We start from the raw sequence: 227,812 nt of genomic DNA on the forward strand, positions 1-227,812 counted from the left end.
GAGGTTTCCAAATGATAATGCTGAATTATGTCAGTCAAGATGAAATTTGGGAGAGTAAAAAAAAAGTGCTATTATATGCTTTGAAAATACTAAAATGTCCAAATATGGTAAAGCAGTAATTTAATGTGTATCTTTTATGCTTAATTCTGAGATAACATAAAACACAAGTGGGAAACCAGTATCAAATACTCTGTCTTAGTTACTCACCTAGTAGATTATAATTATCCACTAAGAGCCTCCTCAGTATAGAATTTCAACAATTTTGTGTTAAAACTACTAAATAAAAATGACAATGTGTGAGGTTGTATTAAGATCACCTAAATCTAAAACAAAAAAGAAAAGAAAAAAAAATATTGTGTACACTAAAAGTAGTAACTTTATGTCAATGGATACCAGTTACTTGAACCAGTACAAATGGCATTTGTATAATAAATTAATAGTTTATTTTCAAAACATTAAATATTATTAATACTTTGTATATTCATTGTCAACTCTCCCACGGTAACAAAATTAGTTTGGACTATGAGCATTTGGACCATAAGAAAAGTCTTTTTTTTTTTTCGGATTGTTTTCGTTTTTTGTATAGAGAGTCCGCTACTGAAAGTGTTGACGATGTAATAAAACCTTCATGCCAAGTTTTTCTGGTTTAAGGGAAGATAGCTGTATTGTTTTTATTAAAACCCATCACAAATTAATACATTAGTACATTCCACAGCATTCATTTTATGTGTTTACCATTCCCTTTCAACTGGGCCTTATATTATCACGCTCTTGATAGCTTGTATATGCCAGTTTTGCATGCTAAAATTTATCTTTTTTATTTAAAATAATAATAATATAATTAAAATATTATTACAAAATGAATGACTTGCATAATATTTACTAAAAATAATGAAAGATAATTGAGATAATTGTAAATTGTAGAACATGGATTGCCTTAACTAGATTCATATTTTGATGAAAATATTTTTCATTTTACAATTATTTGTCATTAATACTATAACTTTTTTTAAATTTCATAAATTATTTTTCATTTATGACTATTTTACATAAAGTTGATTTTACACAATTTTATTTAAATATGAGATTTAAATTAATACTATAATCACTCTAAATTGGTAACAAGTACAAAAAGAGTAAAAATACTTAAAGTTGATTTTGTGCAAACCATTCATTTTGTTGAACATCATGAATGTGTACCCAGCAGCTGTCCTTTCATAGCAAACTTTTTAGTATTAAATAATTAATATTATTATGTTTTAAAATAATATTATTTCTTAATGTGTGTGCTTAATTTCATCCCTAGGTTACTAAAAAAATATATGTAACTCCCTAGGATAGTTAGTTTTCTTCTGCAATATATTTCCTAAAAAATATTAAACAAGTTTATATTATAAAGATTTTATTTATTCATGATGTTATGTTTATAATTTGTGTGTAGATTTCATTTAATGATATTCATTTAAAGTAAAACTTGTTTCAGTTATTATACAATTGCTATTATTAATTACTTGTTATATTAATATTAGTTACAATGAGTTGAAATATGTATTTTAATAATATTAGTAGCTATTAGATGCTTCACATTATTTTCCTAAAAAAAAAATGAAATGTCGCTTGAATGAATTCTGTCTCGATGAAATATCCAAGAAAGAATTATGTGAGCTTATGATTTATTTAAGTATATGAATTTTATTATTTTTATTGCTTATCAATTGGATCTTCCAAACATCATATTTTTTTTAAACAGAATATATTTTGGTGCTGATAGAAAGAAGATCGTACAATATATATATTTTTGCCCCGTGTGTTATTGCTAAACAGTGGAACTGAAGTTATTTATGTTTTATTCATATTCATATTTTTTTAATTAGGTTTTATCGAAAAAGATAATATAAACACAATATATCTGGACTCGCGTTATTAAACTATGCTGACCAACTGCATGATGGGAAGATTAAGTGGGATGCTATATTGATATTTTTCATCGTTATTCTTTATTTATTTTTTTTTTTCTCTCTTTCGTGGGGTCACCCACATTTATTCATTCCTTTTACAAATATATATATATACAATACATACAATTTTGTAAAAATTAATTAATATTTTTTTTAATATAATAAGGGTACGAACATTTTCAAGTGGAGGAAATTACTGAATTTCTTTTTAACAATCTATTGGATTCAAAATATATTTCTAAATTCATATAGTACTACTGTCGAAACCAGGGTTTGGTATTTGGAAAAAAGGCACAAATTTTAATACTGTCATGTCTCTCATTTTGTATACATTTGTATTGAAGTTATATAGTAAACATATTTTAATCTGTAAAGCACAAATTGTTGTGGTAACTCACAAAAAAACAACAGATGTAATGTAATTGACTGTAATATTTGGGTAAGCTTCCTCTTTATTACGTATGCATTCTTCATGTCTCATTAAATTAAATGTTAAAATATCTGAATTCTTATAAGGGTGACAATTAGGGTCAATTTTTTTATTTGGCAAGAGGGTGCTTCCCTTCCATTGCCTTGGGTTCAAGACTGGTAATTTCCATAAGTTGCAGCAATCTTGAAATGTTTTTATGCTTTTGCTTATTACTTGGCAAAATTAGTATAGTGCTTGCTTTGTTTGTTTTGTTAGCATGATAGTACCTACATTTTTTAAATTATCATTCTGAATTTTGGTGTTAATAGGTTACAGAACATGCCTATTGAAATTCAAGAAAATCGGCTTATTAATAACTTCACAAATAAAAAAAAAGAAAATATCAACATGCGCCCTCTGTGGCAATATTTTGCCAAGTACTTCACTCAGTTTCTGAGTGATTTCATTTTGAATTGTTAGTGCTTGTCTGTTTATTCTTCTTAGGAATAACAAAGTATTATTGTTGTTATCATTTTAATATGATCAATTAAATATCACGATGTACAAAAGGGGACCAGCATATGCCTGCTTGTTTTTTATTCTTTGTTACATGTGGCAGGCCTTGTCTTTTGAAAATTATAGGTGTGCTACAGATTGCACTCCTCAGTACATTCAGGGGTGCTGTAGGTGTGCTGTTTGTATGTTGGTGTGTAGAAGTTTACTAAATTTAAGCGTGTTGTAAATCGCACTCCTCAAGGACAGTTTAGGGGTGTGTTAGGTGAGTGATCGCACTCGCTCGCCTTAAAAGACAAGGCCTGATGTGGGGTTATTTACCAGTTTACATATATCAATACTATCTTTAAAAAGTTCATGTAAATGATGATGATGAAAAGAAAACATTCCATGACATTGTTTCTGTGTTAATTTAAGTTTTAAATTACCAGTGTTTCAAACTTGAAATATCAATTACTTGTTGTTACTGCAAATGAAGTTATATATAACTGTTCTATATCACATTTTAAATTTGTTGCACCTGCGTTTGTATTTAAACAAAGTTTATAATTGGCCCCATTCAGGCTTAATTATTTACCAGGGTATGTTGGCTTCATGGACAAATTATTGCTAACTTTGGTGGGGAGATCACCTATTTAACCGGATAAATAACTAAAGCTCTGTCTACACTATCAAATTTTATGTGACAACAAAATTTGATGTGTCCATATATAGACACGATGACATCATGTCACTACTATATTCAGCATATCACACTATCCTTCATAAAGCTCTGTCTACACTATCAAACTAGTTTGACAAAAAAGTGTGATGTGCCCAAATATGGTAGTGATATGACATCATCATGTCCATGTATGGGCACATCACATTTTTTTGTCACATAAAGTTTGATAGTGTAGACGAGGCTTTATGAAGGATAGGAGATGTTCAATTTAAAATATCTCAATGCTCATAAATGACTGGCATAGTTATTTTTTTACATGTATTGCTTTGTATTTACAAATGCAGTAGAACCTCTATTAAGGGGACACCTTGGGGACCCAAAACTGTCCCCTTAGGAGTGTCTCTTAAATAGGGGCTGGCTGTGGTGTTGTTGAATATATTGCCCTTGTTAGACTGTTTCATAAGGATGGTTTCCCTTGATATGGTGACCCCTGAATAGGGCTGTCCCCTGAATAGGGCTGTCCCCTGAATAGGGAGTGTCCCCTGAATAGGGCTGTCCACTGAATAGGGGGGGGGGGGGGGAGCATGAATAGGGCTGACCCCTGAGTAGGTGTGTCCCAGGGCTCTGCTGTCTATGAATACTGTACTGTAGTTTGATGAAAGAACTTTCTTTATTATTTAATGTAAATAAAACTGTTCTAATTTCACCTTTTTAAAACTTTAATTTCAAAAACAACCAAAGAAGAGAATGTAATTTTTAAACTGTATAAATGATGGGAATATAATACTGCTATGAAATACTTATTAATGACTAATTATGTACAATATAATGCTACTGTAATAATTAATTCGTTGTTAATATTAAATATTTTCACTTATTTTATTAAACTTGTGTATATAATCAAGATGTTTGAAGGCCCTTTAAAAAAAATAAAATATTTTAGTCCCATTGCTACAAATAACATAACATAACATACACCACTTAAGTGAGATATTTCAATTCATATTTAAGAATTGGTAGAAGAATGTGTAGATTTTAAGGGTGTTTCTCTTAGCTTAATTGTAAATGGTTAATAATGCCTACTCTAATGATTATAATATGTTTATGGTATCTGTTTATTCGCTTTTAATTGTTTGTTAATTATTATTATAATTAATATATTGTCAAATTCAATTACTGTTTTAGTATTCCCAAACACACACTTATTAATTGTTGACAAGTGACTTACCTGCCCTAATTTGTTGTTCTATTAACACCACAACATGGAAAATGTGTTCTGACAAAAAACTACGATCTGTGTACATATATTAAGTTTCACCAATGATGCCTGTAGAACATATATGTTTCACTAGTAACGCAATGTTGCGTTTTAAAAATAATCTATTATACATAGCATTACGGTACGGTAACGCAATAATGCGTTTAAATTGGTATTTAAATAACCGATGTTAAGTTGTTTGTTATAGTCACCAAGTAACGCGAATACGTTTTAAAATGTTACTGCAACGCGATAATGCGTTTAAAATGATAATTGTGACAAACGATTTTGTTCTATGTTCATTATTTAAACGCGATATTGCGTTTCTATTTTGATAAATGGTACTTTCACCAGGTATTGGAAACACAGTTGACGCTTGTAACTATCTATAGGTCTAATAGAACTTAGTTTTATGACTAGCTACCAAAGTGTTAAAGTGTTTATATTATTATTATTATTTTCCTTTCTCGTAGAAACAAAAAATAAAATGCTTATTGAAAAAAAAAGTAATACTATTTTTGTCTGTAAACTTTTGTTTGATGCGTTGTTGGGTCACAGATGTGTGTGCTCATGTCATAAGAGTATAGACCTATATATGGACTGAAAAAAGCACTGTCATTCTTATTGTTGTAAAACTCGCATTCAATATCCATTGCGTGGTGTAAAGCATTTTTTTAAACCCGTGCATTTATCATCGCATGGTGGTGATTTATAGACGGCAGCTGCTCCCTAAAGCTCTGTCTACACTATCAAACTAGTTTGACAAAAAAAGAGTGATGAGCCCAAATATGGTAGTGATATTTCCAAATATGGTAGTGATATGACATCATCATGTCATATAATGGGCACATCACATTTGTTGTCACATAAAGTTTGATAGTGTAGACAAGGTTTAAGCCTTCAATCAAAAGAACAACAATGTATAGTTTTTAAATTATGTTTTATTGTACAGTAAACAATACAATGTATAAATTGGCGGTGGGTGTTTTAACTATTTCTCTGTCGTCTGGTTTTCCCTAATAAATTCGTAAAATAAATGATTTATATTTCAACACAGAGGGCCCACTCTTCTATTTTGACAAAGTGGTAATGCATAACAGGAAATCGAGACACAATACTTTTTTTAAAATAAAGCTGTTTAGATTATAGCACAGGACCAAAAATGGTTTAAATAAATCGCCTTGCCAACTTGTTCAAACGGTATATGCCTAATCGCTATCGGAGTTAATATAGTGCTTCAGTCGGTTTAACTTTAAAACGTGTGAAACAACTTATCGGAGTTACGTCGGAGCTGGATAACGATAGAGAGATTGGATCAGTGTGAACACGGCTTTTAAATATTAAGACGATAGGCCTGGGCTAATGTTATACAGTACATTATCGGGTTTTTAAAGTATCGTCACACTGATCGTATACGATTTATAAGTACAATTGTTCGTACGTTAACACATCGCGCCGTGATTGGTCAAACCACATGTGTTGCGCTTATGTCCTTGCGTTTCGTCTTAGTACAAGTTTCTGTGATGATGTTATGGGTGCAAGATTTACCCCAAATTTAATCATCTTCTGAATCTACGCCTCCAAGTTCCTCTGATCTTTTCATAAAATGTTGTCTGAGTGGCATTTTGAAATCGGGAAAGTCGACACCGTCTCCAAATCGCATCCGTTTTTGTTCTTTCTTGACTAGTAGTTCGCGTGTATTAGCTTGGTGAGTCCATATTTTAAGAGGGACGTACGTAATATCTTCAACATGTTCGATACCCGCAGCCATGGCGGATGCCGCACGTAGTACGGACCCCTTCCTCTCGCGAGGACTGTGGTTGGGTGATTGATCCAAAAACTGTAATGAGATAAGATATTTAATTGGAAAATTGTTTTGTAACAGTGTATATTATAACTGCTGGATTGGTATTCACAAAATGGTACGGTTACACAAACCGAGAACCGGTAACAATGTTGTAGGCGTATCAACAATAAAGGAAAACAGTGCCCCTCCCCTGCCCACAATCCCTCGCCAACAACTATCGCATACAGGTCAGAGGAGGTTAAGTGAATTTTCAAAACTTACCGTCTGTTGGGCTGTCAGTCCCCCTTGGGGCAATGGGGGTACTGAGCTTGACCGTGTTTGTCCCTTTTTCACGCCTTTTGCACTTTTCTTCCCCTTTTTCTTTTTCCCGCCGTCTTTCGGCTTTGGCAGACTATCAAACTTCTCCTGCACGATCTGTAAAACCCTAGGATCAGCCCACCATTTTGCAATATCAAGTGCCGTATCGCCTGTTGAATAATAATCAAAATATGTAATGTAATTCGTCCAGATATAATGATGATATTGTTGACCATAAATGAGTATGTCACGTGGACATAGTATGTTTGGTCAGCAACATCTGAATATGTATGGCACGCTCGGAACGACAAACATTGCGTGTAAACTAGAAACGGATCGAAATGACGTATGACATCAATTCGAAGAACAACTACTTGAACATTATTTTCAAGAACATCAAGGTAAGCTGCTAATTAGCTATTTGTACACGCGCGTTTAAATGGTGATGAGAATGGTATGTTGTTTTGTACGCTCGCGTCGACATTGTGTCCAAGTGAGGAGGTCACTGAAGAAATAAGAGTTACGCAGCACTATAAAATGTTTTTACCTTTTCTGTTTTCAATCTGTACATTGCATCCTCGATCAATGAGGTACTTGGTAATTTCAGGGCTTGATATTTGAATGGCCCTCATGAGTGCTGTTCCACCGTTCATCGCCCGTGCGTTGATATCGGCCCCTTTTTCTAACATCATTATCACAAGATCGAGTTGTCCCGATAACGTTGCGTGATGCAATGGCGTCCATTTAAAATTGTCGCACGCATTCACATTGGCTCTGTATTAATACAAAAAAAGAAGAAAAAAGAAAGTGAGTATGCGTTCGTATTAAAATGATTTTCAACGTTCTTGTTCCGCCCAGCCGTGCTATAAAAGGACATTAAACATGGTAACCATAGTAATAACAAATTGACTGTTGCATATTAAATGTCAATGTTCGATGAGAACAGGAAATAAGATATCGACAGGTTATTGTTGCCTAACGTCATTATAATATAAGTATATCGATCTTTCTGCTTTTTCAAAGCTCACTTTAATTCAATCAATCTATGTAATATTTCCTCATATAGAACGTTCAAATATTAATTCAAGTTATCATTAAACAGTGTCTATGAGGTATATCGTTATTGTTGATTGATTTCAATCGATTAAGTAACCCGATTTTATAATTAATAATGTACGGTAGTCAGTCAGTGTTTGTTTTGAACGTATAGACCCAGCTCACTGCTGGCTAGGAGGTATATATTGGAACCATGGAGGAATCCTTGATAGGACCAGGTTTCTAAAGGTTCTCCGCAAAGCAAGCGAGTTGACCAATGACAAGCGACGGTTTGAATAATCCATCGCCTGAGGTTGGTCAAATTACTTCGTTGCGTCCTAGTGGGAACCAAGCTTAAGAGAAAATATCGTCAATTACAAGATTAGGAAAAACTCAAGGACGTAACGCAACGTAAAGCGTGGTTCCCACTAGTGACGCAACGTAACCAACTTACGCAACGTAAGAACATGCCCTTCCGATAATGTGTTTGCCCCGCCTGTGTGAAATATCAAATTTGCGATGTTTGCAGTACTATTGCGTCGTCGGTTCCCACTTGTGATTACGCAATACAGCACTTTGCGTCAAAACGTCTTTGCGTTACGTTGCGTCGCTAGTGGGAACCACGCTTTAGTGATTATGACCAATCACAAGTGATCACTCGTGTTTGCGCCTAACGTCATTGCATCGCGTCTCTAGTGGGAACCAAGCTCCACTACCGCCAATTACTACTTACCCCCTATCAAGTAGAAACTGTGCCACTGTCTTATTGCCCTGAGCACATGCCACCATCAATGGTGTCTTATAATATTTATCCCGAGTGTCAATCGGTCTCCCTTTGTTGTAAGCAATACTCAGGCTTTCACAATCTCCCAATTTAGCAGCTTCATTTAAGTTGATATACGTCTTGTCAGGAGTGTGTAGATACCAAGCCGAATCATCCTGAATAGGATGGTCTGGTGGCACGTCTCTCGTGAACCTCCCCGTGTCCGTAAATGGAACGTGTCGAGATATGAGATGTTCTGGAGGCTCACCAAACTCGGTTCTCTCTCCATTCGGACCGATACATATTGGCATCGGTACTTTAGTTTTGCCTTTCTTTTTCTTTCCCTTCTTTCCTTTTTTGCCTTTCTTTTCTTTTTTCTCAAACGCAGACATTAAGTATGTTTTGTGAACGTATTTCTTTCCTGATAGAAACTCTGTGTAATTTATAAAACCTTCTTTATTTTTATCGTGCGCAAGGTACAAAGTTTTAAAATCTTCTTCGTCAACAGGAGCGTCTAGATCATTTAATACCTCGAGAAACTGTTCCCTTGTAATTCTCTGTTCATCGTCTTTATCAAGGTCCTCAAACCTGTCTTTGAGAGTAGTCTGTCGTTCAATACTCCAATCATAAAGCCTGATGGCCCATGGTTCTGTGGGTGGCTTCCCACCTCCTTGTATTTTCTTTGACAGTTTTTCAGCCTTGCGACATTCTTTCATAGCTTCTTTTGATTCACTGCTTTTTGCCAATACCTTTGGAAGCATACCATCGTCATTTTTGGTATTTGCCCGACAACCTGTTCCACAAAAAATACATCAACTAGATCAACGCATTGGAATAATTTGATTGAAATAATATTTTACAATTATGAAAACGAAGCAAAAGGCAGACAACTAAAGCTATAGGTTCCCACGCAACGCAAGGACGTAAGCACGGTGGAAGTCATTTGACCAATCAAATTGATTAAGCTACAATCACACTTGTTCCGTTTAGTTTATATAGTTATATAGAATAAATAGTAGCTTGAGATGATCAACTAACACGCGCCACGTCATTGCTTTGCGTCCCCGGTGGGAAGAAACCAGTTCTCGACCATTTGGCAGCAGCAGAGCAAAAAACATCTTATGACAAAATAAAAGCATAAGCTTACCACGTTGACTTAAAAACTTGCAACAATTAGCAAAACCACCGGCCGCAGCAAAATGTATCGGCGTATTACCAATGACGTCAACCGTACCCAGATCAGCATTGAAAGACGATAGCACCTTTAAAATGTCAAAGTGACCCTTCTTAGCCGCCAGGTGGGCGGCGGTGCACTTGTCCTTATCCACCGCATTTACCTGGCCTCCCTTTTGGAGTATTTGTTTGACCACTGGAATACTCCCGCTTGATGCTGCGGCCATTAGGGCTGTACGACCTGAATTCTACAAAAGGGAAATATGCGGTATTAGTATTACAAGACATTAATGTGTTGTATGGCTTAAAACTTAAACCGCAAGGACGTGTAAGCGCAACTCAAGCAATTGGACCAATCACAGGCGATGAATTATTCCAACTGTCGCGTGTCATTAGTCAATTCGCTAGCGTTGTATTTACGTCCTTGCGTTGTATCCTAGTGTGAACCACACTTAAGGCATCGTATTCATGTTAAATTTAATTTTATGGTAGACCATTAAGATGGTTAGTTTCAACGTTTTGTTATGTATGTTGTCTTTTGTTGGGCCTACTTTATCGATATTTAACGAGAACTACATTAAAAGGACTTAGAGAATGTATTAACATTCGCTTTTGAGATCATTATAACATCATCATCGTGCGATTACCGACTCAAGTTGTTGTTTCATGGGGATAGGTGTTTGATAGTAGGTTAATCTTTTGAGGCGGAACAGAACATTACGACAAACATATTGTGTTAATGTTAAGAAGACTAGATTCGACTTAATGTATTATTAAAGCATGGTTCCCGCGTACTAGGACGCTTGCGTTGCGTTCACGTCATTACGTTGCATCAACGTTTTAGGCCTACTGTACCGTAGTTAGTACCCGGGTATGTTTTGATGGGTAGAAAACAACTTATCTGGGCCGGCATTTTATTAAGTCTGAACAGGCCTTTAAATCTAAGTCCATTATCGACTACGGTCTTTTTTACATAACGTCATTAACAACAATTGACTTAATTCGAATGTGATAGTTTTTGAATGTAAGAGTCTTTATTTTTATGGGTAAACTTTTTTTATCATCCTGAAAACAAACCTTATGTTGACATTCAGCGTCAGCATTATGATCCAGAAGCAATAGGCATATTTCTTGGTTTTCTAGAGCTTCTTCGCAGGCCAACATAAACACTGGAGTACCATCGTTGGATTTACTGTCGCACTCTGCACCATGCTTGATCGCCATCTCCGTACATCTAACATGTCGACTTGTCGGTAAAATACAATAGAATAGGATACCTATAGGAAGAAGAAATTTGGTCTGGAGTATTAGAAACTAACAGAAAACACAATAAACGACACCTTTCTTGGTTCCTCTGGTGAATAAGGGGTTAACTGTAAGGCCCACTGTTGTTACACATCACTGTACTTTTTTAAAAACCCAGTACTTTCCGTGTATATAGACAGTAGCAATAGGTGGAAAGGAATAGACAGTGAACATAACGTGACCCATGGGAGGAATACTGTATGGTTAAGCTGGGTTCATGACGCAACGTAGTGTCATATAGAGATGCGCAGAGTGGATCCAGCGCATCCTGATTGGTCAAAGTGCGGTGTTCTTACGTACGTGCTTGCGTTGCGTCCAGTGGGAACCAAATTAGACCAATTCATCATCCTATGGTTTGAACGGTCTTTGCGGTATCTCCTACCTTGTTGTACAAGGTGCTATAAATTTTACATTAAACATATTCAATGAAACACGTCTGAATGACCGAGTACAATTTGTTACAAAGTCCACGATTTTAGTTATTCAGTGAATCACCATGACTACACGGTAAAATTAGCTAGCAGATGTATCATTATTATCGTCTTTTTAACTGCTGTTTTTAATACCATTGCACAGTATATAACATAAGATATAATCGTTATTTAATATCCTATTTAAATTGTAATGAATATCTAGAGGTGTTATTGGATTGCATTATTATGTCCGTTATTATTCTACATCACTTATCGGTTTTGTTAGGTTTAATTTTATTGCTATATGTTGCTATGGTTGCATACGCAATTTTTATTTAGACTGTTGGTTATAAAGGCTGCTGTATTTCTAAACATGAATGCTATGTTGAATATCGTATACAGTAATACTTCGATTGTTTGTAACAATTTGTTTTGTTGATTGAATAACTATTCCAGGACACCCCTTATTGAAGGGACTGTGAAAAGAATAGGGTCACTGTCAATGTTATCTACATTCAGTAAGCAACCCTTGGTCAAGGGGAAAAGTTTGTTGGGTCTTAAAGGTGTCTCCTTCCTGTATTAGGAAAGTAGGTCAATTGTATTTAAAATAATATATTTATTACCTTTTCCATCAATGTCTTTAATCTTCATATCTGAAGTGGCGTTGCATAAGATGTCTAGTGTCTGTATGTGGCCATACTCTGCAGCCCTCATTGCCGCCGTCCGTCCCTTAAGATCCGTGACATTAGGGTGAGCCCCAAGTGACAATAAGAACCTCGTCATGTCTTCATCGTTAGCCTTGGCAGCCAAATGAATCGCAGTATCTCCTTCATTGGGTTCACTGTAGTTGATTAGATGCTGTACTCCGTGTGAACAGAGCTTTTCTATCTGATCAGTGTCCTTAGTGCGAACGCACTGCAAGAGTTTATGTATTTGGAGAACCTCCAGTCTTGTCTGAGCAACTGGCATTTTACTTTTTGTAGCTTTGTAGACAGCAAACAAGAAACGTTTATTATAAAACGACCATGTGAGTTCAATAAATATTCGCCCCCGTCACTACCCTTGTACACTCCACAGAATCCAGATGATTTATGGGTTAAAAAATAGTAATTTTGCGTTCGTTATTGAAACATTTTTTCTCAAAACACCTGCTTCGTAAAATATCTAGTTGGAGAGACGATACAACAGGTTGTTTTCTATATACACGATAAAAATAGAATGTTACCGGCTGTAGGCCGACGTGACGACGACGCTACAAATTGCACCTTTCCATTCTTATAACGCCTGCTGTAGCTTCCTGGAGACAAATTAAATACTTCTTTCTCATTCAGCGTCATGAAATTTAAATACGATTGGAAACGAGTACACTATACTGTATATTTTTCCTGTCTAGAATTGATTGTGAACTTCGATCGCATTATTACCACGACCCACCGTTCGTCTAGTACTTAACGTCAATTGTGATCACTGTTGCTATGGTAGCTATACACAAGGTGTGATTTGCGTATCAATAGGGTCCTGTATACAGAACCTTTTCTTTATCTGTAGCGGGTCACTGATTTTTATTTACACACTATTCATTCACTGATACATAATTCAATGTCCGATAAATTAAAATTCATAGGCCCATGATACCAAAAATGTCCGACGAATGCAACGGATCATAAGGGAGAACATTAGTAGGAGGCCATTGCAACCATAATATTCCATCGTGTCCCATTTATGACCCCTATTATACATTCCCCTGTGTATTACCTGACTTGGTAGTTAAGAGCCATAAAACAATATATTACAGTATTCATAAGGAAACAATAATATTGGTAACAAGCACATTAGTGACTGGATTATGATTCTTTTTTGTTGCCATGTTTAGTGAAGCAATTTGATAGGCAAGGCGGACCCAGGGATGTTGCCCAGGCAACACCCTTAATTTCATACTAAATGGTTTTTTCTGGCACTAAATAAAAATGTTGATCCTATTTCATTGTATATACTGTAATCAGGGACGTATAAAAATAAGTGACGTAATATCCATATAACGTTATAGAAGTAGAGGGCTGAAAAGAGAATATTTGTAAAGAATAATCATCAATACCGTGCACAATGTATCGGCTGTCAGCGGATTATTTTTTTTAGCATACGAATACATTTCTGACAGACTAGTTGCTTGTGGATTGTGTGCGGTATTGTTGACTGCTGTTTAATCTTACGCTGCCTGTCAATTTACAATGGTTCTTCTTTCCAACCATGGACTTCTATAATGTTAATGGTTATTATATGATGAAGTGGGATCTCAATTTTAACTTAGTGGCAGAAAAAAACGTTTAGTAGGAAATTACCGGGCAACCGCCCCTGAATATAGTGATAGTTGTGCGAGTGACCAACACCCATGTGTTCCCAAAAGATTACAGTACTGTGTACGTACATCAGTATGTTATAACAGTAGTTAGCGTAGAGCCCCTCCTTTGAGACACCCCTATTAAGGGGACACTTTCACATGAAATGAATGGGGATACAATGTACTAACACTATGGTCAATTTCTATTCAAGGGACACTATCTTGAGTCCACAAAGTATTTCATTAATAGGAGTTCTAACTGTAGTTGAATAAAACACAAAATAATGCAATTTAAATTGTAAAGAAACTCTTTATTTTATTCTTTTTCACATTCAACCAATAAGCAGCTTTGCTTGTTATTGTCTCTATTTAATTATTATTTAGCCCAATTGTAATATTAAATTTGTAATTGCTTAAACTCAGAACTTGCTTCATACAGGTATGTATTGTTGTATAAGATACAGTTTGGTGAAACAGTTTAAAAACAAAGTTATTAGTCCACAATTCTATTAATCTATTAACGATAATTATGCTTTGTTTAATTTGTCCTTTTGGTGAAAAAAATCGCAGATGAATTTTTTTTTTATGCTTGATCATATTCCTGATTTCTGAAGTATGATAGTCAGTTGTTTTCCATTTTTGCTTCTTTCCATTTAGTTTGTGTAAATTGTTCAAGAGCATTTCTGATGTTAGTAATTCAAGTTTTGTACATCGTCGTATTAATCTGTATAATCATTTCACAACTTCCTGTGTTTCTGTTTTCTTCTTTCCGTAGTTCAGATAGAACATAGTTACACCGAGTGATGCAGTTAGAACAACAAGTGTCATGCTATATAAACTTCTTCCCAACGCCTCCAATTTGCTAGGTTGTTCATGCGCCCCATAATTTTTCGAACTCTGAATCAGTAAACAGCAAAACATTTTTTTTTTATAACCAGCTAATAATTGTAGAACAAATCAAATCTATGTGTATCAAGCAGTGTCTATTTCTTCATAATTAGTTGGGATAAACCATAAAAAGCATAACAGGCTGAACCAAATGTAAAAGCCATGGTGAGGTACGTGAAGGTTAGGTCCATGGGACCACCCTTTAGATGTATTGGTTTGCCATTATTTTCCTGTGAAGTCAAATGAATCAAGGTATTAAAATATATTTTTAAAATGGCATTTAAAAACCCTGTCTTTTTTTGTGTCAATAAAAATAAGTTAAATTCATTGAAAAAGTACCATTTTAAAGTATTTTTGGCTTCATTAATAAATTATATTTATTTACCTGGAAACGTATTTGATTTCTCTTAACTTTAGCAATATCAAAACATTTAGAAGATGTCGATAGATTGGCCCTTGCACGAGGAATAAGACTCCTTGCGCTCTGTAAAAAAAACACAAATCATTTTTCTACAATTCAATTTTTATAGGAATTGAAAGACAGGCCAGTAATCTAGGCCTACTAGCCTAGTAATTTATTTAGATTATTGAAATTAATAAAGTAATGACGTTATCTAAGCCTTCTAGGAAAGAAAGGATTTCAGGAATGCTAGGCCTCTGGCCCAGGCCTATACCGGTCTGAGTGTGAGACAACCTGCCACAACCAGACCAACTCCGCCACGCAGACCATGTATGGAGAGCACCAAACGAGTTCTAGTTTATAGGCCTAGACTACTACATCTGTATAGGGCGAGACCCGCAAAACGTGTGATTGCCTAATCAATTTTTAAAATGTTGTATTCATAAACTAGATATTGGTCGAAGTTTATACATCAAAACATACCAAAATCCTATTCATTTTTTAACTAGAGATTGCTCTAACTGGTGAAGAAGAATCTGCGAAAGAATACTCTCTCAACAAAGATGGCGGAAGTACAACTGTAGAGGGCGTAATCAAATTTCTTTACCAAACAAATCCTTACTACATACGTACCGGTATTGTACAATATTACAATGTTTCTTACGTTCTCAAAATATTATTTCAAAATGATTTGTACCAAAAAGTATGTAAAAAATGTTTTTTTTCCTCCTCAGAGTCGTATCAAGCAGTGCCACAAATGGAATAAATCTTTAATTTATTTTGCTGTCACAGTAATTAATTGAATTGAAAAGCCATAAGTTAAACTTTATACTGTGTATCATTTATTGCAATTTGGTAATGTAGTAAACATTGTCACATTTCTTGTCTTCTAATCTGTACACCACATACAGCCAGCAAATCATTGGCCTCCAACATTTCACATTTTTGTATTGTGTTATACTGTAATAAACTGACATCCATTCATAATTCTATAGTTCATGAAATGTTAAATAAATCTGTAAATTATATTGTTTATTTTTTGTTTATAAGTTTGCCAAGTTGAAATAATGCATAAACACAAGAACATAGAGTAAATCCAGCAGTGAACATGAAGGTGACTCGATCTCTGGTTCCTCGCTTTAAATGTACTGGAACTCCGTCTTTTGCCTGAGAGAGAGAAAAAGGTAATTTAAACAACTTTATATAAAACAATGAATTATTTGATAATCATCAACAAAATAAATCTCCTGACAATGTCTTTTACTAGAAAAGAAGAGAGGTCTATTTTTATTTTTTTTCAATTCATTTTATTTTTTAAAAAGCCATAAAATTGAACTTGTCTTTACCTGAAATATTGGCCACTGTTCATAAACTCTATTTCTAACAAGACTTCCAAATATCTGATCTCCTCCAAGAGGGCTGTGTGGAACTGGAGGTGGCATTGGTTTAACAGCCCATTGTATCTTTGGAGGGTCAACCACTTTTAGCCTTTGAATACCCTACAGTACAGTAAAAGAAAATTGTTAAAAGAAATCTAGAATTTAGTTTTTAGATAAAAATAAAACCCAACCAAATAAATAAATGCTTATTTTATATTATAATATGAATTTGAAGTTATTCATTTTATTTTAATAAAATATATTATTATATGATGATATTTCTTCTGTTACTTGCTTTACGACGTTGAGAAGCTGCCTAACAGTAACAGTAACATACATGAAACTGTACTGAAAAGGCTAGGCCCTACAAAAACACCCCCTAGCTAGGGCTCGGGCTAGCCTAGAGACTCCGTGATGTGACGTGTTTGGATGCACATTTAGGCTAGGCCTAGCCTAGGCTGGCCCTAGAAAGTAGTATAACTTTACAATAGAGCTCATCACTGACCTCAGGGTTGTAAGCAAATTGTGGCGTACTAGGAGCTAATTTTCCAGTGGATGTATTGTATCTGAAAGCCATGTTAATTTTGTAAAATCAATGAAAATAATGATAAAAACGAACGTAGCGATAGAAAAATTCTAATCGCTCGAAATCTACCGCCACCTACACAAAGTGTTGAGAGAGATAGCCTTAATAACCAGACAGCAAAATTATATATGGAAAAAGAGACTAGGCCAATCAATCAATTATACAAATTTCACGTGTAAAATGTAGAGGGTGCTCTTTAATGTTTATTTTTTGTTTTGTTGCCCATGCCAACATTGTTTTGACATAACAATAAAATCGTTTCGTAACCCACATTGTTATGTTGGTAATCATTTGATTTCTCCTACTGTGCGTACATGTGCGTTCACAATATTGTATAAGAGTTTTTGACACATTAAACAATTTTGAAATGTCGTATTTAGGGAAGGACAGGCACGATGGTTTGCCAAAATTAAATGGGCACAGAGCTGTGGACCGCAACTTGACTCTTTTGGAAGATGAAATCGAAAGGCTACGTTGCAGTCGCTCAGCCCCGGCTGGAGGACGTACAGGCAGTCGACCCAGTAGTCCAGGGCTTGGGCTTAGCTCTGGTAGTCCATTTGGAAGCCCTCAACCTAGTGGATTTCAATCGAAGAAAATGATGCAAGATGTAAGTACTCAAAAAAACAACAACAATACATTATTCAATTATTATTAAATTATTAATATTAAATTTAATTATTGTTTTGATTTCTTTTTCATAGTATAGATAGAAACAATTAATCATATTTTTTTTTTCTTTTTACATTTATTACAGTTACATGATCAAGTTAAACTTTACAAAACAGAACTTGAGAAGAAAGATAAGCTTATTCAGGATTTATCACGGTAAGTTTGATCAGATTTCAATTTTTAACTAATTAAAAAACTATACTCAATCTTAAAGTCTGCAATTAAACACGGCAAATGGCATCATATAATAAACAATTCAATATTTAATTAGTAATAATGTAGTTAATTGAAAGATACAAATAAATAAACTAAATTTCTTTTTATGTATAATTTTTTTTAGTGTTGATTCAGCTCCATATAGAAAAGTGCATTTTAGTGCAGAAGACAAGGTAGGTGTCATGCTATTATTAGTATTATTACATTATGATGCAAGTAGACATTACATATATTTTTAAGATGTGATACATGTGAAAACACTTACCATAAATTTAAACCAACTTATAATAGATATTATTGAGGATTTGTAAAAATAAAAAAAAAAAAATTATAATTCTTTATTTTAGATAAGTAGTAATTATTAAAGATGTACAGTAATTGTCCCCCAAAAACAAGAAAATGAAGATTAATTAAATCAGGCTTTGAATAGGTTATTTTGTAGTTTTAATAAAGTAAATTACTTCTGTAGAAAAAAAAATGAAAACAAAATATGTTTTCACTTTAAAATGACAAAAAACTGTTACATTCAACCAAAACTAAGTTGATTATTTTTTGCTTAAAATTACAGTTTTTCAGGACAATACATCTTTAATTAATATTTGGTAATTATATAAAAAATGTAATTATAATTGACTAAAAAATATATTATTTCAATCAAACAAAAAAAATAAATGATGAAAAATATTAATTATCATTTTACTGTAAATAGCTTCATACTTAAATAGCAGTATTTTATTGTATGTTTTAAATAATGATGAACAAATATTACTCTACTAATATTATACCATAATTACATTTTGCATAGAAATAGCAGTATTTTACTACTGTATATTTTAAATCCTTTAAACACAATTGCTCATTGTATATGCTAGCGTCAGTAGATACACGATACAAGAACTCATCAATTACTACTGACATTACAACAAGATGTAATTCATCGCAACTTTCTTCATTGATCTACGATTATTTTCCACATCAGTAATTGACAAAGCTTTTACTCGCTGTTGTAAAACTCAACTCTGTTTTATTATGAACACACTGTTAGTGTTACCATTAGCAACGGTCACGCCTAATTAGGTACAGCCCGATAGAGACTATTATCGCTGATAGATAGTAGGTAGTTAATTATCATATTGTGTTGATTTAACAATCAAGGTATTAAAGAAATCATCAATATTAATAATTATTTTAGCTCTATAGTCAGGACAGTGAATAAGAATAATATAAAAAATAATATTTAGAACGATAAAATAAAACACTGCTCATCTATTGAAGAATATTTTTTTTAATTTTTCAATATTATTTATATAATTATTTTTCTTATTGGTTTAATTTCAATTAATTTGAAAAATTGTTTAATAAATGAAACTTATATACATGAAAACTGACAATAAATGAATATGTAAGTTGATCACATTTTAAATTTATAATATAAATAAATAAATATATTTATATATAAATTATAGACAGGTAAAAAATGTAAAAAAAATATATCAATATATTTGGCCTTTAAGTGATAGAAGTAAAAAATAAATGAACAAATTAGACTGATAATATTGATTGATACAGCCCCTTTAAATGACTAATATCTTTCTGTTCTCAATATTCTTTTCAGATTATATTTCTATACAATGTATTCTTGACATTTATTCATTTTATTAACTTGATCAGTTTTCACTGCACACGTGCACAGCATGCGTCAGCAGTTACCTTAACACACTCTACATAATCATTTTCATATTTTTCATTCGTGATCAACAATAATCCTTCGCCTCTCAAAGGAATTTTGTATTTAAGACTCTGAATAATTTATTACACACTTAGAAACATACATTGGATGTTATTGTTAGGAAAAACAGTGAACAATCTGTCTGATATTTTATATTAATTTTGATCATGTTATTATTTAATAATTAAATATGAAACTATATCATAGTAAGTAGTTTAATAATAAAAACTATTATTTATATACACTATCGGTCCTTAAACTGCAAATCTTTTATTTATCAAATTGTACTGAAATATTATTTAAAACTGAAATGATCTTTTCCAATAAATGGAATGATGAATAAAAAATAATAATTATATATTTAAGCAATAAATTATATTCCTATATTTAATAAATGTGGGCATCCTCTGTTGACTGTTATAGCAAAATAATGTTATTTATATTATATTATATTAATTTATTGAATTTCTATATCAATTTAAAATAGATAAAGAATTTATGCCATTGAATTATTGGTTTACCATACAAATCACCTAGGCAACCAAAATAAATGAAACATTTACATGATCAGTGTGTGGAATGGTTGATGAGATATGCGAGGGTGTACATGAACATATCATGAGGTTTAATGTGCTGTTAACATTGATTTTACATACATTAATATTCTTAAGAGTGTCTGCTAGGAATCTGTGATTATTTTATTGTTATATTGACTGTGCTGTGTGCTGTTTTGTTCACGGTGCTTACAAAAGAGAATATTACGCAAAACAAGATGAACAAATTGAATTGCCTTTTTTAAAATCTGATTTTAGAAATAATTTACTATAGATATTTAAGTCTTTTCTTAATTCAAATAATTGACAAATCTAATCAAAATTGATATTGTATTTGTAGATTAAAAAAAATGTTCATCCCTTTAAAAAATATATAAATAATAATATAAATTACTTAAAAAACTTAACAAATTTAAAATTGAAATGTATTGTAGATTTAAAAATTGTTTTAAATGTCATCCACTTAAAAAAATTATTAACTAGATTTGAACTCGTAATTTTGACGAGTTAGTTACCTGCACAGCAAACGCCACAAGCACGTCATATGTTAGAATGTTGCGCACAGAAAAAGATTATGCCATTATGACCTGAAGTATATTTATGCCATCTACTTTGGGTCATTAAATACAGTATACATAGTACATGGATAACTAATAATTTAACAATAAATGTCACTTTCAACCTAAAATAATTTACAGTTCATATAAAATAACAATTTAAAAACTATAAACTGCAGTAACTGCAGTAGAATAACTTATAGTAATACATTTCTAATGTTTGTGTAAATTTTAAAATCAATTATTATTTTCTGTTTACAGATTTCAACAATTTATCCAACTGATGTTCTTGGTTCTCGTGATTATTTAAGTGACTCTCATCATCGTCATTCGGTTGACGTGTCGCGAGAAATAAGCGTGATGCAGTTACAGGTGGACCAGATGAAAGCTGAGGTAAGACCAATTACTACATAAACACAACTTTTGAGACGAGTAACGGGTGAACTGGTTCACATACTGTAACCTAATAATAATAGCCATAATAGCCAATTAGTCAATTGTATTTTTACCTTATAGACAAGAGATTACCAGAGTCGACTTAACTCACGCGATATTCAAATTGACGATCTAAAAGGTCAGGTGAGTGCGTACAAAGACAGCAGTGATCGTAATGCTGCCCTCGTGATCACTCTACAAACTCGCATCCAAGAGCTAAAGGACAAAACTGACGTGACAGTAAGAGGCGAGTTTGCTATCGGTACGTTGCAGAAGGAGAATAGTAATCTTCAGGAGAAGATTCTAGAGCTTGAGAGAAGAAATCGTAACCTCATCGAGGAACGAGAAGCAGCAGAGAGGAAACTAGAATCGTGGGACAGGCAGTTTCACAGTATATTTCTACAACTAAAAGATGTTGCATCTGTGGAGGATCGAACACCGGAATACATGGCATCAAGGGTACGTACAATTTGAATCATTAGTGCAGGTTTTCTTGATTGTGTGCTTATTTATTTGATTTGATAACCATTCTTCAAACCAACAAAAATTATCTATAAATTCATCAGTTCATGATTAATTCGTAAATTAAACATATTTCAGAAAAAAATTGCTGAATGGCTCAAGGGAAATTAAAAGCTGGAACGTCAGAAGTTTTTGTTTTAGGAGGATAACAAATTTCGGCTTAGTGCTAAATATTAAAATATAATAATTATAATTTCCTTTTTTTTAGATTAACGATGTCGTGCAAGAAAATCTGACATTGCGTGGAAAGGTCAGCTCTCTCTCCGAATCTGTCAACAGTTTGGAATTGGAATCAAAGGCTGGACGAGAGACTATTCATCGTCTTTCAGAAGAACTTACGAAAGGTCAGCGGCAGTCATCAACTTCACTGGTTACAAATGAAAGAATGCGATTGGTAGGTTCTTTCTGTTTTTTCTCTCTATTTTAAAATGCCTCCCAGGCATTTAATAGCCCTTTCACTTCATTTGAAGTTTATGCTAGTAAATGTGTTGACAGCCCTAGAGTTTTGCTAGTCATCCTTCACGACCCACAGGTTTCTATGACCAAAACATTACTAAATTTGATTTATAAATTTAGGAAAAAGAAACGGCAGTCCAAGCTAAAAAGGACCTTGAACGAGAAAATACCCTTCTTCGTGAACGATTTAATGCTGACAAGAAAGCATGGGAACTTACCCGAGAAGAGTTGAATCAACGTGAATCTCGTCTGAGTGAATATAGCCACGCTAAGTCATCGTTGGAGTTTGAATCTCAGGTAGCCAAAGCTGAACTGAAATCTTTTAAGGATTCGTTGGCTGCCTTGCTGTCTTGTGAGCCCACTGAGGAGGTTGTTAAAGGTCAAATTAAGAACATACATTCCACATCAAAGGAAAGACAAAGTGTAAGTTCTTTTAAATCATATTTTTGGCCATTTTTTGCTATTAAACTATAATATAGCAATATATATACAATTCACACAATCTTTTACCAATGGGGTAATAGTATTTTTATATTCCGCATGTCTGAATTCAATCAATCTAGGACTATGCTGTGATGTGTATTTTTTTAGGCCAACTATGTTGTTGTTTTGTGTCTAACTGCAACCTCTATCATAGAGGCGGAAGCCTCTATGATGGCGGAAGCTAATCTCTGAATAAAGTACAGTCTTCAGATCACCTTGGGCTATATTTTGAACTATGCTCCTCATCCCAATCAATATTTGTATACTGTATCATCTGCCATACTATACATAGCATATGACATAATCTACATATACCTGGTTAGACATTATGATAAGTTAATAATTAATGATTTTTTTGTTTTTTATTTTTACAGTTTATAGATGTACTTGAAGCGAAGGTTAAGAGTTTGTCAGAACAACTGCACAACCAAGTTGAACTGCATCACTCTACCATCCAACGAGCAAAGGAGGCAGAGGATAACCTGGGAGACTTCAGGTTCAGAATTAGAACAATGGAAGATGATCTGAACACTGGTGACGTACTGAAAGACACTATCCGTGCTGAGCGCAAGAAGGTGAATATTCATTTAAAGTGAATTTATCTAGCTTTCAAATATTGATTATTGTTCATTGCTCATTGAAGAACACATTTTGTTTGTGAACGAACCTCCATTTCAAAATAAAGATATTTACAAAATTTATTATTGTCTATTTATATGCAACCAAGGTTAATGAACCATATTCATATTTTTATCTACTTTACAGTACATGGCTTTCATCGAAAAGATATGCAGAGTCCTAAAGATGGACGTAATCGCTCTGGACGTCGGGTTTGACCTTTGCACCGACGCAGTTCTGGCACGAGCTGAACAGGTGATGCGCAAAGAAGTGGATACAATTACAGATAAAACAACTCATGTTTACAACTTGCAACGAAAGTTGAAAACGATGAAACAACAATTGGAGAGCAAAGACTTGCACATCGACCTGCTCAGGAAGAAGATTTGTACCCAGGACGAAGGTCTGTTAGGGAGGTCAACGTTGGAAAAAGAAAAGGATGACATTGTTATGGGTCAGAAAAAACTTCAGAAGGAGAATGACCGTCTTCGAGGTCAACTTGGTTCTGCCAGACAGGTCATTCTTGAGCTGAAAGCAAAATTAATGGAGATTGGCGAAATTAAGGTATTTTTAACATATTGTTTTTCTCATATTTGGTTAATTTAATTTTATTAACAAAACAAAATCAAGATGGAGATAGAAATAAATTGATATTTGTATAATTTGCAGAGCTACACTACCTCATACGGTACATACAATATATTGAATAACCCAAGAAAGTTAATGTAAATTTATGTAAAACTGTAAATGTATATTTTTCTAGCAGAACTTAACATTTGCATGTTAACCATTTAATCGTTTGTATTTATGTCAGGAAATTGAAATATACGTCTTTTTATTTGTTTCGTTTAGTCTACAAACCTTGCGCAGGGAGACCATATAGACGCCCTTTGCAAAGAGTTAACCAAACTGGAAAAGACGAAAGAAAGACAAGCACGTAAAATAGCTGGAATGAAAAACGAGATTGAATTCACGGAACAAGAAGCAAGCGATAAAAGATTCCATGCCGACCGATCAGTGACTGCTCTCATGGAGGAGTTACGTGCAACGAAAGCACTCCTTGCTGACATGCAGCAACGAGAGAAGCAGCTGCTTGACTTCCGTCAGGTAATATCGCGTATGCTGGGCCTGGACGTCACCTTACTCTCTGTGCCTGATTATGAGATTATCACACGCTTAGAAAAAATTATCCAGGCGCATCACTCACACTCTCTCACGTCACACACTTTGGATCGAAGCCTTGGTCAAATGGATTCAGGATTTCGAGAAGGTTATACTGGAGCTGTTGATGCGCCCAGGAGGTCAAGAACAAGATCTCTTTCGCCATCAAGACGTCAGCGACTTCACCAAGTTGAAACATATTAAGACATGATGTAATTAAGATTAAAACACGAAAATAGATTTGTGTTGGATCTTTGGTTAGTGAGACGCTGCTTAATGTATTTTAGTAAGTAACATGCAGGTCAAAGGTCAGAGTTTTATGGCTGTTTCAAAACTGAAATAGAGTCAGTTATTTAAATGGTAAAGTAATGTTTAAAAGCAATGTGTGTTGAAATTCTATACAGTATAGACGATGGCTTATAATATAGAGACCTTTTGTTTTCACAGCATGCCACTAGACTATGGTACACGCCAAGTAAAATTTATTCTGCACATGCTCAGATACATACTGTATGAGTTTAACTTAAGCTGAATAGTTGCGTGTCATGAAAACATAGGTCACTATTAACAATTGTGTGTGGAATTTTAGATGCTTTATAAGTAAAAGTGTGCATATAAGTTTTAACATGTAATCTACTATATAACAGGTAACAATAACATAGAAGATATTGTAGATATTCAGTTTTAATATATTGTAGATTTTATTCATTATTTTTAACTGACTGAAAAGGGTAAATTCTATCATTTTTTCGGTAACACTCAACGAAACCTAAAAGAATATGCACTGCATTGCCAACTGGGTGAGGATAATGAATTGAACTTTTACTAGTGATTTAGAAGAAAAACTGTTAGAAAACAACTCTTTATGAAAACATAGACCGTGTAGAAAGTATTTATTATACTTAAAAAAAACCCTGAGGATAATTAATAAGTTGTTATCCGCCAATCGCCTTTTGTGTGTGAATGACTTAAGCTTTAGTGTTAGTTGATTGATATCAGTAAGTTCATTAATGTCATATGTACAATACATGCAAATCCCTATTTTGATATGAATGTTGTTTATTAGTGTACATTATTTACAAACCAGGGTAGCAAAGCAACATTTACATATTTACTGACTGGCCTACAAAATCTAAAAAGAATAATATTATGTGATTGTAGGTGTTAGATTCTACAATTTGTTATTTGAGCAAGACGAGTAAAGTAAAATACCTCTTTTTGGACACCCCCATTCGGTGGAAACACTCCTATTATGCGGACACTTTCCCATGCAATAACGAACATGGGGGAAATATATATGTTTTATCAGCACAGTAATTCAAGAGATGCTATTATGGGAACAATTTCCGGTTAAAAACGAACAAAGGGAAATATTATATTTTAACACTACGCCCAATCCATATTCAGTGACATTGTTTTGTGTCCCCTTAATAGAGGCTGTACTGTATTGTTATTTGTATCATTTTTTCTTGCAGCATTATTTCTCAATTACAGACATAAATGAGAATATATTATCTTATGTGATTTTAAATTCATATAGTTTGTATATCTTATCTATTATTGGTAGAATGTATACATTAAATTGATGTCATTCTTAAGTAAACCTCCTTGGAAAATTCATAGAATATATTGATTTTTAATTTACAGAATTCAATTTTAATGCTTAAGAATTATGAAAACTCAATATTTTGGCAATTCTGCATGCCAAAAAATGATGGTCGAAATTTGGCCGATTTTTTGAAAAATCTCTGTACTATAGTGTACAGTAATTTTGTCGAACAATTACCAAAATATCGTCTTTTCAAAATACGTTTACGAAATTTTCGAAAAATGGCCAATTTCCGACCCTTTTATTTTTTGACATAACTGGTTACTATAGCATAATAAACATGCGCAGAGTCGAATAATGTGTTCTGCGCATGTCAATTATGCTATAGTACAGGGAAATTTTCGAAAAATGGCCAATTTCCGACCCTTTTATTTGTTGACATAACTGGTTACTATAGCATAATAAACATGCGCAGAGTCGAATAATGTGTTCTGCGCATGTCAATTATGCTATAGTAACTAGTTTTATCGAAAAATAAAAAGGTAGAAATTTGGCCATTTCTGGAAAAAATCCCTGTACTATAGTACAGGGAAATTTTCGAAAAATTGCCAATTTTCGACCCTTTTATTTTTTGACATAACTGGTTACTATAGCATTATAAACATGCGCAGAGTCGAATAATGTGTTCTGCGCATGTAAATTATGCTATAGTAACTAGTGTGATCGAAAAATAAAAAGGTCGAAATTTGGCCATTTTTAGAAAGAATCCCTGCGCAATAGTACAGGGAAATTTTCGAAAAATGGCCAATTTTCGACCCTTTTATTTTTTGACATAACTTACTATACATAATAAACATGCGCATAGTCGAATAATGTGTTCTGCGCATGTTAATTATGCTATAGTAACTAGTTTTATCGAAAAATAAAAACGTCGAAATTTCCCCTTTTTTTGAAAAAATTCCTGTACTATAGTACAGGGAAATTTACGAAAAATGGCCAATTTTCGACCCTTTTATTTTTTGACATAACTGGTTAATATAGCATTATAAACATGCGCAGAGTCGAATAATGTGTTCTGCGCATGTCAATTCTGCTATAGTAACTAGTTTTATCGTAAAATAAAAAGGTCGAAATTTCCCCTTTTTTGGAAAAAATCCCTGTACTAATAGTACAGGAAAATTTACGAAAAATGGCCAATTTTCGACCCATTTATTTTTTGACATAACAACTGGTTACTATAACATAATAAACATGCGCATAGTCGAATAATGTGTTCTGCGCATGTTAATTATGCTATAGTAACTAGTTTTATCGTAAAATAAAAAGGTCGAAATTTCCCCTTTTTTGGAAAAAATCCCTGTACTATAGTACAGGAAAATTTTTGAAAAATGGCCAATTTTCAACCCTTTTATTTTTTGACATAACTGGTTACTATAGCATTATAAACATGCGTAGAGTCGAATAATGTGCTCTGCGCATGTCAATTATGCTATAGTAACTAGTTCGATCGAAAAATAAAAAGGTCGAAATTTGGCCATTTTTGGAAAGAATCCCTGCGCAAAGGGTACAGCTCAATCTTCTCATTCGGAAAGGTAAAGAACGCAAAAAGAAATGGACAAGAAATGGACAGAGCCATGTGGGGTCATTAAAACTGAATTGGACTGGGTCATTAGATAATGAGGAAACGGGACAATTGGCCAATGGGGCCCAAGAATCTAGGAGGTTGTTTTGAATACCGGCATACTAAAAACTGTCAATTTTAGGGGTTTATCACATGATCGATGTATTAAATGAATAAAAATATTAAATAATAGAATAATAAGACTTTAATTTTATGTTAAAAGTTGAGAAAGTCGACATTGTTTTATCCAATTTTCGAAACAAAATCCTTGTACTATAGTACATGAATTTTGTTTTTTAAAAAACGGTAAATTCGACTACAATATGTGTGCTGTATTAGTTATTAATTAACTAGTTAAAAAACCCACCCTGACTTCTAATTGGCCAACAATATTCCAAGTAGTTTGATATTAAGTTAGCCTTTTTCAAAAATTGAGACAAAATTACCGTTAACTTTGTCTGGGGCTTTTTTTCTAGGCCACATGGTACCATACGATATGTGTAACTGTCAGAGGAGTAACTAAAGGTTACTGGATGATAACCTCTATAGTATGAGTTATTATCACAATATATTATTAGAATTGGTGGAAGGAATTATTTGATTCACATTAAAATGAATTGTAGTGGAATTGCTCTTGAAATAAATATAAAATATTTGAGAATTTACACTGCTAAGGAAATACTCTTGACAAGAATATAGAATTCACCATTTAATGTACACTCAACTGCAAAAAGTTTCCCCTCTGCTTTTTTTGTAAGGGCTTGGGACCTTCAAATACAAAGTGCAATGAATGATATAATGTAAATTATAATGTAATAATTAAAACTGAATATAATTTATAAAAATTACAAAATAATTTACAACATTAATCATTGCTCTTTGGATTTGGCAGCATTAAAAACTTTTTTTTTTTTTTATTATTATTATTAAAAAAAAATTGAAGATATATGAGTATAAAAAGTCTATCCATGGCTACAAAAATCATTTGGAATCATTCTTGTTGCTGCTTTTTTTTCCGCTCTTGACGAAGGCGACGGATGGCAACCATAGTCGATTTCCATTCTTCAAAAGTCACATCAGATGTTGCAGCACAATACCAATTTCCATAGTACTGAGTGTGGTTCTTATTTAACCTTGGTTGCTTACACTTTGAGCACACAATCGCAGACGTTCTTGGTTTGTATATTTTGATCGGTTTCCCTTCCGATATGTCTTTAGCCACTCGTTTTCTGTACAAGAGGGTAGTTCTAGGAATACGAGTACTGCTAGCCTCAGGGACTGATGGTGGTGGTTTTGCTATCTCGCCTGGAACTGGGATCGACTGTCTGTTTCCTAAATAGGCTAGGCCGGAAGTGTTTTTTGGTAGGACAAATGTGAAAGATGGAGCGCTTGTATGAACGTTTAGCACCGCTGGCTTGGTTAAAGGTTCAAGTAGGGTTTTATCAGAGACAAGTTTGGGTACTGTTGCTGAGATGCCAGATTCCAACACTTGCCGCTCTTGCTTCTTTGATGTTCTGTTGTACCTGTTGTAAATAAATCAAACACAGTATTTAAAAACTTGAATGTATTTACTGTAGTGTAAAATAACAGTAATAACAAGTTAAAACTCACCACTGGATGAGTGTCGTACGATTTATCTCCATCAACTGAAGCTTAGCAAACAACATCAGGTGTCCATTCGATAGCACTTTCCGACGAATGTTCTTGTAGCCTTTGGTAATGAGCGGCCAGCGCTGGAAACGTTTACCTTCGATAGATACGGTAGATGGATACGCTTCACACAGTTTGGTAATAATGCACTCCATATATCGATTGCAGTCCGGCCACTGAGCTGGTCCGGTGTTCTGACCTAAGAAGCATCTTTTTAAAAAAAAACAACAAAGAAACGAGTTAGATTTAAGACTCATCATGCAACAAAGTGAAAAACGCTGGAAACTGCCTTACCGTCGAGTGCTTTCAACACCAGGTATTACGGAAGTAGTTTTACTTTTCTTGAACCTGCCTTTCGTCAAGTAATCTTGATGCCGTGCTTTGCGCTTAATGGTTTTGTCATAAGCATCCAGGTTGTTCCACAACTTTGCGACATGTTCAGCATGACTTTGACTTATCACTCCACTGTCTTCCTTAAACTGCATAAGTTAGTCTGCCAGGGCTTCAACTTTGGCGTAGCCTGGAATGTTGTCCGGTCCAGTGGAATCCTCAAGTTCCTAAATTGTAAAATATGAAAACAAAATAAATTATTAGACTCGTGCATTGTATTTCAAAACAGAAACAAAATTTGTGAGGTAGAAGCTAATAATACAAATTTAACTCACTGTGTCAATAAGGGCTGCTTTTCCTTCACCATCATCATCATTACCGTCACATAAAGGCAAGGGCTCCAGCTGGGGTGGTGAGATTTCTTTAGCATTTCGAGGTTTAAAACAACGCTTAGGTGGTTTGTAGTCAGGTTGAGTCTTGTCATCATAACCTTCATCAACATCAAAAGTGTAAATTTCTTCATCAAAGTCTTCATCATTAATGGTATCTGTTTTGACAGGAAATTGAGTTTCGAGTACTTTGTTCGACTGGCTATACAGGTACTCCACTCCGATGAGTTCTCCAGTGTACTTGTTTGGAATGATAAAACTTTTGTACACTTTTTTGCCAATCACTTGCTCTGCCAGTATGTTGAGAGCATGCTGATGCAGTCCACTATATGTACTGGAGATGGGTGCTCCAGACTGGGTAGCAGCTAGTGCACGGTTTGCATTCCATCGAACAAGTCCTTCCATCAGGTAAGCTTGGAAATGTAAGTCGCTAGCACGCTCACCTGAGAAAAAAATAAAACATCCATAATTATGAAATTATACAAAAATCAGTAGATAGGTTTGAAGATTTGGTAGATACCAAATAAAAAGTAATACTGTACCTGGAATAAACCTGTTAAGGTGAAGGTGAAACGATTCCAAAGAAGTGGAGCCTCTTGCGCAACGATAAACTGGCAAGGTAACTCCACCCTTAAGCATCTCGCTGGTTTTTGTGTAGAGCGGGATGCCTTCTGGATCCTGGATGCAGGCGATGTGTCGCTCTTGTGAGCTCCAGATATCCCAGGTCTGTTCGGAGTCTAAGAGTGGGACGCCCATTGTGTCACGGCCTTCTTCACCATCGAGGGAAGTCAGGAGCTCTCGGATTAGGTCGGCAGTCTCGCGAGTCCCTCGTGTTGTCCTGCGACAATGTAAAGCATACTCCTTCTTGCTGATGTTTTTCAATATGATGTCGTCTGTTGGGTTGGAATGCTTCTTGCTTGCAATGAGCTGTTCACGCTTGGCGAGCTTCAGACGTTCAACATCGTCAGCGCTCCACTCAAAAATGCAAGCGGAAAGACGTTTGAGAAAGATCGGATACAACTGATGTGATTCTGTTGAACAAGCTGCAGCAATTCTCCTCATGAAGTGCCAGATGTCCAGGCGAATTTGCATGTCAGGCCAGGCGCTGAACATCTTCCTTATGCTTGAATGACCGCAGCAGTCACGATCGACGTAGAGAATATCGGGAGGAGGTACGCCTGCCGAAGCATATCGGTTAATGATACCGTTTGTCATGTTGTTTAGGCCACATCCTTCTGCAGCAGTCAGGACTGTAATGAGCACCTGGCCGTGCTCATTTCCGACGTTTGTTGCCCATGCTCCTGTTCCACATGCACGACCGGCTAGCTTCCTTACAATCTGCAAAAAAAATATAATAATTATTAGGAAGAAAGCTTCCCGACAATCTGCAAAAAAAAATTTAAATAATTAAAAGCAAATTGCAGAAATTACTTACCCTTTTGGTCGAGTCAATCTTCAACACTCTTCCGAACGTCGATGTGATAGAAGCCTTGAGTTCGTCGATTCTTCCCATTACTTCGTTGCAGTAGATGGTGAGGAACCATTGGACAGTGGGAACAGGAATCATTTTAGACACCTCATCAAATTTAGAAGCAGCAATGACATAATCATCATGAGAACCACAGAACTTCTTGCAATTTTCTAAGTAGAGAGCCACTCTCTCATTCCACCGCCTTGTGTGTTGTTCTAAGACTTGTTGGCGAAGCTGTGATGGACTGTTCCCGAGACCACGGTACTTTAGAAGCTGCAGGACCCGGTTGTCGCAGGCCAAGTGATACGAAAGTACAACAGGAAACTGAAGGCGATGCGCTAAATCAAGTTGCTTTAAAATGTTTTCACTCCAGCCAATTTGTCTTTGTTGGCAGTTAGAGCACCTCAGTTGTTCTGTTGCAAGAAAGTAGTGGCAGTCTAAATCCAGGACTGGACGAACGATTCCATGGAGGCCGCCTGATGTTAGTGGATAGCTCTTGCATTCTGGCCGAGGGCAGACCAGCTTGACCTGCCAAGTCTTGCGGGGCAACCAAAGAAGAAGACGATGACCGAAGTAACTGTTGGCCATGGGTATGTTTTTGTTGAGCGGATCCGGTTGAGGTGGATAATACCAAAGTTGTTTGAGTTTAGTTGAATCCAACTCTGCGGTCCCTTTCTTCGATTTCTTGAATAAGGTTTTTGAAATCCACTGTTGATCAATCTCGGGCAAGTTCTTCTTCCATTTATCTGGTATGAGACAATCTGCAAGAAAAACCAAGACAAAATTGTATAATTAATTAAACTACATTATGTAATTTTCATTTTCTAGTTTTAAACATCAAACAAAATAATTAAAATTACATGAAATAAACTACCTTCACTATGTTTGATAGTTTCTGTAGTGGATGGCATAGTACTAACAGGTTCATAAGATGTATTTGGTTGAGCTGCAAGACGGAAAATTAAAGAATATATAGCAGTAAACTACTTTCATTCGCTATCTACAGTATGCTAGAAAGCAATATATTTAAACAACACGATTTTATGATTGAGTATAAATGAATGCATAAAAAAAAACCTAAACCCAGCAAACCTACAACATACACAGGCACTAAAAATGCAAAACCTCGAATTATTAATTTAAAAAATGCACAAAAAACACAAAATATGAAATAAGTCTTACCTGGTGCATATGAGGTTGATGGCTGCAAAGAAGCATCAAAGACATCAGTACCAGAAAGTGTTTCATCTGTGACATCCTTAACCTTTTGTAGCTCAATACCAACAGGTATGTACGATGTCTGTCTAGTTGGGCATTTCCTGAGGCGTTTTATTTCTTTCATTGCTATGGCTTCTTTGCCTTCTGGGAAAGACTCCAAGTACCTCTTAAAGTTGAATTTGTTGATATTAAGTGAACTTGTACTTGGAATTTCATTAGCCATTTTAATTACAAAACATACTGCATATTCCAGTACATTTTCGACCATCCACTTGAATGTTTGTCCACTGTATTTACCATGCTGAAACCTGTAGCAGCCCAACACATCACATTCATCTTTGGTGTTTCCACCCAGCCTGCACACCTCCTTCAAGGCATCTTGGCGTACATCATCAGGAGTTAGACACTTGCCAGTTGGTCGTTTTCTCAAGCTGTTAAATACTACAGCAGCAGATGTATCTTCAAGAATTAAGGCACCCTCTTCACTGCGCCGAAAAGTTGGTCTTAACATACTGTACTGTCTATTGAACACCTGCAAAACTAAAAAAACTGATCAAAGGCAAAAATATATGTAAGTAAAGTATGTGATAAAAGAAAATGTTACCCGTATAATGCCACTGTGCACCGTGCAGTTGTAGTAAATGGCTGTAAATAAAGGAAAATCAAATCTAAATAAAATATCTGTGGGTTAAAATTTCTCAAGTAATAATTAATAGTAGACCAAGACTTTAAATGTAAAATATTAATAAAATGAATCACATAGCATTAAAACATATCTACTAAGAACAAACTATTTTATCTAAATTAAATTAAGAAAATATTACATATGAATAATTATGTTTTTTTTTCAATTAACAAAACTATATAAAGAATTACAACATAAATTAGAGTAAATTGAATAATCTTTGTTTATTAAACAGTGTATGTATTAACTCTTTGATCCCTGAGCACTTCCTTTAATGCAATCAAATTATTTGAGAATCTTATCTAAATCCACAAATACAGTTGATTGCCTAATTAAACGAATGCTTTAGATCAAAGAGTAGAAGCCTACACTTAATTAAACAATCATTATAATAAAAGTTAAATTGTTTATCTATCAATTAGAAGGCTTAGTCTGTTTCCCATGGATGCTATTCTGATACAGCACACATTTAGTTTTTTATAGTTTAAAATTATGTTAGGCCTAAAATCTATTACAGGCTACATAGGCTAGTCTAACTAGTAGTAGGATTGTTAATATTAAATAAATTAAACTTTGAAGAATAGCTTACTTTAAACTAAATCGATAAATACTAATCTAAGCCTAGGCCTAGTCTATCTAACTACCCGTAGTAGATAAGTTTTGAAGAAAAAAAATAACAGGGAGCCTTAAGTAAGTATAGCATCTTACTAGGGCCTATAGCCCTTGCAGGCCCATGGTTTGACTTACAATTCATGGCAACCAAAAAAGTCTTTCTATCTAGCCTAGCCTAGGCGGCCTATATAGTAAATACATTAATTAAAGTAAGTGTCGAGTGACACTATATCTAAACCCTAACTAACCTATAAAGGCATGCGTTATTGTTAATACTTTATGAAATATATGTAGGCCTATTGGTAATTAGGGGGGGGGGGGGGAAGTAATAATAGCAAATGCATTTTACCCCACAGAGCAGACCGCCAACAAGAATTAGCGTCGACCGCGGGGCTGGCACCCATACAAACACATTTGCTAGGCCATAGTCACGGCCTAGGCCAAACAAGTTATCAACACTTTAAATGCATGAAATCAATTTCGCTCTTACCTTTAATGCAAGTACACGTTCGAGTTGAATACAGCTACTACCAGAATTCGCCTTGAAATTAATAATAATAATAATAAGTCTAGAGGATTTGTAAAAAGATGTTGTCGCATGTAAATCTGGACAAAATCTCATCATTGTTTGTGTTGTGAAAAACTTGTGGAAGTCAGATATTAATTACGTCACTTTTCAGTGTTCTGATTGGTCAAAATGACGACATTTGGAACACTTTTCTAAGGCTCTGCTTACGTCACTTTTCAGTGCTCTGATTGTTCAACTTTTGGAACGCTTTCCGCTGCTCTGATTGGTCAATCAGTTGTTCAATTCATTGTCCAATTCTACAGCACACATTGGGTTATTTGTAGTACTATAGTACAGGGAAATTTACGAAAAATGGCCAATTTTCGACCCTTTTATTTTTTGACATAACTGGTTTCTATAGAATAATAAACATGCGCATAGTCGAATAATGTGTTCTGCGCATGTCAATTATGCTATAGTACAGGGTAATTTTCGAAAAATGGCCAATTTCCGACCCTTTAATTATGCTATAGTAACTAGTTTTATCGAAAAATAAAAAGGTCGAAATTTCGCTTTTTTTTAAAAAATATTCGAAAAATGCCCAATTTTCGACCCATTTATTTTTTGACATAACAACTGGTTACTATAACATAATAAACATGCGCATAGTCGAATAATGTGTTCTGCGCATGTTAATTATGCTATAGTAACTAGTTTTATTGAAAAATAAAAAGGTCGAAATTTCCCCTTTTTTGGAAAAAATCCCTTTACTATATAATAGTACAAGGATATTTACGAAAAATGGCCAATTTTTGACCCTTTTATTTTTTGACATAACTGGTTAATATAGCATTATAAACATGTCGAATGATGTGTTCTGCGCAAGTCAATTATGCTATAGTAACTAGTTTTATCGTAAAATAAAAAGGTCGAAATTTCCCCTTTTTTAGAAAAAATCCCTGTACTATAGTACAGGGAAATTTTCGAAAAATTGCCAATTTTCGACCCTTTTATTTTTTGACATAAATGGTTTCTATAGCATAATAAACATGCGCATAGTCGAATAATGTATTCTGCGCATGTCAATTATGCTATAGTAACTAGTTCGATCGAAAAATAAAACACTTTTGTTATGAGGCTGTCGATATCATCTATATACAAAAAATGCTACCTTTAAGTAACAAAATTAAATAGCATCAGCTCTTCAGATTAAAATTAACACTGATGGTTTTAGAAAAGGAAAGTAGCAATAATAAAAGCGAAAGAATTTGTAACAATGGGTTAAAAAATATACTATAAAAATGTATTTCTTATTTTATTTTAAAAATCATCAGTCTCCTCTCCTTAATTGCCTCTCCTTAATAGGCAGAAACACAAAAAACAATCTGAGCATGTGCAAATGTATATAAAAGCACTCAGATAATTTACAGAGGGCAGTATAATGATATAAGCAGTGAGTTAGGCAGATCATAAGTCAGCTCTCCTTAATTGCCTAAGTCACACAGCTGACTTAGGCAGAAACACAAAAAATATAGTATATTGATATAAGCAGTGAGTTAGGCAGATCATAAGTCAGCTCTTTTTAATTGCCTAAGTCACACAGCTGACTTGGGCAGAAACACAAAAAATATAGTATATTGTTATAAGCAGTGAGTTAGGCAGAAAAACAAAAAACAAATTATGACTTAAGACACTTTTGTTATGAGGCTGTCGATATCATCTATATACAAAAAATGCTACCTTTAAGTAACAAAATTTAATAGCATTAGCTCTTCAGATTAAAATTAACATTGATGAATTTAGAAAAGGAAAGTAGCAATAAAGGAGAAAGAATTTGTAACAAATGGGTTAAAAAATATACTATAAAAATGTATTTCTTATTTTATTTAAAAAATCATGAGTCTCCTCTCCTTAATTGCCTAAGTCACACAGCTGACTTAGGCAGAAACACAAAAAATATAATTTATTGATATAAGCAGTGAGTTAGGCAGAAAAACAAAACAAAAATTATGGCTTAGACACTTTTGTTATGAGGTTGTCGATATCATCTATATACAAAAAATGCTACCTTTAAGTAACAAAATTTAATAGCATCAGCTCATCAGATTAAAATTAACACTGATTAAAAGAGAAAGAATTTGTAACAAATGGGTTAAAAAATATACTATAAAAATGTTTTTCTTATTTTATTAAAAAAATCATGAGTCTCCTCTCCTTAATTGCCTAAGTCACACAGCTGACTTAGGCAGAAACACAAAACGATCTGAGCATGTGCAAATGTATATAAAAGCACTCAGATAATGTACAGAGGGCAGTATAATGATATAAGCAGTGAGTTTAAGGCAGATCATAATTCAGCTCTCTTTAATTGCCTAAGTCACACAGCTAACTTAGGCAGAAACACAAAAAATGTAGTATATTGATATAAGCAGTGAGTTAGGCAGAAAAACAAAACAAATATTATGACTTAGACACTTTTGTTATGAGGCTGTCGATATTATCTATATACAAAATATGCTACCTTTAAGTAACAAAATTTAATTTCCCCTTTTTTTGAAAAAATCTCTGTACTATATAGTACAGGGATATTTACGAAAAATGGCCATTTTTTTACCCTTTTATTTTTTGACATAACTGGTTAATATAGCATTATAAACATGTCGAATGATGTGTTCTGCGCATGTCAATTATGCTATAGTAACTAGTTTTATCGAAAAATAATATATATGTATATATATAGCCATCAGATAATTTCCTTGAAAGTCCTTCCGCCTTGCTGTACAATGTTTATCCATAAACAATATAATATTGTATTATGTCACCAATGCGTTACTCGTTTCACACTAGCATCATAATACAGTATACACAGATAAGTCAATTTAAATAATAAAGCTGCATTGACAGAAATAGAAATACAACAGAGTCAAACACGGTAGGTGTCTCGAAGTTTTGGCCTGGCAAATGTAGTGAGAATGGACAATGAATTAACATGTCCGTGTTGTTTCGAGTTTTATGATGATCCCGTACTTTTACCGTGCGCACACAGTTTTTGTCGGAAATGCCTCCGTTCCATCTTCAACGCTTTGCAAGAACGCCAGAATAAAGCGAACGGATCCAGGAAGGGAGTGAAAACATCGAAGGTTCTAGGCATACCTTGTCCCTCATGCCGGAAAAAGATAGAACTATGTGACAGTGACATTGATACAATGCAGAGTAATTTTCTTCTTAGTAATATCGTCAAAAGATACAAGGAATCTACATGCAGTATAATAGAAGCATTGTCATTCGACGTAAAGAGGACAAGCTTAACTAATAATGGTTGGTATATCATGCCTACTTAGTTTTTATTTACAGCACATAAATCATATTGTAGCAAATCATAGAATCTATAAAATTACATAAAATTAGATAGGCCTATTTAAATTAAAGAAATTGGAAATTAGGCACAGGGGTGTCCCTTGAATAGAGGCGCCTGTAGTCTTATTACATGTATTATTTCCTGTGTGGTACACAAAAGGAGTCGAGTAGGCCTACTGTTTTTAAACGAGTTTAATAAGTGTCATGTTGTTTGCTAATCTAACTTGTTCTAAAATAATCTAATTTCTAAATTTCAAAGCGAAATTAGGACACAATTCTAAATGATTCATTGAATATTATGATATGTCAAAATAGCAACACGCGATAGTCCAGTCGTGTGATTCAATTAAACACAACGAATTTGATAATATTTATATAAGATTTGTTCATCGGTAATGCGTTTATTTCCCCCTTTGTTATGAAGCTTGGACGTGCATACCGATAATTTGATGGGCTTAGATTAACTAAAAAAGCGTAACAGTTTAAAATACTGCTTTACAGTTGCTATGTTTCTTTTTCATCGTTTTGAACATCTATTCTTAATTGAGATGTCATCATTACCATCATCACTAACTTCCAGCACTATTTTCACCAAGTACGTCTATTGTGGTTTGATTTCTTTTAGGGTATGTCAACGTGCCATCAACCGAGTCTACCAAAACCACCGATAAAATACCAATTAATGATGAAGTTGTATATGAAAGTGAGTGGAACAAAATGTTCAACAGTTCTTCAGTATATTAAAAGCTCTATCTTTCATATTCATAATATTATGACGTAAATAGTATAGTGAATACGATAAAACCAAGGAAATCTAGATAAAACATATACAGCCTCTATTACCACCAGAACGCAACACAAAGATGTAAAGAAATCACCGCAAGTAATCGCTTGTGATTGGTCAACACACTTACACGCGCTACGTTCAAGTATACGTCACAGAATATAGTTGAATCTTAGTATAGTAACATATACCAGGCCATTAACCTCTAGGCTTATTAACTCTCTTTAATTGTTTAGTTTTTGTTTTATATTCTTTTTTTTAAAGATCCTTATATGGTGATGGTTGGACATCAACAACCGGTTCAAAAACCACCCGAAGAGGGTAAACGATTTTTATTTTGTATATATTCTAACTTCTGCCAAATATGAGTATAAAACAAAAAGATATACAATACCAAAATGTATAATCCAATATAAACTTAGTTGTCAAATATTTAAACTTCTTCTAGGCCGCCTAACCTGAAATGAATAATAATTATTATAATATCATGAAATGAAACCAATCGATTTGGTTGAAAAAACACATTGTGGTAGGGCTAAATGTGAACAATACATGTACAAAACGATCCGGTTGAAAAAACACATTCTAATAGGTAAATGTAAATAATTGCAATAGGTGTGGAGCATTTTGCGATTTAGTTTAAACAATACCATTCAGTGAAACAACGAATTAGACGAGCGCGTTCAAGTGTTGATTATACAGCGCGCGTTAACTTTGTGTTCCTTTCGTGACGTCACTAATGATAAGTCTTGATACGGTATTTCTTGATTTTGTTTTCATGTAGAACATTACGCCTGTATGGAAGCTGTGCGTCCACGTGAGAACAGTAGACCTAGACCTGACACTCGTAAATATAATTAAATAACGAATTATTCATGAAGGGTTGAAAATTGGTATGATAATGGTGATGGGAATTATAAAAAATATGGGACGGTGATGTTGACGATATACAATTGATTTAATTAAGAAATTAAAATTTCAAAATGATTTTTTGTTATTATTATTATTACATTTCTTTACCCAGGGTAGCTAGAACAGTTTTAAACTGGGGCCCTGCATGCAACATTATACATTGTTACAAACGCAGCAAATACATCAAACAATTTTTATTTGAAAACCCTCTCAAATCAACGGGAAAATTGTTCCATATATTTGTTCCACTAACACAAAAACACATGAATTGGATAGGTACAATTTTATTTACGATACTGATTGGCCATTTTTTATTTCAGTGCCGAAAAATACCAAATCAAGAATTACTAGTGTTTATGAAATTCCTACTTGTTCGATCAGTCCAGGTTAGTAGAAGGAATTCATTCAATAAACAATGAATGCATTGAAACAATTTGACAGATTGAGTGAACGAACGACCGGATAGCACAAACGAACGATCGGATAGGACAAACGAACGACCGGATCGGACCAACGAACGACCGGATAAGATAAACAAACGAATGGATTGAACAGATGAATTAAATTAACGAAACTGATTAATCAAATAAAATAATAAATACGTTGTATTCTATTGTAATCATCTCTACAAGAAATACCGATTTTTTTTTAGAAACGTGCCCTACCGTCACAACATGGCGCCCTGAAGCTACACCCTCGGTTCCGCGTATGTATAATACCTTGACAGTAGTTTACGTCGGCGTTTGTTGTGTTTGTTTTTACCCTATTAGTATTTGTGTTGTACTAACAACATTAGTTGATCGTTTTTATAATTGTTTTAACAAACTATAAAGCACCGTAATCTCAAAAAACGCATAAAAGTCTAGTACGCACGCACATGATGAATTGAAATGACGCGTATACATCAGTTTACGTGAGCATTTGTTGTGTTTGTTTTTACCCTATTAGTATTTGTGTTGTACTAACAATATTAGTTGATCGTTTTTATAATTGTCTATAAAGCACCGTAATCTAAAAAAACTTTGCGCATGAAAGTCTTACTAGTACGCACGCACATGATGAATTGAAATGACGCGTATACACGTGTTTTCTCTTCTGAATACGAGAACTAATGTCCATCATGCACGAACCAGCATCATATGTTAACATATGCTATGCACTATTGCTACTAAATATTAGTGACAATGGTCTGCGAGGCTGCGGCGTAGTAACTTCGTGCTACAGTAGTTCAATCTTCTTCACAGAAAGATTACTAACCTAACGTTTTAATGTTTGGTGTAGCATTTAGATTTATAATGCAGTATGTGCAGGGAGTTATAATTATTTTACAACTCCCTGGTATGTGTGTGGTCATGGGTTATGTCTTCATTGAAAAGTCAGTATTTTGGTGTAGGGAATTTAACAGTTTAAAGGTTGTTTTTAATAAACACTTTTCATCTCTTTTTAAAGAAGAAACACGACGGAAGTCAGTAGGAATGTTAGCGGCAGAAGTTGCCAACCAAGGTACAGTAGACAAAAAAGCACGCCTAAAGGCAAATTTACACAGACGAGCGGTAACGGTAAGCGGAAAACCGCGTAGCTTGTCCCAAGTAAAATCGTATCTATCCTGAGCGGAAACCGCCCGTCCGCGTTGTGTATAATGGTCATAAGGAATAACATAGATTCTTTTTTTTTTATTACCGTTATCGCTTGTCTGTGTAAATTGGCCTTTTCAAACACGATTGAACGCCGCGCGGGTAAAAATAATATGCCTGAAGCTTGGTTTTCCCACTAGGACGCAACGCAAGAAATTTTACCGATCACGGCGCTATGTGTCAGCATTAATCGCGTCGTGATTGGGCAGCTCACTTGCGTTGAGCTTACATCCTTGTGTTGCGTACTAGTGGGAGCTGAGCCAATAACCCATCTATTGAACGCCGCGCAGCACCTATAGCTTGCGTCAAAATAATTACCCTTTATGATGGATAACAAACTACAATTTTCTATTTGCAGCATCCAATCGATCTACGCAGAATAGGACTGCACGTTCACCTATAAGAGGTAAGTAAATCACAGTCATAAAACGATATATATACGTTATGAGAATACAACATTGTCAATAATGACCTCATGTTGATAATGCTGTACTTTCGTTTTGGTTAACTGTTTCAGGAGGACGTGTGGATGATTGGAGATCGGCTGCAATTAGACGAAAGTCTAGCCTAGGTTTGTTTATTATTATTTATTATCATTTACGTCATTCAAGACACAATTACGTCGTTCAAGATGCAATTACGACGTTCGAGACGCAATTACCGCGTCAAAGACACACCTTCGCCGTTTCAGACGGAATTACGTCGTTCAAGACGCAGTTATGTCGCTCAAGGTACATTACGTCGGTCAAGACGCATTTTAGAACCGCGGACCCATTATCCTCCTCTTGCAGTGCAAATTATTAAAAAATTGTAAACATTATTACTGCTACTACTGAGTTATTTGAAACTGTAATTTTGTATCTAGATCAAGCTGACCTACTACCAGCGCCACCACCACCACCACCACCACCAGCGGTTGACGGGATTCTACCAACATGTTCGATAAGACAAGCAAGTGGTTAGTTTATAATTTCATTGTATTCGTTAGAGTAACATATAAAAAAGACAGCGGACTTTAAAACGATTTGGTTTATGATTATAGAATAAGGCGATGAGACGCAGCAGCTACCGAAGGATAGCATGCTATAACATTTATATTTATATTTTGTTTTCTACTAGCTGACGACATTCGAACTGGAATAGCAGCTCTTCTACCAAATTTGGCAGAGGAAGCTGCAGGTAAGTTACAAAACAATACTCTTTTTTCCTCCCTCGTGCTCTTTTTTTGTTGCTGATTTTAGTTTTACAGTGAAAAGTTATCAATTTTATTTGTGTTTTGGCTATTATTTTCGGATATTAAAACGTGTTGTCTTATTTATTCCAAAGCAAAAATAAACAGACGAAAAATGTCTGCCCCTGCCGTACGACCGAAGCCGAATAAAAACGCACTCGCAAGACGATCCAGGACGTTAGGTAAGTGATATATATATAATACTAGACAGACCCTTTTAGTATAAGGGCAAGTATGGGCAGCCATTAAAGTCAAAATAGACAGATAAATTATCTCGAGCAGATAATCATGTGAGATATCAGGAATCGTAAACCGATCAATCGTTGAATAAATTGGGAGGAAGTTTAAGAACAATTCATACACATTCATAATTTTAAAGATGTTTATTTTTTTAATAGACAACACATCGGACTACACGCTACAAGATGGCACGTATTGATGGTTATAGAAGTCGTATCTGTTTTGATGGTTTGATAACAGAATATCTCACGGTGTTTTGCAATGCGAGATATATCAGGATGTGAACGCGTGCGTCAATACTATATATAATATTGGAGATTCAGTGCATGTGTGCGGTTAAATGTAATTATTCGTCCTCAAACTTTACAGAGGAAATTAGTAATTTGGCCCTCTCCCCAAGGACCCACGGCAGCCAGCAGTGCAGCGCCTACCAGATCAGCACACCGGGAGACGATCCCCCTACTATTTTCGAATAGTGTAATATTGCACTAGATGTACACAGGACAGGCTTAAATCCCATCCGAAGGACGAGGCAATGAGAGTAAAGCATCTTGCCTAAGGATGCAATCAGTATAATGGTACACATGCCTATCACATGCTAGTCCGATATTATTATTAATGACGTGTTAGTTGAAATACAACTTTTAAAACTAAAATAACAAGTGCTGCTGAGCACTAGTTGGGTGTTAACAAAATATTGATAACATTATGAAGACGCTGATGATCACACGATGTGGATGATAATGAATAACACAGCCGTAAAATTAAACACCATAACAGTACAGTATGTTTAAGTAATCAATTTGACCACAGAAAGTACTACACAGAATCAATGCATTATCAACAAATTTGATTTTTTTTTTATACGTATTGTAATGATCATAATAAATAATACGAAAACGTTAAGTTACTGTTATCAATACGTATGCGAATGATGATAATAATCTGTAAAAAGAGTAGGCCTATTGAATTATAATAACACTGAAGAGACAAAACTTTAACGCGCGCGTACAAAATCCGTAACATTTTATCAATGTTTGAACGCGTCGTGCGAGGAATATACAGTACTGATTGGCGGTTGATTAAATAACAAGATACATTACACACTTTTATCAATTCACGCAAATTTTATGTACTAAAGATTAAAACAATAAACAAGGTTATACAATACAACGCTCAAATAAAACCTGTAGAGCATGTTCTACATGGAACACGAGTATTTGGACATTATACACAATTGAGTCACATTCTTTGACATTAAAACACCTTTGTACAACTGGTTAAATCGCTGTAAAAAGCACAACGAAAGCAAACTATAATACAGAATTACGGAGCGCAATTTGTTCATTTAATCTTGGTTCCCACTAGGAAGCAACGCAAGCACGTCATCGCAAGTAATTAGACCAATCATAAGCGATAAATATTTGAACCTCAGCTTGTCATTGGTCAACTCGCTTGCCATGCGCTTACGTCCTTGCGTTGCAACCTATTGGGAATCAATGTTGTGCTGACAATGCCCCAAATGGCACCCCGTAAAGAATACAACGCTGGTTTTATTTTTCAATACATTTTTCTACCATAATTGCCAAAAGTGCAAACATACGGTACACATGTATCTTCAATCCCTTTGTCTAACCATTATCTGATGGAAGGACAGTACCATTATTATTTACAAAACGTAATGTTCTCGGCTACTGTATTCAAAATACGTGCGCATGCGTATTTGAGTTTCCCTACAGAAATGGGGAGGGGTTTGCACGATGCATCTTGGGAAATAAGGTTAAAGTTTCTAAAACACCTAATTTATTACCAACCAACTTATGGTTATAACCTAACATTATGTAATCGACTAAAATAACTTAAAGTAGGATGAAATTTATTAACACGTATTAGAAAATCTCCAAATTAAAATAATTTACTGTGGAGAGAACTTTGATGGAAGAACAGTACACATATATGGTATTGCTTTGTTTGGTTTCAATCGGCTAAAAATATCGGTAATTTAATTTTTAAAAATACAAAGGTATCCTAATACATTGACATAATTATAAAGGTATTTCTGCATAGAGGACAGTTTACAGCTAAATACAGGTATTAAAATGTCTTCACCGTTTCCTTCTTCTTCCTTCAGTGAAAACAAGGCTCAGATAAATACAGTTTTCACCTGATAAGTATAAGTCTAGTCAAACCTTTGCTTGACAAGAAAATATTTCTAAAGTGTAAATAACCAGGTTACAAACTTCGGCAAACTGCAGAAAACAAGTTTGTAAGTAAATTAGTAAACGAGAGCAAACTATAGAGTAAACAAGTTTGCAGAAGTCTACACTCTAGTAAACGAGAGCAAACTAGAGAGTTAACAAGTTTGCAGAAGTCTACACTAGTCAACGAGAGCAAACTAGAGAGTAAACAAGTTTGCAGAAGTCTACACTAGTCAACGAGAGCAAACTAGAGAGTAAATAAGTTTGCAGAAGTCTACACTTAGTAAACGAGAGAGTAAACAAGTTTGCAGAAGTCTACACTAGTAAACGAGAGCAAACTATAGAGTAAATAAGTTTGCAGAAGTCTACACTAACAAACTAGAGAAAACTAGAGAGTAAACAAGTTTGCAGAAGTCTACACTTAGTAAACTAGAGAGTAAACAAGTTTGCAGAAGTCTACACTTAGTAAACTAGAGAGTTAACAAGTTTGCAGAAGTCTACACTAGTCAACGAGAGCAAACTAGAGAGTAAATAAGTTTGCAGAAGTCTACACTAACAAACTAGAAAAAACTAGAGAGTAAACAAGTTTGCAGAAGTCTACACTAGTAAACGAGAGCAAACTATAGAGTTAACAAGTTTGCAGAAGTCTACACTCAGTAAACGAGAGCAAACTAGAGAGTTAACAAGTTTGCAGAAGTCTACACATAGTAAACTAGGGTAAACTAGAGAGTAAACAGGTTTGCAGAAGTGTACACTTAGTAAACTAGAGAAAACTATAGAGTAAACAAGTTTGCAGAAGTCTACACTAACACACTAGAGCAAACTAGAGAGTAAACAAGTTTGCAGAAGTCTACACTTGGTAAACTAGAGAAAACTAGAGAGTAAAACAAGTTTTCGGAAGTCTACACTTAGTAAACGAGAGCAAACTAGAGAGTAAACAAGTTTGCAGAAGTCTACACTTAGTAAACGAGAGAAAATAGAGAGTAAACAAGTTTGCATAAGTCTACACTTAGTAAACTAGAGAGTAAACAAGTTTGCAAAAGTCTACACTAACAAACTAGAGCAAAAGGAGTGTCCAAACACAAATGTTTTACAACATTTACTATGTAATCTGTTCAGGCAACAGAGTGTAGTATACAGTACAGTACTCGTTAAAAAGGGTTTTTTTTTATTGGGAGTACGATTAATCCTCTCAAAATCTTTCTCTTAAAACCAATTCAATGTTAAAATATTGCAATGCTATGTTAAGGTATACAGTTCATAATAATAATACTTAAAAACAAACGTCAATAAACAATGTGAGTTCAAACTTCTCAATAAATTGCCCTATCACACATAATTGTCTACACTATCAAACTTTATGTGATAAAAAAGATGTGCCCATGGACACGATGATGTCATATCCCTACCATATTTGGACACATTACACTTTTTTTGTTAAACTAGTTTGATAGTGTAGACAGAATTTAACACAAAATGATTTTTCTAATGCTCACACCAGGATTAATTTCTGTTCCTTTGCATCTGGCATCTTGCTTTCTGATATTCTGACAAACAAGATTTGCAGTACAATCATTTTCTACAGTACAGTACAGTCATTCATCATCATTCCTGTTTCCTGTCACATAACTTATATTTAGGCGACCAAGATATGGACTGTGATCATTTTTGTTCATATTGGTTGTTCCCTCTTCATTCCTTTGACAGCATTTGTCCACAGATTCCACTTCCACAATATTTAACTGCTGTTTTAAGATCCATCATCTTGTTTATAGTTACTTCATGTGCTACATCCTCTAAAACTTATCCATATTTTAAAAGCCTTCTTCTCTTCATTCTGCTGCACCTACAACATCATTACGACCTCTTCTTAGACATCTTGTATCCTCCCTTATCAGAAATATTCTTCATTCTTATTAGGTCAGTTTTCTCTATTTATAACCATCCAACAAAATAATTTTTCAAAAAGTCTGTGTTCCTTAAAAAAATATAGCACTGTGACACATGTTTACCGATTTACCCAGGGTATTTCAAGAAATTTATCCAGAGTTTGCTGAGGTTTGTGAAATTAGCGAATCAAATGATCATGCAGATGGACAAAATAACAGCTTTCATAATGACGTAACCAGATTATTAAACCCTGATAAATATATCTATTACATCTGTAACATGATTAACCAAGACTCTTGTTAAAGTACAACACATCAGTTTGTGAACAACTCAACATTTTGCATGCAATAAATCAAGGAAGAAAAATATTCTTTAAATAAATGTACGAGTATAAAATATTAAATAATTCAAACTTGAATGAACTGTGGTACAATACCAAGTATTTAAATAAATAAAATCAAATACTTTTAAAAATAAAATATTCCTTTATATATTTTTGAATAAAAATACTAAACACATGTTTTAAAATATCATAAACTAATAATTTGTTAACATAGAGTATGATACTGTACATTATTTTGTTCACAGATACTTACACACAGCATATAAAAATGCTCTAAGAAAATAATGTGTATTTGTTGATCACACTTTCTGGTATTTCAAGATGAGAACAAGGCAATGCCCATAATTTGTACTCTCCTTATACATAGTACTCATATTTTTCAAGTTTTGTTCAATGTCTGGACTTTCACATCTGCTAATAGTACGATATTTTATTCTAAAATTCTGGTGTCTTTTTTTTCCCAGTCTTGACATTGTTTTACATATTTTGTCCCAAATTTCATTTCTTTCAAACCTTTTCCCCTCCAGCCAAGTAAAATTAGTATCAGATTCCAATGTAATTATCATCTGTTGTACCCCCTTCCCCACCACACCAATTAATCAAACCTCCTTAAAGACTTCGAACCATTAAGATGAATAAATCTGTACTCAAATAAGTTACAATCCAAACTCTCCAGCTTAATTTCAAGAATCTCCAAGGCTCAAAAACAGGAAAAACATCTCCAATTTAAAACGATCGGAAAACACCTCATAAATTGTATAGTCTATTTAAGAATGCCGTAACTGCCTGAGTAACGAAACAAGTGATGAGTTATGTCCTATTTGGCATAAGAACGGATGCTTAAGGAGTTCGTAGGCATTAGCACGTTGTGATGGATCACGAATAAGCATCTTTTCTAAGAAACCCTGTAACCGCGGTGATGCCTAAAGAAAAATTAATTACATTCAATTAAATCTTGTTTCTCTAATACAGCATCTACAATCAATAACATTAAGTTGATTAGACAGATGTTTACCCAACTCTGACAAATCAAATTAACTCCCTGATGCAAAATTAGCTACTATTTTAAGGTAGTACCAATTATTAAATGATATAAAGTTTGCAGTACACCATGTATGTATTTTCGAAAAGAACTGTTCAGTTTCTCAAAGTTTCGATCAATTGTCCTCAAAAGTTTGTGTGCACCGCAAATTTTATATCATTTTATTGATTTTCACCATGTAAAGCTTCAAGGAATATATAATAGGATTGACTTACTCTGTATGTGTTCTTGAGTTTAGGAGGTGGCATGTCCCGAATTCTTCTCATAGCCTGCAAAGGTGGTTCATTGAAAAATGGAGGTTCACCATCAACCATTTCCATAACCATAATTCCCAATGACCAGATATCAACCTGAAAAAAAAATAAACATTTGCATTAAAAGGAGGTTCTTAAGATTTAAATCTGTCACAATCCTCATATGCATGTTTCTTATTGCCTAGCACAGCATACAAAACACAGGTATTAACGTCCTGATGTGTGTAAACTCTAGCTGGGTGATGTGAAAGAAAAATGTATAGATTGCACTGGTTAGATATATGTGATTACATCATTTGTGCAAAACATAATTTTAAAATATCTCTATTTTAAGCGCTTACCTCTGGTCCATACGGTAATCTTGATATCACTTCTGGAGCCATCCAATATGGTGTTCCGACCAATGACTTTCTCTTTGGCATGTCATGTGACACTTGTGCGCAAAACCCAAAATCAGAGAGTTTTACCTTTTAAATTGAAGAAAAGTTATTAATCGTTAATAGATCAGATATCAAAAACATTTTACGTACTTGTCATTATGAAAGTTTTCAAACTTAGTAGTCTTATAATATAATATATTAAAATAACTCACTGTAGGGCTGTTGAAGGCAGATTTGTGAAGGTGATTACACAGAGTTTACAGGGCTAATAGTTTATGGTAGTCTTATCAAACACTATCAAACTAGTTTGACAAATAAAGTGTGATGTGCACAAATATGACATCATCGTGTCCATATATGGGCACATCACATTTTTTTGTTACATAAAATTTGATAGTGTAGACAGAGCAAACAGTTATAAAATGAAAGCACCAAATTGAAGGGTCATGTTTTCTTGCGTACTTACTTTGCCATCATGAGTTAGAAGGATAGAATCACTTTTAATATCTCTATGAATGACACCTTGGGAATGTAGAAAAGACAATGCTGTAAGGATTGACTTGCACACAAATGCTATCTGCTCCTCTTCTAACCTGTAATAAAGCAAGATAAATGATACAAAAACTATGGAGAACTTTAGTGTTAACTTGATATTATATAGGTTACACCAAACTTATTAGATGAGACACTGACAGGGATGTGATGCTTCAATGATTTTGACCACTTAATAATCTGACCTTTTAGTAAAAAACAAGATACATTGATATCAACAGAAGGATTGATATGATGGTAAAAATGTGCAAATGTGATATTTCAACAACCAATGGCTGGATGTCCTTCTTTGTAACCCTACTGTGTGGAGTGATAGAGCCACAAGGCACTTGGCAAAGAGGGAGATACCCTAATATTCCCTATTGTTGCTGTTCAATAATAATATCATTGCTTTTGCTACTATACCAGCAATACTTAATACAAGGAACACGGGTGACATGATTATACCAGATTACACTCATGTTATTTTACACCTTCATTTTTTCGTGATTTCATTAAGTTTTTATGATGCCCACCATTTTTAGGCCAAATATAGCCAAGTTCCATTAATTCTACCAGAATTGAATTCAATGGAATTTAAGCTGCATAATCCATAATCTGTACCACCAGACAATAGTTGTCTATATATAGGAGGAAGTGTGTGAATAAATACATTCATCCATGTCTAAGTGACCCAGTAGATTAACCTTCACTTACTTTGCATGAGTCACAATGTCAGTAAGAGCACCGCCCTCTAGGAATTCCATAACGACCCATAGTTCATCGCCCACGAGATAGCTGTCATACATTTCTACTATGTTAGGGTGTTTATAATCCCTCATAATGACAACCTATTGTATAAACAAAAATTGTATTATAAAATAAAGATTATTGTTTGACTATTATGTAGTATTTTCTCAGAAGCAATGTTTCAAAATCAAAACAGATTCTAAAGAAAAAAATGTGATGTGCCCATATGGACATGATGACATCACATCAATACCATATTTGGGCATATCACACTTTTTTTATAGACAGAGCTTTGTTTCTAATATATACACATTTTACTTTGCCTGCTAAAATGCAAAAATAGTTTTTATCCTCATCCATTGTTTCATTTACATGTTTAAAATACTAAATGTTTGCGTGCAATTTACTATAAAATGATGTGATTTTAAATGTCAATTGTTTAGCTTTTATTTTATGAGATTACCATGCTCATAATAATCTTTTTCAAAAACATATCCATCATCACAAATGAATAGCAAACAGTAGCAATGCATGGAGTACACTGTGTTCTAGGTGAATTATTGGCCAGCTTACATTTTCAATATGTAGTTATTTAAATAAGCTTTTAAATAGCTTCTGAGTAAATTGAAGTAATACATTTAAACAGTAAATTATAGCAAAAGATTTTTGGGATTTTTAACTCATTTTTATTACCATTCAATGAATGAGTAATGAATCTATTTATAGAAATTTACTTTATATCAATGTTGTATAAATTCCCAGTGCTGTATCTCAGCATACAACAATATTTGTGTCTATAATACAGCATTTCTTTTCATGTGTGATACCTGTATCATGGCAAGTTAGGTTAAAATGGTTAGGTTAGGGTTTATGATGCTGGCTTTCACATGTGATGGCTGTATCATGGCAAGTTAGGTTAAAATGGTTAGGTTAGGTCACATGTGATGCTGTATCACACAGAATTTGATAGGGTTATTACCTCATTAAATAAAAGTTCTCTTCTCTGTTGTTTCCTCAAATCCATCTTTTTCACGGCAACTTGCCTCCCAGTTTCCCTCTCCGTTGCTATGCAAACAATCCCTGTTGAACCCTCACCAATCTTTACAAAGTTTTCAAACCTAAGCCTTGGATCTGATTGGCTGACCACCATCTGCAATGCGGCACGGAACTGTTCATGCGAGACACGCTCAGCCTGTGGCGTGCTTGAGCCGGACGGTGCCGGGCTTGAGTTCTGCGACATTTGCGGTGGTTTAGGCTGGTTTGAGGAATATGGCGGTGAGGTTGGCATTGAACCGGACACGACAGAAACTGTATCTGGAGTCGAGGGAGGAGACCGTTGATTCTAAAAAAAAAGAGGAAAGATACTGCAATTATTTTTCAATAAAATTCAGGAAATATCTTTATTTTGGGAAATTTAGAAAATTCAGAATAAGGAAATACTTTCTATTCTATTCAGAATTCTATATCAGACTGCTTTTACAGAACTTTCTATTTTACATATTATGGCATTCAGTGAATCTCTAAGCAATATTAATCTTGGTTTGTATAATTTGGTGTTCCAGTATACGTGTTCCTAATGATGACGGCATTTCTCAAATCGTAATACTTCCACATTAAGCAATCTGACAACGATAATTTAAATGTTTGATGTGTCAGTCAGCAGCATTAATGACTTGAAATCATAAGTGGTTACAGTGTCAATTTGAGTTAATGATATAATTAATGTTCAGTTTGCGTTGCATACTTTCAATTAATAAATTCTTGCACAGTTTCAATTCTTGTCATTATAGATAAAATGAAAAGAAATAGAACAAATAGAAATGATGACATATCTTTCTGCCTATATGCTGGCTGTATGTTGGCTGTATGTTGACTGTATGTTGGGTATATCTTAGGTGTATTCTGGCTGTATGTTGGCTGTATGCTGGCTGTATGTTGTGTGTATGTTGGCTGTATGTTGGGTGTATGCTGGCTGTATCTTAGGTGTATTCTGGCTATATGTTGGCTGTATGTTTAGGTGTATGTTGGCTGTATGTTGGGTGTATGCTGGGCGTATTTTGGCTGTATGTTATCTGTATGCTTAGGTGTATTCTGGCTGTATGTTGGGTGTATGCTGGTTGTATGTTGGCTGTATGTTGGGTGTGTGTTTGGTGGATGTATGTATGTTTCGTGGATGTATGCTGGGTGGGTGTATGTTGCCTGTGTATGCTGCCTCTATGTAATCTGTATGTTAGATGTATGTTTGGTGAATGTACAGTATGTTGGGTGTATGCTGGCTGTATGTTTTTTAGTTGTATACTGGCTATATGTTGGCTGTATATTGGTCTATGTTGGCTGTATTTTGGGTGTATTCTGCCTGTATGTTGTCTATATGCTTTTATATTTCGATCCTGCTTTTTGCTGAATTCAAACGAAGCTACTATTGTTTCTTTTAGGAATGTGCCTTTGAATTTTGAAACTAAATTAACATAGTAAATTAATAACCTCTCATCTACTGTTACTGTAGCCAAGTCCCTGGGGAAAATCCCATGTTATTGCATGTAATAAAAATTTACAAACCAACATGTAATCTATGAAGAACCAGAGTAGACAAACATAGCCTGAGGACACAAGCTTAAGTAACAGTCTTAAAAACATTCAACTATTTCCACCCACTCGAGTGCTAACAAGCATGTGATATTGATTCTTGAGCTACGAGTTAAGATGTGTGAAGACGTTTTAAATGGCGCTAATTTAATTTATAAAATGTTTTGCTATGTTACGAACATGATTGGTATGAAGATCACGATGTTAGAGTGCTGTAACTTGACATCTACAGTACTTAAAATTCAGCAATTTAAATTAATGTCCATTTCAATTCACATTAAATTATAATCTTTCACATAAGCAGAGAAGACCTAGACACTTAATATGCTTTTAAAGTGAGCCTTTAACCAGCTGTGTATCTATATGTGCATCCCTGTTGCCTCAACAAGCCTTAAAGACCAATTTACACAGACGAGCGGTAACAGTAATAATAATATAAAATCTATGTTATTCCTTGTGACCACACTGAGGAAAGATACAGATTCTATATGGGACAAGCTAGGCAGTTTTCCGCTTACTGTATAAATTGGCCTTAAGATTTGCTTAGGATGGGCAAACAAATTGCAACCATGTGATATGCGTCCCTGTTGCAACCATTCTACACATAGATAACATTTATCATTATCTGTATTGTACATTGTATGTGCAACCACATTGCAACCATCATGTGATATTAGCATCCCTGTTGAAACCATTCTAAACATAGTAATAACATTTATTCTTATCTGTAATATGCAGCCACATTGCAACCAGTGTATTTCCTCATGTGATTTTAGCATCCCTTGCAACCATTCTAAACTTAGTGAGTCCTATATTTCTAATATGTGCAACAATATATTTTTCGTTTGATACTTTAATATACATCCTTTTTTCAACCATTTTAATGTACACCTATATCTTATTGCAACCATGTTTTTCCCCAAGTGATATGTAATACATCCCTATTGCAACCATTTTAATGTACACCTATCTTATTGCAATCATGTTTTTTCCCATGTGATATGTAGTGCATCCCTATTGCAACCATTCTAATGTACACCTATCTTATTGCAACCATTCTAATGTACACCTATCTTATTGCAACCATGTTTTTCACAAGAGATATGTAATGCATCCCTATTGCAACCATGTTATTTCCCATGTGATATGTAGTGGATCCCTATTGCAACCATTCTAATGTACACCTATCTTATTGCAACCATTCTAATGTACATCTATCTTATTGCAACCATGTTTTTCACAAGTGATATGTAATGCATCCTTAATGCAACCATTCTAATGTACACATATCTTATTGCAACCACGTGATAAGTAATGCATCCCTATTGCAACCATGTTATTTCCCATGTGATGTGTAGGGCATCCCTATTGCAACCATTCTAATGTACACCTATCTTATTGCAACCATGTTTTTTATGTAGTGCATCCCATTTGCAACCATTCTAATGTACACCTATCTTATTGCAACCATTAGTCCCACTCAGTGAAACCTTGTTCTTAATATGTGCAGCAGTCATGTGCAGTCCTATATTTCTAATATGTGCAACAATATATTTTTCGTTTGATACTTTAATATACATCCTTTTTTCAACCATTTTAATGTACACCTATCTTATTGCAACCATGTTTTTTCCCAAGTGATATGTAATACATCCCTATTGCAACCATTTTAATGTACACCTATCTTATTGCAACCATGTTTTTTCCCATGTGATATGTAGTGCATCCCTATTGCAACCATTCTAATGTACACCTATCTTATTGCAACCATTCTAATGTACACCTATCTTATTGCAACCATGTTTTTCACAAGTGATATGTAATACATCCCTATTGCAACCATGTTATTTCCCATGTGATATGTAATACATCCCTATTGCAACCATTCTAATGTACACCTATCTTATTGCAACCATTCTAATGTACACCTATCTTATTGCAACCATGTTTTTCACAAGTGATATGTAATGCATCCTTATTGCAACCATTTTAATGTACACATATCTTATTGCAACCATGTGATAAGTAATGCATCCCTATTGCAACCATGTTATTTCCCATGTGATATGTAGGGCATCCCTATTGCAACCATTCTAATGTACACATATCTTATTGCAACCACGTGATAAGTAATGCATCCCTATTGCAACCATGTTATTTCCCATGTGATATGTAGGGCATCCCTATTGCAACCATTCTAATGTACACCTATCTTATTGCAACCATGTTTTTTATGTAGTGCATCCCTATTGCAACCATTCTAATGTACACCTATCTTATTGCAACCATTATTCCCACTCAGTGAAACCTTGTTCTTAATATGTGCAGCCAGTCATGTGCAATCCTCAACTGCATTATTACTATACTGTTAATTGAATGATCACTATTCCATTACATGGTGTGTATAGTGTTAGTAAGTAATGTGTAGCAGTATTTAGTAGCTTAATAAACAAAGTTCAAGTACTGTAACTACAGTATTGTGTAGCTGTTTGAACTAGTGATATTGTATTAATAAAAAAGCATTTAACTTAATAAAAATAAATTATTAATATCAAAGCATATACAGTATAGTTTTTAAAACAGTATTTAAATACTGTAGAATATACTTGCTAATAATATGTGCTTTATAAATAATTATTCTAACTTACGGAATCAGACTCTGACAAACTTAAAGTGTCCTTTTCTTCAAACTAAAATATTTATAGACAAATCATTTTTTAACTGTTTATAAAGATAGAATTTCGGTTATACTTGGAATAGCATACTGTAGATAATTAAACCCAATGTTGATTTATAGTATAATATAATAATATACACAATTTTTTAAAAAAATAAAATATTTCTTATTAATTATTCATCTAAAGCTCTGTCTACACTATCAAACTAGTTTGATAAAAAACTGTGTGATGTGTCCACATTATGGTAGGCATACATATGCCTATAAACATGGTAGTGATATGCCTAAATATGGTAGCGATATGACATCATCAAGTCTAATAGGCACATCACATTGTTTTGTCACATAACGTTTGATAGTGTAGACAGAGCTATTAGTTTATAATAAGTCAGTACTCAGTACTAATTGAGAAATATGCAAATTTATCCCCCTCTCCACTAAATAATAAAATTTCACTTACTAAGTCCTGTAAGGAATCTGTGTCCTAAAATATTAAATGTAAAAAATTAACTCATAAAAACACATTTTAAACTAATTATTAAAAGGTCTGAGAAACATATTTACTCCTAACTCCATAAAAACTTTAATTTGCAAGATGCTCATATTTAATATTTAACACTACTCAAGAAATTGTCTGTTGCTATATTTAGAATTGTACTACTATTTTAATATATAGGTAATTTACAATTTAGAAGAGTTGAGTTAATTGACAGTCAAATTGGCAATAACATCAAATGGATTGTAAAGTACTGTTGACTTCACACATTATTGTACATCGAACGAAGAAGTATTTGTGATGTCCTGCTAATAATACAAAATATTATTTTAAGTCTGTAAATTAAACAGGTTTTCATAACATGTAGAATGTGTAGACTCAATTCAAGTGAAAATGTTTTAGTCTCAACAATTAAAGACAACGTCTTATATAAGTCAAAGATGCTTTCAAGGTCGAACAACATCCTGAGAAGAGTAGTAATAATTAGTACAGTCTTGTTTATTTTTAATTCATTTATATGTAATTTTACTTTCTATGGACCAGAGATTCCAAAATATGCAGATACAAGACTACCACAAACCATACAGCAGCAATAGGCTTTGTTCCATTTGGTGATTACCCGGATGGAAGCATCGCGAGGTAGTTTTTATAGGTACTTTTTGACGATGATTCTCATAAAATTATATTTCTAGACGCGGAAGGCATTGGCATCCATGGTTGACTGACTTCCACGTCTCACCTTCCCACATCACCACTTTGAAAGTTCCCTAATTATGTAATGCAGCAGCTATACCTTATTCACCACATGGTCATGGTGGATTTACTGAAGATCATACAAAATTATAGTTTCTGAAAACGGCTATTTACAGGTAATTGCTAAACCCTGCAAACCCCCAAAAACACATAGCAAACCCCATCGAACCAACATAAAAGTTACTGAATCATGTAGTGTACTACACACCTAATAATGTCAATAAAAAAATTTTTTGTTGTTAACTACTTATTTTTGGGGTAAAACATCATTTTTTAGTTAAAAAGTAATACAAATCTTACCAGATTTTGTAATAAATCCAAGAAAATTAAATTTACAAACAAGTTCCTACACACCAACAAAGATAATAAGCTTCAATATTGTGCTCAATATGATAGACATAGACAGCACATAGAAAATCCAATGGAGAAGATGAAGATAATCAGAATCAGTCAAAAGCTAATATCCAATACGTTGAAATACGTTGGTATTATGCAGAGATTCCTCACCAATTTGTGACATTAAAGGATAAATCTCAACTAAATGTATTCTTCCTGTTTTTGAATAATTTCCTGGCAATAACGATATGACTTTACTTCCGATGATTGAATATGATGTCAGCCCCTTACTGAAGTAATTAACTCTACCCCAGGAGACTTGCAAAAGCAAATGGTGAAACAAAATATGTTGTTTTTCCAAATTAATAGATTTTAATTGGCATGAAATTTAAAAAAAAATTGCTTTTAAAGATAAATTTAATTTATGTATACTTAATTCAATTGGCTAAAGAAAAAATAATTTAAGAAATATAATGAACTTAGTTAGACATTTGAATGTTGTTTTTGACATTTTAGAAAATAGAATTTTAGTTGTAACTTGTAGGCCCTACTGGTTTACATATCTCCAAAAAAATTTAATTTCATTTGTTTACTCAAGAAAACACATGAGGTGTTTTTAATTTTTGTTTCTAAATTATTTTAATGAAAGTTAATAATTTATTTGAAATGTTCATTATTGAGTTTGACAGCTAGAGTGCAGAGCACCATAACGCCGAACTTTAAAGGCCATTTTAACAGCTTAAGCTTTAAACAATAAAATAATTCTATTACATATGCAAAACACTGTAGATGAATAACAATGCAATTTAAAGACCCAGGGGCCTACTTTTATCTGAAAGTTGAGCACACAAAGTTCAAAGGTCATTAAACACTGACATTGATCTCAACTACTTCCTGTCAATTGTCATTATGGGAAATTAATAGGTCATACAGGAAACAATTGGCAATGAAATAACATGAAGTATATTATATATATTATGGAGCTTGTGTTCCTATGAAAATTAAATGTTGTGGGAAAGAAAGGCGGGTGTATAAAAGGGTTCAAATAGTCTGGTGGATTCTAGACAGTGATATGGCTTAATATTGGTAAATAATCATGCACACACATGAATGTATACTTAAGCTTAGTAATTACGGAAAAAAGGTACCTGCCGTGGGGCTTGTAACGGAATACAAACAGAGCTTAAACGGACAATAACTTGGGGAAAATCTAGTAAAACTTTTAGATTATTCCGCTCTCTACGGTAACCTTCTAAAAGCGCAATTGACCAGATGTTAACACACATACGACTTTGATCTCTCCTAAGGGTCCCTTCCCGCCAGTGCTGCAACCAAAACAGCCCTATTTTTTCTGTCCATAATTAATAACAGGGGTTGAAATGGACCAGTCCACCAGTGTAACCCCTTACTCTTCTGAAAGATACACTTAGACACACATACTCTTATACTGTAACACTGAAATAACCAACTTAGTGCTAAAAAGTCAAAATTATATTTTTTAATATTTAATGGAAATGCTAAATTGAACACATTTTTGATACAGAGACAGACATTCAATCTAAATTGTCCATCTTAATATTATTTCAGATCAATTTCAGCTTGTATCAGGCTTGAGTGCATTCAATTACGATAGAGTATTTTAATTTAGACTCTATTTTCATTTCTGTCAGAAATTTTAGACTAGAAAATTACAAAATGAAACTTTTGGATATCATTTGATAAGATCAAATATAATCTACGTGATTTTATCTTTTAACAGTAATTGTAAAAGTTGTATAGCTAGCTTTGATATAGGATACAATATTAAAATGTCAACATTATAATGCCTTTCTTTCATCATTGAACAAGTTGGGTTTTCATCTTGTATTCGTATTAATTTTGTGATTTTTACTATGTTGTTTATATATATTTTTATAAAGTTTAGAACATTTTAATTAGTGATTTTTCTTATTATTTAGATATAATAAAATATATGTTATTGTATGTTTTTTAAATTTTTTTTTTTATGGATGTTTATATATATTTTTATATTTAGTTTACAGTATTTTAATTAGCGATTTTCTTATTTTTTAGATATAATAAAATATGTTAACTTAAAAAAAGTTTTTTTTAAATTCTTTGTTTTTATGGATGTTCACATTAGTGCCACTGATATGAAAGTGTTTAATTCAAATTAATTATTATATTATGTTTAAATCTTTTATTTTTTCTGCTAATATTACTACTACTACTGTATGATCATTTCTGCATAATGATTAGCTAAGAAAACATGGATAAACCAAGATGATTCTTGTTATTGGCTTGAAGGATCAAAGGGATTACAAACGTTATACTGTGGTTGAATGAGAAGGCTATAAATCAGTACTGACGCCACTGCTCATACAGTAGCTTATCAACAACATCATCGAAAGAAAAATATTAAAATGGAAAAGAAATCAGAAATTATTGCTTGTAATTAATTTGTAACTGTATAATTTGTTTCATTCTGTGCCAGTATTTAAAAGAATTAATAAACTAGTTTAATACTACTTAAAGTAGTGGATGGGGTGGATGGGGGAAGAAGGGGATCCGGGGGTGGGAGATACAGGGGAAAGTGCTGGGGTTACACGTTCCCTTGGACAGATCCATTTTGACAGACTATTAATATTGTTAATGTTAGCGCTCCCTGGTTTAAAAAATCCTGGATCCACCCCTGAAATGCTTTTGGACTAAACTTCGACAATTTAATTTAAAAAAATTCTTACCTGTGATAAATGGCCATGTGACTTGCTTCTGGGTGCTGTAGGGTAACCTCTGGGCTGTGAATTTGACTGTGGGTACTGATTCTGCTGATAAGATTGGCTAGACACACTCCTCGGTAACGTCTTGGGACTGCGATGACCAGGCGGAGGAGGCCCTCTACTATTGTATCCGTTCTTTGAATCTTGCCACCTATCCTGGTTGTGATTCCTGAAATAAACCAATATACAAAGTATTTTTCACTTTTTGGGTTATTTTCTCCCCTTGAAGTGGATAAGGCCTATGTTGGTTTATCCAGGTAAGCTAGACACGTAATGTAAATATTAATAAACCTTCTTCTTTCTAAAGTGTATGTTATTTGCAATGCTATCCACAACTTTGCTTTAGCTTCTTGCTTTTGCTAGTTAATTATCCTGTTTCCCACCTGGACGCCAAGCAATGACGCAAGTAATTTGACCAACCACGGTGCGCCATCTAAACAGTCGCTTTTGATTGGTCAATTCACATGAGAAAATGGGAACCAAGCTTAATGTTTCATGGATGTATTATTTGAATAAAACTTTGACTAGTCTGAACACGAATTGACATATCTCACCTAGAATCTTCATAACGTTCCCTTTCATGACTGCGATCGTGAGCACCTGTTGTATAATATCGTTGATCGTGCGAGTTTCGGTATCTGTCGTCACGTGGGTGTACATCTCTAGACTCGTGCCTCGATTGTATTCTATTCCTGCTATCGTATGAACCAGTCCGTTCTAATGGTGACATCTGGTGATGACCATCACTGCCGCGGTGCCAGTTGTTCTCTTTAACCACATCTGGAACCTGTGGATGAGAAGAGGTTTATCTTTTGATTTGCGACCAACATGTGAGTAAATTGATGCATTGCCGATCGATGTCTGGACGTAGAGACCATCAAAGACACACGTCCCAATATTCGCTCATGCGCACAATGAATAACATAATGGTTTGGAACACGCCTTGTACAGTACTTTGTGTTATAAGATAACATGAGGTACTTACGCTGTCTTCTGCAGGTTTTCGTCTTAGCCTCGGTGGACTTCGACTCCTGAGAGAATTTGACCTTGCGACACTAATTCCATTGGCCAATCCTTTTGGGAGTCTATTTAAACTAGGCCCTCGAACAATAGACTGAAAAAAAGTTTTATATAATTATTTAAAGTAAAATGACTGATCAATAAGAAAGATTCAAGAAATATTTTAATACATTTTGTAGTACTTTACTGTATGTAATAATAATGTATTTATTGCTCTACAGGTTACAAACAATATCAGACAAGATCAAACAATATGTACAAATTATAATATAATATAAGGAAAAAATAGTTTTTATGTATTTGGTATGGTTTAGTAGAGGATAACCTTCCAGAATTGGGCATAAAAACAAGATGATAAAGGTTTTACATTACTAATATATAAAAACATTTTTAGGTAATATTACTTTGTTATGTTCATCCTTATTTATTTTAAAGAACGATAAACATTTTCAAATTTGAGTGTAAAACTGTCAAAATACTGTTTTTTAGCTAAATAAACAGTTTATTTTTTCTCTTAATATTCTATTTATTTAGCAAGAAATCAAAGGTTTGTTTACGTGATGTTAATACAGATATAGAATTGTTCACACACTTCATACCAGTATGTAAACAAACAAAGCGAACATGAGATACCACTGGGTGGTGATGACGATATAACCATCTTGACTTTATTTCTCACAACTGAAAATCCCTAGACTTCTTTAAAATTCCACATTCAGAAAAATCTTTCTTCTTTGAAATGTCATAACAAAGATAAATTTAGAAAATTGCTAATTTACTAGGATTTACTTTGAAAACATTATAATGTCAAATAAAACCTGAACAGAAAATAGGAAAATAATTTTTACAGTACAAACAGACAGCCTGATTTTTTTTTCTGTTCTTTTTATATGAATCTTGTTGTTTCCAAGGTCCTGTAATTTCTTCTGTTTTGGAGATAATAAAGTATGACTTACAGTATGTCTTATGTCTCAAAATTAAAACTAGATTTTAATTACCATCTTTACAAATTACAGTGGTAGATAAGTTAAATGACAAAATATGGTGAATGGAAATTAACATTTTGTTTGCCTCTCTTCCATGCATAACAGACACTGTACAGTACTGTAAATTAATATTTTATTACAAATTATTTTAATCAATAAATAAATAATTATCAATAAGTTTAGTGACCATATCTAGTTTTTTTGCTTTTTGTGCCTGGACATTGCGGGCAACGAGGATAAAAAGTTCAATCCTGCTTTGAACTTAGATTTTAAATACAATTTTCAAGGAGTGAGTACAATTATGGTACAATTCAAATAAATCATAAAATGTGAGAATCATCAGAAAAGTGACACCTTGAACTCTGTTTAACCTTTTACTGTACAGTACTGTAGTTACTTGGTCCAACACAGGGTATACTTGCCTTGGGCTAGAGGCTGTATAGAAACTAAACTATCAAACCATTACAGACCTACTGTATCATTACAATGGTTTAGGAAGTTACAGCAAAAAAAAAATAAAACATTTCGAAAACCAACTATATTTTAGATCTAGCACCATCTACTGTATCCTCATCGCAACCAGTGGTATAGAATAAAGAGAATTTTTAGGCTACAGGCTTCAAATGAAAATATACCTGTATGCTTTGGACTTCAACTTCTGTCAACTGACATTGTTAAATAACAACTACTCCATCGTTGAAAGTTTGCGGTACACCACGTATGTATATTATTAGTTCTGAAAAGAACTGTTGAGTTTCTCGACGTTACGATCAATATGCTTTGATCGTCCTCACACCTGACTTTACAGAACTACAGTAATATAATGTGGTGCACCGCAAACTTTATATCAACATTTAATTTCGCCATGCAAACCTTCAAACAATACTACTCTATCAGTATGTAATGTACAGTATCATCAGTCTTGTAAATCATCAGACAAACTGCGATTTGGAGAATTATGATGACGGACGTCTGAATGGGACTAACTGTAGTTCCTACCACAAACTAACCTTATTATCTGATCCTACAGGTGTAGTATTGGTTGTGTCTATGATAGGTTTTGGTCGACTGTCCTCAGCTCCGATTATATTCGCCCACTGAGGTGGTAGACCAACATACTTTCCTGACTTTTTGTCAAAACCACAGTGAATACGATGTTCAAAATTTGATGGCTCTGAAATTATCACACGCTTTCGTCTTTTCTTGAACATTTTTATTCCTAAGGAAAAAAAAAATTATTATATATCATTTTGTGCAATATTTTTCTTGCTTTTTAAAAAATAGTCAACTAAAAATCTTTACAACATTAGTTAAAATCATGCAGCTAGACTTTCGGTTAAAATTAGCATAAAACATCAAGGCACCTATAATGCTGGATAAAATCTAGCAGTCAACAGTCAGTGCACTCAAAATGACCCAATATAGCAAGTCATTACAGAACTCATAATCACGTCTTGAAAGAAGACGAGCAAAATGGATTGGGATTGGTTATAGATCAAATGATTCGACGCCAGAAAGATACGGTAGCAAAGACTAAAATGCAAAATAAATTGTGAGAAACCGAATAGATAGAGAATGTTTATCAATACTGTTGAGTAAAAATAAGATACTGAATATTTCTCATATAGATTACTTGTATTGTACAACTTGATTATTAATGAATAACAGCTCCATTTAAAAAGTAACTTTTCACTACTGTAGAAGAATTCTATGACACTGACAGTGTTATTATTTTGAACACCAATAATCGACTAAACACTACACTCGAGTGGAAATGTCCCAACATACAGTTACTGTAGCACATTCATCCTATTTTATTTTATGATTGATAATATACTGTAGACAATATAAATTGTTAAAACATGTAAAAGCGGTATTAACTATTATTCTGTCAAATTTCCGTAATATCTTGCTAAATTCCAGACAGGACATTTGAATTCTTTTAAAAATTAGATGTCCTGAAAAACCATCAAAAATTGGACATCATGGTTATTTTTATTTTCACTTTTTCAGTAGTTTACAGAGTGTTAAATAGTGAGAGTTGAGTACAGTAGTTTGTTGATCATTGTTGAGGTTTAAAAGGATTCCATTCATAAATAGACAATGAATGGCAAAGTGACAAACAAACATATAATATATCCTTCCCCTTTATTCTCAATTGTGTATTGAATAACCTGACTGATTGTATAACAGGTTCTTCTTTCACAATGTAAAGATACTGTACTCCTAAATTCAAATTCATTAAATCATTTTAGGCCTAGTCAGGAGGTCTTACCTACAATGCATTTTAAAGTGAGTCTAGTACTAAGCTACAGAGGGTTTTAGGCCCAGTTTACTGATACTGATATTATTTTATTGTCCATAGTACAAAATGTAAATATATTTGAAACTGGCATGACAATTTTAGGCACAGTATCTAAAGCTTTGTCTACACTATCAAACCTTATTTTACAACTCCCTGATCAAACTAGTTTGACAAAAAAAGTGTGATGTGCTCAAATATGGTAGTGATACTATACATGCCCAAATATGGTAGTGATATGACATCATCATCATGTCCGTATATGGGCACATCATGTTTTTTTTGTCACATAAAGTTTGATAGTGTATGTATACAGAGCTTTAGAATATAAATTGCACTTTAGTGACGTATAACTGTTGGTGCTTTGACAAGGACAATTGGACATCAAACAGTGTCAGTTGTTCTTATAGAAGTTGTCCTAAAAATTTACTTTTGTGTTACAATATTTCTGGTTTCTATTATTTAAGTTGATAAACTGTTGCTTGGAAATAATCAATTAAAAAAGAAACCAACGTTTGTATTGTAATTAATAATACTTGATCGCATTTTCCTTAATAATGTATTAATACATTAGCCAGTCGATTGCACATGACTGCCTATTAACACATAATGTGTAGTCAACTAGATACTATGCTGCCATGTACTGTACTAAGGCATCAAAGTGTTTTCTTTATTCTATCTATATACTAAAAGCTGTAAGATTGGCCAGGTGGGATTTGTATTTTTTTTTATTGTTCATTGTATCAGAATGTACTGTTTAAAAGCTATAGGCAATGGGTTCCTCTCCACCTGTCTGCTGACAGTGCATTGAATCGAAAAATGTAATATAAAAATGTAGAAATGGGATAATGTATTATGTATTTTTGTAGAAAAAAAATTGAAATTGAGTAATAACTGTAATTTAAAGTGTTACAATTTACATTTTATGTTATTTTCTAATACAGAAACTACTAGTAATTCTATCAATTAATAAAACACCTTAGTTTATCCATGGAGGGTATAAATTATACCTCCATGGTTTATCCTTGCCATTTGATTAGTTAATTACTGTACGTATTTGTCTTACACTATTCAGTTACTAAGTTCTAATGAATGTTGATATAATGTGCTAATGAATGGTACTAAATGAGATTACAATGTGAAGGTGAATGGTTTGTGTTTGAAAATAAGCATGTACAGCAGTTTGTATTGAACACTAACTGGCCAGACATACATATTGAGGCAGTTTCTGTTTTAACTTATTTGATCTTGATTTTTTTTCTATGTCCTGCCTATGCAGCTCTTTGATTTATATTTACATACAGTATTTTATATGTACAGTATATTTAATTGAATCTACTTGTTGTATTTGTTTAATAAATAGCAAGTTGTGGAACTCTGTAGCGGGCTACAATACATAGACATATAGTATGTGAAGATACTGTACATACAAAGTATCATGTCACATACAATATTGTGTGCACTCAAATGATCTGCATTATTAATATTAAATTATTATTAGGCATTTTATTATTATTTAAAACAAAACAATTAAAACAATTTAAGAAACTCCAATTGTCCACCTGTCCTCCTATTCTATACCTACTGTAGTCTGAGAAAACAAATGTTAGAAAACAATATACAAAAATATAATATTATAATTAATATTAAATTGAAAAATTTAACAATAATCACTTCTTTTAAAGTTTCACTGAATTATTCTGTGAAACTTTTAAAAAGTGATGAATATAGCTTCGTCTAATATTGCCGTAGTCATTTTTTTACCCAACGAGTTGTAAATTCATGGGATTCTCTCCCTGCCAGTACAGTAGAAGAACTAGAAGTCGACATAACTATAAAATTGAAAAGACAATTTCAGAAGATGAGGGAGGCTAATAATAGAAGGCCACGACCGGCCCACCAGCCTCTTTGCACCACTCATTTAGAGTGGTGTACGGTGAGTGAGGCCTAGGGCCTACTAGCTGGCCTAGACAAGGGCCTAGAATTTTTAATTAGACTAAATTAGACTTTATTTATTAGTAAAACTTTAATTTAAAAAAAAACTTAAATAAAAAAAAAAACTTAATTAAATAAATTAAAAGTATAAATATAATCAATAGTTAACATGACTGTATGACATATTATTTAACCTGTATTGACAAATTTGAAACCTTTTACTCAATAATAAGCCTAGCCCAAACATTCCTCATAAGATAAGGCTTAGTTTAGCTCTCTACGCACGGTGAGAATGGTCGGTTTGGCCGACTGAATTTAGCCTTGGATGGGCCTAGCCTAGGTAGGTATAGCAGTTGTTGATACCGGCCTTCACTTTTGAGGAGCTTATTTTTCTTCTTTCATAATTATTTCACTTACAATGCAACCTAGATCACTAACCTTTGTCCTGTGATTAGTTTAATATCAAAATCCAGCGATGATCATATTTTAAACAGACACATAATATCAATAGCTAGGTAAACAAAGTACAAAATTCATTCCCCACACTTTTATTAACAAAAACAGACTACTGTTGTTTACACTACCATACGGGATATTGCGACCACTGAGAAATTGGTGGCGTTTTCCGAATTACTACAGTACACCTTGTACAGATTTTGTTTGGTGACTACTTTTCAGTTGTGAAAATGTTTATTGTATCGACAATGAAATACCATTAAAATGAATCAATGGACTAATAATAAATATTAATAATAACTCAGATACTGTACAAGGATCATTGAATACTGTGTTTAAACCATTGATCATATGGATAAACACAATATTATATTCCTCTTAAATTATCTGTATTGTACTCACAAAATATTGTTTAAGTTTTATCTGAATTTTCATTTATTATTATCGTTAAAAATTAATTGAAGTCTGCCACTGAACGTAACTTAAATTCTTGATCGGGCTAGTCACATAGTGACATTTTGGATAAACACAATGTTATATTCCTCTTCAAAATTCTCTGTAATTAAGTACCCAAAAACATCATTATTGTTTCTTTTAATATTCTAATCTTTCTTTCTTGTTCAAGTTTAATCTGAGTTTTTATTTATTATTATCGTTTTAAATTAATTAAGGTCTGCCACTGAAAGTAACTTTGTTAAAAAAGTGATCGGACTAAGTTACACACATGCGATAGCTCGTCTCACCAATCTAGCGCCCGCAACCCACTTTCGTTTCGATTTTAGAAAGGACCGTCTAAACAATATAAATAGAAGAATTGGTAAAAAGTCTGTGATACTAATGAACCACAAATTTGTTTAAGCTTTTAATCCAAAAGGGAAGTTTGTGGATTTAGTTTTCATATAAAAGTTTATCTCCCAAACGAATTGTAAGAAAGCAGACAGAATATAACCTGTTGAATATTACCCAATATGCCTAGAGATTAAATCCAGAGAGATTTGCCTTTGAAACGATTTTTATAATACAAGTTTAATGGATATTCTACCAGGGAAGAGTGACTCTTCTCTGCATCTATTTGAAGTCATGTCACGAAATGCATCAACTGAAATTTAATCTGAGTTTGAGTACTGTAGGCTTTATTGTATGCCTACATAGAAAGTACTAACTTTATTTTTGTACATGACCGGACGCGACCAAATTTATCTAACTCTTTATCCAAATCTGGCGACAAATGTTCGTTATATTATCTCGAATATAAGAAAATTGCGTAGTCATTTTTGGACAAAAAAGGCCCACGCCTCGAATAGACGGGGAATAGAATATGTTTCATTGTTTACGGGTTTCTCTCAGAGGGATTATGTTAAAACCAAACGTTCAAGTCGCCCTTGCCTATTGACTGATGGCAAAACTCAATGCCATAGGCGCCTTTATTTTACAAGTACACCTTTTCTTTTCCAATCTTTACTTAAACTTACCTGGTCGTTAACCGGCACTTAAGATCGTCTCCCAGGGTGCACTCTAAAAGTGGAAGTTGTATAGTAAACTCCGTATCAGCAGCTGGATGTGCGCTTAACGAGGGACGTTTTGCATGTTTAAAGGTAGTAACATTTTTTATTTATTATGTTTTCGTAATAGTTCTCGTTTTCATTCCCTATTGTACAGATTCGAATGATCTCCACAATTTTTTTTATTAAAACATTGCACCAAACGGAGTACACTTCTAAGATGATCCGAGGCTCAGATGCGTGATGACATCACGGTTGAGGGCTTGTTGAACTTTTTATTCGAGCATCAATTCAGACTATTTTTCCTCAGTTGTTTGATTGAATGATGATATGCCAATATTATATTTTTTATGTATGAAAATACATTTTTTTGCCTTTTCCTCAATTGTTAGTGTGTTTGCACTTCCGTCATATTGAAAAAAAAAACAACAAAGAGATCAGAGTATTGAATTTTATGATGTTTTATATTCTAATAAAAGCTTAAAGAAAAAATTGTAAACAACTCTTTTGGTTATAGTCGTCTTCCTTCTCTCCTCTTTGTAGTTCTTCTCCAATTTATGATATTGCGGTTTTTTTAATTTAAAAAAAAAGCATGCATAAACATGATCGTACCACCGTGAACCGAATCACATAATAGGCTTCTGTTGATTATTTCGAACATGTTAAGAATTTGCCTCGCCCTAACGGAAGCTAACTAAGTATAATATAGGCCTACTTTTAGCCGAATAGCCCATTTACACACCTGATCTAGAAGAAGTATGCATTAGGTGACTATTATTGACAACTTAGTATGCAGTACACATGTTCTGAAAGGGGTAGAATAATATTTACATAGAGTTTACCTGTGTCACTTTGGTGTCAGGTTTCTAAACTCTTTTCACGCTCAACTTGAAACTACATAGCTCGCAGAAATTCCAACCTACCCCTGTATTTTCCATTGTTTGTTTGCGAAGTATGATTCTAGATCAAAAATGTAACCATCAATTGATTCCTTTCATGGTACACACACATTTTCATACAGTGTTTCTGGCCTACTTATGGTCGTTGTAAAATGAGGTATTTAGCCCTACTTTTTTGAGAAACACAAAATACAATTTTGGACTCAACTTTATTATTGCCAACATATTTTATATTGAACCGAATTGAACACATATCAGTAAAAATTATCCGATAGCGATAGCGTTCTGTTTGCTTCAAGTACACTAAAGCTTTGTTTACCTCCGCCAAGGAGGTATGTTTTTTACAAGGAGACGGGCGTAAGCGAAACGCTAGCGAGTTGACCAATGACAAGCAACAGTCCGAATAATCTATCGCTCACGACTGTGACAAAATTACTTGCGTTGCGCTTACGTCATTGCGCTGCGTCCTATAATAGTGGGAACTAAGCATGTAAGATTTGTTAAATAATAAAATCATGTTCTGAAACATACGCCGTTTGTTTTATAATAGTTCCCGTCGTATTCATTCATTATTGTACAGATTAGAGTGGTCTCCGCAATATTTTAGTTAGTGGGGTTACGTTTAAATATAATGGTTGTCGATTTAGACAACAATAAAATAAATTCTTTGATACTTCTAAATCTTCTCTCATTGCCAAATACTAAAACTTTGTCTAGATCAATATTCTGTTTATAATATAACAATGGACTTGCATAATAGGCAGTGCAATGTCCAAAAGGGATTACAATTATGCAGCCATCGTCGACGTGATCTTCATGGAGGACAACGTTGTGTTGGCCACCGGACTTGACGGATTTGCACTTACTACTACCGTACTCTAGAAGGGGAGGGAGGCGGGCAGACCATCTCTCTACGGCAATAAAGTGTACTTAGGAGGGTAGGGGAGGGGAGTGGAGGAGACCTCTCTATGGCATTAAAGAGCAGTATCCTTTGAAACATAATAATTAATCATCTACTGGATAATTTACAACAGGTCTTTAAAATGATTGTTCAAACTGCAGAATATGACGATCACAAGGAAAGGACGATCCTTGATGACGTCACAAGCATATCCCATTTTCAACACATCGTAAAACATTTACACACGCTTTGATCTGTTTAATAAACATTACATTCTTTAAAAGGAAATTGAAATACCTACAAGTATAAATGTCTTTTTTTGGAATTAGTCAAATGGACAGTACATCTTTAATCATTGAACTGATGATTGAATCAGGGTAGAGTAAAATTACAATACTGAAATAGTAATACTCTTTTAATATAAAAAAGGTCAAAGTAATTATGGCATTGTTATTTCATCATTGAAAGAAATTATCGAGAATGATAAGGTTTCCTTATGAAGACTAAAATAAATATGTTGATAAAAATATTCTTCATTTCAGTTCTAGTTGGAAAATATAATGGGGTGTCTTGAAAGTAAATCGACAACAGACAACGTCAAGTTGCAGATTCCATCCAAAACCAAAAAAAACTTCAATGGTTCCGTAAGATCACGACACGACTTTGGAGTACAAATGGGGACTCCGTTTTCTAAAAAACGCACACAACATGGTAAACCTGGAGTTGATGATGAAAATGATAATTATGTGGATAACCCTGTGTTAGAAAATGATGTAGTTAATGGTATTGCAGTTCCGACAGAAATATCAGATAATGATGACAATCAGTCGGAGATGACGTCACTGCCAGTACAAAATGGAAGCGTTGCAGTATTGGATAAGAAGGAAACAACAGAAGAAGCTGTGGCAGAAGAAAGAGGAGTAGTGTCAGAAGAAGGAGGAGAGTCAGGAGGTCACACTTTGGAGGAAGTCACAGTTTCAGAGGTGGTGAATGCATCAGGTCAACCTGAGGAACCACAAGAGTCGCCGATTACATTGCAACAAAAATGGCTGGTTCAAGATTCGTGGGCGTACATTGAAAAAGATCTTCTTGAATATGGAATGGTATTCTTCGCCAGGTAAGCGACAAAAACAACACTTCTTTTGAAAATGAGGCCCTTAAAACATATACCGGATAGTTAGGATATGCCTACTGTAGTTCGTATACTTAGTTTAGATAGAATTAGCCGACATCAATGATAACAAAGTACTATTAAACGATCGTTTAATAGTGCGTACTATTGCACGCCATGTGATCCACAGTCGTCCAATCAAATGACAGGAATTTATTTAGGTGTTATATAATATGCATTGATTCCTTCTCATTACATCTGCGTGTGTTCGTTTTTTGGGTGATTTATGAAAGTTATAAACTAGGCCAGAATCGAACCCTGTGCCCTGGGAATGAAAAGCAAGCACGTTAAGCACCAAGCTATATCTCCACTTTGTTCTTTTCCATAGGCTTCTTGACGAGAATCCAACAATAAGACATTTGTGGTCTTTTGGTAAAATGAACTATGCAACAGAGGCTGAACTTCGAGCAGACACATCTTTTCAGAATCATTCTCGGCAGGTGATGGAAATGATCGGTAGAGCTATCCACGGCCTAGATGACCTCGAGCTTCTTGTACCGATTCTTTCGGACCTCGGTCAACGTCATCGGATGTATGGTGCCAAACCAGAACACTTTACGGTACGTCAATTATTTTGATAGTGGGCGGGGACAAAATAACGACCCATCTTTTGGGACTTACATACTAAAGGGACACCCTTACACTATAGACACTTTCCTGTGACGTAAACAATGGGAAATGTTGAACACTATGGCCCTCAACACCCTCATCAAGGGGACACTTTGTTGGGTCTCGAAGGTGCCCCCTCTACTGTAGTTATTTTTAATGTTTTGTACTACCAAACAAAAATGTTTCAAAACTTATATTATAATCGTCTAGAATATTTTCTAAATAGATGATTTATTTCAAACGATGTTTTGTACTACCGAACAAAAATGTTTCAAAACTGTATTTATTTATTTCTGTCAACTTGCAGGCTGTGCACGCGGCACTCATGTACTCATACAAGAAAGGGTTAGATGAGAAAGTATGGACAGCGGACGTGAACGAGGCTTGGGATGCGGTCATTGGAACGGTTGCGAAGATCATGTCAGCCGAGTTAACAGATGAATGATTTACTGATGGACATTGATGTTATTAAATACTAGCATGTGTATAGGTTTTTCTATATTGACCTTAATGGCCGCCCATACGTGTGTCCAAGTTATTTTTACGATTGGACATAAAGTGAAACACACTTAACGTCAACATTGTTTAACATTCGTTTATTTTAACTGGCTTCACTCAGGTGTTGGAATAGAAGTACTAAGTACAGGTGCCTGTTATCACTTGCTTAAACTGTGTGTGGATAAAAGGGGCACCAACAAAATTAGGAAACGTCGTTTTGTATCATGACTTTTCTCTTTTAAATAATGGCTGTCCACAACCATGATTTAGATACTTGTTGGGAACAAACAACCTTTAAATGTTGTAAACATCCACGATGATTACTTCCTTTTATATATTTATTTAATTTGATTTAATTTATATGGCGCTTTAACAAAGCGTCTTAAACCACAAAAACAATGTCATAAAAACATTTTCAAATATTTTTAAATATTTGAATAGTTAAAACAAGAAATCAGGGAATTAACAAATCCAGGGAAGAGTGAATTTCACAATGCATCTGTATATAAATATAAATGTAATAATTATAATGTATAAATATGTCTAAACTGGGTGTTAGGGTTTCGTATTTTTAATGAATATATCTTAAACGTACTATTTCTGTTAAATATTCATAATAAAATATAATAATATAGGCCTAGGTATACAAGGTGTATCCGTTCTAAAATTAAATTGGCGCGCTACTAATGTCACGTTAAAAAAATATATAGGCCTAGAGCGGATGTAATTGAAAATCAGAAAAAAGTTATATTTGATAATTTGTTATAACAAAAAAAACCGGAGTCGAGTTCAAGCAACAGAATAATATTCGCGCGCGCGTACAAAAACTGTGCCATATTATCAGCTTTTGCACGCCGTAGGGTGCCAATGGTGGCGTATGGTAGGCCTACCAGTAAGAATATTTAGCTCTCAAATATTGAGATATTGATATATAGGCGTCTGTTGAGCTGTTTATGTAATACGTAGAGACTTTAAAAGGAGGGTACATCGGTATTATGAAGAGTGAATTCGAAATGCGTCAATAAGGAGTTAACAAGGCTATTCCGTCATCAATAAAGACATGTTATATAAATGAATTATATAATTAATATCAGAGGTGATAATAATGAGAATTGTATGACATTTCGTTTGCCTACAAGAGGATGCACGCACGTAAGCAAAGGTAAGGTTAGATTATTTAGAGGCTATGATTAAACTATTGTTAATATGTTGTGGCAACAATTGATAATGAATGCTATAACTGCAAAATAAACATTTCTTATTGGTGATAGGCTACAATACAACTGTATCATTGTGTGTTTGCTACGTAGCAGCCGCCAATGTCCTAGTAATGGAATCCAGGGGACAGTACAGTAATGAAATCCAGGGGAAAGTACAGTAATGGAATCCAGGGGAAAGTACAGTAATGGAATCCAGGGGACAGTACAGTAATGGAATCCAGGGGACAGTACAGTAATGGAATCCAGGGGACAGTACAGTAAAGGAATCCAGGGGACAGTACAGTAATGGAATCCAGGGGACAGTACAGTAATGGAATCCAGGGGACAGTACAGTAATGGAATCCTGGGACAGTACAGTAATGGAATCCAGGGACAGTACAGTAATGGAATCCAGGGGACAGTACAGTAATGGAATCCAGGGGAGGGTCCCGATAATCGAAGTGGTATGGGTAGAGAATATCAAATAATGAGACCTAGCACATGAAAGGGCATCTAAAGGGGTTAATTAATGCACTCTACAGGGTTTTTTTTATGAAGAAGGCTTAAACTAATAACACATTAGCATATTGATAGTTGGTCACCAATGAAGTGTGGTTCATTTGCTGTTTTGTATTTATCATATCTTTAGGCAATTAGGCCAAGATTACTAATAGTAAATTAATCACTGTCCTATCAGATCGGGTGGTAATCTGGCGTAGGGACTTGGACCAGTTCACCGGTGTAACCCCCTCTGAATGAAGGTCAAACTGGGTACACTGGACCTCGGTTTATAGTCCTTATTCGAGAATGTTTCCACCACCAGAACTATAGGAACGAGTTGGACTCGAACCCATGCCAATATTATTGGCTCTTTGGTTCGGTAGACGGCGCCCCTGCCTTAACCACTACACGCCATTCGACTCGACTATACCTATTATTGAATGACTCATAAATGGGAATGATGGGAACACAAACAAAACAGGGGCGCCGCACCATATCCATAACATTGGTACAGGTAGTTCAAGGCACCATGGTCTGGTGGTAGAACAATTGTCTTCTCGGATAAGAAGGTCCAGAAGCGATGGGTGACGGCAGCTCTGTGGCTGCCGTCGTAGGTCCGTAGGGCCGATCCCATTTTCCTCAGTGAGAATGAATAAAATGCAGGGCATGATTTTTTTTAAAGGAGGCCTACATTTCCCAAATTGAATAGAACAGTTTAGGAAGATAAGGGCGGTAGAGTATTATTAAGCTTAGTTATAGGGGTTGTAAACATGATGTTCACCCCAACTAAAAAACAGATGTTATTGACTATCACAGGGTAGAAAAAACAGTATCGGAGTTACTAATTATTTTCGGAACAATGTAAAATACTGTAACCGTGCATGCAAAAACCCGACGCCGTTATGCCTATAAGCAACATATTATATACTTTTCGATGCATTGTCATTTTTTAATGCTCAGATTAACTGATTTTGGTAAATAGAGCGCCCCTGTATGGTTACTTCCAATCCAACGGGTACATTATTTCAATGGATATTGTTGTAAAGACACCAATTGGAGAACGATTTTGTATAAAATGTGTTACTTACCCCATTTAACTATAAACGCATCGACGAACCTTCAGGACTTTCTGGGACATAGGCGTTGCAAACGGTTCACCGTTGTTAAAGATTAGTCAATAAGTCGGTTAATGTGGAAAAAAAACAACTCTGTTGAGATGACGCTACCTACACCAGAAGAGAAGGATCTTGTACAAACGTCTTGGAAGTGTCTTGTGGATAGAGATGCCTTGGGTAGTACTGGTGTCTGTATGTTTTCAAGGTAAGCTCCAGCACTCTCAGTGCGCGTACTCTCAGTGCGCGTACTCTCAGTGCGCGTACTCTCAGTGCGCGTACACAATTTGCCTATTAGATTCAGACTTTACCGTTTAGCCATTAAAAGTTTGGTATAGGACGTAAGCGCAACGCCAGAAATTTGACCAATCACAAGCGACGGATTATTCAAACTGTCGCTTGTCATTGGTCAACTCGTTTGCTTGCGCTTACGCCCTTGCGTTGCTTCCTAGTGGGTTACTACTCAACAAACAAGTCATTCGAATAAAAGTACTTTCCAGATTTTCTGTTTAGCACAAAGGTTTCCCAATGCAATACGCCAATAATTAATGTTGCGTTAGGTAGGTCGACGCGTGATCTACGTTTAGGCACGAGTGTTACTTGAATCAAAATGATGAGGACTAAATGCGCTTCATACCCAATCGCATCTTTTTTAGCGGCGTTTAATTATTTACTTTAGAAAGTGCTATACAGGCAATATTTGCGTTAGCTACGGTGATGTGTTCCCACTAGGACGCAACGCAAGGACGCAAGGGCAACACATGTAATTTAACCACAAGCGATGAATTATTCGAACTGTCCCTTGCCATATTGGAAGCATGAACATTTGAGTAGCCTCACTATCTTGCACAGATCGTCTGAGATGTGATGTGACTTACGCTTGGTTCGCACTAGAGGCTTGAGACGCAACGCAAGGACGTGGATGTAACGCAAGTTGACCATCACAAGCGATTGTTTGAATAATCTATCGCCTGTGATTGGTCAAATCCCTTACTTTGCGTTACGTACTTGCGTTACCCCAAGTGGCCCTCCAACGCCTGGAGGCCTCGTACGTTTTTAGCCTTTTTCAACATATTTGAATGCATGTTTTTTCCTCTGGACACTGCTCATGGGCCCCCTCTGGGTTTAGCCAGTGAGCGCTCATAGCCGTTACTCCACTGGCTGCGTCTCTAGTGGGTACCAAGCTTTGCACACACGCAGAACAGTTTGTGGTATCTCTTTTTATGAAGCAATACACTAAAACGAACTATAGGCCCTAATGCGGAAATCACTAACTACCGGTACAACAAAAACCAAAAACTGGTCAATAAACTTTGATATCAAAAGTAATACAACCGAATAAAAAATTCAAAATATGTTTGACTTTTTTGCTGGGAATAATTATTTTACTGTACTATTTAATCTAATGTATTTACCTACTACGGCTTAAATGCACAATAGAGGGTAAAGGAAATCACACAACCATAACAACCTAAACTGAGAAGAAGGCGTAGCGTGGTTCTATTATATATTATGTATATTATTGTATAATAAAATATAATAATAATATATATAATAATTTACAATCTGGGATACTAATAATGCTCATAATCACTGGCCCGGAAATGAAAATAGATGTGGATGTTTTTTTATATCACCATTGTATACGATCGTCTTTCACAGGCCTTTGAAAATTATAGGTGTGCTACAAATTACACTCCTCAATACATTCAGGGTGCTGTAGGCAGTTTAGGAGTGTGTTAGGTGAGTGATCGCACTCGCTCACCTTATATGACAAGGCCTGCTTTCAGGAATATCAAGCACGGGAACAGGCACAACCAGCTTCCCACCCCCTCCCCTCAAACAAAACAAACAACTGGAAATTATAACTAATAATAATAATAATTTATAAATGTATTTAAACCTTTAAATTGTAGATTATTCACGGAACATCCAGAATTTTTAGGACTATTCCCTTTTGGTGATTTAGGCCTACCAATGGAAGAGCTAAAACTACATACAAAGTTTGTGTACCACGCAAACAGCGTCATCAAGATGGTAGGAGCTGCCGTTAACGGGTTGGATGACGTTGCACCAATGGCCAAGAAGTTAGAAAGTCTTGGTAAAAGACACAAGAAGTACAAAGCAAAACCGGAATATTTCGAGGTAAAATTTTGCCGACATCATTTAAAATGTTTATTCCTAGAGATAATAAATTTATTTTGATGACAATAAATGGAATAATTTGTTACTTTAATAATGAGAATCTTAGTCAAAAGTGTTCCGCACAGGCGCACGCACGCACATGCGACGTGCACTGCGCTAATAGACCGACTTCCTGAGCAGCAAAGAACCACAATTTATATTACACTATATCAAGCGCCAAACCAAATGTGTGCTCTATCTCCATCTTCACTCGCGTCTCTCTAGCTGGGGCACTTTTAAATTTTTTTTATATCCGGCTATAATGTTATACTGTAACGGAAATTTTTGGTAAAAATGTAAATCACGGCAATTTGGTGGCAATTATGACGTAACTAATCAGATTGTAAACTGCTATTGGATATATACCATATACATGCCTTCATATTAACCAAGGCAATATAACAACCGGATGCTGAGCTCCGGAGTTCAAAGGGTTTATAAGTGGCTGCGACACGATCTGTTCTACGCCTCTAACAGTACTGTTGGTATTTGTCGCAGCCAGACATAAGATCAATGGACTGTTAAGAGTTCCTTTCTTGGCAAGGCGAGCTGTGTGTCCTTTATTTCAGTTGCGAGGTTGTCCTTGCTTAATACTAGTATATTTAACTAATTTCAACATTTCACAGGCTGTTGGAGAAGCCCTATTATTTGCCCTCTCTGAAGCTGTTGGCGAAACTTTTGACGAGAAACACAAAGCAGCCTGGGGCGTGGTCTTCGCCGTTGTCGTAGCAACAATGAAGAAAGGATTGCAATCTGATTAGTAATATTATGACTACTATCACATTTTATTATTTTTCATCACAGGATACACAATGTAGTTGATTAAATAAAGCAATATTAGTAGGCCTAATAGGTATATTCATTTGCTAAAATGTCAAAAACTATTTACTAAACATATATAACATAGAAACCTGGAACCCCTACGGGCTCTGGTTATATTATTATTATATAGTATTAGCCGGATATACTATGGTATGCAGTATTTTGTATTCTTTATGAAAACTACAAAAATGAATACTGTATGTATGTCAGTGGGATAGTGGGACAGTAAGGACATATATATATTATATATATATATGAGATTCCGGGTTCGAATCTCGGTTGGCGCGACTTTCTCACAGATTTCCTCATCTTTATCGTTTCAAATTAATTAATTTATATAATAATATATTACCGGGCGGTTTAGAATGTATTATGTGCCTGTCATGTTTATATATATATTACTGAAAAAATGACAATGCTGTGTGTATCAGTGGCTGGATCTCAATGGAGATACAAATAAAATAAGCAGAAAGCTAAATCGATAAAGTAAAACAATTAGCAGAGCTTTTGGGCAACACTATATATATATATACATTATATTTGTAGATACTTTGTAAAATGTATTTATAATAAACGTATCGTTATACTAATCATAACTATATTGTCTCTTTACATCATCAAATGTAATGTTGTTTTATCATAATCGCTTCAGAACCACTGCTCAACACCATTGGACATAAGTGACCACTCAAAAGAAATTGACACCAGTGACCTCTCATTCAACACTCTGACCTCTCAAAAGCAATCGACACAAGTGACCTCTTATTCAACACTACTGACCTCTCAAAATCAATCGACACCAGTGACCTCTCATTCAACACTCTGACCTCTCAAAAGCAATCGACACAAGTGACCTCTTATTCAACACTACTGACCTCTCAAAAGCAATCGACACAAGTGACCTCTCATTCAACACTCTGACCTCTCAAAAAGCAATCGACACAAGTGACCTTTCATTCAACACTCTGACCTCTCAGAAAGCAATCGACACAAGTGACCTCTCATTCAACACTACTGACGGTGAGCTCTCAAAAACAATCGACACAAGTGACCTCTCTCATTCAACACTAATGACCTCTCAAAACCAGTCGATACCAGAGACCTCTCAAAACCACCATTAGGCCTTACAATTTAATTTTAAAACTGTGTTTTCCACTGTTCTTTACTAAAAAATATAAAATCATGTTTCAATAGAATGTACTATAATAAATATAATTTAATTAATCAAAATCTAGATTGTTGGACAGACAATTTCATACAAACTAAATCATAAAGTATATTTTAATACTTTTTATACAATACAGAATAAATAATATAAAAGTTAAAACTATTGTATATGGAACAACAAGGAAGGAAGTTTTTCAAGCACAAATATTATGTTGTCATAATACTGAAGGAAGACAACCAACATGCAGATTATAGCGGTCAAAATTAATTTACTGCAGGTACTGCAGTAACTACATTTTATTTACTGCAGTAACGTATGATTTTAGTTTGATTCAATGTAGAAGTTTCCCCCCAAAAAAGCTTACTAAATAATTGCTTTAACAGGTTAAAAAGTAAACAAAATATTACTGCAGTAACTTCAGTAGAATAAATTTGACATGATCACTTAAAATGAGGATTTTAAGAGAGGCATTATTGAACATTAACATTTACAAGAGTGGGAAAATAAATTATAAATATATACACTCAAAGACATTTTCTTTCGCGAATATCAAAATACATTTAAAAAATAGCCATAAGAGGAAAAGAAATACAAAAGAAGGTAATTGGAAAATTCAGTTAAAATGACTAATAGTAAGGTTGCATAAGATCAAGGAGTGTTGTCATCATCAGAAGTCATACAAAAAAGACCTAGTTTTTTGAAAAGTGTAGACATGAATTGGTTTATAGGACATAATTAAAATACACTGAAAAATACAACGAAATAGAATAGTTCTTGCAGTATTCTGTGCATGGTGGGAAATAGTTAAATATTTTTAAAACAAGGTCAGTACAAAACAATGTAACAAAACAGTAGAAGGTTACAGTTATACAATACAAACATATAATAATATCATATTTCCCACGAATCAAGCCATTTTAAATGTGTCAATCTACTATTTGCTTTGCCAGCATAAGGTCCATTCATTCCGTATGACAATGGACTGAATAGATGAAAACTACGGAAACAATAATAAGAAAAGTTCACTTAATTTTGCTCTATATTCAAAAAGTGTGAGTTAGTTAGAGAGTAAACAAATTATAAAATAAATATTGCCAGTCACTGAACCATGTGTAATTAGGCATTCATGGTTTGTCAATGAAGTCACACTATGTCAGATATTTTAACATACCAATCAACTAATGAACTGATTCTATTGATCAACCAATTCAATGATCACTGTACTGTATATACACATATGGCATATACCCTGCAGTATCATAGCCAAATTCTGTAATACAGTATCACATGTATCACATAGGCCTATTTATATTTATTTTAATTCAACATTTATTGTTACATGTTTATGTCTCGGCATTTTGTATTTTTGTGAGGGTCCCTAATAATCAGTTCGGCTGGATGGACCAACTTCGTAAAATATTGTTGAAATAAATAAAATAAATCTGGTGCCTATAACACTTTAAGGTTATAGTCAGCTTATAACCTATCTTACAGGTGTAACATGTGATACATGTGACATTGTATAACAGAATTTTCCTATGATACTGGACAATACACACGGTAAGAAGAATCAACTAGCATTGTGGTATATCTAATGATTCATTAAAGTAATTCTGACTACCCTGCATACTTAAACAGAGTAATCAAATCCTCAAATTCTTTTTTTTTTTTACAGTTACTGATCATGTCAATGAAATGTGGGAAAATATGCCTAGAACAGTATGGGCAGAAAAACATTCATTTTGAAATTATGCCAATCAATAAAGTTAATAAATGTCAATCAATCAATATTTATAATTGTCAATCAATCAATGTCAATCAATCAATATTTATAATTGTCAATAAATCAATATCAATAAATGTCAATCAATATCAATAGTGGTCAATAAATCAATATCAATAATTGTCAATAAATTAATATCAATAAATGTCAATCAATCAATATTAATATATGTCAATCAATCAATATTTATAATTGTTGATCAATCAATATCAATAATTGTCAATAAATCAATATCAATATGTCAATCAATCAATATCAATAAATTTCAATCAATCAATATCATTAATTGTCAATCAATCAATATTTATAATTTTCAATCAATCAATATCAATAAATGTCAATTTATCAATCAATATTGATAAATTCCAATGAGTATCAATGAAATGGCCAACTCACCTATAAACCATAACAGAACATATTGCAGCATGAGTACCTATTTTTCCATTAAAAGGAAAGTTGAGTTCAAGTTTGTTATGTACACTGGTAACTATATGATCAATCAAAACGCCTAAAGGAGCAAATATAAAGAGAGAAAAAAGATTGTCAATAAATTCATCATCAATCTTGTAAGTGTTCAGGTGTCCTTTGACCTATAGTCTGTTTGGAGGAAATTGTATACATCGTAAAACAACGAAAGGCCACAAGCACAGGGTGATAATACTATAGGTTTGATTATCAAAACATAGAATACTCAGATGATTGGTTTGGTAAGATAGCTTAATAACTAATTGAAATAGGCTGTTTATACTGTAGCCAAATAGAATAAAAACAACATAGATGTTTTTGAAGATCGAAACATGACTTCCATTTTATTATTTGATGCAAGTTGTATACTATGTTATTGAAACCAGGGAGATATTTCTCCGTTTAATCATAATCACTGAATCCATTAGAAGATTTTTTTGGGGGTTACTTTAAACTAATTTTGATAAGGTCTGACCTTATACTTACCAGACAACATACTGTTAAAGAGCATGGCAGGGAAATAGTGATGAAAGTAGAGGACACGTCCCATACAGAAGAAAGGTAGGTAGTGTAGACACCAGCCTAGGAATAGCCAAGCACAGCTTATCATGGCATTGTTATTGTGTTCTGTAAGAGAAATGTGCAATAATATTAATACATTGAATGTATTTATGGTACTTAGTATGTCATTAACACCATTCAATGAAAAAATATGATAGTGATATGTCCAAATATGGTAGTGATATGACATCATCATGTCAATATATGGGCAAATCACATTTTTTATGACATAAAGTCTGATAGTTTAGACATAGCTTAAAGTTCTGTCTACACTGTCAAACTTTGTGACAAAAAATTGTATGCCCATATATGGACACGATGACGTCATATCACTACCATATTTGGACACATCACACTTTTTTGTCAAACTATTTTAATAGTGTAGACAGAGCATTTTAGCAACATATTCTGAATCTTTAATCTAAATCCTAATGTTAATTGCTAAACCTAATTTGTTTAACGTTGGTTCGTAAAATCACAGTAATGTATAAAACTGTAAAAGAGTGTATAAATAATGTAACATAAAAATATACCTGTATCCACCCCTGTACAACATCCTCGTTGCAGTCTTATAGACCAGATTGCAAAGCACAAAAGAAAGAGTCCAAGACAACACAAGTTACCCCACCAGAGAACTGGATTACCAAGTAAGTAGACACGTTCCTCTGTCTCATTTACACCTGAAAATCGCTGACCCTAAAATATCAATATATTGCTCAGTCTGGATGTTATGAAAATAACCAATTTTATTTTGGCTGTCAGAGAGGAGGAGCGTGTCACCCTAGACCTTCTCCCACCTCCCCAGATATGCACCTGAGAAAACGTAGTACAAGTAAATACTGCAGCAACTGAATTGAGGTACAGCAGCGACTACAAGAAAATAATTGATGTGGTTCTAAAACTTACCCTATAATTAATAGGCCATTGCCATGGTCGTGAGGTAATTTCTCCTTCTTTAGGTTTTAGACCACTGTTACTCTAAAAATTAAATCAGATAAAGCAGATCTTGATAACTTTTCATATTTTGTTCGTGATTATCTTTCATGTTTTCTAAATCCACAACACTCTCGTGGAAACTACAAAATATCCACAATCAAAACAGAAACCTCTGATCTAACTAATGAAAGGTATTTATACAAATTATAAGTCTTCTTCCGGTCAATGTAAGGTCTGATATGTAACATTTATGATTAGTATTAAAATAGACAATCCTTTATTTAATCTGAAACTGTATTTATAGAAGTGGTTCAAACGCAAGTTATGGATTGCATTTTCTTGATAATCATACCTGTGCCATGACAATATGCGATTCCAGTACACTTTCAAGAAATGAAGGTGCGAATAGTTCAAAGCTAATATTTGGTACTACAAAAATAAAAAACCGAGAACAATTATTATAAAATAATATCATCAATTATTACATCAAATTAGCAATCTAGGTAACACTCTGCCGTCACCCTTCAAGATTTATTTTATTTATTTCCATATTTAACGAGGGTGTCTATTCAGCCGAAGCTGATCATTAGGGATATGCTTCTAATTACTATTGCATAACTACCACACACTAGAATGCAAAAAAAAAGGCTTTAAAAGAAATTGATTCTCTTACATTTGGCATTGTAATGGTCCTCCACATTCCATATGTTCTTTGAATCTCTTTTACGCGGATTACATGTTACTTCCATCTGCTCCCAGCCCCTAAAAACAAATAAAAATAACAAAACAGTTAAAAACAATACATTTAGCGATTGACAAACTTGTGAATGCATCAGAACATATTCTCTTACCATTTTGGCAACTGCTTGGAGTGAGAGTACAAAGCACACCCTGTGGTATGATGGATCAGTCGCAATCGAGTTCGCACCGTTTTAACCCGATCTCCAAGTTTACCACCAAGAATATCAACTCGCCATATATCATTCAAATCTCCAGTCCCATTCTGTGAAAAGAAAATATAGAAATGTCTAGTCTGATTTTGTAAACTGACATTTAAATTTAAATATATTCCACTGTCTTGGAGAGGTGAAGGGGAAAAGGCCTATGTCGGATTATCCAGGTAAATAGGCACAATATAATAATATAATAATAATTCAACATTTATTAATTTTTATCAATGGTAAACAAATAAAAAAAAATGTAATAAATAATGAAACTTGCAATAAGAAATTTCTTGTCACGCAAGACCCATAAACAAAAAGAAAATATAGACTGACATGTAAAAATAAGAAATTTATTTTCAGATCAGACTCACTATTCCATAACATGTGACTTGTTGATGTCGCTTTGTGATTGGACCAGATTCCATATGACTGTGAAGATTCCTACGAGTTCTACACAAAAAAATGTTATGTTTATTGTAAATAGTATTATAACACCTATATAAATTCTTGTCTTTTGATTGGATGATTGTGGGTCACATGGCATGCAATAGTACGCACTATTGAACGTCATTCAATACTTTTTTTGTGACAGAAATCTATTTAGATGTTATATAAAACAAATAATGAATTTTTTATATTCGTGTAATGGTACAAATATTGGCATGATTTCATCATTCACCTCATGCCATTATTTGTACCATTACACTCATAAAAATTCATTATTTGTATATTATTACATGGCAAAAAGCCATGGCAATTATTAAAGACAGTTTAAATGAATTGATAGCTGCATGGTTTTAAACAAATAAATACTGTAGTATCCGACAACTTACGCAAGATGTTCTAGTCGAACTACGTCACCATGATGAACATACGTGATGTCATCATGTTCTGACGGATCACGATCAAACTTCTTAACCAACCACTTGTTGTTGTCATCTTTGTGTGTGTAAGCTGTAACCTTTTGACAAAATATGACAAAAAATGAAAAGCATATAGGTACATACACCATACAATGACGATCCACTTGTTATTTCGGCTTTGCATGGGGGTGGGTAGGCAATGCAAAAAAGTGTCGTATTTGTTCTAGTTTTTTTGTAAAGGTGTACTTTACAGTTTTTTTTAGGCTTTGCCTTTGTTGTACGTCCTCCATCTTAACATTGTATTTGTTTGTGATTATAACAGAAATAAAGATTGATTGATAGGCCTACTGTTTTTCACTGTATTGTAGTAGCAAATTAATTGATCTTCAGCAATTATTTGCTGTATGCCTTGGACACTACTGACCTGTTGCTGCCTAGCCCCAACACCTTCAGGGTAGAGATGCCAGTGTGAGTGCAGCAAGCCCCCTGCTGCTCGATGATTCTTCAAGGTGATTACAGATCCATATGCAAGATCTAGAAATAACAACATATTAGAGAGCTTGTAGGGTGCAATAATAAGGGATAACGGCCTAGTATGTAAGAGGTTCGAGACTTGTCAATGCTATGTTATTTTATCCATTACACTACAGGCAAGATGCTTTACTGTTTAAATTAATTGTTTCCATTTAACATAAATTTGAATCTTTTGATTTTAACTTGGGTGGTACAGCTAGACCCTATTCTTGATTCATTTTACCTTCTGGCATATTTGCTTCATATAAGTTATTGCCCTTGAGACGAGACTGAAATGAGGAGCTAAAAAATCCATCGCCAGTCCCACTGTAAAAAAAAACAAAAACAAACATAAGAAAAATGAGATTTATTAGTTTTTTTAAATTTATTTAGTTTTCAAATGACAAAATTGTTTGATTGCAAGATTGTAAGAAAAATATAAAAAGTAATAGTTTAAGAAGTAGAGTTTGGATTTCCAATAATACTGTATTTCAATCAATCATACCTGTGACTTAATACTTTAAAATGGACGAAAAATAAGGCAAGATAGCAAATGACTGGCAGAACAATCAGGCAGGACACACGTGCACAGAAGTGTTTCGCTATTTGCATCTGTCGAACAAAACAGAACAAAAACAGAATTTACTAGAGATCATGACAAACAATTCCACTATTTCTTATGAAACAGAATTTGATTTTACAGAATACTATATTTTAACCACTATATGATATGATATGACGGCCATCCAGCAAAAACCCCGCCAGCCTGGAGAGGAGATAGGCACCACTGGGAGATATGGCTTATGCCTGTGTATCGTATCATGATGAGTACTACTACTGTATCTCATCTGCTATGCACCTACGATCATCTTGGTCATGGGACAACTAAAACTAGAGGGAAAAATGATAATAAGTTTACCTTTGATAAAGCTAAGTTACCAAGTAAATGCCAAAGGTCAGATATCGTCATAATACCTATAAGTAAAATTATGAAGAGGCCAACCCATTTGACACTAAAATCAATGAAAAAAAAATAATTAAAAAAATGTTAGCGAGAGCACAATTATTATTACAATTATTAAACATTAGAAATCTTCTTTCTTTATAACCTCATATTTCCATTCTATAAGTTTGTTTGTTTATTGTGTTCTACAGTATTTTTTCAGGCTTTGCCTTTGATGTACATCCTCCATCATCTACTGATAGAATGTTTATAGTTGAGATTAATGAATTTGATGATTACAAGTGCATTTTTTTTTTAATTATTGGCATATTACTTTTGTTAAACCAAAGTCTGGAAGTAAAGTATTAATATATACAGTATGCTTTAATACCTGAACGAAAATGCTAAGAAGATTCCGGTGTTTGCCATCCAGAACCACCAACCAAACGAGAAAGGTGATTTAGAATGACCTTTGAACTTTTGTGCGCTGTACATTGACATGACGATGAAAAACAAGAGAATTGGATCCAGTAGAATATACTGTGATAGAGTTAAACAGCCAGTGTCTAAAAAAAGGAGTCAATGATAAAATTATGTAAATATTCTTTCATTTCTGTTAAATAAAGTTCATTTGTGAATGACATTTGATTTTAGAATCATGATGGGATAAGGACAGCTGAAAGGAATAACATTGCAATTAACAAGTGAGTGAGTGGCCAAGTGGTTAAGACAGTGGAACCGTAATACCTACCATAACAAGGGTCGAGCCTCACTCGCTCCATGGTTCTGGTGGTAGAGCGAGGCTTCTCGGATAAGAACTATAAACCGTAGGTCCAGTGTACATATCTGGCTCAGGTGCACTTTAAAGAACCTAGCATCATCTTTTGAACCATGTAGGGGGTCACCCCGGAGTACTGATATATACACAGCCACTGTTTAGGGTCACCCTCTATAAATAAGGTCAAATAAAATAAATAAAATAACTTTTGAAATTAAATAATGTGTTTTTTTTCACTTACCAAATATAATAATAAAAGCTGATAGTACTGATGCTGAAAGTGATTGAGTCATTTCCCAAACAATTCCAAAACACAACAGAATGATGCTAGAACCAAGTACACTACAAAACTGAAGAGAAATAACAAGTCAAATTAGAGCCACTTTTCTATGAAACAATGAGGGGCAATACAGTATATCATATTGAGGGGACACATTAGACGTTCGACTGTTTATGTTTACAGGTGGAAATCCATATTATGAGTCGTGAAAGAGTCTTCTTAATGCACTTGTCAATTATATGACCAACTATACGATCCCCGGGAAAGGTGCATCATTTACAAATAATTATTGATGCAGGGGTGTGTCAAAAAACCTAAATGGTACGTCACATCAATGAATAATGGTGTGTCAATGTCCGTCACTTTACCACCCACTATATCATGAACAACATGGCAATTGTTCTTCAAAATGGGTGTGTCATGGTCACCTAAAGGTACGTCATTTTCTACGCAGGGGTGCGTCATAGTATTCATAAGGATTCAGACAAATGATGCACCTCTCCCAGGGGTCGTATAGTGGATCATACAATTGACAAGTACATAATAGGGGTTCTACTTTGTTTAAATCATATTGATACATTCATTTTATTTATTTCATTTATATGTAATTTACTTTCTATGGACCAGAGTTTCCGAAATAAAAGATTGAATGAATGAATGAATGAATTACATTACAACGTTTTTCTTACCAATCGCATTCCAATATACTCAGTCTCTCCATACTTAATTCCTGGTTTTTCAAACGAAAATTTCCCATCGTATCCTGAGAGAAAACCGGACAAACCTATTAACATCTGAAAAAAAAAGAAGCAGGACATGTTTAATTGGATACCGTGTTGGATACTGAAAGAAAGGTGGAATAAAAGTCCTGATAAAGAGAAAAGTTTACCTTTCCTAATGGAGGATGCACGTCAAAGAAAAATGTTCTGTTAATATAGTAACTTCCCATTTTTCCAAAATGTGTTTCATCCCAGCTGTGAACAAAATGAAAAGAATTATTTGTTATGTTTCAAATCTTATTTTCATGTCGCATCACGAGTACTGTTTGCCCCTTCAAAAAATTCAAAATAAAATTAAAATATTTTTATTATTCTTAACTTACCAAACATGTTTTGGTTCATCTAATTTATACAATCTCGTCCCAAAAGCCAAGACGACTAGAACTATGAAACAACACCAGTAAATAAACCGTTCTTTGTCAAATAAAACACGTTTGGAATTATTTTTATTGCTAGGCCCATGTCCGTTAAAATTAGCACTTGAGAAGGGAATTGTGTCAGGGCATCCATCAGCAGCTGACGGTGATGAAGAAGGTTGTTTGAGTTCAATCTCGGGCCTAGAAGAGTCCTTTTTCCACATGTCAATTTCTGCAGGTTTTTTAACAATATTTTCGTTATTATGATGTCCATTGTTTAATAGAATTGTGCCAGACATGACATGGTATCTGAAAAACAATACTAAGAAGTCATTTATATTATAACTTAAGATTTATTTCGTCGATAAAAAAAGTGTTTACAATTCTTCTTTGTTTACAAACTACATGTCAAAGGTCAACTAGCCGGTTTGTGTTGACCTGGGGGAAAACAACACGTCGTGCTGCTCAGCTTTCTCTGCCTTTGTATTTATTTTTAATTCAATCAACAACAGAATACCTGAAAATGAATTCAAAAGTACGTGGGTTTATGTGATGATGCATTGCATTTTGACACTTAGTTTCAAATAATGGAGAAATTCAGATTGCGTCCATCAATTCTGTTCAAACCTAGAGGCTAGGAGGAGGGCCAGGCAGGCCTACCCTACCACCACCCGGACTGCTGCTAAGCGTCGGTTGCACACAGTCGACCACGTAATATGGTTGCGATGTTGGTGAAAAGTGCAGCCTAGGCTAGTTCCTTCTCATTTTAAATTATAGTTTAAAATGTATTATTTAAGGAATCACAAGTCACAACAAGTCACAAATCAGTTTATTTGATCCAAAAGAAAAAAAAAAATACAAAGCAAAAAATATACAAAAGGACCAGGGAGACTTCCATTAAGGCCAAAAGCCGCATGCATGGAAGCCACCCGAACATTTTAAATAATATATAATTCTCATGTATATAATATAATTAAAAAATTAACAAATCATAACATTAACAAAAATCGTATCAGAACAGTTACAATAAGTAACTGAACTGGATTATCACTTAAATCATTTTCATCAAGACACAAAATGTTTTGTAGAGAGTTACCATCTACACCACCATAGTTTTGCAATATTGAATTATCAAGTGTATTCATCATTAAACTGTAAAAAAAAAAAAATAAATATTTCCTTTTTTAGCCTATTTTATACTCGTACTTTAGAAGCTCGTGTTCATGGAGAGTTCGCCTGGGTAAGTTTATAATGTATCACAATTATATTCAGAATAAAAACTAGGCCTCTCTATATGAAAGTTGAATGCCAAAACATGCAGTAATTCAATTTGATGTTAATTTTGTAGCTCTTGCATTTAAGAAGATTGAGTATGAATACAGGCCAGTTAATTTACTGAAATCTGAACAGGTAAAGTACTTATTGATAGTTATTGATTATAATTGATTACCAGCTAATTTATTTAAATGTAAACAGATACACAAGCAGAATCACTTTCAGATTTCAATTTATTCTTGTTAGCTCTCAGACGAACACAAAGAGCTGAATCCAAGTGGACAGGTTCCAGCTCTGATTATTGATGGCTTAACACTCTCACAATCTGTAAGTTTTATAATTCTGCTGATCATAGATAGAAAAAAAAAGTATTTGAATGAAAATCTTCTAAAATTAGAATGTTTTTTGTTTGTTTAAAGATTGCTATTATAGAATACATTGAAGAGACAAGGCCTGACATTCCTCTACTCCCAAAAGAAGCAGGACAACGAGCTCTGGTGAGTTAAAAAAATATTTTTAAAGAAAAAAAAACCATTTATTGAATTTTAAACACGTATGACAATATATGAATAGGCTGTTGCAAATTAGTAATTGCTGTATACCCTCAAATATATGTGCTGTGTAAATATGCTGTTTCACAATGAAGTAAGTATGCTATTACAAATAATAATACTAATAGTCTACCATCAAAAATATTATGTAAATATTTTTCCTTTTTATGTGTAGGTACGACAGGTAACAGAAACAATTACAACAGGGATTCAGCCTATACAGGTGAGGATAACACTCAGAAAGGGGTTGGTAGAAAAACAGGTTGACAACAGGATGCATAGTGGGAGGTAAAGGGTGGAAGAATGGGTGATAACAGGGTGCATAGTGGGTGAGGGGTAATGATGGAGATGGGATGGAGTAAAAGAATTAAGGAAAAGAAATATTACAACACAGAAAACATTAATACTGTATAGATTCCTTTTGCTTTTTGTCAAAAAAAGATATATATTTTTCTAATGATGAATACACAAACCTTATTTATAGCGTATTCATGATTTACAAAAATAAAATCCGCACATCAATCAAATTGTTTTTAGATTTTGTTTTAAATCAAAATTTATACTTTAAATTTCAGAATCTCTCCATTCTGAAATATGTTGGAAGTGAAAAGAAAATGGAATGGGGACATTATCATATCAATCATGGTTTTGAGGCGCTAGAGAAGCTATTGTCTAGAACGGCTGGAACATACTCCGTTGGTAATACAATCACAATGGCGGACTTCTGTTTAGTTCCACAAGTATACAATGCCAACAGGTTAGTTTTGTTTTGCTGTTTAGGCCTAGTTTGTAAAAAAAGCTAATATTACTGAGGCATATCCATCATTTCCTTTTCATTTCAGGTTTAAAGTTGATATGTCAAAGTTTCCGATAATTTCAAGGATAAATGCTGCCCTCATTGAGTTGCCAGAATTCAAGGCAGCTCATCCGAGCAAACAGCCAGACTGCCCAGAGGACCTACGATAAAGAATTCCCCCAGTTGTCAAACAGCCAGACTTCCCCCAATTGTCAAACAGCCAGACTTCCCCCAGTTGTCAAACAGCCAGACTGCCCAGAGGACCTACGATAGAAGGTTCCCCCCAGTTGTCAATATTCATTTAACACACACAAAAAAAAACAAAAACTGGTGGTACCTGCAAATAGTCAAAAACTACGAAGAAGAAAAATAATTTTTGTATAATGTTAATTGACATAGTTGAAAGGCATATGGAGTTATTAACTAATAAAACGATACTGAAAGTTACGGCAAAAAGACTTGACCGATCTTTTGACATTTTCCAGAGTATAAAGTTAGCTATAAGCTTTTTATAATATTTATTAGCTCTCCATTTTGGTAAGAAAATCATGAAATGGTTTTTACAAAATTTATTTTAGAATTTTTAATTTAAAAAATATTTATTTCCTATTTAGTATTAATAATGGTAAAAACATTACATAGTATAATAGTATTTTTCATGTAGTATTTTAATTTACTTTAAAAAAGTTATAGTATTTGGTTATTAGTATCTGCCATTCTTATGAGAATTGCTGGTTTAGGAAAAAAACATTGGCTGCAAGATTTCTCCAATTTTAGAAGTATTTTTTTTAGTTAAGTTAAACTCTTTTTAATTATTGATACAAGAGGAAACTACGTATTATTTACATATTTCCTTTATTTCAGGACAATTTTTAGAAACACCAATTTTAATTGATTGATTTTATCAAACAACTGGACAATCTTAAAATGTTAAATAAACACACATAAGGTGTAAATAATTGTTTGTATATTTCTTTACCATTAGGTAAAATCGCGATGTTTTTCTAAATTTAAAATAGTTAAAATAAATAAAACAACAGTACTGTACTTACTAATTATTCAATTAGTAGATTTTCATGTCTGAGTTTGCAATAAATAGTCGGCCCTCTCTGATTGCTTTGTTCCTGTAAGTTGATTAAAGACAAATGTATTCTTTGGATTTCTAAGCTGATCGCAAGTTGTTAGGCTTTTCATTGATGCAATTAATGCTTCATCAGACACCATGATTGGTAGCGATTTCTGGGTATTGAACTATGTCCACGGGAATCCAATTTTGATGGGGTGATAGGCCTACCACCATGATTGGTAGCGATTTCTGGGTATTGAACTATGTCCACGGGAATCCAATTTTGATGGGACGATAGGCCTACCACCATGATTGGTAGCGATTTCTTGGTATTGAACTATTTCCACGGGAACCCAATTTTGATGGGGTGATAGCCCTACCACCATGATTGGTAGCGATTTCTGGGTATTGAACTATGTCCACGGGAATCCAATTTTGATGGGACGATAGGCCTACCACCATGATTGGTAGCGATTTCTTGGTATTGAACTATTTCCACGGGAACCCAATTTTGATGGGGTGATAGGCCCACAAGAAGTTACAATGTTTATAAGTCTATCACCATAACTATATTTTCATAGTTGAGTGATAGTTTTTGTACGGATTTCAATATGACAGACAGACAGAAACAAAAGAGGACTAAGTACGTGCGACGAACATAACACTTAATAGTTTCAATATTCGTAAAGTTCATTTTGATTTGTTTAGGGCCTTGTTTGCAATGGTAAGACTAAGAAATGAACATAAAGCTCTACACTATCAAACCTTATATGACAAAAAAATGTGATTAGCCCATATAATGGACAACATGATGACAACATATAACTACCATATTTGGGCACAATGCACTTTTTTTTGTCAAACTAGTTTGATAGTAGACATAACGCAACGGTGTACTAAGAAGGAGATGAACGGCGGAACACGACAGTTATATCCAATCGTATATAAGTCCGTATATTATTTGAATGTCTTTTTAATAAAATAGTGTTTGTTTGCAACAGAGAAGCCAATAGAGGAGAACCAGTACAGGCCATTCGGAACACCACAAAGTAAAGTTCAGTTTTAAGAACTTTTACGGTTTGTGATGCAGACTCAAGTCAAACAGTTACAAATAATACACAGTGCTTACTATTGCACGCCATGTGACCCACAATCGTCCAATCAAATGACTTTGTTCAATATAGACTGTATGAATATAAAGGAGAGCTAAGTACAGACACTTCATGACATGAAAACACCATAGTTTAGTTATAAGAAAATCACGTTGTGTGTAAATGGTCATATAACAGATTCTATATTTTTGTATTACCGTTACTGCTCGTCTGTGTAAATTGGCCTTACCACGGAAGAACTTTCTCCGTGATACTACGACACTCTCGTCTAATCAAACAATTAACAAAAAATACACGAAACTTGTAATTATGTTTTACATAACGGCATTTTATTGTCAGCCATTATCGACATTGTATAACACACACATCACGTACAATATAGTAATTAAGATGTTCTCTATCGTATAACGTTATCAAAGATATAATACTCATGTCTACCATTATTATCTGAACAGAATTTAACTTGCACAGCAAATAATTTGCAACTATATCAACGATTTGGTAACCGGATTATAACATGAAGAGATATTACTATAAAACACATTTAATTTATCAACATAAACATAAAAGATGATACAATACTATTTACAGCATTTACAATATTATTTTTATATTATACTTTTTTTTATTTTGAAGGCGTGGGCAGTGTTAAAATATTAAAATTTTAATTATGGTATTATCGGCTTGATTATAAAGTTTCGTTAACCTAAACGGAACCCCCTAAGTCAGTGGCGGATCCAGGATTTTGAAATATGGGCCTATGGCAAACAGCTGAGCAGAACAAAGCACATATTTTGTATTGTAGTTCACCTCAACCCAACCCCGGATCATATCTACCTGTGCAAGTATACCATATGATTTAGGTAATAAGTATTGCTAATTGGCTATAACCGACATTGACACTCTTGAATGATCATATTGGGAATGCTTTCAACAACTATTTCGGCAGCACCGTCTCTATTCACCATGTACATCATAGGTAACGGTGAAGTCCTCGACGGCTTACAAGAAACAGTTCTAGGCATACGTAACAGATCGAGTAAGTCCCGTCCATTGCGTACGCGATGTGCGGTACACGGTCCGACGCATTCGAACGCGTCGTAACCCTGCGGTTCGATGATCCATCGATCGGACCATTCCGTTCCTCGGAAGTCGATAAACTTCGGCCGTCGGCAGCAAGTATTCGTCTCCGAACCATCTACGCAATCAGAAGGTTGTTGTTCGTTTCTAAAAAAATACAGAGGAAAAAGTAATTATAATGTGTATACACATATAAAAAGGCGCTATTAATAATAATAATATACCGTCATTATTATACAGGATAATTAATAATTTTTGTAAAGTTGCACTAGGCCTACAGTTTTTGCACTAAACAAAACACTCCATATTAAAAATAAATTACTTACTTTGGAGCTCTCTTTATTGTGTAAACGACTAAAATAGGCAATCCCGACGTACTATCAGGCGAGTCTTGTGGACCGAATCGGGTTCTGTCGGCAATTCTTCGGGCATGTTCGGTAGGATTCGTTGGTAAAATCTCGAATTGAAGACCGAAGTTTAGATTCGGGTTATCTATCCAATATTGTACTGTCTTTGTGACGTCAAAGATCTTCCATCCACTTGTATTCAATGGTAAAACACTGTAACATGAAATAATGTTGGTCAGACTCTTCTAATTATTATAAGTAAATGCTTTGAGTTCTACGAATACATACTAAAAACATTCAAGCCCGTATCCAGGATTTTTACAGGGGTTAATTTTCCGTACAAAATGGAAATGTTGATGAGCAACTGAAGAAAAGATAGATTTTTGTCTAGCCTAGCATATTTTGGCTGGCTAGGTAGGCAGGATTGGCTAAAAATTGATGATCTTTAGTGTTTAAAAAGTTCACTCAGCAAAGAGGGGTCTTTCTCGAAGCTAGAATTAATTAATTAATTAACTTACCGAGAGTCAACTGTAACGACATCACTTTCTGTCAAGTTTTCACCGCCGCCACGATTGTCAAGTATCTGTTGGACGTTGATCACCGATTGGTACACGTTATGATGTGCTGACGCGTTTCCTTGCGTTCGATGATGACGCGATTCATTCGGCCGCTCCTTGTAAATTTTAAATTCTGCTAACATCACCTCGCTACCCACGGGAAGACGGTCGGCAAAATCAAAGGTAAATAGCATTCTGTTCGACGATAAATGCTCAACATGACCTACCATTTCTGTGAAATAAAGAGTTGTGATTAATTTCCAATGAAACAGTAATTTTCAGCAATAAAACTAGCTATAAAAAAATAAATTCGGTATTTCTAAGAATCTCTTTTATTTAACAGTAACAATAGTAAAACATAATAATATGTACGTACCCGGATTTTTATGGACAGTTTTTGCAATCATATTTTTCGAGTAGGGAGCAGTTCGTCTTTTTCGGTTCAGTTTCATTCCTTCCGTCTTCTTCAATTGTTCGTATTTCTCTCTCAATTCGACTGGTACCACGATATCCTTAACCGAGAACTTAAACAACTCGTTTTCTGTGACATCCGTTATAGATGGTACTACATACATCGCTTCAATGGTGTACAATGTGATTATCAATAACATTAGTTGTAAATACATCGTGAGCGAGATTAGGTTATTAAAAAACTACTAATTATTCGAATGTAGGTCTTGTATTATTATGAACTCTCTTTTCAGAACCACGAATAAGTCGAACGATAAAACTGCGTATAGGCCTACTTCCAATTGCGATTTACAAATTACAAAACGTGCATGACTAAGTCTTCTATGATGATGACTGAACTGGAATACAACGTCGTAACAACCAGTAAATGCTGCTGATCATAAAACTCACGTTTCAAGTAATCTAAACTTGTTGGGAACGATCGTTCGAATGATGAATTATTTATCCGAATTGTCCTTTTATTACCCCTCCCTGCCAGACTCGTAATAGTGTCTAGCCTCACACGTTGCTCTAATTGATTGTGATAATAAATAGCTTGTTCTTCCCAGTCACTATTGTCCTATTCTACTGCACTAATGCCATTCAATTACCTCGTCTGAGAGGAAACAAAAGATTTTATCTTTTTGTATTAGAGTTGTTCCGGAAAGTGTTTGAAATAAATTATGAACGATGATTTACTTATTAAAATTAAGATTTCGAGGAATATTTATCAAATGAGTGTAGAATGGATAAACAAAGGTCAATTATACAGAAAATATATGACGCAAATATTGATAACAAAGTTATAGCAAGGAAGTCGTTTAAGCTCAATAATTAAGCTAATTAAAAGACTAATCAGTGTGGCTAATTGGCCTTTATCGTTGTATGTTCTACCTTTCCAAAGTGCTCAGTAAAGGTCTGACTACATCATCAAACTAGTTTTACTAAAACAGTTTTAATGTGCCCAAATATGTTGGGGATATGCCCAAATATGGTAGTGATATGGTATTATCATGCCCATATAGTACATGTATTTCCTGATTAATAGGCCTATAATTAGTAAATTCATACGAACCCAAAACAGAATCTTCAGGGCGACAGACAGACCATCGTAGTTCACCATCTGAGTACGGTATTTAATCACAGTTGTGACGTCATTGCAACGTATCCATCAGATGCGGAATGCAGAACAAGCGTTATTTCGTCAAACAACATGTTTATTGACAAAGTATACGTTTGAACATATTTCATTAATATCAAACAAACCAATTAAAACATAATTATGTGCCTGATTAATTACAATGTTGTGTGAAATGTTATCAACGGTTAGGTGGTGTAACAGAACTTGGCATAAAAACTTTAGAAAACAATTCCATTTACAACTTTATAGGCTCGTTCGTGAAGATAGTTACGTTGGGAAAATGTCGTCGTCATCTCCATCGAATAGATTTGACTGCCGAATTCCTGTATCTGCCACAGGCGATGGTTCAATGCTTCGATTTGGTCTTGAGGTTGAGTATGGTTGGACTTTGCTTGACAACCTGGGATCTATGGGTGTACTAGGCACTAGCTGATCTAAAAAACGGTATTAGTAGTTACTATAATAAAAATAATTATATTTTCTGAAAACTTAAAACGCTATACTAAGAAAGTGTACCTGGTGGTGTAGAGGCTATCATTGGTGTTCGTAGTTGACAATCGGTACCTGGCGGGGTAGAGGCTACCATCGGGGTACTTGGCTGGCAATCGGAAGCCCTTGAGACACTTATTGGAGTCTGAGGTACATTTCGATCAAACGGGTTTTCTTAAAAAAAAATTGTTTAAAAAAAATTAATATAAATACAACATAATTTATTGTCTTAATTATTAGTGCCGTATTATAATGGGATAATTTATTTAGTTTTAAATACTATAAATAATTGACTGTGGTATTATTAAAGTAATATCGCATCCATACGGTTCTTGTCTTCTGATGACCAATCTGGTACAGTGGCCGCTGGTGACCACATTCTAGTTGGCATGATTACTGGCGAATATGGAACTGATTGAAAAGGTGAATGACCGGATTGATTCAAGATCGTCTGTCTTCTTAAGTCAGTCATTATTTTCTATAATAAAAAAGGGGACACTACTACTAATGTTATTATCTTTTAAAATAAACAATGTCAGTGCTAAACTTAATAGTAATTACTAAACATATTTAGTAGTCTATTAAGTATTAGTACTAGGCCTACCCTATATAAATATAGTAGTAGATATATACACTACCTAAAGAGGCCTATACTTTGACTAGGCCTATATTTACTAGGTATATTATTAATTAAATTTAAAAGAGTACCCACTGTATTAATGTTTTAACTGTCTAGATAGGCCACTAGGTCCTGAGCCTAGCCAGGCTACAGGCCTAGCACCCCCAACTACTCTCTAGCCTAAGAATAGGCCCCCTAGCCCTTCTATCTAGGCCTAGCTAGGGCCTAATTCTATTTAGCCTAGCTAGGCTACTAATCTAGAGACTATGCCATAATGGGCCTAGGCGGCTAGTAGTAAGTGAGACTAGGCTAGGCCTAGGGCTAGGCCTAGAGAGTAGTAGGCCTTTTAGGCTAATGTTTAGTAGTAGTTTAGATTTTTTTGGTAGACCCATAGCCTAGCCTAGATCTTTGTTTATCTATAATTTAAAATGTTATTCCTTCTGGTAAACTCTTTTTCAGTAAAAGTGATTTTTTACCAACTGAAATGGAATACTCTAGGCCTAGGCCTAGCCCTAATAGTAATATGCCTAGAAAAAAATAAACGTGGGTTTGCATGCGCAGATGATATGCTCAGAAAAGTTTTGGTATGATTTTACCGATGGTGGCGCTATTTAAAAGCAGACGATTGGACTTTTCTTTCAGATTGTTCCAATAAAGTTTTTGAGGTAGTTCCAGAACAAAGTATATTGATTAGTAGAGAGAAATCTAATTGTTATAGAATAATTGTTAATTTATATATCAATTACATTAAAAAAATGTTTTGTAAATCCGATGTTTGCAGATAATATAAAGCTTTTCTCAAAGATGAACACCTCTATAGATGATACGTACCCCCTACATATATAAATAGAATCGTCTAAAAGAAAGCAAATTGAGCCACCATCTCTGAATGCTGTGTGTGTACACACGATCAGCTTTATTTTCCAAAAGTTAATTAAATATGAGATATGCCTAGGTCTAGATATCAGAGATACTGATTGATAACTGCAAAAATAAATGTATTCTCCCGGACCCTAGCATAGTTATAGTAAGTAAGGACAATAAGATCGGAATAATTAGCCATCTGAATAGTCAGAGAGCAGCCAGGCTGGCTGGCCGGGTTGCAGTCCAGACTCACTCAGCAGTCATTAATAGGTAGTTCTATAGGACCAACTAGCTAGTGGCAGCAGTACAGTAGCAGGCCTAGCTAGCCTACTAGTACTGGGCCTAGCTAGGCTACTGAGGCTAGGACTAGTATTTTTGTATTCATTTTATTTCTAAATGTATTTTTGTATAGGATAAGCTAGTTTTAGTAGGCACCTACTATCTATTAAATATTGTTTTATTAAGGTTTAGGCTACAGAAAACAGTTAGCCTTCCCTTGCTTGGCCTGACTCACTTTTTAATACTTTAAATTATATGAAGGTATCTCCATGCTATTAGCCTATATTTTGTTTTAGGCCTATCTGTTGATTGCCTTTTTATTTAACATTCTAAGATTCAAACACTAAATAGATCATGTCATTTTTGTTTTTGTACAGCTTAGAAATTAAGTGACAAAATGACTTCAAAAAGTGAAATAAACTTGTTTGTTAAAACCTATTCTCGAAAAGCAGTTAGAATTTGGAAAGATGAGAAGTTTGTACCAACAGGACTAAAAACAACAAACCCAGTACAACAAGGTGAACTAGTACTAAAAATTCATAGTGTAAACTGTAGGCCTATTGTTTAGAATATGACACGGTAGCCTACTATCTATAGTAACAAAATGTTTCCTTTAAAGAAATATTCTTTCTAAAGAAAATGAATAAAGAACAAAAACACAAAATTATGAATGTAATAATCTACTTGCTTAACCTAACTTCTTCTACTGTAGTTCTCCAAGGGATGCACCATAAATTATATATTTAATATTTTAACAGTTAAACGACCTCGCTTTCTGCGGAGTAGGATGCGCCCTGAAGCTTGGTCTGATGATGACCGGTTTATCTCCCTCTCTCAAAGGTATTACATATCAATGCATTATTTAATCATATTTCATTAACAGTATGTAGAAGGTTGAGCTCTCTATGCGAGAAGAATATTAATGAACATGATGTACTTGAATCAACATACCAATGTTAATTGATTTTTGAAGCCACTAAATATATCTGATTTGTTATTTAGAAAATCAAAGCATGCTCGTCCATTAAAGAATATTAGTAATGATGAACCAACACTTAAAGTAGCAGGCAAGAGAATAGGATCACCTTTCCACAAGAAAAAAGGTATAAATAAATATCAATGTAATTGACAGAATGAACTCTAAAGGCCAATTTACACAGACTAGTGTTAACGGTAATAAAAATATAGAATCTATGTTATTCCTTATTACCATTTACACACTGTGGGTGGTTTCCGCTCAGATTCTACGTGAGACAAGCTACGCTGTTTTTTCCGCTTATTGTTACCGCTTGTCTTGGTCTTTAATCTACATAGGTCCATGTGTTTAAAAATGGTGGCACTGCAGCTTGGAAATTAAAATGCTTGCTTGCCAATGCTAAGTTCTTAGGTTCAAATCCTAAGTGCTACACTGTACCAGGATTTTGTCAAAACAGTGCAATCACAATGAACATTGAAAATTCTTTTTCTAGAAAGGAATAATTGGCTTATTTAGAGTATATTATGATTATTAATATCTAACAAAATTATCATTTACAGGTGCAATGTCAGTCAGTAGAGGTCACTTGGAGCTGATAGAAGAATCAGAACCAGAGTGCCAAGATCTGATATACAATAAAGATCCACATGCTGCCCATTTGAGGTAGGTTTAAGCTGAAGTAGAGAGATTTTAATTAAGAGATTAATTTAGGGAGTAACTAATGAATTAACTTCCTGGTTTTTACCAGTTAATTTTAGCTACTGTACCTCTTAGGTGTGAGGAACTGTAGTGAGTCCAGTGACTTCCACACGTGAATTAATCAAGCCTAAATGTGCATAAGAAAAAGAAAAGTATTTGAATTGAATGTGGTATATAGGATTAAAAACATACAGTATTCACACATATTCACAAGATTAAAAAAAAACTTTTTACCAACACATTTATTCACTGAGCAGAATAGATATAAATAATTTAAAAAAAAACCATGATTTGTGTATAATAAAATGTTTATTTATAACTTAATTTATTTAAATTTAAAGGTAGGAGTCAATATTTTATGCAACACAGATGATAAATGGCATTTTCTATTCAAGCAGGGGTTTAAGTAGTAATGTGTGTGGGTTGGCTTAAAGCTTGTGGCAGAGTGTTACACAGCATAACAGTATTAGTCCTAGTTAATCATGCATATAAATTGCCTATGCTTGTAGGCAGTTTAGGGTTTTAGGCATTGACACGCTTCAAATTTAAATGAAGTGTTTCGATGATACAAGCTTGAGGGTGTTATTTGTTTGTCATTCTCATCGTCAGACATGTTTTATAATGTATGAGTTTACATAGTAATGTTTATTGTAGCTGTTGATGTATTCTGTATTTGTTACAGTAGTATCCAGTGTCCTGAAGCTGTACAGTTCCCTCAGCTCACAAACACTCCAGCTGTAAGTACAAACTAAAACTCTGTCTACACTATTAAACTAGTTTGACAAAAAAGTGTGTATATGTGCTTAAATATGGTAGTGATATGCCCAAATATGGTAGTGATATGGTATTATCATGTCCATATATGGGCACATCACATTTTTTTGCCACATGAAGTTTGATAGTATAGACAGAGCTTAACCTTTACAAATTTAGGATTTTTTGATGATTATTATTTTGAGGTGTATGTAATTCAGAACAATAATAATGGTATCATCTATTCTCATTTTAAGTAATACTCATTGTTTTGTAAATATCATAGGTGAGTGAATGCTCAATCGTTAATTTATTGGACAATAATACTTCTGGCCAGTCTTCCGACGTAAGTAGTCTAACGGACAGTATGGAAACGATTGCAGATGACCTTACGACAACTGACCTAGATACCTCATCAACACAAACCTGCCTTGAGGACAGTGATGACTCAGGTAAAATACTATACATCTGTAATGTTCATATTTTTAATGTATACATTGTTGTATTAATAGATAGAGTATAATATATATATACATATATACTGGACAGGAATTAGTGTTAATATTAAGTTAGTTTATATATTAGTGATAGTTTTCAATTTGATTACCATCAATGTAAGTAATGGATTAACCTAGATATATGAACAATACTATCTACATTATCTGAATACCAATCCGGTTCATCCAAGAATTATAATGCTTAACATGTAATGTATTTAAGTTATGTATACTCAATATTTTTAATCTACATGTAATAAAAATAAACAGGTTTCTGTATGCTTAATAAATCACTAGAATTCACACTGGCTTAAATTCTTAACACATAAATTGTTATATTAATTCTATTTTACATAAATCACAATGACATATTTGAGTCAAATGACTGAATATCAGTAAATATGCATATTCTATTCCTTATATTTAGAGTGGCGTATTTTAATTATTATATGATCGAAAATGACATATTTGAGTCAAATAAACTGAAAAATAGTAACATTAAAGATGTATGAAATGAATGAAAAATTAAGATTAATGAAATCACACTTTGAATAGGTTATGTTGTAGTTTTAAGTTAAGTTTAAAAAAAATGAAAAAATAATGTTTTCTCATAATTATATAAAATGGTCAAATTCAACCAAAACCCATTTTCTGGCAGCCAATTTGACCGTCTATTTTTTTCTTTAAGTTACAGTTTTTTGAGGTAAATAATTTTTTTGTTTTTACTTTTTCAGGGGAACAATACATCTTTAAAACAATTAATATTAGTGCTTGAATGCTAACTAGATAGTTTATTGTGCGTGTTTAGTGTTTAATCTATGCAAACTAGAATAGTTGTATATTTTCATATACACCCTTATTAGAGATGTGTTTATATCATTCCTAGCTAGGATGTAACCATTAGTTGTTTCTGATATGCTAAAAAGCATTCTCAGATTGTGTTACATCAGAGTTATCTGTTAATGGATATATAATTTGAAGAAGATACCATATATCATATCCCAATTAACAAGTCAGATAACTACTATATCTACAGTACAATAGCATCAAAGACAAAAAAGGTAAACAAAATATGTATTATAAAACACAAATACTTTGTTTTTGCTTTGTTTAGAAGAATGTTTGTTTCAAGTTTATTTAAGAAATCCAGAGACTTCTTTAGAAATAAATATCTCATTTAAAAAATGTATTATATTTAAAATATAAACATTATATTTTAGACAAATTAAGATAAAATATGTTTTAAAAAAGTTAAATGCAAACAACTTAATATTAGTACATTCCTAGTACACATTGCATTGATTACTTACTTATAAAATAGAAAATGTACAAGAATTGAATGTTTGTGTTATCGTGTTATTTATTGACAATGACATTTATATATGTCACATTTAAATTTTGCCTTTATAATCACATGATGAATTTGTTTTTACAAAATTTATTGACTGTTTTTTTAACAGTTTTTAAATATTATTGTTTTATAAGAAAACATACAGTAGTTAAGAATCATGATGAATTTATTTTTACAACATTTATTGACTCTTTGACAACACTTTTTAAATATTATTGTTTTATACAAATTAAAAAATATAGAAGAATCACGATGAATGTGTTTTTACAACATTTATTGACCTTATCAGTTTGAATATATTGTTTAATACAAATAGAAAATGGTTATGACATGTATTTAAAAAAGAAATTGGTGTATTTTTTAAATGATTATTTGCAGTAATAACAGTGAGTGATGTCCGGTAAATGTTGATTCTGGTGCAACAATTTTAAATAGTGTAGTTTCATCTTGAAATATTTGATTGTTGAGCCGACATATTTTATAAGTGTGATGGCCGTAAAGATTACGCAACGTTGGTTAGTATTGAATCTATAATACTTAGTTTGTTGACTTCTCTTTAGATGAAGATACGACACTTTGCTGTACCGACTCAACCATGACGTACAAAACAGAGTGTGACGAAAAAGAAGAAACATTTCTCGATATGGAAACTCTCAGACACGATTTACCAGGTAGTGATAATGATTTCTATAAAATTTAGATAAAGATTTTCATATATACAGTGTTATTTCTTTCCATATCAGTTAGTAGGTTTGTGTCAAGTTGAAATACATGTAATGTTTTTATATATTATTTTGTATAATGTATGCGCGTGCATACAATTTAGAGACTAGTGCTGTTCCGCCGTACCACGCCGAGAATGTTAAAGAGTCGCTGTCTAATCGCGTTCGCAGGGGTCTAATGGTTAGGACACCTGCATATCAAGCAGAAGGTTCCGGGTTCGAATCTCGGTTGAAGCGACTTTTTCTCATTCTCACAGATTTCCTCATCTTTATCGTTTCAAATTAATTAATACATTTTCAGTATATCACCGGGCGCTTTAGAATTAATGTTCTTTGCCTGTTGTGTTTATATATATATATATATATTTATATTTTATATTATATATTTTATATTTTATCTTTTTATTTATAGTACATTTCTAAACTTCTATTCAAACACGTTTATCTCTGATAGAAAGTGACTTCTAATATTTATGCAGCAACACGTGTTAAAGGTCTTAGGCAGAACGTTTTTATGAGTTGTTCTGCAGCAAGATATCTTATTTAGGACATTGAATAAATTGTGATATAATTCTACAATTACACACAGTTTGCTATTCAGTGTAAATGTGTACTTTATAAATCTTATATTTCTGTTGCAGTGCATGTGACTTGTCAATGATTTAAACTTAATTGAAAACCATTAAGAAAATACTCAGAATGGAATTAGCTTTAGGCTAATTGCATACAATTTTAGTTGAACTCTTAACACTTGTTTTTAAAAAGAGATAAAATATTCTACTAAAATTCTTTTATAATTGAGTATTAATTAATATGTCTGAACCTTGAAAAGCTAGTTAATTAGTATAATTCAGAGAAATATTCCTAATATGGGGACTATAATTTGTTTACTCAGCAAGTCAGTGAAATAGAAAGCAAATTAGGCTAAAATTATGTCAATTTGATATTAAAAATATGTTGTCCACAAAACATGAAAAATAAAGATTAATGAAATTAACAAAATTATTGATTTCACTTATAAATAATGCTAAATAAACAGTTAAATTTAACCAAAAGTCCATCCAGACAACGTGATTGACAATTTTCTTCTTTAAATTAATTTAAAATATATTTATTCTTTTTCGGTCCAATTTTTGATCAAAGTGAATAACTATTCAGATGGCCTAGTATAGGGTTAATTGGATTAAACATCAATAATTGAATGTTGAAGTTGGATAGCCGAGTGGTTAGGACACTTGACTGTCATACAGAGAGACCCGGGTTCAATTCCCGACAACTCCGAGTCCACTCAGCTGTAAATGAGTACCTGGTTGAAAATACTAGGGAGGATAAGGCGGCGTGGAAAGGAACTGGCCACCCTACCACATAATGCTGAGGCTTAGTACAATGAGCTCCTAACAGCTCATTCCCCTATGTTCAGAATGAACACGGGACTCTAACCTAAATTGAATGTTATAAAATGTTTGCAACTTTAATTAGATTATGCAGCAGACATAGCCAGACCATTGGAACCTGTACAGTTCAGCTTCCTCCACAAGATGTCACCTGTATCATTCACAGCTAAAAAGGCCAAAGGACTTCTACCAGTTATCAAAGGTACTGTATAATACCTTTCACATCATTTGTTTTTTAACAATTTTTTAAACAAATTTATGTATAAAAATTAAGTTTTAAAAGTTGAGCTTGAATAGGAAAATGGCAACCACAATCTAAAAGTCTGTTTACACTATCAGACTAGAGCTCTGTCAAAAGTCTGTCTACACTAAAGCTGTGTACACTATCAAACTTTATGTGACAAACAATGTGATGTGCCCATATATATAGACATGATGATGTCATATCACTACCATATTTAGGCACATCACATTTGTTTGTCAAAGCTTAGGGTTAAAAGCATATCTCAAAATTGTATAGATGTTGACAAAAAAGTAGACTTTTATATTTCACCCCTGCACAAATAACTTGAATTAAGTGCCATGGAAATAAACAACAATATTTAGAACATTGATTTAATATCTTGTTGTCATCGTTAGTGTCCAAAGTGATACCAAAGAAGAGACCATCAGTTGGTAGATTCACAGGAATGAATCAAGCTAACTCAACGCTTCAGAAGAAGACAACGGCACTTGCTATCCATGACTACCAATCTGTTGGTGATCTATCAGATATTCCAGGTACCCAAGCATATACATATATTTTAAATCCTTTATTGTAATAGTCAAATTAATTAATTAAGTTCCTTTTTCTTACAATTACAATTTCTTTGACTATTAAAAAAATATGTATTGTAAAAATAAACTCTGAAATAAATCATGTTTAAAGACATAGTGAATAAAACCTGTAGGCAGGATTTTCTTTATAGAGGGACTTAGACATTTTAACCTGTCAAGAGCTAGGCCTATTTACCATCACTTTTGCTGCTAAACTCTAGTTTTGAAAGAGGGGTTCATTCCCATGTTACGGGCAAGTGAATTAAACTTTATTTTTATTTACTTTAGTTGACAAAAATCTAGAGGGACACTGGAATGCATGTGGCGACAAAAACCTCCACTCAACACCAATTGAGAATTCTGAAATAAGTAAAGTTAGAACTCAACCTGATCTTTCCAGCATAACAGGTATTAAAATAAAAATAAAATGACTTGCTTAATGTTTTGGTAAAATAAGCTCACCTAAAATGTTGGAGTAATAACAATGTTCATTACATTGTTGGTTGGTTCATTGTTTTGTATAATGATGAAATTTTTATCTATTCTAAATTGTGTGTGATTGTTAAAAATTCTATAGTGTATAGTGTTTTGGATGGGGTGCGTGTTAAGTAATTTTTAGAGAAATTCAAAATACGTATCGTTCAACTGGAGGAGTTCTGATATCGTTTAATATAATATAATATGTTGATTTGAGAAAGTAATCACTTTTGGGACATTGCTCCTGCTGATATCACGTAAAGCCGATGTAAATTGAGAATTGAAGACATGAATATCCGATTTCTTAGACAGATAGATCTACAAGCTTTTAGCATCCTGATTAATAGCTTCCAATTTATGTACAGTACGCATGCTTAAGCTAAATTCAGAAAGCAGTATTGATTTTTATTGCTGTAGAATTTACAAAACTAACGGGTGTGTAAAGTTAGTACAACACAGCAGGTCAATTTGGAAAGAAATGAGTTTGTGGATTGAATCGATAATAGTAATAGTTAATAGTATATTATGTTAGTAGTTAATGAGGTTGACATTCTCAATATGAGGACTCTCTGTAACTGGAGATTCTCCCACAAACAGACTTTGCTTGAGATCAAAGGTCTAAAATTCTTTTTTTTAACCAACAAAACACATATAAATGAGTATTAAGATTTATGAAAAAGGCCAGCTGAACAAGAATGTCAGGTATTGGGAGAATTGACTGTAAACGGCAATTAATTAAGGTTTAATTTTTGAAAAATTAACTTTTAGGAGGTATAGAACATTTATATAATCTGCAAGAAGTAGTTTCATCTATGGATACTGCATCAATCAAGGGTGCCGACACACGAGGGGGAGTAGATACTCAAGGTTGTACTGACAATCAAGGAGGAGTAGACACTCGACAAGGGGGTCACACTCAGCATACGAAACGGCCACGATCAGTATTCAGTTTCACAACCAGTGACGAAAGTTCTGATGCCTCATACCATCAACTTTCAGGTAAACTTAATCACTGCACATTATACCACAAGCCAACTATTTATTGTCTACATATGTATACATAAAGACAATTGCATAGCTTATACAATGAAAAAAACCCTATTGAGTAAATCCAAAGTAAAATTTGAACCTAAATAATATAGGATATAGACAAATAAAAGACACGCTCTTGTATCTACATGTAATTATCTTGTTTCTTTTGATCGTTCTTGCTATAGAGAAACCTGTTTTGCAAATTCATGGTAAGAGACTATTATCAGCAGCTAAAAGCCCTGGCATTTATAAACAGGACACTAACGTAAGTATCTAGATATAAGACGCCCAAACGTGTCTTGAAACAACTTCAAGACACATAAGGGCGTGTGGCGCAGTGTGTTGGACTATTGATCGTGAGATCTTGTTGAATCGCTTGTATTCTTAGGCAAGGCAGTTTACTTACGTTTGCCTCTCTCCACCCATGTGTACAAATGGGTACCTGGTATGGTCAAGACACAACTTTGCATTGATTAGTACTAGCTGCATTATGGGAGTATGTTTCAATACGTGTTCGATCCAAAAAATGACTGGGGTGATTCACAATGTTACGCATTTTATAAATCCATGATATTTATTAACTTCTACAACCTGATACAGTGACAACAGCATAATGAAATGATTTTGTTTGAATTGACAGTCAAGGAGCAGTAGTATTAAGAGTTCAAAACATGTGTCATTTTCACTCTGTGATAATAAAAAAAGAGAATATGAACCAGAGTTAAGTATTCAAGCAGCTCAGCTTCATCTGCCATCTATATCACCATCAAGTAGTATTCTGAAGAAGGTAGGTGTAAAAATGAATAATAAAAAAGTAATAATAAAAAAGTAATAATAATGATAAAGAGTGATGGTGCTTGACATGAGTTTATGAAGGACGTGTGACACCCCCCTCCCCTCTAGATAAGTGTCTGTGTTTGTAATACACCGGGGGAACCCCTACACCTCTTGAAAGATGTAATATAGTAGGTTCTTTAAAATGCACATGAGCCAGATGTGTACACCACTGGTTTATGGTCCTTATACAAGAAGACTTGTTCTACCACCAGAACCATGGAGAATCCTTGCCGATGTTATGGCTATCTATTACTATTATCTTAATCGCTTGGCCACTCACTTGCTCGATTATAACTATAATAATGAGTATTTAAGATAATAATATGATATATTCATTTTTCCAACATCAGAGGAGTACCAGTATGGTAGACAAAGCAATAGTGAATGATTGCGCTAACATGAAGACGAGTACACCAATCAGAAGAAAGCGGCACAGAAGTCATCGATCAAGCATGTTGAAATACTCTGTGAGATTTATTTCGATCGATCTTAAATATTAGAAACCTTTCAGAATTGATTACTGTATATCTGTATTTTATTTCAGAGAAAAAAATAAATATCCATATTTAATAATTATGAAACATATTTTACTACACATGTTTAGATTAGGTGTGTTGCCTTGTGGCCCACATGCACCCTGTATGAAATGTACTTGCAGCCTACTGGGCTGAATTTCGCACAGGTGTGGACGACACACACAACAACCGTCTTCTCCCCTTCTCCACAACGATACAGTAGGGGCTACATGGAGCAGTTCTGTTAAAATTTATACTGCCTAACTAGATGTTTAGTTCATACCAAATTACTATTTTGCTACTCCGAGACGACTGCAATTAACAAACTCATAGAATAATAAATAAAGACGCATTCAACATAAGTTCTGGCTTAAATAGTTTAACTATTTCTATATTTCTCTTTTAAGTTTGATGTTTCCGCTGTTGAGTTACCAGCTTGTGATGAAAGGGAGCTAATTTTACAAGACAACTATGAATCAGAAGTCATGGAAAAGGAAATAACTCCAACTAAAACTACAGCCAAAGAGGTAAATAATCAATTATACCCAGAAATCTATAAGTTGATAACTATTTATGCAAACTTAACATATTTATTGCATTTTAATAGAGTTTATATACAGAAAAATAATTTATATTTTAGGTTACACCACAGATACAGAAGTTATCAGGTGGTATTCCATTTGAAAATGATCTACAGACATTAATGATCAAAGGAGAGACAACTCCATTAATGAGAGTGAAGAGAGCATTGAGTAATGCAGTGGTACCAACTCTACCAAAGAACAAAAAAAGCAGAAAAACACTAAATGATTTGAACGAGGTAAGATTGCATCTATCCAAAGTTCAAAGAATGTCAAACATTATGCGACAAACAAATGTGCCTATATATGGACATGATGATGTCATCACTACCATATTTGGGCACATCACACTTTGTTTGATGGTGTAGACAGAGGTTTAGTTCTAATGATAATTTCAAGATGATTGAACTATACTTTGTTTCAAGATAGTAAACAAAGACAAAAGTACATAAATAAAACGTAAAAATAGTCGTGACAATGAACAACACAAATCTTTTGTATAAACAAGGCACTGAGCTCGCGTTGCCAAGATAGGAACTCATAACAATTCTTTGATCTTATGTCTGGCTGTGACAAATACCAACAGTACTGTACTATATACAGATTCTCCCCAGCGCTCGGTGAGTGTAACTGATCATGTCACAGCCACAGATAAATCCTTTGATCTCCAGAGGTCAGCCTTGGTATAAATTACCAGCTCCTCCTGTATAAACAAAATGATCAATTTTTCCCTATGATTTAACACACGGAACTAAACATCTTCATGTTTCATCGAAACATCATGTGATGTCAATTTCTAAGCCTTATCTTGCTTCCCATTTAATTACAGGATCATCCCACGGTGGCAGTGACCAGCAATCGCAAACTCTTCAAGGCTCAAACTGTTGTTCCACAGTGTTGCATAGAGAAATTCAACGAGTACTCATATTTACCAGCGGGTAAATTCGTACAGTACAAGTCATCTATCAAGTTTGATCAGAACATTCCGGAGGGTAAATGACCTCCGTTTAAGTGACACAGTAGGAGCTACATTTTACGTACAGGTACAGAACCAAAAGCTGTACCGAAAACATGGAATAAATCCAGATTGACCTCAAAATTGAACCCAAGCATTTATCGTACAGTCTTTTAAAGAGATTTAGAACAAAAAATGATTATGTCATGATTATTTTATACCGAAAAATCAGAGTACATAGAATGTAGGTCCTGCTGTATTTTTCTTTGGCTGTTAATGTTTACCTTTTTGTATCCCAACTTAAATCCAGCCACTGTTACTAAACAGCTTTCCCATCATTTGCCTTTAGAAATACAGTATACACAAGTTTGTTACTTTTGTTTTTCAGATATCCTAACTATACTTCCAGCAACTGTGAATGGGTGAATGATGACAGCAAGTGACAAATAATTATCTTTGGTGCAATAAATGTTTCACTATTAAAAACACTAAAAAAATTGAATTGTTTTTTTAAATCAATCATATGAAATGTAACTGTTTTTTTTGGGTGGGGGGGTGGGGGGAGTGACATGCTACTCTCTAAATGGCCTAACAACTCAAATACATTGGCTTGAGTTAGACAAACTTATGTACAGTATTTAAATTATTACTTAAAATTTAGTATTTAAAGAAAAACGTATTTATTGAGTTAAATGTACAGAAATAAATTCCGATATTTGTATTTATTTAATTTAACTAAGAAATATTTATTTAAAGAAGTTATATATAAAATATGCAATATTAAAAACAAGCAATTGTTATTCCAAGTTGATACTAAAGTAAAAATATTGTTTTGCCACATTTTGTTGAATAAATGTTGCCAATGCTACATATATAGTACTGCATTTGTGTATTTCTTTGTTACTGGGACAGATTGCTATAAAACAGTCTTAACTGATGGCCTTAACTCCCCAATTAAAGCCGGCTTTATCAGATAGACGGTCTTACTAAAGCCACCCCTGTTAGACCATTGCTATAAAACAGTCTTAGCTAAGACCACGTAAAGTAACACATTACGCGTGGAATACCAAATAAGGTAATGTTCGTCACGCTTGTTCAAATCGCAATCATAACAGTACGTACATTTCTATGCGAGAAAATCTATTCTAAGCCTGTATCAGCATAAAATCACCGTTATTATTTGATGTAACACTTAAAATTCGTTCAATCGTTTGTCTTTCACGATAAATAATACGTAAAAGCAACAAAAAGAGACTGTTTTAAGACTCCTTGAGTAGGCTTTAATTTTAAAGACCGCGGTATAGCAATGGTCTATAATAAAGACTACTTGCTATGTCACGAATTATAGCCGGCTAAGCGCTCAGACCGTTTATAGACCGCTTATAGCAATCCGCCCCTACAGTACAGTTTTGTTCCTCCCACTGATGCCAGTCGCATCCAAGAGGTAGTCTTCTCTAGCATCCAAATATATGCTGGGTCCGACTGTTGAAGGGCTTCCTTGACTGGGTTAGCTTCTTAGCTTGACTAGGATCGCACTGAAGGTGATTGCTTAATTTGATCCATGGGTCACGATAGTATGGTTTTCGGGCTGATGTTGCTTAGTACTGTATTTGTGTATTTCTTTGTTACGGTCTTATGCAAATATGAACATTACACCAAAATGGAAACGACGTACTGTATTAGATAAAAAAATAGTTTATTAAAATCAACAATATACTACAGCATTAATAATAATAATTATGCTAAAATTATTCTACTGCAGTAACTACATAACGTAATATAACAGATGATTTTCCTTTGTTTCAATGTAGAAGTGTGATAATAGACCCACCAAAATATAATTGTATAACAGTTTATTGTAAACCAAGTCTAGTTACTACAGGAACTGCAGTAGAATCATTTGTAATGGCCTCTCTAAAGCCCTGTCTACACTATCAAACTTTATTTGACAAAAAAAAACTAGTTTGATAGTGTAAACAGAGCTTTAGATAAAACGACATTCTGAATTTACCTTTCAGTAAGTATGGATTTATTAGCTACTGAAGGGTATATGAATGAATTTCACCGTAGCTCAGTACAATATGTAACATTACAAGAGAAAAGGAATATCTTAGAGCTCTATATTAAAATATAGTAACAAAACAGTTTTTTTTAAAGCAGCAATTAAGGATATAAAGGTCACTGAGATTAGTGTGACCTGAACCTAACCGTAAAGATGACCTCAGTATGTGCTGTAGCGCCAAGATCTACCCACCAGATAAGCCTTTTGACGAAACTATTACAAAAAACTAATTTCTTAACATTATTAAATCTATCTTATTTTTTTGTTGTTGATTTTTTGCCTTTCTTTCCCTTTGATTGCTTAGCTAACAGACTAGGATCAATGTCATCTTGAGCAAGACCTTTTACAGAAAACAAACGGCTAGCCCTCTCCTGTAGTGTACCACCACATTTCAACCCTCGCGCCATCAATTCCTTCTTAAGTCGTTCTAGTCCAACAGATTCAAGTTCGCTGGCCGAGGAAAATCGTTCAATATCAAGTTCTTCATTTTCCTAAAGACAATAATTAAAATGGATATGGTATTAGTAAACATTTAGGAATCACAAATAAAAAGTACAGATAAATAAGACTAAGAGGGACAACTTTTAAGTTTAATATTAATTTTGATAGATAAAACTATAAAAAGTGAAAGAAATCAATTATGATTTAATTTCAATTTGTTCCTGAATATAAACAAATAATGTTTGAAATATTGAATCATAACAGCTTGCCTTACTTCTTTCAGAGTTTATGCTACTAAATAATTATTACATAATATCATGCATAAGTTAATTAACTATTACATTTATGTCAGAAACTTACTAAGTTATCATCTGTTTTATTTGTAATAATTATGTCCTCCACAGGAACACTCTTAGAGGGCGACATGCTGTTATTTTCTGAGAGTGTTGTGTCTTCATCATGTATTGTTGAATGTTTCAATTCATTCTCAAAGTCTTTAGATTGTGGAATTTCTGTTTTCTCTTCTACAACTTTCTCCTTTTGGGCCTCTATTTCATCATGCTCGTCATCACTATCGCTGTCGTCCATACCTACTCCCATCCTAGAAATAATAGTAAAAGTAAAATCAGTATGATGTGATCATAACTGTAGAATAAATTTGCTACCGTGCTGCACTCCAAAAACTTGTGATATCCCCTGCTATATATCAATTACTACCAATACACTTACAGCGCTTTCAGAATCGCCTGCCTCGCTTCCTGGGGCAATTAAATACAGTAACCATGGTGGGCATTTTGTCTACCTGTGTCCCAAACAGCAACCTAATACAAATTTCTAAACCACAGTTAATATTTATTTTTTCCAAGCTAGAATCTAATAGTGATAAATTAATTGCCCAAATAAAAGGGGGAAACATTTGTGAGGGTGTGTGGCACAGTGTGTTGGATGTTGGATTACTGACCGTGAGATCATGGTTAGAATCCAACTCTCACCACATTGCTTGTATCCTTAGGCAAGATACTTTACTTACGTATGCCTCTCTCCACTTAAGTGTACAAAATGGGTACCTGGTTAGATCAAGACACAACTTTGCACTGATTACTAGCTGCATTATGGGAGTATGTTTCTATATGGCCAGGTAATAATGTGCAGCGGATAGAGAGCTTGCTTATATGCGCTATATAAGAATGAACTATTATTATTTAAGTTTATGCAAGCCCTGACTTACCACAAGCATGACTTCTTATTCTGATCTTCTTCATACTCAGTCATTTTTCTCTTTGTTGTACATGTAGATACTGATGAGGTGGAGGTACTTCCACTTGTTGTTGAAGCTTGTAAGCCTATACAATACATAAAATTACAGCAAAAAATTAGTTTCAGATTCTGAAATATATATAATAATATCAGACTTTACATAGGCCATTTTTTAGTTTTAATAAGGCCATTTTTTAGTTTTAATAAAGTTAATCACTTCCATAATACTGTAAAGAAAAACGAAAAAAAAAAAAAAAAAAAATAATAATAATAATAATAACAATAATAATGTTTTCACTTATAATAAGATTAAACTTTAAAAAACTGTATAGTAAGGAAATCATTTTTTTTTCTGATCCATTTTTGGTTCAAAGAGAGTAACTATTAAATGTTACATTAAAACGGCATATTCAACCAAAAATTTGAGTAAAATATTTTTTCAGGGGGGAAATCTTCCACCAAACACCTACCTTGAGTAATTGCGTCATCTAAATTCTCCAACACATTCTTTTTCTGTTTATCATAATTTGGATCTGTAAACACATGCCTTGGTTTGGCCCGCATTTTCTCAAGTTTTGCTTTTCGTTTTTCATCTCGCTCCCTTTCCAATTCAGCCTTCTTATCTAGCCAATCAACAAGTCTGTTGTAAAAAAAAAACACAGTGCATTGTACATTGTATTTTTTATTTTTTAAATTTTTTAATGTCTTTAGGCAATGTGGCTAAGGATTACCAATAGTGAATTAATCACTATCCTATCAGATAGGTGGTAATCCCTCTGATACAGGGGTTATTAACATCATTTTTTTTGGCCTCAAAAACACCCCAACTTTTAAAAATTATTTCCATCTACCTTCTTTAAAAATGCAGTCATTGTAGTCTTTAATTGTACTTACTTTTTTTCGTTGTTAACGTCACGCATTCTTCTTCCACTCAAATCTCTGCATGCTTCATGGTTGGTTGTTTTCTCAATTTGAGCACCCAGCATACGTAGCATGGAACCAAACCCTGGCAAAATAAAATGAAACATTAATGAATGTAATACACAATAATTATGTATTATATTTACAAGCTCTGCATTAAATAATTCTATAGTGATAGAAGACAATTGGAAATATAGATATTGAAGCGGAATAGCTTGGTGTTTGCTTCATAATCCAATACCTATACCATAATTTTTGATAACCTTTCCTCATGAGACTAGTTTTAGAAATTATGGATCTTATAAATTATAATTTAACACACGGAAATTGAGAAAATGTTTAATTGGTAAACTAAATCAGATCCATACAAACCTCCTTTTCCACCATGAAGTGCTAGTGTTACATAATAGGTTCCATTTAGTTCAAGCAAACTTTCACCACCCGCATGCCTTCCATTGTGCGTTATTCTCAACTCATTTGTGGATAGATTCTAGAAAAATCAAGGAATAAAAGGTCTGATCAAAATGCTTAGAAAGTGTTGATGGTTAAATCATAGAGAAATAAGTTATTTCTCTCCATGGTTAATGCACTAGGCCTAGTCCGTGTTGAAGAATACATATTCACGAATAAAAAGTATTTAAACATACAAATTGTAGTGGATATAATTGACAGTGTTATTGCAAATTATATCCACTTTGTTTAATTACTTTCACAGGCTATGGTTGGAATGATCTATAAATCATGCGTAATGACCATGTTTGATAACTTAATATGGTATGTATGATATAATATAACTAGTTTAGTGATTATTCTTTCTTTCTTTACTTCCATTCGGCATTCATCATACACAATCATAAACATACATAAATAATCCTAGTACAACTACAATTTACAAAGACAAAAAAAAGAATGGAAAGGTGGAATCTTGGAATAGCTTATACAAGTACAAACCCCCCGTTACAAAACAATATATACAAATAAATAGAAATATGAAAAAAAGGCACACAAGGGCATAATAGACAAATAATAAATATTAATAATTATTTAGGAAAATGCAAACAATGTTTTTTTTTTTTAATTTTAGCATAACAAAAAAGATAGTTTTCACAGAGAGTAAAATGTTTTTCTTTGAATTTCCTTCTTCATATCAAAGCACTAAAAAAGTTAGGTAGGCCATCACTAGTACTGTAAGGCTAAGCAGCCACTACTAGGCTAGGCCTAGCTAGTAGAAGTACCTCTAGGGGCCTAGCTAGCCTAGGCCAAACAGAATACCGCCAGGTTATGACCGGTTTAGGAACCCCGGCCTGTTTACTACTTAGACTAGATATTAAATAGGCCTAGCAACAAGGCTAAATACTTTCATGTAATACTCACATATTGGCTACAAAATTTCACTTTTAAATCACCAACTGTCTGCATAGATAATTCATGTCCAAGGCAAACAGATCCTTTAGTAAATGTGTTTACGAAGAAAGTCATTTTATTAGTAAATCCTTGAACAAAAAACGAGAAATGAAAAACGTTTGATCGTCGTACACAACATACAAACAACATACCCAGTGTTGCCAGTATGGAACGCCATCGCTGCCTCCGGCAGCCAACTTTAATTTTATTCGGCTCTTTTACCATTACGTTCGGCTCTTTTAGCATTCGGCGCATTTCTATTCGGCCCATTTACCATTACGTTCGGCTCTTTCAGCATTCGGCGCATTTCTATTTGGCCCATTTACCATTACGTTCGGCTCTTTCAGCATTCGGCTCTTTTTTATTCGGCCCATTTACCATTACGTTCGGCTCTTTTTAATTATTCGGCCCTTTTTTATTCGGCTCTTTCTGCATTACGTTCGGCTCTTTTTGATTTGGCCCTTTTCTATACGGCGCAATTAAATTCTAACCTTTTACATGGGGTCAAATGGAAGAAAATCAACGGCTGGAAATGAGTCCGGTAAGCGGAAAACCGCGTACCTTGTCCCACGTAGAATCTGTATCTATCTATTACTGTTCCGCTCGTCTGTGTAAATTGGGTCGTGATGATCGTACTAGAGTAAAGCAGCTCTGTCTACACTAAAGCTCTATCTACACTAAACATGGACCTGATGATGTCATATCGCTATCATATTTGGGTATACCACTACCATATTTGTCAAACTCACCTGATAGTGTAGACAGAGTCCATTTGTCATTAAGTATAGTTGTTAAATCCGTAGAATGTTGTCTCGAATGGCCTTGTTGCGAAGGATAAGCTACGTCCATGCGCCCCAGGTCTGAAGCCCTTTATTGGGCTGACGATGCACGAAATGTTGGAAGAGAGAGTGAAGAAAAATCCAGACAGAGAAATGCTTGTATTTGTCAGCGATAACGAACGAGTTACGTTTGTTGAATACAAGAAAAGGGTGAGAAATTTACACATTATCATTCCACTTGCATTCTGCTTGAAAACTTGTTGAGATTACAGTATGTTGTAACTGTCTCTGATGCGTGCGCGCTTGTGACGTCATGCGTTTCTCGTGTTAGATTGCAAATTGTCATGGTTGCCTGCACAAGGGCTGAACTATACACTTTCTTTCTATTTTTTTAGGTGATAGACTTAGCAGCTGGGTTCTTATTCAAACTTGGTCTTCGTCGTGGTGATCGTATAGCTGTTATAGGTGCTAACCACACGTAGAATGGCCGCTTATTACAGGTGCAGCGAGAGCAATAGGCGTCGGTGTGGTAGGTACCCCATGATATGTATTTAATTAAACAAATTATACATTTTTATACTGATATCAAGTTTATATCTACCGTTATGTCATAAACTATATTGCTGTATTGTAATTTATACCGTTCAGTAACCTTAGGCTAAATTATAAAGAAACCACGGGTGAAGAAACTATTGGGATTGAATATTCAAATTTATTTTAAGATCAATAAATTGACAATCATCAGTAACATGGCATACATTGTGACAACGCTGAGTCAAGTAGGGCCACTCCTATACGGTACAACTGCAGTGTTTCCTTCACCAACCTAAAGCTTGTTCAGGCTGTCGAAGCTGAGAGGTAAAATACTCTATATTGTAAATAGGTACACTTCTACATTCTGCCACGATTTTTAAATTTGGTAATAGCTGATATGATTGATACATGCATCCTCGATTGCGGTGATATGATAATCTTATTCTGTAGGTACAACTTTTTCGCCTTGAAGATTGATGGTGTGGTTAATCTTGCGTATAAACCTATTTGTGATAAGTACGACCTGTCTTCATTGAAATTAGGTAACATACTAATACAATATAATTATATTATATTTAGATACACCTATTAAGTTGTAATACCATCAATCTATGTCCGAAAATCGATAACAAGTGTATTTCTTTTTCAATAAAAGGTTATACTTATGGTTCGACAATTCCATCAGATGTTATTTTAGAGTTAAACAAAAAGCATGGAATTGTGACGTTGGTACGTACAAAGTAACCTACCATAAACCTATTATGCCGCTAATAATCTATTTGGAGCTACTGCGAATAATAATTTCTTTTTTCTCCAGAATATTTATGGTACTACAGAAACCTCCGGAATCAGCTCTGTGACAGTCGATGACAGTCCAGATGTTTGGAACACATCAGGCCGCCCTTTACCAAATACTGAAGTAAGGCATATCTGCTTTTCTTATCTTTTTCCAATTGATGTTTAATTCCATTCTGTTTATAAGTTACTAATGTACGCCAACAATGCTTTATTTACAGGTTCAAATAGTTGATGAAGAAGGATGTCCAGTAGAAGTCGGAGAAAAGGGAGAGATATGGGTACGAAGTCCGGTTGCGTTCAGAGGTTACTATGGTGATATTGAGAAAACAAAACAGACGATCACTGAAAACGGATGGATTAAAACAGGGTACTATCACAACTTGTATTATTACAAAAGCAAAGTATAACGTCATTTATAAAATCAAGACATTCCTAAAATAATTATTTTAATTTGTTCAGAGATGTTGGTAAACTAAATGAAGATGGCTACCTGACAATCGTCGGTCGAATTAAGGTACTGGAAATATTGTAATATCTGTCTCGATTTAAGGAAATGTTGATCTTATGTTACCAAGTTACACATTTTTTCCAGGACATAATCATCAGAAGAGGCGACAATATTCATCCTTCAGAAGTGGAAAGTTTAGTAATAAATCATCCAGCCATAAACATTACGCAGGTAAGTGGTATAAAAATATTTCTTAGATAGAAAAACATTTTGTAAACAAACGAATTATAACGTGCTTTAGAAAAAAAAACACACATTGTTTACCAAATGTATTAGCAATAGTCAAATTCCGTTTTTTTTTCAACCTTACAGGTTATACCAATTCCAGATTACAGGATCGGTGAAGATGTTTGTACATGTGTTACGTAAGTATTATTTTCATTTCTACAAAAAATGAAATTATTTAATTTAATTTAAGTTATATTTCTATTTTGTATCATTCATCATTCTTTTTCTTTTCAAATTTATAATATTACTTTTTCAGATTAAATGAAGGTTACAAAGTCATCGAAGAAGAACTGAAAACTTTCTTTGCTGGAAAGGTATTTATATCAAATAAACACAGGAAATTAATCATTTTCGGAACTTTTTTTTATCAGTTTTGTCAATATGTGTATTTTTAAGGAGGAAGGTAAATTCATAAAACGTTTATTAATGTTTATGAAAATCATTTTTTAGATGTCAGAAATAATCCAGCCGTCTTATTTTCTAATATTTGACTCCTTCCCATCTGGAGCTTCGGGAAAGGTAGGCCTGCTGTAGTCTTTTATAAATCAATCATTGAGATTTATAAATTTAATTGTAAACATTATGATTTTATCCATTTAATTATATGGTAATAATATACTAGTAATGTTGTTCATACTGGTGACGTCATGATGCATAGGCCCATATTTTAAATAGGCCTATTGATATTTTCATTCTATTTTAGTATCCTACCCGTATTTTTAGTCAAAGAAAGTCATTTTGATGTAGGCCTATAGATCTTCATTTGTATTCACAAATACGTTCCATTCTTCATTTCATATTGTAATATATTGTGCTCGACATTTTTTAACGTTTGTGTAAGTAAACTTTTTATTTTTATTTTTATTTTATGTCTTTAGGCAATGTGGCCAAGGATTACCAATTGTGAATGAATCACTGTCCTATCAGATAGATGGTAATCCCCCTGATACAGGGGCTATTTTGTGAACCAGTTCACCAGGGTAACCCCTTACTCTTTTCGAATAATGAACTGTGTTCTTTAAAGTGCACACAGGTTATAACTGTGTACACTGGACATACGGTTTATAGTCCTTATCCGAGAAGACTTGTTCCACCACCAGAACTAGGAGCGAGTCGGCCTCGAACCCTTGCCGATGTTGTTGGCTCTATAGGTACGGTAAAAGGCGCCCCTGCCTTAACCGCTCGGCCATTTGACTCGCTCTGTCTTAAACTTAAAACATTTTTAGCTGTTTTATTTAGACGGTATTTTTGGCGGCAATTGCCTTCCATAATTTCATTTTTTTTAAAATCAAATCAACAAAACATATCATGTAAACTTTTCTGATATAAAAAATACTGTAAACAAAATGTAAACCACTAATTAATTGCTTTATTTTTTGTAACTTCAAAATTGAATAAGACCTTTATTTATTTATTTATTTATTTATTTATGTACAACACTATTAAACATCCATTTGTTGATGAATAGCCAAGAAAAAAAAAAGTAAAAATATATCTACAGTGTGGCCAGCGATGGAAATAAAATTATGCTATGTTGCAGCACAAAATTATGCCAGATTATGCTAGACACATTTACGGCCAAAATAGCACAAAAAGGGGCGGTGTATGTTTATTTTTGTTGTACCACCAAATTGGGAAGAAAAAAAAAAGGTTTTCGGGTTTTCAGCCAAATGATGCTACTGTAGGCCTAGATTTAGTAAAAATTATGCTATTTTTTTAGAAAATATGCTAAACATTATGCTGAATCGTCTGCCGTATGCTGTATCATTGTTTTTCTAATTATGCCAGATTATGCTAGATTTTAAAAAAAATTATGCCTAACTGCTAGATGCCAGATGGGTCGAAATTATGCCAGACAGCATAATTATGCCATATTTGGCCACTATGAACATACCAAACAAGAGCGCGCGAATAGGGGGCGCAGAACCCGAAACTTTATTTACAATGAAACGCCAAATGCGCATTATTGTCAGTATTCATTTTAGTGATTTTGTTACAGTACGATATTGTGTATGTGTGTACTTATTTTAGGTAATCGTGTTTGTATATTTCACAATTAAATTAAATTCAATACTTTAGTGTACACTATATATTATTAATATACTGTTCTTCGAGCCGAAATAATTTATTGTATGTTCATAGTATACCAATAATTTAATCCGAATTTCTGAAACTTGTCATTTATGCTACTGAAAATCCACCGTCCCATCAGGTTATGAGTCAAGAAACAACACTGTTCTGATTCGACATTAGAGTTGGTGAGCATTGCTGGCTAGTTATGCCACTTAACATAGCAAACAAACATTAACACAAATTATATAATCCGTTTTAGATTTATTTATTAATCACTGTTATACTTTTACAATTTAAAGAATCAAACTTTATTAAAGAGAGTAGCCATTACGTGAATGAGTGGCCGAGCGGTTAAGACAGTGGAACCGTAATTACGTAGCCATAACATCGGCAGGGGTTCGAGGCTCACTCACTCCATGGTTCTGGTGGTAGAACGAGTCTTCTCGGATAAGGACTATAAACCGTAGGTCCAGTGTACACATCTAGCTCGTGTGTACTTTAAAGAACCTAGTACATCTTTCGAGACGAGTAGGGGGTTACCCCGGTGTACTAGTACATCACAGCCACTGATCACCAACTGGGCCCTCTGGGAGACCAGTCTTTGACTGAAGAGGTTACCCAGTATAAATATATATTTCAATCAATCAATATAACGATACTTTCTCGCGCGAGAAATTACTATTGTGAACATTGCAGAGTCTAGTCATTTAAACGTATAATAATGCATGGCAGTTAGCTCTGCTGCCAGCTTGAGAGATTGATCGATGGTTGGTACATTATTTTTTAGGTGGTAGAACTTGTGGACTAATGCGGTAATGATTAGCTTATGATACTGTAAATATTTACGAAAAACTTGACGCTAATAATAATAATATTTATTGCTTCTCTTTTGCATGGAGCAGCACAGGCACAATTCTTTACAGATATGTAAGAAATAAAAACAAACATAATACTAATTAGGCTTAATGCTGTGTGTGATATTAGGCTAATTTTACTACAAGCATGTGTATGCGAGTTTGCTGTAATGGTTATGTAACAAGCCTTTCAACTAAGAATAGTTTCAATGGACTAACAATAGAACAGCAACGCCAAAAACAAACAGGTGAATTTGAAAAAAAAGTTTTTTCAACGTATCAACAAATCCTAGGCCCCTCGGCCCATTGCCACCCAAACTTTTGCCACCCGGTCTGTTGACACCCGGCCTTCCACCCGGCCTTTTGCCACCTTAGGCCTTTTGCCACCCGCGCCATTTTTATTATTTTACTATATAATAGCATTATAATTTACCCTTATATTTGTATACAACTTAGTATTATTAGGTACTTGACTGTTTTTTATTTATTATACCATGAGCTAATAATTACCACGTTATTGGACACAACTCTACCAGCTAAAGTCGTTCAACTTTAATAAGTTCAGGAAATATATATATAATAAATATATATTAGGCCTACACAAAGTTCAGGAAAGTGTTTGCATTAAGTCTATCTTTCATCCTTCGTCAGTAGTAGAATCTGCTAAAATAAGGCAGGTAAGTTATAACAAATTAAAGGTGCCGGTGCCATTAACACTACGAAGTTATATAAGATACAGTTTATCGTACTGGTAATATTGTACTACATTTTATGTTCCATTTGTTATATTGGTTAAAAACATGAATACGGTAATGTTCCTAAGTATAGAATACAACATTATTAGTAACAAATCTCAGCTTTCACCAAGGGTATGTTCTTTTTTTAGTACCATGGCTGATTGGACTAAAGAACATATACTGGCGCATATATTAACTCTAAAAGATAGAAGTACACCAGAAAAAGTAGAACAATTTTTTGACGATTTGGCGCCAAACTACGATAAAGTGAGTTGTTTGATATAAGCTAAAACCATATTAAATATGTTATTTCGAATTGTTTTCATTGACAGTATAAAGTTAGAAAGTACACTGAGTTTCTATACGTTTAGATCTGGCTATAATACACCATTATCACCCACATAGTCTCAATACCAAATGTTTTATTTGTCATGTGGAAGAGTAACCTGTTATGAAAAATATTAACTAAAAATATTGATGCTTACGAAAAACTTAACTTAATTTGAATAGATTGTAGTAACCGCTGGATATTTTGGGCCTTCTGTCACCTCAACATTGCTTCAGAAATATGTTACTTCTAAGGAAGCAAGGTTAATGGATATTGCATCAGGAACTGGTCTTGTGGGAGAGTGTGTAAGTATCATTGTTGTACTGCAATGCGAGGAAGGAGAGACGGATTTTCCTGGTTTTCCATTTTCTCTTATAACCATTTAAATAGAAAAACTAAAACTTACCACATACCGCTATTGGAACAAATTAGTTTAACCAAGTATCTTCTGACTTTGTCTTTATCAGCTAGCTAATTCTGGTTACACTAACATTGATGCAGTTGATGGCAGTGCGTTGAGTATAGAGGAAGCTCGTAAAAAGAACGTCTACACAAATCTATATGTTCAATGGCTTGGAGGTGACAACAAACTAAATATTGAGAATGGTAAATATCAGTTTACTAATAGAATCAGAAATAATCCGAAGAATTCCTTGAGCTTTAAAAGATAGTAAATTAACATTTTGAATTTTGTTTTTTTGAAATAAAATAAATTTCTTTTGCTTACCTTAATATTTCAGACACGTATGATGCTATTGTGTGCACCGGTGCCTTTGCTTTTAATCAACTAAAATCAGACGTATTTCCAGATTTGATTCGAGTTACTAAACCAGGTATACGTGACTGACTTAAGTATAGCTTCTGATTAAATCAGTACAAACTTGTTGTGAAAAGTACATTTTTTGTATTGAAGTTCACTGTGTCATATTTACTTATGAATATTTATGAGTTATATTATTTTCTACTGATTACAATACTAATCTTTATTATGTATTAAATAAATCAGGGGGATACATTTTGATAAACATGCGAACACAGTGGTTGGAGCTTGAGGCAAGCTACGCTGAGGGAAAGTTAGAAGGGGACATGGTAAAACTGGAAAATGACGGGAAATGGAAACTGGTTGAGAAACACGATCATGAGGCAGATGACAGTGCTTTGAACTTGGTAACATTTATTCACAAAGTTTGCTGAATATACTCGTTTTGTTTAATTAACAAATCTATGATTTTTAACTGATACAATATAAGGTATATTTGTCCTGATAGTTATAATATTGTAATTGTGCAACTGTTTAAGTTAGACGTTTTCAATCAATTATTTTTATGTTACAATATTAATTTAGAAATTACAATTAAATTTTAAAACATTTAAAATTATGATTGAGTTAGATGGTATTGATGATTAAAATGAATGTGGTTACGATTTACCCCGAATAGCTTTCTAGTTTTCACACTGTCTTTTGTTGTTGCTTAAATCGTTTTAAACTTTTTATACGTGTTGATATGACTCTTCAGACACACTTTTAAGGTACTTGCATGCACTACCCAATTGTGTCAAGTGAGTAACTTAGCACAGTGTTCACATCTCAGTCTATCGGGATCCACCATTAGGAGTTTTTCAAAATTATATCTGTCATGTTGATTTGTACAAACATAGGTATATAGACACCATTTTTAACTTGCTATGTCAATTAAAAGTCAAGTTATAAGCCAAAATACCTTTAAAATGGCGGCCATCTTGAATTTCAACATGGCGGCTGAAATAGAATATTTTCATCTTTAATAACAGTATATTTGGAATCCTTAGTATCACAAACATAGGTATAGACACCGTTTTTAACTTGCCATGTCAATTAAAAGTCAAGTTATAAGCCTTAAAATACATTTAACATCATCTTATTAGAGTGGAAATATGACTATCTGGACTAGTCTAACACACATTAACATGTTAAAACATGTTAATGATTCATTGTGGTTTTAAACATGTTCATATGCAAACAATCTTGTCTCATATCATATCCCACAACCAATAAGTTCAAGTTTCAAAAGTCACCTCAATAATGACCCAATACAATGCCACGCCTTCTCACATCTCACAAACAAAACAATCCAGTTATGCAACTGAACAAATAAAACACTTCTGATATATTTTGTTTCATTTATTTATTATTGATTGTACTGTCACGATTAAAGAATAAATAGATTTATTTAAAAAAACTATTATGTCTATTTATTTTTAGAGTTCATATCATAACGATATCACGCGTGAAATTACTAATGCAACCAAGTACACTAATAATTATACATGATGGAAATCAAACGTAATTTAAACGTAACTATATTTAATTCATGGCAGTTATCTCTTAAATCACACTGCATCAGCTTGAATATATTCAATAGACGGTAATTCTATAACTGAATAAATCAATAAATTGTATTTATCGTTGGGAGAGTTTAGTACGTCTTTATTTGACAAACATTGTACTGCCATCTTCTGTCCCTAAAAAACAAAAATAAAACAAACAAGTTGTTAATAGAGCAGCTAACGTGAAACCGTAACCAAATGTATATATTTCAACAGTTCAACATATTATTTATCGGCTATGTCGTGCTTCTCAGTAGCTCATAAAGATTGGTTCCCACTAGAACGCAACGTAAGCCCAACGCTAGTGAGTTAACCAATGATAAGCGACATTTCAAATTATTCATCACTTGTGATTGGTAAAATTACGTGCGTTGCGCTTACGTACTTGCGTTGCATCTCAATGGGAACCAAGCTTATTATGCGGTTACGTTTCGTGATTATGATGACTTTTGTTTTGTTTTGCTTTGAATTGGAGACTTTAAAAAAGAAAGAAAAGAATAACTAAATAGAACAACTTATTTTACTGTAAAAAGGGGTATAATGTTAAACCAGGAAAGCGATTATATTGTCGATTCTTGATTAAATTAGGCTTCTATAAAAAAAATTAAATTAAGAATAATTTAAATAACGTCGGAATAAACTCGTGGTAGTTGTTAGTTATTGTAAATAACATCGTCACAAAAAAAAAACCACATCTTACTTGACTTATTGAAGCACCGTGATGACCGAGACACAACTGGTGCTGACCGGGGTTCAATTTGACCGATCCCTGGTTAGCGACGAAGGCGTATCCCCTTACTTCGGTTTGGTTTTTTTTTTTGGCATGGTTGGTATTCCCTTTTTTCGTATTAGTTTATGTACAGCGCTTAGAGGTTTCACAACATTAGGCGCTATATAAATCCAGAATATTATTATTTATTAAAACTACTTCAATTACTTACTCTCTTTTGTTATCATGGTAACCAGCGACACCATGGATGAAGTATCCATTAGGTGCAGTATATTCGTGATAGGCATCCCAATCGTTAATAAGAGGCGTTTCATAGCAGTTGACTGCATAATATGCATTACTTTCACAGCAGTACCATTTCCATCTAACAAAAATAAATGTAGTATTGTTTTGGTTTTTACCACTTGGCACATTGTTTTGTAGTAGACCTATTTATCGTATCATTTTGGGTAAAAAAAAGAGTAATCTCCTATATTGTATCATAATACGTTACCACCATCAGTTGTACGTCATATTTCAGGAGACATAACGTATTATGAACTTGTCAGAACGTCTAACAATCTAGAGTTTTAAATTGGCAATAACTATATTCAGTCCTCAAACAAATATATATTGGGTATGATTTTTCACATGGGCCTTCTGTCATGAAAATGATGAATGTTTACACTAACAACCAACAAGCCTACATTCTTACAATAAACACAAGGTGTGAAAATGTTATTTAAATGTATAACATTAATATCTTTACTTGTGCCTTCTAACAAAATATTATTAGAAAGATTATAAGATTGTTATGGTAAATTAAATGCTAAATGACATTAACCACTTACAGTCTATCTTCTCTACCGTTGTCATGGTAGCTATTTGCTCCGACAATAACACCGTTGTAAGGACAAGTTGCACTGAAAGGTTTATCCCATTCGTTCACATAATTAGTCCAAGTGCATTTACTAAACGATGTCGGGAAATTTCTGTAAAAGATTAAATGAAAAAGTTTGATAACTTCAAATAAGAGAACACATTGTCAAAGGCTATCTACTAAGCTGTAACAACGGCTTGCATTTTGCACGTGGCTTGGTGGTTATGATGCTTGGCTACCACTCCAAGGGTCCTGGGTTCAAGTCCCGTCACATGTCAGGATTTTTTCTAAGGACAAAATTACAACTCCACTCCCAAAGACTTGTAATAAGACTTTGTTTATGTAGAGCATCTTGTGTATATGTTTGTCTTGTGAACCTCTGAGGGTCCCTAATGATCAGCAATTGCTGGATGGATCACCCTCTTTAAATATGGTAAAAAAAAAAATAATAAAAAAAAAAATTATTAGGCCGCAGATAACTGATTTGAATCTATCTAGCCATCAGAGTTAGATACACATAACAAATGCAATTATTATAAAATAAAACTATTTTAAAACAAAGTATCACAGATTCTGAAAGCAAGGATGAGTAAAAGTGTTGCAATTTACTTGCAGAAGAATTCAAACACTCTGTCTTCTCTGCTGTTATCATGATATGACTTAATCTTATATATAGCCTGACCAGATGGACACTGAAAGTTTATGGCTTTATCGTAATCGTTGTGCCAATCTGCAATCACGTGACTGATCATGAAAAGCACCAACACACCTGAACACTTCATTTTCCTAAGAAAAGAAGAAAGACAATAACATAATCAGTGGCGGATACAGGATTTATGAAGAGGGGTACGAAGTGGGCTTAAAATTCAAGTATCCTATCCTTTGGCTCCACCTGCCTCATACTACGGCCCTGGCACCTAATCAAAAAATACACTTCATGTAAGGAACTCTAACTTTCAAGACTATAAAACATTAACTTCTACTTACATATTAGACTCTGGTACTTGGTTCCCGTCAGAACTTGTATTTTGTTGGATAATATCAGCCTCTTATATACCTTTGTTTATCTTTATTCACTGATAATTTATTTATCAATCCATTTATTTTACTGCAATAAGTTTCATTAGTGACGTTTATAGTAGTTGTTGGATGATGATAACGATCCATATCATAGGAATGTTTACCTTTTCATCCATACAGTATTGTAGCATATGGTAGGCCTAATTTAACAAATTAATGATAATAATCAATAATCTATATTAATAATATCGGTACACTATACAGAGATGCCTGACTTTAGATCACATGTACAAGAACTAAATTATGGTTCGTGTAAAAGAATTTTAAATCCTGATAGATCAAAATGGTAGATAATTCTAACATATTATCTGAATAAGGTTAATAATATTATTTCTATATTCAACTGTAATCTGTTTAAGTTTCCTCAACACAACACTGTGTACTTTTATATTGTAGGCCTATGTATATATTATATTTTGTTAGAGTCTTTTAAATTTTTACTTTGTACGTTGTTTACAGAATTTTTCAGCCGTTGGCTGCCTTCTGTTTGTACTATTTATGTGTTTTTTTATGAATAAATACCTATATATAATAGAAAACATACCAGCTTTTTACAGATCTAGAAACATGTGTTGAATTTAATTATCTATCAAAAAATACCTATGTAACTTACAACAAATATTGAATGAACCCTTGTTGGGAAATAAAAGTATACACGTTAGAAATAAGTCTTTATTATATACAAAATTACATACTGGATTGAATTTGGGTTTGTGAAGGTTAAAGATATTTTAAATAAATATAAAATGAAAATGAAATATTTGTAAAACTGAAGAAAAAATGTAATTGGATATCACAGTACACGATTGTAGCTGACACATTCTCAATTGAATGGAAATGTGTAATTTCAAATAACCAAAATGCAGAGGTTGTACCAAATGAGTTAAAGGCTGCATATAACTGTTTAATAGAACATAAATTTGTACCACCAATTTCACAGAATAGGTGGGGAAATATAATAAACAACTATACAACAGACTGGGAAAATGTATGGAAAAGAGACATAGTAAACATCTATATATCAATTTACGTAAAAAAGGCAAAATTCGGTAAATCGCACGTAACTTCTGAAATTTTTACACGGTATATAAAGTTGATACATACTGTCGATACTGATTTTATTAACAATTTTTAAATATATTTTTTATCAACTCATGTTTTATAGGCCTATAAATAATATAGGCCTACCACTAAATACCGTAAAACATTTGCGATTTAATACTTTGTTAAAACTGTCACTGTCATAGTCGAATGAAATATTAAAGAATAACGAGATAAACGTATCAATTGTATGTATGAGAGAATTTTGTAGGATAACACCTGATCTAACAACAAATATAATCTTCATCACTATCATTATTATCGCTACAATACAATATTAATTAAGTCAATGATTTACAATGTTATCGCAATTAAATAAAAACCTTAATTAAAGGCACGTCTAAACACGATAACAAACACGCAGGTCTACTGTTTAAAAGAGGCAACAATTACATACAAGTTTCAATACAATAAAAAAACCATAATTAATACTCTAATTATGAAGTCCTTTGCTTTTTTGAATATTTTGATTTTCGTTGTTGTCGCCGTCCTTGCCACTGCTAATGATTGGCATAATGAATACGACGAAGATGTCAATTTCATGTAGGTATAATATAAAAAATATAAACATATGAAGAGTCCTCAATTGCAGACTAGATGTCAACGATATGCCTAAAATTAGATATTTTCGTTGCGCTGTAAGGCTTTGAGTATAAAATGAACCTTTATATTTAAACTCTTCAAAAGGTTTATATAATTAGTCTTCTTTTCCAGATGCCCCCCCCCCCCCCAGAGAGGTGGATCAGCAAAGTCGTTTCTGATCACAGTGACAAGAAGGAAAACAGAAAGTTTGAGTTCACGTGTGCGTAAGTATGAGAATACGCGTAAGTTGCAATCTGAACTTTGCATTATTTTTTAAAAAATTGCATAAAATATAAGCGTTGGTAACAAATGAACACATGAAGTTGTTATTAGTATTATGCTTTCCATCTTCAGGATATCTAAAGCTTAAAAGTGCAAAATGCCATATTTAAGCGTGGTTCCCACTAGCGACGCAACGCAAGGACGTAACGCAACGCAAGTGAATTGACCAATCACAAGCGATGGCTTATTCGCTTGTGATTGCTAACTGTCTATAACTTCGCTTGTCATTGGTCAACACGCTTGCTATGGTCATGCAGTAAACACCAATCGTCATGCAGTACACACCAAACATCATGCAGTACACACCAATCGTCATGCAGTACACACCACCAAACATCATGCAGAACACACCAATCGTCATGCAGTACACACCAATCGTCATGTAGTAGGCCTACACACCAATCGTCATGCAGTTCACACCAATGGTCATGCAGTACACACCAATGGTCATGCAGTACACACCAATCGTCATGCAGTAGTCAAATATTGCTCTGATATTGCGTAATTTATACCGCCACCTATCGACAAAATCGAATATCACGTGACGTTTATTAGACGGCTGTAAAACTAAGGCTATTCAAACTTCATACTACAGCAACTCAAGCTGTCTACTACTACACCGTACGTGTCTTCTAAAATGGCTAGCAAAACTATTAAAGAAATCGTGGAAATCTATAGGACGTAGTGATGTTGTGTCAGGAGGCCATTGCAATTATTGAATTCCATAAAAGAAGTTTAAATAGTCTTAGTTTTACAGCCGTCTAATAAACGTCACATGATATTCGATTTGTAATTGTATTTTGTTGGTGAGCATCAGCCAGCTAGATATGCCACTATTAAATCACCGCATAATAACAAATAAAAAAAACATTCATGCAAAATTATATAATTCGTCTTTGTTTCATTTATTAATCATTGTACTTTTACCATTTAAAGAATACTTTATTATTTCGATAATTTCTCTGAAATTGTTGATAACTTTCGTTTAGTTTTGTGAGAGTTTAAGCAGCCTGTGCTTGACAGACGTGGTACTTCCATCTTCTATCCCTAAAAAACACAAATACAAACGAAACTTTATTAATAGAGCTAACATAAAACAATTAAACCTAACTAAATGTATAGACATTGTATTGATTACGTTTGATATTAAAATAATATATTATATCCACCAGCTAAAATGTATTTAATAATATTACATAGCTTGGTTCCCACTGGGAAGTAACGTAAGCGAATAATCAATAAAAGATAAATTTTTATTCAAGAATAATTAAATCAATACAGATTTTATTTTGTAAATAATAGCTTCACATTAACTGTGACCAATGCAATCTAACAAAAGGACGCTGAACGCGCTTTGTCAAGATGATAGGATAGGAACATGTGATATTTCTCTGGCCTGCGATAAATATCAACAGTACTCAGTAGGCTATTATTGTAAAAATAATGCATATATATTACTTTGAAATCATTAAACCAGGTCATTACTTGTCTTAAATGTACGTTTTATGATAAATTATGATAAAAAGAGAGAAACAAAGTAGCTCGTGGTGAATGTACTCTCGTGGACGGTCTTTAGGCCTAGGCTAGCCTAGCTAGGCTTAGTTTTGTAGGCCTAGCTGGTAAACATCGGTAACGTACGAACATCGCTAGCCTGACGTTGTATAGTTGCTGCATTAATTGTCTTTCTGAATTACAGAAGAAGAAAAACGAAATACCCATCAATCCGGACGCAATGCATGTTGGGATTTATAGCGGGACGCTTAAGTGATAAGAATCGACTTATTTTTTTACATTTTTAACAGTTACATTTTTTTACATTAGCTGTAGTTTGTGACATTAAACTAGATCTAAAAAAACGTAGGGAATGGGACTTTAAACCATTGTAATCTCTGAACTCAGGCATCCTGTTGTTAGATTACTTTGCTGTGACAGTATATACTTACTCCATGCTGTTGTCATGCATGCCAGCTGCACCATGGATGAAGTATCCAGTGGGTGTAGTATATGTGTGATAGTCATCCCAATCGTTGATAAGAGGCGTGTCGTAGCAGTTGATTGCATTATAGGCAGAACTCTGACAACATTTCAATTTCCATCTAACAGCAGAAAATATGAATGAATATTGTGTCTGTTTGGTTCATGCTACACGTACTGTGATAATGTTTCGTAGGGTCGGTCATATAGGCCTAATTAATATAATTATCTATTGCCGTTTGTCTCAATTGATCAGATTATTCAAAGTCAAAAATAAGTAATAAAATTACAATAATTTGGTTAACAGAGGAAAAAATCCGAAAAAAGAAAAACTTGTGTGATGCAGCCCATAAACTAAAAAAAAAAACCCCCAAAACACACACACAAACAAAACAGGACAACACCGGAACCGGAAACATCACAAAACATACTTTTAGTTGAACCCTTACTATAATATGAATGTTCAGTATTTTGTTTCACAGGAAAAGGGGTGGGGGGGGGGGGCGGGAGGGGGGGGGGGGGGGTTTGATGTAGGTCATTATAATTGACGTTAAATATATAAACATTCACGTTTTATTGTACAGTAAGAATTGAATGATAATTCATCAAAATAATACTTACACTCTATCCTCTTTGCTGTTGGAATGTTTACTATTCACGCCAACAACAACACCGTTATAGGGACAAGTTGCAGTGAAAGGTTGATCATACTCGTTAATATAACCAGTCCATGTGCATGAACTACTGGGAAGGGATGCCGAGAAAGATCTGCACAAATATAGATACATGAAATGTGTAACTCCTATGGTATTTCAGAACATAGGTAGGTCTAGGTCTATAGATATTTCTGATAGCCTAGATAATAATTGCATTGTAAAATTAATTAGGAATCGGGTTGACGTTATAGATTTAAGTGTGATGTTTTGTGCACATTTTTGTTCATACAATAATACGGCCTGTGTTCTCTCCCGCAATAGATCAATAATTGAATAGGAATTTACCTGCAGAAGAATTCAAACTGCCTGTCTTCTTTGCTGTTAGAATGCTGCGACTTAACTTTATATATAACCTGACCAGTTGGACACGTAAAAGTAAATTCTTGGTCATACGAGGTCTGCCAACCGGCAATCACGTGATTGATCATGAGAAGCGCAAACAAACCTGTAATACACTTCATTTTTCTAAGAAAACAAATTGAAAAATAGTTAGTAGAGTATTCGAAACGCACTTATGGACATTCTATAACAATTCCGGCCGCGGGAAACATAAACTAGACAACGAAGTTACATAACAGTTTATAAGGACAGTGTCCTCATTTAAAAAGAAGCGGGAGAACTCTCTATCTAGTATCTTTATTTGTTAAGCTTTTTATTTTCTTGTCTGGCCGCAACACGTCAATGTATATAACCTGATTATTAGGGTGTGGCTAAACTTTATTCAGCGCTAGCACACCACACCCACCAATTAAGTCTAGCGACCGAGTTCTACATTGTCACTGAACCTAATGCTTTTTTCCCACTAGGACGCAACGCAAGGACGTAAGCGCACCGCAAGTGATTTGGCCAATCACAAGCGATGGATTATCCGAGTTGTCGCTTGTGATTGGCCAACTCGCTTACTTTGCGTCTGTATGAGAATCACGTCATATTCTAACTTTAGGCAACTGTCAAGAAACTAACACGTCATTTTATGAATGAATGATTTTTGGTCTTTATTTCTATACAGGGTTATTTTTAATATTCTATATACGAAATATCATGGATAAAATGATTTATATACGAAAATTACGAAAAATGTAGAATTATAATAATTGGAATGGATATGAAGATTGCTGATGTACCACAAAATATTACTGATTAACTTGAAATTCATTGAATGAGATTGAATGAGCGAAGGAATGAAAATGGTTCAAGCCACAGAGACAGAAAAAAGTCCTAGTCCTAAAACTATAGCCTCTACTTACATACTAGTCACTGGAACAACCAAATACTTGTCAGAACTTGTGTTGTGCTGAATATTGTGTTGAATAACATCAGCTTGTTATATACCTTTATTTATCTCAATTCACAGATAATATAAGTATTATCAATTCATTTATTTAACTGCAATACGTTTCATATCATCAAGTGACGTTTAATTAATTAATTTTGTTGTCGATGTCGTGCCTTCGGATGATAAAGATTCCTAAATTTATCATAGCAATATTTACCTAAATTTTGAAGATTGAACCATATGGTAGACTTGATAAAAATGATAACAAAAATAATATTCCTAATATCAATAATATGTTAGAATTGTGTTGAGTATTGTTTTTGATATGCCTTAATTTATATCTATATTCCCTGCAGATAATTATTACCAACTAGATGGTTCTCGAATAGGCCTACACAGTAATTTCAGCGTAAAAAACTGTTTTTGTAAATGTACGTACCGCAGGAACAGAAAAGAATAAATAGACAGGATGATTTATGTAGTCAACTAAAATTAACACCCTGGTAATTACTTCCGAAAAAGAAAAATGAGTCCACATTTTGTATTTGGACTCATTTAAACAAACCCAATTTGTGTTTTGTATATAACATTAGGATTGAGCAATTTAATACTTTGTTAAAACTGTCAATGTCCTAGTCGAGTACAGGATGGTAACGATACACCACTATGACGTTTATATTTGTTTGTGATTATTAATTAATACAAACGTTGAGAAGCAACTGGCAGTAATAAAGTTTATTTGTATATGATGTGTTTATATATCTAACAGTAGGGCCTACCCACACTCACAGTAGTAAAGTTTATTTCTATAGGCCTATGTGTTTATAAGAAATTTGCGATTCAAATTACGACCAAAAATGGTTAATACATATTTACAGTATTGTCAAAGTATTGCAATACTATATCTAAAGGTTTTAAGTTTATCCTCAAGGACCCATAAATTTACCTACTTGTGTTAAATTAAATATTTATATTGTGACTGAGAGATTGGAAGGTTCCATTCATCGCAAATCAATACATTTGTATAAACGTATATTAATAATAATAATAATAACTGGTACTTGATATAGCGCATTATGCTGAAAGCCTCAATGCGCTTTACAAAGACAGAAAATTTTGAAAAATTACAAATTAAAAAGGTGGGTTTTGAGGAGAGATTTGAAGACACTGGTGGAAGTAGCCTGACGGATTTCAATATTAAACCTATCAAGGAGATTGGTAAATGCGAGCATCCTCGTATTATTGTGTGCGGGTATTTTTCAAGGTGGACATCCATTAGACAGTGTATACAATGATCGAAAAAAACCCCTATTTGGGGCACATCGTTGAACCTAAATTCGTTTAATTGTCAATAACTAATTATCTAACTCAATTTAATTAGTAAACAGGGTTACATCAGGTGGTTAAAATCAGTGCCGAAAGTACGAACCAACTTTATATACCATCGAGTAAACATTCTAGAAGTAACGCGCGATTTACCGAATTTTTCCCTTACTTAAATTTATATATAGATTCTTTATTTAAGCGCAATAAGTGTCATATCATCAATTGTTTTTGTCGATGTTGTGTTTTTGAATGTGATAAAGATTCATATTTATCATAGCAATATTTACCTTTCATGTTTGGTAGTTTCAAAAATTGATATGATTGGTACATGACTACAGAGACTATATAGCTATTTACACACATTGTTTTACCTTATTAACACAGATCAGAATGGAAATATAAATGTTTCATTAATTCAATTTAATCATGAAATAAATATAATGTTTGAAGTGATGAATATTGTATGGATTTGTTTTGTCAAAAAATAGGCCCCTACGGTGGTTTTTCACTTATAGTAGGTGCACGAGAGAAGCTTAATGTTGACGTCCCTTTATTGTAAAGATGAAGAATATAAAGATGAATAATTATTTTATTTTATTCCTTTCAGTAAAGACAATACAAACATAACATAAAAATAAACGTTTGAATAGGCGGTTTTGTAGCATTCACTTTATTCAATTTCGCTTATAAAATAATAATAATAAACATTGAAACTCGTTTCCGATACAATATGGCTCCCGGCCCCCAACCCCTAAAAATGTTATCATGGTAAGTATTTCTTTTTTCGATTTTTAAAACTAAAACTGAATATTATTATTTGACATTAAATGGCCTATGTACAATATATCTTTAAGTACGTTTTTAGGTTTATTTTAGGAATGTTTGGAGTCTCCCGCTGGAGAGCCACATCGCTTAGCGTTAAGGCCAGTGGGTGATTTAGCACCCACCTTAACTAATCTTAATCACTTGTTCTGTTGTTTAAAGTATTTTAATGTATAACCATCAATACAAACTAAGGCCTATATTCAGTTTAAAGTTTGTACCAGTAAACAAAATAGGACCAGGCTGTTTGTTCACATCAATATCTCGAAACGTACATTAAATAGATAATTAGTTTGACTACTATCGCTCATCATTGCTATCTTTAAATTTGAAATGGAAATGTCGAACATATTGTTTTGAACAAATTCTATTGAGATAAAATGTTGCAATCTATAATACGTTAACAGTACACAAATATAGACCTAGGAGCAGATGTCAGTATACCGAATCTAGCAAGATAAACTTTTTTTGAACCCACACAGGACAAAAAAACAAACTTTTAAGCATAATTATGGATATAACTTTAATTTACTTCCGCCAAGGAGGTATAGTAGTCGATCGCGTGTGTTTGTTTGTTTGTTAGTAGCAGGATTACTCAAAAAGTAATTACAAGATCTTTTTAGACTTGCTAGTGTTAAAAGATAGGAAATAATTTTCAAAAGCCGGCGAGAAGTCTTAAAGTAACTGAAATTGCATTTTCTCGAGAACTACTTGTCCAAAAAAAAACAAGAGGCAAGAGTTATAATTTGTGATTTGTAATTTTAAAACATTATTTGATTTAATTTACAAGTTTTTTGATACGAGTAGTTTAAAAAAACCTATTTCTTTTCAAATTCACCCGTTTGTTTTTGGCGTTGCTGTTCTATTGTTAATCAGCTGATACTATTGTTAGTTGAAAGGCTGGTTACATAACCATTACACCCAATTCGCATACACATGCTTGTAGTGAAATTAGCCTAAATCACACACAGCATTAAGACACACACATATATATATATATATTTTGCCGGAGAAATCTTATGTAGGAGAATTTTACAGTAGGCGGAGGTATGCACTCTCGGAGTGGCTTTCTAGTTATATATGTCATTGCATTCGTATACGTTTTATTTTGATCTTGGAATAAAAATGTCAATGAATGATGAAAAAAAAAAACACGATATAATTTAATCCCATGCTGGATGTCATACTATCTACAGAAAAAAAATGTAAGAGTTACTCCACCAATCATAAGTGATGGATTATTCTGTGGCTTGTCATTGGTCGACTCTCTTGCGTTGCGTCGTATAACCAAGTATCAAAGTCAATGTTATTTGCTTATGAGAAACGGTGAGAGAACTTGGTATGATACCACCTGATCTAACACAAAATATAATCTTCATTACTATTATTATTGTCACCTTAAAGTTATCGTCACCAGGCCTATACAATATTTGTTGGGTTAATTAATCAATCAATGATTTACCTACGCTATCGTAATTAAAAAGTCACGCCTTAAACACGATAACAAACATGCAGGTCTACTGTTTATAAGAGGCAACAAATACATACAAGTTTCAATACATTAGAAAACCCATAATTAATACTCTAAATTATGAAGTCCTTTGCGGTTTTGAGTATTTTGATTGTTGTTGTCGCCGTCCTTGCCACTGCTAATGATTGGCATAATGAGTATGATGAAGATGTGAATTTCAGGTAGGTATAGTAATCAACAAATAATTACTATGAAGTATAACAAATTATCGTTCTTAAATGCCAGCCTCAATATGCCTCATCAGATATGTTCGTTGCTTTGAGTATGAATGAACCTTTAAACACAAGGTTTATAATAATTAGTCTTCTTTTTCAGATGTCCCCCCGGAGAGGTGATCACCAAGGTCGTTTCTGATCACAGTGACAAGAAGGAAGACAGAAAGTTTGAGTTCACGTGTGCGTAAGTATGAGAATACGCGTAAGTTGCAATCTGAACTTTGCATTATTTAAAAAAAAAATTGCATACAATATAAGCGTGGTAACAAATGAACACATAAAGTTGTTATTAATATTATGCTTTACGTGTAAGCAATCTAACGCTGCAGTATGTTTTGATATTTTGAGTGAAATGGAACTTGAAATTTTTCCTACATACTAGCGTTAAGTCTACTTGGGAAACACCCATGAGGACGCAACGCAAGGACGTAAGCGCGCCGCAAGTAATTTGAGCAATCGCGACGCCGATTGATCATCCGAACTGTCGATTGTGGTTGGTCAATTCGTTTGCGTTGCGCTTAGAGTCTGCTCCCTCCTTATTATTGCATTTTTCACAGAAAGTTTGGCCAGACATTTACAAGATGTAATTGGACGTTCTACATAAACGACTTCGATGAACCATTCAATGTAAACTGTCCATACAACGGAATCATTGCTGGCGCTCAGAGTTACCATGACGACAAGCGCGAGGATAGAAGGTACAGTAATTTAATAATAACAAAATAACCATCCACTTTTAGACACAAAGATGATTTTAAAAAATGAACAAAAAAGAACAAATTTTAGAAAAACAGAACATTTTATAGTTCCAAAAAATGAAATCTTTATTGATAATACAGTACAGTATGTGGTATGTGTTATCAATTATCATTATTATCGATTATGAAAATGATATAAAGCTCTGTTTACACTGTCAAACTTTATGGGACAAGACAATGTGATGTGCCTATATGGACACAATGACATCTTATCACCTACCATATTTGGGCACATCGTGCACTTATTTTTTCAAACTAGTTTGATAGTGTAGACAGAGCTTTAGAGTAGCTGTGTGTGTGTGTTTCATGTTTCATGTAAATGAGTATTTTTAATTCTTAGATGGAAGTTATATTGTTGTGAAAATGACAACTTTTATGTTGTTAATTGTTACAATACGCCATACGAAAATGCGTTTGATGGACATCATGAATATTCATTACCGGGAGCACCTGACTACTGGTTCCATGGCGTGTCAGGTTACCATAACAACAAACACGAGTAAGTGACACTGTGAAAAGAATATTACTTGCTTTGTGTGTTTGTTTCCACTTTCTTTTTTAAAGTTATGAAATCTATACCTTTTGTTTAATTAAAGATACACCGACCGTCTGGGGTGAAGATATACAAAACAATAATTGAAACCTTATTATTGATAGGCCTACCCGTAATACTGTTTGCTGATACTATTTTTTATTGGTTATTGTCTTTTTAGGGATAGAAGATGGCAATACAACGTCTGTCAAACTAAGAATTTTATATCAAGTTCTGCTTGAGTTACCGTGTGTTGATACACTTTAATAAGAGACCTTTAGGCCTATAAGAATAATTCAGTTGATCAAAAAAGTAAAATAAAAAGTATTAACATTGTTAGTATAATATTTTATAGAATTTTTTGACGATCCAAAGAGAAAGTAGGCCTAAATAAAAAAAAACACTTACGTTTTATTCCATAGTTGGTTTATCGACTCGGTTCAGTTTCTTTTTTGGATCATCAAAAATGTAAATGTTATATAACATACATATTATAATATCCAGATGAACCTTTCCATTAATGTTAGTATAATTATGTTAAATCAATAAATGAAACTTAAACATAGAATTTGTATTTGTTGTTTGTATTTACTTATATTTATTCTTATTACCCTTTGAAGACGTGGCCTGTTTCCAATACGGGGTAATTTACTGTACCAGAACGCGAGGCCCGTATATGTACGGGTTGACTTTTTGGGGTAACTGAGCATTTGACCTTTGACGTAGGTCAAAAAAATATACAATTTTTCACTTGTGGTAGAAACCTCGCGTCTTCAAAGGGTTAAATTGACAAAAGCAAATCAATAATTTTAAAAAGGAGTTGTCAACATCCACCTTGAAAGAGAAAAAGAAATAAATGTTATTTTGAATTGAATTGATGACCTTAACAAGCCATCCCATATTGCAATTTCTATGAGAGTACAACACCCTCAACTTTCAAGGCGAAGTTTTTGAACACAACCACTGATAGAGATATTAAACAAACAATTAATATGAATGTCAAGTACAAGGCTATAAATATATAAAGTGTAAAGCCCTGATGAGAAGATTAAATAATAGTTTGAAACCGGCTATTTATGACATGCGCACTTCTGATGATAAAGTATATAACTTCTGACCAAAGTATAAACATAACGTAGATAAGATTAGATAACGGGATAATTATTTACGAAGGCAAACCGAAAATAACTAAGGATTTGTTACCGTTCTAATAACAGCAGCCTCTGGGATTAATAGTTAGTTGAGTCTTTACTTGAACATTTTAGACAGGTAGGTACGAAAACGCGGTAAAATCGGTTATCGAATGTACTAAATCTGTTTTAAAGCGTTCCAATCCCGTACGTAAGACCTAACAGTACAATGTGTCTACATGCTTATCTAAGTGTTTATGGACCAATGTGTACCAGTGTGTACCTTTTGCAGGCCTATCGATTTTGTTCTAAAATGTCACATCCAACTAGTCTGCTGTTGTATACGATGTCCTGCAATAGTGAGGTGATGCAAAAGGATTATCAACAAGGCTGCAGTCGCGTGCTCAAATTTGAGTTAGTGTTTACCGACCGACCGACCAACCGACCGACCAACCGATCGACCGACCGACCGACTCACCGACCAACCCACCGACCAACCGACATAGTGAGCTGTACGCGACTAAACATGTTAAATAGATTTTCTTCTGGCTTCCTTTTCTCTTGTCGAAGTTTCATAACTCTATCATCTTCGTAAATCTCTCAAGGAAGCCATCCGAAACTAAATGAATCACACCTTTTATGTAACATCACATACATTATTGAGTTTATTTCATTAGTTTTAGTGTAAGAATTACGTTGAACAATGACTGCAAATGGACCAAATCATAACAGAACTGTGAGTTTTACTGATCTTGTGAATGTACAGCCGTCCATCATATGTCCAAGACGGGTCAGTTTTAATACGTCAACGGAACAGGTTAAAATCAATCTAGCAAACCAACCAGTAGAGCCAGACGAAAGAAAACCAGATACACCTCTAAGTGACACTGTAGGTGTCTAGTCTTGAGTATTGAACTTTACGGTATTTAAATAAACAAACAAGCTTAATATAGAAATAATGGTAGGCCTAAATAGACATTTTTGAAAATTGTCTTCCTTCGCTTTATTAGTACTGTATACAGTAATCAGGAAAATTAAATTTGTCTCAAAATACCACTGTATGGTGCTCAAATGAAGTAGAAAAATATTAAAAGACTGAGGGCCCTGAATGAAGTGTCAATTATTAGGTATCAAAGTAAATTTTATAATAAGCAATATGAGAGACTATTAATTAATACTTTTACTAATTCAGGAATTATATATTGCCTCAACATATATCATTGACGCCAGATTCGCTCGAAGTTATAAACACAAAGTAGAAGAAAAGTATTTACAGTAAGGTTATTTTCTCTTGTAAATTAATTAATTATAACTAGTAAAGCTATAAAATATACATGTATTTAAACCGTTATTTAAAGCTCATCACGAGATTAAAAATAATTTGGGCAATTTTAATTTTAATTTTCAATTTTTTTTTTTTTTTTTCAATTTTTCAATTTTAATTTTAACATCATACAGATGGTTGAATTGAAAAGCACAATCATGGGGCTCCATGGTACAATCACTCAATGATATTGCAAATGATAAATATATAAACAAATATTGTTTGTTTACTTTATCTATAGGTATTATGCATTATATAACACAGCATTCCTGACGTATGCTTTATATTTCTTCTTGTTGTTAAACTTGTCGCTGGCACTATTTGAGGAACCGGCAGTTAACAATTTAAGTTTACCGTATTGGGTAAGTCTCGAATGTCCATATATAATGCAAAAGTCACGTAGAATTCACGACTTGGTTTCCTACGTTATTTTGTCTTAGTATGCGCGACGTACAACACAACACCAGAACTAATAATACATTTTATTATTTATTTACTTCTCAGTCTACCATGTGTATGGAGTTCATGTGTCTCGGTTACTTTACCTTTCGTTTAGCTCACTCTAAAATGTTCGTATCCGGAATAAATTGGTGGACAGATCCAAAGAACTTGGTGACAATGTCAGTTATAGTGGTAAGGAAGTTTCAATCGACTTATATAGAGCCCTCAAAACTGTACTTAATTATTTTATTTTTATGCCAAGTATACTTGTGATATTCATACTCTTCTTTTGTAAAGTTAATGTTAATAGATATACTGATATATACTGTACTGAAAGCAACTGGACACGAAAACGTCGTTCGCTGGTCAAGATGCCTACGACCATTATTTCTAGTAAATTTTGCTGAAATGCGACAGGTTTGAAATTATTTTATTTATAATCATTAGTACTCGCATGTAATTTTGCTCTTCACAACATTTGCCAAACAATTCTGAGCACTACTATCATAAGCCTTTTTCCACTAGGCGAATGTATTCGAGCTAATCAAAGCGACTGCAATCCATTATAATTATCACTAATGCGCATGCGTATTCAAATTATGACGTATTTTGTGACGCAGCCAATCAGAACTCGGGAATGTTCGTTAATGGAAAACAAGCTTTAAATCGTTTGATTTGATTAAAACTTGCATCTAGTGTAAGTATGTATCTATATAAGATATTTATTTATCTATTGTAATGTATTCACAGCTTCGACGTAGTTTTCGCAATATTCGTCGTACATTGCCAGAGATATTGTACGTCCTAATTTTACTTTTTATTGTGATTGGTCTGTTTGCTTTACTTATGAGGGAGCTATTCACAGACGAGTAAGTTCAGCATTTTTCATGTTTTCTTTTTTATCCTTTGATATTTCCTAGTTTTTCTTCGTACTTTTCATTTCTCACTCATAAATACATGTTGTTTCAGGGACTTGGTTATGTTAGATGGAGAACCGTATATGACTAATTACTGGGATAATATATGGCACCTCTATGTTTTAGTTACAACGGCCAATAGTCCAGATATAATGTAAGTTAACTAATATTGCGTTTATTCATAATTGTGTTTAAAAAAAGATATTATTGGAGAACAAAAATGCGTGTAATAGGGAGGTAAAATTACGACGTGCCATGAGACAATAATGCACGCTCAGAAAAATTGAACATTCGCTAAAAGCGCGACGACAAAATAAATGTTGCCTTTTTCTTTTCAGGATGCCAGCTTATGACAAGAACCCATGGAACGTTCTTATATTCATCGCCTATATCATAATCTGCATATACATCCTTATGAGTATATTTCTTGCCGTAATCTACAAGAATTACAGAAAACATTTGAAAGTAATATTAAAGAAATGTCACTAGAATGCAATATTATCATCTGCATGTTGTTCATAATTATCGCCCTCTACCATTCTTTATACAAAAGCTAGATAAAAACAACAAGATAATGTGCAAATATACTCTGTAAAACTAGTTTGACAAAAAATGTGTGATGTGATATGGTCCAGTTGTGATATGGTCAAATCATCATGTCCATATATGGGCATATCACATTTTTTTGTCACATAAAGTTTGATAGTGTAGACAGAGCTTAACGATATATTTTGCAATAATATTTTCATTTTTAGAATGAAGTTCAGAGATCGGTCTTTTCCAAAAGACGTCAACTCAGCAGAGCGTTTGATATTTTAAAAGTTTCTAATGGGGACAATACATACTTTGTACCCTGGCCAAGATGGAAAGCTGTCATGAAGTTAGTCATTCCTCGTCGTAGTGAAGTGTTGGTTAGATTGCTGTGGGATATTATTGATCAAGATGAAGATGGCAAAATAGGTATGGCTAATTTCTGTACACAATTATAGAGACACCAAGTCAACGCGCGCGTATAAAAGTATCTGCTTTTGAGCGCGCGCGTCGAATTCTAACAATTATTTATTGTTCTCTATTGCGTGTATGTTGCGGCTAGTGTGAAAGTGCGCAGGAAGGAGAAACCACTCGTACCATTTATGAACACTTAAAATGCCTATTACCCGTATCCATTCTTTTTCTTTCCTTAGAAAGAGCCGAATTTCTTCGGGTATCCGATTTATTAAATATGGAAATATCCGAAGTAAAAGATCGTATTCCGTTGATTGGAAGAACTTTTCCAAGATGTTATCAATCTAAATTAAGTGAAGTTATAAAAGAGTGTGTCAGAAGTCCGTAAGTACAATACTGCAAATATATATAGTCAATCAATCAACAGATACAACCACAAAAATCTTACACCAGCAAGCGTATGATAATGCTTTCAGTACACGCGCGTCAACTTACAGTTTGGTGTTGGTGACCACAAGTAAAAAAAATAAACACATTCATAATTTTAAAAATCACTGTGGAGTGAACAACTATGACAGGTTTGACAGAAATCACACACATAGGCAATTACTCAAATAAATGATACTTTAAACTGTTTTCTTTGTTTTTTTAGTGTTTTCCGATACTTTTTTGATGTTGTGATCACAGTAAATGCACTTTGCATCGGCTTTCGTTTAGACGAAGCGGAGTGGCTTTTCTTGACACTATTTACACTGGAAATCACACTCAAACTTTATACTTTAGGAGCAAAACAATTTTTCAAGAAACCTTGGAATGTGTAAGATTTTGATGAAGACATTTGTATTGTATTTTTATTGATTTCTTTGACTTTAAGCATTTTCAGTAACGTAGTACTGCTTCTCAAAATGGTCCAGGGTTTAAAATAATCAAAGTAAAGAATAGTCAAGACATACAAAGCATATATACAGAAAATTAAAATCATGTGGTACATAATTTGAACAATATACAGAAAAGTAAAAGAAAAGTATATGATAAATATTATATTGAATTATAATACTTTCTATTTACTTCTTTTTTTTCAGATTTGATTTCTTTGTAATTATGAGTGCATTGATAGCCAGTATAGTAGAACTTATTTTAAATGACGGTAAGATATAATCTTAAGCCAATTCTCAATTTGCTTAAGTCGGTTACCTTTGACCTTCGTTATGTATGCACAACCGTACCCCATTTCAGTCAATGTTGACATGAGGCAACATCGACACAGTCACTATATTCGCAGAAGTTACTCTATGTTTCTAGGATAAGAGTTTACAAATACCAATTGCGACAAATTACTGTACACAATAGTACATAATATATTGTACATTAATACTGTGTTTTGTTTGTTTTATACAGATAATTTAGCAGACGATACTTTGGACTTTCTACTTGTCCTTAGGGTACTAAGATTGGTTAGAATCATAGCGGAAATTAAAAGGTAATCGATTGATGGTTTACTATGGAGTAGCTTAGCGTCAGGGTCTTGAGTAATTGGTCAGATGTTTTGCCCTACTCTGACGTAATTTGACGAAGTATTCTCAATGTACTTGTATAAAGTACAAATTACGTCAGAGTAGAGCAAAAATCTGACCAATTACTAATCAGTTACAAATAAAAAAGATAAAAATGCTAACGTCAAAAAAATGTCACAAAATTACAAGCTTTCTCAAAAATAGTATTCCTCAATTCCATAAACACAACTATAATTGAAAATTATAAAAAAAAAATGTGGTACTCTATTTTTCTACTAGATTTCAAGTTATCCTGGCAACCGTCGCAAATATTGGGCCATCAATTTTGTCATTTGGTGCAGTTATATTTGTAAGTTCAAACACAAAGATACAAACATTATGTTATATGTTTTGCTAACTTTGTGCAGTGCTGTCATGAATACCTGTATGTTTGACGAGATCATAAAAGGATCGATAATCTGAGCAAATATCAATAAATAATAAGCAGTATAATAGGCCTAATATATATTATCTTAAGCAGTTATAAGTAGACCTAATAAATAAAATTAATTAGTTTTTGTATAGGTTTTAAATATATATATATATATTATCTCAAGCAGTATAAGTAGGCCTAATAAATAAAATGAATTGTTTTTTATAGGTTTTAAATATATATTAAGCAGTATAAGTAGGTCTAATAAATATATTTGTTTTTATAGGTTTTATTTATATATTATCTTAAGCAGTATAAATAGGCCTAATAAATAAAATGAATTGTTTTTATAGGTGTTATATATTATTTTAGGCAGAATAAGTAGGCCTAATAAATAAAATGAATTGTTTTTATAGGTGTTATATATTATTTTAGGCAGAATAAGTAGGCCTAATAAATAAAATTAATTGGTTTTATAGGTTTTATATATATATTATTTTAGGCAGAATAAGTAGGCCTAATAAATAAAATGAATTGGTTTTATAGGTTTTATATATATTATCTTAAGCAGTATAAGTAGGCCTAATAAATAAAATAAATTGTTTTTATAGGTTTTATATATATTACCTCAAGCAGTATAAGTAGGCCTAATAAATAAAATAAATTGTTTTTTATAGGTTTTAAATTATATATATTATCTCAAGCAGTATAAGTAGGCCTAATAAATAAAATGAATTGTTTTTTAAAGGTTTTATATATATTATCTCAAGCAGTTATAAGTAGGCCTAATATATAGCATTATTTTTTTAATAGTTTTTACACTATATCTTAAGCAGTATAAGTAGACCTAATATATATATAATATATAACATGGTTTTTTTTATAGGTTTTATACTATATATTTGCAATAATCGGAATGGAAATCTTTGGAAATAAAATAACATATTTTGGGTACCCAGACATTTATGAAGATCCATCACAGGAATATTGCGGAAATATCAAGCTAAAAGATTCGGAATTTTATCGTGAACACTACTGTCACAACAACTTTAACAATATAATCAATTCGATGATCGTACTTATGGAACTTACGATTGTCAATCAATGGCATGATATCCTTTGTTTGAATTATCTCACTCTTTCTGACGTCATAAATATATCATTCATCTTTATTCATCACTATCATGGTTTATGATATTGCTAATGTTATGAGACTAACGGGAAAACCCCCATTTTTGTAAATACTAGCAATTCTTTTTGATGAATTGCAAAAACAGTAATCAAAATCTATTTCCTTAAATTGTGAATACTTTTAGCATCAGGATTCGTTGCTGTTACACACAAGTCAGCAAGAATATTTTTCATTCTTTTTCACATGTCAATTGTTATAGTAGTCGTAAAGTAAGACATTTTACTTTTTCAATTTACATCCTAACCCAAACAGTAGAATAGGGAACACGTGCTTACCAATTTGAAAAGTATCCAACTATAAGATAACTATATTCAGTGACATATACATACTAATCTGCTTCAGCCCTTGCCGCCCTTTTCAAACTAGGTAACAACAACCTGTATGAAGGAGTTTGGCCTAAATGGTGTGAATCCGTATCAGAAATCTGGAGATTAGTTAGTTGTTTCAGTACAAAACCAAATGAAAAGATTGCTGTACTGACAGATTCGACTCATTAAACCATTTTTTTTATCACTTTATGAAAAGATTACGAAAAGGTATCGATATAAACCTAACCTGTTTTTCTTACAGCATCTTTATTGCATTTATTCTTGAGGTATTTATGGTAGAATACTCATTATCAACTAACAATTTTGAATCGATTGTTGAGCATCGGATTAACGAACTTGGTCTTGGTGTTACCGAGTAAGTAAGGCTTAGTTATTTATACCGTTAACCGTTAGATATAATAAACCAGGACCAAATAATCCCATATTTTTTACAATGTTTGTAGAAAGGTATCAATATCTAGTTTATGCAAATAATGAGTGTAGCAGGAGAAATGGTAATGTGTCAACATCATATTCGCACATACACGTGGTTAATTGTTCAGTAGATGCTCACAAACTTGTCAGCAAGTTCTCATGAAGTCATAAATGAATAGGCTACAATCCAACTTTGAACAATGCAAAACTAGGGAGTTGACCAATGACAAGTGGGTCAAATTACTTGCGTTGCGCTTTTGTTCTTGCGTTGCGTCTTAGAGTGGAAACCTAGATTTAATAATAAGGTAAAACTAGTCAACAACACCTTCTTAACATATAGGTGAATATTTATTAATTAATCGTACACAATTTGGTGGCTACACAGGGATTATAGGTCACCCGTGGGTGACCCGTGGACGAGCATAGTATATTAATTGTCAAACTAAATCCTGGTACTGTATTAAAAGATTTGAACCAAAACCAACATTGAATTGGAACAAATATATACAATCTATACATAAAACGATTTTATCTCCAAATTTTACATAACTGTAACTTAAATTGTTTAAGTGTGCTTTATGACAATAAAGCAGTCACCGTTCTGGATTAGTGTTTGGGTGCTATCATCCATAAACCATAAACATTATCATAAACACAATACTACTATTATGGATTTAAAGTAATAAGGAACTATTTATGATCGCTTTGTATTGTAAGGTTAAGTCGAATACTACATCGCCATTGTGTTGTTTGTCAAAAACTATTTTAAGTGGTTTTTCACGTTTTGGTCGTGTTTATAAATCAGTTAAAAAGTACAAAATTGTTTATACACTAAGCCGTTCCTTTAAACTATTCTTCCTGCTATCGTAATTGTTCTGCTATTGTTGGCCAATTTATACAAAGATATCTTTGTGAATCTTTTTGTGTCATTTTAAATAAGATCGTAGGATTATATATTCACCAAGGACATGTTTTAAATTTTGACAAGTGTATAATAACTTTTGCATTCATAATTTATTAAAAGTAGGTTATTTATTTTGTGAATTGCTGCTTTATATTTCAGAAAAGTATCTCGTTTTTGTAATGAAGAATGCAATGAATGAGGACATTTAGGCCCTATGTTATAAAATCATTCAAAAACTCAAAATATTACCCTTTCTGGTATTATTGCAATACAGTAGTTGTATTGTTTGAGTAGGAAGTTAGGGCTGAGTGATCGTTATATAAAAACGAACCCCCCTCCCTTTAAAAAAAAACTATGGATACGGACTTGTTCTATTTCATAGAAGTTCATAAAGTTCAAGCTAATGACAACAAATTGAATGTTTTTAATCAGGGTAGCAGAAGGCGAGTTTGAAGCACAAAGCCCAAAAAGACGCAAAAGGGAGGCACGTGGTACAGATAAAGATGATTTAACTCATAACGCCTCTGAACTCGCAAATGATCAAGATCATATAGAAGCAAACAGTCACGCAGAAGCTACCGATGGACAAGTCATTGAGAGAGGTGACGTAAATTCCAAATTGAGAGATGATGGTGTACGATTTAAACTTACAGGCAGTGAGTAAAAACTTTCATTGTTATCCCCTTTTACAAAGTTACAGTCAACGTCTCAATGCTTTTCGTTGACGACATTTAAAGGCAATATCAACATTTGTACTATGGTAATGCATATTTATACATGTTAACATACACTACAAAGCTAAACTAAGTAGATACATTTAACGTTTCAAAAATTAGGTCCGGATATCAAAAAGGTAAGTAATTTACAATACGATTACGAGGTTCAACGGTCACCATACATTATTCTCTTAGAAGATACATTTAACGAAAATATTTTTTTTATCAAGGGACACGGAATGTCGAAGTTGTTCTGCAAAGGATGTTTGAGGGTGAGCTTGACGGTGACGACATGGGTCCAAAAGATATTCAAAACATTGATGATCTAGAGCCCGAAGACATGGCTTCTGTCCCAGTCACATTTGAAAATATAACGTAACAGAATTTGCTATTTCCATGAACGAGAAAAGTGTGATAAAGGACCATGCTGAAAGAATCAGTAGTTTCTGAAGTGTGCTTAGTAGATTCGAGGACGGGTACTCTAAGCACATGATCTACATGAGAGTCATTGTTACAGAAATTTAAATTTGTGTTTTTAATGTTTATCACGTTTTTCCTTTACTATTCTATTTAATCGAGATGTAACAATTCGTTATTTCATTCACACACAATAAAAATATAATTTCCGACAATAAACATATACTAATTGTAAATTTATTCTTTCTCTAAAATCTATAAAAAATGAAAATGTTTTAATTTAAATCTGGATAGACATTGGTAACATCTATTAAGCCCACTATTAGTTACTTTTTGATTCATTTGTCAATTGTTTGCTATGCAAACCCGACAATAATTATAATACTACTGTTAAATTAAAATGATTTATTCTAAAATACTATGTTTAATTTAATACTAATAATAATAATGAAATTGTTTATAATGTATTATTTATATTTTCAAATGTAAGTCCAAGATTTGAATGTTTTACAATTATTTACAATAAACTTCAATCATTCGTCTACGTACCATATGTATTTGTCATTGAAAGCAGTACATTCATCACGATAACGTCTGTATTATGAAATACATTTTAAAAGCATCGTGCTTTGATGAAAATACCGTAGTTGTGTATTTTAGAGTTGCCTGGTATTATCAGCGATGATATGACTTATCGACAGAATATTTTCCCGCGTTTGAATCAAATAAATACGGGTAGCAATTTCGTAGCCGGTCCTCATTCAACCAAGGCTGCCTATGGACGAAGACATACGGTTTTGTCAGGTCGTCATGATAATACGGATAAAACGTACTCGGAAACCAGTTTGCGATAGGCGACGTCATCGATCCAAGTGGAGACGTCACTGATCCGAGAGACGACGCAACCGAACCTAGAGATGACGGTGATTTGTTAGAGATTATCTTAGCGCTCGAAATTGTTCGTTTTCGACGATTTGGACGTCTTTTGCGATGGAATTTTCCGTTGATGAAATCATTTTCCACATCTGGATTAATGGTCCAGTAATGCGCATGCCCATTATGCTCAGCTTTGACGAAGCATTCGTAATGTGAGAGGTGATGACGTACAATGTTTCGCCAACATACCGTGTCGTCCCTATACATAAAAATTAATGTTAATACATACACCATGTTTTAGTCACCAATCATTATTTTGTTTATATATAAACAACGTTAGTGTTTTTAAACAATTAAAATTACACTTTTTTTTCTCAATAATATTGCATGCATCTAAAGACTGGCTACAACAGCAAACTTTAGTTTACAAACATCAGTTTGATAAAGTTACTATATATTAAGATACGTTTTTTTACTTTTACAAATAAACAATTTTTTTAAAGCAACGTTACGTTAAATAAAACAAAAATTACCTGTAGCGTGAATATGTAGTGGATATATACTTATAGATATCTGTCAACATGCATCGCTTAGACTTGGAGTTAAGTATAGCCTTAGCAATCATTTCAATATAGCCTGGTCCGATAGAGTCTTTGGACTTCTGTCGCACTGGTCGATTAGGCTGCAATCCTACAGAGTTGCCGCCATGTTCAGATAGGTTTTTGTCCTCAGGTGCCTCGTTAGACGTCTTGATGTCTGTTTCCTCAGTATCCTCATCATTTGATGAATCTAATGTGCTCGATGATTTGGGCTCTTTTGAAGGTAAATTCATCCTTAGTTCATTATCTCTTTCATAAATACGTTCGCGTTTTATTTTTATTTCTTCATCGTCTGATTGATCAAATGACGTAATTCTTTTTGGTGACTGTCTGTTATCGTCGGCGCCTTTAGTATACTTAAGTGTACTGGTATCTGAAGGTAAGAATCCGACTCTTTCTCCTTCATATTTCCATAATTCACAGACGTCTTTTGCTGGACGATACATTGCTTCTCGATGTCTGTGCTCAGTTCGAAGATGGTCATAAAATGGTTCAACACGAGCAAATGGATACTTAGATGCTGTCCCTAATATAGCAGTTTCGCCTGGAACTCGACGGGGTGGCGTAAGGGTATCGATACCATAGTTACGAAAGGCAAACGCAGAAAAACACTCCGGCATTCGCCGTTTCTTGGCGTCAACTACATGAGACTCACGCACATCTGAACAGCAGATGCACCCGGGAACAGGTACCTTGTCAACAACCGGCATTACGTCACTTGCCGGTAAGGGTATTCCGTAATGCGGATACAGTTTTGAAGGAGGTACGGCAGTTTTACTATCTTCTGGTTTTTCGTCTGCTTTGATTGGCGGCGGGGGTACATAAATAAAGCCGCCACGATGATAATGCGGCAACAGATCACGTGGTATGGACGTTGTCGGTATTGCTGTTCCAAAGGTACTTGACCATGCCAAGCTACAATCTTTGTCCTTTTGTATGCCAAATTTTGGTTTGTGTTCAAACTTGCTGAAGATAGCGTGGTTGTGATGAATCGTCAATGGATCGCCCAGAGAACCGGTACTTTGATTTTTGCTTTTAGTGTTCGACAAATCCAAGGGTTGGAAAGATGTACTAGTCATAATGTGGTCTACGACAGCTCAAATAAAGAACCTGTAATGTGTAATTTGATAAAACGTAAATATCAATATATCATATGATCAAAATTGTCATAAAAAGCTACACATACAAATACAATATAGTACTGTGCTATCCAAAGTTAAAGTCCACGTAAACACTGTATTTGAAGTATGTTGCCACTCATATAACTTTGGTCTAATAATAGTAGAATTTACTTTAAAACTTATGAAGACCGAATAAAAGAAGCTAGTAAAATATAATGATGTTCTATGGGTGACGTTTATTCCAGCTTATTATTATTATTCGAATAAACACGGTATAGTAACAATAACGAAATAAAATAAAGCATAGGCCTAATAGTAGTATAGTATATCTAAAATTAAATATATAGGCCTAAATCAAAAGGCAAATGAAAAAAATGACATTGCTGTGGGTACATATAAAATAAGCACAAAGCTAAATCAAAATATAAAATTAAAAAATATAATTATAATACAAAATTAATAAATGAAATAATTTAAAGAAACAAAGTGTTCTTACCGTTTTATGCTTTAAAAAATTTGAAAATCTTGAATGATTTCACGTCGCGTGGTCTCTACAAAATGTTTTATTGTGATAGAATTGAACGTGTGCGCTCTCTTTTTATATTATTAATAACAATCAAGCTGGTTTCTGTACTCTAACCGTTCGCGCACCGTTGAACACATTGTATTACCCACTAGCACTAATATAGAGAATATCGGATATTTACTTTGGTTATATGCTAACGCAGAAAACGTTTGTCAACTAAAACATAAGAACGATTAAAACAAATATAACACGATTTAGAATAAACAACATCTGATTTCGAGCGAGAAGTTTCTCTGCAATTGTAAAAATAAAAGCCATCGATAAATTAAACAAAATGTCGTCAATTACACAAGTTAAAAATGCGAACTGTTGACGGGTTAGTGTTGAAATATCGATTTCTGATGCAGTGTAAACGCAAATTGACAAGCGTTTCACCATCCAGGCGACTTATTTATGTGGAACAATTCATTTTTATTATAAAAACAAGATTCATGGTAGAAAAATATTGTTAGTTATTTAAGTTATCACTCGATATTGAATTGAATCGAACAGGCCTTTGAAAAACTGTCAGTATCGCGTGGACACCGAATGATGGACGTGAATAGTGGATTTGATATAAAAAAAAACCAGGGTTCGGAATGTGTAAAACCTTTTTAACAAAGTTCTACCACATTTAGGATGAATGTTATAGATTAATTTTTATCTTGGTCTTATCATCTCTTTCCCCTTTTACCTCCTATCTATTGAATCTCTTCAAAGATAGCTCAATGCAAAAATAAAATTATCAACTATTTCCTCTGTAAGATCAAACGGGTTGTTAATCGCAGGGACTATTTTATGATTTAACTCTCGCCTATCTGTCGCACGACTTTTAACAGTACCAGCTCAAATAATACAACTTTCAGAAAAACCTATTCAATAATATTCATAGTGCCATTATTTAAGCTGTCTTTTAGAAGTCAATTATTATCGTTAGAGACCATTAACTGCTTGTATTTCGCTTATCGCTGGTTCCGCTACGTGAATCTATTTACTAGGGTATAAAAATGGTTTGTCGAGGTCGTATTATAGGGCTTTATGTATAATTACGAAGATAACGTACAAAGAAATGACAATTTAATAAACAATGACTTTAAACAATCTTATCTTTCAAATCTTCTGATTTCCCATAGTATCAGGGAAGTTCGTTCAAACCTGGTTTTCCTCTTTTGTTTCGTTAAAAATTACACTATTTCTTCCTCAAGTACACGCCACTCAACAATACATCAGGGTTAGGTTTAATTCATGAGTTTTAGTCACGAGGACCAACGTGCACGTACCTCATAGCACTAAGCAATACATTACATTATTACGTATCCTATGCGTTTGTCGAAAATATTTCTGACCACCATTGCTCCTGACGCAATTGAACATTAATAAGTTTAGAGAAAATTGTTAACAATGAAAAAGAATCGACGTTCAACATAGGCCTAAATGCAAAACGAAGGTTTAGGAGGGCAATTGTCAAAATAAATAATTTACCCGAGCTGGAGTTGTGGCTTGGTGGTTATGATGCTTGGCTACCACTCCAAGGGTCGTGGGTTCAAGTCCCGTCACATTTTCTAAGGACAAAATTACAACTCCACTCCCAAAGACTTGAAATAAGACTTTGTTTATGTAGAGCATCTTGTGTATATGTTTGTCTTGTGAACCCCTGAGGGTCCCTAATGATCACCTTCAATAAATATGGTAAAAAAAAAAGCTCAAAAAATAGGGATCAAACAGAATTACAGTAAAATAACAAACAACAAAAATAATATTTGCTATATTTATTTGATTCAGTATCAAATACAATCGTTGCAAAATTATTATTTATACATCAACTTTCTAAAATTAATAACAAAACCAATATATATATATGGCAGTGTTACACATTTACGTTAATGTATCAGGATATGTCTCCGTTTATACGGAAATGTCGTCACTAGGCCTAGTCTACGCAGCTGTAGAAAACTCAGAAACACGGTGAGCGTGCGCAGAATGTCATTTAGACTCAATAGCTGCGTAGTCACGTGTGGTACGTCATGAAAACGAAGGGTCACTAATTCTAGATTCCTGATTTCACAACGGACATAAGTTATAGTTATTTATAGAATTTTTTTTTTAATTTTAAAAACGGCACACAAAAATCTTTTACTGGGCCAGCCACACATTTTAGTATTGCATCTAATCTCATAACAGACTGTAGACAATTGAATAAAAACAATTGTTATACTTTTAAACTGTAAGGAAAACTTGTTGCTTTAAAAATATATTGTCCCCCTAAAAAAATAATTTTAATTGTTATTAATTAATATTTTTCTGTTGAATATGCCATTTTAATGTCACATAATAGTTATTCACTTTGACCAAAATCTGGATCGAAACAAAAATTATTTAAAAGATGTAATTTGAAGCAAAAAACACCCAAATTGTCTGTCAGACAATGGTTTTTGGTTAAAATTAACCGTTTCGTTTGTCTTTTTATAAGTGAAATAATTATTTTTGTTGATTTTTTCTACAGAAGTGAATAACTAGCTTAAAACTGCAAAATGGCCTATTCAAAGTCTGATTTGTTTAATCTTTATTTTACAGGTTTTTGAGGGAACAATACATCTTTAATTTCTATAAATTTCTATAATATCTAATTATATTTCCACAAGTATCCACAAGGCTCAATGGGTTGTATGTAATCCACAATACGATTCTATTTACAAATTTTTCAACATCATTACAAAAACCATAGTAACGGGATTAAAAAGATTACTACTCGATCCCATTAATCCTTAGGCTTAACACAGCGTTACTATAATATATACTTAGGGTAGCAATCAACCCAGAAGAACTGACAACGCTTATTGAAGCAACAACAAAACACACTGTTTAAAAACAATTTTTTGGTCTTCCAAACAAAAAAAATAAAGCTAAAGAAAGATTTAATATAGAATTATATTGGCTATAAACAGCTTAGCACAAAAATATGGACAGATGAGGTATTGTACTTTAGGCTACATAGTGTCAGAGGTCACGAGATATTGTTCTAACGTGTTTGTATAGCAGCACCATAACATGAATAAATATGAAAATATGTGACACGTACTGTATAAATAATGAATGGAAAAACATACTAAAAACTAAAACATACTACTACCAAAGAGTTGTAAAATACTTATTTTACAACTCCCTGCTACTACTTACATTAATAATCACAATTAATTTAGTAAATATATCCTTATTAATATTACTTGCTGTTTGCAAAACGGACATAAAAAAAAACAAAGATACCATTTTTAGCTTTCAAATAAAATTTTTTTTTCTTGAAATATGAATTTTCATACTTTTCATACCATTTTTAGCTTTCAAATAAAATTTTTTTTTCTTGAAATATGAATTTTAAAAAACTGTTTTTGTAAACAAATTAATGAAAAAATAATTACATAAAAATAAATTTAATTAGATTTAATAGTAATCAATTACTGAGCTTATCTATCATCTTTTTGTTGATATAAAGTTTGTGTTACACCACGTGTATATATGGTTCTGAAAAGAACTGTTGAGTTTCTCGACGTTTCGATCAATGCACTTTGACAGTACGGTCAAATCTTCAAACAAATATTTTTTTTTTTAATAACCATCTTTGTAAGACATTTTGTAGTCATTATCTTGTTGTTGCTTTTTAACTTTCAAAGATCCCCATCAAAATTTAACGGTACGGATACGCATTATATTTGTTTAGATAATAAAGATAATTTATTATTGATATTCAATCCATTATTGTCATTTTAGGACATTTTGTCACAAAATGTGTAACAAATATTATAAATCATATGCCTCTCTATTTTGTTTTTCATATAGTCAGTATGTAGTAATATGTATCTATTTCCGTCTATAAAGAAATGGACAAAAACAGGACAAAATATTCTTCGCGTAATGGAATTAAAATAACACAAAAGCGAATTTTGCAAGAAAAGTCCTTCTTATGATTGGAAAGGGCAGAATTATTAAAATCTTTAAATTATCCCCGAGTTGGTCAACATTCGGAAAACGTTATTACAAATTAAAAATTATTGCCATAACCGATTATTATCGTTTGTATATTATGAATTTGGCTGCAATAAACCAAGCTGCATCAAGACATTTAATAATACCGTATTCGAATAAACGCCCTGCTTTGAAAAACTCCCCTATGGCGTATATTTGGAATATACAGTACGCTCCTCCCCCAGTCGTTTATTTGTTTCCTCAAATAAACGCCTCGTAATATTCAGCACACATATACCACAATATAATCATATTGTGTATGGTTTACTGATGTTTACATTGTGTACAAACAATACCATAAACATGGATGCAGTCGCGTGCTCAAGTTTAGTGTTTACCGACCGACATAGTGAGCTGTAGAGTCGCGTTGCACGCGACTAAAAATAAAAAAGATTTTTTAACAATGTGTGCTGTATTTTGTCAAATCTATATTGTGTTATAGATATTTCATATCATATTTCATTAAATATGTTACCATGTTACAACAAATAAATAATAACAACAAATAAATAATAATAAATAAAATAAATAAAAATAAAAAACGGGACATTAAGCCGTTTCGAGTAACATCCAGGTGTGTTTTAGGTCCAAAAATACATCACAAAATGCAAACATTTACCATTTAGCCACACTTTGACAACACTTTGGTGTCATTGAATGGTATACATGATATGTACTTTCTTTATTTGTTTATTGCACAAGCTTCTAAGAGCTTCACATAATTACCCCTGTCATTTTTTTTGTTATGGAAACATATTCTCATAATGCAGCTAGTGATCAGGGCAAAGTTGCGTCTTTATCTAACCGGGTACCCATTTATAATTTTAAACCTGGATGGGGAGAGGCAAACGTTAATAAAGTGTCTTGCCTAAGGATACAAGCAATGTGATGAGAGTTGGATTTAAACTCATGATCAGTACACTCTGTCACACACCCTTACAAAAGAAAATAAAACCGCTTCAATAGAAGTTTATAAATCCACTGCTGCACCATGGACCTATAATTAGAGGTCTATGGCTGCACCTTCTACTACACATGTTGTAATATGTTTTCGATTACACAGAGTTTTATATTACACAAGGTATAGTTTATAGTACTTTTTAGTAAAATGCCATTAAAGCTTCTGATCATACCCACTGTCCTTTGCACTACACAGTTTAGCATTATAAACGATACTAAAAAGTGTTTTTAAATTTGCATTGGAATTGCTTATTGTACTGTCTAATTTATCAAACTTACTCCCCTTCTTTGTTTTATCAAATTTCCTTTGGATTTTGATCAAGTTTTTCGAATTCCATTCGTACTCCATTTTGTTCGGTTGTCTTTTTCCTCTTTGGTCTAAAATTGTATACATATTTATCATTTTATTGAAATCAAACAATATTATAACGTTCAATGTTTTTCAATATTTATATTCATAAAAAAACACAATATATTCTGCTAGAAATGTGAACAAAAAATTAATTAGTTATACGCACTTGGCGGATAACTCCTTGTTATTTATTTTGGTGACTTTTTGATACTGGCTTTTTTGTTCAGATTAAATCTACTTTTTTACCATTTTCTATTGCGGTACTACTTACTATATATCCTAAGCCAACGAAATAATATTGTATGCTACAATGGAACAATCTAGCCCTCCATAATGCTATAGATATACAGTGCTTAACAATTGTTGATATATCTATAGAAAGAGGGCACTGTTCATTTGTGTAAGCAAAATACTTTTACAAACTTACCTTAAAAATGGCACAAGCAGTGAATAATCAACAACTTTGACTTGTTCTGTTGAGTCAACCTTGCGGATAATTTCACTTGCTACTATTGCTATTACCACCGCTATCAACCATGTGAATGTAGCATACCACATAAAAGACAACTAAATAGACAAAAAAACACATTATTATATTAACAAAAATATTCCTTTAAAAAAAAAAATTTATTTTATGTCTCTAGGCAATGTGGCCAAGGATTACCAATAGTGAATTAATCACTGCCCTATAAGATAGGTGGTAATCCCCCTGATACAGGGGCTATTTTGTGAACCAGTTCACCGGGGTAACCCCCTACTCTTCTCGAATAATGAACTGGGTTCTTTACACTGGACATACGGTTTATAGTCCTTATCCGAGAAGACTTTTTCCACCACCAGAACTAGGAGCGAGTCGGCCTCGAATCCTTGCTGATGTTGTTGGCTCTTTAGGTATGGTAAACGGCGCCCCTGCCTTAACCACTCGGCCATTTGACTCACTCCAATACTTAATACTACTTATACAGTCAACTCTGCCAATACCGGACACCTTTGGGATGGCCTAATATGTCTAGTTTTCGGAATGTGTTAGGTAAGTAGGTATAGATAGATAGGTGTCCCAAAGCAGATGGTTGCAATTCTGTGTTGGGCCATTGGCCCATGGTCATCTCTTTCCTTTTGGGCTATTTGACAAATATTTAATATATAAATTAAAAACACTAACCTTGAAAATTGAGAGCATGTCTGGATTGCCACTATTCACAGCAGCACCGACGCTTATAAATATACCAAAACAAAAACTAATCAGTACTCCAATTAATGTACCCCTGTAAAACAATATTTATAAATTATTATATTAAATATTATTATATATAAATTATAAAATAACTCAACAATTTTATTAATTTATTTTCACACTTGTTTTATCACATTTCCGAGGACTATTATTGATAAAAAATCCATTTGACAGGAATTGAACTAATTACAGACAAGTACCTATTACAATTAAATGTTAAAATGTGTATCTCGCAAAAAAATCTATACTGTATAAATTCACCTTGAATTGGCCCGTTTCCAGAACATTCCTAATGTAAATGCTGCCAATAGAGGGCCTCCTGCAGCACCAAATATTGAGTTGGCCATGGTGACTAATGATCCCATCTTGGTTGCTAAGAAACCAAGGCCTACTGTCATAGCACCAAAACAAATAGCTGCAAATGAAAATAAAAAACAAAAATTTGAAAGAATAATACAGATTATTGAATGATTTCCTAGATAATGTGAAATCCAATTTAGCATTAACTTAAATGAGACGTTTCAACCCTCCTGTTTCTCCGGAGCTTTCCGAGTTTTCATCAATTCTCCCGAATTATATCAAAATCTCCTTGTGAAATACTATATATATTTGTAAACTTCTCCAACTTGTTAACTTGAAGGTTGGAACGTCTGCAGAAATACAACTTCTACTTACTTAAAATTTTAGAAATTCTTGTATCTGTCGCATCGGTAACATCAAGGTTGGGAATGAACTTCCGTCTGAATGGTTTGATGACATCTTCTAGCGTTACAGCAATCATTGCATTAAGACCTGATGACACAGTACTGAAAAAAAAAACATTTTATAGTCAACTTTCCCACCGGACTCTTTGAAAACTGGAAACTCTCCCAAAACCAGACTTTTCTTGAGGACCAAATTCATTTTTACCATTAAAACACATTCTGAATACAAGACTTTACAGAAAACCAGATATATTAACCCAGCCCAAGAGTGTCCGGTATTGGGAAAGTTGACTGTATTCACATGTTATGGTTATATTTCTCTATTTTGTATTGTATGTCATATAATTTACATATTTCTGAATTGTTTTATATACAATTTTGAGTATGTTGTTATGCTTTGTGATAAAAAACCCCAATTCAGCATTATGGCTTCAAAGAATATTTGTTTTACCTATTTAGTTTTATATGTAAAGTGAAAAGATACTGAGATAAATATCTAGTTGAGTAATGGAAAGGAAATCAAAATTATAATTTATTATTATAACTGTAAAACATAACAGTGTGAACATTATTATTATTTATTTTTATACTGGGTAGCCTCTTCAGTCTAAGACTGTTCTCCCAGAGGGCCCAGTGTATATGATGAGTTGGGACAGTGGCTGTCGTGTGTGATCTAGTACACCGGGGTAACCCCCTACTCGTCTCGAAAGATGTACTAAGTTCTTTAAAGTGCACATGAGCCAGATATGTACACTAGACCTACGATTTATAGTCCTTATCCGAGAAGACTTGTTCTACCACCAGAACCATGGAGCGAGTGAGCCTCGAACCTTTGCCAATGTTATGGCTACGTAATTACGGTTCCACTGTCTTAACAGCTCGGCCACTCACTAGATAAGACCTGAGAATTCACAAACCTGAGAGTTCCTGACCATAAACAGGCAATAAAAAGGCCCTGGAAGGCTGGAATGTGACCAAACTGCTCACTAATAAAATATACCATTATCTGCAAGATAATATAATAATAATAAATGAAAATTCATATAGCACTGGTATCCTCCACCCAAGTGGCGCTATGTGCAATAACAACTTGTAAAAACTTCAGCATATGGCGATATTTTATGATTATATTAATACAATTAGAACGAAAGTAATAAAGAATTTGGCAGTATATTGCATGTTCAACAAAGTGTAAACAAAAAAAAACACACAAATATTTTATTATTAAAATAAAAAATATATAATCTAGTAATTACATAGAAAACAAAGAAATTAATAATGTTACCTTGGTCCATTTAACCTTTTATTTAAATATCCAGAACTTAATTTAACTAACCTGATCAGATTTAGATATATTTGGCCCTCCAGTCACACTATTTACTGTTGAATCTGTAAAATAATATTAACACTAAAATTAAGACCTTCATAAAAATGGATGAACAATTGCTTGTTGCTGGGTAGAGCGGGGAAAGTTATTGGTTCGTCTGTGCAAACTCTTGACTTTTTCTACAGCGAACGTCTTGCCGATGTTTTCCATGCTATATTGGAAGACGCCAATCATCCTCCTCCGACATTATCGGCTCTGTTATCGTCAGAAGTGGTAGGATGAGGACGGTTAACGCGCAGACGGACCGTTACAAGCTGGGATAAGGCATTATAACAAAAGATTTGTTAGATAGTCCTTTTTTCCTCCTTATATTTATTGGTTTTAGGCAAGCCAAGATAATTTATGAGCACTGAAATTTCCATTTATATTGGACAATAAATGAATCTGTATCTGTATCACATTGTATTATATATAACAACACTCAGTAGGTAATAGATTTTAGAATATAATTATATGTTCATTTCAATACAACTTACTTATAAAGTCTGTTGTATTTTCAAAGTCCATATTATTATCTGCAAATTGAGGATAAAAATAAAATTATGCATTGTCTTGTTGTTCCTAGTGTATATTATACAAGATAATTTCTGCGTTGTTTTTTTATCAAGTAAAACATCTTGGTTTTTCTTACCATCATAAAATGTATAAAGTATAAGTCCTTGGTAACCCACAAACAATATTATTAATGTTACCATGGGGATATTTAACAGAACTGACCTGAAAAGAAAAAGATAGTTAAATCTTCATTTGTACCTTGTATATACATTTATATAGCGCTATTTCATGAAGATCAGAGCGCTGTGGACTTAGATGTTACACCTTTTCAACAATATTCTTCTCCCCTAAGGGTCACATCGTGTCATCGGCAGCCAACTACAGTGCCATTACGCCTATCCACGACAGTGTGTGTGCGAACTAGCACACCGGGGTAACCCCCTACTCGTCTTGAAAGATGTACTAGAGCAATAAGTGCACACGAGCAATATGCATACACTGGACCTACGGTTTATAGTCCTTATCCGAGAAGACTCATAAGACAATGTTATGTAGATATGAACTGACTTTAACCTTAAAAAGAAGTTTGTACTAGTTATAAGATAACTTTACAATAAGCAGATAAGAGCCTACTGTAATCTATAACCTTTGACATTAAGAGGAAGTTAATACTAGATTAACAATGTCTTCCTGTGCATTGAAGCATCAGCCAAAATGACCATTGAGAACTGGTCATCCAAAATGACCGCCTACTGGTGCGCTAATCTTGGCACAATATAGGCTAAACTTTGTGGTTGATGAAGGGTGACATTTTATTCCGCACCAATAAAATATAAAACAAAGTATATAAAATGAGTTTACACTTGAGCGTCCTTGACCGTTCGTGCAGTTAGAAATCTCTGTACAGCAGTCTGGCTTATGGCCCACAGAGGCATCGCGTTCATCCAACCACCAATCGTTAGCGATAAGAAAGACATTCTAGCAGTCAAGTCAACTGGAAATCTAATTGTGTAAATAAAGAAAATAAATTTGGTGACCAGAATGTGGTATTTTGTAAAAAGAAATGGGAAAAGTCTGGTTTTGGGAAGTTGTAAGTATAGGATAGTTAATTGACTGTACCACAGGTTAATAATTAAAATAAGATATTTTTGTATATTTAAAGGACAACTTGACCGAGGATCATATTTTTACAATGTATTAGGGATGTACATATGATTTCAGAACAATCGCGAGATTAAGGATATCGCCGTACAGCCGTCACCGTAAATTTCTGTGATGTCACAGGTGGATCGCAAAATCTACTTAATGAGTCGAGATAAGCAAAAAAAAACAATAAAAAAAAATCAATATTTATATTTTTATGATTTATTTACAAAGTGTGTTTACTAGAAATGTTCATGATTTGCCAGACTTTGCTAGAAAACTCATGACGGCGATATCCTTAATCTCGCGATAGTTCTGAAATCATATGTACATCACTAATACGTTGTTAAATTATGGTCCTCGATCAAGTTGTCCTTTAATGCAAATTAACTTACTGTAGTAGATCTAGTCGACCAGCGTCAATGTTTGATTCTATAACATGATCAATTCCTCCAGCTTTTATTGTACCAATGACCACTACCAGCATAGTAGTACCAAATATGACAACAAACATAAAGACATCTGTCCATATCACAGCTTTCATACCACCCTATAAAGGAATTCAGTAATGTCAATTAAGCGCTAGAACGCGACGCAACGACGTATTGACACAAAGTACTGTATTGCGTAATCACAAGTGGGAACCGATGACGTAACAGTGCTGTAAACATCGCTACAGGAAATCAAATCAGCAACAACGCAAGGCAAAAGAACACCGGAAAACATAGTACAGCTCGTACTCAAAAGAACGCGCTGTACTCAAAGGTACATGGTGAACCAGGTCAAAGTCTACGGCATGCTAACGTTGACACGCAACAAGCAGGTTTGATTTCACGCAGGCGGGGGCAAATACAATTATTGGAAGGGCATTTAGCGTCGCTAGTGGGAACCATGCTTTAGAATACAAACTGATGTAAATAAGGGATGTTAAGGGACACTAGTTTCATTTTATTTAATGTAAAAGTTTATGAAAGTGTGTGTGATTATCTCTCCACCCCATCCCCCCCCCCACCCAGCAAAAAAAAATAAAAAATTGAAAAAATGTCTAAATAAGCGTTCTATTTTAAGAAATAAACATTGTAGTTTTTTGTAATTGCAGTAGATTAACAGTATCTGTGACTGTATTTGTAAATGTACTGTAAATAAAGAAATTTTAAACTTACTAAAGTTGTATAGAAAGTGCAAACGATACCACCAATCAGGATTGTCTTCCAAAATGCAAAATTTGTTACTGAAATATAATTAATGAAAACATGTCATTTACGTTTTTTTATTATATATATATTATTTATTATAGACGACCAGCTTAAAGTCCACTTCTGACGGACCAGTCTGAAGTAAAAATGATAATTTTGAATACTTACCAGCCTCAACAGCCAAGGCAGGTGTAAATAAAACTATTGCCATGTAAAAGGCAGTTTGAAACATGAATATGCTAGCGCCAAGGATCTGAAGAGGGGTTCCAAAACGGTGATAAAGATACTGTAGACAGAAATTGAAAATGCATGGTTTAAAATCTTGTTTTTTAAAATTCATACACAACTATAAAGTAGTTTAAAATAATTTCAGCTACTGTAGGTGAACAAACAATTGCAGAGTTGAGATAAAATTTATAAATATTGAAGAAATAAAAACTAATAAACAGGCATGAACAAATGATTAGGACATGAAATGGGGGCTTGCTAAATATAAGAAAGATATCAAACGAACCAATCCCTACCCCAGAAAAAACAAGAAAACCCTCTAAAATAACATCAAACCTTGAATGCAATTTAACAAAATCTAAAATGCCATTAAAGCAGGAAAAGTATCATGCCTGAATAAAATAAATTATGTAGAAATGTTACCTGATAGGCACTTGTTATCTTAAGGCCATGGAATACAGGAATAAAAATGAAAGCAATGGTTGGATAAAGCAGAATATGACAACAGACAAACATCATATATTGACCGCCATTGGTGTAGATCTCGGCCGGGGTACCAAGCAGCGTGACGGGAGAGATGAACGACGCTAGTAATGTCATGGCTATTGGTAAACTAAACATGCTGCGATCCGCAACTAAAAACCTAGAAAATGTGTGAACGAGTAAATGATGGATTATTGTACATACATTTATACAGTTTATTATTAAATAAATAATAATGTGTACAAACATCAGAAGAAATGAAGACATTGTAAGAATGAAAAGTTTTACTCAAATGGTATGTTAAAGTATGTTTTCACCATGGTGTGAATATGCATGAAATATAATACTATAAAACGATTGTTTAATAGTACTATTGCATGCCATGTGACCCACATTCGTCCAATCAAATGACAGGAATTTATTTAGGTGATATACAGTAGATATAATACAAAATATAAACTTTGCATAATAAAGCTATTGTTACATGAATTAATCCCAAAAATAATTGCAGGTCTGATAGTTAGCAGGATATACTGATGATGACTCATTGTCAATACTATACTTCTGAAGTGGACAAACCATGGCAATGATTTGATTTGATTGTTAAACAGACATGATTAAGCATCATTTTTTTTTTTTTTTCATTTCATTTCATTTATTTCACTATCATCATCGCAGCCTTAGCTGAATTACAAAGATATTTACATTTTCTCAATATTAAAATTTGTATAAAAGTATAAAACCAATGATAATTATATATAAAAGAGGAGGCAATTTACACAAGAAATACAATACAGGAACATTCAACAAGTTTAGCATTAAAATATTAAAATAGAAAAAAAAACACCAAAAAGGACCAATAAGAATTGCATAGCTGTACTGGGTGATATATAATGATTATTCATTTAGAAGCGAGATAAGGTATGGTATTGCACTTTTTCTATATCTTTCAACTCTGCATTTGGGTTGTTGATACTTTACACGTCTTAGTTTCATGTTACTTACATTCTTCACTGGAAACCATTTTCCAAAATGAATACTTTTTGAACAATTCAGAGCAAACTTATAGCATAGATTACGCCTTCTATCAGATAAAGTGTCTAAAGAAAGATCATTGAGTGCTTGGTCATAACATATGTAGTCATTACACAATATTATTCTGCAAGCCCTTTTTTGGACAGATTCTATCATATCACTTTGTTTCTTAGTGAGACTAGAATGCCATACTGGGACAGCATATTCAACACTTGGTCTTATGTAACTCTTAAATACATCTACAAGATCAAATTTCGGAAGATTGAACTTTCTTAATCTACACAATATATGCAGACGTCTGCTGGCTTTGGATACAATTTCTTTAACATTACGGTCCCATTTGAGGTTGGCTTGTATCCATAAACCTAGTAACTTAGTTTCATTAACGATTTCAATTGTAGCATTACCAATCAAAAGGGGTTCATGTTCATATTGATTTCTTTGAAAGTTAAAATACATAGTTTTACATTTAGTTGGGTTAAGTTTTAGTTTGTTTTCATTAGACCATACATTCAGTAAAGCAACATCATTCTGAATTGAGGAAATTTCATCCTTTTTTACTATCTGTCCTATGCACAAATCATCTACATATTTCCAAGTTTTACATGGCGAGTCTTGCATGGCATCATTAATTAGAGCAAGAAAGATCATAGGCCCAAGGAGTGTGCCTTGAGGGACGCCACATGTTAGATTAACACTCATTGATAATGTAGATTTATAGCGTACTTGTTGGGTTCTGTTTGACAAAAAGCTAATTAACCACGGTACAATTTCAGGTCTACAGCCAAGTGTTACTAATTTAGAAACTGCTATTGTGTGGTCAACACAATCGAATGCTTTACTAAAGTCAGTTAAAACTAACTGACCAACAGATTTGGGAATGTTACTACCTTCATAGAACACATTTAGTAGATCAACCAAATTATGGGTTGTAGAAAAGTGTTTACGGCAACCATATTGGTTGTTATCAAGATTTTTCTCGATATCTGTTAAGAGCCATTTTTTAATGAAGCCCTCAGCTACCTTAGCTAGGATACATGTAAGCGAGATTGGTCGAAATTTGCAGTCAGTTTATCAAATAATTCTGGGAAAAAATGTTTAAATTGCAATTTCTTTTGATAAAATGCAATTGCGCACTGTTAACAAATCCAAGATATTAAAGTTCATTAATAAAGAATCAATTTTAAATTCCATGGACCTTGATAAAGATGTATTGTCCACCTGAAAAAATGTTTTGGTTTTATATGTCATTTTAATGTCACATAATAGTTATTCACTTTGACCAAAAACGATCGGATCGAAAAACAAAAATTATTTTCATGAAAAAATGTAACTTAAATCAAAATATACCCAAATTGTCTGTCATACAATGGTTTTTGGTTAAAATTTACAATTTCGTTTGTACTTTTTTAGTTTTTCTTTCTACGACAGCGATTAACTTGATTAAAACTGCGAAATGGCCTATTCAAAATCTTTTTTTAATTAATCTTCACTATTAATTATGTTTTTAGGGGACAATACATTTTTAGTCCTCATTACATAATTCAGTGTCAAGTGTCAGCATGTTAAACTAGAAACTTACTGTGATGTTGTCTGTTGTCCACCATTAACAAAGCCATGGTAGATGCCGGTTATTACTGCTATTGCCAGAACAACACCAATGACTAAATAGTCTAGAACACCTATAGGATTTGCCACAAGAGTCATTATCCTTCTTTCCTTCTTGATACCGCTGTATGCCTACAACATAGGAATAGATAATAACTAAATTAAACTTTCTGTTATTTTTTTTCTTACTTTATTATAGCATAGGCCTATATCCGTGTGCATGGCAAATTCGGATGCACTAACAAATGTTACTGGTATAAATGTTGATGATGGTGTAAACAGTGGTATTTCATTAAACATACAGTTAGCGTATATTAGTAGTACTGTAGATAGTACCACCTACCAGCATAATAATTTAATTGTTGTAAAGTTGTATAGGATGCCTTTTTATTTATTATATTTATGTAAAGAAATGCTAATGAATCCCAAGCATGGCAAAAGCATGCTTCGTAAATGGTACTGTATGGCGTACATTATGGCTCAATGGAGAGAGTGTGATATGATAGTATAACCTAGCTATAAAGCTAAGCTGAGCCTACCTAGCTAGGCCAACTCGCACCTTCCACTCGATCAGACAGCACTATCTTGATCTCTCTCCCCCAACGTAGGCCTACATAAATACTAATTAGTAGGCCTAGCCTAGCCTACAATTACATGCCTGGCTGTTTATATATTTTCTATGTCTACTAAATACTACCAAACGTCAATATGTTGTTATTGTCAAAATAGTACTTACACAATACAACAGAATTCAATTCGATTAAAAACCCGACATATAATGCCTTCACACGCATGCAACACAATGATAACACGTTTTTACGGTTTTCAATCTATAACAAAAATAGTATTTGTACGGCACATGCGCAGATGAGTGGATCGGTAAAAATTGCTGAATTAACAGAAAATTTGACCAATCAAAAGACGTATTTCAACTAACCATTCATCAATCAAGTGGAAAACGACGTCAGAACTATTCTTATGCCGACGTAATAACTATTCTTATGCAATTCATAGCATGCAATGACGATTCGGATTTAATTTTACTTGCCAAATAGTACATTTTCAACATTAAATTCTAAAATGTATATTAATAATTTTTTTTTATTACTATATAAAAAATATTTAAACATATTTGAGATATAATTATTTTAAAACAATCAATATTTAAAAACAGACATAAAATACCATCAAAAATACTACAAACATTACTTGAGGGAATTATGTGATGTATCAATTAGTCATAATATTGCCTATTGCTGGTGGTATAGCTGGATGATGAGAGTATTGCTTTATTTATGGCAGGATTCTGTCACAAATGAATATTCATTTTTTAGGCCTACCACCACATTATATGTAAGGAAAATATAAGGAAAAACAGAATAAGTAAAAACAGAATAAGAAAAAACAGAATAAGAAAAACAATTCGATGAAAAGGAAACATAAAAACTACCGAGATTAATATTACCTCTTTATTTTCAAAACACGGCTGCATCATAAACGACCAGTCTTCATAATGTAATTTTGTCAATAGTTGTTGTGACTCTATAATAGTAACCCCCATGGGTTACTATTAGAGTAGGTTATTGTTATAGATTGACTTATAAGGTGGGTTACTATTAGAAGATTTACGGTATACGAAGTGTGATGTTTGATATCCACGCGTCGCGATTGGTAGTCCATTACTTTTGCGCTGCGCTTACGCTATACTGACCACCAATCAAGAGAGACATTTCGGATGATGATCCATGTCAAGGTCAAGCTTTCCTGTGATAAGTATGTTATTGAGTGATTCGTCACTTTGTTAATCTACAAAAAGTGGTTTCATTCGAAAAATTTAAAATGAATTGAAGACTAAAATAAAAAACAAGCTTAATCAATTAACTTATTTATTCTACATAGACTACAACACTCAAATCCATTGTATTAATTACGTACCGTATAAACAGACATATCTGTGTATAATTGTACATAATAGTATTTGAAAAATGTTACAAATCTATCATAAGTCCATCCATTGTACTATAAAGAGTGTAAATTTAATAAAGAAGTAGGCCTACAATGCAATATAGAACAAGTAAAGTCTGTTTTAGAAAAAATTTGATCGATATAAAAATATATATATTATATAAAAAATACCTAGTATGATATTCACATTGTAACCGTATTTTAATTATTACAGTTTATTTTTTCACCATCTCTATATTGAGATTTAGCCACTGTCAGTCATTGCCATTTTCCCCAGTAATTTGTTTTGGGGTTTAAATATAATACCGTTATCTTAATTCCTTCCTTAGCTGCGCGTTGGTAGTAGATGCGATGTAATTAGGCTATATACCATAAGCCAGCAAAAGCACTCCTACCAAAATAGCAGGCATGATGATGACCCGTTTATAATACTGCAGTAAAGCAATATACCGGTGTTCAGTTGGGAAACCTCTGTATGGTATGTTACCAAACTTGCTGCTCGATCCTGAAAAAAAAAAAGGAATAATGTTCACATTCGATTTTCAGGACTTCGCACACTATACTCCCCTATAAAGCAGGGTTCCCATTAGAACGCAACGCAGCGACGCATCGACGCAAAGTGCTGTATTGCGTAATCACAATTTGGAACCGACGACGCAATAGTGCTGCAAACATCGCAGGTTTGATTTCACGAAGGCGGGGGCCAACACAATTTTAGATTGCGTTACGTTGCGTCGCTAGTGGGAACCAAGTGAGAGATCACTTGACGCAACGCACGCAACGTAGGGACGCAAGTGATTATGGTCCTGGATGTATAGAAATACGACGCGACGAACAGCAGCACATGATCAAGCAAGTTGCGCTGCGTTTACTTGAGCAAACCTTCACTTCAATTTGTCAACCTCAAAAAACAAGTTTGCAAGTTTACACAAAACTCGAGCAAATTTGGTTAAGTTTACTAGTGTAGACAGGCCTGGCTTTTCACCGTACCTGCAAGTGCTTTGATTCCACCCGAAGGTTTCCATACAGCCTTTTTCTTAGCTCCTTTAACCTGCTGCTCTTTGAGAAATTTGTTCCAGTCAGGTGGATCTTTCTTCAACAAAATCTGCATATGGTTCCAAAATCTGATCAAGAAAAGTTTGCGTCATAAAAAGTAAGTATAATTTACACATAACGGTAATACTTATTACACAAAAAACGCAAAACTAACTAAAATCAAATCGTTAGGTTTCACAAATAATGTGGCCAAATAGGGAATGAGGATAATTATATAATTAGGCCTTTAATTAACAAAACTTACACAAAATGGAATATGTCTGGTTCTCGAAATAATCTGTTATTGAAACTAGCGAGATTATCCCAAAATAAGCCATGTACAACCGTCTCTCTGTGCACACCCATTCGATTCTTCACCTATACAAGGTAAAATTATGCAATACTTGTATTATTGTAATTAATCTTTTTTTTATAGTATCATGATGTCATGGAGCATTAATCAAATGGAGAGTGCCGATAAATTCTCTGCATTCTTTTTTCATTTTTACATTTATTACATAGAGCCATACATACAAATAAACAAAAACCAAAATAATTACAATTGAACATCACCTCCACCTCCTCCCTTAACGGCCGCACTTTTAAAAGCCCGTTTGTTCTTCCTCTCTAATTAGTGCATTTGGTACCTCCCGTAAGCGGCCGCGGCCACTTTTTTTTTAAACTAAAAATTACATTTTTAGAACAACTTACTTCAAGAAAATTATGTTTACGAGCTGGTCTGCTAGTTGGATATGTTGGGTTGTTTTCATTGAAATCAACAAGGAATTCATATCCACCTTCAATTAACTCGAAGTTGTCATCTGTTTCAACCACCTAAAATATATTTTATTTATATTTGGTGAACATTATAATGAACTTTTATATTTTATCTTAAAATAATTAAAGAAAATAGAATCTGTTTATTTTGTAAAACTGGTGAAATTGAAGACGAATTGCATTTTTTATTTAGCTGTTCTTTATACAACAACCTGAGACAGTAATACATCAAGATCAAAAATCAAAATATATATAGGCCTACCTATTTGAATTATGTATTTAGAAATAAAAGAGAATTAAGTTTGCTATATACATTGAAAAAAGTTTTAACTTAAGGAATGTCCAAATCTAGAGAAATAATTTTATTTTAATGTTTTAGAAAATGCTTTAGTTTAAGAAACGACCGCCTAAATATTGATTCATGTTATGTAATATGGGCCGAAGGCCAAAATTACGAATAAAGAAAGAAAAGAAAGATCCATTAACAATAGGGTACTTTCGATTGAAATGACGCAACTGTATTGATTACAGATGGCCGAGTTACAATATAGTGCCAATGGTGTAAAATATGGAGTTTTTAATGAATTGTAAATTATATTCTGAATCACAATTTTGTTAGCATGTGGTGTTCATGCAATCCTAACATTATAGACAAACATTTAAAGGTCACTCCTACCCTAAGTACAAGATTGTAATTGCTGAAGCCAATCCAATTGTAATAAAATTGGATCCAGTCTGGGTAAGCGAATATCTCGTTGTCGTAGTTTTTATTAACATTGTTAACATACAAATCGAAATTCCAACTGAAAGAAGAAATAAGAAAACAAAGCTATCATAAACGAATCACATGACTACCATGAAACAAATATAAAGTTAAAAACAATTATTAAGTTTATTAGTCTACACTAGAAAGCTTTAGTTTGCAAACTTAAGCAGACTCTGAGTTAGGCAACACTAACGTTTTCCAAAGTTTGCCACATTTAGAATTCGCTTAGTTTGCAAACTAAAGTTTGCTGTGCACACTGGGTTTTAAGCTTGAATTTAACGATTTCCGATTCAACTGTAATTGGTTAATTCTCTTGCGTTGCGCGTAGATCTTTGCGTTGCATCTTATACCCTTTTCACATCTGCAAAATGTAACCGTAACTTGTAACCAGGTTTGCATAGTGTGAAGACAATTTTCTGGAAAATCTCCCGAGATTTCGCAGGGGTCCCATGTGTGACACTGATGAGAATTCCAAATGACATAATAGTGACATCAGATCATTCTTAGTTATGAAAGTTATTTACCTGTCTTTGAAAATCTTTGTACCTGGTTGCGGATTTGTTACATAATCACTGAAATGTTAAATTATAGTCAGAATGATGTTTAGAAAAAGTGAAGTAACAAAAACCAAATTAAGTGTATAAGTAGAAATATCTATTTAAAACTAAGAAGCGCTTTAACATTTCACATATCATAATAAATATTGATGTCATTATTTAATGTAGTAGTAGCAGGCATAAGCATTTTTTTCATACATTTAGAATAGTATGCTTAACAGTAGACACATTATTTTAAACTAATGAGCACACACATACATTATATGATTAAGTTAAATCAATTAGTTGAAATTTATAATCATATAATAAACATATTGGAGAATTTTGTAGTATACCTTTGGTTGGTAATGGCTTTTGCCAAATCAAGAGTTGCGCCCGGCAAGGGCGTCCATGTATTGACTTCTGGACAGTGCTTGTTTATGAATGCATTCAAAGCAACAGGGTTATTCCTGAAATTGTTTTCTTTAATGTATCTGATCAAAATAAAAGTAACATTGTTGGAGTTACAAAAAACATTAAATCATTTAAAAAACGAAAAAAAAATTGCAAGTTATTTACATTACATTACAACATGGAACAAAAGTAATGTACAAAAGTCAAATGACTGTCTTTAGAGAACTCATTGTTTTGCAGTCATAGCGATAGGTAATATCTGGGGGAGATGTCCGAAAATAAGTTATTATGTTTGCTAACCACACCAATGGAAAGTATAAGGTAAAAGTTATTTTAGTTTTTGGGAATGAAAAGGCGACGACCGCACCCTAAGGTGTGATATTTAGGAAAGTCATGATGCATGAAAGGTGATTTTATGGGTTTAGAAACAAACTCTGAAACTAACTTGTCTGCCGGATGCGCCTCTAAGAAGTAACCAGCAATTGGACAGAACACTTTTGGTTTGACTTCTTTAATGACCTGGCACTTGTAGTGAAGAAGTTTGTTCCTCTCAAACTTTACATATTCCCTTTTCCATTTTTCTGAGTTGGAAAATACAAAATATTCAAGTTTAGTTCTCTATTGTGTGTCGTCGTATAGTAGACGTATTAAAAGTATTCATTTAAATTTGTTTGATTAAAATCACAATATTTTTTTTAAATATTTAAAGAAGTCTGAAGGTTTGCATGGCAAAAAAAACAAAGAAATGTAAAATTTGTTGTACACCATTCGGCGCTAGTTCCGTTTCGCATCTGGCTTTTATTTCGACAAATTTGTTTGTACTTTACTGAATACCACACCTTAGAATTAGGCCTAATTCAGAAGTACTTTTACGAAGGAGAATCACAGAAAAAGTAACAAATAAATCTTTTATATTGATGAATTTACAGACGTGTTTCTCGCACACGGTTCGTGAATTTCCTATACTCCATGTACAATATTGTCGAACGAAGAATAATGCGAAATTTGCGAACGGTATGCGAGAAACATGTCTGTAAAATCATCAATTTAAAGGATTTATTTGTTACTTTTTTTGTGATTCTTCTTCATATAAGTTTGGGGTCGAAAGGATGTCGAAATAAACGGTGCGAAACGGAACAAGTCTAGACTATGTATTATAGAAAAAGCTACACAATATTTGAAAAACTCTATTGTTCCCAAAAATGCGTAAGCTGTTTTAGTGTTATTATTGATCTCATTTTTATGTTTTTTTTTAAAATCTATTTAATTTTTTTTTTTTTAAATTTTTTTTTTTTCATTTCGAAGTTAAAAGCGCTATAACAATCTATTACCTTTTCAAACTCTAGTGAAATTAAAGTTCGCAATATGATTTACTGACTCCGTCTTTACTTACCAGTGTATCTACCACCAGAGAAGCAAAGCGGATAACAAGTGGCCCCGCCAGCAAAGTCACTCAATAGTAGATCAATGTTAGTGGGTAAACTTCTTGCATTGGGACTCGCACAGTCTACCGTGTTTAACACAAGATGGCCTTTGGATAAAATATATACATTTGCATGGTTTTATTTTCAGCTTTCTTAAATAAATGATTTTGTAAATTTGAGTAATCATTGCAGTAAGCCTATATTAAGGTACTGTTATGTCAGACTTCAAAATGTATTTATTTTGTACCTCTATAGTCGACGAGTAGGCATGTATCCATTTCTGGATGAACTCCGTCCATCATAATCATAAACCGTAAATCCTTGTTGACCTACAAAAGATAACCTAAACTGTAAGACACTTTGCCAAAAAGAAACGATCAAAGTACAAGATGCACAAATATAAACACAAACAGTTTCAGAAATGTATACTATGCAATCCATACATAAGTTATATTTTATTTAGTATTATTATTATTTTATTACTATTATATTCTGATTCCAAACTTGTTTATTTATCTAATTCTCCTAGTTAAAATCTTCCATAAAGATAATATGACTATAAACAAAAATCTAATAGTGACACATTATATAAAAAAGCGAATACCTCGTGCCAAGATCCAATCTTAAGTATGTTGATGTTGTTAAGTTTAACACCACTACGCTTCAATTTGCAAAACACAGGCATAGATGTATCGCCAACATAAATAGGTATGTTTGGGTTTCTCTCGGAAAGACATTTTAGTGTAGGATAACTGTTAATTCAATAATAAAACTTTTTATTTCGAAAGCATTTGATAAAAATGCCTACTGTACGCCTTTTTTTTATGTGGTCGCTATATTTTGATTTGATTTATTCAATTCAAAATTCAATTCAAAAATCTTTAATCATCCCACACGGGGAAATTCAAATAAAAAGGTCTGGATTAAAATGATCTTACAAAATATACAAAATATCACAATACACAGTACAATATAACAAGAGTCAAAGAATTTAAGAGTCGGATGGCCACTGGCAAAACGAATTTCTTTTTCGGTTTGTTTTACATGCCGGGCATCGAAAGCGACGCCCATGAGGCATGAGCTCGAAATCACTGAACAAGGCATGGTCATTATTGGTTCAAAACATGGAATATGAAATGGAGCAATAAAAACAAAATTAATTTAACCAGGTTTATATAATACTGTGTATTACAAGCTCTTTATTTGAATCAATATGTGGATGTTCACAAAATAATATTATTATCGTTCCTGCTATTCGTTGTAAATGACTAAACAATCAACATTCTACCTTAAATGGTCAGAGTGTAGATGACTGATGTAGATAAGATCGGCAGTAGATAGTTGATCTAGCCAATCGGCAGGTGGCTCATGCAATAACCACCAACTCCTAGCAAATGCCGGGCCCGTCAGCCAAGGATCGGTGAACATGACAACATTTCCAAACTTTAACTTCAAACATGCATGAGCAAAATATGTTACCTGTTAAAAATTTTTTTTTTGTTGCAATTATTAAAGTACATCATTAACGTCAAACAAATTTATCTTAAAAAGAATGTATTTATTTTTTACGTTGAATATGTCCTTTGTAATGTCACAATTTATTATTATTATCTATCTGAAAAAAATGTAATTTAAAGCAAAACAAGGCCAACAGCCATTAAGTCGCGTGCTACAATGCATAGTGATACCGGACCGACAGACAGACCGACAGACCGACCGACCGACTGACCGAAATTACTGAACATGTTTAAAAATGTTGAAATGTTTAAAAACATTTATATTTTTTAAATTTACACGGGCGTAACCTGGCACTTTTGACGTGCTCGTATAACGTAATTTCGAGTTGAAAAGTAAGTCAAGAAAACAGAAATCGGGCAAAAAGAGTGCTCAATAACATTTAACGCGCAGTGCGCGCGCAAAAATCTGCGCACTCATGGCAATTTTGTAAACGCTTAAAATTGCCTGAAACGTACTCTTATTTCATCGAAAATAAATTTTGAAAATGTTAAGCGCGCGTACACATGCGTTACATGCGCTACGCACGTAATTGTATTGCCATATGATGATTTATGCCCTGAAATTTATGAGTACCAAATTTTATTTAATTGTGATTCATGGTTGTGAAGATATGATTACAAACGTGATTTCGTTAAATCGTGCGTAGACCGCGTAATTTTTTATTGCGCACCGTGAAAACATAACCACATCGATTCCTGGCCATAAGGAATATACTGTGAAAAATTGACTTAGCTAGATTAAACTGATATCAAGATAAGGTCAGAAAGCGATAAAACGCATAGTGATACCGGACCGACAGACAGACCGACAGACCGACCGACAGACCGACAGACAGACCGACCGACCGACATTTTTTTTTTTTCTCTTTTGTAGGGATTTTACCCACTTTTATTTCTTATAAAAATTCATATGTTTGTAAATAATATTTATCTTTATATAATATGCACAATTTTCATTAATATTTGTTTCTCTACTCTCAATTAATACAGATGCAAGTTTTTCTTATCCATACATTAAGATATAATAATAATTATAATTATAAAAATTATATTTTCATAACTCTATACAAGTATTTCAACTCAAATATCAATATGTTATACTTTAAACATGTTCATAGCATTTCTTTAACACTTTCTTTTTACATGAACATAATTATAATTTTCTTATGGTATTATATTTTATACACATTAAATTTAAGTATAAACTGTTAATATACACATATAATTCCTTTATGAATTTATATTTCTACCAAGCTAACTTTTTTTTTTTTTTTTTAAATTATTAATAAAACATTTGAAGCTATATATTATAGTATTAGTTGATCAGCATGAATTATAATAGTACAATGTAGTATTTTCTTTTACAATAACTTATTATTTTTTTTATTTTAAACGATTATCAGATGACTGCTAAACACACTATGTATAATGTATCACTTGTTGTTAATACACAATTATTTGCTTTAACTTTACATATCCGAGATAATATTTCGTATCTTCTGCCATCTTTTCCTTCCATTTACTTTATCAATATATATGTCACCTTTTATTCGTAATGTAATACTGTATTTAAAAGAGTTCCATAGAGATATGGACTTATGCAACTCTGACAATATTTTGTCTTTATATATAGTAAATGCAGTTAAGGAATAGATGTAATCTATTAATCTAATTCCTGTTCCAAGTACAATGTTTCTAAATGACACATTGTCATACCCCAAACATCTTAGAATATTACACATTTTTATCCAGAATTCTTGAATATATGTACAACTAAATAACATATGGTTTTCATCTTGAATATCCCCACATTTTTTACGGGTACTGGTATCCTTTATTTTCCATATAAAAAGCCTTTTGTTTGTTGCCAAGATTCTATGTAATAGTTTATAATTAAATTCAGCTAATTTTTTGTCTTTCATTTTGCATATTTTATTTAGCCAACATGATTTCCAATCTATATAATTATCATTGAAATATTGTTCCCATTTTTTTTGTGCAAGGGGTAAAACAAATACCTCTTTTACAAAACTTAAATATACTGTTTTTGTTTGTATAACTTCAAACCGATTTTCAGCAGTATCATCTATAATATTGAAGATACAGTTATTTGATATTTATATAGTGCGTTTCCATTCTTTAGGTATCGCCTTAATTATGCATAGGTATTCGTTTAGCCAATTGGATTTACATTTTAATTTAATTTTCAATTCTTCTGAAGTTAAAAATTTATTCTTCTTGACGATATCTTTAATTAAGATGATATCACTGTCGATCCAATGTTTATACAATAGAGATTTATGTTTTAATTGTATCAAGGAGTTACCCCACAACTGCTCATTCATTATTTCTTCATAGCTTTGCACAGGGTTTTTTATTGCATTTGTTATATTTCGTACAAGCTTGTAACATATTGTAGTAAAATATTGGCATATCATACACAATGTTTGTAGCTTGTAAGCTAGACATGTTAAATATTATATTTTCTTGGCATGTTTTCTGAATAAAAAACTTCGGAATAATTTTCCATTTTCCTTCGTCATTACTTAGCAGTCTTTTTATCCACAACGCATTTAATGCTTTCACATGTAGACCAAAGTCAGGCATTTTGATCCCACCTTCGCTATTATCACCCATTAATGTTTTTCTTTTTATTTTCTCGCGATTGTTTTTCCATATAAACGCATATGTTAAACTATTGACTTTATTAATTACATATTGTGGTACACAGATAATGTTTGCGGCATAAGTTAGTTTTGTTAACGCCAATGACTTCAACACTGTTACTCTACCGTACAGTGTCAGGTTTCTTGAATTCCACAATTTCAACGTTCTTTCAAGATCTAATAATTTTGTATCCCAGTTTGTACGTGTACATGACTCCGAGTCATAACCTACGTATATTCCTAAGATTTTTACCGGTTCTTTAACCCAACATAATTCTAATGGTTCATCAAACCTGTCTTTCCATTTTCCTATCCATAAGGCTTTTGTTTTTTTCTTGTTTAAAGTCATCCCTGATATTAGACAAAATGATTCGATTATGTTGACCGCTGTATGAAGGCTATTTTCATCCCCAACATACAAAACAGTGTCATCTGTTAATTGACTAATTCTAGCCTCTATATTATGTACATGGTCATTTAAACTTGGTAACTTAATACCTTTATAAACGTCGTTATTCCTTACGTTACATGCCATAACTTCAACGACAAGAATGAATAAAAGCGCCGATAGAGGGCATCCTTGACGTATACCCCTGCCCATATTAAAATATTCAGACACCCATCCATTATTGACCGTAACACTTTCAACGTTATTATATAGAATTTTGACCCATTGACCGACCGACATAGTGAACTATAGAGTCGCGTCCACGCGACTAAAAATATTCAACTGGAAGTTTTTTTTTTTATTAAACTATTTAGTTTGTTTTTAAGCCTATAAAATGAAAGTGTTTTCCTTCAGAATGTTAATTGTATTCATCGTCATTGTGTATTTTGAGGAAATTCTATTCGTCTATTGGAAAAGTTTTCGAACAATAGGTGTTTTCATTTTAATAAATAAAATACCAAGGACATGCTTACAAACGGTTCATGAGGCATGAAATGAATAAAGGTGGTGAGCGCAATAACCACAAAGGAGAGAAAAGAGTTATTGATTCGAGACGTTACTAATACACTATTACGCGACTCTATAGTTCACTATGTCGGTCGGTCGGTCTGTCGGTCTGTCTGTCGGTCGGTATCACTATGCGTTTTATCGCTTTTCTGTACTTTTTGAACTGTTTTGATGTACAGAAAAGTTTTAAAGTACATTACTTTTTGAAAGTTCATTTTTTTCTGAGACCACGCGACTTATGGCTGTTGGCCTTGTTTATTTGCTTGAAACTGTATACATAGAATATAGAATAGATATAGAATATCATTTTGTGTTGATTACACTTGGCTCTCATGATTCCTGAAATCTGAAGTTTTCAGTGTGAAACATGTGTGCGTGCACAGATATATTTGTTATATTATTGTTTCAATATTATATTTTAGTCATTTTATAGTCATGAAATACTGTAAAGATAGCAAGACGACGACTAGAAACTCACTTTTACTTCTTCTAATTCAATTGGTTCTGGGTTGCGGCAATTTGTTTCCCATGGTTGTTTTGGAGTTAATTCGGTTAAAGTAAGACACCCATCCTCCATTTCAGTAACTATAATAATAAATTGATGGAATGATAAACCTCACTTTAATTATATATTTACTTTAATACATATACTTTAATAGAACAACTATAATTCGAACAATTTGTGGGTTAAGAAATTACAGAGTTATCTGACTGAGACGCAACATACAATGACGTAGGTGAGTTGATTGACCAACGCTTAAAGCTTGGTTCCCACTAGGACGCAACATACAATGACGTAGGTGAGATGATTGATCAACGATTAAAGCTTGGTTCCCACTAGGACGCAACATACAATGACGTAGGTGAGTTGATTGACCAACGCTTAAAGCTTGGTTCCCACTAGGACGCAACATACAATGACGTAGGTGAGATGATTGATCAACGATTAAAGCTTGGTTCCCACTAGGACGCAACGCAATGACGTAGGTGAGAAGATTGATCAACGATTAAAGCTTGGTTCCCACTAGGACACAACGCAATGACGTAGGTAAGTTGATTGATCAACGATTAAAGCTTGGTTCCCACTAGGACACAACGCAATGACGTAGGTGAGATGATTGATCAACGATTAAAGCTTGGTTCCCACTAGGACACAACGCAATGACGTAGGTAAGTTGATTGATCAACGATTAAAGCTTGGTTCCCACTAGGACACAACACAATGACGTAGGTGAGATGATTGATCAACGATTAAAGCTTGGTTCCCACTAGGACACAACGCAATGACGTAGGTGAGATGATTGATCAACGATTAAAGCTTGGTTCCCACTAGGACACAACACAATGACGTAGGTAAGTTGATTGATCAATCATTGATTTATATTGATAAATAATTATATGTACTTAAGTTCTTCTAGGGCCCCAGACATAATGTTATGGTGACTTACTTTTGGGGTCCCAGGACATTTTTGATGTCGAATAAATAAATGAAAACACTTAAAGCTTGGTTCGCACTAGGACACAACACAATGACGTAGCTGGTGAGTTGATTGATCAACGCTTTTAAACCGTTCGTGTGGGTTGCATCCAAGTGGGAACCAAGCAAAGGCACTTACCAAGGTTGTCTTGTTTGAAACTTTCAGGTGGGTTAATGTAACACATTGTCGATGGGTTAAGTTTCCATCCATGCCTAGTGCATTTCAATGTACTAAAAACATGAATAAAGTGTCTTTTAAAATGAGTGTCTCATAACTATAGGATTGGCTGTGTTGGAGGTTATTCTAATTTTCTTCCGTCCAACCATGGAGAAATAAGTTAGGATTAGGATTTGTGTGTTTCAAAGTTTCTTGTCATTTATTCGCTGACCGTATGATGCTTGCTTAGACACGCTCCATAGATCACACCTCAGTGGGCCAAAACTGGTTAATTCAACGTTATCTGCAAACGTTGAAAGTACGTCGAAAATGTGTTGAAAATGAAAGTTTGCAGCAACATAAATGTCAACGTTTATTCAACGTTGAAACTATCAACATTGATTCAATGTTGAAATTATTAACGTTGAAACAACATAATGATTTAGTTGAATATGAAAGTTTGCATCAACGTTAATTTCAACGTTGATTCACAACATAGAAATTATCAACGTTGATTTAATGTAAAAATATTATAGTTAATTCAATGTTATCCGCAAACGTTGAAATGACGTTGAACAATTGAAATAAAGTTTAAATCAACCAAAATATCAACATCCTGTTACTGGGTTGGACCATGGAGAAATAATTATTTCTCCATGGTCCAACCCAGTAACAGGATGTAGATACAATAGGAGAGAAAAAGGAAAAAATCGCAATGCATGACAATAAATGCAAACGATTACTACACTTATTAGTAGTATAACAATTTCTACCTTGAATTTAGTTGATTATTCTACAATGGATCAACGTTGATATTTTGGTTGATTTAAACTTTATTTCAATTGTTCAACGTCATTTCAACGTTTGCGGATAACATTGAATTAACTATAATATTTTTACATTAAATCAACGTTGATAATTTCTATGTTGTGAATCAACGTTAAAATTTACGTTGATGCAAACTTTCAACTAAATTATGAAGTTATTTCAACGTTTATAATTTCAATGTTAAAACAACGTTAATAATTCCAACGTTAAATTAACGTTGATGCAAACTTTCATATTCAACTAAATCATTATGTTGTTTCAACGTTAATAATTTCAACATTGAATCAATGTTGATAGTTTCAACGTTGAATAAACGTTGACATTTATGTTGATGCAAACTTTCATTTTCAACACATTTCCGACGTACTTTCAACGTTTGCAGATAAAGTTGAATTAACCAGTTTTGGCCCACTGAGGTGTGATCTATGGAGCGTGTCTAAGCAAGCATCATACGGTCAGCGAATAAATGACAAGAAACCTTGAAACACACAAATCCCTTGTTATAGGTATTATATTTATTATATTCATATTTATATATATTTATTTTTTTATATCTTTGTTAATTTTGTGTTTTTATAGTTTTTGTATTTACTGTTTGTATTGTTTGAGGGTCCCTAATGATCAGCTGATGCTGGATGGACCACCCTCATAAAATATTGTTGAAATAAAATAAAATAAATAAATAATGTCGTTGTACTGTTGCGTAGGAATTATACTTACCAATTCGTCATATCTTCCATATCAACAATAAAGCTACCACCTTGATGTTTGCAAACATTTTTGCATGCTGTGAACTCATCAGAATCTTTGAATATTATAAACTTTTGGTTTTCAGATTTATGGATAAATGACACACCATCCTGAAGATCCGCTGTTTCGCTTCGAGAGAGTGTTATTACTTTTCTACGTTGTTGCTCCATCTGAAAATAAAATATACGATTTGTTCAGTGGGGTAGGCTGTCAGGAAGGGTTGTGTGGTCCACGGAAATTATTATACATTAAAATATAAAGCGAAATATTAGAAGTCTACAGGACCATGGTTGGGGTGTAGAAGACAATTTTTTAAATAGAACTGCAAGGTCCCCGGAATTTGCACCTAGTACTTCGAATTAAATATTTAACTTTCCAGGAGGACCAGCCCTACAATGGTTTGGACTGAGCTAATACCATTTTATCGTTTTATACATTTTAATGTAAATACACAATAATTACGCTTCGGCTGCGACAGTGATATGAATAAAAGAAACTTGAACTTGAAAAAGAGCCGTTTACGATGCCATGTCAGTGCTACCATTTCACTATAACAACTGTACTTTCATGATTTAAATTTGAAAATACCCTATTTTTAAACTCATATAAAATCTAAGGCATGGTTCCCACAAGGAAATGACGTATAGCGCAACACAAGTGAGTTGACCAATCGAACTCTGTCGCTTGTCATTGGTAAACTCGTTTGCGTTTACGTTCCTTGCGTTGCGTCCTAATGGAAACCTAAAGCTCCATTCAGACGACAAGTATGTTATTTATTTAAACGTTGTATACAGATAAATTCATCCTTCACAGGACATTACATAGTCGCAGTTAAGAATACAATAATGACGATATTGAAAACTTAACTAATTTAAGTAAATTCATCAGACACAGAAGAAAATGTTCATTATAATAATTAGCGTATCTCTCAGTAGGGATAAAACGAATTTCTATAGCGGTTCGCACGTCGACAGTGACCGCAGTTCAATATATAAAACCCGAAAAATATTATCAGAACAGAAATATCAGTTGTGTGTTTTCGTTTTATATTAGCCTACATTCTTTATCGCGACCATATACTAGAATTTTCAGGCCCGTTCGTTATTAACTGGCAAAATTGACACGATACAAACATACTTACCAGACTTTTTCAAAACGTAATGTACAACCTAGGCAACGTTTGCTATGCCCTACCGTCTTTAGTCTCTATAGTCTTTAACTTAAATCAATATAATCAAAGACTTCATTTAATCGATCAAATTTTCCTTATGGCTTAGGCGAGACTGACATACTCTATCGCTGGACAATGAATAGGCTACATACCACAATTTAAATAAGAATGCGAAATTGCGTATACTGTTGTTAAATCCACTACACTGTAGCATTTCATGCTCACTGTCACAAGTGACATATAGTTGTATATATATTTTGCTAGTTCACTCTTACTTTCCCTTTTGTTTTCACTATTTGAGCCTTTCATTTGTTTTACAGAGCTATTGTGTGAAGCTAGTGAAGCAGAGTATTTGTGTTGCATAGTTTGCTGATTGGAGGAGAGGTGTAAGAGTTAAGTTAGTTTGTGAGTTGCTGATTGGTGGAAAAGGATAAGGCGGTGGTATGTGTATAGTTGAGGGAATTTTGAGGGCAGAAAGCAGAAAGGAAATACGTGAAGTTAATAAATTGTGAGTTGGAATTAATTATGGTGATATAGAGCTGAAGCAGAAAGGAAATAAAGTGATATACATGGAGTTAATAGATTGTGAGTTGGAAATAATTATGGTGATATAAAGCTGAAGCAGAAAGGAAATAAAATGTATATTTAATAAAAAGGCAAATTGCCTTAAAATGTAAATGTGACATGTTTCGAGAAACTATTCTCATCATCAGAACAGAAAACAACGCCTAGAGTGCTTATATACCAATAGGACACTTGCCATATGATTGGTTGTTGCCTTCATTCCTTGTTTTATTATTATGCTAACTACTTACTTACTTATTTACATGCAATATGTCCTATTGGTATATAAGCACTCTAGGCGTTGTTTTCTGTTCTGATAATGAGAATAGTTTCTCGAAACATGTCACATTTACATTTTAAGGCAATTTGCCTTTTTATTAAATATACATTTTAATTATTGAACGGTCGGTTGGTCGGTCGGTTGGTCGGTAAACACTAACTTGAGCACGCGACTGCAGCCATGTATGTGACCTTGTTACGATATAATAGAAGTCTAGTCGATCATCACAGTTTGTGACTGTAATATAAGTTTCACACAAAAGCATGAGCTATATTATTATCCTATTCCTGCACTATTCCATGCCATTAGTAGTAAAACACAGGCTTTGTTTGTGCTGGAAAAATAAAAAATAATAAAAAATGATTAAAAAAAGTAGTGCAATTTTATAAAGAAGGCAGTACTCTTGAGTGAGTGGCCTAGCGGTTAAGGCAGTGGAACCGTAATTACGGCTATAACATCGGCAAGGGTTCGAGGCGGCTCACTCGCTTCATGCATGGTTCTGGTGGTTGAACGAGTCTTCTCGGATAAGAGGACTATAAAACCGTTGGTCCAGTGTTTACATAGCTCATGTGCACTTTAAAGAACCTAGCACATCTTTCGAGACGAGTAAGGGGTTACCCCGGCGTACTAATCCACACAAACACAGCCAAGTGTCACACACAGCCACTGTGCAATTGGGACCAGACCGTTTTAGAGGTGTTTGGGCTTACCACCTGCTTTTCCAGATCCTTCACTAACAGAGTTAGTGTGAAGTTGAATAAATAAAATAAACGATACTATGAGTATGAAATTAATTAATTATTATGCCTCAAAGGCCTGTTAGTTTAGAACTGAATTGTCCGTGAGATTATGTTAAACGGGTAAACGAAAAGTCCAGAACACAGGGCCCGGTGTGACCAAAAAAAAAAAAAAAAAAATGCAAATTATACAATTTAAAGCATACTAACCAGGGTCAGTATCATTTCTCTTTTGTGGCATAACACCACTTTTATTCACATTAATTGTATAGGGCCGGCGAGGTCCCCCTAAATATATATATAGTTAGGCATATGATCGAAAAGCGAGTTTGAGTTCCCCCTTGTCGAAGTTTGTCTTGCTTACGCGACCCGAAAATAAAGAAAGCTACTTTTCATCTGGCCTATCTTAGTTCGTTCTTCTAATATCGTAGCAACAAATATTACTAAATTTGTAGTAAGTTCCTTCTTGGCAGCTAAAAATGAATTAACTAAAATAAGAAATGAAGTTTAATGAAAATTCTTTTACAACCAGTAAGTGTTTGGGGTGCTGGAATTTCTTCTCGTTTTACCACTGTTTATATCTTGAAACAATTTAACCAGCAATATTTTTAAAGCTCTAAAAGAACTGTTTTAGTAGGCCTATCCATGATAGGTTTAAAGTAAGAGTGACATTTCGGCCACACAGAGCGTATCCTTAATTGTTCTCATCTTATCCTCAACTATAGGGGAAGGACCGTGAGGTGGAGGAAGGGTAGGCATTAGGTAAAAAATAACATTGAAGTTGAATGTTCATTGAAAGTGCCATTTTAATTTTATGTAAAGTGCCGTCGGTCCCTGTATGCACCATTCTCTAAAATTACAATTTGTGTGTTTTAAACACAATTTAATAATAATAACTTAGGAGGCGCCCTTTACTTTTAACCCAACATTTTTTATCTGTGTTCCGATCCTATCTTGCGTTGCGCGATAGAGAGTCGAGTACCTACGGTGGCCTATAAGTGTCACGGCAACTTTCAAAAAATATCACGGCAACTTTCAAAAAAAGCCACGGCAATTTGAAAAAAGCCACGGCAATTTGAAAAAAGCCACGGCAAATTAAAAATAAAACATCACGGCAAATTAAAAATAAAACATCGCGGCAATTTAACAAAAATACCACGGCAACTTAAAAATAAAACACCACGGCAAATTAGTATTGAAACACCACGGCAAATTAGTAATGAAACACCACGGCAAATTACAGAATGCCACGGCGGAAGTGAGTTACCACGGCGGAAGTGAAACCTTTGGAATCTTCGATTTTTTCTGAGGTAAGTAATTATTTGTGCATTGAAGTAAATATTATTATATTAATTTATTTAACTGCAGCATTTACGTGTTTATTGCACTAGGCCTAGCTATGCCCACTACTAGCCTAAGGCCTAAGCCTTAGGCCTACAGTAGTAGCTAGGTCTACTGTAAAAAAAACTTGTTATATAAAAAACAGATTACTGTAAATATATTAAAACATTGTAGAATGTTATAGGGCCTAGGCCTACCTTGTAATAAGGCCTATGGTCTAGCCCGCTAGAAAGTTCAAGAAGAGTGCAATAAACACGTAAACTGCTGCAGTTAAATAAATAAATATAATATTTACATCAATGCACAAATAATTACTTACCTCAGAAAAAATCGAAGATTCCAAAGGTTTCACTTCCGCCGTGGTAACTCACTTCCGCCGTGGCATTCTGTAATTTGCCGTGGTGTTCCATTATTAATTTGCCGTGGTGTTTCAATACTAATTTGCCGTGGTGTTTCATTTTTAAGTTGCCGTGGTATTTTTGTTAAATTGCCGCGATGTTTTATTTTTAATTTGCCGTGATGTTTTATTTTTAATTTGCCGTGGCTTTTTTCAAATTGCCGTGGCTTTTTTCAAATTGCCGTGGCTTTTTTCAAATTGCCGTGGCTTTTTTCAAATTGCCGTGGCTTTTTTTGAAAAAATTGCCGTGATATTTTTTGAAAGTTGCCGTGACACTTATAGGCCACCGTAATTACCTATTAAAAAGATAAAGTAACACTTGACAAAGATAGTGTAGCCTAATCTTTTATCAATTATTATACATATAGGCCTACATCTTTGGTGTGAGACCCAGATGATCCGGTTTAACTACTAAAAAGAGTATAAAAAGGTATACGTATTTTTTATAATATAGTATAGGCCTAGGCTAGCGGCTAGCCTATGTGGCATCCGCCTATGTAGAGCCTATTATAGGCCTAGGCTATAGCCTATACTGACTGCTAACAAATAGGCCTAGGCTAGCCGAGTAGTAGTAGTAGTAGTAGTAGGCCTAGGGCCTAGTACTAGTAGCAGCGGCTAGGCATTGGCCTAACTAAATAGCTAGGCCTGGGCCTACTCTTCTCTAAAAAAAGGCCTACGCTAGCTACTATAAAGGCCTAGGGGCCCTAGCTCCATCCTAGAATAGGCCCCCTACTACTACTTCTACTAGGCCTAGTCGGGCCTAGTACTACTAGGCTGGGCTACTAGTTGTAGTAGAAGTAGTTAGGCCTAGTAGTAGTAGCTGGCCCAGGAATAAATAAATATTAATAATAATTATTTATTAAGCTAGACTAGGCTATTATAACCCTGCTGTTGAGGGTATTAACTATTATATTAATAATTTATCTCTGAAACCAAATGTTAAATGTTGTACTGTAATGTATATATATATTTTACTCCTTGATTTTTCAGAGAAAAGATCTGAACTAATAAATAACAACTAGTAATAATACCGGTAATATAATGAGGTTGTTTTTGATGATTTCAATATTAATACTGAAGGTATCGCAGGTATATTCTCATCCACAATGTCTAGACTTCTACCCACCATTTGAAAATGAACAAGATTTAACATTTTGTTCAATGTATAATGAGATTTCATGTTGCACCGAGAAACGTGATGAGGAACTTCAAAATGAATTTACAGAGATCACTCGAGGCATGAATGAAGGAGATACTTGTTTTGATTACATTCGTGATGTGTTGTGCCAAGAATGTTCACCGTACGCAGCCCACCTATATGATGCTGAAACCACTGGTGAGGCACGCACTTTTCCGGGTCTATGTGGTAACTACTGTACATCATTACATAATACATGCTCAAAAATAATTCCATTGTTAACTGAAGATGCAGAACTTCGAAGACTTGCGCAGGACGGTACAAGTGCCGAGTTCTGCCATGCAGTTGAAATACCTGATATGGATTACTGCTATCCAGATATACTAGATGATGGATCATTAAACAAAGAGCTTGACAGAGCATTAGGCGGAGAAGGAGATGGATGCTTGTGCCTTGAGGAATTTGCAAATGGACTCCGTAATCCACTTCTTGCTGTTCATGCTAATGATAGCACGCACAGGTTATACATAGCGGAACAACTTGGCTTAGTTTACATTTACTTGAGAAATGGATCTAGAATTGATGAACCGTTTCTTGATCTCCAATCTGCGGTATTGACATCAACTAGGAGAGGCGATGAAAGAGGTTTTCTTGGATTAGCTTTTCATCCAGACTACAAAAACAACAATCGACTCTTTGTCTACTACACAACGTCTCATGAAAACACTCTCAAAGTACGTCTCAGCGAATTCTCAACTGAGGTAGAAAACAATAACAAAGTAGATGTAACAACGGAAAAGATTCTTCTGCAGATTGTGGAACCTGCGGCCAATCACAACGGAGGTCAGTTATTATTTGGCGTGGATGGCTACTTGTACATTTCCATTGGTGATGGTGGGAAAGGTGGAGACCCATTTGGAGAAAATGGAAATGCACAAAACAGGTATGTTAAATGATGCATTAACATTAAACATATAATGCAACATAACTGAAACCATGTCTGGAATTGTGAGTGCGATCATGCACGTAATATGCCTGTAAGGTGTGGCATTTACACAATATCTAAATTTCGGTTGACTTCTGCACATCAAGATGCAAACGGCATACTTCCAATGTACAGCACCACTGAATGTGTGTAGGCAGGAGTGCAATTTTCAGAGAGAGCCTGCTGTCTGTAGATGAGTGAAGCCATTTTAACTGTGTAAAATCAGTTTTGATAAGTGAGATATTAAGTTTCAGTCAAGTGGGAGTGATTCACTTTATAAATTTTCTTTCTTCAGGAATACTTTATTGGGTAAAATTCTGCGAATTGATGTTGATAATAAAGATGAAGGCACACTGTATGCAATTCCTCCGACAAATCCATACGCTGATCAGACTGTTCACGAGTCAAGACCAGAAATATATGCGTATGGGGTCCGCAATATCTGGAGGTGCGGTATGGATAGAGGAGATCGTGAAACCGGTTATGGTAGAGGGCGTATCATATGCGGAGATGTGGGACAATCAAGATTTGAAGAAATTGATATTATTGTCAACGGCGGAAATTATGCTTGGCGTGCAAAAGAGGGCTTTGAATGTTATAATGAAGAAATGTGCAATGATCCACAGTGGCTAGGTTGGTTTCGTCATTTCAGTTTGATGGTAGAATAATGTGTAATAATAGAGCTTGAATTTCAAGAATAATTATTTAACCATGGACATTTTTTGTATTCCAGTGAATGAAGTTCTACCTATTTATGCATATCCACACAGTGTTGGCAAATCGGTGACTGGGGGCCACATCTACAGGGGCTGTTTATTCCCAAAACTGAATGGTCTTTACATATATGGAGATTATACAAATGGGTAAGAAGAGATTGATAAAATATATGGACATTTTAGCCTACAATTAATATCTTCTTTTGTATAGAAATTGCTTCCTTCATTGTGTCCACTAAACATGCATGGACCTCTCAAAATGTAAATTGCCTTTTGGGGATTTAGAAGGTATCTATCCCTGATACCATAACAAACCATTTGTCTGTTCTTATCTGTGTTTGTATGGTATCGAAATAAAGTCAAATCAATATAAGAGGTCTACTGTAAATATAAAGTGGATAAGACCGGTACTCAAGATTATCCCTGGTACCATAACAAACCATTTTTCTGTTCTTATCTGTGTTTGTATGGTCTCGAAATAAGTCAAATCAATATTCTACTGTAAATATAAAGTGGATAAGACTGGTACTCAAAATTACCCTATTTCCAAAGTCCTGCATTGATTGATTGACTGACTGACCTACATACAGTGAGACTAACTGACAGATAAAACTGATAAATACAAACTTATGATAAAGTACTTTGTTTCTTACTCTTCAGCAAATTGTTTAAATTGGAAGAGAATAATAATGATAACACATGGAACAATACTCGCATTTGTATGGGAGATTCAAGCATCTGCACTACAAATTTGCTCAACATTTATCCAAAGAATATTCTTTCCTTTGGGGAAGATGAATCAGGTCAATACTTGTATTCTTAAACTTTATGTGTGTGATTTATAGACATTATTTGTAAATGCAAATGATGAAAACAAATTAAGTTTTAGAGGAGAGGAGGAGAGTCTGTTCCTTTTTCTAATAAATCATATAACTCATTTGATAAATTTTGTAAAAAATATTTAAGTTCTTCATGGGAGAAACGATCCTCTTTAAAGTACTGTACTCCCAATGATTAATTTTTAACCCAAAACAGAATATAAAAAAAAAAAGTTTTCATATCATGGTGCTACTGTAGTTTATGGAATACTTTAAAAAAAACCAATGCAAAATGCCACAAATTTAAATACTTTAAAAAAATTATTGGTGTGATTTATTATTTATTTTGTACTCTTAGCATAAATGTAATTAAGGTTTCTGTTCATATATTTTTGTTCTCTAATTTGTTATTTTTAAAATTTGTTATTTTTATATTTGTAATGTATTACTGTTAGTTGATCACGGCCTTGTAGAAGAACACCTTTATGGTGACACAAGCTTTTCCGTGTTAAAATAAAATATTTATTATTATTATTATTGCTTGTAAATACTCTAGTTTCTAGTTAATTTTGTTTTTGTTTGCTTAGTTTAGTTTAGTTATTCATGTCTTTTTATTTTTCTATAATGTTCTGCTTTGTTTGCTGGACCGCATCGCATATTGTGAGTGCCACTGATACAAAGGTGTATATGGTCAACAAATAAATAAATAGCGCACATCATATATATATTTTTTTCTTTTATACAATATGCCTTTGTAAAATGGTATATGATTTTTTGGAATAATACATTGTATAGCAATACCAAACTATGTTTGTTTGCAGACTTATAAATACATTTATACTATTACAAACTCATTTTTTGAATATACACTGTCTTGTAGGAGAGATTTATATGTTGGCAACTGACGACGCAGTGACATCAAACACTGGAGGAAAAGTCTACAGATTTGTTGATCCGTCATTGTTAGTATTTTTACTGCACAGTTTAATTTTTTCATATTTTAAATAGTATTTTTGTGTCATTTGTTGATAACTAGAAGTTAATTACTGTAATAGTATTCAGGTAGAGTCAATCTTAGCAAATGTGGATTGTGCATTAATTTAATTTAGCATTAATTAAGTAAAGTTTAAAGTCTTGCATGTGTGTAAAGCTCTGTCTGCAAACTATTTTTTGTGTGATATGCCTAAATATTGTAGTGATATGATGTCATCATGTCCATATATGGGCATATCACATTTTTTTGTCGCATAAAGTTTGATAGTGTAGACAGAGCTTAAGTAAATGCTCTGTATTCATCATTATTATCATTTATTGATTTATAATGTAGGAGAAGGAACCCATCTGAATGCCCATTAAACCTGGAGGAATTTGACATTATTGGAACAATTACTCCATTTACCCCTAGTAAGTATCCAAGTAAGTCAATTTTAGTCCCCATTCATTTAGTTCACTTTGGGATACCATTTGGAGTGCCTTTTCTCATTCTTTTCAAACGATTTTGTTTTGTGACATTTAATATTTAACATTCTGATTGTATTTTCTTGCAGCTGAACCAACCTCTGGCAGTGTTTTTCCCAGGAGTTCCGCTCTATGCCTTATAACTGTAGCTATTCTCCAACTTCTTCAAGTTTTAAGTTGGTCCCATAATAATTAAAAATGACAGAAGTTGATTTGGTATGTATTATATTTTGAATAACTGTATTATTCGAATAGAAATGTGTTGTAATACAAAATTAAATTGGCGTTTATTCGAGGAAATAAATAAACCCCCCAGGGTGTTTATTTACTTACTTACTCAGGCGTGGTTCCCACTTGAACGCAACGTAACGCAGTGACGTATTGACGCAAAGGACTGTATTGTGTAGTCACAAGTGGGAACCGACGACGCAACAGTGCTGCAAAAATCACAGGTTTGATGTCACGCAGGCGAGGGCAAACACAATTATTGGAAGGGCATGTTCTCATGTTGCGTATGTTGCGTTACGTTACGTCGCTAGTGAGAACCAAGCTTTAAACCTTGTTACAGCTAGCAGTGCATAGGCCATCAACTACACATCTCCATCTCACACGGTTCTGGGCAATTCCTTCCACCTCTGTCCAGTTGTAGCCAGCATTCTTCACCTCCTTATCCAGTTCTCTCCTCCATGTGTTCCTTGGGCATCCTCTATTTCGTTTTCCTTGGGGATTCCATGTTAGGGCATGCCTAGCTATGTTGTGTTTTGATTTCCTTAGTGTGTGACCAATCCATTTCCTTCTGCCAATCTCAATTTCCACTGGCTCTCATCCAGTCCTAACCCAAAGATCCTCATTTTTTATTTTTTCAGACCACCATATTGAGTGTTTATTTGAGGGGAGTTTATTCAAAATAATGTTCAAAGGGGGAGGGTGTGGGCACTTATTCGAGGTGGGTGTTTATTCAAAGCGGGTGGTTATTTGAAATAAATATGGTATGTTGTGACATAGAGCTCTTCAAAAGAGGAGTTTTTTCACCTAGAATAATATCTGACTAAAAAAAACCATCTTGTCAAAAAGATAAATATCATGGATGAAATTTTGTACATTTTGATATAAATATTTGCTTTATATGTGCTGTAACTAAACTAATAATTTTCTTTTTTTCACTCCTCAATCCAGAATTATTATTCTTCTATTTTCGAGTTACTGATCAAATACTGAAGAAATTGTGCCTTACTTAATCCAACTCAAGTCGTCATTGGATTGTAATTATTTTATATTTCTATGCTCGAATATAATCCCACTATGTACATCATAGTACATTTATTGTGTTTTTTTATATTGTATTTTTCACCATAAATACTCAGGAAAACACATAATGTGTGATTACTGCTATATACCTTGATCTGTGTTTATTTTGGTATAAACATAGAGTAAAGCCCCTACTTTTGGACACCCCTATTCAGGGGAAACATTCCTGTGAAATAAACAAAGGAAAATGACACCCCTATTCAATGGACACCCCTACTTTCCTTTGAAATGAATAAGGAGCAAACTATATTTTAACACTCACCAACCCATATTTTAATACTCACCAACCCATATTTTAATACTCACTAACCCATATTTTAATACTCACCAACCCATATTTTAACACTCACCAACCCATATTTTAATACTCACCAACCCATATTTTAATACTCACCAACCCATATTTTAATACTGACCAACCCATATTCAGGGGAACACGACCACTAAGGGGACAATTTGTTTGATCTCGAAGGTGTCTTCTTAAAATATGCTGTAGCCTAACCTAACAACTAATGTTTTTCAGATTTTTACTGGGCCCATTGATACCATAGTACACCTATTTGTTTTATTTTGAATTACTTAAAAATAATCGTAACCTACATAATCATGACCTACTTTACTTAATCATGACCTACTTAATGCCTCATTTAAGTGTACATGAACTGATGAAACATTTTATTGTTATTTTTAAATGTTTGTAGTATTGTTGCCATGTTTTGTATATTTTACCAAAGAGCCTAATGTCTAATGTATGATTCATTTTTTGACAATATAAGAGGTTTGTTTTAGCCAATCGTGCAGTAGTAATAATGATTCCATGTAAGGTACTAATTCTATAGATATAAATATAATTTATATAATATAGATAGATAATGTATTTGTTAAATAGTATATGATTGTTTAAGAATTATTACTAGTGTATTACTTATGTGTAAGGAAATCAGGTTTTGATATTGAAATGGTAGGATAGTGTTAAAAGTTGCCTGACAACTCTGATGTTCTTCGGGTGCAAACACCCTCACATACACCACTTTTTTTTTCTTATATTGTGATTGTTTCATACTCGGTATTATATGCTGGAACAACAGTCATTCCATGACATGTTGTTATGTACATACACTATCACAACAAGCTGCAACTGCTCTATTCACAACCAATGCTGCCTTAATTGTATATCAACGCTTTATATTAGTATTTTTAAACATGATTAAAAACGTTGATTAAAAATGTATTAATTAAGAAATTCAAGTACTGTATATATAAATATAGGATTTATTTTTCAATTATGTCGATCATGGAGAAAAATTATTTAATTATAAATATTTAGGAAAATTTAATTATGAACATTCCACTGAAGAGCTACAATCTAAACACTAGCAATTGGCAATGTGCTTCCACTTTGGGTATGTCTGTCTGTCAATACCAATTGTATAGGGTTTGTTTAGAGGAAGTAAAGGTTACCTGTTCAATGATACAAAATACGATAAATAAATAAAATATAAACAGTATGTTTTAATGTAAGTAATTACACATAGCTACCATGTATCTTAGAAGCATCCGGTATACAAATACAAAATTGTGCTATGAAAAATATATAACAAAAATATGAAATTTCTATTTACCTATAAATTGTATCGTCGATCGTTTAGTTGTATTCAATAACTAGGTGCAAATGCTTGATTATTTCTACATTATTTACAATGCAATTTTATATTAATAATTGAATGTTGGGTATGATTGCTATAAACTGTAATTGTTGCATTTATAATGCAATTTTATATTAAAGATGTATTTAAATAAATAAAAAAATAAAAAAAATTGTCCCTCAAAAACATGAAAAATGAAGATTAATTAAATCAGACTTTGAATAGGTTATTTTTTAGTTTTAATAAAGTTAATCACTTCAGTAGAAAAAAAACACGAAAACAAATAATGTTTTCACTTATAAAATGACAAAATAAATGGTTAAATTCAACCAAAAACCCATGGCTGGCAGCCAATTTGACCATTTTTTTGCTTTAAATTACAGTTTTTTCAGGTAAATACATTTTTTCGATCCAATTTTTGGTCAAAGTGGATAACTATTATGTTACATTAAAATGGCATATTCAACAAAAATGTTGTTAAGAATTAGTTTTTCAGGGGGACAATACATCTTTAATAATTGAATGTTGGTATGATTGCTATAAACTGTACTTGTTGCACATATTTTAATTTCTACAATGCAATCCGTCATTAAAATCTAATGCAAAAAAAATGTTCTTGTTATTATTTATCGTTGCACTGTAAATCTTTCAGTTCCCTACTCTATTATTCATTCAGATGATTTTTAACTTTATTAATTTGAATCGTGTAAAAATTAATTTTCTACCATTTACAGTAGGAGTAAGCCTTTTTCGACTAGCATATAATCGAAAATTCTCGAGCCCTGATTGCACTGTAAAAATAGTGTTTAGATCTTAAAGATGTATTTTGTTCTTATTTTTCCAAACATTTAGCCTTAAACATGTTTATATATGAACATGTTTAGGTTCTAAATACATTCTAAACATGCAGTCTGTATCCAACTCAACACATCAGTGACGTGTTGATTGTTAAACATGTGAAGCAATATAAAGACACGTTTAGGTAAACGTGTTTAATATGCCATGTGGGGAGCTCATGCGTGGAGTTTTTTCCGCCACAGTAGGCCTACGTGTTAAGCCAAATGTGTGGAAAAAGTGGGTACAAAATAGATGTTTAAGATCTAAACACTGTTTTTTTACAGTGGATTGGCTGCTTACTTTGGTGCTTATAAAAGGTAGGTGGAATATAAATACACATGTGCGTAAGCCAACGCATTTGATTTAACCGCGAATAGATTCTACTAGTGGAAAACATAATGTAAATCATCCGTTATCACTGAAAGGGATGTTTAAATAATGATCCCATTACTTTCAAGAATCTTGAGAACATCGCGTTAAATTTTAGACTTTGTAAATGTACGTGTCAATCTCTCTCAATCTAAATAATAATTTGCATAAATAAGTTTACAGCGCATGTTGACTTTTTGAAGAACATGGCGCAATATTTTGATATCAAGATTTGCAACACGAGTAAACAGTCGAGAGAACTAAACTACTAAAGCCTAATCTTGTATTAACTATACTTAAAGATGTAGTGTCCCCCTGAGAAAATAATTATTAAATATATTGCTGTTGAATATGCCATTTTAATGTCAATAATAATTATCCACTTTGACCAAAAATTAGATCCAAAAAAATTATTTACCTGAAAAACTGTAATTTAAAGTCAAATTGGCTGCCAGCAAATGGATTTTTAGTTGAAGTTAACTATGTATTTGGTAAATTTATAAGTGAAAATATTATTTTTTAGGGTTTTTTTTCTACGGAAGTTATTAACTTTATTAAAACTACAAAATACCCTATTCAAAGTCTGATTTAATTAATCTTCATTTTCTTGTTTTTGGGGGATAATACATCTTTAATGTGTCCCAGTTGGAGTTACTACTTATGTTTCCGCGCATGCACGAGTATGACAGGTATCTGGGTATTGTTGCCGTTATAAAAAATGGTAGAACTCTTCTTTGTGGAGTGAAAAAGAGAATTGTCAGATTGTAGGCGCATTACATATCTTTAAACCTTTTCTTCTGCCATAGCAGTCTGTTGCCTGCACTCGGTATATGCTTCGGTGGTAACGCCTCATCCTCCTCCTCTAACTGTAACTGACCATCTTCATACATGTTTACAGTACGTTGGTTTGGACCAGAGTTTAAATTAAATAATCGATAATCAAAATCGCCATCTGTTTTGTAATGTTCTTCAAATTCTCTCTCATACTCTTGTTTTATTTTAGGATCGTTTTCAATTCTAGATATGGTTCTTGCGACCTGTTTTCTCGCTGCTTTTTTCCTTTTTTGTCCCGGCATTCCGGACCATGTTTTTGTGTCGAGAATTGACAATTTACTTGTCTTCGGTTGTTCTTCGCCACCATCTGGCTTATCAACTTCTTCGATTTCACTTTCATATTCGTCATCAAATTCTTTTTCTATTGCTGTCTGTAGTAAAAAAATGTGATAAATCAATAATTTAGGTTTTTATATAGCGCATTAAGGAAAAAGAACCAAGAAAAGTATGAGTTAAAAGGGGTGAGTTTTAAAGCTGATTAAAAATAAGTATTGAAATTTCCCGACGGATAGAGACGGGTAAATACGACACGGAAGTCCCAAGAAAAAGAACGAAAACCAATGGGCCTATACTTGACGGATGATTTGAACACACTGTGAATTTTCAATCGATATGTAAAACCACACAGATCATCACCGTAGCTTTTAGATCAATAGACAGATAAGATTTTATTGATCTGCCTTTGTATTCGATTCAAAAGAATGATCCTCAATGTCAAACTATTCATAATTAAACCAGATATACATTTCGATCACGTTTTACTAATGATAATGCTTCTGTTGTCTGTTGTTTTTAAAATGGATCACTTGGAAGCCACTTTTGAATAAATTTATATATTTTGATGTGTAGGCCTAAAACCCGTTTAATAAATTCTCAGGATGAACCAGAAACAGCAGATAACAGTTATGACTATCAAGCATTAAAGGCCTGTGATGGTACCATACTCGGGCACATCGTCATCATCATTTTTAGAAGAGCAATTTCGTACCACATCAAGAGGAGCAAAATCTTCTACATCCTCCTTTCCGTAGGCTGGGTTGTCTGTTACTGTATCGTCCTTACGACCCATCTCAGCCCACATAATTCGATCAACATCATTTAGATCACCAAGCTTGGATTCCATCCCATCCAACTCTCGTCTGTGAAATTCAATGGAATAATATATGTTATTTTGACATGAAGGGTTATTATTATTATATTTTATTCAGGTAAAGAATACAAATATAGGCTAATCACAACACAAAACATCAATCTAAAATGTTGCAAAGTATTATAGTCGTTTAGCTTTTATGACAGAAACAACGTGTAATCCCCTTTTCATCAACCATTTCATTTATCTCAGTTTTTTACTTCAATACATATTTTGTATTAATTAAGAGTATTATTTGTTCTATACAATCGGATATTACTAATTTCCCTATTTTTTTTTTTATTAAAAAGGGTTTTTTTTCGCTCATAAATATACTCACTTTTTTCGGCATACATAGTAAGTCAACGCTATGATAGCAGTAATGAGAATGAGAAGGAAGACGGCTGAGCATGCGCCAACGATGGCAATAATTGTGTTACTATCTTCACCATTATTACCTAGGAAAAAAAACATTACAGTATGTACACGTGAACAATTAGAAAACAAAATTAGCTGTTGTTGAAGACGCGGTATGATGATATAGTAATTATGTTATATAATAAGGATAGACTCTGAATCCGATATATGTGTTTATATCGGTATAATATAATCATGGAGGAATTATTTATAATTATTATATTAGAATTATATTAATACCGATTCTACGTACCGGTATCACCTGTGACGTCATTTGATTCACTCATTGCAGAAAATTCTGAAAGAATTAACAAAATGGTGGTTTCTTTAGAGAAAATACATAGCCTAAATTTCCAATATACACTATTGTATTATAAATGACTTTATAAATATTTAAAAACAAAATTTAAATTAAGCAATTCTATTAAATTGTAGATAAATACTATGTCCATGTTCTATTTTATCCCAAAAAGGTAGAAATTAGTATTACGGTACGTAATGCCGAGCTCCATAATGACCTGAGAGCAATCTTGTAGTTATCTCTACAAAATCACCATCATTGTCGACGACCGGTGTATGTGTACACAGAGAAAACACACTTAATAGATTCCTTTGTGATTTCAGGCCCACCTCTAATGTACACATTTATTTAGAAGAGGTCTATTCACTAAAAGAGACAATAGAATCTTCATCAATTTGACATGGTGTTTTGTAGGCTAAGTATAATGAATTGTATGCCATACTGCACTTAGCCGCCTACTGATTTTATCTCAGTAAATGTATTCTATCGCATTTTCTACATAAATTTCATTTCATTTCAAAAGACATTTATTTTCCTCCATAGCAATACAATACAAAATAGTATACAGAAATGATAAGGTAAAATAATTAAGATTATGATGATTGTTGGATGGACAAAAGAAAAGAGAATAAAAAAAAATAGGCTATGGCCTCACTAGAGAATTTAGTTATAATGTATATATTTACACACTCGGTTTTTCTAATACGAGGCAACATATATATATATATATATATATATATATATATATATATATATATATATATATATATATATATATATATATGTTATATTAAGGAAAATGATAAGCATTTCAATGATGGAATTAATAATATAAAAAAAAATCAATAAGTAAGTATGCTATATTGAGCGTTACTTAGAGACGGTTTAGTATTGATATCAAGGTTGAATATTGCTCGCGATATTTAATGAACGTTCAGTAAATAGTTCATATTGAAGAATTCAATGTGTTCTTTTTTAAGGTAGCAATAAAGGGGAAATATGTACTTCGAAATAGAAAAAGAATAAAGCCTATAAAATCTCACTAGTATGGAGTATGATGCCTACTAAGTAGTATATAAAATAGCTGAGATATATACTATATATATCTATATATAGTAAGTAATTTGAAACGATAAAGATGAGGAAATCTGTGAGAATGAGAAAGAGTCGCCCCAACCGAGACTCGAACCGGGAACCTTCTGCTTGATATGCAGATGTCCTAACCATCAGACCACTGGGGCTTTCATGGTATTGATATTCTATTTATATAGTAAGTAATATACACAATATTACATATAATTTCATACGAACAAATGTTACTAACATTTTAGATAGTATAGTAGGCCCTAAAACTTACAATAATTCGACATAGTGCCGAATGGTCTCACTGGCCAGGCTATACCGCCTAATTTCTACAAAGACTCCATGCCATACCAAAACACTGACAGATTAATATTTACCTTCAACTAAACGTTACTAAACTGACAAAAATCATAAATAATGATCCATGAGTGTACCATCTAACTGCTAGGCTATAACATCTAACACGTTGCTTCAGGTAAAAACGCGTTCGCTGGTGCCATTTCCTCCTTTAACCAACAATGACATATCTACCTATGACGTTACGGGCGTTAACAATCGGTGGTGAACGAGGCGGAACCAACCTCATTACATTAACAAAAGATTGTCCTTAAAGAGTCGTAGACTTAATACACAATCTTTTTAGATTGGGCAGTGAATCGTTCTGAATAAGGGAGCCACAAGTGCACACAATAAAATAACTTTAACCTGAACTTCAATGATGGAAATCCAAAGCAACGTAAATCATTGTATTTAATAATAAACATATTTCTATAATAAATATTCACGTATCATTATGATTTGTGAATTTGTAAAAAACTGTTGTTCCTGTTGCCATAGTTTAATAACACTCATCATCATGAACTTAGACTAAATTGAGACAGTGTATACTGTACTGAGACATATGTAGGCCTAGAACTATAGGCCTACTTGACGTAATTAATAGTAGGCCTACAGGACTACTTAAATTTGAGTAGGTCTTGGAAAGAAACCATACATTGAAAACAAAATACACTGTTCATACTTTTTTGTTGCAAAAAAATTAGATTCGAAATGGTGACAATCCTGGATTTGTATTCTTCCTGCTGTAGTGCATGCTGATGATGTCATCAATATTGACTTTTAATCATCGCAACCCTTTTAACTTATATGTATTTATCACCTTTACATAGACAGACGGTTATAGAGATCACTTGCAATGTTAGCATGAGTAAACACGTACAATAAGTTCAAACTAGAATATTGGTACTGTACTACAAAAGGACGCAGTACGGCGTGTGAGCATTTTTGTTCACCCTTTGATAAAACAAGTTCCGGATCGACTGAATTCACACTGACAGATCAGACAGACATTAATTGTATACAATACAGAGTGATGATAAATGATGAATTAAATGTATATTGTTTTGCCCTGTTTTAGCTTTTGAAGAGGTTGCAGATCGGTAAAGAAAATATCATCTTCTAAAAAGTTTTCCTTCTCTGATCGTTCGGTCCGTCTGGAGGTACGGTAGACATGTGAGGTTACTGTGTTTCCATTCCGATTTTTTATGCCAATTTTCTGTAGTGGAAAATCCTGTAGGCCCGATTCCACGGGTACATATACATGCCGGCATTTAACAAATACTAACTGGTAGCTGGTGTAAATTAATTAAAGCGGCCATACACAACAAACCACGGTACTTTTTACAATATGCTGAGAATTGCTCTGGAAGCGATTTTCGGCGATAAAGAAGTTCCAGCCAATCAGATTAGGGCACTTCGAGGAGGCCCGGATGAAAGTTTTCGCGCTTCCTTTTGAAAAACATCGTGGTGGTCGCGTGGCCTACTATTACTAGGCTAGGCTTAATCGATGTAGAAAAGAATTGTTATAAATTCAATATAATCTAGATTGTTAAAATAACGAGAGCCGGAAAAGAGATGTCTGCCTGGAACCCGGATGCGTGGTGAGTAGGCCTAAAATCTACGTATTGTATAGCCTGTCTAGGCGTAATACCAAGCTAGGCTAGCTAGACTAGGCCTAGGCTAAGTCCAGACCTATCGCCCAAAGGCTCAACTCTTCTAGAGCAGGGCGGTGTCAGGCCTATCTGGTCAACGACCAAACTTGGTGGTAGCGATGGTTAGATGGCTGGTTGACCCTCAAACTCCTCATACTTTAGCCCCCTATAATGTCGTATTTGATGTGAGGCCTTTATGTAAAGGCCACTGCGCACATGTGAAGGCTATTTCATTTTCATTACTATTCTTCCAGGCCTATGCCTATTTTAAAAATATACACCATCAAAACACATAATATGCATGGGTATCTTGTGAAAGTGACTATTCAAAACAAAAATGAGTCAACTAATTGCAATAAAAACATAGCATTATCATAATTTATTTTTGTAGAAAACATAAAAAAACTTCAGACAAAGAAATCAAAGTTCTGGATATGTTGACTGAGTTCATATAACAAATCAGTATAATATAATAAGCATTTTTATTTGAAATGTCAGTTAAACTAACAACAAGGTGATATGTGGCTGCAGTAGCACTTGCAGTATGTATGCCAGAGAATTATATCATTCTTTGCATGCAAACCAAGATCAATGAAAAATCTAAAAAAGATTTTAAGAAACACAAAAAACTATACAAATTATACAATAGAGTCATATTGTCATGATGGTCAAATGTTTAACATAATGTTTTTGATGACCACAATATTTTCTAAAAATAGTACAAACTTAGACGTCAAAATGTATTTCAATAAAAAATCTATTATAATACACTGTTTTAAAGCATCATTACTTAAATGATAAAGTCAGTTTAAACTGGCCAAAAATATAAACTATATAATATATTTAGTTTCCTGAGGAATAAGATAATATTACATCAAGGTTAGAATAAAGGACGGATTGTACCAATTGGATGTAAATATTTTTAATTAACCCATTTCTTTTGATAAATATTTTAAAGTCTATTTACATTGGCCAATGACCATAATTATAATACTTTCTTTAAAGGTTAAATACAAATGTGAGACCAGACAAAAATATTTTGTATTAGGGATCCTCCGTTTACATGAAGCTTCAATAAAAAGTACAAAGATATTATAATTCATACAAACATTTTATGAACATAACTTGCAGTGTTTAAACTTAAGAGGCACAACACTTCGCTTAAAATACTTTACATGTTACAAAAAGTCCAACTTAAAATATACATAAGAAGAGTACTGAATACTTCTGTACAATGAAACTTATAAAACAATATAAAAATGGATTACAAAACAGAATTTTAAGTTTGAATTTCAGAAATATAAATGTTATTTGCTTTATTCCATATTTTAAATTTATTCGTAAAATATTAAGCAGTTTTCCTTGAAAAAGTGTATCTAAATTAAGTTGTGCGTATCATTATTTGTAGGAAGGAAGCAACATAATTAGACACTAATTACAATTTTATTCTTGATTATAATAATAATTATAAAGTTATTCACGATTATTGCTAGTCTTTATAGCAAAGAGCACCAATATCTATGAACATTCATGAGTTTATACTTTATGAATTTTATAGAAACAACGTCACCATGTACCATTTTCAAAGGTCTCTGAGAGCTAGTGACTTAGTGCATTGTGTAACTTCTTAGAGAGCTGCAGGACATACTTTTTTCAGCAATCTATAATAAGCTTTGTTCTTTTCCATCAATTCATAACTGTTCTTTTCGGCCTTTTTTTGTCGTTCTTCTGTTGTGTACAATGCCTGCTGTAATTTGGAATTTTCCAGATAAAGATCTTTCACCATTGTTCCACTTTTTGCTGACTTGGTTAACTGCAATTAAGAAAGAAAAAAAAAACATATAATTGACATTCTTTTTCCAAATATTCTATTTATTAAGCCATGACATTCTCATGCTTGATAGTGTCATGGCCAATGAATGATATTTAAAATAAATAAAAATGATATTCATTCATTCAAGATTGGTAACTGGCTGTTTTTAGCTTAATTATACTTTTTCTTTTTTCATATTATTGTGTATACTTTTGCCTGAGGCACTTGACTGTACTTTGTGAGGCGTGTCTATGGCAAACATTTGTATTAAAAAAATAACAAACAAAATTAACAAGACAATAAAATAAAAAATAAATAACTAAACTTAGGGCCATAATGTAAGAGAACTAATATTTCATAACCAGATTTTTACTGTTAAAAGTTGTTTTTATGGTTTCAACAAACATGAATTTATTATTATACAGTATTACTTTACAGTACAATAATCATTTTATTAAAAAATCTTACCGTTTCTTTAAGCTGCTTCACATACTCATCCAGCAGTTTACGATTCTTTTTATATTTCTTCTCCAAATCACGAGAATTCTGTTTCAACATTATTGTTTCTTTTGCACATTCTTCTCTCACTTTTTCTTCAATTTTGTCTCTTTCTCTCTGATGCTCCTGTAATTGTTTCTCTGATTCTTTTAGCTTCACCTCTTTCTCGATAAGCTTGGTTCGTAACTGGCCAAGCTCATCTTGGATGGCTAGGTCTTGTTTGCCTCGTAAGCGCTGCAACTCACGCATATGTTGTGACTCGAGTACTGATACTGTGATCTGGCTTTCAGTAAGCTGTAAAAACAAAAACCATATTTCTTTTATTAAGTGAATTACATTGCTGGTGATTGAATAATTGCATGTAACACTGTAGGGCAGTAGTACCGTGATTCAAACAATATTCAAGCAAGTATGTAAGAAGGTGATCTTTTTCTTTGGGTAGAGGCCAAAAGAAAATATTTTTACTTTAATTTACTTTACCTTTTTACTGGACTGTTTCAATTCATCCTTCAACTTCCCAAGTTCATCCTCTAATGATTTAGACTTGGCCTGTAAATAACACATACTTCTTTAATAGTAACATCTCTTATATATTATTTAGATTTGTTTATTTTTATGATCTGTATGTAAATTTATACAGTTTCTATTATTAGAAATAAATTGAACAAAACATTAAAACAACCTGAAAAGAATAAAAAAAAATATACATGAATATGAAAAGGGAGGGAAAAGAACCAATCATAATATAGAGGTATTGTCTAGTATTATTAACCAAAAAATAAGAGAAAATCCCATCAAAAGATCCCACCAATTTAAGTCAAACAAAGTCAACTGCTTAAGGCTAACCTCATACTCAAAATACTGTACTAATGTTTCTTGCAGGTTATTATTTGTAGTTTCAAGTTGTTCTTCTAATGATCCAATCGTTCTTTCATTAAGAAGCTTCTCACGTGCAAATGCCATTCGTGCCTGGTTACATGTATGGACATGTGATAGTCGTTTGTAAAACAATGTGGACAGTACTGTATTATATTATTTTAGGTTATATTCAGATTAAAGGGGGATTAAATGCAAATTCTATAGCAAGACTTTATTAAAAGCAACCACTCCTCTGCTAAAAAGCTATATCATCGAGAGCTTGTGTCATACCACTTTTATTTTTGTAGTTAGAGGGAACCAGGCTTTATACCATATGAAACATCTTTTTTTTTTTAAAGTTACAATATATTGTATTGTAAGCAATATTATTAGAAATTAGTTGATAAAGTTAAAAAAACAAACCTGATCAAATGATTGTGCAGACTGTTGAGTTTTTAGATTCACTGCCACAATAGCTTCTTCTTTAGCAACTTCAGCCTAAAAACAAAATCAATTAACAATAAATTAAGCAACGACTTAATAATAAACTTATAATTAACTAAATACAATTTTACACCAACTTTCATTAGTATCATCCACTAATAATTATAATAAACCCTTTAATAACCGCTTTAAAAAAATTATTAATTGAAAATTCAATAAAGAAAAGTTTTATTTTGAGGACTGGAAAAGCCTGATCCTTCCACATAGATATAACACTAGAAGCAGATACTGGATGACACCACTAAAAACTTAAGCAGAATAAATTTAGGAAAAAAAATCAAATAACCAATTAAACAAAATTAATGCATGTTTCTACTGTTAGTGTTAGTAAACAAATGTTGAGTGAACTGAGTCAGCGTATTTCTAGATTATATGGTGCTCACTATACATTATGTGTGCTGTAAATGAACCAAATATTGCAAATTATCATTATATACTTGATAAAGAGTGGGTTCTGATTCATGTTGACACCATCCATCCTCTAACTGCACAGCATCAGTTTGACTTGCATGAGTCACAAAACATGACTCATTATCAAAGTCTATTTCTGAAACCTGTGTAAAGATGTCTACCATATCCTCCTTATACACAGTTTGGCATTTCTTAGTGTCCCCATTGTTTTTTGCATCTGTCTGAACAGCAGATTCTATCTGAATACAAGGTTGTGAGTTGGTTTGACTACCTTGTTCTTTGATATCATTAACAGTTTGTATGCTACAATTTACCAAATCTGTTTTATTACTTTGAGTAGAAGCAGGAACCATTTCAACAGTCCTGATTTCTCCTTCCTGTTTGAAAATTTTAAATTATTATTTCTTAAATATTCAACAATGAAAACCCAAGTTCGCACTTTTGGTTTTACATTCACTTACATTACAACATTATAATCTAATCTGTCTCTCAGATTCTTCATTATATTATACTCCACGATTGTATTTTTTTTGTAAATATAGCAAAAGTACTACTTACTCGTCGAAGCTTATCACTAAGAACCTCATTCTGCATTTCAAGACCACTCTTTTCTATCTCATAAGCTTCCTTTACTTGCATCATTTTCTCTGCATATGTCTTCTCAATTTCTTCCTGTAAAAGTAATGCAACATTACAAATGTTTAAAATGTACTATGTACTACTTTTGATAATACCAACTTATGCTCCTTTTTGCATAATCAATGTCATACCTTCAATTCGCGATGTACTCGCCTCTCAGTTTCTTGTTGAATATCTTCCTTTTGTATTTGTAAATCCATGGCATATTTTTCCTCTAAGTCTACTGTTTGATTCCGCACTCTTTCTAACAATTCTTTTTCCATCTGATCTATCTCTTGTTTGTGCCTTCCTATGAGTTCTTCTTTTTCCTCCATGAAACTATTTGAAAGTTCGGCTTTATCAAATTCGGACAATTCTATGTATTCTTCCCGCTCTTTCTGCATATCATTGACCATCTGTTCTTTATCAATCTTGTTTGATTCTTCAGATTTCTTCAACTCAAGTTCTAATTGAGCAATTCTACGTTCATAATCTTTAAGGATCTCAGATTTTTCCTGAAGGAATTGTTCCTTTAATCTTTCAACATCCTCATTGTATTTGTGTTCAAGCTCTTCACGTAATTTCCTCAGCTTTTCGTCGGTATTATTACGCTCTTTGACTAAGTTTTCTCCAATTTCTGATTTTTCAGATTTCAGAAGGTTCTCAAGCTCAACCTTTTCTTTCTTCATGTCTTCTTGAACTTTCTTAACCTGAATTTTAATTTCTTTCACATGTTTCTGTTCAAGATCCTCTTTCTCTTTCTGAAACTTATCTTTTAAATCTGTTCTTATTTTACGTAATTTCTCTTCAACCTCTTTTGCATGACTATTTTGAATGATTAATTTCTCTTTGTCAAAATCATTCATTATTTCTTCACGCTCTTTTTCAAAGTTATCCTCCAATTCGGTAATTTCCAGTTTGAATTGTGTCTCAATGTCACGTCGTTCTCGTTCACTGTTTTTGCGAATTTCTAGAATCTCTCTACTTTGTTTCTCCTTTAATTCATCAATTTCAGCTTCAAATTTGGCTCCTGCCAAAAGAAGAAAAATAGATTTTAGGTATAACTTCAAATTATAGAAGAATAACGAAGATTTAGTTTATAAATAACATAGCATACTTACGTTCCATATCCATCTTTGGATCCTCTCCCTCTGTGGACCCTCCGTCTCCAGTTGATCTTAGAGCGACAGGAAGCTGCCTTCTGGTAGTTCCACTTGATGAATCCTCAATATCGGATTCATTTTCTGTTGGAAAAGTTTGAAGCCAATGGTTAATTGTCGATTCAATACTGCCAACAAATACTGTATATGTATTGAAGCGTACGTCTCCACTAACCTGATGATGACTGTCTTCTTTTGACCACAACTGGTTTAGTATAATCCGATAAGACAGATCCAAGCCTATTGGGTTTATTGGTATCTTTTAAACGGCTTCCTTTACGACGGACCTTCTTCTCAACTGATTGCTGTTTAGTAATGGAAAGTTCCTGGTGAACCTCATCCAGACGATCTTGCATCTCCTGAAGACATATGGTCAGAATACATAATCACAGTGCAAAAAAAGAAATAACAACTTACTGATAATCTGGATATCCAAGAATTAAACAGACTTGGTCTACATTGCTGATTTTTTTTTCTACTACTAATAATAATCTTTTGATTTACCCTGTTTTGTTGCTGAAAATCTCTAATTTGTTGCTCATAATAATCCTGCTGTTCTTTAGTCATATTAGCTCGACTTGACTCCCATTCTGCAAGCTAAAAAATAACATGATTTTTACAACAAAAAAATACTAGAAATACTGTATTACCACCGAAAACTGGAAATGTGAAAATTTTTTTATTTCTATTTACCCTTGCTTCTAATTCCTGAAACCCATCCACTTCTTTTTGTAACTTCTGGTTCACTTTTTTTAACACACCTAGCCTCTCTGAATATTCTCCAATATCTTTTTCCATTCGAAGATTTTCCTGTAAATAAAAATAAGCATGCAGAAATATATGCACTATTATTAATGATTTATTGTTAGTATGCAAAGATTTGTGGTAATTCCTAAAGGATAAAATTATTACCTTCTGTAAAATTGTAACTTTCTCTCTGAGACCAGTTTCCTCTGCTTTCAATCGGTCAATTTCATCTTCTAGCTTTTGTTTTTGTTTTGCAGCCTGACTTGTCATCATTTCTCTTTCTTTCTCAATTGCACTCTGTAAAAGTGTCATCTTTTCCTGGTTTCTCAATTTTTCGTCTCTGCAAGAAAATTTCTACCATTACAACATTTTTTTTATTAAAACATTTTAATTTACAGTATTATAATCATTATCTTCACCACCGCTTGACCAGTTTCATCAACAGATAATGTTACCTTAATTTGTTTTCATTTGATTTCTCCAAATGCGCATGTCTATCATCAACTTCGGCCGCCAGTATATTTCCACGTTGATGCAGTTCTGCTACATCAGTCTTCAGCTTGTTGTTCTCATCTATGGATGCATCTAGTTGACTCCTGCAGGAAAAAAAATATCCAATAAGATTCAGTCGCTTCAGGATTTTATGGAAGTATTGCTCTCATAAAATGAATTTAAAAAAAAAAGTAAAAGAGAGACATTGTAGTCTTACTTGAGGTGTTTAAGTTCAATCTGATAGCTTGTGAGAGCTGCTTGGTAGATTCCATCATTGTCACCAGTTGTCACAAGTACATGCTCAAGAGCCATGGACAGTTCTGAGATGTTGATCTTGCCTGCTTCTGTGTCAATGTCCAGATTCTATATTTATTAACAAATTAATTAAAATTAATTTATCTCTCAATTACAAACATTATCATTCATTAATTGTTATGGCTCAAAATGTCTTGCTTGTCACATATGTGTAAAACAGACAGTACAAGACCAAAAGGGTAAAATACAAATGCCAAAAATACAAACATTTCATTAAAAGATTAAAACAACATTTTTAATGATTTTGATAAAAGGTTCTAAATGTGGTTAAAGTAAAGTCTAACATATTGGATAGTATTGCAGGTTTTGGGTCAGGTTTATTGATATTACTTATATAATAGTTTGGATATACTAGGTGAGAGAATGACGCCTACATCAGTTTAACAATAAACACATCACAAGGTATGGTTGTGTGAACTTTGACCTACCTTGAGTACTTCAGGGGTATTTTGTATCCCTTGTTGTTCCCAATGTTCCGTGAGACTATCTTGAGTGACATACCTGGTATAAAAAAAAATACAAATACATACTATTAATATTAAATATCTTTAATTTAATTAGTTTAATTCAGTTAATCTACTAAAATTAAATATTTACAAAATATTGTTTTTAAATTACACCAATAGCTGAATATAGAGTTTCCACATGATTGTAAATTTAAAATAAAACAACACATACATTAAAAAAATTAAAAAGGAGAAATTAACGCTCCAAAACCTATTCACAGCATTTTTGGCAATAAACCATAAAAAGAAACAGCACATTGAAATTCACTGAAGCATGACAACCTACAAACAAAATTGAGACAGAAAACCTACTCTTTTCTTTTCTCCTTATAATTCCTTGTCTGATAAACTGGTAAAAAGTCGGAAAAATACTTCCGAAACATAATTTCATCCTTGTGCTCGGATGTTTTTTGAGAAATATGACATGAAATCTGATATAGACTTCCATCTGTTTGGCATACACTGAATACTGGCTATTGTTATGCTAATTAGGTTTTAATTACTCACAAGCATTGGATTGGTATATTTATAGATTTTATTTTATTTGTTAATTAATACAGCACGCTGATGACAAATAGTTGCAATGAGAAATCAATACTTAAAAATTTGATGTATGCATGGAAAAATTAATCTAATAAAATACAACAAAAACATATGTCTCTGATTTATTGGTATTAACATCAAAACCATTTCTTGTATACCATTAATTCTGAACTGCACTTTTGATTTTTATGTTACTTTTAAATTAAAGGGAATTTCATCACTTTTCAACATTTTTATTTAAAAAATCATTCTATGAAACACCAAAATTCAGAAATGTAAAAAAATTATTTTCATACCATACAATAGTTTATCAGTACATACCCACTATTATCAGCATCTAAAATACTCAGCAGATTGCTTCCCTGAAACGTACCCGCCGAGGGCGTTGCTGCGCGATGCATTGACTCTTCCATCGAGTTGCCAGTAACAGCCATTCGAAGCTTAACCTTTTGTGTGGCTGAGAGAGTGGCAGGAAGTGGCGTAGTTGGGGCTCGGGTGCTATCGTGTCGAAACAGGCCCTCAAGAAACTCATGAAAACCAACTTTTCCATCGTCATCTTGATCAAGTTTACTATAAAGGTTTTGTAATTCCTATTTACAAAAAAAATATATTATCATTAATAATTTACACTCTATAGAAGCTGACTTTGAGTTTCTATTACATATTACTATACAGTACTGTATTACTATTATACAGTAAAGTAAATATTCTAGCTAGATAATAGTATATTTGGAATCATGTGAATGTGAAAATTTGGCAACTCATTTTACAATGTTATAATAAATTGCATAAATATAATAAACACTTTTTTCCTAAAAACTGCAAGTACTGTAACTGATAGTGATACCTCATCATCCATGTCTTCCATTCCTATGTGCTCACAGACTAAAGCAAGTTCCTTCAAGTTAAGGAATCCATCTTTCCCAACACCAACTTCTTCCCAGATGGCTCGCACTTGATCTTCATCCGTTGGACTCCCAATTTCAAACTGGCCCATGGAAGCATTTAATTGACCTGAATAATACAATACATAAATAATTATTATGTTGAAATTGGAAATATTAATAGAAGAAAAATATATTTTTAACTTGACATATATTATTATCCACTTGAGAATTTTCAAAGATTTGCGAATTAAAAATTTGACAAATGTCCAACAAGGAATGTAGTAAACATATTCAGATTCAGTGTCCAAGAAACTGTACTTTACAAATTTCAGGAAAAAAAGCTGTTATTCAAGTTTGAGGATAATCAATGGTGTATATCTGGTCCAGAGTACCACATCAAAGTTCGGTTGACACTTTAAAATACTTTACCTTCAGCCTCAAATGTTTCATTCTTTGGTGGCAAAGACTTCTTACTTCCACTCTCTACATTAATATCTGGTACTTCTTCCTTTTGGTCATAGAGATCATCGTTTAGAATGTTTTTGTTGTCTTCTTCCATCTGCAAAGATAAAAGAAGAAAAGTGAACAGTGTTTGTTGATTCTTAAGATATGACAACAGAATTTATTAAAAATGAACAATTATTTTTTTTTCTGTTAGCTGTGGAGCAAAGAAAATATTTCTATTTGAATCTTTTCATACACAAATATTATTTTCTAAAATAGTCACATACCTCACTAATACTATCAGCAAATGATAACGTCCTGGCATCCTTAAACTTGTCTCGTTTAGCACTTTTCTCACTAAAAACATTATCATCCATTAAATCTCTTTTTTTACTATTTTGTTTACTTTCGTGTTTGCTCTCAGATTTCTTGCTTCTATGCGATATTGGTTCAGATTCGATCTCGGAGAAATCGGCGCTATAGTCAAGATCAAAATCTGGCCTAGAGCGTCGACCATATCTCTTCTCGCCCTTAACATATTTTGGAGTTACATGGTGTACTCCTACATGAAAGTTAAAAAAAATAAATTCTATGTTTTAAGTGAAATACAGCACAGTATGACCATGTTTTAAAATACAGTATTGTTTTAGAACAGCAAGGACTAGGAATGCTAATATTAATTAAAAAGTAACATTGAAGATATCAAACATATCACATTTCTAAAACTACTCATCCATGAGACTAAAATTCACATTCCTCACGTCTCTAATTTCACAGATGAAGAAACTTTTAACTATATTCGAATAACGAGATGAGGTCAACCTAGGTCAATAATCTATCAGTCTGATTAACTTTTAAATTATACTGTTTGATACTTGCATCTGGAAATGCCTTTTACAAATCATTAACCACAATTAATGTCATTTTCACTCATGACCTACCAATCATTATAAGACATGTGTTTTTACTTTATCAACTCAGCCTTTCCAATTTTAAACTTACTGATGCATCTCTAATGATACCTCTATTCTTTAATTCGATGGTGCCTTGGGTGCCATCATTTCTGGAGGGTAATTGACTATCTTCATTACCAAACCTTTTATTATAAAGTTTACTTCATGTTATCAAAATGTTGAACTTTAGTGTTAATTTTGAATTTGCATTTTATACCTTGATTATCTAGTATATCAGCAACGCTATGGTCATCTTCTGTGTCTGTCATATTTCCAATACTGTCCATATCGACTGATAAGATCATTACAAATCCTTCTTTGAATGTTTCAAAATCAACCTACAGTAAAAGAAGTGAAGAGAAATCACAAATAGCTTGAATAACATGATGCTTTACTGAGGATAACAATCTGAAAGTCCCCCAAAAGGGCCCAAATTCTTTTTAAATGTACCTACTTTTCAGAAAATCATTAGCCCAGCTCAAGGAGAGTTATTTTGAATCTTTTATATTAAATTTGAATTTTCAAACAATTTAAAAAAAAAATTATTTTGGAATAAAGTAACTGTACCTGTCCATCTTGAGCATCCCCCAGTAGTTCTCCTAAGAGGTTGTCAATTTGGTCTTCCAGCTGAAGCTTCTTGCAGAGCTCTGCTAGCTCTTTGCGGTTTAAGGTTCCATTCTTGTTGACATCACAGCTGTCAAAGACTTCCTTCAGCTGGTCGACGTACACATCGTTGTCTGTCTCGTCCATACTGGAGTTGCCCCGCTATTATATAATTGATTACAAGATTCAATAACGTTTAAGGTAAAGTTTTACTGGAGTTGCCCCGCTATTATAAAATTGATTACAATAGCGTTTAACATAAGTTTTATCATAACATGATGACCTAATGAGTGAATTACCAAAATGGTCTCCAGTAAAAACTCCAGTTCACTATCAATATTTCTGCCATACTTTAAATTAGACATGTTTTAGCAAAATACTGTATTGTACACATAGAGACATGGACACAAGTTAAACACAAAAGAACAATGCAAACATACAGTACGGGCCTGTTCAGCCAAATGTAAAAACAAAATTAAAAGCATGGTGCTGCCATATGAATTGCCTTTCAGTAGAATCAATCAACTTTATGTGTACAACAGCTTGTTGACTGTCAATTTATTCTATATCACAATCTGCATAAATGGGTACTTACCTCAATATAGTCAGTCTGTGCTTAGGTTACATAATCAGTTCATCTGCTACTGAACAACATGCTACAATGTGAGTTCATCTAGTCTAGAATAATAATAATCATATGTTAAACAATTAGCATCAAAGTAAAATAAAGACAGAACTACTATGTACAGTATCTAAATTAGGAAACCAATGATACAGAGGTACAATCTAAGTACCTATCAAAATATAGGTACTGTATATACAATGCTTTCTCTTCAGATGTCATGGTTTGTACTGTATGACCCTAACTAAATATAACGATGCCAGTTAGTACAGTACACTTTTAAAATCACAAAGAAATAATAAATCTTATAAAAATACTTTACGATGGTTACATTGATGATACTGTACTGTAGGTCAGTTGCTCACTGTCATTTTAGCAGGTGTAAACGTGGATAGGCGAGTCCAATATATGAGTTAATAATAGGAAAGCTGATTAGCATGGAGTTAGGTGTGAATATTGATTCAATTGTTGTGAGTGATGAGTTTAACAGGATAGCATTGATTTAGCAACAAAAACAGTCTAGTTAGTCTACAAATTTTCACATTAAATGGAAAATGAGAGAAATAATGTATTGTGTAGGAAATGAACCATCATTTTTTGCATATTTATTTAAAGTCAAAGTATCATCAATTATAAATGTTCTCTTTTTTTAATGCTTGTTGTAAAGTTCAGAATTTCTCTGTACATTTATAGAAAATCTTGTACAGTAATATTAAAAGCACACACATACCAGTATTAAGAAATCCAATCTTTGGTAGATATAGAAACATACAAAGTACCAATTTCTAGATTTTCTCTTTTTTTAATGCTTGTTGTAAAGTTCAGAAATTCTCTGTACATTTATGGGAATTAAAAGCACACACATTTTATTATATACCAGTATTAAGAAATCCAATCTTTGATAAACTAATTTGGTAGATAGAAACATACAAAAACACAGACATATGTCAGTACTGTTTGATCTGAAATCCAGTCCTAAGTACCAGCTACACTAGGGTAGGTAATCCAAGTAAAGAAGAATAATTGGATATCAAAGGTGAAGTAGTTACAGCATCAATATGTTTCATTTGTATTCATTTCATTAATGTTTTGTAATATGTTAATCTGCAGTTGAATAAAACTTAGCAGATAAGGTTAGAAATCACAATGAGTAACATGACCAAACTGAAGGTTAGCTTCCTTTACAGTATATTCTTTATCTGTCTAGGTTATGCCAATGATGAAGGTTAACCTTGCATACAATTATCATTTGCTCATCCATGCACTTGCACATAGAGATATTATCTATGGCTTGCCCAACCAACCACTCCCAATCGAAATAATACACTATTAAAAAAATTCATATGGCCTTTTTATCCATAAAACCTTATTATACACTAAAACGTTGAACCATTGGCATTGTGGACGGTTGTGTTTACAGTACGAATAGAGGAACCCATGTAAAGTAAATGATATAATTAAATATATATTAAATAATAATTAAAATAATATTTATAATTCAAATTGTACTGTCAATTCTGAGTGGTTCCATCTTAGTAACTCTAACTTCAGTTAATTATTAATTTTAATTAATTATACCATGCCATGGTCCCATGCATTTGGAGTTCTTTATGACCAACCATACTATACCTACTCTACTGTACTTTGAATTGATATCAACTGATTAACTATATTTAATTTCGTTAAATCATGCGTAGACCGTGTAATATTTGATTGCGCACCGTGAAAAGATGCTTCCTGGCCATCACATCGATTCCTGGCCATAAGGAATATACTCTGAAAAATTGACGTGGCTAGATGAAATTGATCTTAAGATAATTGAAGGACAAATAATAGTGCTAAGGAAAGAATAAATAAATAAAGATTCTGACAAAAGGTTATAATGCATGATAATGCATATAACCTAATTAAGTCTCTATAAATAGTCTTAAAAAACTAAAACCAATTATTTATTATTACCCACAAATTGTACATAAATAAACAAAAACAACACAAGAGATTGAATGAACAGAAGTTGTGACTCAACAATTACTCACGACTTCCACCACCCCAGATCAATAAGCACCGACTTACCGTGTGAAAAACAACACTAACACAACTCAACTGCTGGTATAGCCTAGAGTCAGGTATTTTAAACCTACCGTTGTGAGGCTGTTCGTCAATGAATTCTTATCATTTTTCCCTTGCCACATCAATCTGTAAATCTTAAACTAACTATATCTGTAATTTCAATTCAATTATGTTCTTACTAAGTTTCTTTATCTGTAAATATCTCTGACTTCTTGTAACCCAGATAGAGCAGCAACGGTAAACTATAAAATACCAATGGCTTGGTACTTTGTCGATGGGAAATATCATGAAAATGGTTGTCAAACCATAAAGGCGGGCGTATTCATCGCTGATGTTTTGAAGTCGCTTTTCATTGACAAGAGAAAGAAATCATCCAACCGTAACACGTCGCGTGTCGTCCACACACCTACCGCCGCGGCCATCGAAGTACTGTAGCAGCCGCATGCAAATCCTCTGGTTAGTAGGCCTAGAATTTTTGTATACTGTATTGTTTATTGTAATGAATCAAAATGTGGCACGAAGCAAGAAAACAAGAGAAAAAAATTCGGGGTATGATGGTTGATTTTAAAAAGAGAGCGGAAAGAAGAAGAGAATACTATGAAACGATTGTGAGTTAAACTATTTTTTAACTTAAAAAATGCTAGGGCAGGGCCTAGCCTAGGTAGGCCTAGCCTAGGCTAGCTAGAGGGCCTACCACTACTAGGCCAGTAATCCCCAGGCATAGCCCAGCCTTCCTAGCCTAGGCCTAATTAAGCTAGGCCTAGGTCTAGCCCTAAACATTGTCTAAACTAGGCCTAACTAGGTAGGTAATTTTATAGCTAGCCACTTCCATTATAATCTGCTATCTGACATTAATTACTAGGCAATTAATTAGTCTAGAGGTAGGCCCTAGCCTAGCTAGGCCCAAGCGTAGCTAGGCCCACTACTTCATTAAAGATAACTAGGCATGTATGTAGGCCCCAGGCCTAGAGCCCTACTACTCTCTCTAGTAGTAGTAGGCCTAGCTAGGCATACAGACAGTGCATTGCATTAATTAAATAATTATATAGACCTACCCTAAATATGATTACAAATTATACAATATTGATATACTGTATGTATGCATGTAGTTAATGAAGTGGTTAAATCATTTTTCATTTCAGAAACTTGACCCAGCCCAGTTTCTGCAAATTCATGGACGTGCATGTAAAATCCACCTTGATCCAGCCGTGTATCATGCAGCAGAGAGTCCTGCCACAATGTAAGAATGAAACTTGTTCAAAACCCAATCCAATGTACAATGTCAAAAACACTTCCTAGATTAAATACCAACACTGCAGAACATTTGGCTTGCAGACTTTACCTTAACTTTTCCTGTAACTATTTTATCATTTGTCTGGCCTGTACAATAATATCACGTGGCGTTTTATTTATTTTTTAAAACCGTTTATTCAGACTGTTATTTTAATGGCTTACCCATTTTGTGCAATATTGCTTTTGTACTGACTCTTACTTCATTCTTCTTTGAATGCAAATACAAATGTATAATTTATTTATAGATTATAGCTTTTTGTATTCACTTGTGACTATCATTCAAAGCCAAGCACCTGAAGCCTGTAGTGCAATAAAATGTTCAGTTGGTAATTTACTAGCGTCTTTATCATTTATTTCTAATTTATTTATATATATATTATTTACAACATAGGATGCCTTGGCAAGGACAAAAGACGAACATGATCGACAGGTTCGATGTGAGGGCGCACCTTGATATAATACCGGAATATTCCGGTATAGGACATCTACTATTGCCACCAGAAGTGGAGAAAGAGGAACGTAAATGTAACTATGAGAGATTCAGAGTGTTGGTACAAAATGACTATAAAGGAAGTAAGTATAGCAGGGATATAATGTATTTGTCCATATTTGATTGACTCTGCTCTGAATAATATAATACAGTCTATAGTGTTGGCAATATGCATCTTTCTCTCTTTACTCTCTAGTGTGTACATTGCAACAAACCTGATGTTTTATCTGACCTGGTCCAGATCGCTTAGGAGATTATAAACTTACTTACTTAGTCTAGGACATACCCAAACTTATATGAATAGATTCCTCCATAATTTCCTATCTGCCATTGTGACAGCCAGTTCCTCTCTCTGTATACCAGTATCCGTCTCCAGAACATCAATGTATGTGAGAGCTGGTTTTCTTGTTTTGCAAATCCATGTTTTGGCTGCCACAGCAAAACATCTGAAATCATTTCTTCTTTACTGCGAAGACAGTGTCCAGCAAATGCCAGTCTTCTTCTTCTTATTGGTTCTTTTGTTGGTATGGCCAAAGTGCCATATACTACTTCGTTGTTAATTCTTTATTGTCATTTTATTCCCGTATCAGCATGTAGTAGTAGTGAGTGACTGCCATCAATTGTAGACTTGAGTAACATAATTTATTGTAAATTACCTAATTTATCATTGCCTTGTTTTTCAGACTCGGAAGAGCAGTGTCTTCAGCAAATCTATATAGATGAAATGTTTCCAGAATTACAAAACAAACATGAAGCAGACAAATCAAAGAAGTAAGATATTTTAAGTTTATCTTTTTAAGTGCATAATTTACATTGCAACTGTTCAATATAGAAAAGTATCGCTTATAAAATATTTTAAAATAAATTATTGCTGTCACAGTAAACAATATCTCAAAGTATTACTGTAAATATAAAGTGTACTCAACCAGTAGAAAATACCCCAAATGTAATAAATATAAAGTGTACTCAACCAGTAGAAAATACCCCAAATGTAATAAATATAAAGTGTTCTCAACCAGTAGGAAATATGCCAATGTAATAAATATAATGTCTCATGTACTCAAAAGGTTATTAACTACAAAGAAAGCAGCAATAGGGTTTAGCTATGAAGACAGTACAGGTGGTAATGCAGTGGAAGAGGCAGATGATACTGATGATGATGAGGACGACACAGATGATAGTCTTAGTGACCTGGAAATAGGTAAAAATTAATACACTAAAAAGTACTATACAAATATAGCTTTCCTAGATAAAATGTATTTATTTCCTTTCAGTGAAAAAAAAAAGAGGGAAAGACCAGAGCTTCAAATTTTAATAATTTCAATTTATTTTCAGATAATGTAAATTTAGATGTAGATGACCTTAATTCCGAACAGGTGGTTTTAGTAAATCAAGTTGGGGAAAAATATGGCCTAGCAGCTAAGCAATTCACTCAGTAAGTAGATTTCATAGTATTATTATCATTTGATTGGTTAATTACGTATCACATGACATTCAGTGCTACTGAATGGAAAAGGGATAATTTATAGTAGTAATATAGGTACTAATGAAGAATTTTTGTTCTTTATATTTGCTCTAGTAACCATTTTATGTTGCATTTATTTTGTTGTTAGATTATTACGAAAAGAGAAAGAAGAAGCTGAAAACTTAAAGAAGGCAAAAGCAGAAGAAGAAGAAAGAGCAATGTATTCCGTAAGTTGTTGTCAATCGCCAAAATCAGCTGGGTACTAGAAATATGTGACCCCAATCACTGCAACAAACATGTTGATTCAGATTTATTTGGTCCTTGCAGAAATTCATGAAAGGAAATTTCTTGTTACTTCATTGTGCACATGCAGAGATGTTGCAACATGCTTACTCGCTCTCCACATTGACATAGCTTTGGTGGTCTCTAGGTTTTTTTTTTTTTTTACCATATTTAATGAGGATGATCCATCCAACAATTGCTGATCATTAGGGACCCTCAGAGGTTCACAAGACAAACATATACACAAGATGCTCTACAACAAAGTCTTATTACAAGTCTTTGGGAGTGGAGTTGTAATTTTGTCCTTAGAAAAAAATCCTGACATGTGACGGGACTTGAACCCAGGACCCTTAGAGTGGTAGCCAAGCATCATAACCACCAAGCCACAACTCCACTCCTAGGTCCAGGCAACGACTGGCGACACATCAATTGACCTGACCTAGTTTGTAACTAGGTCGTCGGTCATCCCAAATTGAAAGCACCCTCAATTTGTGATTATCCCTTCTCTTACAAGAGGAAGTACAATTTTTTCCTCTGGTATTTACCACTTATTAATGTAATACAGTAAGGGCATCTTATCAATAGGTTAAATTTAAATATTATATGAAACAATAGTTTAATCATACAGAGGAAGTAGCAGGTTTCCTATACCCACCATTAGACCACATTAATGAGCTTTACTAGTCATTTATAAAAGGATATAGGAAACTTGTCCAATGAATTAATGACAGTTATTCTTGTGCTGCTATATAAATAAATGAAGATAAAAATATCTGTGTTACTCTGAGTGACCCCTGTGACATAATGTACAGAATATTAATCTAATTCACAGCTAATAATTTCGACCACACACGGGTGAAACCCCAGCTACAGTACAGTATTTCAGTTCATGTTTGATAAACAAACAAGCTTTGTCACTTTGTTTTAATTCATTTAAAATTTTTTTTCCAGGGACGTAAATCAAGAAGGGAAAGGAGGGCATATATTGAAAAACGTCTTCGAGAGAAAAAAGTGCCTAGTCCACCCAGGTAATTCAGACATACCAAATACCTTTTCATAATGTTTTTGTGCATTAAAAAAGACAGAAATACAGTATATACTCTTTGGCTACTACAAGGTTACCCAACAAACTTTCAATTAATTCAGGCGTATATTCTATTTTTTGTTTTTTACAGCTATGCACGTCGAGATAGTCCTACATACGATCCATACCCAAGTCATGGAAGGAGATCATCTTCCGGTAGTCGCTCAAGCACTCCGGAAGATTCCGGCAAAGTTACGTTCATTACCAGCTTTGGGGGTGAAGAAGATGCAGCCAAAAATGAGGAAAAGAACAAATCAAATTCAGATACACACAGTAAAGTCTGGTCGGTTTTCTATGTTTTTTCATGTTTTACAAGCTACTGATGTGATGAGAAATTTTTTATGGTGGATGATAAAATGATAGGTATTCTTACTCAGGTCATAGGTCAAATGTTATTTTTGTATGAGTGATGCTGAGTACTGTATTGCTAGATTTTCAATGGCTTGATTTAGCTTTTTGCTAATTTATCAGGAGGCATTGTTATCAGTGGCATTGTTGTTTTTGAGTAAATTTATCGTAATATTAATATATTACTGAATTTTATAGTATGTAAGTAAGTGTATACAGTATTGTATTTTGCACTTTACATATTTCCTGTTTAATGTTATTTATCTTAAAATACAGTATTTTGCCATATTTGGTCTTCATATGACATCTTATCCCATATTTGGCCAATTTATGTTTTCTCTAGTCTTGCCCATATTTGGCATACTTGCATTTTGTTCACAGATTAAGTCTGTAAAGTGTTTGAACATTACAAATTAATTTAATACATTAAAAAAATACATTTATTTTATTCATAGATTTGTTATCCAATTAATTGTAAGTCGTATTTACATTGTAGGAAAGATCCACAGCGGTCATCATCATCAAGTTCATCTTCTTCATCACCACGACGTGATAAGCGACGACAATCTCGATCTTACTCTCGGTCTAGCTCCAGGTCTAGTTCACGTTCACGATCACATTCTCGATCTCGTTCACCAAAACGTGTTGGAAAGTATTTTCAGCATAGACATCGGGCTTCCAGCAGTAGTTCAAGTGAACATAATCAGCCTCAAGGAAAGCGTTTCTTTGATAGGGCAAGAGCACTTCCACCAGTACATAGTAGACATAGTCGATCACGATCGCGTGACCGCTCAACGACAGGCCATCGTAGGAGATCGTCAAGTTCAGATTCTGATTCTTCTAGATCACGCTCAAGGAGTCTAGAACCAGTGACACCCACTCAGGTTATGAAACTTAAAAAGTATGTAGAGAGTAAACCGAAAATTGTATACAACTAAGAAGATGATTCCAATTACTTTGTCTTGGTTGTCTTTATATAAAAATTTAAATATTTGTTAGGGCGGCTTTTTCTCATTCTCAAAGATTCCCTGATTAAATTGATTAATTAATATACAGTATCTCACCGGGCAATTTAAAATTTGTTCTAGAGCTGTCAATTTATGTTATATTTCATTCCTACATTCACAGTATAAATCTGTGGAAAATATTTAGGCCAAAATGGAAGATGTATAAAATATTTGTTATGCCATCTTCAGGGTATAACTGTGGTCCTCATATGTATTAAAGGTAGCATAGAGGACATGTTAAAGGGTTAAATCAGAAAAAAAATTTCTGGAGAAGGGCACACATATACACCAATTCACTCCCATTTTTACCAATGAAAGTAACAAATAGTTCCTCGAACAAATTGTTTGAGAAGGGTATTTCAGATATTTGCTTATATTGTATACATAGTCAGTTTTATATCCATAACACTGTAAATGGCCATATATTGTGGTCTAAATATTAATTTTGCTTTTTCAGAGAAACACCAAAACCAAAATTGCTACCAGGTTCTGCAGACAAAGTCAGTATTGATCATTTTATTAATAAATTCAGTTTCTTTAAATAACATTACTTTTAAGAACAATACATATTACAACTTGGTTTTCCTTTCAATTCTGTCTTTTTGTTATTGTTCAATGAAAACGATAAGATAACACTCTTTGTTTAAAAAAATGTTTATATGTCAGTCACAACATATCTAATATGTGTCTAACATTTGCTAGACATCAGTTTATTGTTTCCATTGAGTTTAAAATGATGGTTTTGTTTGATTTTCAGCAGAAACCCCTCACGGCAAAGGATAGAATGAAGATGATGATGCAGAGGGCACTAAATAAACAACGTAAGCAAATACAAACAAAATCTAATAGATTGAAAATAAAATAACACACTTCCGAATCTTCCCATATAGTAACATATCCACTATGTGCACAAGGGGGTCCCAGCCGGTGGGTGTAGAATTGGTCGCCTACATGTATCAAATAACAGCATTTTATGCATGCTATTTAGGGCCTGTTTCTGCTGCAACTGCTCAAAATACGGTATAAAAATACGGTATAAAATACAGTATTTTTTATACCGTATTTTTTAGTACCCCGTTTCTGCTAACAATACTTCTTGGGTGGTCGTGTTAAATTTCATCCTTTTTACCCAAATTGCCATTCATTTTAATTTGGTCGATAATTAAAAGTCGCAATAAAGGAAGTTTTACTCACTTTCAACAGGCTAGCCCTAGTGATAGAGATGTTGTGAGAGCACAGAAAACATCGTAATGGGCACAACTAAATTCATTCCTCCCCGAGTTATTGTCTTTTGCAATGTTGTACTGCTTTCGCAGGCTCTTAGCTTTGAGTTTAGGCCTACGTGCTTTGGAGACAAGTCTATTCCGTACTCCTGCTTTATTTTTTTAGAAATGTCTTTATAAATGTGGTTGTCCCTTTTATTACCTTTTAGTTGGCCGGACATTTAGCTTCCCCTCCCCCTCCTTCCCCACACCCTCCTTCCCCACTTCTCCTTCCCCACACCCTCCTTCCCCACACAGATTTATATAGTAAATACTGTGACGTCTTTCGCTCCACATTTTCGCCGAATATATCTATACAGCTAACAGCAACAGAAAATAAAAAGACGATGTTTACCTCATGTCGTAGGTCAAACAAAATACGGTATTTTTTATTGGCAGCAGAAAAGGGTACAAAAAATACGGTATAAATTTGTAAATACCGTATTTTATCCACAAATTTTGTGGGGAAAATACGGTATACAAAATACGGTATTTTTTTTATGAGCGCAGTTTCTGCTGCCAAAAAAATACGGTATTTTCTTGGCAGCAGAAACAGGGCCTTAGTGACAGCAGAACAACCGAATTCAACATTTATGCAAAAATGTAGCCAGCATGTGGCAGGCAAGGCGGCCGCTAGCTTTTTTCGGACATTTTCAATTTTCAGCACATGCCCCTGTCCCCTGGTCCAGCTTGTACAATTAATTGTATAAATAATTTCAAACATTTCGTTTCATATGTCTTTAACCTCTCGCCCTGAAAGTGGTTCTAATTCTGGCCTATCTGATTTTGTTATGATTTCATTGAAAAATGATATCACAAAGTGTTGTCAGCATCCTGCATGGCTATAATAAATAACATTTATAAAGCGCAAGAGACAAAGGTTTCAAAGCTATCCTGTGATTGGCTGCCACTCACCACTTCTAGGTTATATGATGCATCTTGGATTGTTTTTTTCATAATAAGTAGAAGGGTTAAAGGACACTTAACTTATTTCCTGATTAGAGGTTTCAGGAAATAATGTAGAAATAACATGTTTTGTTTTTGATTTATTATTTATAGATAAAACTGATAAAAAGAAGGAAGTGTTGAAGAAAGAGGAAAAGCTCCAAGCTCAAATTGTAAGTAGGTGTTTTTGTATTAAAATCTAAACTAAATGTCTTGTTTTGCCTGCCACAATATTGTGTTATTCCTTATATACTGTACATTGAAGGGAAAATATTATTGAGACATGGTAGTTTTGGAAGAATAATTATTATTATTCAAGTTTATTCAAAAAAATAATCACAACTGGCAGTAGTAAAACTAAATTGCATGTGATGTACAATTGATAACATATTTAAAAAGGTGTATATAGATAAAAACATTTAAAATTACAAGTGAAAAACACCAAAATACTTACGAAAAAAGTTAATATAAAAATGTACATATGTAAAAGAGGCAACATTAAAAAAGATTTTGGATCAGTTGGATACTTATACATATTAATACTTTTTCCATTTTAAAGTAGTATTTAGTTTAACTTTTTTATTTTATATGCTTTCAACAGTGATAAACTTGCCTATTACAAGAGGGATAACCTATAATTTATTGTGCTTATAAATGACGTCTCATTTGAGGCCTAGAGTTTCAATTATGACACCAGGTCTTGATTGAACCCAGGACTTTGGGATTCAAAGTAAATATGCCTGAATTTGTTTTATAGAGTCGTGAAGATGATTTGAGAGAACGTGCAAGACAAATGCGAAGGGTTGAACGAGAACGACGGGATCGAGAGTGGGATGATGACCACAGTCATAGTAGAAGAGATTCTGATGATTCCTATGAAAGAAGACGAAGTAAGTTCATTTCAAAATGTATTTCGCCACAAAACATGAAAAATAAAGATGAATAAAAACAAACTTTGAATAATGTAGTTTTAATAATATTATAAAGGTTTCAGAAAATGTCTTTCTCTTGATCATGTGTCACAAATAGTTTTAAAAATTCCATATTTGGTAAAATAATTTAATAGAAAAACTACATTTTTGTTGCAGGACGTCGTGAATCCAGAAACTCCCCAGCAAGAAGACGTTCAAGATCACGAACGAGATCACGTTCCCATTCACCACGATCACATCATCATCGACATCATCATCATCGTGATTATCGCTAAACCCTTTCAAGCTTCCCTATTAAACTATTGAGATTTGGAGATTTTGGGAGGTTACATTTTTAAGCCAATTGAAGCTTCCATATGTGTTAATAATAGCATAGTTCTTTTCTTTTACAGTTTTATGTATTAAATATTGTATATGTGTGTAGGTAATGTAGTGTGAATACAATTTGATCAAGAGGGTCAATTCGTTGTGACAGAGTGGTGAGGAGGGTGTGGTCTTTGTGAGGAGGGTGTGGTCTTTGTGACAGTGGTGAGGAGGGTGTGGTCTTTGTGACCGTGGTGAGGAGGGTGTGGTCTTTGTGGCAGTGGTGTGGAGGGTGTGGTCTTTGTGACAGTGGTGAAGAGGGTGTGGTCTTTGTGACAGTGTGGAGGGTGTGGTCTTTGACAGTGGTAAGGAGGGTGTGGTCTTTGTGACAGTGATGAGGGTGTTGTCATGACTGCTGTATGAGTAGGCTTTATGTATGAATTGATATCTAAAATGATGTGGATTGGAGACGCAGTGGTGGGTAGGTATTGTGTACTCTATATTTCAGATTTATTACTTATGTTAGGTATTTCAATTATGAATACCATCATCTCATTTAGTTTTTTTCTGTTCAATCGTAAAGAAATCAGTATTTCTCCATACAATTTGACTTGTACAGACATCTTAATGTTAAATAACATTAACAAACTATTCCATAATAGCATATGTCTGGTATGATGCATATTGTCAGTGTCATTGCCGAAGAACAAAATAAAAGATCCTTTTGAGGATCACTGTATCAAACATATTCATTGATATTACAGTATAATATTTGTTGTAATAATAATAATAAAGAAATGAAAACTTGTATAGCGCTGGTGCCCCCCACCGATGTGGAGCTCATGATGGCGCTTTGTACATTACCACCGTGCGAGTACATCAGCGAAAGTACAGTATTATTTAATCGTTTTACAGTATTTTAAGCGTCGATACCCTTGCAATCCCATAGATGTTGTGTTTGTATAAACTAGTCCACGCATCACCCAAACGTAGTAGTAAACACAACTTGTGTACTCTTCTTCGTGTTTCGAGTCATTCTGCCAGTACAGAATGATATATAGCATGGAGAAATAAGTTATAAGTAGAGTAAGTAGAATAACTTTTTCCGTTAGAGGAAAAATGGAAAAATCCTAGAAAGTAGGAAACTTTTGCCATTTTCCCCCTGACTGGATTGACAAAGTAATCGAAGATATTGTAATTGTTGTGTAGTATATATTGTTTTCTCACCATGCTTCACCGCTGGTGGACACAACTCTATTCATCATAATATTGCTCTCTGGTGGATCAAGCCATATATGGAAGAAACAAATTCCTTATTCCTGGATCCACCATGGTTGCTCTCTA

The 227,812-nt window shown here is 33.5% G+C and overlaps 26 protein-coding genes and 3 long non-coding RNA genes across 40 annotated transcripts; 13 read left to right on the forward strand and 16 right to left on the reverse strand.

Moving 5' to 3' along the window:
- Positions 1-5,685: 5,685 nt before the first annotated feature.
- LOC144851989 (ankyrin repeat and EF-hand domain-containing protein 1-like) lies at positions 5,686-13,024 on the reverse strand. The gene is made up of 7 exons (XM_078709667.1): positions 12,219-13,024; positions 10,955-11,154; positions 9,852-10,125; positions 8,675-9,497; positions 7,454-7,680; positions 6,871-7,076; positions 5,686-6,642 (listed from the first exon to the last, which is right to left on the reverse strand). The coding sequence occupies exons 1-7, from the start codon at positions 12,562-12,564 to the stop codon at positions 6,358-6,360; spliced, it is 2,361 nt and encodes a 786-aa protein (XP_078565793.1). The 5' UTR covers positions 12,565-13,024; the 3' UTR covers positions 5,686-6,357.
- Positions 13,025-14,223: 1,199 nt separating this feature from the next.
- Positions 14,224-17,271, reverse strand: LOC144852091 (cytochrome c oxidase subunit 7A2-like, mitochondrial). Of its 2 annotated transcripts, none has more exons than XM_078709797.1 (5): positions 17,106-17,271; positions 16,568-16,720; positions 15,705-16,388; positions 15,207-15,305; positions 14,224-14,830 (listed from the first exon to the last, which is right to left on the reverse strand). In XM_078709797.1, exons 1-3 carry the CDS (start codon positions 17,175-17,177, stop codon positions 16,254-16,256), a joined length of 360 nt encoding a protein of 119 aa, XP_078565923.1. In that variant the 5' UTR covers positions 17,178-17,271; the 3' UTR covers positions 14,224-14,830; positions 15,207-15,305; positions 15,705-16,253. The 2 variants fall into 2 exon arrangements, with proteins under 2 accessions (XP_078565923.1, XP_078565922.1); XM_078709796.1 differs by having other exon boundaries at positions 14,224-15,051.
- Positions 17,272-17,477: 206 nt separating this feature from the next.
- Positions 17,478-26,189, forward strand: LOC144851406 (coiled-coil domain-containing protein 170-like). Its single transcript, XM_078708839.1, has 10 exons — positions 17,478-17,793; positions 17,941-18,011; positions 18,196-18,244; positions 21,173-21,304; positions 21,428-21,805; positions 22,077-22,262; positions 22,445-22,747; positions 23,182-23,382; positions 23,573-23,989; positions 24,278-26,189. Exons 1-10 carry the CDS (start codon positions 17,554-17,556, stop codon positions 24,788-24,790), a joined length of 2,490 nt encoding a protein of 829 aa, XP_078564965.1. The 5' UTR covers positions 17,478-17,553; the 3' UTR covers positions 24,791-26,189.
- Positions 26,190-29,744: 3,555 nt separating this feature from the next.
- LOC144851467 (uncharacterized) lies at positions 29,745-34,799 on the reverse strand. Its single transcript, XM_078708956.1, has 7 exons — positions 34,602-34,799; positions 32,779-33,459; positions 32,471-32,542; positions 31,561-32,357; positions 30,668-31,463; positions 30,072-30,568; positions 29,745-29,963 (listed from the first exon to the last, which is right to left on the reverse strand). Exons 2-7 carry the CDS (start codon positions 33,323-33,325, stop codon positions 29,895-29,897), a joined length of 2,778 nt encoding a protein of 925 aa, XP_078565082.1. The 5' UTR covers positions 33,326-33,459; positions 34,602-34,799; the 3' UTR covers positions 29,745-29,894.
- A 2,643-nt stretch (positions 34,800-37,442) lies between these two features.
- LOC144852746 (uncharacterized) lies at positions 37,443-43,670 on the forward strand. The gene is made up of 12 exons (XM_078710710.1): positions 37,443-37,937; positions 38,602-38,679; positions 39,025-39,081; positions 39,545-39,607; positions 39,993-40,058; positions 41,122-41,175; positions 41,665-41,712; positions 41,824-41,877; positions 42,172-42,264; positions 42,426-42,485; positions 42,633-42,719; positions 42,936-43,670. Exons 1-12 carry the CDS (start codon positions 37,592-37,594, stop codon positions 42,974-42,976), a joined length of 1,047 nt encoding a protein of 348 aa, XP_078566836.1. The 5' UTR covers positions 37,443-37,591; the 3' UTR covers positions 42,977-43,670.
- Positions 43,671-45,161: 1,491 nt separating this feature from the next.
- Positions 45,162-45,780, reverse strand: LOC144852748 (uncharacterized). Of its 3 annotated transcripts, none has more exons than XR_013614328.1 (3): positions 45,577-45,780; positions 45,397-45,477; positions 45,162-45,295 (listed from the first exon to the last, which is right to left on the reverse strand). It is a non-coding gene; the product is annotated as an uncharacterized LOC144852748 (long non-coding RNA). The 3 variants fall into 3 exon arrangements; XR_013614326.1 differs by having other exon boundaries at positions 45,345-45,477; XR_013614327.1 differs by having other exon boundaries at positions 45,345-45,477; positions 45,527-45,780.
- On the forward strand, positions 45,541-45,917 carry LOC144852749 (uncharacterized). 2 transcript variants are annotated; one of them, XR_013614330.1, is made up of 3 exons: positions 45,541-45,580; positions 45,641-45,692; positions 45,856-45,917. It is a non-coding gene; the product is annotated as an uncharacterized LOC144852749 (long non-coding RNA). The 2 variants fall into 2 exon arrangements; XR_013614329.1 differs by lacking the exon at positions 45,856-45,917 and adding an exon at positions 45,795-45,846 and having other exon boundaries at positions 45,641-45,682.
- A 209-nt stretch (positions 45,918-46,126) lies between these two features.
- LOC144852745 (serine/threonine-protein kinase PAK 4-like) lies at positions 46,127-66,587 on the reverse strand. The gene is made up of 11 exons (XM_078710709.1): positions 66,475-66,587; positions 62,810-63,018; positions 60,779-60,907; positions 60,348-60,580; positions 59,758-59,962; positions 51,145-51,507; positions 50,133-50,266; positions 49,351-49,477; positions 48,846-48,971; positions 48,466-48,600; positions 46,127-48,131 (listed from the first exon to the last, which is right to left on the reverse strand). Exons 2-11 carry the CDS (start codon positions 63,008-63,010, stop codon positions 47,976-47,978), a joined length of 1,809 nt encoding a protein of 602 aa, XP_078566835.1. The 5' UTR covers positions 63,011-63,018; positions 66,475-66,587; the 3' UTR covers positions 46,127-47,975.
- Positions 66,588-67,959: 1,372 nt separating this feature from the next.
- On the forward strand, positions 67,960-72,654 carry LOC144852049 (uncharacterized). Its single transcript, XM_078709740.1, has 4 exons — positions 67,960-68,087; positions 70,337-70,911; positions 71,294-71,525; positions 71,882-72,654. Exons 2-4 carry the CDS (start codon positions 70,355-70,357, stop codon positions 72,017-72,019), a joined length of 927 nt encoding a protein of 308 aa, XP_078565866.1. The 5' UTR covers positions 67,960-68,087; positions 70,337-70,354; the 3' UTR covers positions 72,020-72,654.
- A 2,078-nt stretch (positions 72,655-74,732) lies between these two features.
- LOC144851510 (neuroglobin-like) lies at positions 74,733-78,480 on the forward strand. The gene is made up of 3 exons (XM_078709017.1): positions 74,733-75,092; positions 76,801-77,029; positions 77,695-78,480. The coding sequence occupies exons 1-3, from the start codon at positions 74,962-74,964 to the stop codon at positions 77,827-77,829; spliced, it is 495 nt and encodes a 164-aa protein (XP_078565143.1). The 5' UTR covers positions 74,733-74,961; the 3' UTR covers positions 77,830-78,480.
- LOC144851509 (protein O-mannosyl-transferase 2-like) lies at positions 78,411-88,649 on the reverse strand. The gene is made up of 20 exons (XM_078709015.1): positions 88,227-88,649; positions 88,014-88,098; positions 87,814-87,918; positions 87,086-87,194; positions 86,458-86,632; positions 86,043-86,136; positions 85,629-85,735; positions 85,368-85,450; positions 85,035-85,144; positions 84,581-84,708; positions 84,119-84,197; positions 83,655-83,806; positions 83,477-83,565; positions 83,156-83,232; positions 82,774-82,845; positions 82,401-82,563; positions 81,793-81,933; positions 81,238-81,349; positions 78,966-80,055; positions 78,411-78,765 (listed from the first exon to the last, which is right to left on the reverse strand). Exons 1-19 carry the CDS (start codon positions 88,556-88,558, stop codon positions 79,950-79,952), a joined length of 2,319 nt encoding a protein of 772 aa, XP_078565141.1. The 5' UTR covers positions 88,559-88,649; the 3' UTR covers positions 78,411-78,765; positions 78,966-79,949.
- A 36-nt stretch (positions 88,650-88,685) lies between these two features.
- Positions 88,686-91,994, forward strand: LOC144851460 (maleylacetoacetate isomerase-like). The gene is made up of 8 exons (XM_078708950.1): positions 88,686-88,794; positions 89,448-89,499; positions 89,608-89,669; positions 89,781-89,861; positions 89,954-90,031; positions 90,261-90,308; positions 90,661-90,842; positions 90,928-91,994. Exons 1-8 carry the CDS (start codon positions 88,783-88,785, stop codon positions 91,049-91,051), a joined length of 639 nt encoding a protein of 212 aa, XP_078565076.1. The 5' UTR covers positions 88,686-88,782; the 3' UTR covers positions 91,052-91,994.
- Positions 91,995-93,943: 1,949 nt separating this feature from the next.
- LOC144852323 (left-right determination factor 1-like) lies at positions 93,944-95,618 on the reverse strand. The gene is made up of 4 exons (XM_078710103.1): positions 95,420-95,618; positions 95,005-95,275; positions 94,466-94,699; positions 93,944-94,286 (listed from the first exon to the last, which is right to left on the reverse strand). Exons 1-4 carry the CDS (start codon positions 95,616-95,618, stop codon positions 93,944-93,946), a joined length of 1,047 nt encoding a protein of 348 aa, XP_078566229.1.
- Positions 95,619-96,799: 1,181 nt separating this feature from the next.
- On the reverse strand, positions 96,800-97,617 carry LOC144852643 (uncharacterized). The gene is made up of 3 exons (XM_078710567.1): positions 97,451-97,617; positions 97,151-97,297; positions 96,800-97,068 (listed from the first exon to the last, which is right to left on the reverse strand). Exons 1-3 carry the CDS (start codon positions 97,593-97,595, stop codon positions 96,902-96,904), a joined length of 459 nt encoding a protein of 152 aa, XP_078566693.1. The 5' UTR covers positions 97,596-97,617; the 3' UTR covers positions 96,800-96,901.
- Positions 97,618-98,646: 1,029 nt separating this feature from the next.
- On the forward strand, positions 98,647-111,021 carry LOC144851458 (uncharacterized). 3 transcript variants are annotated; one of them, XM_078708945.1, is made up of 19 exons: positions 98,647-98,769; positions 99,263-99,403; positions 99,644-99,725; positions 99,888-99,988; positions 100,422-100,524; positions 101,243-101,297; positions 101,600-101,765; positions 103,722-103,832; positions 105,363-105,479; positions 105,917-106,057; positions 106,382-106,501; positions 107,339-107,569; positions 107,788-107,867; positions 108,243-108,389; positions 108,790-108,906; positions 109,362-109,481; positions 109,595-109,774; positions 110,365-110,527; positions 110,879-111,021. In XM_078708945.1, exons 2-19 carry the CDS (start codon positions 99,283-99,285, stop codon positions 110,914-110,916), a joined length of 2,193 nt encoding a protein of 730 aa, XP_078565071.1. In that variant the 5' UTR covers positions 98,647-98,769; positions 99,263-99,282; the 3' UTR covers positions 110,917-111,021. The 3 variants fall into 3 exon arrangements, with proteins under 3 accessions (XP_078565071.1, XP_078565072.1, XP_078565073.1); XM_078708946.1 differs by having other exon boundaries at positions 101,246-101,297; XM_078708947.1 differs by having other exon boundaries at positions 110,365-110,578; positions 110,879-111,006.
- Positions 111,022-112,169: 1,148 nt separating this feature from the next.
- LOC144851718 (splicing regulator SDE2-like) lies at positions 112,170-116,713 on the reverse strand. The gene is made up of 7 exons (XM_078709313.1): positions 116,546-116,713; positions 115,544-115,661; positions 115,145-115,256; positions 114,721-114,890; positions 114,222-114,336; positions 113,354-113,594; positions 112,170-113,043 (listed from the first exon to the last, which is right to left on the reverse strand). The coding sequence occupies exons 1-7, from the start codon at positions 116,648-116,650 to the stop codon at positions 112,807-112,809; spliced, it is 1,098 nt and encodes a 365-aa protein (XP_078565439.1). The 5' UTR covers positions 116,651-116,713; the 3' UTR covers positions 112,170-112,806.
- Positions 116,714-117,083: 370 nt separating this feature from the next.
- On the forward strand, positions 117,084-119,956 carry LOC144852326 (medium-chain acyl-CoA ligase ACSF2, mitochondrial-like). Its single transcript, XM_078710107.1, has 13 exons — positions 117,084-117,116; positions 117,379-117,564; positions 117,750-117,812; positions 118,130-118,212; positions 118,339-118,430; positions 118,544-118,617; positions 118,706-118,807; positions 118,905-119,053; positions 119,146-119,200; positions 119,279-119,365; positions 119,507-119,559; positions 119,679-119,736; positions 119,873-119,956. The coding sequence occupies exons 1-13, from the start codon at positions 117,084-117,086 to the stop codon at positions 119,954-119,956; spliced, it is 1,119 nt and encodes a 372-aa protein (XP_078566233.1).
- Positions 119,957-123,239: 3,283 nt separating this feature from the next.
- LOC144852403 (methyltransferase-like protein 27) lies at positions 123,240-124,812 on the forward strand. Its single transcript, XM_078710187.1, has 5 exons — positions 123,240-123,353; positions 123,597-123,719; positions 123,882-124,020; positions 124,155-124,247; positions 124,421-124,812. Exons 1-5 carry the CDS (start codon positions 123,240-123,242, stop codon positions 124,606-124,608), a joined length of 657 nt encoding a protein of 218 aa, XP_078566313.1. The 3' UTR covers positions 124,609-124,812.
- A 1,052-nt stretch (positions 124,813-125,864) lies between these two features.
- LOC144851701 (uncharacterized) lies at positions 125,865-128,113 on the reverse strand. The gene is made up of 4 exons (XR_013614216.1): positions 127,980-128,113; positions 127,342-127,482; positions 126,723-126,875; positions 125,865-125,916 (listed from the first exon to the last, which is right to left on the reverse strand). It is a non-coding gene; the product is annotated as an uncharacterized LOC144851701 (long non-coding RNA).
- A 3,242-nt stretch (positions 128,114-131,355) lies between these two features.
- LOC144851461 (dermatopontin-like) lies at positions 131,356-150,826 on the reverse strand. Its single transcript, XM_078708951.1, has 5 exons — positions 150,770-150,826; positions 133,391-133,570; positions 133,011-133,157; positions 132,359-132,511; positions 131,356-131,462 (listed from the first exon to the last, which is right to left on the reverse strand). Exons 2-5 carry the CDS (start codon positions 133,564-133,566, stop codon positions 131,417-131,419), a joined length of 522 nt encoding a protein of 173 aa, XP_078565077.1. The 5' UTR covers positions 133,567-133,570; positions 150,770-150,826; the 3' UTR covers positions 131,356-131,416.
- Positions 138,121-139,807, forward strand: LOC144852327 (hemagglutinin/amebocyte aggregation factor-like). The gene is made up of 5 exons (XM_078710108.1): positions 138,121-138,221; positions 138,376-138,459; positions 138,833-138,973; positions 139,374-139,532; positions 139,747-139,807. The coding sequence occupies exons 1-5, from the start codon at positions 138,121-138,123 to the stop codon at positions 139,805-139,807; spliced, it is 546 nt and encodes a 181-aa protein (XP_078566234.1).
- On the forward strand, positions 141,399-150,197 carry LOC144852328 (uncharacterized). The gene is made up of 19 exons (XM_078710110.1): positions 141,399-141,584; positions 141,888-141,970; positions 142,261-142,381; positions 142,524-142,652; positions 142,758-142,877; positions 143,211-143,329; positions 143,430-143,531; positions 143,716-143,842; positions 144,133-144,337; positions 144,562-144,706; positions 144,975-145,139; positions 145,405-145,469; positions 145,721-145,802; positions 146,116-146,185; positions 147,135-147,369; positions 147,565-147,649; positions 148,011-148,124; positions 149,520-149,743; positions 150,034-150,197. Exons 1-19 carry the CDS (start codon positions 141,399-141,401, stop codon positions 150,180-150,182), a joined length of 2,526 nt encoding a protein of 841 aa, XP_078566236.1. The 3' UTR covers positions 150,183-150,197.
- LOC144851459 (uncharacterized) lies at positions 150,466-153,366 on the reverse strand. The gene is made up of 3 exons (XM_078708949.1): positions 153,313-153,366; positions 151,630-152,805; positions 150,466-151,355 (listed from the first exon to the last, which is right to left on the reverse strand). Exons 2-3 carry the CDS (start codon positions 152,772-152,774, stop codon positions 150,896-150,898), a joined length of 1,605 nt encoding a protein of 534 aa, XP_078565075.1. The 5' UTR covers positions 152,775-152,805; positions 153,313-153,366; the 3' UTR covers positions 150,466-150,895.
- Positions 153,367-157,915: 4,549 nt separating this feature from the next.
- LOC144851971 (sodium-dependent multivitamin transporter-like) lies at positions 157,916-169,053 on the reverse strand. The gene is made up of 16 exons (XM_078709649.1): positions 168,963-169,053; positions 168,201-168,358; positions 165,524-165,743; positions 165,041-165,158; positions 164,840-164,907; positions 164,072-164,226; positions 163,395-163,535; positions 162,670-162,755; positions 162,515-162,553; positions 161,988-162,040; positions 161,569-161,657; positions 160,623-160,753; positions 160,209-160,362; positions 159,876-159,978; positions 159,141-159,280; positions 157,916-158,739 (listed from the first exon to the last, which is right to left on the reverse strand). Exons 2-16 carry the CDS (start codon positions 168,323-168,325, stop codon positions 158,658-158,660), a joined length of 1,704 nt encoding a protein of 567 aa, XP_078565775.1. The 5' UTR covers positions 168,326-168,358; positions 168,963-169,053; the 3' UTR covers positions 157,916-158,657.
- A 1,042-nt stretch (positions 169,054-170,095) lies between these two features.
- On the reverse strand, positions 170,096-184,938 carry LOC144851641 (cytidine monophosphate-N-acetylneuraminic acid hydroxylase-like). 2 transcript variants are annotated; one of them, XM_078709204.1, is made up of 16 exons: positions 184,817-184,938; positions 183,464-183,663; positions 181,898-181,989; positions 180,760-180,866; positions 176,432-176,622; positions 175,748-175,895; positions 175,391-175,472; positions 175,113-175,250; positions 174,165-174,300; positions 173,662-173,799; positions 173,294-173,341; positions 172,680-172,806; positions 171,938-172,060; positions 171,492-171,604; positions 171,182-171,315; positions 170,096-170,696 (listed from the first exon to the last, which is right to left on the reverse strand). In XM_078709204.1, exons 2-16 carry the CDS (start codon positions 183,661-183,663, stop codon positions 170,554-170,556), a joined length of 1,920 nt encoding a protein of 639 aa, XP_078565330.1. In that variant the 5' UTR covers positions 184,817-184,938; the 3' UTR covers positions 170,096-170,553. The 2 variants fall into 2 exon arrangements, with proteins under 2 accessions (XP_078565330.1, XP_078565329.1); XM_078709203.1 differs by lacking the exon at positions 184,817-184,938 and adding an exon at positions 184,635-184,806.
- A 2,280-nt stretch (positions 184,939-187,218) lies between these two features.
- LOC144851848 (HHIP-like protein 1) lies at positions 187,219-196,294 on the forward strand. 3 transcript variants are annotated; one of them, XM_078709497.1, is made up of 10 exons: positions 187,219-187,232; positions 188,352-188,413; positions 189,064-190,064; positions 190,402-190,739; positions 190,840-190,969; positions 191,483-191,625; positions 192,521-192,602; positions 192,968-193,056; positions 193,188-193,314; positions 194,275-196,294. In XM_078709497.1, exons 3-9 carry the CDS (start codon positions 189,145-189,147, stop codon positions 193,292-193,294), a joined length of 1,809 nt encoding a protein of 602 aa, XP_078565623.1. In that variant the 5' UTR covers positions 187,219-187,232; positions 188,352-188,413; positions 189,064-189,144; the 3' UTR covers positions 193,295-193,314; positions 194,275-196,294. The 3 variants fall into 3 exon arrangements, with proteins under 3 accessions (XP_078565623.1, XP_078565621.1, XP_078565622.1); XM_078709495.1 differs by lacking the exons at positions 187,219-187,232; positions 188,352-188,413 and having other exon boundaries at positions 189,002-190,064; XM_078709496.1 differs by lacking the exons at positions 187,219-187,232; positions 188,352-188,413 and having other exon boundaries at positions 189,002-190,064; positions 192,968-193,044.
- A 397-nt stretch (positions 196,295-196,691) lies between these two features.
- LOC144851854 (uncharacterized) lies at positions 196,692-201,540 on the reverse strand. The gene is made up of 5 exons (XM_078709505.1): positions 201,400-201,540; positions 199,892-199,936; positions 199,562-199,679; positions 199,081-199,231; positions 196,692-198,463 (listed from the first exon to the last, which is right to left on the reverse strand). Exons 2-5 carry the CDS (start codon positions 199,923-199,925, stop codon positions 198,032-198,034), a joined length of 735 nt encoding a protein of 244 aa, XP_078565631.1. The 5' UTR covers positions 199,926-199,936; positions 201,400-201,540; the 3' UTR covers positions 196,692-198,031.
- A 1,839-nt stretch (positions 201,541-203,379) lies between these two features.
- On the reverse strand, positions 203,380-217,317 carry LOC144851635 (uncharacterized). Of its 2 annotated transcripts, XM_078709197.1 has the most exons (23): positions 217,237-217,317; positions 214,961-215,043; positions 214,330-214,527; positions 213,980-214,100; positions 213,097-213,371; positions 212,795-212,924; positions 212,326-212,492; positions 211,800-212,068; positions 210,858-210,930; positions 210,332-210,477; positions 210,078-210,218; positions 209,788-209,962; positions 209,569-209,685; positions 209,380-209,472; positions 209,051-209,234; positions 208,837-208,959; positions 207,868-208,745; positions 207,656-207,769; positions 206,606-206,680; positions 206,171-206,293; positions 205,805-205,873; positions 205,295-205,618; positions 203,380-204,826 (listed from the first exon to the last, which is right to left on the reverse strand). In XM_078709197.1, exons 3-23 carry the CDS (start codon positions 214,510-214,512, stop codon positions 204,641-204,643), a joined length of 3,966 nt encoding a protein of 1,321 aa, XP_078565323.1. In that variant the 5' UTR covers positions 214,513-214,527; positions 214,961-215,043; positions 217,237-217,317; the 3' UTR covers positions 203,380-204,640. The 2 variants fall into 2 exon arrangements, with proteins under 2 accessions (XP_078565323.1, XP_078565324.1); XM_078709198.1 differs by lacking the exon at positions 206,171-206,293.
- Positions 217,318-217,371: 54 nt separating this feature from the next.
- On the forward strand, positions 217,372-227,221 carry LOC144851850 (CLK4-associating serine/arginine rich protein-like). Of its 2 annotated transcripts, none has more exons than XM_078709498.1 (16): positions 217,372-217,665; positions 218,200-218,297; positions 218,742-218,923; positions 219,524-219,611; positions 219,908-220,041; positions 220,176-220,275; positions 220,454-220,532; positions 221,539-221,615; positions 221,763-221,954; positions 222,516-222,920; positions 223,484-223,526; positions 223,784-223,847; positions 225,348-225,406; positions 225,991-226,123; positions 226,322-226,599; positions 226,650-227,221. In XM_078709498.1, the coding sequence occupies exons 1-15, from the start codon at positions 217,567-217,569 to the stop codon at positions 226,438-226,440; spliced, it is 1,872 nt and encodes a 623-aa protein (XP_078565624.1). In that variant the 5' UTR covers positions 217,372-217,566; the 3' UTR covers positions 226,441-226,599; positions 226,650-227,221. The 2 variants fall into 2 exon arrangements, with proteins under 2 accessions (XP_078565624.1, XP_078565625.1); XM_078709499.1 differs by having other exon boundaries at positions 217,373-217,665; positions 223,787-223,847.
- The last annotated feature ends 591 nt before the right edge of the window (positions 227,222-227,812 follow it).

This window comes from Antedon bifida, chromosome 9 (assembly GCF_963402885.1).
Source record: "Antedon bifida chromosome 9, ecAntBifi1.1, whole genome shotgun sequence".
NCBI lineage: Eukaryota > Metazoa > Echinodermata > Crinoidea > Comatulida > Antedonidae > Antedon > Antedon bifida.

What these genes read in the sequence shown, in the direction of transcription:
- LOC144851989 (XM_078709667.1), bottom strand. Translation starts at nt 12,564, where the DNA reads ATGCCAGTTGCTCAGACAAGACTGGAGGTTCTCCAAATACATAAACTC. An exon ending in ACAGATTGAAAACAGAAAAG is followed by an intron (nt 7,077 to 7,453) that starts GTAAAAACATTT and finishes ATTATTCAACAG; the next exon opens with GCGATACGGCACTTGATATT. An exon ending in GACTGACAGCCCAACAGACG is followed by an intron (nt 6,643 to 6,870) that starts GTAAGTTTTGAA and finishes ATCTCATTACAG; the next exon opens with TTTTTGGATCAATCACCCAA.
- LOC144852091 (XM_078709797.1), bottom strand. Translation starts at nt 17,177, where the DNA reads ATGGCTTTCAGATACAATACATCCACTGGAAAATTAGCTCCTAGTACG. An exon ending in AATTTGCTTACAACCCTGAG is followed by an intron (nt 16,721 to 17,105) that starts GTCAGTGATGAG and finishes ACTGTACTGTAG; the next exon opens with GGTATTCAAAGGCTAAAAGT. An exon ending in AACAGTGGCCAATATTTCAG is followed by an intron (nt 16,389 to 16,567) that starts GTAAAGACAAGT and finishes TCTCTCTCTCAG; the next exon opens with GCAAAAGACGGAGTTCCAGT.
- LOC144851406 (XM_078708839.1), top strand. Translation starts at nt 17,554, where the DNA reads ATGTCGTATTTAGGGAAGGACAGGCACGATGGTTTGCCAAAATTAAAT. An exon ending in CGAAGAAAATGATGCAAGAT is followed by an intron (nt 17,794 to 17,940) that starts GTAAGTACTCAA and finishes CATTTATTACAG; the next exon opens with TTACATGATCAAGTTAAACT. An exon ending in CAAATGAAAGAATGCGATTG is followed by an intron (nt 22,263 to 22,444) that starts GTAGGTTCTTTC and finishes TTATAAATTTAG; the next exon opens with GAAAAAGAAACGGCAGTCCA.
- LOC144851467 (XM_078708956.1), bottom strand. Translation starts at nt 33,325, where the DNA reads ATGTTAAGACCAACTTTTCGGCGCAGTGAAGAGGGTGCCTTAATTCTT. An exon ending in AGATTGACTCGACCAAAAGG is followed by an intron (nt 31,464 to 31,560) that starts GTAAGTAATTTC and finishes TTTTTTTTGCAG; the next exon opens with ATTGTAAGGAAGCTAGCCGG. An exon ending in CCTTAACAGGTTTATTCCAG is followed by an intron (nt 30,569 to 30,667) that starts GTACAGTATTAC and finishes TTTTTTTCTCAG; the next exon opens with GTGAGCGTGCTAGCGACTTA.
- LOC144852746 (XM_078710710.1), top strand. Translation starts at nt 37,592, where the DNA reads ATGGACAATGAATTAACATGTCCGTGTTGTTTCGAGTTTTATGATGAT. An exon ending in TACTTGTTCGATCAGTCCAG is followed by an intron (nt 40,059 to 41,121) that starts GTTAGTAGAAGG and finishes CTCTTTTTAAAG; the next exon opens with AAGAAACACGACGGAAGTCA. An exon ending in GGCAGAAGTTGCCAACCAAG is followed by an intron (nt 41,176 to 41,664) that starts GTACAGTAGACA and finishes TTCTATTTGCAG; the next exon opens with CATCCAATCGATCTACGCAG.
- LOC144852745 (XM_078710709.1), bottom strand. Translation starts at nt 63,010, where the DNA reads ATGTTCAAGAAAAGACGAAAGCGTGTGATAATTTCAGAGCCATCAAAT. An exon ending in GAGAACTTTTATTTAATGAG is followed by an intron (nt 50,267 to 51,144) that starts GTAATAACCCTA and finishes TTTATACAATAG; the next exon opens with GTTGTCATTATGAGGGATTA. An exon ending in AACTCAAGAACACATACAGA is followed by an intron (nt 48,132 to 48,465) that starts GTAAGTCAATCC and finishes ATTTTTCTTTAG; the next exon opens with GCATCACCGCGGTTACAGGG.
- LOC144852049 (XM_078709740.1), top strand. Translation starts at nt 70,355, where the DNA reads ATGGGGTGTCTTGAAAGTAAATCGACAACAGACAACGTCAAGTTGCAG. An exon ending in GGAATGGTATTCTTCGCCAG is followed by an intron (nt 70,912 to 71,293) that starts GTAAGCGACAAA and finishes TCTTTTCCATAG; the next exon opens with GCTTCTTGACGAGAATCCAA. An exon ending in CCAAACCAGAACACTTTACG is followed by an intron (nt 71,526 to 71,881) that starts GTACGTCAATTA and finishes GTCAACTTGCAG; the next exon opens with GCTGTGCACGCGGCACTCAT.
- LOC144851510 (XM_078709017.1), top strand. Translation starts at nt 74,962, where the DNA reads ATGTGGAAAAAAAACAACTCTGTTGAGATGACGCTACCTACACCAGAA. An exon ending in GGTGTCTGTATGTTTTCAAG is followed by an intron (nt 75,093 to 76,800) that starts GTAAGCTCCAGC and finishes TTTAAATTGTAG; the next exon opens with ATTATTCACGGAACATCCAG. An exon ending in CAAAACCGGAATATTTCGAG is followed by an intron (nt 77,030 to 77,694) that starts GTAAAATTTTGC and finishes AACATTTCACAG; the next exon opens with GCTGTTGGAGAAGCCCTATT.
- LOC144851509 (XM_078709015.1), bottom strand. Translation starts at nt 88,558, where the DNA reads ATGTCTGGCACAATTCTATTAAACAATGGACATCATAATAACGAAAAT. An exon ending in GATGAACCAAAACATGTTTG is followed by an intron (nt 88,099 to 88,226) that starts GTAAGTTAAGAA and finishes TTTTGTTCACAG; the next exon opens with CTGGGATGAAACACATTTTG. An exon ending in CGCATATTGTCATGGCACAG is followed by an intron (nt 82,846 to 83,155) that starts GTATGATTATCA and finishes TTTAATTTTTAG; the next exon opens with AGTAACAGTGGTCTAAAACC.
- LOC144851460 (XM_078708950.1), top strand. An exon ending in AAGCAGGACAACGAGCTCTG is followed by an intron (nt 90,032 to 90,260) that starts GTGAGTTAAAAA and finishes TTTTATGTGTAG; the next exon opens with GTACGACAGGTAACAGAAAC. An exon ending in CAGGGATTCAGCCTATACAG is followed by an intron (nt 90,309 to 90,660) that starts GTGAGGATAACA and finishes TTTAAATTTCAG; the next exon opens with AATCTCTCCATTCTGAAATA.
- LOC144852323 (XM_078710103.1), bottom strand. Translation starts at nt 95,618, where the DNA reads ATGTATGTAGTACCATCTATAACGGATGTCACAGAAAACGAGTTGTTT. An exon ending in GTCGTTACAGTTGACTCTCG is followed by an intron (nt 94,700 to 95,004) that starts GTAAGTTAATTA and finishes TTCATGTTACAG; the next exon opens with TGTTTTACCATTGAATACAA. An exon ending in ACAATAAAGAGAGCTCCAAA is followed by an intron (nt 94,287 to 94,465) that starts GTAAGTAATTTA and finishes GTATTTTTTTAG; the next exon opens with AAACGAACAACAACCTTCTG.
- LOC144852643 (XM_078710567.1), bottom strand. Translation starts at nt 97,595, where the DNA reads ATGACTGACTTAAGAAGACAGACGATCTTGAATCAATCCGGTCATTCA. An exon ending in GTCATCAGAAGACAAGAACC is followed by an intron (nt 97,298 to 97,450) that starts GTATGGATGCGA and finishes TTTTTTTTTAAG; the next exon opens with AAAACCCGTTTGATCGAAAT. An exon ending in GATAGCCTCTACACCACCAG is followed by an intron (nt 97,069 to 97,150) that starts GTACACTTTCTT and finishes ACCGTTTTTTAG; the next exon opens with ATCAGCTAGTGCCTAGTACA.
- LOC144851458 (XM_078708945.1), top strand. Translation starts at nt 99,283, where the DNA reads ATGACTTCAAAAAGTGAAATAAACTTGTTTGTTAAAACCTATTCTCGA. An exon ending in AACAAACCCAGTACAACAAG is followed by an intron (nt 99,404 to 99,643) that starts GTGAACTAGTAC and finishes ATATTTTAACAG; the next exon opens with TTAAACGACCTCGCTTTCTG. An exon ending in CTAAAACTACAGCCAAAGAG is followed by an intron (nt 109,482 to 109,594) that starts GTAAATAATCAA and finishes TTTATATTTTAG; the next exon opens with GTTACACCACAGATACAGAA.
- LOC144851718 (XM_078709313.1), bottom strand. Translation starts at nt 116,650, where the DNA reads ATGACTTTCTTCGTAAACACATTTACTAAAGGATCTGTTTGCCTTGGA. An exon ending in ACTTCATGGTGGAAAAGGAG is followed by an intron (nt 115,257 to 115,543) that starts GTTTGTATGGAT and finishes TTATTTTGCCAG; the next exon opens with GGTTTGGTTCCATGCTACGT. An exon ending in AATAAGAAGTCATGCTTGTG is followed by an intron (nt 113,595 to 114,221) that starts GTAAGTCAGGGC and finishes TATTATTTCTAG; the next exon opens with GATGGGAGTAGGTATGGACG.
- LOC144852326 (XM_078710107.1), top strand. Translation starts at nt 117,084, where the DNA reads ATGGAAGAAAATCAACGGCTGGAAATGAGTCCG. An exon ending in AACGGCTGGAAATGAGTCCG is followed by an intron (nt 117,117 to 117,378) that starts GTAAGCGGAAAA and finishes TTAAATCCGTAG; the next exon opens with AATGTTGTCTCGAATGGCCT. An exon ending in CAGCCATAAACATTACGCAG is followed by an intron (nt 119,366 to 119,506) that starts GTAAGTGGTATA and finishes TCAACCTTACAG; the next exon opens with GTTATACCAATTCCAGATTA.
- LOC144852403 (XM_078710187.1), top strand. Translation starts at nt 123,240, where the DNA reads ATGGCTGATTGGACTAAAGAACATATACTGGCGCATATATTAACTCTA. An exon ending in TGGCGCCAAACTACGATAAA is followed by an intron (nt 123,354 to 123,596) that starts GTGAGTTGTTTG and finishes TAATTTGAATAG; the next exon opens with ATTGTAGTAACCGCTGGATA. An exon ending in CAAACTAAATATTGAGAATG is followed by an intron (nt 124,021 to 124,154) that starts GTAAATATCAGT and finishes TTAATATTTCAG; the next exon opens with ACACGTATGATGCTATTGTG.
- LOC144851461 (XM_078708951.1), bottom strand. Translation starts at nt 133,566, where the DNA reads ATGAAGTGTATTACAGGTTTGTTTGCGCTTCTCATGATCAATCACGTG. An exon ending in CAGTTTGAATTCTTCTGCAG is followed by an intron (nt 133,158 to 133,390) that starts GTAAATTCCTAT and finishes ATATTTGTGCAG; the next exon opens with ATCTTTCTCGGCATCCCTTC. An exon ending in AACAGCAAAGAGGATAGAGT is followed by an intron (nt 132,512 to 133,010) that starts GTAAGTATTATT and finishes TTCTGCTGTTAG; the next exon opens with ATGGAAATTGAAATGTTGTC.
- LOC144852327 (XM_078710108.1), top strand. Translation starts at nt 138,121, where the DNA reads ATGAAGTCCTTTGCGGTTTTGAGTATTTTGATTGTTGTTGTCGCCGTC. An exon ending in AAGTTTGAGTTCACGTGTGC is followed by an intron (nt 138,460 to 138,832) that starts GTAAGTATGAGA and finishes CATTTTTCACAG; the next exon opens with AAAGTTTGGCCAGACATTTA. An exon ending in TACCATAACAACAAACACGA is followed by an intron (nt 139,533 to 139,746) that starts GTAAGTGACACT and finishes TTGTCTTTTTAG; the next exon opens with GGATAGAAGATGGCAATACA.
- LOC144852328 (XM_078710110.1), top strand. Translation starts at nt 141,399, where the DNA reads ATGACTGCAAATGGACCAAATCATAACAGAACTGTGAGTTTTACTGAT. An exon ending in ATTTAAGTTTACCGTATTGG is followed by an intron (nt 142,382 to 142,523) that starts GTAAGTCTCGAA and finishes TTTACTTCTCAG; the next exon opens with TCTACCATGTGTATGGAGTT. An exon ending in ATTACAGAAAACATTTGAAA is followed by an intron (nt 143,843 to 144,132) that starts GTAATATTAAAG and finishes TTTCATTTTTAG; the next exon opens with AATGAAGTTCAGAGATCGGT.
- LOC144851459 (XM_078708949.1), bottom strand. Translation starts at nt 152,774, where the DNA reads ATGACTAGTACATCTTTCCAACCCTTGGATTTGTCGAACACTAAAAGC. An exon ending in ACTACATATTCACGCTACAG is followed by an intron (nt 151,356 to 151,629) that starts GTAATTTTTGTT and finishes TTTTATGTATAG; the next exon opens with GGACGACACGGTATGTTGGC.
- LOC144851971 (XM_078709649.1), bottom strand. Translation starts at nt 168,325, where the DNA reads ATGACTCTTGTGGCAAATCCTATAGGTGTTCTAGACTATTTAGTCATT. An exon ending in AGATAACAAGTGCCTATCAG is followed by an intron (nt 165,159 to 165,523) that starts GTAACATTTCTA and finishes TTCTGTCTACAG; the next exon opens with TATCTTTATCACCGTTTTGG. An exon ending in TGGAAACGGGCCAATTCAAG is followed by an intron (nt 159,979 to 160,208) that starts GTGAATTTATAC and finishes ATTGTTTTACAG; the next exon opens with GGGTACATTAATTGGAGTAC.
- LOC144851641 (XM_078709204.1), bottom strand. Translation starts at nt 183,663, where the DNA reads ATGGAGCAACAACGTAGAAAAGTAATAACACTCTCTCGAAGCGAAACA. An exon ending in TTTCAAACAAGACAACCTTG is followed by an intron (nt 180,867 to 181,897) that starts GTAAGTGCCTTT and finishes TTATTATTATAG; the next exon opens with TTACTGAAATGGAGGATGGG. An exon ending in GTAAACATAATTTTCTTGAA is followed by an intron (nt 171,605 to 171,937) that starts GTAAGTTGTTCT and finishes TACCTTGTATAG; the next exon opens with GTGAAGAATCGAATGGGTGT.
- LOC144851848 (XM_078709495.1), top strand. Translation starts at nt 189,025, where the DNA reads ATGAGGTTGTTTTTGATGATTTCAATATTAATACTGAAGGTATCGCAG. An exon ending in AATGGAAATGCACAAAACAG is followed by an intron (nt 190,065 to 190,401) that starts GTATGTTAAATG and finishes TTCTTTCTTCAG; the next exon opens with GAATACTTTATTGGGTAAAA. An exon ending in AGATTTGTTGATCCGTCATT is followed by an intron (nt 192,603 to 192,967) that starts GTTAGTATTTTT and finishes TTTATAATGTAG; the next exon opens with GAGAAGGAACCCATCTGAAT.
- LOC144851854 (XM_078709505.1), bottom strand. Translation starts at nt 199,925, where the DNA reads ATGAGTGAATCAAATGACGTCACAGGTGATACCG. An exon ending in TGACGTCACAGGTGATACCG is followed by an intron (nt 199,680 to 199,891) that starts GTACGTAGAATC and finishes TTTTTTTCCTAG; the next exon opens with GTAATAATGGTGAAGATAGT. An exon ending in TACTATGTATGCCGAAAAAA is followed by an intron (nt 199,232 to 199,561) that starts GTGAGTATATTT and finishes TGAATTTCACAG; the next exon opens with ACGAGAGTTGGATGGGATGG.
- LOC144851635 (XM_078709197.1), bottom strand. Translation starts at nt 214,512, where the DNA reads ATGGACGAGACAGACAACGATGTGTACGTCGACCAGCTGAAGGAAGTC. An exon ending in TTAGTGATAAGCTTCGACGA is followed by an intron (nt 206,681 to 207,655) that starts GTAAGTAGTACT and finishes TTTTGTTTTTAG; the next exon opens with GCTGAAGTTGCTAAAGAAGA. An exon ending in TGAAGCAGCTTAAAGAAACG is followed by an intron (nt 204,827 to 205,294) that starts GTAAGATTTTTT and finishes TCTTAATTGCAG; the next exon opens with TTAACCAAGTCAGCAAAAAG.
- LOC144851850 (XM_078709498.1), top strand. Translation starts at nt 217,567, where the DNA reads ATGTGGCACGAAGCAAGAAAACAAGAGAAAAAAATTCGGGGTATGATG. An exon ending in ACAAAATGACTATAAAGGAA is followed by an intron (nt 218,924 to 219,523) that starts GTAAGTATAGCA and finishes CTTGTTTTTCAG; the next exon opens with ACTCGGAAGAGCAGTGTCTT. An exon ending in GAAGCAGACAAATCAAAGAA is followed by an intron (nt 219,612 to 219,907) that starts GTAAGATATTTT and finishes TGTACTCAAAAG; the next exon opens with GTTATTAACTACAAAGAAAG.